General features: G+C 57.4%; 9 protein-coding genes and 2 long non-coding RNA genes across 51 annotated transcripts in view; 3 read left to right on the top strand and 8 right to left on the bottom strand.

Annotated features, from left to right (window-relative positions):
• SLC22A12 (solute carrier family 22 member 12) overlaps window positions 1-4,550 on the top strand; it is an 8,870-nt gene extending 4,320 nt beyond the window's left edge. For all 3 annotated transcript variants that reach the window (XM_058527369.1, XM_058527368.1, XM_058527367.1), the window contains 6 exons: window positions 1,458-1,581; window positions 1,733-1,848; window positions 2,623-2,837; window positions 3,362-3,470; window positions 3,715-3,918; window positions 4,432-4,550. In XM_058527369.1, coding sequence (XP_058383352.1) covers window positions 1,458-1,581; window positions 1,733-1,848; window positions 2,623-2,837; window positions 3,362-3,470; window positions 3,715-3,918; window positions 4,432-4,495 — 832 coding nt within the window. In that variant the 3' untranslated portion in view covers window positions 4,496-4,550. The remainder of the gene's footprint in view (window positions 1-1,457; window positions 1,582-1,732; window positions 1,849-2,622; window positions 2,838-3,361; window positions 3,471-3,714; window positions 3,919-4,431) is intronic.
• Window positions 4,551-9,179: 4,629 nt separating this feature from the next.
• On the bottom strand, window positions 9,180-117,261 carry NRXN2 (neurexin 2). Of its 13 annotated transcripts, none has more exons than XM_058526522.1 (23): window positions 117,177-117,260; window positions 106,672-107,644; window positions 95,962-95,979; window positions 91,133-91,162; window positions 88,505-88,576; window positions 84,012-84,313; window positions 76,400-76,423; window positions 68,656-68,817; window positions 67,458-67,896; window positions 63,746-64,132; window positions 63,361-63,564; window positions 57,338-57,364; window positions 55,708-55,827; window positions 54,916-55,297; window positions 54,097-54,287; window positions 52,279-52,452; window positions 51,788-51,907; window positions 38,431-38,612; window positions 33,604-33,775; window positions 29,102-29,191; window positions 25,386-25,711; window positions 23,042-23,120; window positions 9,180-10,655 (listed from the first exon to the last, which is right to left on the bottom strand). In XM_058526522.1, exons 2-23 carry the CDS (start codon window positions 107,396-107,398, stop codon window positions 9,769-9,771), a joined length of 5,115 nt encoding a protein of 1,704 aa, XP_058382505.1. In that variant the 5' UTR covers window positions 107,399-107,644; window positions 117,177-117,260; the 3' UTR covers window positions 9,180-9,768. The 13 variants fall into 13 exon arrangements, with proteins under 13 accessions (XP_058382505.1, XP_058382506.1, XP_058382513.1 ...); XM_058526523.1 differs by lacking the exon at window positions 117,177-117,260 and adding an exon at window positions 116,679-116,746; XM_058526530.1 differs by lacking the exon at window positions 29,102-29,191 and having other exon boundaries at window positions 117,177-117,261.
• On the top strand, window positions 16,111-18,222 carry LOC131394877 (uncharacterized). The gene is made up of 2 exons (XR_009216241.1): window positions 16,111-16,226; window positions 17,909-18,222. It is a non-coding gene; the product is annotated as an uncharacterized LOC131394877 (long non-coding RNA).
• Window positions 117,262-120,462: 3,201 nt separating the features above from the next.
• RASGRP2 (RAS guanyl releasing protein 2) lies at window positions 120,463-134,559 on the bottom strand. Of its 4 annotated transcripts, none has more exons than XM_058526519.1 (17): window positions 134,487-134,559; window positions 132,535-132,676; window positions 131,773-131,875; window positions 131,162-131,224; window positions 130,745-130,876; window positions 129,820-129,970; window positions 129,461-129,634; window positions 129,196-129,312; window positions 127,839-128,120; window positions 126,965-127,042; window positions 126,619-126,741; window positions 126,221-126,336; window positions 122,567-122,708; window positions 122,283-122,319; window positions 121,730-121,906; window positions 120,822-120,916; window positions 120,463-120,675 (listed from the first exon to the last, which is right to left on the bottom strand). In XM_058526519.1, exons 2-16 carry the CDS (start codon window positions 132,605-132,607, stop codon window positions 120,828-120,830), a joined length of 1,857 nt encoding a protein of 618 aa, XP_058382502.1. In that variant the 5' UTR covers window positions 132,608-132,676; window positions 134,487-134,559; the 3' UTR covers window positions 120,463-120,675; window positions 120,822-120,827. The 4 variants fall into 4 exon arrangements, with proteins under 4 accessions (XP_058382502.1, XP_058382503.1, XP_058382500.1 ...); XM_058526520.1 differs by having other exon boundaries at window positions 120,822-120,886; window positions 132,535-132,825; window positions 134,487-134,540; XM_058526517.1 differs by lacking the exon at window positions 134,487-134,559 and adding an exon at window positions 133,759-133,879.
• Window positions 134,560-136,081: 1,522 nt separating this feature from the next.
• PYGM (glycogen phosphorylase, muscle associated) lies at window positions 136,082-148,314 on the bottom strand. Its single transcript, XM_058526521.1, has 20 exons — window positions 147,213-148,314; window positions 146,065-146,166; window positions 145,892-145,970; window positions 145,704-145,807; window positions 145,193-145,324; window positions 143,816-143,927; window positions 143,642-143,724; window positions 143,080-143,223; window positions 142,648-142,740; window positions 142,264-142,410; window positions 141,956-142,119; window positions 141,528-141,642; window positions 140,895-140,996; window positions 140,416-140,563; window positions 140,249-140,307; window positions 139,979-140,120; window positions 139,338-139,545; window positions 136,928-137,062; window positions 136,652-136,718; window positions 136,082-136,538 (listed from the first exon to the last, which is right to left on the bottom strand). Exons 1-20 carry the CDS (start codon window positions 147,453-147,455, stop codon window positions 136,389-136,391), a joined length of 2,529 nt encoding a protein of 842 aa, XP_058382504.1. The 5' UTR covers window positions 147,456-148,314; the 3' UTR covers window positions 136,082-136,388.
• A 3,624-nt stretch (window positions 148,315-151,938) lies between these two features.
• Window positions 151,939-165,790, bottom strand: SF1 (splicing factor 1). 11 transcript variants are annotated; one of them, XM_058526514.1, is made up of 14 exons: window positions 165,121-165,790; window positions 163,646-163,774; window positions 160,840-160,915; window positions 157,665-157,817; window positions 157,369-157,458; window positions 156,826-157,009; window positions 156,622-156,737; window positions 156,411-156,518; window positions 155,474-155,654; window positions 154,939-155,212; window positions 154,555-154,614; window positions 154,252-154,431; window positions 153,305-153,509; window positions 151,939-152,870 (listed from the first exon to the last, which is right to left on the bottom strand). In XM_058526514.1, exons 1-14 carry the CDS (start codon window positions 165,470-165,472, stop codon window positions 152,741-152,743), a joined length of 2,238 nt encoding a protein of 745 aa, XP_058382497.1. In that variant the 5' UTR covers window positions 165,473-165,790; the 3' UTR covers window positions 151,939-152,740. The 11 variants fall into 11 exon arrangements, with proteins under 11 accessions (XP_058382497.1, XP_058382498.1, XP_058382494.1 ...); XM_058526515.1 differs by having other exon boundaries at window positions 165,442-165,790; XM_058526511.1 differs by lacking the exon at window positions 153,305-153,509 and having other exon boundaries at window positions 154,935-155,212; window positions 165,442-165,734.
• Window positions 165,791-165,901: 111 nt separating this feature from the next.
• Window positions 165,902-170,181, top strand: LOC131394873 (uncharacterized). The gene is made up of 2 exons (XR_009216240.1): window positions 165,902-166,285; window positions 169,267-170,181. It is a non-coding gene; the product is annotated as an uncharacterized LOC131394873 (long non-coding RNA).
• Window positions 170,182-175,138: 4,957 nt separating this feature from the next.
• Window positions 175,139-187,177, bottom strand: MAP4K2 (mitogen-activated protein kinase kinase kinase kinase 2). 2 transcript variants are annotated; one of them, XM_058526502.1, is made up of 32 exons: window positions 187,054-187,177; window positions 186,874-186,931; window positions 186,548-186,638; window positions 186,398-186,462; window positions 186,048-186,103; window positions 185,707-185,754; window positions 185,580-185,622; window positions 185,139-185,211; window positions 184,928-185,059; window positions 184,789-184,851; window positions 184,333-184,414; window positions 184,137-184,244; window positions 183,661-183,739; window positions 183,287-183,345; window positions 182,631-182,674; window positions 182,508-182,546; window positions 182,399-182,432; window positions 182,180-182,285; window positions 182,010-182,098; window positions 181,889-181,930; window positions 181,717-181,801; window positions 181,544-181,623; window positions 181,396-181,456; window positions 181,200-181,317; window positions 177,677-177,735; window positions 177,493-177,596; window positions 177,220-177,397; window positions 176,411-176,479; window positions 176,204-176,290; window positions 175,895-175,965; window positions 175,754-175,809; window positions 175,139-175,651 (listed from the first exon to the last, which is right to left on the bottom strand). In XM_058526502.1, the coding sequence occupies exons 1-32, from the start codon at window positions 187,147-187,149 to the stop codon at window positions 175,564-175,566; spliced, it is 2,463 nt and encodes an 820-aa protein (XP_058382485.1). In that variant the 5' UTR covers window positions 187,150-187,177; the 3' UTR covers window positions 175,139-175,563. The 2 variants fall into 2 exon arrangements, with proteins under 2 accessions (XP_058382485.1, XP_058382486.1); XM_058526503.1 differs by lacking the exons at window positions 175,139-175,651; window positions 175,754-175,809; window positions 175,895-175,965; window positions 176,204-176,290; window positions 176,411-176,479 and adding an exon at window positions 176,725-176,824.
• A 339-nt stretch (window positions 187,178-187,516) lies between these two features.
• On the bottom strand, window positions 187,517-193,887 carry MEN1 (menin 1). Of its 4 annotated transcripts, none has more exons than XM_058526499.1 (10): window positions 193,723-193,885; window positions 192,887-193,347; window positions 191,721-191,929; window positions 191,383-191,511; window positions 191,058-191,098; window positions 190,897-190,984; window positions 190,136-190,272; window positions 189,593-189,728; window positions 189,008-189,172; window positions 187,517-188,796 (listed from the first exon to the last, which is right to left on the bottom strand). In XM_058526499.1, exons 2-10 carry the CDS (start codon window positions 193,329-193,331, stop codon window positions 188,317-188,319), a joined length of 1,830 nt encoding a protein of 609 aa, XP_058382482.1. In that variant the 5' UTR covers window positions 193,332-193,347; window positions 193,723-193,885; the 3' UTR covers window positions 187,517-188,316. The 4 variants fall into 4 exon arrangements, with proteins under 4 accessions (XP_058382482.1, XP_058382481.1, XP_058382484.1 ...); XM_058526498.1 differs by having other exon boundaries at window positions 193,735-193,885; XM_058526501.1 differs by lacking the exon at window positions 193,723-193,885 and adding an exon at window positions 193,633-193,716.
• Window positions 193,888-200,552: 6,665 nt separating this feature from the next.
• Window positions 200,553-219,489, bottom strand: CDC42BPG (CDC42 binding protein kinase gamma). 10 transcript variants are annotated; one of them, XM_058526494.1, is made up of 38 exons: window positions 219,286-219,487; window positions 216,573-216,664; window positions 216,408-216,491; window positions 215,956-216,051; window positions 215,481-215,629; window positions 214,839-214,932; window positions 214,385-214,585; window positions 214,013-214,261; window positions 213,512-213,591; window positions 212,570-212,667; window positions 212,394-212,474; window positions 212,007-212,101; window positions 211,726-211,905; window positions 211,347-211,439; window positions 211,084-211,205; window positions 210,936-211,008; window positions 210,636-210,742; window positions 210,306-210,558; window positions 210,065-210,213; window positions 209,895-209,983; window positions 209,518-209,570; window positions 209,333-209,431; window positions 209,189-209,245; window positions 208,798-208,903; window positions 208,380-208,513; window positions 208,158-208,297; window positions 207,982-208,063; window positions 207,028-207,244; window positions 206,350-206,373; window positions 205,986-206,048; window positions 205,264-205,863; window positions 204,053-204,165; window positions 203,882-203,966; window positions 203,620-203,740; window positions 203,328-203,445; window positions 203,031-203,154; window positions 202,824-202,909; window positions 200,553-201,730 (listed from the first exon to the last, which is right to left on the bottom strand). In XM_058526494.1, exons 1-38 carry the CDS (start codon window positions 219,443-219,445, stop codon window positions 201,674-201,676), a joined length of 4,824 nt encoding a protein of 1,607 aa, XP_058382477.1. In that variant the 5' UTR covers window positions 219,446-219,487; the 3' UTR covers window positions 200,553-201,673. The 10 variants fall into 10 exon arrangements, with proteins under 10 accessions (XP_058382477.1, XP_058382480.1, XP_058382478.1 ...); XM_058526497.1 differs by having other exon boundaries at window positions 204,053-204,150; window positions 219,286-219,486; XM_058526495.1 differs by lacking the exon at window positions 206,350-206,373 and having other exon boundaries at window positions 204,053-204,150; window positions 210,444-210,558; window positions 219,286-219,486.
• A 6,344-nt stretch (window positions 219,490-225,833) lies between these two features.
• Window positions 225,834-247,268, bottom strand: EHD1 (EH domain containing 1). Its single transcript, XM_058526486.1, has 5 exons — window positions 246,779-247,268; window positions 242,571-242,668; window positions 231,108-231,520; window positions 228,430-228,594; window positions 225,834-227,988 (listed from the first exon to the last, which is right to left on the bottom strand). The coding sequence occupies exons 1-5, from the start codon at window positions 247,180-247,182 to the stop codon at window positions 227,464-227,466; spliced, it is 1,605 nt and encodes a 534-aa protein (XP_058382469.1). The 5' UTR covers window positions 247,183-247,268; the 3' UTR covers window positions 225,834-227,463.
• Between the last annotated feature and the right edge of the window lie 2,661 nt (window positions 247,269-249,929).

Below are 249,929 nucleotides of genomic sequence, written 5' to 3'. Positions count from 1 at the left end.
CATCCCCACTTCCTCCCTCCCAGTCTCCTGGAACCCATCCCAATTGGGCTTCACCCACCCATGATGATCCTGTCGCCATCGCTCTGCTCTCACCTTGCTTGGCCCCTACAGCACGTGGCGGGCACCATCGATGCTCCCTCCCCAGACAACCTCACCTGTGCCCCCGGCTCTGACTCCCTCCAAATGCTGCAGCCCCCAATCGCCTCTTCAGTCCTGCCTCTCCCCCGCCTCCTGCCTCGTGTTTCCAACCGTCTGGGTGACATCTCCATTACTGGTGTCTCGGCACCACACCCGCTCCTTCCCAAGGTTTCCTCAACATTGATAGCAGCCCCCCACCCACCAGGCACTGGAGTCAGAGTTGCCATGACACCTCCCTCTCCCTCACCCCAAGTCCAGCAGGTCGTGGGGTCTTGTCAGCTCTTCCTCTAATGTGCACCTTGAGTCCCCCTTCTCTCCCCTGTTCTGCAAACCCCAGAGGACCTGAGGGCCCCAGTGGGTGTGGAGCAGGTGGCCTGGCCCCTGGCTGCTGCTCACAGGGGAAGGCATGTCTGGCTGGGGGACCTGCGTGAGCAAAGGCGTGGAGGCAGGAGCCAGCACAGGGTGGTGGACACTACAGGGGGCTCAGTGGCTTGGCCAGACAGAGCAGGGGGTCTGAGCTCGAGGCTGAGGGCCGTGGGAGCCAGCTTAGTGTTAGGGGCAGGGTCCTGCCGCGGGGAGGAGGAGCTGGGATGCGTGGGGCTGACTGGCATACAGGAGGTGGCAGCTCTTGTCCTGGCGAAAGGGCCAAAAGCCAGGCAAGAGCAGTGGGGCCGGTCGGATGCAAGGGGTGCCCGAGGTGACAGGAATTGATGACCGACTGAGTACAGGTTAGGGGGGCTGGTGATGTCAGGATCCAAGACCCCGCTCCAGGCCTGAGCCCCTGGTGGGTGTGAAGCTGTTTACAGGGAGGGGCACCGGGGAGGAGCCAGCTCCGCAGGAAGGTGCAGCCATGGGGGTGAACAGGAGGGCTGGGTGACATGGGGGAGGTGCTGCACAATGGGGGACTCTGGCGGGCTGGTAGCCTGTTGTGGGCTTGGGACTGTGGTCCTGTAGCCACTGTGGGGTCCTTACTACACACAGGCCCACCCAGGCCTGCTTCCTGGGTGAGGCAGGGGAAGAGCCATGGGGTTGGGAGGGAGGCGGGAAGGAAAGAACAGAGATCCCCAACCCCCACCCAAGGGAGGGGGAGGGAGGAGGCAGAAAGGGTGGCCTCTGGGGAAGGAAGGCGTCTGAGATGGCGTGGCTGCCACACGCCACAGTGCCCCTCACTGCCCGCCCACTGACCTCAGCCACCTGAGCCTGGGGCCTGTGGGCAATAGTGAGGCCACCCCCTTGGACAGAGGGGGACAGAGGGGCAGTGAGGCTCAAGCAGGCCAGGCAGTGACTCCCTCCCACTTTCCTCCGTCTCCCCACCCCAGGTGGCTGGCTGAGTCTGCACGATGGCTCCTCATCACGGGCAGGCTGCAGTGGGGCCTGCGGGAGCTGCAGAGGGTGGCTGCCATCAACGGGAAGAGGGCAGCAGGAGACGCACTGACCATCGAGGTGAGGCGGGGCCGGGCCTTCCCCCAGGGCTCGACCCTCAAACCCTCTCCTGCCCCTGCACAGGGCCCCTGGGAGACCGACCGAGGGCTCCAGCCCCCCAGGATGAGGGCCTGCCTGGTGTCCCCAGTGCCGACAGTGCCCCTCCCTGCAGGTCTTGCCGTCAGCTACGCAGGAGGACCTGAGTGTGAGCCAGGCTCCTGCCAGCCTGGGCACCCTGCTCCGCACGCCTGGACTGGGCCTCCGGACCTGTGTCTCCGCTCTGTGCTGGTAGATGCCCCTTCAGCCCCCACCTAACCTGGGCCCCAGCCTCCACCTCTGGCCCACCCTCTGGCTGCCTGCAGCCAGGGAACCTGGAATCAGGGCTCTGGCTGGCATCCGGCTGGGGGGCCTCTGCTGACCCTCTGTTGGTCCCTTTGGCCTGAGAGCACCTCCAGGACAAGGCCTGCAGCACTGGCACCTCCCCTCTCTCAGTCAGGCTCCTGACAGGGAACAGCCCAGGCTCAGGTGGGGGTGAGGGGGAGTCAATAGAAGAGATTAATTGGGAGGATTCATAACAGAGGTGCTAGGAGAGCTGAAGAGCGCAATAGGCTGAGGAGGGAATCAGACAATTCGATGGCAGAAAGGCACATCCACCCTAGTTTGGAGGGACCAGAGAGGAGGAAGGGGTCTTATCAGAGCCCAGGAGCCAGGGTCACCCAGCAAAGACTAAGACCACCGAAGCCACAGAGGGAGGGCCTGCTCAGTGGAAGCTGGAGCCAAAGAGGGGACACAGCCACTGCCAGACATGGCACCCAGAGAGGAGGAGGGAGGAATACCTCAGCTTCTCCCCTGGTCCCGCCTCCAGCCTCTCACCAGTGCCTCCCATTGGCCCAACCTAATGAGGAGTGGCATTGGCAAGGGAACCTGGGAAATGTAGTCTACAGAGACCACACGCCCTCTCCCGCTACAGAGTCAGCAGGAGGAAGGTGGAAATGGGTCTGAGAACAAATAAGCAAGTGAGCAGCCTGCTCCCCAGCCTGACTCCCCCTGCCTCCCCGCCAGGTTCGGCTTTGGCTTCACCTTCTATGGCCTGGCCTTGGACCTGCAGGCCCTAGGCAGCAACGTCTTCCTGCTCCAAGTCTTCATTGGGGTCGTGGATATCTTGGTCAAGATCGGCATCCTGCTGCTGCTCAACCGTGTGGGCCGCAGGCCCATGCAGGCGGTGTCCCTGATGCTGACGGGGCTGTGCATCCTGGCCAACATGCTGGTGCCCCACGGTGAGCAGGGGACAGGGGTGCACGTGGCTGTGGCCTGAGGCTCCCTACCTGGGGGGGGCCTGAGCCAGGAACAGAGACCCCTGGCCCCCCTCCTCAGAGGGCGCTGGACTAGAGCAGTTAGGAAGGAGGCTGCTGGGGCATCTGGGAGGGATGGTGGTGGCCGGCGCTGGGCAGGAGCAGGGATGGATGGAGGGGGCGGCATAGTGAAAAATCATGGAGATAAAATAAGAACTCACTGATGGATTGCAAGGGGAGGGTGGAGGACAGGGAAATGAAGAGGGTCAAGGGGGACTCTCAGGGTCCAGCTCTGGGTGTCTGGGTGTGGAGCAGATTGGAGAGACAGGAAATGTGGCCATAAGGTCACTTAGGACACAGTGCATGTGTGGGGTCTGGGGACACCCAGGCGGAAGCGACTCATAGACATTTGGAAGGGCAGGGAGAGAGCACCCTGGGGGCTGGACAGAGCCCTGCTCTGACGCTGGAGCCCCTGCCAACAACCTCGCTAACCCCATCTCTATCCACAGAGATGGGGACTCTGCGTTCAGCCCTGGCCGTGCTGGGGCTCGGGGGGCTGGGGGCCGCCTTCACCTGCATCACCATCTACACTGGCGAGCTCTTCCCCACCGTGCTCAGGTGACGCTGTGCCTGGACTCGAGGAGAGGGGACCCCTGGGCTGGCAGGGGAGGGTGGGGGTGGCCTTCCCCCAGACCGGATGTTCGTGCTGTGAATCTTTCGTGTGGTCTCAGGGCTGCCCAGGTTCATCCCGGCCCAGCCTGACTCACTGTTCCTCCCTGGGCAGAGCAGGGCTGGGCCAGAGTGGGAGGTCAAGGCCGTGGGCAGGCAGAGCAGCCCCTCACAGGTGCATCTGTGCCGGCAGGATGACCGCAGTGGGCCTAGGCCAGATGGCGGCCCGAGGGGGAGCCATCCTGGGGCCTATGGTCCGGCTGCTGGCTGTCCAGAGCCCCTCACTGCCCCTGCTGCTGTACGGGGCGGCGTCCGTGCTGAGTGGCCTGGCCACCTTCCTGCTGCCGGAGACCCAGGGCCTGCCACTGCCCGACACCATCCAGGATGTGCAGAGCCAGTGAGTGGACCCAGCTCCAGAGAACCAGCACAGGGCAGGCCTGGCCACCCACCCCCGTCACTGGACAGAGAGAGACACAGAGGCTCAGAGAGGGACAGGATCGGCCCAGAGTCACAGAGCACATTTTTGGGAGAGTGGAGACTAGGGGCTGGGTTTCCCAGCTGACAGTATGGACTTGGTCCCTTGCTCTTCATTCCACCGTTTGAGGCCCAAATGGCCCAGCTACCCCCAGCTCCCCGTCTAGAGAGGTCAAGGGGAAGGGGGTATGTAGCCTTTGTAAGGGGGAGGGCCAAGGGTGTGATGGCCATTGTTTGGGGTCCTCACAGGCCCCAGACTCTACTCCTAAAGACCCTAGATGTCTATCAGGGCTGTCACTGCCCACCCACCCCCCTCCATCGTGTGTGCAGGAGCTCAGGCCTGGGCCTCCGAGAATGGGGCAGCAGCGTCTCCTGAGTCCTCAGGATGGATGCTCTGCCCTGTGAGACACAGCCCTTCTGTGTCTTCCCTGAACAGGGCAGTGAAGAAGGCGACACACAGCACCCGGCGGCACTCTGTCCTGAAGTCCACCTGGTTTTAAGCCTCCTGGGTAGCCTGCAATGGAACCATGGGAAGAGGCTTCTCTCCTCTACAGAAGGCGGAAGGAGAGCAAAGCCTCGATATCCAGAGGGCCGAGGGGCTGCCCCCCCACCGAGCCCTGCCTCTCTCACTGACTGAGGAGCCGCCTTCAACACAGAAAGGGCAAAGGATGCTTTGATTGGCAGGAGGCTGCCGAGTGAGCAGTCACCCAACCCTCCCTCATGGCTGCAAGAGGAGCGGGGACCAGGTTTGGGGAAGGACCGGCTCCCAGACCCCAAGCTCGGAGGCTCCCATCACATGTGGTCAAAGCCTCCCCCAGCTTCTTGCTCTACCTCGAGTGCTCCGCACCAGCAATGGCGTCCGGCCTACTCGGCTTCACCTGAAAGGCGCTCCGGCCCCTCCCCATCCCTCTCCACACTCCAGCCACACAGTCACTCCTGCCCGGCCACGTCTTCTGCCTGGAATGCCCCCCGCCACCTTCTCTCCCTGACAAACTCTCACTCAGCCTCCCAGACGGCCATGGCCACACGCCTGTCTCCCCCTGCCAGCCTTTGAGGTCCCAGAGGGTTGGGTGGTCCGCTTCCCCCGTGTCCCCAGCTCCCACAAGGGGCCGGAGGGGCATCGGAGCGAGGGAGACGAGACAGTGAATAAAGGAACTGGCCCTCCCTGACTCCAGTGATGAGCTCCCAGGGTCTGCCCAGGGCGGGGGGCCGTGGAGGAGAGCGTGGGGGGCTCCCCACCAGGGTGGCCCTTTCCCATGCCAGCTTTCCCGCCCCGAGTGCCAGGAGGCAATGGTGGCCCTTTCCAGTCCCTGTTGTGGGCCAGGCACTGTGCTGGACGCCTCAAGGCACCTTCTCAGTTCATCTTTCCCTGAACCTTTCGAGGTAGATGTGCCCCATTTTACAGACGGGGAAACTGAAGCTCAGAGAAACTGACCACCTGTGACACAGCTAGGAGGGTCAGAATCAGGAGTCAAACCCTCCTCTGTAGGTCTCCAGAGCCCAGCTCTGGCCACAGCACCCCCAGCCTGCCCTCAGGCCTCACAGTCGGGGCATCCAGAGCAGGGAGCTCCCCCTCAGAACCAGCCAGGGCCCCACGGGGTCCACTGGCAGCCCTGACTGGGAAACCCAGGGCAAGGGCTCAGGCAGAAAGGGACAGGCCGGAGCTCCCCTATCCCAGCTGACACCGACGTGGGTGCAGGCAGGGGCCATTTGCTGTGCAGCGGGGTCCCCACCAGCTTCCAATCTGCTTAGCCACCCCAGAGCTGTGCTCAGGTGGTCTCTGGTCCACCTGTGCCTGTGTTGCTGCTTCCACGCACCTCAGCGGAGGGCTGTGCCCCTCTACACACACACACACACATATGCACATGGGTGATGTGCACACACGTGCGTGCAGCCCCTAGGCCTCTGAGGGGTCGAGTCTTTCAGCCATCCGCCTGTGGCCACCCCTCAGTGAAGACTCCTGGGACAAAGGGGGTGGGGGCGGGGGTCATGTTTGTAAAGATGCCCAAAGGCGAGATTGTCCCAGCCCACCATGGACTTTCCATCTGCCTTCCTGCTGCCCAGCTGAGCCTCAGCTGCCTTTCTTTCCCTTGCTCAGCATTCTTGGGACCCCAAGGTGTCCTGAAGCTTCTGGAAGGCAGAACCTAGGAGCAGTGGGAGAGGGCTCCTCCTCTCCCCTGGGTGTCCCCCAGCTCACCAGGTGGTCGGAGCTGTCCCTCTGCCTACATTCAGAGTAGCCTTGCTCCTGGTCCTTCCAGGTGGTCACCGTCTTCCAGGACCCAGGACCTACCTAAGTCCAACATGTCACCCCTCACTTAACATGGCCTGGAAGCTGGGAGGGCCCAGGGCCCTGCCCCTCTGGGGCTGCTAAGAGTGAGCGTCATCCCTGTGGCCAAGTGGACACCCTGCGAGGGAGAGGGGCCTCCCCGGCAGCAGCCATGGGGGCATTCCAGCTGGGCGTGCCACCCAACAGCAGGCCTCCACATGGGACACACTCTCTCCTCTGACACTCACCACAGGGGCCTCCTGACCCCAGAAGCTGCTGGGGCTCCCTGCCCTGGAGGAGCCAAGGGACTCGGTGTGGGAAAGAACCCATCAGCCACCTGTAGCTTCATCCCCCACGGCGGCAGAGGCCTCAGGCAGTGGGGACAGGAAAGCGGCTCAGGACCCACTTGGCCATTCTCCTGCCTCCAGCCAGACCTGCAGCTCACCCAGGAGGGTGTGTGTAGAGGGGTAGTGCTGGGTACCACGGGCTCCATATCCACTTTCAGGAGAGGGTGTCCTCCCATAAGAGCCCCAGCACTGGCTGAGCTTGAGTCCTCTCCCTTGGGGGCTGTGTGGCCAGGACAGGTCTTGAAGGTCAAAAGCATCAGCTTTTGACGTCACTGTGAGCTTCTTCCCCAACACCCGTCCTTGGTCCCCCCTAACTCCAGGAGGAATCTCCTGACACATCCCTGCAAACCAACTGTCAAGGAGTGGGGTGCTTGAAACTTCAGCCACCCCCAGATGCTGTTTGAACTGTCCTGGGGGTCACCACCAGGCCAGCCAGACCCCCAGGAGCCCAGCTCAGGTCCAGGTGTTAAGTTCAACATCAGATGCACAGGACGAAGGAGCTGAGACGGAGGTGACCATCTCTTACAGACGGTAAACTGAGTCAATGGCAGAGTCCAGGAATCTCTCCTCTTACAACCAAGCCCTTGAGTGACAGGAGCTCTTAGCCTCCTTACGCAGAAAGGAAAACACCCAGTCCCGCAGCCACATGGCAATGAGCAGGGCTGGGGCCCACCCTTCCAACTCCTGCACTGTCCCTCTTTCTGGCCCCCTACTCTGACAGACTGGCCATTCTAGAAATTTCTGGAGTAAGGATGTTCCCTTCTTGACACCAAGGAACTCCTGCCTGCCTGTCTTTGTTTTCTTTGGCTAGTGGTGATGGGGGCAGGGGAACCCAAGATAAGTCTCCATCCCTTGGACAGAGAGAGCAGCCACAGCAGACTGAGGGGCATGGCCATTGCCAGCAGAAGGATGGACATCCTGGAGAGACTGCCCCAAGTCAGGGCCTCCCCCAGGCTTCCACAGGGGGTTAGAGCTGACCTCAGTGATGCCGACCTCAGGCTGGGGCCCCGCTTGTCCCGCAACCTCAGTTGCTGCTTCATCCCAGGATGGAGGAAAGAGGGGGAGATGAGGCTGACCTGGGTGGGGCTCCTGCGGGCATTGAGCCCAAGGACCCCGGGGGTGTCCAGGCCTAAATGTGGACCAGGTTTGTGAACTGGGAAATGCCGCAAGAATGAGCTGGCCAGCAGCAGAGCCGTCCTCGGATGCAAGCTCATGAAGCAGAACCAGGCGGTGAAGGGTGATGACAAGCCAAGTGTTTGAGAGAGCAGAGCCAGAGGGGGAGGCAGGATCCACCAAGCAGAAGGCAGAGGAGACCGGAGTGACAGAACCACGGCTGAGTCGCCTCTCATGCGTCCAGAGGCGTGGCGATCCGCCACCGCCACCAGGGAGATGCAGACCCACCCACACTCTGCTGTCCCAGGATGCCCACACACGCGGTCCTCACGTACAACTCCCTCCTCGTGAGAGTCTCTGCTCCTGCAACTGAGAGGCTTAACAAATATAGACCCGTCTCAGCGTGTCCGGGACCGTGGGCCTGTTTAGTGAATTCATGAAGGAGCAAACACCTGGGGAGGAGGTGTGCCGGTTCTCCTTCCACCTGCAGCCCAAGGAGCTGCCTAGTCAGCCAGAATGGACGTGGGGGCGGAGGGCCGGACCAAACTCCCAGAGATGCAGAAGGAGCAGAGACTTGGGAGTTAGGCAGAACTGGGGGCAAATTTGGACTCAGCCACTGATTTGCCTTGAGACCTTGGATGTGCCACTAAAGCTTTTGCCACCCGGGAATAACAGGGCCTCCCCCGAGGGCTGTGGCACACGCAGGCCCCAGAGGTGCAGGCCCTCTTTAGCAACTAGGGGGCACCACGATGCTCCTGCCTCTGGGGATATGTCTGTGCCCTGAGAAGCTAAAGTCATCGCCCACAAACCCGGGGGCTGTTTCCTGGCCCCATCCTCAGCCCAGACAAAGACAAGCCGCCCCAAGGAGCCCAAAGCCACGCTCAGCCCAAAACTTTGGGGGTTACTTACCAGCTCTCATGGGCCCCCATTTGGGCCCAGACCCCAGTTCAGAGCCAGGACCAACGTCCCAACAGCACCCACCTGGAACAAACTGCACAGGACCACTGGATTTGGAAAGTTTTTGTTTTCTTTTCCCACACATTTCCGGGGTTGGGGTGTTTTTCCAAGACTCAGACACATTTGTTAACAAAGAGAGAAAAAAAAACTGGGGGAGCAGGGAGCCCGTGGGCAAAGAAGTGACCCCAGCAGTCCGCGGGGCAATGCCTCGCTCCCTCTCTTCCCTGCTGCCCGCGCCCCGCGGGTGCCACAGGCTGTTGCTCGCGGTATCTAGATTATTTGTCTTTAATATATATCTGCATTTGCCTTTCCCCGACCCCCCGCCCCCCACCCCTGCTCCTCCAGCAGCTTCCCCGTCAATGCACGTCGCCCGGCGGCACACAACAGAACCGGCCTTCCCAGGCCCAAGCCCCTTCCCCGGGCGGCACCAGGCAGGCGCCTCCCCTGGTGGGCGGAGTCGGGCAGCACGCCCCGCCCTCGCCCCGCCCACCGCTGGGCCGCTCCGCCCACCCTCCCGCCGACTCTGGAATCCCAAAGGGAGGAAAGGAAGGGAGAAACCAGACACACTCAAAAAGGAGAAGTGGGGAAGGAGGGTGGGGACAGAAGGGCACAGCAAGCCTGGGGTGGGGACTGGAGGGCTTGGGAAGAGAAGGAAGGCAGGAGGGACAGAAGGAGGAAGAGGAAAAATGGAGGAAAATTAACAGGACGCGTGGTGGACACTTTACAAAACCCCCAGCCTTCCTTCCCGCCCAGCCCCACCAAAATAAACCTACCCCCCTTAAAAAAATAAATCAACCCAGGGCTGTGAGCACGTGCCCTGCCTGGCGGGCGTAGAGCCGAGACTGACAGACGGCCCCAAGCCTGACGACGCCGCCACGCCAAGGGCAGGAGGAAGGGGACAAGCACGAGGTTTTCCTTTTCTTTCTTCCTTTTTTTTTTTTTTTTTTTTTTTTGCGTTTGCTCTTCGTGAGAGAAGTCTGAGGCAGCCAGGGAGTGAGTGGTCCCCATGGCCCCGGCAGGGAGAAGGCCGCCCCGTCCTCCCGGGCCCTCCCGGGAGGGGCAGCTGGCAGTGGGGCGCGGTGCCGGGGGCTCAGACGTAATACTCCTTGTCTTTGTTCTTCTTGGCCTTGCTGGGCGTCTTGGGGGCAGCCGGGGCCTTCTCTTTCACCACCGCCCCATTGCTCTGGGCCGAGTTACTGATGTAGTTCCGGCTCTGGTCCACCTGGTAGGAGCCCTCGTCGCGGTTGCGGTACTTGTACATGGCGTAGAGGAGGATGAGGATGCAGAGCGCCGCGGCGGCGACGATGCCCACCACCATGCCCGTGGTGCTGCTGGACTCCCGGATCACCTCCACCGCGCCCGGCGGGCCCCGCTCCCCGGGCCCCGTGGGGTTGGCTGTGGGCAGATGGGGGAAGCCGGGGGCCGAGGTCACGCCGGGGCGCAGGGGAGGGGGCCTCCGCGGCTCGAAGGACGTGGGGCCCCCGGGCCCCAGGGGTGGGTTCTCCAGCAGGGGCTGCAGCGGGTCTCGGTGGTTCATTTTGCCCGCCGGCAGGTTGGGGGCCGGGGCGGAGGGGGCTAGCAGCACCCCAGGGGCGCCCGTGGCCCCATCTGTCCTGAGGTTGGGCCGGGGAGCGGGTTTGCGGGGTGAGAGGAGGGTGGTGCGGTCCGTGACCAGGGGAAAGGTGGTGTAAAAGTCCTCGTCGTCCGTGGGGGGGAGGCTGGAGTCAAAGACCTCCCCGGAGGCGAAGCCCGAGGCCTCGATGGGCTCCTCGCAGTCGCTGTCGTCCTGCTCGGCCTGGCACGGGCCCCCGGAGGGCGGGCGGCGGGCCGCGGGCGGGGGCAAGGTGTCTTGGGTGGCGCCCACGCCCGTGAGGAAGGGGTAGAAGGTGGGGGGTGGGGGCACGAAGGGGGACCGGGTGGCCACGGGAGGGGGGTCTAAGGAGTCCTCCGTGATAATGGGCAATATTAACTCTCCTCCTAGAACAAGAGAGAGAAGAGAAAAGAGAGAGCGTCAGCGAGGGCACGGGGCGCAGGCGGCCGGCACAGAGAGAGAAACAACAGCCTCACACACCCAAATCGGTTCCAATTGGCTTTGGCGGAGACTAGAGCGGGCCGGGCCCGCCCGCCAGCCGGCCGGAGCACTGCGCTTTAAGCGGGCAGCGGCTCGGATGCCCTGGGCACCCCACGCACGGGCTCTGTGGCTCTCTGAGTTTTGTTTGTCTTAAGAAACCAAAAGGAACAGAAAGGAAAGGAAATCGAAAAGAAACGGAAAAAAAAATCTCTACTGGTTTAAGGCTTTAAAAACAGACACAAGAGCAGCATTTAAACAAACCTAACAACAATATCTTTTAGGGTTTTTTCTAGATTTTTCTCTTTTTTTGCTTTTGTTTTTTTTTTTCTTTTGTTTTTAAAAAAGAAGATAGCATACCACGGAATTCAGGCAACTTACATCAACAAATAGGCCGTGTGATTTTAGCATGAAGAAAAAAATTACAAACAGAGCTGTGTAAGCGGGTTCTCCCGAAAAAAATAAGAAAAAACAACTTTTCCGTACAACGTTTTCTGTCTATCTGTTTGGTATCTCCCTCCCTCGCTCTTCTCTCCCTGAACATCTTGCTTCCTCCAGAATACTCTCTCCTCCCTCGTTTGTGCCCTCTCCCCCTCATTAAACACAAAGCTGAAATTTGCACAGTGCAGGCTGGCGTTGTGGAACTGTTACCGCCACTTGGTGTCAGCGTGTGGGTGAGGGAGGGAGCAGTGGGAAGGAGGGCTTGGTGAGGAGGTACATGACAGGGCAGCTGTGTGGGCATTGCTCCATCGGTGAGAAGACTTGGCAGGGGGTAGTCATGGGAAGGGACTTTGAAGGCTAATTGCAGGTTGGCCACGGGGAGAGGAGAAATTGAAGGTGGGAGGTGACGAGGTCCATGAGGAAGAGTTGGCAGAGAAGACACAGACACATTGGAGGAGGGTCCTGTCCCATAGGACATTGGGAGGGGTGGTGAGGAGCCATGTAGAGGCAGGGAGGTGGGGAGGCGGGGAGTGAGGGACATATGATTCTTGAGCTAACCCTAAATCCCCAACTTTCTCTTTCTTCACCCTCCACCTCTGACCCCCACTGACTTCCCCCCTCCCCCTCCCCAGAACCCCCATGGGCCGCCAGGACCTGGCCAGGGCTTGACTGCCTCTGGCCCTCTTATTATTGTTAAAACAATAATAAAACAACGGAAAAAAGAAGAAAGCAAAGAAAGAAAAGAAAATACACAGCCATCTGGGAAGGATGCACTTGCTAATATAGGGCCCAGGTGAACTAGTGGGGAGGGCTTTTGGGGTAGGGGTAGGTCTCTTCCCTCCCTAGGTCTGATAACTGGGGTCCCCTGGGCATAAACTGCAATTCCCATCAGCCCCAAAGGGTGAGAACTACAACTCCCGTAGGCCCTTGGAGGGGTGTGGACCACAATTACCATCAGCCCCTGGGTCAACAACTACAATTCCCATCAGCCCCCTGGGCCTCCTCTCCAACCAAAGTACTGAAACCCACTGGTCTCCGGTAGAAGGGAGCTGGAGCCTGGCTCTAGGTCATTGGTGGGGGGGGTCTCCCTCCTCTTGGAGGGGCGCCTCTGAGCCTGGTGGGGGCTGGAGGTTTCCTCTCTAACTCTCCCTCCAGCACAGCCCAAGATCTGCCCCCATCTGAGTGCTTCTCCCTGGTCTCTGTAAGGTGCAGTCTTCGCAGATCACACCACAAGCCCCCTACCCCTCCACAGGAAACATCCCAGGGTTCCACTGCCAGGTCCCACCTGTCCCACTGCAGCCAGGCCAGTCGCATGCCACCGCCGCATCTTGGCACCTCTTCTGCTCCCCCAACCCAAAGCCCCCCGGTCTCTGTGCTGCTGTTCAAACACCTCTGCTGATCCTTCAGATCCTAAACTCCAGCAGTCTGGCAGAGCCGTCCTTGGCCACACTAGCCAGCCACAGCCAGGATTTTGCCATCGAACTCACAGCCTTGCCGAGCTCCTCAGGCTGCTCTTCCCACCAGGCTCCAATCTCCCCCCGGGCAGGGGTTCACCTGCACCCCAGATTGTGAAGCCCCAGGATGCCTGGCCCTCCAGGGGCTCAGCCACACTGAAAAACTGACCTAAGAGCAAAGAAGCACGTTTTGTGGAGCTGGGGCCCGCCAACCCCAGCTTTTTATGGAAGAGGATGCTGAGGCCTGGGGTGGACAGGACCTTCCCAAAGTTACCAGGTGTCATGAACAAATGGACTGTCCAGTCCCTTCTGTGGCTCTCGGAGGCCACAGAAGGGCTGAGTCTCACAAGGACCCTGGGAAGGCCTGGCTCATCCTCCCAGGCCTGCAGGAATCTGCCAGGCTGCTTCACTTGGCTTGGATGTTAACCTGGGAGGCCACAGACCTGTTCCGTCATTAATTCCTGCGTGACTATGGGCAAGTTTCTTTCACTCTCTGGGCCTCAGTTTCCTCGTCTATAAAATTAGGGTATTGGGCTCGAGGTCCAGGGAGAGGCCAAGGCCTGGCTTCTGTGGACCTCCAGCCTACACATGAACATACTTTGTCCTCCCATCCCCACCTGAGCCCCAGACCCACCAAGGACAGCCCAGCACCCTGGTCCCTGGGTAAGGGGCAAATTCAGCCCTTGGCTCTTGGGAGGAGGCTGGCAGCCTTTCAAGTGGTGGCACCCTGGGTCCAATCATGGCAGGGGTCCGCTCCCTGTATGGACCCCGAGTGCTCTGGGGTCCTCACTGCTGGCCCACACCACCTGCCCTCTTCCTGACCTTGGCCTTCTGTTCAGAACATCTTCCCCCTGCTGATATCTCAGTCAGCCTTCGAATCTAGCCAAACACTTCCTCTTCCAGGAAGGCTTCCAGTTTGGCCTCACTTCCAGGGAAGGCTCAAGGCTCATCCATCTGTCTCCCTAGCACCCAGCACTGGGCCGGGCATAGAGCAGGTGCTCATTGTGTTTTGGTGGGGGAAGGGGAGGAATACTCATCATGCACTTCCTCTGAGCCAGGCCAGGCTAGGTGGCTGGGGAAGGAGGTGGGAGCCCCTCTTACAGGCCAGAGCAGCTGGGTTCTGAACACCCTTCCTCCCCCACCCCTCAGACAGGGGGCACTGCTAAGAGCTCAGCCTGGCAGGAGCCTTGCTCCATGGACCCAGCTCTCACCCACAGCCATCTCTGCCTTCGATCTTAGACTGGGCCACCAGCTGCTCCTGGAAACTTCAGAGCCAAGGCTTGTCCTAGGCAGGCTTGTGGCCCTTTACCAGCTGGCCATAGCTAGGGCCCCAGTAGAATGCACAGGACCAGGAGGCCCTTGTTGGAGATATGTCATGCCCTGGAGGAGCTGATTGGGCTGATTGGGACACAGACCTTGGCTCTCGACCCTCTCGCTCACCCCTAGCCAGACTAGGGTGTATGGGGACCTCAGCCCTTGGACCACAGACAAATCCTGGCCAGCCTGAGCCCCCCACAGCCATCTGCCCCAACTTGCTGGTTCTTTAGGTCCTTGGGACACAGAAGCTCCCAGGTTCCCCCTGCGCAGTCTTCCCCAGCCTCCAGAGTCCTCCCAGGCCTGGTCACATTGACCTCTTGGCCCCGCCCTTGAACCCCAGCCACTTCCCGGCCTCCATATCTGGGTCTTGGCCCTGTCCCTGCGTCCCCAGCTCCTCTGGAGGCTTTCCCTCAGCCCTTCTCTGCCCAAGGCTTTGACAGCATCTCCTGAGGGTGTCCTGCCCTCACCCACATCTCCCACACTGCCACAACTGCCCCTCGGCGCCCCCTTCTCGTGGCCCTGCACATCAGCCACCCTCTCCCATGCCACTTCCTCTCTGCACCCTGCACCCCTCGCCCTCTCCACAAGATAGCCTGCTATCAAGAACCCACGCTGCCTTCCTTCCCCGACACTCAGTTGAGCCTGGGCTCTCTGGCAGTCAAGTCCCATGCAACTAGGGTACTGGACCTTCCTGGGGTCAGACACTGATCCAGGAAGGGTCAGGCAAACTTGCCCCAGTGAGCAGTTAACGGGGCCTAGAGGAGGGGAGGACCCCTCAGAGACTCCTCACTACAGAATTCCAACCCGGGATTCCCCAGGGCATTTGGGGGCGCAGACACATGAAGATTCATGGTGCCTGTGACCCTGGGTCCAGCTCTACACCAAGGGTGCACAGTGGGATGGGGTACTCCTGGGAGTCTGATAAGCAGCCTAGGCAGCCTCCCTTCCCTCCCCCATTTCAGGTAGCTGCAGATTTGGGAAATACTCACAGGGTGCACTTATCACTAATGACACCCACCCTCTGCTCCTAAATTGAATTTCAGTGTGTGTCCGTCCCACTTCCTAGAGAGAATTCCATTCTGGCCAAGAAGACCACCAGCCTTTCCCGAGCACCCCTCCCTCCCAGCTTCCCTGACTCTGGGGGCTGCTGGCCCAGCCAGCTGTGCCCTTTCTGCCTTTAGGGCACAGAAAGCCCCAGACTGGAAATCTACCCAAGAACCCCATGCAGACCCAAGCAAGATGTGCCCACCCCACACCTAAACCTTGTCTAGAACTGAGGTTGAGTGTCAGAGACTAAGCGATCGGCTGGCTAAGGCCTCATCTGCCAGCAATGGGGACCCTGCCCAGGCTGTGAGGGCAAGAAGGCCATTAGCTTACAGAGTATTTCGTGCAAATTACAAAAAAAGCAGCCCCTTGATGTGGCCACAGCCTTGTGCATGACTTGGCAGACAGCATCTCTGTGCAAAATGGGAAAAAGGCATTCTGTCCTCCTAGTGGACACAGCCCTGCTCTGGTGCCCAGGATACACGGTTTGGCAAGCAAAGCGCTGGCTAGATTTCAGCCCTTACTCACCTGTTCCAGCAGAGAACAACCTGTGCAACCATGTGCAGTCACCTGAAGGATGGCCCCCTCCCCACCCAGAAACACCAGCCCAGCAGGGATAGACGCCAAGGGGGATTCAAGGTCAGAGACAGCGAGGTGCATCACGAGGGCACACGCGTGCAACCACTCCTCTGAGGGTCTGTTTCTGTGCACCTGGGCATATGTCTCTGAACACATGTGCGCATGTGTGCACAAACCTCGATGGCTCTGAGCACATGAGAGTGCGTGTTAGCGAGTCTGAGCAGACATGTGCATGCAAGTGAACTTTTAGCTCTGCTCCTGTGTCTGCCTGGGTCTGAGCTCATGTGTGTATGAGTGAATGAATGAATGGGCCACTGAGAACATGTGAGCGTGCCACCACGGGTCTGAGCACACGCAGTGTGCCTCTGTGAACGCCTTCTTCCCCAAACTCATTTCCTCCTTCTTTTGGGCAGTGAGACTACATTTCCCAGCATCCCTTGTGATTAGGTGTGGTCATATGACTCAGCAGTGGGCACTGCCCGTACCAGCCCGTAAAAGACTCCTGTGTGCGATCCACGTTCTTTCTCCTCCTTCCAGTGGCCTTGCAAACCACGTGTTGGATATGTAGGAGCCTCAAGATGGAATGAGCCTGGATTTCCCATGCACCCCTTGGGGCAAAGCCACCTGCTAATCAGGAGCACCCAGGTAGGGCTTCACCTGGGTGAGACACTTCCCTTGAAGTAGCCACCGAGATTTGGGGGATATATCTGTTACAGAAACAAATGTTACTTTAACTAATATAGACACTGAACCAGGGATGGGTGTCACAAAAACCTGTGGCACTCATGTAACAACCCAAGGAAACGGATTTGGAGGCTGTTTTTTCTAGGAATATACATATTATATGAAGAGCTGTATAATGCAGTGCAGAACATGTGGTACCAACCATTGCTTGTGATGACCTACAGGGCAGGCCACGTGCCTACTGAGGCGCTAAGGGAAAGTGCCAGGACAGTCAGGGTGACACTGCTGGCTTTCACTTGGTGCTTTTAGCAACATATTACAAGAAAGAGACAGGCAAGAATTGGCAAGTTTGCAAGCAGAGATGAAGGGAATAGAGAGGGCCCAGAAATGTGGGGCCTGCGAGTGTCAGAAGGGCCACTGTTTCCAAACCCCAAATTGTAAGATAGAAGATTGGAAACAGCTTTGAGGGACAATGGCCCAGTGAAACTTGCAGCTGAATGAGGGGGCTCAGCTTTGCTGCAAGGATCAGATTAAGGCTGTGGCCTCCCCACCTATGGTTTCAGATGCCCTCAAGATAGTCACCACTAGGGCCGGCCCCGTGGCTTAGCAGTTAAGTGCGCGCGCTCCACTACTGGCGGCCCGGGTTCGGATCCCGGGCGCGCACCAACGCACCGCTTCTCTGGCCATGCTGAGGCCGTGTCCCACATAGAGCAACTAGAAGGATGTGCAACTATGACATACAACTATCTACTGGGGCTTTGGGGGGAAAAAGGAGGAGGATTGGCAATAGATGTTAGCTCAGAGCTGGTCTTCCTCAGCAAAAAGAGGAGGATTAGCATGGATGTTAGCTCAGGGCTGATCTTCCTCACAAAAAAAAGATAGTCACCACTAAATTAAGAGACAGGCATGGGGGCAGAGAAACAAGGAAATAAACAGGCTTGAGAATTATGTCTAGGAGAGAACTGAGTGTGGTTACTTTGACTGTTTGAGTCTTAAAATAACCTTTGAGCCCCAAATATGCATGAGCAGGAAGTGGGCTGTCAACGCTATAGGGCCTCCACGGAGGACATTCTCCCAACACCCACTTCAGAGATGGCCATGGAGGATAAGGACCAGGAAGAACCTCCCAGAGGGCAGCGCCAGGGCTCCAGACAAAGGAGAGGGGAGTTCGTCCCAGACAACAGAGGCAAGGTTTAAGGAAGAAACTTCCCCACTATTGGGGGCAAGCCTCGAGCGGCCTGCTGGCTAGATCTCCCAAACGCTAGGAACTAGGAGCCGCTGTGTGTCCTCAATCCTTCCTTTTTTTGAGTGGGAGGTTTATTGTGGTGGTCGTCTCTGGCCCACCACTGTATTCTGGGTGTGCATTGGGCTGTGCAGGCAGTAGGTTCAATTATCCTTTGAGTATCCAGACCACAAAAGGGTACCCAGGAGCCAGGTCTGGGCCCAACGGAGCGAGCCACCGTCTCCCCAACATCCTCACCTTTGAGATGACTACCCTCACTGGATGGGGCTTTCAGGTGTCTCCCTTAGGGAGGGGTAGGTGTGCTCTGTGGGTGGGAAGAAGTGTGGAATGGATCGCTGGTGACCCGAAGGCCAGACTGTGGCAAATAAATCACTAGCTAGTCACCAAATCTTCTTCCTAGGGGCACAGCAAGGCCACACGCCCAGGCCTTCCTGGAAGCTAGGCTGAGGCCACGAGACTGAGCTCTGGATGGGAGAATCAGCAAGAGCAGTGTGCGCCTCTCCCTCCCAGGCCTGGCCCATGAAACCTTCCCCTTTGTGAGCCCTCCCTGCTCATCCCCTTCCACAACTCGGGAAGTCACACGGTGAAGACGGTGCAGCCTCACGATGGAAGGATGCCGACCCCTGAATCAGCACATGGAGAAGAGCTGTCCACCAATCAGGAACACATGTTTATAACTTTACATGAAGGAGAAATAAATTTCTATGCCTTAAACCACAGATGTCGTGGAGTTTATCTGTTACAGCAACTAGCGTTACCTTAAGACACTCTGCAATCTGAACACATTTGTGCCTCTGTGATTCTGAGCTAAATGTGTGGGTCTGAGCAAATGTGTCTGTATGTCTGTGTCTGAGGGTCTCATGTACGTGTGGGGGGCAATGCCTTAGAATGGAGGCACACATATGGGGCAAGTACATGAGGCTACTTCTATGGGTCTGAGCACACGCAAGTTTATGTGAATCTGAGTACATGTGTAAGAGTGTGCCCTTGTAGGTTTGAACAGCTGTGTGTGCTCACCTGTGTGAACACAGAGGCGTGCATTTTACTGGGTCTGAACATGTGTGTATGGCCTGAGGATATAAGTGTCTCTTTCTCTCTGCAGCTGCCTGTGTACCTCTGAGAATATGAGTAACTAGTAGCTGTGAGCACCCGTGTGGGCCAATGCAGACCTGAGTGTGTGTGTGTATACCACCATGGGACTGAATATGAGTATGTGTGCCTTGAGGAGTCTGAGCATGTGTGTGTTTCTGAATGTGTGTGTGTCTCTGAGCCTGCGTGTATGTCTCTGAGCCTGTGTGTGTCTGAGCACACGGGTACGCAAGTAAAAATGAGCATCTGTAGGTCTGAGCTAAGGTGGGCCTCTGAGGGTCTCCTCTCATGGGGCAGTGTGGGAGGGGCGCAGGTCTGTGAATCTGAACTAATGTGCGCATGTGCGGGGCCCCTGGGTCTGGGCACACACAGCCTACCTCTGAGAATGTGCACGTGTACCCTTCTGGGTCTCAGCACACAGGTGCACTTTGTGTGCACATGGGCATGCCTCCGTGGGAATGAGCACACGTGTGGGCACATGAGGACATCCTTTGAGGATGTTTGTGTGCATCTTGGTGAGTGTGAACATACGTACAGACGACTGTAGGTCTAAGCACCAGTGTATACTCGGGTGGAGCTGTGACACACGTGCACCTCTGTGAGCCTGGGCACAGGCATGTACTTCCCTGAATTCATGTCCATGTGTGTGTGCATACATGTGTGTGCACATGTGTGTGCACGTGTGCCTGCACCACAGTAGGTCTGAGCACACTGTGTTCTGTTCTAAACATGCATACATGCACCTGTGATTCTGAAACCTCTGTCAGCAGCTGTAAGCCTGAGCGTGCATGTAAGATTCCGTGGTATGAGCACACGCGTGAGCGTGTGTTATGCTGGGGGGTTTGTACACGCATGTGCCTCTGTGAACTGACTGTGGTTGTGGGATTCTGTGAGTCTGAGGACATGTATATGCATGTGCCTCGGTGGGTTTGAGCACACGTGTGTACACGCTCAGGGCTGAACATACACATGGCATCGTAAGTGTCCAAAATATGTGAGTGTTTCTGAGCATGTGCAAGTGCCTCGGTGGGTTTAAGACACGCTGTGTGTGCACCTTTGTGCAGCTGAGCACGAGTGTAAGTGTGAAGCACTGTGGGTCTGAGCAGGGGGGCACCTGTGTGGGTGTTTTCAGAGCTCTGAGCACAGATACACAAGGCTGTGCCTCTGAGAGACTGTGCACGTGTGTAGGGGTTTGTGCTTCCGTGGGTCTCAACAGCTGTGGATCAGTGTGTACAGACTTCTGGGGCTCTGAATACGTGCATGTCTCTTTAGGTTTAAGCATTTGTGTGCCTCTTTTGGTCTGGGCCCGAATGGCATGTGCTCTTCTAGCTTTGAACATCTGTGTACCTGTGAAGCGGGCATGTGTGAGCTTGCTGGAGGTCCATAAATGCGTGTGCATGGGTGAAGTCAGGCACGTGTGTGCATACAGGTGTGTGCCTCTGTGGGTCTGAGTCTGTGTGTGCACCTCTTATGTGTCTCAGGGGTGCAAACTCAGATCCCTACAGGATCAGGCCCATAACACAATGTGGTTCAGGCTGGCTGAGACAGCGAGGGGTGCTCGGTCACGTTACACACTGCACATTATGCAGTGCATGCTCCCCTACAGGCACTCCCATTCATTTCAACACTGTGTCCATCAAACAATACCCTTCTTTGGCTGGGTTGTCAACCTCAGGTAATAAAACCATGGTAGATGATGGTCACCAGGCTGGGGGGAGAGGGTGTGGGGCCTGGGGTCCCTTTAGGGCCTAGGTCAAGGGAAAGCATGGGAAGGTGAGCAGGGATGACCCCAGGCTTCACACCTGGACCCAGAGAGGAGGATCTGGCAGACAGGAGGGATGCAAACACCCTGGGGTCAGCCCCTGGGTAGCCGCTGTCTCCAGCCAGGATGCCTCCACCTCTAACATTGACCTTGGAGCCCAAGGAGGCCTGGCCCTGTGCTGGAGAAAAAGCCTCCCTGGGGGTGGCATGGTTGAGATCAGACTGAGGGACCCCTGAGTCACCTTGGTCCCTGCCTGGCCTCCCATCAGGATGACAAGAATCCAACTTTAAGCATTTCAGAGTGGTGCGAGGGTGGAAGTGCCAACACATGCGATGCACATGTGGGGGAGAGCCCGTGGGCTCCGTCCGTTTCCTCTGGGGGCTCAGGTGTGCACTCTGCCCTCCCTCCCCGCTTATATTAAAGCAGGGTGCGGGGCTGGCCCACCAGCCTCTCCCACCCCCCAGCTTCTATTCCTCCTCCACCCTCATCCTCCCCTCACATACTTGGCCCTTTGATGGGGGCAGGACAGCTGACCCACCTACTTCAGCTCCTTCTCACTCACTTGTCCCAACACAGCCTGAAAGAGCTCGGCCCACACTCAGCGTCACACCCAGGCCCCTGGCAAGCCCCCGGGCTGGAGCTGGGAGGTTAGAACCTTGGTGGACAGTGTGTGGCTCTGGTGTGGTCCAGTGTGGGCTGCACGTCCCTGCGCGGTGACCATTTGGCCCGACACTCCTCTCTGCAGGGTCCAGGGAGAGCAGAGACTCCGCCTCTCACCCCGGCAGTTGCCATCCCAGAGCATGCGAACATGGGCGTGAGTGTGCAAACATGTGTGGTGGGCCAACAGCGCCCTCTTCTCATGATCCACACAGCCCTTTGTCCCCAGAGTCCCCTCCCAGGGCTCTCATGGGGCCATTCGTCACAGCCACTCCCGGCAGGCCCGCACTAGAGGTGCTGTGTCCACCCAGTAAGTGACTAGTTAGAGGGGTGAAGCAGAGGAGTGCTCTGTCAAAGCTGCCAGGTGCCAGAGCCTCCCAAAGCAATGGCAGAGTGTGAGGGTGCATCCTGAGCTGAGATCACCCAGGGAGATGGAGGGAATGGCCCCCCACAGAGGGGCCTCCCCACAGTGGAGGGCATCTGTTCCAGAACGCACGCACCGGCCCTTGGCTGTGGACGGGGAGGCCTTTCCAGCCCAGCAGCTGCAGCTCCCCCTAATGCCTCTGGGCCCAGGACTGCTGGAACGACCCCTCTCAGCTCTGCCCTACTTGGGGGACGCAGAGGGCAGTCAGGCTTCAGCCTCTGGGTCTGGGGGCCTGTGTTCCAGAAATCCCTCTGCCCTTGGTCTCTGGGACTTGAGCCTCTGCCCCAAGGCTCCCTGGTCCTTCTTGCTCTACCCACACTCCTTCCATGGCTGCGGCCCACCCTCAGCTTCAGGATCTCCTCCGGGGCTGGCAGACCCCCAAGCCCATCCCTCAGGCCAGATTCACAGGATGTGCCCAGCTCACACTGCCCACCTCAGCTGACCATATCACCTACCCCAAGCTTGCAGGCTCCTACCCCTACCTCCAGCCTTCTGGTACCAATAGCCCAGGTGCACCCACTGCAAGGTAACGGGGAGAAGTCTCTGGGAACCCAAGCAAGGGACGTAGGCCCACACAGGCTCATCCAGTCTGCCACCAAGGCCCATGCTCCTCGCTGGGAAACCCAGCCACATCCAATCCTTCCTCCATCCCCCTGTCACCCTCAAGCACTAGGGCTCAGCTCCTCTCAGCCCCTCCCGCCCCCCAGCTCCTGTCAACCACCCCCAACCTGCTCAGATGAGCAGCCCTCATCCCCACTGTGCCATGCCACACCCCACACTTCTCAGTCGGCACTCAAGGCCCACCCCTGCTTTGCCAATCAGGTCTGTCTCTGGTCTCTCTCTTGACTCCAGCTGGAAGGACCAAGCAGAGGCCTGGAATGCCACTCCCAGCGCTGGTCTCCTATAGCAGCTCCCCCACTAGAAATCTGGGCCAGACCCCAGGTCCCAATCTTCCCAGTGGACCACATGTCTGGCCACGGGGCACCTCCCACCCAGTACACTGCCGGGCACAAAGCAGCTGTGCAGTAATTGCCCTGGCTTGGCCTGGCAGCCCTGGGAGAGTGTCCAGCCTGGGAACCCTCCAGACCAGACCACCGGACACCTCCCTGAGACGGGGGATGAGGAGGGTTCAGGATCAGCAGAGACCACCTCTACTAGTGACCAAGAGAACCCCAGGCCTCAGGGGCTGATGGGAGTTGCGTTCTGGACCCAAGAGCTGATGGGAGTTGTAGTTTCTAGGCCTGCATTCCCCACCCCACCCCCACCTCCACCCCATAAGGACTCATGGGAGCTGCAGTTACTCATCATTCTAGGGAAAAGTTTCCCTCTTTCCCTCCCTGATCCCTTGGCTCTCAACCCCAGGACCCAAGCTAAGGACCTCACTACCTCTGAGGGCTGGGGCACCAAAAGGCCAGAAACTGCCCCACCAGAGGGCATCTGAGGGACATGGAGGGGAATGGTAGAAAGGGAGAGGGGCTATCAAGGAAAGCTAAGGCCTGGCAGCAGGCCCCTTGGGCTTGGGCCGGGTGGCAGAGACAGTCGCCCCCCTCCCATCAGCGTTGCAGTGGGCCCGGGGCAGGGGAGGGGGGAAAGGCACTCACCAGTACTGGGCTCACACTCCTCCAGGTCCTCATCATCGCTCGGACACTCAGCCGAGGCCACCAGGAGGTCATCTGTGTTCTGAGGGGCGAGAGGAGGGGTGGGGAAAGAAGAGGGTTCCAGGGTGGGTCAGCAGAGCCAACAGCCACCTCTTGAGGTGTGGGATGGCACAGGGGACAGCGCCTCTCTCATGGCTCGTGGGGTGACCAGGGGCCTCCATTTCCCCCTGTGTAAAGGGAGACTGAACAGCGCCCCCCCTGCAGTGGCTCCCACGGCTCCTGGGAATCAATGAGACAGCGCATGCTGTGGCTTTTATTTCGGGGAAGCCAAGGAGACTGGACGCCGGACCTGGGGCTGCAGGGCTGCAGTAAGGGGACCTCTGGAGGCCAGCATGGGCCGAGAAGGGGAGCAGGACCTGGGGGAGGGGGTTCAGGCTCCAGCGTCACCATCCCATCACCCCGTCTCTCTCCCAGCCCCCTTCCTGGAGCCCCAGAACCAGGCTGCACACATTAATTAGGGCTGTGGTTTCCATGACAACGGGAGTCGACTTTGTCAGCATTTTCTCTCCTCCTGATTGCAAAGAAAGAGAATCCCCAAGATGAGTGAGTGTAAGGGGGGTGCTCAGGGGGTGTTCGGGAAGAGACCCAAGGAGGGAAACCCAGAGTCCAGGCAGGAAGGGAGTCAGTCCACTGCGGGGTACGGGGAGAGAGCCTGACTGAAGGCCAAGGAAGGGAGGCATCTGGGGTGAGGAGGGGCTGAAAGGGTCACATCCTGATTCTGCCCCACCCCCTGATCTTCAGACACTGCAGCCCTCACCCAAGGGCAAGGCGGGGCCTGGAGGACCAATTTGCCCTTCTGTATCCTTGTCCCCTCGGCATCAGCCTCTCCTCTGGGGGCTTCTCCAGCACAGCCATGACCCTTACGGTCCCCACCCCTCTCTTCCACCTGGATGGTCTGCCCATCACTCTCCCACTGAGACCAGGTGGCACTTCTCCCCTACGTTCGGAGGGCACTGGGTGTGGCGGATACCCATCCTTGGGCACAGCCAGGTCTTTCTCCCAGGGCTCCCTGCTCCCTGGGGCAGGCCTGGCAGTAGGTCCCCTCAGTTTCTTTGGTAGTGAAGGCAGAGGGCAAGAGGGTTCAGACTCCATGAGCCTGTCAGCCAGTCCCAGGCTCCCTACAGATTGGCAGAGATGAGAGGACCCGGAGCTCATCCAGCCCAGCCCTCATTTATAGAGGCTGAAGGCAGGCTGATGGTGGAGGTAGGACACATCCCCATGGCCACCCCCAGACCCCCCATTTACCCTAGAAGGACAGAGGTCCCTCCAGGCCCAGAGGCCCAAGAGCCATGGGTGATGGTAGACAGAAGTAGCTTGGGGGGAGGGGGCAGAGTGACTAAGTAAGGTCTAATGTCCCAGATTCGAGCCCTCCCTGGGCCAACAATCATTGGTGGCAACAACTAGAAAACTCGGCCGGGCCCCGGGATGCCTTGGTAAGTCACACACGCTCAATCAGCTTCAGCCACCAGGAAAGCCAGACCTGTCCTGCCCCGGCAGAGCCTCCTTCCCCAGAAGCGGCCCCCTCCGGTGTTCCCCTGGGTACAAGAGAAGGTAAACTCCCCTGGGCTTGACCTGACCTAGGGGGAGCACCTGAGCAGGCAGGGCAGGCGCCAGGGCGGGTAAAGCCCCAGGGAACTGTCTGACGTCAGACCCACAGGCACGGAGGACACTGAGGCCAGCCGCGCGGTGGCACCTGTTTGGGGTCACACAGGGGGGACCTGTGAAGGCAATGGGCCACCTGCAGGACTTCAGCCATCAGGGAGAGGCTGCTCCTGGCCTCCACCAGCCTCCGGAGAGGGGTTGCCAACACCGGGGAGCCTCTAGCCCCTCTAGTGCTGTCACTTCTGTGCCCTGCCCAGAGCAATGCCATCCTGGTACCATCCATCTCTCACTCTCTGCCCACACAGCACTGCGCATGGCCTTCGTTATGGGACAGGCAGAGGAGGTACTTCCACCTCACCCCCAGTCCAGACTTCTACCCAGGTGGGGTGGTCTTCCCTGGTATACCTGGGGTACCAACTCCCCCTCAGCTCTAGGAATAGTCCCTCTAGAAATAGTGGCCACCTCCACATCTATGACATCCCTGGTCACCAGGTGAAGGCACCTCGTGAAAGGAGACCTTGCTCACCTCACTGAGCCATCCCCGTGACAAGGATAGGACAGTAGACTCCAGGATCCCACCAGACCCCTTGGGTCCTCCCCTGGGCATCACAGTTGCTATGGAGATATCCGCCCTATCCCCCATCCAAAGCCCCGCCCCTTGTCCGTCAGCCAGAGAGGCCCTCACCTGGGTGGTGCTGTCCCTCAGCGTGGGGGAGCGGCCCCGGCGCGTGGTGGTGGTGGCCATGGTGGTGGTGGTCTCCATGATGGTGGTCGCCATGTCGGCCAGCAGGGTGGTGGCCGTGGTCTCCGCACTGAGCAGCACGGACGGCCCCTCCCCCACCAGGCGCAGGTGGCCCTCGGTCCGCACATTGGGGTCGCTCTCGGCGGCCAGCGCCAGCACCTTGAGCCCATTGTAGTAGAGGCCGGACACCTGGCCCTGGAAGGGGCGGCCCTGATCCCGGCCCCCAATCTTGATGGCAGCCTGGCTGTTGAAGATGGTCAGCTGGCGGCCTGGGGGGGAGGGGAACGGGCAGGGGTGACAGACAGAGGAGGGACAGGCAATGGAGGGAGACCAGAAAGGGATGGGGAAAATGGAGGGGAGCCAACGGGAGGAAAGAGAGGTCAAGGTGGAAACCAGCAAGTGGGGAGGTGGGGAGGGAGAAATGAGGAAGGGGCAGACACCAAAGGGAAAGTCCTTGTCAGCCACAGCCCCTAGCCCAGCCAGGGGGGGACCCCAGAGGGAGAGGGTCTCCAGGGCCCACATGGCCTGGGAAAGGGAGCCCAGCGCCCCCTCTCCCCACCATGCTCATGCCTCTGACCTTCCCATCCCCTCTCCTCTCCTGCCCCAGGGGCATCGCCCCTGCTTTCCCTTCCCTCAATTTGATCCCCATGTTCTCCCTCTGCTTCCCCAAACATCCCACACCCAGTGTCCAGCCCCAAGCCACTGAGCCCTCAGAAGCAGCAGATAGAGGAGATAAAGAGGCAGAGACAGAGAAGGCGACTGCCAGGCCGAGTGGGTAGTGCAAGCGAGCAGTGCGTGTCAGGGCAGGGAGGGAGGCGAGACCGAGGGGCAGACAGTGCGTGGGAGGAGGACCAGCGTGTGTGAGGGTGGGAGCAGCCACGCGGACCTCACTCTGCCCTCCCAGCCACCACCAAGCCCTCTGACCTCCGGCCAGGCTCCCCTCTCCTCCTCCCCTCCACGGCCCAGCCACTGCCCAGGGATCAGGCCCTGGAGAGCAGAGGCCTTCCTCCCCGCCAGGATGTGCAAGTACAGAGATGGAAAATGTTAAAGGGACCTTGCTTCGCTCGCTGACAGCCAAAAAAAGTGCTCCAGCTCCAATCCCGCTCCTCACTCCGCAGTGACACCTCAGAATTCCCACCTGGGTGGGGTTTGGCTGTTCCGTTTGGTTTTAGTGGATCTGGGGGTCGGTTTAACCCTCTGAGTTTGTTGCTTTGGTTTGGTTTTTAGAAAAGATATTTATTATGTTTAAGTTTAGATTTAACTTTGGTTTTGGTGTTGCTTATTTTGGGGGAAGGGGGGCAGACGAACCACTACATTGCCCCCGCTCCCCCAGACCTTCAGCTGCTGGTGCTGGGGGGGTTTAAGACCTGGCTTAGCCCTTGTTAGCCTCTGGTTAGTGCCTCGTTAAAGATCTGGTTTAGAGTTAGGTGCCTGTAAGCCCTGCCCCCAAAACCTGGGCTGAGGACAGTCCAACTTGTGAAACCCACACTGTCTTTGGAAACTCAGGGTCCCTGGAACACCCAGGCCTCTGGGACACCCAACCCTCTGTCTGGCCTCTAGCCAATGACCAGCCATGGGTGTGTCTACTTGGCCCCTCTGCTCAGCCTCTCCTCCTCCTCCAGCGCCCTCCCACTGCCCAGCACCTCTCCCAGCCCTGGGGCAGCGTCACCATCTTACAAATGGAGCCAGAGCCCACAGAAGCTTAGCACTAGAGCATGGCAGATGGAACACCAGACCCAGAGAGGCCCTTGAAGACCACCGTGCCCAGAATTTATTCTCAGGCATAAGAATTATGAGAAAAACTAGGAGAAGGTTCGCAGTTGTCAAATGAATTTGGAAAGCAAATATTCCGCAATTAAACAACAGGTTTCTTTCTTGCAGGACTTCTCAGAGCCTTTATGAAACTAACGTCCATTGTGCATCTCCAAGAGGAAGAAACGGGATTTAGTGTTTCCCAAACTCATTTTACCACAAATCTCTTTATTGTGAAGCATCTCACAGGACTTGTGCTTTACAGGACATGTTTGGGAACTGGAAAATAGATTCATTCCGTAAATATTCATCAAGCACCCACCATACGCCAGGTGCCAACGGCAAAATAATCCCTCCGAGAATGCCCCGATCTTGTTCTCAGATACTCTCCAGCCCCTTATTTCATCTCATCCTCACAGAACCCCTTGTGAGGTGGCTGAGCGGGGATCACCATGCCCATCGTCCAGAGGAGGGAACGGAGGCTCAGGAAGGGGAAGTCTTGACAAGGCCACACAAGTGAGTTCCTCCTTCCACACGCTGGCAACTACCAGAGTATTCAGCCCGATCCTTCACTTTCTAGAAGAGTAACTAGAGGCCTAAAGAGAAGGTATGGCCACACAGGTGGTGAGAGACAGCTCTCCCCTTGCTGGGACCACAGTCCTGCCCCTCCCCCCAGGGCCTGTCCACCTTTCCCTACCTTTGGGGTCACAAGTTGTCCCAGCCTCAGCCCAAGCTGCTCTCTTGGCCTCTCTGATTCCGGGAGAGGGAGGTGGGGAGTGGAGAGGAAGCTGCGTAGGTTAGCAAAGTTGGCCCCTGCGGCCCCACCCGCCGTGAACTCCTCAAAGGGTTAAAGTTCGCCCCGCTGGAGAGAGCAGCCCGGTGTGGCTGGGGGCTGTAGGTTTTAGCGATGTCTGTTACAGTCCCTTTAACTTTTTGTCCTGTTACGGATTTATCATATCTGGTTATCAGCACGTTTAGTCCCCGATGGCTGTGTGGGGGCCTGGAGGTGACATTGGGGGTTTTAGTTGGGAAAGCCCCAGTGGACATTTAAAAGCACAGTTATCAGCTGGTTAGTGGAGGTTTAACAGTTCTACGTCCCCCCTAGAGTTTAGCCTTAGAGGTACAGAGCTCGCCCCCTCTCCAAAGGGAATGGGATGGCTTCGCCCTTGGCCCCAACTTCCCTTGGTGACAAATGGCCTTCTCCCTCATACCCAGCAGTGCCTCACACATGCGGCCTCTTAGCGAGCCTGTTCTGTCTTTCTCATCAGCTCAGCAGGCACAGAGATCCCTGCGGAATGGCCACCTCTTCCCCTATCTCCCCGTCTCCCCCAGCTTCCACTACCTCTCAGAGCCTCTGGATGAAGCTGGGCCCATTCCAGAGAGAGCGGCCCCACAGCTACTATCTTGGGGGCGTCTTTCTAGTACGATCTGAAGCCCCCACTCTTCCCTTTTCTCCTCAGATGACCCTGGCAAAGCCTTCCTACCCCTCCTTTGGATCCTAGGATCAGCACTTCCTGCTTCTAAGTGCACTGTAGTCCTCGACTGGCCCTTTAGGAACCTCCGAGCTGACCCTCCTCAGCACAAGGCACCTCCCTCCCAACCTACACACCAGCCTGCCTTACTGGAGTGGTTCCAGAAACTCATGGATTATCCTAGTCCCACCTCAGGTTTAGAAAGAGACTGAGGACTCTCCCTTTTCTGGGAAAAACCCCACCCCTGCCCCAAACCACCACTCTAAAAGAAATAGACCCTCGACTAGAGAGAGGAAGGGGGCATTCTGGCGGGACAATCGTCCTTCACTGGGGGCGGGCGATGGGGAAGGCACGGATGGGGAAAGAGAGAGCTCTGCACCTTTAAGATAGTGTTTTTAAAGTTAATTAATTAATTAATTAATTCTGGTTAATTACCTTTGTCGAGCAGCCACTCATCTACTACTCGACCAAGCCGGTAGGGGATTCTCTGTCTAGCAATCGCCAGGCGCTCGTTATCAAAGTTTCCTTGGAAAAGTTTAGAAAGACAGTAGGTTTCTCAGGCGGCGAAGTCCAAAGGAGTCAGAAAAGTAATTATGCATTTCTCAGGAGACTCAGAGTAAGCAGCACCATCCAACGGAAAGAGGGTAAGGCCCACCCAGGGTGGGAGGAGAAACACTGGGTCCCTTGTCCTCCCGTCCCCCTCCCTAGGCTCCCATCAAGAGCCAGCCCCACCCTGGGGGCCGGACTGACCCAAAGAAAAAGAGAGGGACAGAGAAGAAAGGGAAAGGGGATTGAAGGAAAAGGCAGCTGGAAGGTCAAAGGTCAGAGGTTAAACAGGTTTATTGGGGCTCAAGCTGTTGCTCCCGCCTCCTTCCCCATCCCAGAGTGGGGCGGTGGGGCAGGGAGGGGCATTTAGCAGGTTTAAGTTAGGGGGTGGGAGGCCTCAGCGGCCCAGCTGGTTACTGTGTTTAGAGGGCGGTTTAGATGTGGGAGGGACGGGTTAAGCGGGGGTTTATGTGGCATTTAGGGGGGTGGCCCGGCACATGCGTGTAACAGTGAGATTTCAGCCACTTCTCCAAGTCATCTCAGCTCCCTTCACCTTCCGTGCTTGATCCCAGCTCCCCCTCATCTCCCACGTCACAACCCACCCCTGACCCCACCCGCAGCTTCCACCATAATCCCCTCTCGGGGCCCCCAAGCCCAGTGCTGCCCTTACTGCAGGCACTTACGCCTTCTCACCCTGGTCACCGCCCCCTATGTACCTAGCCACCACTACAGTGACATCACAGCGTGGTGCCTGCGTGTGGCAGCTGGATCAGCACCCAGCTGTCCCACCCACCCGCTTTCCTTCTCTCCACTCTCTGTGGTAGCCATCACCTCCTCTTCTACCCCTTCTCCCCCCGAGAGTCCCCCCACCAGCCCTCCTCTGCCTGACGACACCTTGCTCTCTTCCCCATCTCAGCTCCATTCCAAGACCCTCAGAGTCCACTCTGCTCAGGATCCCTCTCCTTTCTGCCCTGGGGACCCAGCCCAGCTCCATGGCCCTCTCACTCACAGGCCTTTCTCCTTCAGGCTCCTCCTCCCCAATTCCTAAGCCCCACCCCTCTGGATACCCACCTCTTCCTCTCTCCACTCACCATTCTCCAGGCCCTGGAGTTGGGGAGGGAGGGCGTGTGTGTGTGTGTGTGTGTGTGTGTGTGTGTGTGTGTGTGTGTGTGAGTGTGTGTGGAGAGGGGTCTGTCAGTGTGCCTGGGAGTTCTGTGTGCTCCTCCCGGCATCAGGGGGGCTGTGGGTGATCCCAATCTGCAGCAGGGGAGATGGAGATGATTTCCTTTGGGAATCTGGCCACCCTTCCCATTGAAACCACTTACGCACTGTGCAATAACATGCACACTGAGGGGGCTTTCCCGCTCATCTCCCACTGTACAGCTGCGCTCGCCTGCCCAGTGAGACCTGGGCCTGGGCCTGCCTGTGTACACCTCTCGTGTATGAGCACACCACACGCTCATGTGTGCATGGATGGTGCCTCCCTAGGTGGTTATGGGACGATGAGACCCTGCCTTCCTGACAGATTCAGGTCACTTGTGTTTAAGTCAAAAATAAATCGTTCATTCATTTAGTCACTCAACAAACAATTCTTGATGCCTGCTCTGTTCCTGGTGCTGGGTACCAGAGATGCACAGGTGAAGGCCTGGCCCTTGCCCACCCGAGATGCAAAGATGAAGCGAAGCAAGGGAGACTGGCAAGTGACCAGCAGTGTTCTGTGTTCTGTTAGAGGTAGCACAGGGCATCCCACTCTGGGGATGGGAGTAGAAGGGGCCAAAGGAGACACTGGAGGAGAGGTGAAGGGGCCAGAAGGGAGTCAGGGGGGAAGGGGAGGGAGGGAGGGCACATGCGCAGAGGCAGAGAGGCAGGAGGGCAAGAGGCATTAAGGGACCTACCTGCACTGGGGTTCTCGTGTGTGTGTGTCTGGGTGTCTGTGTGTGTCTGTGTATTTGTCCGTGAGTGTGTCCTGAGAAGAAGGGAAGAGTATACATCTGCCTCATTGGAGCACATAACAATTCTAACAAAAGCTCTGTTTGTTGAGCACCTCCTCTACGCCATGCCACTCTAGCATCTTCCTCAGGTTATCTCACGGAATTCTCATAGTATTGCCATGAGGTAGGTACCATCCCCACCTTTCAGAGGTGGACAGTGAGATTCAGATAGGCTAGCTGACTTGTCCAAGGCCACACAGCTTGTCAGTAGGAGATACAGAATTAAAAGCAGTCTTGCTGACTGGGAGTCCATGAGCTGTGTCTCCATCCTCCCTAAGAGTCTGGGGGCCCGGGCTCTGGTCCCATGCATGCTGCTAACCTGGCCTGCTGGTGTTGCTCAGGATGACACTCGGCTTTTGTAGAGGATCTGCCCTCACAGCGCACAGGCAGCCACCAAGCCCTCAGGTTACTCCACTTTGCAGGTGAGGGAGCACCTGGCAGTCTCTCCACCCCCCGTCAGGGGTCCCTGAGCAAAGGAGGGCAGCCATGACTCCTCCAACCTGGCCTCTGGCTCTGGGCTCCAAGGTGAGAAGCTCTGGACTGGAGTTGAGGCTTGAAAGGGTGAGGGCTTTCTGCTCCCCAGCCCAGCCCTGTCCAGCGCAGGCTAACGTTTTCACTGCTACAAAGGCTGCCCTGGTGTGTGTATGGCTGAGAGAGAGAAGTCTGATGCCCACAGGGCAATCACACCCACACAGCCTGGCCTGTCAGTGTCTGCGGCCAGGTGGGACTTAGCACAGGAGCCTTTGTGTGCTAAGTGATCCCACACGTGCCCAGGGCCTTGGTGTAAGCTGGCATTTCTCTGCAGGGCTTTTTTTCCTTGTGTCTGTCTGACTGTACGAATATTTGCAATCGTCCACATGTCTGGGGTTGGCCTGTGTGTCCATCAGCTTTGATATTTATTAGGGGACCATGTGGTTCTCTTTATCTCCAGGTGCTGCCCAAGAATGTCTGAGTACCAGCCCACTTGACTGTGGGTGTGAGCCTACACTGGCATCTTTATTCCGGCATAAGCGGGCCCAGGAGGGTTTACGCACCCCACCTTTACCTGTCCTCTGCCCACAGCCCTCTAGGTCAGTGTGGGGCAGCTTCTCTGCCTCTGCCTTGGCTGTCACTTCTGCCTAAGAGAGGGACTGAAGCAGCAGATGCTCTCTCTGCTTTTCAGTCGGCCCCCGTGTGTGTGACTCTGCAGTGTCGCTCAGCCTCTATCTCTGAATCTCTGTGTTTCTGCGGTTCTCCCTTGCAGTGGCTCAATTTCCACTCCCTCTGTGTCTCCCACACTGAGGCTCTCTTCGTCTCCCTCCCGAGGCTCTGTCCACCTCTTCTCTCGCTGGCTGGCTCTGCGTGACGGCAGCTCCATATATCTCCCCGCATCACTCCAGGAGCTGCCTCCGTCTCTGCTTATGTCTCGGTGACTATTTCCATCCATATCTCCCCATTGCTCCTCCTCTGGTTTCCTCTCACTCTGAGGCTCTTTCTCTGCCTCCCTCAGTATCTTGCAGAGTCTCTGCCTCCTCATTTCTTTAGTGTCCTCATCCCTGTTCCTCCCGTGCGCTCCTCAGACCTTGGATTGTCCTCGGCCACCAAGAGCTGTCACACTGTTGAACTGAGTCTGTTTGTATTCCTGTGCTCCCTCCCACCCAAGGCTGCAAGCTCCCTGCAAGGGGGGTTGTGTCCTGCTTACCTCTGTGTCCCCAGGGCCTAACACAGGACCTGATACCTAGTGGGTTGTCAGCGAAGGTTTGTTGAAAGCACTTGCCCCAATTTTTCACTCTTATTGTCACTAGTCTCTCTCTCCCTTCCACCATGTCTCTTATTCCCTGAGACACTGAGGTTCCTTTTCTCCGGGTCTCCGTGGTTCTTTTCCTTTATGCGTATCTCCTAATATGGATCTTTAACTTGCTCTTTGTAAAGACCTTCGTTCTTTCCTTGGTTCCGTCCTTGGGAATAGCCCTGCCTCCTTGCTGCGATATATTTTGGGTTATTTCCGGATCTTCTCTCCTTGATTTCTGCATCTGCCTCCCCATTTCCGCCTGTCCCTCATTTCTCGACTCATCCGTTCCTCAATCGCGTCATACTCTCCCAACCTCTCCCCATTCCTCCTCCTCTCTTCTCCTCATCCCCAAACTGAGCCCTAGCCTTGCAGCCTTCCGGCCTCAGCTTTGCCACCTCCCTCCTAGCTAACTTACTCCCAGGACCACGGTCTCGCCTGCCCTGCAAATCCCGATTTTTCCCTTTAGCCACGCCCATCCTGGCCCCGCCCCCACTAGCCACGCCTTTCCCGCAGCCCGCCCCGCCCACAGCCGGAAGCCTCTCTGCTGAGCCCCGCCCCCGGTGCAGGCAGCGCTCCTATCAGAGGCCGCCCCTCCCGCCGCGCCTCCTAAGCGCGCCCCCGCCGCCTACCTGCCGGGTACCGCTCGTTGACCGGCCAGCTGTCCACCTGCAGGGTGGCATTGCCGCCACTTCGAGTGAAGCGCACCACGTGGTATTTGCCGTCGCTCACAATAGCGTTGGGCTCGTCGATGGTAATGTCGTCCGTGCCCACGTTAAAGATCACCCCCACGGTGCCCTGGTCCTGGGGGCAGGGAGGTGGAGGTCAGCGACCGGGCGGGGGCAACCGCTCACAACTTCTAGAAGTCCACTTGTGCCCACCACCGGCCCAGCTGCGCGGCACTTCACGGCTTTACAGCACCTCTCCTAGTCATGTCTTCACTGGACGCTCTCACCTGCCCAAGGAGGTGGGCCGGCAGGGGAGTAACCCCAGCTCAGAGAAGTTGGGGAAGCCAAGTAGGGTGCAGAGCCTGGAGCCGGAGCATTTCCACCAACAACAAGTGCCTCTTGCCTTTTGGTTCAATCAGAATATTCACACATGTTTACAGGGCACGTACTCTGTGCAAAGGCCACTGAGCCCAGGCCCCAGACAGGAATCAGCAGGACCAAGCTGGGGACCAGCCAGGAACACAGAGGTCAGAGGCCTCCCTAAGTCACGACCAGCAGAGAAATGCATGGAAGCCGGCCCCATGTCTGAGAAAGATCCAGTCTCCCCCTCCCCAACCCCCAGCATCGAGCCTTCCCTCCCCTGCATGCCCAGCACTGAGCAGGTCCCAGGGGCTCCTGCACCAGGGCATCAGCATGCCTCTCCCGGCACCCCCTTCAGGCCCCATGGAGTCATGGGGGCGGAGGTGCATGTGTTTGGGGGTGACAGGTATGGATAGAGATCAGGGACAAACTACGTTGAGCTTACTAAGGAAAGCTGAGCCTGGAGGTGTAGGGGTAGAGGATGGGGCTGGGAGCTGGGAAGGGACAGGAAGAGGAAAGACGGGGCTGAGGCCTGGAGAGGGGAGCAGAGTCAGTCTGAGCAAGCCTCCGGACCAGGCTCCAGAGAGGACCTGCCTGGAGAACCCTGCAGAGGCCACCCGGGATCCTGCCTGGGAAGAGTCCCATCACTGGTGCCAGAGTGAGAGGGAGAGCTTCACTGAAGCCCTAAAACGTGTCAGGCCCTGTGGTGGGTACTGTATACACATGCTCTCTTCATCCCCACAGGAACCCTCTGAGGAAGCTTATAGCAGCCCCATTATACTGTGGTGGAAACTGAGCCTCAGGATGGTTAAGTAACATCCTAAAATCTCACAGCTCCTAAGGAAGGAATCCCAGATTTGAACCCTCGTTGGCCTGACTCCAAAGCCAGTACTCTCTCCCCCTTGCCCACTAGTCTGGGAAGACCCTGACTCAAATTGCTGGAGGAGTAGGGAATCTGAGAGGCTACTGAGGACAACCTACCTTGGAGACCCAAGAGGTCTAAAGAAGCCAGCGGAAGGCCCACTAGGCCCTAGACCTAAGCAGGAATGGTCCCCTGCACTTCCCAGCAGCACTCCTGAACTCAGCCTCCTGAGTCCCCGCACCCCTGCTCCCACACAGGACAGACACTCACTCACACAGGTCACTCGGGCCCCCTGGATCACAAACAGTCACAGGGACCCAGATTATCACAGAACACACTACACTCCTGGGGTCTTCCTGAAAGACTGCCCCAGTCTGGCCTAGACATAAGCAACCATTCAGCTGCCATGCACCAACAGAGCCAAGCGGCTTGGTGGCACTGGGGGTGGAGATGGGGTGGCTCACAGATGGGGCAGGGACTGGGGTTTTGCAGAGAGAGCTGGGGGGCAGGGTGTGCAGCTGTGGCTCACATGGAGACCCACGCCCAGTCCCTTCCCCACTTGTGGGTGGGTCCAGTTCTCCCCCTCCTAGAACCTGGCCGGCCACACACACACACACACACACACAGAGTCATACACACATGCAGTGTCTCTCCTCAGGTGCAGTAAAGCAGGGAAACTGAGACTGGGCTTGCCTAACAAAGAGTACTAGCAAGCCCCACCCACCCACCACCCACAGACTGACAGCATCCCAGGGAGACGGGGTGATCATCTGCCCCCCACGCGCATGAGGGGAACAGCCCATGCTCCTCAGTACTATTGTTAGTAATAACATCACCCGGAATAGCGTCAGCCCCTGGACGCTTCTGAGGGCTTCTCCCCAAGAGGCTCAGCCAGGTGACAGTGGTCAAGGAGCAGATGCGGCCTGGGAGCCGGTGACGGAGGGCCAGCCAGAGCAGCTGGAAGGCAGGACACCTGGGTTTCCTAGGAGGCAGCCGAGCTCAGAGCCGTGCACTCCGGGGGAGAGGCAGCTCCCCAGAGCTGCTCCCAACGTGAAGTCAGTTGTCACTTCTGTTAAAGTCATTAATTCCTAATTCCCCAATTACCTCATTAGGCGGCAGTGGGGAGAACGCGGCCGCTCCTACAGCAAATAATTATGGGAGTCAAAATTAATTTGGCAAAGTGGAGCGACGCTTTATTAGAAACGTCAAATTGCTCTTCTCTTATTTTGCCGCCGCCTCCCCACTCTCTGAGAGCTGCTAATGACGCTGTGGGGGGAGCTGATGTGTCGCTAGGGGAGGAGGGGGCTTCGGGGCTGCCCCCAAGGGGCTTCATCCCATCCGTGCCCAACTCTCCCCTCAGAGCTGGCCTCTCTTGTGGCTCCCACACTTCCTCCAGGGCCCCCACCCTCACCAGGACCCCATCCGAAGGCCAGCCGCCCTCCGCCCTCGGCAGCACCAGGCCCCAGGTCTCGTTCCTCCATAACCCTGCACCAGGCGAGGCCTGTGGGCAGCTGCTGGGAGGGGAAAGGAGGAGATTCCTTCTCCCTGCACCCTGACCCCCTACCCCTTCTCCTCAGCGCTGGGGGAACCCGGAACCCCAAACCTACAGGCACAGAGACACATAGACATTGTCAAAGAGGCAGAGACAAAACACACACAGGTCGACACGTCCAGATGGGGATGTCAGCTGACACTTCCCACAGGCTGGGCGATGTCCTGAGTGCTTTACATACAGGATCTCATGTAAACCTCACAGCCTTCCTCTGTCATCTCATCATGCCACTACACAGATGAGGAAACTGAGGCACAAGGACACAGCAAGGAGGTGACAGAGTTGGGACTCGAACCCAGGCCATCCACTCCAAAGCTACGCAGAGCCTCTCCTGACTGTGCAGGGAGAGCAGAGCAGCCCTCACTCTCAGAGAAGGATGTGGAAATGCAGTCGCACCTGCCACGCAGAGTCGGGAGACTGAAACAACAGTAAACATCACTCCACTGGGAAATACAAATATAGAGTGACACACCCGATCAGAGGCCACCAGACTGTGCCCCACAGTCACACTTTCACTCCTGACACAATCAACATGCACCCAGCCCCACACTGTCACACACAGTCACGTGTGCCATCCACAGCCACGCCATCTCTCACATACAGGCGGAGACACCATTGTCTCCTTCACACAGGCACGAAACTTCCAGGCCTTCTCTCAGGTTCCTCTTCGCTCTATACCCCTTTCCTGCACACTTCCTGACCTGGCCTCTGCCCATCACCCATCAGCTGCCACTCCCACTCCAGCTCTGCTCTGCCCACTGGGCATCTCTCCTCACCCCTCCTTCCTTTGCTCCCTGGTGTTGGGGGAGGGGTGTGCAGCCACGGGACCCTGAAAAGCTGTTGCGTAAGAAGGGGCCAGTAGCCACAGTCCCAATCAGATGGGGAGGGGCCAGAGCCCAAACAAACAAGACTTCTCCCTTGGCTTCCTCACTCCCCTTAAAGCCCAGGGCCCCCCACCCAGACTTTTCCCACACACAGAGCCTGGTGAGCCTGCTCAGTCCTCCCAGCATGGGGGTCCCAGCCACAGTCAGCATAGGGGATGCGGGAAGGAAAGGAGGCAGCTGTAAGGGGCTGTATAAGTGGAAATGGAGATTGAGGTCAGAGGCCCAGGGGTTAAGACAGTGGGGAGGAGAGGCTAAGAGCAGAAATGAAATGGAGCAAGGCCAGAGGCCATGGGGAAGAGTGCAGGGCAGGACCAGAGATGGGGAAAGGGTCAGAGAAGAAAAGCGCCCGCCTGAAGATAGAGCTAGGATGAAAACTGTGAGGAGAGGAGCTGTGGGTCTGGCAGGAGGCCCAGGGGCAGGCACGGGAAGGGGCAGAGGTCAAGGAGGGGAGCTGGCACCAGGAGAAGCTGGGCAGAGAAAGGCAGAGCTGGGTGGGACCGAGGTCAGGGTGGGGACGTGGGGCTGGGCCAAGAGGTCAGAGAGGAGTGAGCATGGCCAGAGAGGCTGTAGGGAAGGCAGCATAAAGGGGCTGCTGGGAGGGCGAAGGTCATGGGAATGGAGGTCAAGGGCAGGACAGAGGCAGGGGCAGGATCTGAAGGCAAGACAAAGAAGCAAGGGTGGGCTGCTCTGCGACAGGGATGTCCCAAGGAGGGGGGCAGGAATAGGTGCAGGACACAGTGGGCTGCCCTAGGTGATCTAGGATTGAGCAGGCGGCAGCTTAGGGCAGTCACAATGTGGGGACATTTGCAAAGGCTACAGGAGAATGGCCTGGAAGTCTCCATGAGGCTCCTGACTACATTCAGGAAGGTCAGAAGACACAGATGGTCTCAGGGATGGGGAGCTGGGAGCATCAAATCAGCTGGGGTGGCTCTGGTTGTCTCCTGAATAACGGGAGGGGAATGGCTCTCGGCAGCAGAACTACTTAACAGGAAACTCCAGGAACCAGGTAACAGGGGTTCTGAGGGCTCCACAGGAGGGAAGGATTTGAGGGGCTGATCCCTGACAGTGGGGGGACTGAGTGGATTGGGGGTAGGAAGGTGGGGAGGTCAGGCGCTGGGGCCCTGGGTCCTTACGATGTGCAGCTGCAAGTAGTCCCCGAGGCCGGAAGCGCTGTCCACCCGCACCAGCACGGCGCTCCGCTGGTGCGTGCTGAAGCCCACGGCCAGGCGGTCCATTCTCGTGCTGGGCCGGTCATTGGGGGGCCACGTGTAGGTGATGAGCGCTCCCCCCTTCCCAAAGATGTATGTGGTCCCGGCTGGAGAGAGAAGGAAAGGGAGAGATGGAGATATGACATCAGGAGGGCGAGATCAGCAGGTCCTTGGGGCAGTGCCGGGAGCACAGGGACCCCAGGCTTAGGGTGCAGGGCTTCAGCTGTGATACCCACAGCAGCCACCAGGCCCTGCTGCCCTGGGGAACGGTTGGCAGGAGGGTGCCCGAGTAAGAACATGTGCACGCACACAGACAGATGTAGCTGCCTCATCAAGAATTCTAGCTTTAATTACAGCAAAACAGAGAGGTAATAGAGAGAATGACAGAGAGAGAGCGCCCAAAGAGAGGTTGCAAGGGGAGCGAAAAGAGTGCCGGGGCAGGCAGGACCCAGGGGGCCTGGGCCGGACCAGCTCGACTTCTCCCAGGGCTGGCAGAGGTGACAGATTCAGGGTGTGTGCTTCTGTGGGGCCAGAGCTGAGCAGGCACGGAGGCGAAAGGAGACCCGGGCGATGGTGAGAGGATGAGGCTCTGACTCAGAGCCCGCAGGCTGGCACCCCTCCAGCACCTGCCCCCGCCCCTCTCAAGCCCCTGGAAATCCTGGTCCCAGTCTGCCCAGGACTGCCGGCTCCACTCCCAACTAGGGCGCGGCCTGGGTCTCAAAGCCAGGGGGTCCTGGAGCCCTGCCCAGAAAAGAAGAGACAGACGTGGGGAGGGGGATAGAGATTCACAGCCAGAGGAGGAAGGAGGCAGAGAGACAGATGGACAGAGAGGGACAGAGAGGGGTGTAGGTGAGAGAAAGCGGGAGAGTGGGAGCCAGAGATGAAGGCTCCCTCTCCTGCCCTCCTCCACCCCACCCCCTCTCCCCCTCTCTGTCTCCTCTTCGCCATCCGGCTGCCGGGGGCGGGTGTGAGGTCCCTAACGATCTCAGCCCCAAAATAAACCCCATTAGTCGCCATGTTCCCTCCTGCGGCTGACTGGGCTCCCTGGGGGTGGGGGGCAGACTGGCTGGGGTGGGGGTTGGGGCTGGTCACCCAGTTTCCGGGAAGGGAGCCTTGTCTGGGAGGCCCAGAGGGCTAGGACTCTGGGCCCTTCAGAGAGGGAAGAGAACAATCTTGCATTCTTTAGAACATCAACGGAGCAGATGAGATTCATAAATTGCTTAATTAAATAATTACCCACTAACGACTCTTCTCAAAGCACTTCTTGGGGGGAGAGGGGTTCAGGGGAAGACTCATCCAGAGAGAGTCTGGAGTCGGCTGGAAGAAAAGTGGGGCCTTGGGATTGGGAGAGCCCTGGGTCAGGACGGAAAGTCCTAGGGCCAGGGAGCTGGGAACCCAGGAGGCAGGACCTCCTGGCTCTAGGAGGGCCTGAGGCACCTCCAAGAAGCAGACCCACTCTACCAAGATGGCAGCCCACTTGGTAACACTATGGCCAGGCCCCTCAAGCACCTTGGGGTCCCTCACCTCAGGGACTCAGGAGCCCCACGGTAGTTCAGGGATAAGGGGGCTCTTTCCCAGGAAGCTGCTAGGCCCCCAAAGGAGAGGGGACTCCTGAGCACCTTGGAGGGAGGCCCCATCTGCAGGCCCAGGGAGGAGCTGAGGAGAGAAGTGAAGGCTGTCACCTGGGTCCAGGAGAGGCAGCGAGGCCAGCACGGGGTTGGGGTGGGCGGAGCAGGAGCTGTTCCCCAGGGCACTTGTCATCAGTGCCCTCCATCTCCCCAGGCAGGGCCAGAGAGGGGAGATATCCCCCACTGGGGTAGAGGCGGGAAAGAAGCACCTCGAAGTCTAATAACTGATGTCTCACCACAGCAGGTCACTGGGAGAGCACCCCTGGCAGACAGAGGGAGCTTGGCTCTGCCCCCTCCAGACCCAGGTGTCCTTTCTACCTGAGGGCCCCGGAGGCCTCTGGAACCCTCAGGATGGGGCCCCCAGACTGGGGTGGAGAGTTGGCTGGGGGCAGGGTACACAGGGAGCTGCACCCCCACCCCAGGCAGTCTTCTGCCTGGAAAGGGCAGGACCCAGAGGCAAGCAGGGTAGGCCTCAGCAGTAACAGTCTCTCCACTCCCAACACTGCAGCACTCTGGAAAATCAGCTGTTTCCATGGCAACCGTAATACCCAGGGTCCTCCCTTCCCCCTCCACTCACTCACAAGCTGCACGGCCAAATTTGGGGGGCGGGCAGGGCCAGGGGAGCTGAGATGCTGACCTTCATCCACACACCCCCCTCCTGGCCTCCCTGACCAGAGGCTGCTGCCTCTTCACCCCCTGGGCTCCGGGGCCTCCCAGTCAGAATGGGGAGGGGCTTATTGGGTTTCTCGGTCCCTCAGAACAGTCACGGAAATCCCATCTACCCATCTACCAGGAGCCTGCTCCTAAATCTCCCAGGTCTGGGGGAAGGGAGGCCCGTTCTCCTCACTTTCCCACCCCAGGAACCCAAACGGCACATTACCCTGGAGAGAGCCCTGCCGGAGCCTGAGGAGCTGGCAGGCCAGATGCCCATGGGGCAGTGAGGCCGGAGGGATCAGAGGTGTTGCCGGCGCCCCAAGCCCCATGGCAGCCACGGCTCCAGTGACCCACCCACAGACCCCACACCCACACACAGGCGACGACGCACTCAGCTGCACACAAAGAGCCAGTGTGGAGAGGCAGACCCCCGACAGGAGCCGCGAGGCAGCCGGGGAACAGGGCGGTAAGCGCACAAAGACAGGCCGGTGCAGGCGGCGCGAGGGCAGGAGCTGGCACAGCGCAGGACAGGACCGGCGCACACGTCCCCGCCCCCGAGGCCGACCGCGCACAGGCCGCTCCCCCTCCCCCTCCCCCTCCCCCCTCCCCCCCCCCCCCCCCCCCCCCGGTCCCCAGCCCAGGCGCTGCTCAGCCCGGCCTCCCCCGGGATTTATTACCCAGCTGTTCTCACACTGCAGCCAGTTTATTACGCTGGGAGGGCCTGTTAAAGCCTGAGGTCGTTTATTACACGGTGGGGGTATCGGGGTGGAGAGACACTTCTTGGGCAGAAGAGGGGAATGGTTTATTGGACGGGGCGGCAGTAATTACCCTGGGGAGACATTTCTCTCCCCAGCACCGCACTCCCGCCCGAGGGCGCAGAGGGCTCTGGTCGGGGAGGACGGCGGGCGGGGGGCGGGGCTCCGCCTGGTCCCTCCCTGGGCCCGCCCCGGCCGGCCGCCGCGCTCCGGAGGCGCCTCCCGCCTCTCACCCCACAAGCTGTCCTCTGCCCTGGCCACCGGACTTTCGCGGTGGGGGCGGGGTGACACGGAGACATGGAGCCCAGGACACAGCACCACGTCAAGAACCTCTGAAGGGTTCCAGGAAGGGCTCCGGAGAACAGAGGAGCCAAGCCAAGGCCCAGAATGTTGCCCTAGGGGGGTCTGGACCCATTGTTTGTGACCTCCCAGCAAACCAAGTGAGCTACATTGTGCATGATATTTCAGAGGGGCACACAGCCCTGAAGCCCAAGGCAAGAGAGCCTCTGGCCAGACACAAGATGCCGTGGGCCCAGATGCCTGCCACCCAAGGCCCAGGTTGGCACCTTCTGCCTACACCCAACATAGTCCCCTCAATGCCTCCTAGACCCAGAAGTTCACTGATCCAGTAAAGCACTAAATGATCAAGAATCGTCCATACAGTTCCCACACACCTGCATTCTAGGAAAAAACCAACCATTAATAATGGTTAACTAACCCAGACCCAGACCACATAATCGTCCCATGTAAAAACCCCCATACAGTGATGCCCGTGTGGTTAAAGTTCCCTGTGCAGACCCTCCATCTGCCTGTCTCCCTGCAGCATCAGAAGCCATGACAAAAGCCTCCTGATAGATTCACAATCACGAGAGGACAGAACATCCTACACAGTCCAGAGAAGCTTCCAAGGGGCTCACAGCCCACACCAGCTCTTAGTATATTGACCCTCACAACCCAGGGGGATTGCCACAGATCCAGATCCCTGGGCTCAGCTTTCTCTTGATCTAGAATCCCAGAACAATATCCCCTCAATTCGGAAGCCCGTTCTTGGCCATAAACCATCCAGTCAGAAATCCAAGTTAACACACCCATATCCAGAATTGAAATGAATGCCAGCCCCCTTTATAAGCTGGAGTGATGAGTCTGGAATCCCTGGAAGCGACCAACTCAGAACTGAGCTGGGACTGACCCCTCCATTCCTGGCTTCAGAGGGTACCAGAAACAAAGGTCGGGGGCTGAAAGGCTCCTCAAGGACTCTGAACCCAAAATTGGAGTCAAGGACCAGGAGAATGTGACCCCTCAGGCCATCTTCCGGACCCAGCTGTACAGGTCCTCCCATGCCCAGACCCAGGTCAGGTGCAGGAGTGTCAATGAGTGTCTGGCAGGTTGGTGGGGATATTATGTCACAGGAAGGGTTGGGGGATGGAAGGGTAAACAGAGGAAAGAGTGAAGAGAAGGAGGGAAGGAAGGCCAGGAGAGATGCAGAAAGAACCCAGGAGAAGGGAAGTGGAGAAGCAGGTGCAGAAAGAGAGGCTCCCTCACCCTGGGGAGGTTAGGGAGACGCTGGGGCAGAGAGGAAACGTCTCTCTTGGTCTAGAATGGTCTCCCAAGCTGGCCTCTTCCTCTAGCCAAGCGTGGAGCCCCAAGAGAAGCCTTTCTTTTCACCACTCCCCGTGGCTAAGGTGAGCAGAGGTGGAGCCCAGCCATGACCTCCTGCCTACTCTTCTATCTGTCCCTTGACCCTCTTCCTCCTTCGCACCTGCCTGCTCCTCCACTCAGTCTCCCACCACCTTCCAGCACTGCCCTACAGCGCCCTCCAGCTCCTCCTCTGCTTCCCTGTGGCACTGGGCAGCCATTGGCCCTCTTGGGGCTGTTTTTCTCCTCTGCACAGGAAGGGGGTGGCCATCTCTGAGGCAGTCCCTATCCCAGCCTTCCATAGGTTCCCACCCTACCTCCCCAATGCTCTTTCCTCCATTTTCTCTCCCTCTCGCCCAGCCCTTTGCATCCTGAGCCTTCCTCTGGCACTCCAGCTCCCAGGCCCCTCCTTCCAATCTGCTCATCTCCCCTGGACTAGTTCCTCTCTCCTTCCTCTTCCTCTTTCACCTCCTTCCCTGTTCACCCCACAATGCTCTCCCCCAAGATCCCTGGCTCCCCTTTCCTATCTTGCCCCTTCATGCCTCTTCTCATTGCCCAGAAAGGCCATGTCCTGTCTGGGCCTCTTTGGGAGCAACATAGGGCCTGGAGGGAGCCAGCAGGGACAAGGGAGGGGAGGGAGGAAGACAAAGAGGGCCAGAGAGCTCGTGGGGAGGAGAAAAGGGGAGTTACGATCAGGAGCCAGGTGTGGGGTGGGAAGTGGAAGAAGAGGAAGAGCCTGGAGAGCAGTGCATGGCGAGGAGCCCAGTCAGGACAGGTTAGATGGCAGGAACGGTGCTGGGAGAGAGAAGAAAGCAATGAAGAGGAGAGCCGGAAGGGCCGCTCCTGGGAACTGGATGAAGAGAGAGTAGAGGCATGAAAAATGAGATGAAGATGAAGTAGGAGAAAGAGAAGAAGAATAGAAAAGGGGTGGAAAGATTGGAAGTGATATGGGGGACAAAGATTGGGAAGCAAGGATAGACAGAGGTAGAACAATAATGAGGCGGCAGAGATAGGTGCAGAAATGGGATGCGATGAGGGGCATAGATGGGAAGTGACGAAGACACAGGCATGGGAGATGAGAGAGGAACAAAAATGGAGTAAAAAAATGAGAGGTGATGGATGGACAGAAATAGGAAGTGATGTAAGCACAGAAATTGGAGGCAACAAGGGTACAGAGTAAGAACTGGTGAAGGCACAGTGATGAGAGATGATGGGACTCAAGATAAAAGGTGATGGGAGCCTGGAGATGTCACAGTACCAAGATGGGAGGTGATGGGGGCACAGAGATGGGAAGTGATGGGAGGACAGGTATGGAAGTGACGAGAGTACAGGGATGGGAAGTGATGGAAGTACAGAAATGGGAGGTGATGGAGGGCTGAGATGAGGGCCAAAGACGAAAGGTGATGAGGTATAGAGATGGGAGGTGATGGAGATGCAGAGATGGAAGGTGATGAGTGGTACCATATAGGAAGTGAGAGAGGTACTGAAATGGGAGATGAGAGAGCTACAGACATGGAGGTAATGGGGGTCCCCTATGGAAAGTGATGGCAAGGTACAGAGATGGGAGGTGATGTGAGTACAGAGAAGGAGGTGTGGACTAAAATGGGAGGTGATGGGGTCTCCGGGATGGGAGGTGACAGGAGCTCTGAGATGGAATGTGAAGGAGGGAGTCAGATGGGAAGTGATGGGGTTTTACATGGAAATGAAATAAAACAGGAAGAGGGATGGATATAGAGGTAATGAGAGTACAGGGATTGGAAGTTATGGGGTGTGGTGATGGGAAATGATGGAGGCACAGAGAATACAGAGGACAGAGATGGAAGGTGGCAGGTACAGAGGTGGGAAGAGACGGCAGAGAGAGAATCATAGGAGTCTAAGATATGAAGTGATGAGGAGACTGAGGTGGGAGATGACGGAGGGCAGAAACAGGAAGTGATTGAGGTCAGAAATGGAAAGTGATGGGGTCTGAGAGGGAAGGTGAAGCAGGTTTTGAGATGGAGGGTTATGCGGTGCTGAGATAAGAGGTGATAGTAAGTGGAAAGTGACAGAGGACTGACACAGGAGGTGATGGGGAGACTGGGATGGGAGGTGAAGGGGAGACTGGGCTGGGGAACGTAAATTCCAAGGAATAGGGCTACAGAGGTGAGAGATGCTGGGGATCAGAGATGAAGAGGTGTAGAAAGGAGAAGCCGGAGATGAAGGGAACCAGGCTGGGAGGATGATGGGACAGTGGAGTGAGCTGATTGTTTGGGAGGTGGTGGAAGGACAGTAAGGGGAAAAGAAGGGAAGGTTGCTGGAGGGACAGAGGTGAAATAGAGACAGATATGAGGAGGTGGCAGAGGAAGAGATGGGACATGTCAGAGGCAGAGATGATAGAGGGGACAGAGGTGGGAGGGTGGTTGTTGCAGGACAAAGACAAGAAGATGACAGTGTACAGAGACGCTAGACTGACAATGTGAAGGTGAGGGTGAGGCAGAGGTGGAGGTAAACCAGATGGAGAAATGAGAAGGGCAGAGATAGAGGAGGTGATGAGGAAGAGAAACCCGGAAGGGAGAGCTGGACGGAGAGGATGAAAGGGCAGAGATAGAGCGGTGATGGAGGAACCGGATCAGGAAGGTGATAAACCAGAGGTAGGAACCAGGAGGTGAAGGTGAGGCAAGGAATGAAAGTGATGAAGACAGAGACGAAGTGAGAAAGGGACGCGGGTGGTGGTGGTGGGGTGATGGAGAGGCGAGGGTGGGGCTGAGAGGATGGGAGTCAGAGATGGTAGGTGAGGGGCACTGGCCCGCAAAGCGGAGGGGCCGGGCCTCAGCGCGCACAGGCAGGGGTGCGGCCCACGGGGCCAGGGCCGCGCACACGGGAGGTCCCGGGGGCCAGCCGGCCAGCCGGCATCGAAGCGCCACTTACCGTGCCCGCCGCGGGTGAGGAAGGGCATGCGGTTGATGGCGATGGGCACGGTGCCGTGCTTGCTGTGGAAGTGGTGGACGTGGTGGGTGGTGCTGAGGCTAGAGGACACCCGGGCCCCCTCGGCCGCCCCCAGCAGAAGCAGCAGCAGCAGCAGCAGCGGCAGCAGAGGTGGTGGCGGCGGCGGCGGCGGCGGCGGCGGCAGGGGCCCGGCCAGGGCGGGGGGGCGGCGCGGGCACCCCCCCGGCCCGCTCCCCCCGGGGGGCATTTCGGCCCGGGGGCGGCCGCCTCACAGCCCCATGGCCGGGGGCGGGGACGGGGGGTTGCGCAGCCCCGCGAAGCCCCCCTCCGGCTCCCAGCCCCAGGAGGGGGGGTAGGGGTGAAGAGAAGGAAAACCAGAGCCCAAGCCTCGGTCTGGAGCCAACGAAATCAACTGGATCCCGCCGGGGAATCCGGGGTCCGCGGAGCGGTAACGCCAAGGTCCAGGACGCCTGGGTCCATCGCGAGAAGCTAAGGGTCTCGCCGCATCCCGGCGGGGTCGGAGCGGCACAGAGGGCCGTCAGAAACCCGGGGGAGCGCCCGGGGGAGGGGGCATGGTGCCAGGTGGAGAGGTAGGGGAGTCGCGAGGGCCAAGCAGGGAGGGGAGAGCGGGGGAAATCCTGCGGAAAAACCGAGCCAGGGATGGGGACTGGAGGAGAGAAGCGGGAGACCGACGAAGACTAGGGCCGGCCGCGCCGCTGCTGCCGCTGCCGCCCGACGGAGGCCCGGGGAAAGGAGGGAGCGGCCGGGGGGAGGGGGGGCGGGAGAAGGGGGAAGGGAAGCAAATCCGGGTGAGGGGGGAATGAAGGGAAGAGAGGAGGGGAGAGGAGAGGAGGGGAGCGGGGCTGAGCAGAGGAAAAGCGCGAGCCTGCGAGATTCCGGCGGAGAGATGGAGGCAGCGGAGTGTTGCTGCAGAGGCTGAGAGGGCTGGAAGGGAGAGGGAGGGAGGGAGAAAGGGAGGGAGGAAAGGAAGGGAGTGAAGAGGAGAGGGGAGGGGGAGCGCGGGAGGAGGAGGGGGCAGGGCGGAGGGACCAGAGCGGCTCCCGATCTGCGGGCAGCGCTGGGCAGCTCCGCCGCGCGGCACCTGGCTAGCCCGCTCCGCGCTCGCCTCTCCTCTGCGCGCGCCCCACCCCTCCCCCGCGCCCGGGCGCGCGCTCCTCTCCCAACCCCTCCGGAGAAGGGGCCCTGCTGAATAATTGAACAGGACTGAGGCTAGCAAGGGAGGCCGCGTTCTTCCTCCTCGTCCCCTCCCCCCGCACCTGGACGAACCCCAATAGTGCTCGCTGGTCCAGCGCACAGAGATGTGGCCACCACCACCTCTACACGTATCCCTCAGAACACACGTGCACGCTCAGATGTGGACAGGCTTGGGTCTGGAGGCAGCCACGTGCCCATACAGGCACCAGTGTGCACGCACGCACACACAGGCTCAGACATATACATGCACACATGTGCTCACAGACACTGGCACACGAACTCACACTCAGCCAAGCGAGTACATGTGCTCACAGAGGCACACATGTGCACCTACATACATGTTTGGTCACAGGCAATGAATGGCCAACTTACACACAGACACCTCCTCCCAGGTCACCTCCAAAACCAGGGTCACCCACATGCATACAAACAATGCACCCAGAGCCTCAAAGGTACTCAAGAGTAAGACACGCCACAGATATACAGTCTCCTCACCACCTCCCCAAAACGGTGCTCCCCTACCACTTGCACAGCCCTCCTGGACTCCTCCAATCCTTCCTCTCCACTCCCCTTGCCCCTCCCCCAGCCTCAACCTCTGGGTGGGGGGCAGTTCCACCACACCTGTCTGCTGAGTGTCCCACTTGGAACAAAACACTTCCTGGGCCACTTATGTCCAGCTGAGGAAGCCACTTCTCCTTCTAGGTGCCCCTCCACTGGGATCTGCCCCCCCCCCCGACTTTTGGTGACCTCTGGGAAGCATCTGTCAGAGTCCAAGAGGTAAGTGCAGGGCAGCTCCCTTCCCTTCATCTGGATGCCACCTCCACACTCACATCAGCCTGGGCTCCATAAGAGGATGCTCTGCTGGGACACGGGGAGAGGGGGGGAGGGGGGGGAGGCAGAGGGTAGAGAAGGAGGAAAAGAATCAGGGAGGTGGAGACGGGACCTGGAAGGAGCCAAAGAAACAGTGCAGTAGAGTGAGGAGAAGTGGTGAAGAAAGGACAAAAGGAAGGGGGAGACGTGAGAAAGGGGAGGGAGTATGGTGGGGCTGGCTCCTGCTTATTGATTCTGAATTCCATTTTGGAGCAAAAACTGTCACCGTGAGCCCCACACGTGCTGCGCCCAGCTCTTGGATGCAGTCAGGACCCTGGACAGCTCCTCCGTCCCTGCTGCCACCTCCACAACCTTGCTAAATACCAGGGCCCTCTTTGGCCCCCAGCCCTTCAGATGTGAAGAAAGGGGTCCTCAGAGGCACCCAAGAGGGGGCTCTGAGGTGGTGCATGGCCCCACGAAGGAGGAGAGACTGCAGGCTGGGGCCTCCGGAGCCTTGTCCTCCTGCCCTCTCCATCTCATGTTTGTGCCCCTGGTTCTGGAATACAGACCAACGCAGCTCTGAGCCGGCAGAAAATTTATGGTCCCAGAGGAGGGGAGGGAGGAGCTGGTGGCAAGAGGAGAGGAAAGGAAACCGCCTAGAGGCCAATCAATATCAGTGAGTGGGAAGTGGAGAGAGTGGGAGGGGGTGACGCTGGGGAGCAAGCGGGGAGACAGAGGGTAAGAAAGAAGGGAGAGACAGGGGTGTTCAAGAGATCAATAGAGGCCGCAGAGATGAACAGAGCAAGTGGAGAGGTGAGACACAGACAGGGGGGCAGAGATGGGGAAGAACTGACTGCCTAGGAGAGGCCCAAGACAGGCTCTGAAAGACGAAGCAGCAAGCAGGCCCGAGGGGAGCATCTGGTCCGGAACCTCAGTCCTGGGCTTCTGGCCACACGTTAGGAAGTGTCCCTCCTTTTAGCTTCCTTCCTCTCTCATTTCATATTCTCTTTTTCATTCTCTCTCCACTTTCCTCTCTCTCATAGCAGAGATGGGTTCTCTCCCTCTGATCTCTCCTTTCCCTTCCCATAGCAGACTCCTGAGCCGTAAAGGGACACAGAGGTCCAGTCGCCCCCCAGGTGTAGTTCCCATGTCACAGATGAAGAAATTGAGACCACAAGTGGGGTGTGGTCCTGAAGGCTGTCCTGAAGGTTGGACCTCTCCTCATCCCAGTGTCCTCGCCACCAGACAGCTCCACACCCCAAGCCCAACCCTTTGAGGACACCCTCCTCCCTCTCTTCAGGTGCAGGGCCCCTTGGTGCCCAGTGGTGACCCAGGGCCTTCACACTCAGGGGCCAAGCGAACTGGAGAGGTTCCTGCTTGACCTTGTGCATCAGTAGGGGCCCAAGAAGACCAGCCACAGAGATACAGCATGGACATGAAGCAGAGCCAAGCGTGGAGAATCCAGAGGAGGTACAACCCCAAGAGAAGAGGGGGTTGTGGCTTGGAAAGTCCTGGCAGATCCCCCGGCCCCCAGATTCCGGCCCTGCCCTTTAGGGGCAGAGATCTCAGAGGTCCCCCAGCCCCGGCGCTTGGAGAAGCAGCACGCAGAGCCCCGCCAGCTTCCAGGTTGCACCCACCTTGTCTTTAACTCCATGGCTCACTCAGGCTCTGCCACCAGACACGCAGACCAGTGCTCGGGGATAGTGACACTTCCCAAGACATGCCCTGCTCCCCAGCCCCAACTCTCCCTGCCTCCCACCTGCCTGGAAACTAGAGAAGTTGCTCTGGCCTCTCTTCCCACCCCTGCTGAAAGATGGCATGACTCTCTAAACCTCTGTCCATCTCTATGCCCCCTTCGAGAAGGCTCCACCACGTGGGAGTGTAGTAGTGATAATGGGCAGCAGAGCTTCTTAATCCTGATCCCCTGCACCTGGGCAAGAAATGCCCACCATGGGTACCACCAACACTCCAGGACTGAATGAGCAGCAGGGGGTAACTGAGTCAGGAGTGCCTAGGTCCTAGCTGTGCCCTACACCAGCACCCTGTGACTTAGGTCAAAGACTGCCTCCTACTGAGGCCTCAGTTTCCTCATCAGTTAAATAGGACAGTTGGTCTCGATCCCACTGCCTGCTCTGAGGAACAAATTAAAGGGCTTTGTAAGCTGCAAAACACTAAACAATCAGTGGGGATTGTTACTATTAAGCAGCAAAGTTGCCGCCATCTCCAGATCTCCTGTGCACAGCTTAGCGAGCTGCGGAGGAAGAGGCCCATCTCCAGCCATGTCTGTATTCCCCGGCAGCCCCTGAGCTGGCCGTGGTCTGGGGGCTTCAGAAGGTACAGAGAGCGGCAGGTCAGCCAAGGAAAATCCTGGGGACAGGGTGGGGATGTGGAGGTACTTCAGGGCGGCCATGCCTGAGAGCACCAGGAAAGTGCTGAGGGAGACGGGCTGGAGATTCTTCCAAGGAGAAGGAAAAAGCAAGACGTGCCCAAGAGGCCAGTATCTGGAACCAGTAGGCTTATCCCACAAGAAGCTCGGGACTCTGCCCAGATGACTAAGGCTCCACAGTGTGGCACGGAGGCAAAGGCGCTGACCCCATTCTTAGCCCAGATCCACTATTAACTACTCTAGAAATCCACTGACCCCTCCAGGCCTTGGTTTCCACCTTTGTAAAATGGAGAAGCCCTGTCCTCCTGCGTGTGTGTGTGCATGTGCGTGTGTGTGTGTGCGAATGTGTGTGTGTGTATCTTTTCCCAGGCAGCTGTCTTGTCCCATCCCTGCTCTCTGAGCAGGGCTAACCTGGAGGATACCTGAGAAGGCTGCACTCTCTCCAGCCGCTGCCCCCAGACCCATCATCCGAGGGAAACTCTAAGCACCCCCTCAAAGAGGAGGTAGCCTCTCCCCCCTTCCTGCCCCAGCTGCCTGCCCTCTGCCAAGCTCCAACCAGCTGCTGGCCACCAACCACGAGGGACTGGAAACTGCTGCTGAAGCTGCCCTCTCGGGGGAGGGGCCTCAAACAGCCAGGGAGGAGAAGAACCAGGCGAGGACACTAGGGAGTGTCCTTGTGGCTCCAAGGGACAACCAGCAGCTGGGATTCTTGGGGGGAAAAAGAGGGAACTGCACACCGGTGTCCTGGGAAGCCAGCTCTCCAGCGGCCTGGCCTCCTGGGACTCTCCTGAGCCTGCCCTCTGGGGCGTGGGCCTCCTCTGGGCAGGAAATAACAGGCTTCCACTGCACGCTTCTGAGGGCACTGGAAGAAAGGGGGTACAGGTCGACAAAAGCCCCCCACCCTGTGAAATAGTGTGTATGTGTGAGCTACAAGTACAGCATGTAAGACCACCGCCAAAATCACACGGGGAGAGCAACAGAGGCTGACACCCTTGGTTACGGGTGAAGGGAGCAGTGTCCTACCAGCTCAGAACGAGGAGGGCCATCTATCCACAGATCGCCCCAGAGGCTCAGGCAGCAGCAATCCTGCATGGGCCCAAGAGAAGACGCCAAGCGGCAGCCAGCAACTCAACCTTGGGCTCTCGTGACAAGGAGGGATGAGAAGGAAGCAAGCAGCACAGTTCTCAGAGACCCTCCCTCCTCCAGAGCAGTCCCTAGGGCTAGGCATGGGCCAGGACCTCCCCCTGGCACCCCCACCCGTCCCGGGCACTCACGGTCATTGCAGACAGGGCCCCCATAGGAAGTCATGGTGCAGTCGCAGGTGAAGCCGTCCCATTGCTGCAAGCAGACGCCCTGGTTGGCACAAGACTCTTCGGTGCAGGTGGTGCTGGGGCCTGGAAGAGGCAGGAGGAAGGAACACCCCCCCGCTCAGCCAAGCCCCCTCCATCCCCAAGAAGTGTGGAAGCTTCAAGGCCAGGCCCTGCTCTCAGTTCAGCCAGGCTGAAAGGGCCAAGTCCCGACAAGGGGGTGGGGGTGGGGATGGGGTATTCAAGGATAGCTAGGCTTGGCCTTGAACTGTAATAAGGGGCCAGGATGGGAGACAACAGGAAGGGGAAGTGACCCTTCACCCCCGCCCCCCCGTACCCCTGCCCCAGAGCTGTAGGGACAGATTCCTGGAAGGCCACTCTGCTGCCCTGGTCTGCCTCTGCAGCTGGCCCTCCTGCAGCCTGCAGGGTCACACCTAACTCCTCCACGCTACACTCACCGTCACAGCCCCTCTCCACCTGCCCGATGCGGTGCAGGGCGTCGGCGATGAGGTCTGGGAGGCGCCCGTTGAGGTCCACCGAGGCCAGGCAGCCCTGAAAGCCGTCCCGGGAGGCCACCAGCTTGGGCAGGTTGCTGAACATATTCTTGCTCAGACCACCAATGTATAACTCCCCTGCAAAGGGAGCAGGGTCAAAACCCAGGCATCCCAGTCCCCGTTCCCCTCACAGGACATCAGCATCCAGCTGTCAGGTCCTCCTGGCCTGTGGTGGCCTATCCCTTTCTTTACAGAGATCCAGCGACCTGCATATCCCCACCCCCCACTTCCTTCTTCCTTCACTTTGCCATCTGTCTGCTCCCCTCCCTGAGAAGCCCAGATGCCTGGGGGAGGGGGGTGAGCAGCTGGAGGAACCTGCTCCATGCTCTCTCCCACACATCTGATTCCAGTTCCGGCCTGTAATCAGGCCCTTTCATAGATGTGCAGGCCCGATCCCCTCCACCCCCACTCCCTCCCTTCTGAAGTCTCCCGTTCCCAGAATTCCTTTAGGCCTCTCCCAGCCTCCCCCAACTCTGAGTTCTCTCCTGGGGGCTCTAAGCCCAGCTCCCTTCCACCAACAACTAGGGCTTGGCCTGGGGACCCTGGGGGCGACTGGGAAGAAGTTCTCCTCAGGGAAACCACACATCACTGCCTGGCCACAGCACACTTAACTCCTTGGAAGTCTCAGCTGCCCCATACAGAGCTTCAGCAAGACACCAGTCAATCCTGCTGCCTTGGCCTTTGTCTCAATACAACACAAGACCTGCCCAGGCCACCCCTGGGTTTGCTGCCAGTTGGATTATCTGTGACACATCGCCCCCTTCTGGGAGCAGGGAGAATTGGCAGCATTATGCCTCCCGATCTCGCCCAGGATCTGACCAGGCTTCTAGTTCCAGCTCTGCCTCCAGCTCGCTTTGTGACACAGGCAAGCCATCTAGCCTCTCGAAGTTTCCATTTCCTCCTCTCCAAGAGGGGGGTGAATTCAATGGTCTCTGAGGACCCTCCCCCAGCCTGAACAGTCTGAGTCACATTGACATCCAAGGGTCTCTATGGGGCTGAGGGCTGCTTTGGGCGTGTGAAGAGGTCGCTCACGTTGCCTCAGTGGGCCCTGGAGAAGCTGCAGGCCTCGCCCTCACTCCTGTTCCAACACCCCGGCCTCTAGGCTCACCCTCCTCTTCCCTGCTCTCTCAAACACCCATTCTGGGGGCAGGCAACAACGGCTTCCATAGCTACTAAAGAGGCCCTGGGGAATGTGGGACCCTGGTGGGACACAGAGCCCACTGGGGGAGCCTGGGTCCAAAAAAGTCCCCCAGAGTTAGCCCAGCCAATGCCAGAGGTATATGACCAGGGCAGCATGGAGGGCCCCAGGGACTGCTACTCCCCCCGCCCCTCCTCCCCTGCCCCCTCCCACCCCACCCAGGGGAGGCATCTGCCAGGACACTAAGCTCCCTATTCACTCTCCAGCCCTCAACCAAGGCAGGCTTCTCAACCTTGGAGGTCCAAGAGGTCTTTGGAAGCCCTACTCCTAGCTCTAGAGTGAGGCCATCCTGCAACCAGGCTTTCAATATTTGAGAGGGCAGCCTCAGAGGAGAGCTGAGAAGAACTTTGACAGGGAAGTGTCAGGCTGGACAGAGTGGAGAATGGGAAAGAGAGATGGAAATCATGAGCGGGGAAGAGGGAGAATCACACGAGTGAAAGAGCATCCCGGGTCGGGGATGATCTTGCTGGGTCGCGGGGTGTCTGGGCTAGGGCCAGGCCTTCTCCAGAGGCCCCAGGCCCCACCTTTGAGATCGAGGTTTCGGGCGCCATTGGAGTGCTGCGTGACAGTGCGGGAGTCAATCTTGAGCGTGTGCACGTTGCCTGGGTCCCTGGACACCACCACGTTGTGCCACTGGTTGTCATTGACTGGTTTGTCTGAGTTCCCCTTCATCAAGGACGGGCCATTCCCCAGGTCAAACACGTAGTGGATGTACCTGCCCCACGGTAGGGAGGAGACACTGGGTCAAGGTGGGGGCGGTGCTGGGAAGGCGGGGTAAGGAGGAGCTACAGCTGGCAGGGGTCCTAGGTGCCAAGGGAGGAAGGGGTAGAGAGGGAGACCCCATAGTGGAGGGACCCGAACCAACAGCAGGAGGACTCTGGTGTGCGGTCCTGTCATGGGGACAATGTGAGGAGGGAGGGTCACAGAGGAGCTGGCTCCTGTGACAGACCCAGAAGAGGAGCTGGTGGGGGGAGAGGTTTGTGGGGGCAGCAGGAGCCTCTGGGGGCTGGGACAGAGCTGTTCTAGGGTGAGGTCCTCTCAGGCAAGAGAGGCCACAGGGACATGGCCCTGTCTTCTGCCTGTAGAGAGGGCCGGAGAGCCTGAGCCAGGACAGGAAACGGAGAACAGATATAACTGGGAAAGCCCTGGAAGGAAGTAACTGGGGAGCCACCAGGGTGGAAGAGGGGTGCTGCTTCTCCATCTTGGCTGGTGGCTGGGGACCCGAATCTTGCCCTGTGGTTTGGGGACATTAGACACTCCAGCCAGTGCTGGGGGAGCTATATCCTGGTCAGCAGGGGGAGGGGACCACTTCCTCGACAGCGGGGCCATGCCCAGCACCTCACCCCTTGACCAGCTCGATGACAATGAAGTCATTGCCGTTGCCCGAGTTGAACAGGAGAAGCCCGTCGGGGGCTGTGGTCTTGAACTGGAAGAAGAGGTGCATAGAAGCATAAGCTTGGAGCGTGGCGAGCGCCAGGTAGCTGCTGCGACTCTTGAAGGTGACAGGATCGGCCACGATGGCACGCAGGCCAAAGCGCGCGTTGAGCTCGCAGTAGGTGATGTCGCCATCCTTGCACTGGTCCATGTAGGGCTGGCCGTTGAACATCAGCCCGCTCAGGTGCCCGATGAAGTTGGAGGGCACCACGGAGATGAAACGCCGCTCCGTCATGATGCCCGTCTCGATGTTGTGGAACTCCAGCCGCGTGTGGGCTCCTGCCATCTGTCCTGCTCGGGACAGGACACCGAGATGAGGGGGGTGGCTTTGGGGCACAGACTGTAGGGTCATTCTTGGGGCTGGGCCTTGGGGCCCCAGGAGCCTCCCCTCCACACAAGGGCCACACGGGAGAGACATCAGCAGATGCCCTCAGGTAGGTGCTGGCAACAAGCGCAGCTCCTGGGTCCAGGAGGAGTCGTGGGACTCGTTAGTCCTGGGCTGACAGGCCTGCAGGGAAATGCTGCCTGCGGGGAGCTGAAACGGTCCCTGGGGTCCAGGGCCCCATAATGTACCACCCTCGAGGGAGAGATGGCAGCAGCGCCTTGCCAGAATGCTGCCCTAGGCAGTGGTCACCAAGAAGAACAGGGCCAAGCACAGGTCACTAGAGACGTGTCCACCTCCCTGGTCCCAGACCACCTACCCTCCACGGTCACGTTGTCCACAGACAGCTGCAGGCTCTTGCCACGCCGCACCACCCTCACCGTGTGCCACTCATTGTCATTGAGCTTGTGCCCCGCAAAGAGCGTCTCGGGGCCTTTACCTGCGGCACCAAGGGGGGAGTGAGCATGGCGCCCACACACGCTCGCATGAGGCTTCATGTACCACCCCAGGCACACAGAGCCTCACCACTACACACACGTGTGCATGCAGGTACACACGCCACCTACGGCACATATTCAGTTGTGCCACACACCCATGCACACAGGTACACACACTCACACAAGACATAAACCCAGACACCCTCAGTCCTGCCACTTTGTGCAACTTCCCAGGGTGCCATTCGAATAGAATCCAATGTGAATGTGCCTCCGGAATTGTGCCCTGAGGCCCTGCACACAGACACTCACACTACAACCAACATACTATTCTCAAGTCTTCTAAGGACCTTCAATGTCAACGTGTATAGCCAGCAGCTAATTCCCAGCGTGTAGGCATAGGCCTAACTTTCAAAAATACACAACCTTACCACACCCCCAAATGTGAATATGCGCTCACATCTTCATTGCTGGCAGCGAACCTTCCACACAGACACACAGCTCCCCCATCTACAGAGGGACCCAATGTGACCTTTCTGCACAAACTCCACACCCCCAGACAGGCAACCACACACACAACATCTCCAGCATGGCCAGAGAGGGGAATGTTTCTTAGGAATTATGGCCATTTATTCAAGACCAGGACTAACTGCTTGCAAGTCTAAGACAAAACATATTTATCTTTGGAATGGTGTTGAACTTTGCATCACTTCCAGGTCACCCCTGGGCCCCCCCAGCATTCTCGCCAGCGGGGAAAGGCTTCACCACGCATGCGCATGCAGGTACCAAACACACACACGCGCTGAGCACACACAGCCTCTCTGCCTGCGCCTGCCATGTTCCTTTGCTCTTGCGTGACCTCAGGGCATGCCATGCAGAAACACTCTTGGAGACTGAGCATTGAGCCAGGCACACCGGGATGCTCAGAAATGTCCACGCCCGCTCTTCATCCCACCCCTGCTGAGTGCCTCACTGTCACCTCTGCAAGTCCCCCTATTTGGCAGAAACTCAGCCCCCACGGACACAGGCTATGGAGGGGCTGCACTGTGAGGCCCTGACCATGCTCACCTCGCGCCCTCATCTACTTTCCCGTGGACCTCGCCCTCCCCCTGGTGGCCACCTCTGGAGATGCAGCGGGATATCCCAGCCCCTCTCGGGCTCCTTCCTGCCCGTAGGGTGATGGGTGTCCTGCTACAGGTGCCACCAAGTCTTCGCCCCACCCTCCTGAAGACTTGAGATGCCAAGGTTTCCAGTCTTCCCCTTCAGACCCAGTGAGCATGCTGACCCCGTATCCTCCACCAACTCTCCCTGGTTCGGCTTCATTTGGCCCATTCTGCCCTCCACAACCACACCACCCCATCCGCCCCAGGCCAGCTCCCCTCCCTACACCCACTGCCCAACCCCCACACAGCCAGTGATGAAGGCTTCCCCTCCCCCCACCGTCCCTCCCCAGATCCCCGTGTCCAGCGTCCCAGGCCCCTTGGGAGTCTGCAGAAGAAGAGGGAAGCCACTTACTGGGTGCGCAGCCGACGCGCAGGCAGTCTGGGGGGCCATGGGGCGGGCAGAGGGGGAGGGGAGACAAAAAGGCAGAACAAGTTTTTTTTTTTTTTTTACATCCTTCACAGGGAGGGGTGTCTGCGGGCGGCGGTTCCCCCCAGGGCCACTTTCCGGGGACCACGCGTGCCCAGGTGCCCTCTCCCCTTCCTCGGTTGGACCCCTGTCCCTCCTGCCCCCAAGAGGGCTCCGACCCTCCCCAGAACTGGGAGGCAGGGCAGTCAGGTGATGGGAAGAGGGCTTGCGTCTCCCTTCTTAGAGGGGCCCAGGCCTCTCCTGTCTGAAGGAGATGGGCACCATGGGAATCCCAGTCGTACAGGGGATCAATGCAGGGCTGAGGGCTTGACCAACCCCACATCTCCCCATCTCTAGGAGGGAGATGGGTGGGATGGCCAGAGTTCCTGCAGCCCTGCTCTGGGACGACTCCCCGCTCAGAGCCCAGGTTGTGACATGTCACTCTACTGCCCTCTGGGCTCTGAGCTAAATGGAGGGGTCTGCCCCAGGGCCCCCTTCCCGTGGCCATACACCTCCCAAAGTCCCAGGGGGCTAGCACCACCCCTACAGGAACCTTCCTTCTACCCTTCCTAACCTGGAGGATGCCAGGCTGCCACTGGGAACCGGGGTGGTCCTTCACCCTGAAGAGGAACTAGTATTAATCCATTTTCCTAGGGAGGGGCCAAGGCCTCACAGACGGGGACACTGAGGCCCCCAAAGTATGACTCCTGAGGACACACAGCAAGTCAGGGACAAGCAGGTACCATAAATAAAATCTCTTGCCCCTTCCCCAGTCCAGCATTGCTATCCTCCAACTCCAGGCTGGGAGGGCCCCACGTGGTTGGAAAGCACACTGTCTACACAGAGCTGCAGCCTGGGGCCCCAGGGCCTCTGGCCTTCCTGCTGGTGGAACACATTACCCACAACATGAGAGTCGGCCAGCCTTGCAAAGGGAACAGAGCACTAGGGTCCTACAAAGTTGGGGATCAAGGCACTTTGGACGCCTGCACTGCTCCATCAGACCCAGACAGCCTGGGGCTGCAGAGTCCTGGACAGGCAGGCAGAGGAGCTGGGTCCTAATCTCATTATGTGACAGTGGCAAATCTCCTCTCTAAGCCTCAGTTTCCCTCCCCCTGAGCTGAGGGGCTTGAACAAGAGGATCCAGAGCTGGAGCAAGAAACGTGTTCACTGGGCTGGCCCTTGCCTTTCAGAGAGGGGTAAGTTCCCAACAATATCCTAGCAGCCTGTGGCTCTTCCCAGAACAGGCTCTGCTCACAGCCCCAAGGCCCAGGAAGCAAAGGGGGCTGGGGGCATCTGGCACACCCTGGGCCCCTGAAGGTTCCTGCAGTGGAGGTAAACAGATTCCCCTGTGGCTCTGGGGGGCACGGGCCCCTCGGGCAGTACAGCTGAGCTCCACACGCGTTGTCAACCGCAGCAGAAGAGTGGGGGAGCAGCCGGGACCCTGAGCCACAGCCTGGCACCAAGGGAGGGGCAGAGGAGGCAGAGGAAGGTCAAGGGGCAGATACAGGGGGAAGTGAGAAGCCACAGTGAGAGGAAGGAAGTCAAGAGGGTACAGAGAGAAAAGAGGAAGAAAAGGGGGAGCAGAGGGAAGGAGAAGCGGGACAGAGGGGGAAGGGGAGGAATGTTGGCGGGGAGGAAGGGAGGGTGCCGGGCTTGGATTCAGGTCACGGGGGCTCTCTTGGGGCCAGCAGAGTCTTCTCCAATGAAGGGTCCAAAAAAGAAAAAATGGGCCTGGAAGGCAGGCCGATGCCCTGTTGGGAAAAAGCCCAGGGAAGAGCTCAATTCTTTCCCTCCCCAGCAGGGGAGCACCAGGAATGGGGGGGTCCATCTGTCCAGAGAACAGGTGTCAGCTCCAGGCCCACCCCCTGCAGTGACCCCACCCTCAGAAGCCCCCACTCCAGTGGGGAGGAAAGCGAACACCCCTTGAAGATGGGCACCCCAGGAGGGAGCCAGCACCATCCCGGCGGAAAGCCAGGAATGGCGAGTGAGTGAGAGAAACGTAGCCCTCCAGCGCACACCCCTGCCCAGAGCACAGCTCAAGGAGCAGTAGCTGGTACCCTCTTAACTAGTAACCTGCACCTCAAGTTCAGGGAACGGATGGAAGTGACTGGTCTGCGCAGACACACCAAGGCCCTGGCTGGACATGGAGACCAGAGTGAGGGTATGAATGTGTGATGGGACGGGTGGGAAAAAGTCATCTGCATGGAAAGGAACTCAGGGTGAAGAACCCGGGATCCCCGTCCTGTGCCCCACCTAGCCCCCCACCCCACGGATTGGAGACAGGCGGTGAGGGGGCCAAGGCTCCTATGCAAGGAGCCCGCTGGCCGGCATCTCATCTCGGAAATGATACTGCAGAGTGGCCACATGCACTCCTGGGGCAGAGCTGTCCCCCCAGTAGCCCACCCTGTAGAAGCGGCTGGAACTACCACCCCGCCCCAGTGGGAACAAGGTGCCCTCCCAGGGCCCCAGGGATTAGAGGGCTTTGAGATGTAATGTGTGTTTAGCCTGGCTCACAACATGAAGGAGAGTTAGACTTGCTCTGTACGGCCCACGAGGGCAGAACTAGGTCCACACATGGGAATTTCAGGAGACACTGTTGACACCAAGGAAGAATGACCCGATGATTAGAATGGCCATCTCAGAGGTCGGGAGGTCCTGACACGGAAGGATCTGAGCACAGGTGGAGAGCCTCCCTTGGAGGGGGAAGGCACGGGCGATTCTCACAGGGGGCGGGCTTAAGGAGGGGACTTCTAAGGGCCCCTCCAGCTCGAAGATTCTTCATTACAGTGCTCCCTTCATGGCAGCCTCACTGACAGCTGGGACCACGTAGGCACACCTGGTGGAGGGCAACTCCAGGGAGGGTGATGAGGGGACAGGCTGGGCTGGGCACTGGCCCGAGAGGCCATACCCAGGGCAGAAGGAACCCAGGAACCCAGGTCACACTGGAACAGGTGAAGAATCCAGGGGACTCTACTGTCCTCTAGGAACAGAGATCAACTACCCTGCTCAAGGGCTGTAGACAGTAGACCTCAGGGTACTTGCTCAGTGCCCACAGATGTGGTGGAGGCCAGGAGACGGGGCAGGAGGCACGATCCAGTTTCTCTGGCATCCTCTGCCTGGACGGAGGCCTAGCAAACACCTGTCTCCTGAGGCTGCACTGAGTGCCTCCCCACAACCGTCCCACCAAGTGGTCACTGACAGCCTCAGCTCCCTCTTCAGGACCAGCTCCAAGTCTGTGTCCTTCCACTGAGCACCTCAGCTGCCTGCGTGAGGCCAGCTTCCCTCCCTACAGGATGAGAGCACAAGGCCAGAGACCAAGCCTCGTTAGGCTTCTCTCCGATTCCTGGCAGCGAGTCCAGCCTGGGACCAGGGCCTCAGTGGTGTTGCCTGTCTGTGAGGCCCTGCAGGCCCTGGGGAGCAAGCAGGATGGGGATCAGGATGGGGCTCCTGAGGCGGGGGCCAGACTGGGTCAGGCAGTGTGGAAGCAGGCCCCAGGCCTGGCTCTAAGCTTAGCTCCCTGTCCCAGTGAGATTTTCCTTCAAGAAGGCTGGGGGAGTCTACGCATGGGTCTTGCATCTGTATAATGTCTTCACTCTCATTATTCCACTGGACCCTCAAAACCTCCACAGAAAGCAGGCAGAGTGAGGATTCTTATGCCCACTTTACCGATAAGAAAACAGAGGCCCAGAGAGGGGGAATGACTTAGCCAGCAGGTAAGGAGACCAGGGCTAGAACCCAGATCTTCCGGCCCCCGGCCCAAAGCTCTTCCCACTGCAGCCTGAGGCTGGGTGTCCGTGTGGCTCACACAGCGGCCACACGCCTCCCTGTACGCACATCACTCAGTGTTTGTGGACAGATGCGTCTGCTCTCAGCTTATCATGAGCTGTTAGAGATGGCATCTCTGTGGATGGGGCCGGGGACAGCCAAGGGTGAGAGGCAGGTGGCAGGACTGTCCTGCTGGCTGTCAGCCTGAGGGCCATCTTGTTCTCTAACTTCTGAGTACTATGTGACACAGACAGAAAAGCATGTCCATGGGAAGGAGAGGGTGGATCCTAAGGGTGATATGTCCCCAGGGCCACCAGAGAACATTGTCCTGGCAAAGGACGCTGCCTCCTGTCTGAACTAAAGGAACCCAAGCTTCTTTGCAGGGGACCTAGGACAGTCTGAGCACGGAAGAAGCATCTGCCTTCCCTCCAGATAGAAAGCCCCAGATTTTCCCTGCTGTGTCCTCACCGAGTACAGAGCCCCATGCTTACCGCACAAGAACACACACATCCCAGGGTGAAGGGGGGTATCTCACGCTGGGTACTCAGACCTGGGCAGTCTGAGAAGCACAGGGCCACTCATGGGGTCCTGAGCTGGTGCCTTCCTCCTATGACTGCTTCCAAGGTGCCAGGGCATGTCGTAGACCCATGGAGAGTTGGCCAAAGGGTGTTTCCCATCCTGCTTTCCCCTGCAGCACTGCCACCTGCCACCCACTCTGTGGGCTGTGATGATGGTTAGAAGCAGAGCTTCGGGGTACCCTTCAGTTCCCCAACTCTGAGGCCCTGGCCACCTGCACACCTCCCCAACTCCAGTCCCCGCCTCACTCAGCAAATCCTTGTCCTAGGAGTACAAAGGCCAGGTGGCCGAAAGGGAAAAGGAAAGGACACAGTACAAATTTATTAACAGGATAATGGGCCCCAAAAGGCCACAGTCTGTCCCACAAATGCCCTGGAGACCAATGTTAGGATGAGACTAGATAAATATTTAAAAGTTCAAAGCTCTGTGTTCACTCCAGCTGAGGATTCCAATCTGCGCAGAAGAGCCCTACTTCTCCTCTAGGCCCAGGACACAACCAGCGACCCTAGTGGCCTGAATCTCCCTACAGGGCAGGCCCTTGGGCGCTACACTTCAATACTCTTAGAGAGGCTGGTCGGAAATGGACAGATGTGACCCCAGCCTGGACAGCTTAGGACCTCTACCTTCCAGTGAACCCCCGACTGAGAGCTCCAGGAAGTGGGGACCTCTCTTCTTCACTACAATAGTCTGAGGATCAGCACACTCCTGGCATTTCTAAGGTGTCCCATAAATATGAGCTGAATGAGTGAACCTGCTGTTTTCTTTTTGCCCTTGACCACAAGAGCTGAAGCCCACGGAGAGTCCAATGGGCCTCATGGTCCTGCCCACGTGGGTACCCAATGGACAGCCAGGTAGAGTGGAGGTGCCGCCTGCTCTGGGCTGGGGCAGAGGCATCGAGCCATCGATGGCGAGGGCCCTGATGCCCCTCCACCCCCCAGCTCTGTTAGAGGCCATGGGAACTCTGCACTTTAGGGCAAATGGCCTGGGTTTGAGTCCAGGCTCCTCCCCCCGCTATCACTAGCTTTGTGATGTTGCATAAGTCAGTATATGAATTTCACAATCTATAAAATAGGGGCACTATGGGACTCAAACGTGAAAGCAGACAATGGGAAGATGACACGTCCCCAAGCGTCCACTGTGACATGTGCACACAGACACGGCTCTTTAAACACAGAGCGGATGAGGGCGGCTGTCTGCGAGGCCGAGTCCACCTCACCTCTGGATCCACCACCGCACTGAGCTCAGACTTAGCACCAGTAGGCATCTGTCTGCGAGTGTTTCAGAAATGAATGAACCATGAATGAGCGAGTGGAAGAACTGGCAACCAAGAGTGAGCTATGTACGTGTGTGCAGAACAGACACTGCCAAGACCACGCGAGCACCCTGGGAAAGCAGTTGTCACACCGCAGACACACTCGGGGTCCCCCTCCCCGCAGTGTTTCTGAGCACGAGCATTGCCCTACACTGTGTGTCCTCACGAGGACAGAGCTCTCAGGGGCTCTGACCCAGCTGTCACCTCCCCACCTCCAAACTCTCACTGGCGCCACCACCAGCTTCTCCAGACAGAGGGGTTATGGGTCAGAGGCAGGGTCAGGGAAGGGGCCAGGAGCACGTGGCAGGGTGGTTACCGAGGTTGACAGTGAGCTTCATCTGGCCCCCGTCCAGCTCGAGGCGCAGGGTGTCAGCTGACTCCCTGGAGGTGGTGGCCATCATGAGCCCATAGGCCCGCTGGGACATGAAGCGCAGAGACACGTCCTCCGCCTCCGTGTGCATGGCGTTTGGCAGCATGATCTTCATGTACATGGAGCCATCGTAGCTCAGGACCGTAGCCTCTGCCCCGGGAGTGGGGGAAAGGGGAAGAGGGGGACAGGCAGAGGCCAGTGGAGGGAGAGAGAGGATTGAGAGAATCATTATAAGGAAGACAGGCCCAGGGCTGGTCTACGAGGGGCCCCCTGAGGAGGAAGGGGCTCAGGGATGGGCAGCAGGGACACCTGGGATGCAGACTAGCCTCACCTCTCTCACAGACCCGCCCCAGAAAGCCGGTCCCGATGCAGTCACAGACGAAGCGGTTCCAGCCCTCTCGACAGATGCCCCCGTTGCGACAGGGGGCGGATGCACACTGCTTCAGCGTCTCCCGGGAGCAGAAGGGGGCAACGCCCACAGCCCCCTGAGCCTCGGCCAGGCCCCGAAGGTCTCGGCTACGGCCGTCTATGAAGAGGTCCCGCACACAGCCCACATAGCCAGCCCGGAGTGCTGCCGTCCACACCTCCGGGGGCAGGGGCAGGTCCACGCGCCCCCCCTCAGGGAGACCGCCCAGGTACAGCTCGTTCTCCAGGTCCAGAATCTCACTCTCCCCAGTGGCCAAGAATGGTGTGCTGCGGCTGTTCACAGAGATGGAGCCTGGGGATCAAGGGAGAGTGGGCTTCAGGGGGGAAGGCAGCATCGAGATGCTACAGGCCAGAAAGGGATGCCCTGGCCTCACACCCTGCAGCAGCCCTGGCCCAGAGGCTCAGCCTCACTCGCCTGCTGCAGAGTCGGCTTCACGAAGGTCCCACGTTCAGGAACTCACGTGAGCCAGCCTCGGCCCAGCTGCAGTGTGCCTGGGCCTCTGTCCAGACTCCTCCTTCTCAACCTGGGCGAGTCCTCAGAGGATGCACAGGAGGTGGACACGCCCAAAAAGGGCTGGATCATTCACGTGTCCTTCCCCCAGCCAGTCCCTTAGACCAGGAAGCAGAGGCAGAGAACCCTAAGGAGGCTGAAAGGTTTGACTCCAAAGGGTTTTCCCCCACCAACATTTATTGAGCTTTTATGACTGTATGCCAGGCACTTAGTACTTTGCATATATTATATCACTTAAGTCTCATGGTAACCCTAGGACATTGGTCCTTTACGATCCCCATTTTGAAATGGCAGAAGAGGCTTAGAGAGACGGGAACCTGCCCAAAGTGCCACAGTGGGTAAGAGCAGAGCCAAAGGACCATCCAGGCAGCAGGACCCCCAGCCCGCATTCTCCACCCCCCGGCCTGGAGCCCCTGCCTGGAGCCCCTCTGTGGCTGGTGGACGAGATGGGCAGGCCGATCAGCTCCAGGGGCCTGTGAGGCAGGATGGCAGCCAGGATGAGGGAAGCCAGGCATGGAGCTTCTGAGTTGTCAGAGTTCTTTGGAAGAGAGGCTGGTTATCTCAGAAAAAAGATTTGGGATCAGGCGGGAGCTTCAAAGCCTTTACTGAGATCTTATGAAGCAGAAACTTATACGTTAGAGGCTTTATTCTGTTTATAATTTTTATTCCCTATGTTTTCCTTCCTCTCTCCTTTCTCAAGTACGGAAGAATTCTTTAAAAAATAAAATAAAAAGTCTGCCTATCTCAGTGGGGTTAAAGAGAGATAAGGAGAGCTTGGTCTACATTAGGGCTGACGGGGTAAGATGGGGAGGGGGTGCAGGAGGAGATCAGAGCGTGAGCATTAAGCGTGAAACTAAGGGAGCAGAATCAGGGCCCTCTCTACAGACGTGGCTCCTTATCCTGAGCATGTTCTCCTCTGCTCAAAACCTTCCCTGAACCAGAGAAGCCATTCCCCTGTGCCCCATTTTAACACCATGGTCCCTAGCTTGTTTTCCCCTGACAAGGTGTCAGGTGCCCCAGGGTCCTGCTGCTAAACCCACTCCCCCGCCGGGCCCCCAAACATGGCCCCCCATCACCCACACCTCTATTTATAGCAGATTCCCCAGATGTCTGCTCTACCACCCACTGCAGGGCCTCCTGGATGCGGACAATGCCCAACTGGACTCTCAACAAATGAACTGAATGTTGGAGAAGGAAGAGGGAGAGAAAGGAAGAGGTGGGGGAAGGGTGTATAACAGAGAGTCAGCAAGAGGAAATTATAGTGAGTACAGGTCTTGCTCCAAGGTCAAGTTAAAACATGGAAACAGAACAATTCAAGTGTCCATAGATGGATGAATGGATTAAAAAAAAATGTGGTCTATCCATACAATGGAGTATTATTCAGCCGTAAAAAAGGAAGGAAATGCTGACACATGCTACCACATGGATGAACTTTGAAAACATTCTGTTAAGTGAAATAAGGCAGACACAAAAGGACAAATACTGTATGATCCCACTTATAGGAGGTTCCTAGAGTAGTCAAATTCATAGAGAAGACAATAGAATAGTGGTTGCCAGGGTCTGGGGAAGAGGGAACAGAGACTAAGTGTTTAATGGGGACGGAGTTTTAGTTTGGGAAGATGAAAAAGTTCTGGAGATGGATGATGGTGATGGTAACAGAACAACGTGAATGTACATAATGCCACTGAAATGTACACTTAAAAATGGTGAAAATAGTAAATCTTATGTTATGTATAGTCTACTGCAATTTTTTTTAAACCATGGGAAAGGCCAAAGATAAGCTTTGTGGGAATGACTGCCCCAAGTCTGTGCTTGTGGGCACGAATGAACATGGGCCATCAGAAGTGGCCGGAGACGGTCAAGACAGTGACCCAAGGACCAGCCAGACCTGGTGTGCGGGCTCTGGAGATCTGCATGAGGCTGACGAGACCACTTCCTGAAGGCAGAGAGGAGCGGAAGGCCCTGGGGTTCTTTGTGAGGCAGGGCAGATTTCCAATCTAGAGAGCATGGAAACCTCTGGAAACCCTGGAAGGCAGCGAGCGCTCTGTGAAGCCCCCTGGTGCCATCATGAGACAAAACCGGGGGATGAACCCATTCCCGTAAGGCCCAGGAAAGGCAACATTTCTCTGCGAAAAGGAGAGGGAGAAACAGGAAGCCCAGGAGAGGCCAATGCTTCCGGGAGCCACAGCAGCCACCTTCCTCGCTGTGTGCGGCGGAACGGCCACTGCAGCCAGGCGTGAAGACCCGGTGCAGTGACAGCTGGGGGAGCATGAAAATTTAGCTGACGTTGATAAGTGCTTAATTTGGATAATGTGTCAGTTCTCATTTATATCAATTCTTTCTCTCGTGTTCAGCAAGATGGAGAAGAGTAAAGAGGAGAGAATTAAGCAGAAAACAAGAAGAGGATGGGAAAGGAAGCCTGAAGAGGAAGAGTGGAGGAGGGAGTGGCTAGAAGCAACGCAAGCTTCAAGAAATAGCACCTGCCCAACGCTAGCACTCACTCTCTGCCCTGCTGCTTTGTTCTAGAAACCTCACTGGGGCGGGAGTCTCAGGTTGTTTTCCGTCTGAGTCTCCCCACCAGAGCATGAGCTCCGTGACAGTGAAGACTGTTTGGTTCACTGCTGTCCCTGTTTCAGCACCTTAGACAGCACCTGGCATACAGTAGGTGCTCAATAAATTTTTGTTACATGAGTTAACAAAAGAAAGTTGAACGGATCTAGATAGAAGGGAGGCATGGTTGGGAAGTTTTTTTCTAAAGGGAGAATGGGTGTTCTCTTATTTTCTGCTCTTGATGACTGCGGTACAATGATTCCTTTTCCAGATGAGGAAACTGAGGCTTCAAGGGGTTGAGTAAGGGGCCTAAAGTCACACACGCAGAAGTAGGAGAGCTGAGGTGTAAACCCAGGTCTGATTGACTCCAAACTCTATGCTCGGTCCACCAAGGCGCCATGACAGGGGGCACAACGGAGGGGCTGGGAGGGGCAGAGGAAAATGACAGGGAGGAGTTCAGGAAATTATATATAACCAAAGAGATCTGGAAAGGATGTCAGGGTGGGGGGAGATGAGTGGCCAGGGTGAGAGGGGAAGGGTCGAGAGGCCTCCTGACCTTTGCGCCCGTCCCTCTGGAAGTCCACGTGGCACCACTCGCCATCATTGACCTTGCGGCTGGATGCCCGCAGCTTGATGCCCCCAGAGCCCATATCCAGCAGAAGGTAGAGGTAGCCGTCCAACAGCTCCATGGCAAAGTAGTCGGCCCGCTGGGCAGAGCTGTGGCTGCCGGCCCCGGCCCCAGCCCGCCGGCCCTGGCTGAAGAGCAGCAGCCCGTTGGGCTCAGTGGTGCGGAAGTCTAGGGAGATGGAGCCTGTGCGCTTGGCGCTCCAGCGGGGCAGCGCCACAAAGGCCTCAGGACTCTCAAAGGTCACGGGGTCCAGGGCAGCCACATCCTCACAGCGGAATGACAAGTCCCCCTGCAGCTTCATCTTGGGGTCCCCTTCCTTTGCCAGGCGGGACAGTTCCAGCTTGAAGTCATTATTCTTATAGACCACCTGCAGGGAGGGGCGGGGCAGGGAGGAAGAAGCAAAAGCAGCTTAGGGCCTTGCCATTCTTGCCCAGCAGCAGCCAGCACCAGGGCACCCTGCCACCCAGCCCCAGGAGTCCCTGCCCAGCGCCACCAGACCACTGGCTCGGACCTCTGTTCTACAACTTCACGCACAGAAGCTGTGAACAAGCACCCCCCTTGCCCCACTTGTTTCTCTGTCCTGTCTTCCGGCCCAGCACCAGCACGGCGGCCCTCGGTGCCCGCTGAATTGCAGTTCGTAGTAATGGCAAAACGATCACCATTAGCATCTAGTTGACATTTTCCAAGTGACGAGGTATTTTCATTTATGCTCTCATTTGCTCTTCACAACCACCTTAAGAAGTGGGTACTGACCACTCATTTTACAGATGAGGGAACTAAGGGTTAGATAGGTCAAGGGACGTGGCCAAGGTCACAGAGCTGGTGAGTGGAAGAGGCAGGACTCAAACACAGGTCTTTAGTCCTCAGGTCCAACATTCTTTCCTCTCTACCACAGCTGCCTCGAGGGTTCTCTGAGAGGACAGGGGACTTATGAGGCTCCAGGAAATGAGAGAGGAGAAGCCTCTTGATAGAGTCAATGGGCCTTAGGTTTTGAGGAGGGGAATCTCCCACCATGCACTTGGAAGGAACAGAGGCCTGGGCAGCTGGCCGGGTCAGACTGAATCATACTGAAGACAGAGGTCAAAGGGTTCCTGGGCTGACCCAGCCCCTTCCTGGCCCTACTCACGTCCTTGAGGCAGCCCATGAAGTTGTTGCTGACGGGCGAGCCCGGCAGGTCAGCAGTGTTGGGGCTGCCCCCAATGTAGAAGAAGTCATCAGAGCCCAGCATGGTGTAATCCTCCTGCGTGTAGCCTGTGGTGGTCAGGATCCCGTCCACCGAGATGGTCACCTGCCCAGCCCAGGGAGGGAGGGGGAGAGACAAGGAGACAACCGGCGTCAACTCCCTGCGAAGAGCCAAGGGCTGGGCAAGGGAGGGGCCAGGGGGCACGGGGGAGGGGACCCCCCATTTTTATGTCTGCTTGTCTCAGAGGAGGAACAGTGGGGGGAGAGAGGAGGTGGGGGAAAGAGGCAGCACAAGATTTGATGGTTTCAGGGTGGGCTCAGGCATCCCCACAGCCCCCAGCTCAGCAGGCAGAGGACTGAAGGGTACTTAAAGAGCTCACCTTGAAGAGCACCAAGAGGCAGTTTCTGGAAGTAGCTCCAAGTGGGAGTGGAGACCCCAGGACAGGGCCCCGTTATGGGGGGATGCAAATGGCACCCTCACTTCTCTCCTCTTGAAGGTGCTCTCTGGACCCACATGTGATTTCAGAGCATCTTTCATAAAGGAGGCAGAGAATACCCCCTCTCCTTGGATCTTGGTGGCCTCAACTCACCTGCAGCTCTCCCTTCAGGGCGCTGAGGAGTCCTTTCAGTCTTAGGCCCGTAGGGAGATGCAAGATAGCAAGGGAGTGAGGAACAAGAACCAGATATTCCTGGGGAGTCTTGGAACTTCCTGGGAGATGCATAACGCCCTTCAGGGCGGATTCCCTCCACTCCCACCCTAACTCCAAGGGGTCCCACTGGTCCAAGCCGTCTTCCTGAGTCTATCTTTACTCCCCAGGTCCCTCTGTATTTGGGACACTCTCTTGTCTCCCAAGCAAAGGGCAGCCCTTTACCTATTCATCAGCCCGCCTTCTCCTCTTAATTGTCTTCCCTCTGACACCACCATTGTTACTCTAAGGAGTCAGGGCCAGGTCAGGAAACGGGGTTGAGGGGACAGGGCAATCTCATGATTCCTTGACCTTGGGCTGCAAAGTCAGGTAAGAAAGCAACACAGGTAGGGATAGGGGAGTACCTGGTGTTCCAAGGACATGAAAGGGGCTCAGTAGTGGCCTGGGGAAGGCAGAAGTGACCTTGGGGTAGAGTGACAAGTGCAGGGAACTCTCTAACTGCCGCCTTCTAGGCAAATGCCCACCTGGCCCCTGAAAAGTCCAGCCATAGGAGCAGCCCGAAGGGCTCCAGACACCCAGCCAGGTTGTGGGGGAAGAGCCAAGGGCTGCGGGACCACGGGCCCCACTCTAGGAAGGCTGTGGTTTAGGACGGTCAGCTGGGAAAAGTGGGCAGGCCCCTGCAGGGGCCATCAGGAAGCTGGCTCGTGGTGAACCCAACACTGTGCTTCCACAGGCCGCAGCTTACGCCCACTTCTCCCCTAAAATGTGCCTCGGCACCCCCTTTTCAGGCAAAGTCTGGAGATTGGGGCCTTCCAGTCACATCCTGTGATGTCCCCACCCACCCCCGTCCATACGCACATGCCACCAGCCATCTTCCAGCGACTGGTCTCCAGGGTTCCATTGTCACGGGGGCAGGGGCCGGGTGTTAGGAACTCCTAAGGGACATGGGCAGAACCTGGGCAAGGGGAACTTCCCCCATAGGACCCTCAGGTCCCCTTGCGCTGGGCTGGAGCCTCACAGTGAGTGGGGTGGGGCTGAGCAAAGCAAGGGCTGAAGGGGCCCCCTCCTGGGAACCATCAAACCTTGTGCTGGGGGGACTAGGTTCGAGGATGGAAGGTAATGGGGTGTCTTTGTGGAAGGGGGCAGTTTGAAGTTTTTGATTCTTGTTTTGAGGGGAGAGCTGGTTATTGTTTATTTCTTCCCTCCACCCCACCCGAGGCTGGGAAGTGGGGATCTGGACGGAAAAGGGAAGGGCTCCAAGTATTAGTCACAAAAACATGCAGACAAGATTAGAACGGGCAGAAGGGGGCTGGAGGAAGGGGACTGGGATGAAGGGGGGTGGTGAGGCAGGGAGGGGTGGCAGGGGAAGGGGTCTCCCCGGGGCAAACTCAGCTCCCTCTGCCCTCCACTTCCACTCCTGGCGCCACACTCAGAGACCAGGGACTGGGCCACTAATTAGTTCCTGAGCCTACATCTGGTCACCCCGACTAGACGGTCAGCTCCTGAAGGGCGGGCACCCAGCCTGACGTGTCCCTGTAACCCTAATGACCTACATCATGGTCATTAAAGGTGAACGTCCAGTCACCTCATGACTCAGGGCCACACTTGGCTCTCACTGCCTGTGTCCGTCTATAAACCCAACGCCTTGGGAGTCTTTGGTGACAGAGCCTCAGTCCTCCGAGACCGCTCTGATCCGGGCGCCCCTGCTTCTGTGCAGGGGGAGGGCCTTCCTGACCCTGAAGCTTCCCAGGAAGAAGCTCTTCCTCTGGCCTCCATCAGTACACTCGGCCTGCCAGCCCGCCTGCGCCCTCAGCTGTGTCCTCCCTCCCCAGCCCCAGTAGCCAGGGCACCAGCTACTGGCATCTTCCTCACTCTATGCGCCCTCTTTGGCCCACTCCATTCGGCCAGCCCTCCTGCCTTTGCCCTCTCAGAGGTAGAAAGACCTGACTGGCGGATCCTCTTAAACTCCCCTCCAGACTGGGTGCAAATCTGACCTTGCCCCCCAAGGCTTTATGCAAATCACTGCCACGTGGTGCCCCCTATTGGAAGAGATCAATCACCCTCCGATCTGTCCCTCAAATTCACAACTACTTTTTTAGAGCAGCCCTGACCCAGGGGGTTGTGGGACAGGGTAGCAGGAGGCAGGGTGACATAAGGAGGTGCACGGAGGAAGAGGGGTCAGCCTGGGGAGGGGAGGTAGAGGGAGAAAGGGGGAGATGGGCACTGGGTGGAAAGGAAGCCAAGGGCAGGGGGCATGGAGGAAGGTCTCTGGGGAAGGCAAGGAGGGAAATGACTGAGATTAGTAAACCCGACTGTTCCCTCAGACAAATCAAAGTCCAGACACAAAAATGGCAGGTTCGTTAGTAAAAGCAGGAAACAGGGGAACAATTCCCCCGTTCCCCTCCACCCAGGGGTTCGTGATGCCCCTGCCCCCCAACCCCCCCGCACAGCTTCTGGAAGGGGTGGGGCTGGCGGGGGAGGAGGGCAGGGGGGACCATGCGACACAGAACAGCCGCTGCAGCTAGGACACATGCGGGTTAGAGAGCCAGGGTGGGGAGGCCAGGCCCAGTGGGAGTGGCAAGAGAAAGGTAGCCACAGGTGAGAAGGCATGCAGGCTGGGGGAGAGACGGAAGAGCAGAGATGGAGGCGAAAGAGCTGTTGGGGTGCAGAAGGAGAAACTTCCTTCCAACGGAGGGGAGAGGAGCCATCACTAGGACAGAGACATTTATGGGTTGAGAAAGAAAGGGAAAGGACATTAGACTCGGACTTTCCTTACCAGAGGGTGACCCGGATGCTCATTCCCCACATCCACTCGCCACTGATCACCAACCCCAGACACACCTGCTCACACACCACATCCTACCAGCTGAATGCAGTGGGAGGAAGTTTGGACCACCTCATTTCCAGGCAGCATCCTTTTCATCTTCAGGACCATGGCTAGGACCCCAAGACACAGAAGAGACTCGGCACCCAACCCACACCAATCCACTCAACACAAACAGCCCAGGCCGTGAGCGGGGACTGAGTAGGCCTGGAGGAGTGAGCCACAGCTCTGCCCTGGAGGAGCCATGCCCAGCCAGGGAAGAGGGAAGGAGCACAGAAGATGCAGGAGCCCAGTGCCCAGCCTCCACTCCACTCCTCAGGAGCAAGGAAGGTGGCTAAAGATGCCTACAAGGGGCAGCCTATGACATGGGTGGGGTGGGCTCTCAACCCTCTCTGCTGGCCCCACTTCTCTTCTGCTCTGCTTGTCTCCCCTTAGGCAGGCCAGTAGGATGTGAAACCAGGTCCTGGCCACAAATATCCCCACAGAGGCACTCCATGCCCACCAGGCCCCAGGAGGAAAGGCTGAGGAAGAGGGGAAGCACCCCTCTGGCATCATCCAGATCCTTTCCCAGGTCCCTGCTATGATCACAGGGTCACTGACCTCCTTGAGAGGGAAACTTATGCAGGACAGAATAAGACTGAGGGCAGGTGTTTTTAACTTGTGGGCTGGCTGGATGGGCTTTGGGGATTCATGAAGCCCCTTGACATTGTATGCAAAACTGCATCAATGGGCATTTCGTTTCCCTGTGAGAGTCCCTTGCTGTGTTATCAAATTCTCCAAGGGATCCATGAGCCAAAGGTGGTTAAGAACAACTAGTTTAGGAAAAGGTCCTGGCCTCCCCTTGGGATTGAGTGGGATGGGAGTAGGGCATGAAGATGGGGACGGAGGATGGCTGAGAAGGGTCGTGCAGCCTTGTTAGGTATTTAAGTTTAGCCAACTGTTTGGGGTGGAGAGAAGCTAAAGAGAGAAACAAGTTGGAAAGACACACGAAGAAGATGACCTAGCCACCAGTTATGGTCCTACAGCAAATCCTGACCTCTGGATCTGATCAAGTTTGGGAAGAGAGGGGAAAGACTTCAGGTCAGAAATCCTGAGCTCTACTTTAGCCTTTACCATTTTCCAGAACAATCTCATTTTACCTCTCAGACTCTCATCTGTGAAAGGGGTTTCACAGCTCCCCTCACTCCCACTTCTCCCAGGCTTGCTTACTCTGAAGATCAAATGAGACAATGAAGTGAAAGCACTGAACTCATCGATAGCTAGCTACGTGACCCCAGGCTTTCTCCAGGCCCCAGTTTGCCCTTCTGTTAACTGGGAATAATTTCTGCCTGCTGCCTGCAATCTAGGCATTCATTGAGTTTAAATGTTATAAAACGTGAGCGCTATTTAGAAGAACCAAAGCCCCCAGTGGATGTACAAAGAACTCTTATTATTTTTACAAGAGTACTTCTATCAGCCTGACCACACCTAACCCAAATCTCTCCACTGGTTGGCCTTTTTGGTCTGTATCCACTCTCTCCCCCGAGGAGAAATAATCAAGTAACAAGAAAAGAGTCCATATAAATGAGTCAGTAAAGATATATACAAAACCAACCGGAATGTGGATGAGGAATTTCTGAACAGGTGGAACCCGTCTCCCTTTCGGTGCCCTGTTCTCCGACTCCAGCCTGAAAGAGCTGATCCCCGGGACAGGTTTATGAGGCCGCCAAGAGGCAACCAGCTTTGGTCATCAAGCAGTAACACTCACGCAGGAAAGCTGGACTTTAAAAACAGAATTTAGCAGGAACTTTCCTTGCCAAGCTGAAACCAGATAGGGTTGGGTGATTCTTAACCAACTTATCCAAGTCACCCAGTCTTTTCTTCTCCTCCCCAGGCCCAATTCCTGAGGCATTCTGGGATTTCATGTAGTTATTTTGGGACTGATTCCTAAGAAGGGACGGTAATAGGATCTCCGCTGGGGCCAGAGATGCTGAATTCTCCAGGGTGTGCTATGGGAAGGGAATCACTTCTTTACAAAACATCCCTGCCCTGGAAACATGGAGCTAATCAGTGAACATTTCATAAAGCTTAATACAATTAGAATTCCCTTTACAGAGTACAGATGCTTTCACTTCCATCACCCTTCCTGACCCTCACACTGACCCCATGAAATAGGCAAGGCAGGGATGTTATCAGCCCGTTTGGTAGACGAGGAAACAGCTTTAGCCCAGTTCACAGGGTCAATTTTTAACTGAATTGAGACTAGAAGGAAGGTCTGCAGGGTCCTAATTCTCGGATGGTATTCCCCAGGTGCTTGGGGTGTGCCACATGGGTTTATCTTGCCTCCCTTCTGTCCCCAAAGGCACAGGTTGGCCATCCAGTGAAGCTCTAAAAGAAAGAGTTCCGGATGCCCAGCTCCTGGTAGGGACACAGTGGCCTGGCTGAGGGGTTGGCAGCAGCTGACTCCTAGAAGCAGCAGCTGGAGAACAGAACTGCCTGGCTCCATTTGAACACTGAGTGGGAGTGGTCAGATGAGGTCTTGGATTGTGAGGGGCTAGGATGGCTGTGGCCATGGACACTAGCTCGGAGACAGGGCTATCACGGGTCTGTGGGTGCAGGGAAACATGGACCTGCGAAAGCATCAGAACAGGCCAGGCGTAGCCTCCTGGGGAGGTGGAGAGCCACTGAGATTGGGAGCCCCAGCTACCGTGCTTCTCCCCTAGCCAGCCAGGCAGCCACGCGGACCTGGGAGGTTGGGAAGGCCAGGCAGCTGCCCAAGCAGCACAGGCCCCATGGGAGCAGACACGTCCATCTGCAGGGTCCCCAGCCTGGTGCTCAATCACTCTGCATTATTAATAGGTGATGACTAACCGCCTGCTGCTGCAGAGCCAGGACCCAGCAGACAGGAGGGAATCCCAGGGGATGGCGTACAACGAGGCCTGCAGGCACACACTCCAAGGAGAGGCGAAGAGCACAGGGCCAGCCTCAGCTCCTTCCCTGCTCCTGCCCGTCACGGCCCCCACAGCCTACCTCCATCCAGGCTCAAACACACACAGTCACGCAGCCTCCATTCACATCAGCGTTTACACATGTAGAGTCACCAGCAGAGTCTCAAACACACAGTACAGTCTCCCACTAACACCCCCTAAATGTCACACCAACATTTACACACAGTTGCACCCACACACCAACACACACCAGCTGGGTTTACACAGACACCCACACCAACACTCACTGGGACTGAGCCCAACCCAAACAGCGGAGCCTGGTGACAACTACCCCGACTTCACCCCTGCAGGCCTCCTCCTCTCACCCCCTCAGGGCCATGCGGGGCAGGCAGGGGGCAGAGAGAGGACAGGAGATGGAGGGGAAGGAGGACAGTGTGAAACACAGTGTTAGTCAGAGCAGCAGAGCAGTGGGGAAGACTGGACGCTGTCCCTGGTGGGGGAAAAGACCATTCATGCCATGCAAAATGTAGGGGAGACGGAACCAGGAACCCTCAGGGCTGAGAAGTGAGGGAGGGGATGTCACCTCTTCCCTGGCAGCCAGCATGGGGCAGCCCCCAAACTGATATGAACTCATGATTTGAAAGCGCTCTGGACTGGTCCCAGGCTGCTCTGCATCTCCCAAGGCCATTCCCTCACCCCCTGGGGAACCTGCCCAGCTGGCTGCCACTGGAGGTGTCACCCCCAGCCTCCTCCCCCAACTCGAGGGGCCCGTCCGGGAGCTGACAGTGAGCAGAGCGTAGCATGTCATGGGATGGTGTTTTCCATGGATTTTCAGGAGACCAAGAAAGAAACTAAATCAAAGAGAAAAAACGAGGGAGCGGGGGAAAAAAGGAAGAAAATAAAGCAATAGAAATAAGCAGCCTGGCATCGGGGCTGGTCTAACCAGAGCCGATGAACGTGGGGCCTGCCCCCAGGTCTCTCTGGCCAGGAATCTGAATTCAGAAGTCAGGGGTTAGGGCAGGGACAGGCCAAATTCCTCGATCTCCATTTGTCTTTTGGATTTGAGGTTGGACCAAAAAAGAAACAAAAGGGAAAGAGGAAAACTCAAAGAGAGAGAAGCAAAATCTAAAGATTGTCCAGGACGCAAAAAACAATTGGAAGAGCGAAACAACCAAAACCAATCGGGGAAAGGAAACCAAAGAGGGAGAATCGAACAGTTAAAAAAACCCACGGCAAACCAAACGGTAAGACAATTAGAGTGATATCTACCAGATAATGCAGTTTGTTTACCATAGCGTGTCCAATCCCTGCGTGCTTCAGCGGAGATATGGGGAGGGGTGGGGGGTCAAAAACCAACAAAGACAACAACAAAAGAACAGAACGAAAAGAAAAGAAAAATAAAATGACCAACTGTGAAACTCAAGGAAGGAGGAAAAATATATATCCATATATATTTGGCTGTTTTTTCAGACCCTCCCACCTTAGGTTCTGCTCAAGTATTTTGTTTAAAGAAAATTAAACTATAATGAGAGGGAGAAATGAAACACACACAAAAATTAAATCCCTTCTTTTCCCAGTTGCTCCCCCACCCCGCCTCTGGATTCCTCTTCCCCCCCATGACCTCCCAGAAGAGCCGGCTGCAGAGAAGGGGAACAGTTAGAGACTTTGGTTAGTAGAGAAGAAAACAACAAAAGAACTGGACCAAGAAAGCAAAGACTTAAAGATGGCCGACATTCCGCAGATGAGACAGAAAGGTTAGTTCGGTTTTTCACTCATTCCTTGCCCCACTTGTCCCTGCCCATCCCTTGGTCCCCTGGGTTATAAGCGTGTTAGTAACACACACAGAGTCGGCAACGGGGTATTCCAACAGAAGGTGAGAGAGGGAAGGCAGGGGGTTAAGAAGCAGACCCAATTATGCAGTATTAGTAAGTCCTATCAGCTGAAATGTTAGGGAGTTGAGGGGAAGGAAGGGAGGGGAGTAAGGGGTGTGAGAAAGGAATGGGCTATTGACTGGGTAATGGACGATGGGTTTGTTGGCTAACTGGTCAACCAGATGGCTTTCCAGAGAACTGGCTAAAGAGCAAGTTGGTGCTGGCCAATTGGCTGACCAGTGACCATGTTGAGTTAATGGGTTAACTGGTTGCGGTGGGCCAGCTGGCTGGCAGGCTGGGAGAAGAGGGGCCAGTGCCCCTAGAGAATCACAGGACTGGCTAGAATGAGAGGCAACTTCATTTGGAGGCAAAGGGAAGGGGTTCCCAAGGAGCATTGGAAGGGGTATGGGTGTCTGCTTTTCCAGGGGATGGAGGATAGGCAAATAGACCCAGGGAGTCACGGGGGAGAGGCAGCTCCTCTTTACTTTTTTGTTTCTCTTCCGTGAGAAAGGAAGAGAGAGAGAGTCACCACCAGAACAGGGAAAAGGAAACCTTGCCCTCCATGGGCTGGCAGAGGGCTCCCTCTCACATTATGTCTAATCATCCCAAACCCTCCGCCCTCTCTCCCCTACTCCCACCCATAACCGACTCCTCCTTCCTGCCCAACTTGACTTTTCAGAGCCCACATTTCCCAAAAAGTTCCCCAGCTTCTTCCATCACCCCACTCCCGTTCTCTTATGCTCCTCTGGGCAGCCGTTCCTCCCAGCATTAAGCACTGCCACCACCACCCCTAAAAGTCCCTGGAATTGGTAAGGCTGTCCCAGCAGCCCAGCCTCCTTCCATGCACATCCATAGACCCCTGAGCCTCCACTCCCCACAGCCAGCACCAGAAACTCATCTCCCCCAAAGACCACACCATAAAAAGGAACAGAGAGGCCCACCGCCCTCTAAAATCCCTAACTCCTCCCTAAACTATAAGCCAGCTTCTATCCCAGTCTCTAGAGTCCCCACCCTGCTGTGGCTCTAAGTTCATTTTCTCTTCTCGTGGCTAAAGACAGCAGCAATGATCACCTTCAAAATTACCCTGGTCTTTGGGGAGGAGGTGTCAAAGGCACTGAGGCAGCTTCCATTAGGGTATCAGAGGTGGAGGGACATCATTGCATCATGTCCATTAAATACTAAACTGCACACCCGAGATTGTGATTATGAGAAATAGAGTTATCCTAGGGACAGATCCATTAGTTAGAGCGTTATTATAACCAGTGGGCACAGGACTAATTCAGTAAGACAATTAATAAGGGCCTTGTATAATTAAAACTAACAGAATTCAATATTTAGCAGCTAGAAGAAGGGCTGAATAACCAATATTAATTATTAGTGATGCAGAGGCAGTTTACCTAGCAGGATGACAAGAGTCTAATCGCAGGTACAGTGATGGGAGCAAGGGGACAACCCAGGACACAAGGGTTAGTACTACCGGCCTGTAGGACTGTCGTGAAATGAAGAGGCCAACTAGTCAGGACAAGAAAAAATTAGCTTCAAGGTGGCTAAACTAATTGCATCAAAAAAGATAAGAGTTGTCTGGTACCACTGTACTAGTCGAACAAGGCAGGAAACAAAAGGCATTGGAGGTAAAAATCCAACTATTACTCTTGTTGAGTTAGAACTGGTTGTGGAGACTAAAATAAGAAAAACAAAGTTTTCAACTTTCATGGACAATTTTAATTTTTAACCAGCAGAACAGCAAGTTAAGAAACAGGAGTGAGAGGGAAGAGATGTGAGTTCAGAGCCTGGGCCTCCCACTAATGTGTCAAGACAGCCAGGCTTCCTCTGAAAATTGGCAAGGTTGGAGTGGGTGAGAGGGGGCCCCTCTAGACCTAGGGATTATTGGTCCAGGACCCAGGCCATTGTGATCACGGCCGAGGGGGCAATTGTGGCCAAATAAATAGAGTGGAGCTTCCACTTGAACCCATGCCTGGTGGCCTGCGACCCAGCACAGGGAAGGGGGACATGGGAACTCACGTCTTCCCAAATGCAGAGATCTGGAAGCCTGAGGCTTCAGACTAACAAATGAACCATGATGGCTTTTCTCCACTCACAGAAACAGCTCGAGGGCTTCTGGAAGTCCAGGAGCACAAGAGTGACAGGACACGATGAGGGAGGAGGGCATCAAGTCATCAAGGGGACAGGTCAGTCATTATATCCAGTGTAACACACTGCCATCTCCACCTTGAACTCTGAGTGCATTTCTAGTCCCTCAGGAAAGCCAAGAGGAGGATTATACACACAAATCACAGAAATCTGCATGAAGGCAATCTCTGCAGAGCTTGAGCAAGCGAAGCTCAGCACAGAGAAAAGAGGAGCCCACTCCACTCAGAGATTAGAGGGGCCCGTTTTCAGAGAAACAAGCAGAACATTCAGATGGTTTTGAGATTTGGGAATATCCAAGAATGGCAGAACCACAAGACAAACTACAGCCGCCTTTGCATTTTGCACCAATGACAACCACCAGGCCCTCTCTGGGAGGCAGAGAAACGAGTGGCTTCAATGTCAGACAGACTTCCAACTCTACCACTCCTGTCTGGATAACCTTGGGCAAGTTCTTAAACCTGCTGAGTCTTGATTTCCTCATCAATAAAATGGGAATATCTCCCACTTCACAGGATTGTTATGAAAATGAGGTCAGATACAAAAGAGAAAAGAAAACCTTGAACTCAGGGGCTGGTGAGGAGGGATATGACAGTGTCATCAGAGAACTGCTGTAAAAAAGGGACGCGGTCCTGAGAAAATTCAGAGGAGGGGGTGGGAGAGGCTTTCTCCTGGCCTCATAAAGCAAAGAGTTTTTCCTAGAGGACAAGAGGTCATTCAATGTTTGTATGAAGTAGATCTGCTGGGTCCTCGTGTCCAAAAGCTCACCGATTGGCTTCAATGAACCAGAAAAACCACCAGAATAACAACTAAAAACATTCAATAGTTGCTGGTATTCAGCCCTCAAGGAGCTTACCACCTAGAAGCAGAGAAAAGAAACGAGCACAAATATTGACCACACAGATGGAATGTGCTGATAGGACTAGAACACAGCAAAGAAGGGAGACTGGCTGGGGGTGGGAGGTCAAGGAAGGCTCTATGACGAAGGTGGCACGTTATGTTAGGCCTGAGGGATTGAAAAAAAAAAAAAGAACCCCGAAGGAAAAGGGTAGCAGCGAGCCCCTCGCGCTCCTGTGGCGCCAGGCACAAGGCTTTAAGGCCCCACCTCAGGTAGCCATCGAGGCTCCTCCCACTTTGCCCAGGAGGAGCTAAGCTCAGAGGTTACATAACTTGCCTCAAGACATTGGAGATAGTGGCAGAGCTGGGATTTGAACCCAGTCTGTCTAACTCAAACCCCAGCTCTAGGATTTCACCTGGCAGAAAGGAGGGTGAACGGTGGTGTCTGTGGGAGAACCCTGGGAACAAAGCAGGGAGCCAGGGAAGGCGGTGGAGATGGGGGACACAGAGCAGCACGGTTAGGCCCTAAGACGGTGGGAGATGTGGCAGAGAGGAAGTGGGGGAGGGAGCCCCAAGGGCCTGATGGACCCCATCCTTGGGGGACTCCCTCCTTGGGGTCGGCGGAGTTCCTGAAAATCTCCACACTGACGAGCAGCATCATGGGAGCATGGCAGGAGGAAACACCACTTGATATTTCGGTAGCCAGCTTGTCTTCCCAATCTGGTGCTGGCTAACGATGAAACGGGTTTGCACTCAGCTTGCATGGTGGTGGGAGGAGAGCGGGCCCAGGATTAAAATAGGCCTGGGGAGTCCTCCAAAGTAATCATTCCTGCAGAGAGTCTCCCAAGAGACACCTCCGGTCACAGTGGCCTCAAGACTGGGCTCGAAGGGAGAGGAAGGAGAGAGCAAGGTGTCATCTCAGTCAGGCCTCCTCCAGTCCTAACTGCTATGTTCTAAGGGCCTCTTGATGATTCCAGGGACAATTATCTAGTTCAGGGGAAGGGGGAATATTCCACCTTCTTCCAGTCTTTGGAGCTGGCCTCTTGACCCACTCCCACTGCTGCAGAGGCCAAGGGAAGGGAGCCCCCCGCTCAGTGCTCCTTCTGGGGCAGGCCTGCCCCAGGAGGCAGATTCCCCGGCCATTCTAACCACTTGGGGAAAACAGTGTGGAATCTGGTGTTCTCAGATCCTGGCCATCTACCCTGCAAGGCAGAGGCAGCTGTCATTTCTTACCTTACCTCCCATCCTTGCTTCTGGCCCACAAAACCTGGGGAGACAGGATACTGGCTCAAACTACCCCCCCAAACCCATCACCCCTCAGGTCACAAAAGGATTTTTCCAATCGCAGGAGGTCATCTGGACCCTGTATAAACTTGTTTGAGCAGAGTTTCTCCATCTCGGCACTACCCCCATGTGGGCCAGAAAATTCTTTGCTGTGGGGCTGCCCTGTGCATTGTGGGGTGTTTAGCAGCATCTTGGTCTCTCCCCACTAGATGCCAGTACCGCCCTCCCCTGAGTTGTGGCAACCCACAATGTCTCCAGACATTGCCAAACGTCTCCTGAGGGGGCACACTGCCCTCAGTTGAGAACCACTGCTCTAGGGACAACAGGACCCAATAAATTATTCTTAGAAGTCCTGAAAGACAGGCACTCAAAGGGCCTAGTGAGGATGGACTTGGCCTTGAGCAAGGGCAATGAATCCAGGGCACAGCCCTGAGGCTGACCTTCCCCCTGACGGTCACGATGACGTTTAGGGGACGTGGACCGGAGTCAATAAATCCCTCCAGAAACCCTTTCGAAAGAGGCTCTCTTTCAAAGTCTTTAAGCGGACACTCTCTTTGGCCCCGAAGGCCTGCATTCGGGTCAACATGACCTGACCCTGCTCTGACCCATCTGGCAGAACAGGCCAGGAGGAAGTGGTTTCCATCAGTTGCCAGCCTGGACCTACAACTCCAGGACCCCCAAAAGAGGCTACCGTGAGACACAGTCTACACGGGTGCTGCCGAGGCCCCGCCTCACGCCCTCTGTGTGGCTTTCCCACCTCCCTAGCCACAGGCTTATCCCTCCTCTCAGTGTCTCTTCAGTTCTAGAACATTTTAGGTTTCTGCTGCCTGGTTGGCACTTGCATGGCTCTTAGATTCTGACTCCTCAAGACCTGAAGGGCTAGGCGGGCAGGGACATGTCGCTTTTCCCTCTGTAACCAGTGTGGATGCACAATACATTGTTGACCACCGGCCCATGGATAAGGACTCTGGGCTTGCAGCACGTTGCCAAAGGCAGTATCAGGTGACAGCACTGGTCCTGGGGAGGGAAAACCAGCAAGAAGCACCGAAGGCAGCTCTCCACCCCCAGTAAAATGTGTGTGGCACCTAAAAGTATGACAAATGTACATGACACAGTCAGGTTTGCTCAGACAGTGGCGACAACACAGGCCAGCCCTCCAACCGGGTCAGAGAACAATGTGACATGAAAAGGGGCACTGCTCTGAGGAGAGTCCTCCCACCAAGCACGCCACTCCCCAGAGCACAGGGGGCACTAAGACCAGGCGCATGGGTGGGAACCCACAGGTAGCAGCAGGCTCAGGAAAGAGCAGGAGGATTAGTCACAGGTTGAGGGAGGCACTGAATAAGGAAGCTTCCCCATCAGATCACCACCCAACGGACGGTGTTGAAGAACAGGTAGGAACAGGTCAACCAGATCCCGACCCCCACTGATGAGCCTTTCAGTGAGAGGAAGGGGAGGAGAAGGAGGATGACGAGGATGATGACGAAGAGGAGAAACAACGGCAGGTTGGCCACCACACGACTAGAACCAGCAAGTACAGAAGATAGCTAGTAAGAGAAGGGCTGCAGACCAGCAGAGAGCGCGCCTCCCAGGGCAGGGATGTTCCCGTGCCTGTGCTCTTAGCCTGCAGGAGGGGGAGCTGGAAGGGCTTCCTGCCACCAGCTACAAGAGAAAGCGATGGAGCCGAGAGAAAAGGACAGCAGAAGCCTGGGCACCTGGGCACCGAGTGAGCAGGGAAAGGGGTCAGGAGGTGGAGACAGGAGCCATCAAGCACGCACAGCTCTTGAAGAAGGGTCTGGCTTGGCCCCTGCTTGAGGCGGGAATGTCTTTGGGCAGGAAACAAGCTGTGGGGGGTGCTGTCAAGCAGAGGCCTAGCCAGAGAGATGGTCTCACCTCCCACAGTCACCCTGGGCCTTGTGAGAGGCGAAGAGGTCACTACTAAGAGGACAGAGGCGAGGCCCAGAAGCGTCGGCACCTCTCCAGGGGGATGAAACTGGGAGCAGGAGCTGAAGGGACACTGAGAAGAGCCTTGTCCTGCCTGCAGGGCCGACCCAAGAGTCTCCTCTGCGCTCCCACACGTGCTGGCCTAGGAGCTAAGATAACCATGGACTGCTGGGACTCCTGGGCTCCTTTGGAGGGATGGGAAGGGAAAAGAGAAGGGAGTGTGCTGCCCAGAGGAGAGGCGGGACCAAGCACCATCTCCAGTCCTGCTCTCCCTCATGCACCTGCTATGCCTCCACCTTGCTCTGACCCCATCCCTGCCTCTGCCCTAGAAAGGCCCCATCCAAGGGCAGGCCACATCCTGTCCCCACACATGCCTCAGGCTCTCCTTTGTGCCTCTCTGCTTTAGTGTCAGGACACCCACAGCTGCTCCACCAGGCCACTGTCCACAACCCACAGCACCCCAGGTGCTCTATCTCATTCCTCCCATCTCCCAAATCGCCCTCCTGCCAGATCACTCGATTTCTTATCCCCAGGTCTCGAAACCCCAGCGACTGCCACCAGTGTGAGCCCAGCCCTTTCCCTTCCCCGAGGCTGCTGCGCTGGGCAGCTCGCAGCCTCCTCCCTGCTCGGCTCCCTGGTCCTCGAAGCCTGCCAGCTGCTGCCGCACTCCTGGACCCTCACAGCCCAAGCCTCGATCTTCCCCAGAACCACACCTTGCTGCCCAGCCCTGATGCCCCGCACCCACACCCCAGGCGGCCCTCTCTCCACTCCCATTCTGCCCCAGACGCAGCTGCCCCTGGCCTTCTTGCTCCCCCTACCTGGCGCAGGTTTCGGGTGACCCGGACGTCGTGCCAGGCGTTGTCGTTGAACTTGCCGTTGACGGGTTCCACAAGGGCCTCGAAGGCTCCCGAGCCCAGGTTGATGACCAGCCAGACGGCCCCGGACTTGAGGGACAGGTTGACGTAGTCGGCCGACTTGCCAGTGTGCAGCATGAGCCCGTTGCGCTGCAGGGTGCGGAAGGCCAGCGTGATCTCGTCCGTGCTGCTCTGAATCGGGTTATGGGACAGGTCGTAGCAGAAGAACTCATTGCCTTTGAAGGTCGCCACAAACTCCTCCTTGCCTGGACGTGGCAGTGTGGGGAAACGGGAGAAGGCTGAGTGCGGCGGGGCTCGCCAGACGCCCCTCTGCCCCTCCAGCAACCCAGGCGCGGGTACTGGGCACCCGGAGCCCCACGGCCCCAACCGCAAGCTTTAGGCCCTCCTCCCTCCCCCGGCCCATCCACCCTCCTCTCTGGACCCTGCCGTCTCCTCTGTGAGAAGTCAACATCCCCCATGTCCATTTCCAAAGCAAGAGGCTGCTAAGTGGCTCTCACACTGACAGCTGACAATTAGGCTGCCACAGGACCAGACAAAGCAGCCATTGTCACTGTCTCCTGCCCCACCAGCCCTCCATCGGCCACCCCCCAACAAAGGGACATGGAAGAGAAACAAGAGGCTCCACCTGACTTCTCCCTGGGGGTGCCCCCCTATGGCTGGGGCGCCAAGGGTCTCCTGAGCGCAGCCCACCTCCCTCTCCTGCCTCTTCTCCAGTGACGGCCACTCTCAGTGTCGGGGGACAGTTTCAGGCCTCACCATGGGGCATGGGACTAGTAGGCCTGTTGCGCAGCCCTGAGCAGAGGAGGAGAATGGGGAAGCGGGGGGGGTCAGGGAGGCAGGGGTAAGACACATGGGAAGGCAATGCAGGGGACAGAAATATGCACCAGGGAGCAGGGGCCATTGGGCGGGGCTTACACGGTGGCCATCATGCCAGCTACCACCCCCACCCCCAGCTTCCTACTCCAACCTGCGAGGACAGCACAGAAGGGCCCTGGGCGGAGAGCCTCTGAGGGGCCCCAGAGGGCAGGCGTGGGTCTCCTGTGTGCCAGGCAGGTGGCCAGGGGCAAGAGTGCAAGGGCAGGCCTGGCCCTCATGCGTGTGTGCGTGTGCATGCGTGTAAGCCCCTGGCACAGGGCTCCTTCCACTGGCACGTTTTAAGCAGAAGCAAAAATGACTGGGAGAGGCTTAGGGATATTTAGCACTCTGTAAGTGGGTGACAAGTGAGAGACACAGGCTCAGTGGAGGGAAGTTGGGGTCCCAGCCCCAAACCTTCACAAGCCAGAGCCCAGAAGAGGGGAGAGAAGCAGAAGTGGAGGCAGGGGAGAGCAGAGGACCTGGACTCTGACAGTGACTGGCTTCTCCTCCCCAGCAAACGGGGGCACAACAGCTTGTCCCGCCCACCTCACAGAGTTGATGGGGGCAACTCACAAGGCCTTTATGGAGTGCAGTATAGGCCCCCAGGCCCGGGAAGGAGCAGGGCACAACGCCGGGGCACACGTACGGCCCTCAGAAGGCACCTGCCCTCCTGTGGGCCAGGCCACAGCAGCAGGCGCCACGTGTGGAAGTGGCAGCTCTCTGGGTGCATTTTCTGCGGATGCCCCTCCCCTGCACACAACAGCTCCGCTTCTCTCCCTCCGGGCAGGCTGCCCATAGACTCTGTCCTCGCTGCCTCCGGATGCCAAGGCACCAGCTGCTGTCCCAGAGCCTGGCACCCACTCACTGCAGCTGGCAAGGCCCGGTTTCCTGAGGCCACAGGGCAGCGAGGCTGGCAGGGGCATGGGCAACATCAGGACAATTAGAACCCCCTCCGCCTACCTAGGGCTCCAGTGGAGAGGGCCAGAAAACAAAGGGGAGGGGTCAAGCAGAGACAAGAGGGGAAGGGGGGGAGGAACAGAGGGAGGCCCTGCAGAGGAGAAAGATGGGCCATCAGGGACAGAAGGGAAATGGAGATAGGTCAGATCAGTGAGGGACCGAGAGGCAATGGCGTGAAACAATCCGGACAAAGACAAGGAACAAGCAGCAGGGGACAGGTAAGGGTGATGGGAAGAGGGCCAGCAAGGAAAAGGGGACACGGACCTCTGGGGAAGGGAAGCTAAGGCTTTCTCGGGGCCTTACTGTTTCCACAGCAACCAGGCCCGCTGCCCAGGCACTGGCAGAGCCGGGGGGCTCAAGGACCAGAAAAGGGAACATGTTTGACCTTGGGTTTGCCACACGTATGAGTCCCTCCCAGAAGCCGGGCCTCCCCTCCCACTCCCTCACCTTCACTGCGGTCAAAGAAAATGTCATTAAAGGGAGAGTCAAACAGAAAGAAAGGAAAGAATAAGGCAACCACGTGAAAAAGTGATTGGGGCAGAACAAAAGAGGCCAGTGAAAAGGAGAGAGGCGGGTCCAGGGCTGGACCACGGCTGCCAAGGCGAGGTGGAAAAAGGAGCCATCCTTCCACTCCCCCGAGGCAGAACCAGCCATTGTGGAGCTGGAGTCTGCACAGTCTCCACCTCCCACTGCTGCCAGAGACCCAGACAGGCCCAGAGGTGGAAAGAGGCTCGGAGCAGCCAGAGGGAGCCTGAAGGAATTTAAGGAGAGAGATAGAGAAGAGATGAGCGAATGTGAACAAGAAAACCCAAGGCTGGTGGGAAGGACAGAGACAGAACCTGAGTGGGGAAGAGAGCAGCAGGGCCTGAAGGGATTGGTGGGGGGACTCTGTCAGGGTAAGGAGGTGGGGGCTGCCCTGCCAAGGGCGCTCAGAGGAGGACAAACCAGATCTGGGAGGAGCAAGACCTGAAGCACCAGGGGGGCGCTCTGCCCCATCTCGCCTCGGGGAGAACCCGGAAACTACAACTCCCAGCAGCTCTCGAACAGCAATTACAGCTCCTGATGGCCCCTGGCACAGGAAGCGGGGTAATCGCTGATCTTTGTTTATCTCCCACAGTCAGGGAGTGTGGAGCCCCAGAGGGTCCCCAGTCAACCTAACTGTGGCTAGAAGCCAGTTGTGCTCCTGGATGTCTAAGAGCCGTGAGGGACAGAGCAGCTGCCTCCTCTCCAGGCCCAGCCCCAAGCCCTCCTCTGGGAAGTGCTCCAGTGCCCCCCCCCAGCCCCTCCCTACTCTCAAGCACTACAGCTGTCTGTTCTGCTCATTTGGCACTTACTGCCTAGTAACATCTTGTACTGCTCCCTTGAGAGGAAGTGTGATGTGAGAAAGAAGACCTGGGCACTGATGCTGGCTCTTACACCAGCTTTGTGACCTTGGCCGAGAGGCAACATCTCTAAGCCCCAGCTTTCTCCCCCGGACAGAGATGCTAACCATCAGCCTACCTCACAGGTTGCTGTGGGTATCTAGAAAGAGAACAGATGGGGGGTGGCTTCGCACACTGTAAACCATTTCACACATAAACGACTCTCGTACTGGTACATAACTTTCTGCGTGTGTGCTGCATCTCTCTAGATCAACGAAGAAGCTAACTCCTCTGGATGAAGTCTGCACTTTTCATGTACTTTGCATGTGCCACGCTTTATTGTAGTTATTTGTTAGAACGTCAATGAGTCCCCTGAGAACAGAGACCATTCACCCATTTAAAATAAACGTGCTGAGCACACACCTACGTATGAGCCGGGCACTGTGTAAAGCACTGGGGGATACAATGGAAATACCGAATCACTGTCCTCAGGGAGCTCCGTCTAGTGCGGGAGGCCAACAGGTAAAGTGACAGTATGATGCAGTGTGACCAGGGATATAATGGATGTGTAGACAGAGGGAACGCAGAGGAGTGTCTGGGTTTGCCTGGGGAGCTCAGGGAAGATTTCCAGTGTGGCTGGCCTGGCTGCTTTTGCAAGAGTCAGCTGAAAGACACACCAAATAGCGGGGGAAGAGGGCAAGGATGGCGGACTTCCATGCGGACAGAACAGCACGTACTAAAGAATGCAGACGGGACTCGATAGCCCTAGTGCTTGGCACACACCGGAGCTCCTGGAGGGTGTGAAACTGCCCTGGGAACTACGGGAAGGAGATTCTCTTAAGAGAGGCAGCCTCAGTGCGGAAAAGGAGCTTAAAACCTACAGTCCTGAGACAGGCTGAAGGGCCGCATGCTGGCCTCTGGGGCTTTAGCAAGTCTCAGTTTGCCCATCTGTAAACCAAGGGCAATGAGCGCCTCCACGAAGGGTGGTTGATGCATGCGGTACACTATAAATGCCACATCTCCGAACCAGAATTTGATGGTTAAATGGGGGGGTATCTGCTGCCCAGTCGCTTTCCAGGGATGGGTCTGAACAACCGCCACAACAGACATCTATGTTCTACACAGAGATCATCGGGCCACCAGTCCCCTTGGGCCTCAGACGGGGCACAAGGGCACACCTTTGCTGACTCAGCTCCCCCGGGAAGGGCGGTTAGCCTGCAGAGGGTGAGGGCTGGGCTCTCTGGGGACCGTGGGGTCACTGACCTTTTGTTGGCTGGTGCACATCGCTGGCTCCTCCTCTCCCGGCCCCCCCCTCGGAGAACAGTAAGGACCCTACTGGAGAAGCAGAATTGGGGAGTCAGGCACAGGGGGCTACCCAGACAGTCCCACCCCAGCCTTGAGGTGACGGAGGGCCCTCTGCAGGGCGGAGGTCCTGCTTGGAGGTAGAGGTGGGGGGGTGGGTGCTGCTCTGGGGACTCACTTGCTTCGGGGCCTCTAGGGTAAGAGCCCATTGACAAACCAAGGGCCATCGGCCCCACAGACCCCATCGGACTCACGACCACTGACTTCTGCCCTTTGCCCGGGGGTGGGGAGACTGGGGTGGAGGAGCAGAAGCCTCACTGCTGGGTTAGGAGCCCCTTCTGCTGACGACATGCAAACAGGCCAGCCCTCAGGACCTGGAGGCAACTGAGCCCTCAATTCTAGCCCCTCGCTCACTCTCCCTCCCCTCTCTGCCTCTTTGCTCACACCCTCTCTGCTGGGTCAGAGTTCATGCTCTTCAACTCCTTCCAAAGCCTGACACAGGCACCCCTCCTCCAAAACCTCCCCAATTCACACACCAAACCCCCCTTCTGAGCACTGCCTATCCTCGAGGCAAAGCTGAGTCTCCGTCTACACCTGGTTCATTTTCTACAGCAAGTGTTCTTAATGTCACCTTTGTCCACCTCTTTGCCAGTTACACTGTGGGGCTTCCTGGGGGCAGGGCCATGGTTTCTGCTTGTTCTTTGTCCCTCTATTGTGCCTTCAGAAGGGCTGGGAAGTCCTGCCTGGCTGGAGCCCATATATTTGTGGGGAAGCCCTTTCTCAGGGATGACCCCCACTCCCCACCACGCAGCCCATCAGCACCCAGGCCTCCTCTCCAAAGGCACGTGTTACCACGTCTGGGCTCCAGGCCACCTTGAGTTCTCTACCCACTCCTGCCAGTGACCTTTTGCACTCAGCGCCTGGCTCCCAGGCACCCACACCTTTTGCTAGACCCCCCAGGATGGTTTCAGGATGAGGGAAACTCAAGAATGGAGCTTAAAATTCCCTATATGGGCCCTACTCCCACCCCAGTCCCAAGTCCCCAGAAGTAAAGCTGGAATAACACCTGAGCTGTGGACCTTTCTGGATCCTTCGGGCTTTCGTCTATGACAAAGGTGAGCCACAGCCAGCACCCCCAGAACCAGGCACTGAGAGGCAAGAAGGATGCGAGTGGACCAACGGGGTCCTGACTCCCCACTTGGGACTTCCTCTTTCCCTACATTTCTTGCCATAATTTCACATCCCTGCGAGAATCTGAGGCCCCTACCTCCCCAAACCTAAATCCATCCCAAATTCCAGATCTGAGTCTCTCCCTGCAGCCCAGTCTCCAGCCTGCCTACAGGCTAAGGACACCACCCTGTCGCTATGGAAGATGAGCCCCCACAGAGGACAGCCCTGGGCAGGGGGGCTCGAGAGAGTCAATGACAGGGAGGCCTGGGAGAGGTCAGAGCTGGGGGGACCACAGTCAGGACTCTTGGGCTCTGCCTCCAGGTTTGCTTAACACCAGGGTTTTTATTTTTTATTTATTTATTTATTTATTTTTGTGAGGAAGATCAGCCCTGAGCTAACATCCATGCTAATCCTCCTGTTTTTGCTAAGGAAGACCGGCTCTGAGCTAACATCTATTGCCAATCCTCCTCCTTTTTTTTTTCCCCCAAAGCCCCAGTAGATAGTTGTATGTCATAGTTGTACATCCTTCTAGTTGCTGTATGTGGGACGCGGCCTCAGCATGGCCGGACAAGCGGTGTGTCGGTGCGCACCCGGGATCCGAACCCGGGCTGCCAGTAGCAGAGCACGCGCACTTAACCGCTAAGCCACGGGGCCGGCCCAACACCAGGGTTTTTAGATGGTAGGGACTTGGTGGAAGGGATGCTAAAAATAGATGACTAGTCCCCACGGCACCACCAATTAAAGGCTGTGTAATCACTAGCAAGTCACTTCATCTCTCTGGGCCTAAATGTCCTCATCTGTCAGATAGGGTCAAGAGATGTTCAAAAGACACAAGGGTGAAGGCATACGTGGGCCAGCTGTGGAAATGGGGTGTCCTACACCTCCATGCGCCCCCCCCTTTCCACTCTTCACACCCATTGTGGAGAGAAGGGCATCCCACAGCACAGCGGGAGGGGAAGGAGGCCGCCTAAAAGCCTCTTTCTCCAGCCCATGCTTTTCTCTTTTCATTTGGATTCATAGAAAAGAAAGAATGAACAGAATGAGCGGAAGGAAAGAAAACACCACCATGAGAAAGAAAAAAAAGCAAGATACACTACCAGGAAAACGCAAAAAGGTGGCTGGAGACAACGGCAGGAGTTCAAACATCTCTTGATGTCAGAAACCAAGGCGAGATGAGGGCGGATGGAGCATGTCAGGGGAGGTGGGAGAGGGGAGAGCACAGACAGGGACAAGCCCCCCGCCCCCAGCCCCGCGCCCCCAACAAAATAAAGACATGGCAGAGGAAGGGGGCAGGAAGGGCAGGAAGGAGGCGGGACAGGTGGACGAGGGCAAAGGGGAACAGGGGTGGGACAGAAAATCCAGACGCAGGTCGGGGGCAATGCAATCCAATTCAATCCAAACCGGAACTTCAAACCATACCTTCGCTGTTTAACGTCAGGTGAGCCGGACCTTGGAAAGGGGAAGGAGAGAAAGAAAGAAAGGAAAAAAAAAAAGAAGAAAAAAGAAAGAAAAAGGGAAAGAAAACACGAGTCATCAAAATCAGCCAGAGAGAGGGGAGAAAAAAGCTTTTTGCTGCCACAATTTAAAAACCCTTTTTAACTTGTGACAGACATCGGAGGAGAGCCCCCGGCCCAGAAGCTGAGGAACGGGCCCCCGATGCCGAAACAGAGGGTGGAGGGCACGAGAGGGGAGAGAGAGAGAGAGAGAAGGGGGCACCAGAGAGGGTGAGGGGGTACAGGCAGAGCCAGAGGAAGGAGCAGGGCAGGGAGTCACTGCAGGGGAGAGGAGATTTTGGTTTCTTTTTTTTCTTCTTGCCGGAAAAAAAAAAGGAAAAGGAGGAGAAGCATGAGGCTCAGAGGGCTGCTTTTTCCTTTTTCTTTTTTTCGTTTTTTTTTTCTTCCGAGAGGCGGAGAGAAAAAAAAACGGTCAACGAGAAAAACAATTCGGATGGAGGAGAAAATAAAACACGACACAAAAATCAAAGCCACCTGGAGAGAGAGAGAGTGTCCTGTTAGCGTGGGATTGAGCGGGCAAGGGGGACCTCCAACCCCCCTACACCGATCCCAGTACCCCGGGGGCCTGGCAGAGAAGGAGAAGATGGGGGCGGGGGAGCCTGGGCCTAGCAGGAACCCCCCACCAAAGCGGCTTTGTCCAGTTCCAACCCTCCCAGCTGGCCCCCAACAGCCTCCGTGTAGAGAGCAGGCACCCTGCACACCTAGGTTCTATGAGGAAACTGGGGTTCGAGAGGACAAAGTTAGAGCAGAAGCAGGTAGTTTCAAGAAAGCAGAATCTAGGGAAATGCTGGAGTCAAGACGGGGGGCTTGGATCCTTCCACAAGGAGGACTGGGAGACTAGGGCCAGCACTCTCAGACAGCAAGGACGGAAGAGGACAGCCAAGACCCACGGGCAGGAGGCTGGGGTCTCTGAGAGGTCAAAATCACTCTACGGACCCCCTTTCTGTGGCCACACCCTCTCTGAGATGACCTAAAAGTTGAATTTTGAAAATGGACAACAGAAGCCCTATACCCAAGACTGAGAGCAAGATTGGCTGGGATTTTTCTCTGGGTTACCTTGACCCCTTGAGAGAGCCTGGTAGCCCTGACCCAGGGCCCCCCTCAGCCTTAGGGAGAGAGACCCTGGCCCACTGGACCGGTTCCCCAGTCCCCAGAGAGCACCAGCCAAGGACAGTGCTCTCCCGGAGAGGCTGGCCACACAGCTGGGCTGAGACCCCAGGGCTCCCCGAGATGGCCAGCCAGCACCACCAGATCTCAGCCCTCTCTCGCCTTCCCTGCACCCGTGGTGTCTGGCCAAGAGGGTAGGGAAGGAACAGCCCTTCAGGACCACATCGCCCTTGGAAACCATCCCAGCACAGTGGCAATGAGATCTGGGCCCCAGGGGTACAAAGCAAGGGGCAGGATGGAAGTCTCAAGGGTAAAGAGCTCCAGGTGTCTCTGGAACGAGGCTGAGGGCCAGGAGGCTTGGGTTCCAGGAGGAAAGGCAGGGAGGAGGCCAGGAAGGGCATGGCCAGGGGCCAAAGGCCTGGATCCTGTGGGCAGATGGTTTACACTGTCCCCTTCTCATCTCTCCGGCAGCATTGGTCTCTCCCCACCTCTGGGGCTGAGGCCAGCTCGGGGAGGAGGCCACGGCTGCTAAGGGCTGCCTCAGGACAGAACAGCTCTTGGAAAGACACAGAATTTATCCACAAAACAGAAGGGGACCCAAGCACTTGGACTGAGTCTTATGCCTTGCTCTGAATGCCCCCCACCAATTCTTTCCCCAAGAACTACCAGCATCTTCTTCCAAACCCCCTAAATCCAGGACCCAGACTCAGGGCCCTAACCCCTCATCCAACTCTTCCTGGTGGAAATTTAGGCCCAGGAGCTGGGTGCCCTGTGAACCCAGCCTCTGTTCCCCACAGGCCTATACCACTGCTGGGGGTGGAGGGGAAGTGGCATCTCTCCCCTCGAAGACCCTTCCACTGCCCAGCTCCTAGCCAGCCTTATTAGCATGCGTACTCTCCCTCTGTCACCACGGCAACCAGCTGCTCAGTTCCCTCAGGCGTGACAGCACCAGCCATCTTGGTGAAGGGGAGGCTCGTTCCCTGCCCTGTCTACCTACGGCTCAGCCCAGCCTGGCTTGAGGGCTCTCCCTAAAGTCTGCCTTCTCACCTGGCCTGAAATCTCTGCTCCCTCCTCATGTCCCAGCCTCCCTCAGTATGTCACTCCCTATGTCCACCTGTGGCATCAGCCCCTCCTCCCACCACTGGAGAAGAGGCTGGCAGTGACGGATGACATCACCAAAGGTCCTTTCTTAGGGCTCTTTATCTGGCTGCTTTGGGTCTTCTCTCCCCGCTACAAGAGGCTAGGGGGAAAGGAGGCAGGCAACCGAAATCCCCAAAAGGAGATGCATGGCAGGGGGCTGGGGAGCAGAATGGCTGGGTTCCTGGGACTAAGCTAGGCCTGAGGCACAGCGTGGAGGGATGGGAAAAGAGGATGGAGGCATGGAGGACTCAGAGACCTGAAGGGGGAACTGCAGAGTCCAGAGCGTAGTGCCACAGAGGAGGCCCCCAGCCCACCCCCGTGAAGCTACCACCTTCCAAACCCACCTCCCAGGTCTCAGTCTCATCCCTTTCCTTTCCTACCAAAATCCCAGGGAGGACGTGCATCAAAAGAGGGAAGACAGTATAAGGGACAAGACTGAGAGACACACAAGCAGACATGTCACAGAGAGACACAAAGATGCATAACATCCCTAGGTGTGTACACACACAGACTCACACACACCCCTGCACAGCCACTGACACGCAAGCACACATAATGCCACATCCAAACCAGCGGGCCACCAGGTGCCCCCAAGAAAGGGCTAGGTGGCATCCACAGGTCTCATTCCCCACTTGTTCCCAAAGCCTAGCTTCCCTTCTTGTCCCTCTATCCTACTTGTTTGGTAAAGAACTATTCTCTTCTCTCTCCCCTCCAGCCCCGGGTCACCTCCTCCCCCTGCAGCCCTCCTGCCGGTCTTCTCCTCCCGGCTGCTTCCCCCTCCCCATTTCTCTCATTTCTGCCCCTCCTTCCTCTTTCCGCCTCTATTTACCCTCTCTCCTTCCTCCTGTCTATCCGCCCCCTCCTCCCTCCCCCCAAGTCCTCCCTCCACCCTTTTATCTCTCTCTCTCCCTCCCTCCATCTCTCCCTTTGTTCCGGAGGAGACATGACATCAAGAGCAAGTAAAAGTCACATCAGCACTAAATCTTATCTGCAGCCCTCAGAAGGCTGCGTCCACCAGACACGGAGACTCTCTCACACACACACCGAGGTAAACACTGACACACAGAGATGCAGACACGGACAGGACAGATGCAGACACAGATGCAGACTCTCTGACGGAGCACACAGAGATGTGGGCCGCGCCACAGAGGACGCGATGATGGCACACCCCTCCAGGCACACTCAGACACACGTACACAAGCATCTATGTACAGGCGTGCACAAAGGCGCACAGACAACAGAGCAGCAGAGCCACATGAGCATGTGCACACAGATACACACACACACACACACACACACACACATGGGTGCCTGCCCGCTGGGACCAGGGGACCTGAGGACACCCAAGTAGAAGAGACATCAGAGAGAAAGACAAGCCAAGCTGTGGACACCACAGGAAAAATGGATTCCAGCCCCACACTGAGGCCCAGGGCCCCTCATCTTCTTTCTTCCCCAGGACTTCTGCATCCAGGGCAGGGCCCGGTCCCGGGAGCTCCCAGTGTGGGGCTGCCTGTGTCCCCCCACTCCCACTTCTCGAGGAAGAGAACCTGCGGCAGGTTTGGTGACTGGGATCCCGTCACCCGCCCACCCCGCTGCCTGCCTTCTCTGCGGCGGCTGTGTGAGCTCGCCTGCAGCCCAGCCTCCAGGCCTGTACCATCCCACCCAGTCTTCCCTCTCCCTGACCTATTCCCCGGAGGAGGAAAAGAAATAGGGAAATCCAAAGTGAGAGGGGAGGGTTCAGAGAAGCACAGGAGCCCAGCGAGAGCCTGGGGAAGGACAGAGACAAAGAGGTCCAGGGACCCAGCCCTGGAGAAAAAGAGAGGCAAAGACTAAAACCGGAGAGAGAGAAAAGGCAAACGAAATAGAAGACAAGGAAAGAATGGACAGAGAGACCCCAAAGAGAGGCAGGTCCCCGCCCTGCCCTCGGCCTCGGGAAGGAAGAAGCAGATCACCCCTACCTACCAGCCTTGGGACAGGGGCTAGGGGCCTGCAAGTATCTGTCAGAGCAGAGAAGCTGCCCCCACCCACACCGCCTGACCCTGGGACCCGGCCCCCCACACCCTGTCTGTGCTCTCCAGACCCCAGAGCGGATTCTACCCAAGCACGGCCCCCAGCCCCTGGCAGCACGGCCTTGCTAAGCTCCTCACTCACTTCTGGGCACTTCAGAATCCTCCAGCCCCATCTCTCCACCCGGCTCCCCTTCTCCTCCCTAAGGAAGAAGAAAGGCCAGTGGGCAGACTGGCATTGAAGATGGGCAAGTGGAAGGGCCTGCCCTCCGCCTGGCAGTTCTCCCCAGCAAACCAGTAAAGAGGGAACAAATGGGCCAGAGGTGGGGCCGAGGCAGCCAAGAGTCCACCCAGACATCCTTCCCCCAGGAGCCCCAAACATGGGCAGGGGAGGGAGCCCTGAGATGGCCAGCGACACCCCCTCACACAGGACCCCACGACGACAAATCCGCCACCCCAGTGACCGAAAGGCATCACTCACCTTCCATGGTGTGTTCCTCTACAGGCAGCAAGGTTCAGGAAGGGGCAAGGCAGAGAGAGAGAGAAAAGGAGGGCTGTTAGCGAGGATACCAAGGACAGGGCTCCAGGAGGGTGATGGGTTCAAGGTCCCCAAGCCCACCCAGGCCCTGACACAAGTCACCAACCTGGAAAGCTCTGCCGGGGACGAGACAGAGACCGAGTTGGTTCCTGAGTCAATGCCTCACACACTGGGTCACACAGTCCAGGAGGACCCGGGGCTCATGTTACATTTCAGGAAACTGAGGCCCAGGGCAGGGAAGTGACCACTCAAGGTCACATGGAGAATCGGAGGCAGAGCCAAGAGTGGCAGTCAGGCATCATCGTGACTCCCCCAGGCACGCTTCTCCCCTGCATTCCATTGCGTCTCCGAGACAGATGGGGACACGCTCACACAGGGCTCACCCGAGACACACTCGCGCTCGGTGACACACTGACACACATAGGCACTTACCGATCCAGAGACACATGTAATCTCTCACGCAGCTCACACCTGAAGCTTTTGCACACACAGACACAACCACCCCCAGCCCCACCCACCCAGGGGAGAAAAGTCATCCGTCTGCAGTCAGAAAACACAGTTCTGCCTCAAAATGCTGGGTGATCCCATCACAGATGCTTAACCTCTCTGAGCCCCCAGTCCCTCTCCTGCAAAAATGAGAGGAGTGGACTAGATGGTTTCTGAAGCCCCTTTCGGTTCTGGTTCTGTGATTCTAGAATAAATGCCTCCTTAGTAGCTGGGTGAGGCAAAGGGCCCCCAGGCCAGATGGGCCACTTCAGTGATGGGAGGGGGTCAAAATTCAGTGGGCCAGACTGGGCCATCCCTAGGTCACCACAGCCTTTGGGCAGTCAGCCCTCACTTACTGAGGCCTGCCCGGGCCTGGCCTGGGGGCTCACCAAATGGGGCAAGGGGGAAGGGGGGATGAAGGCGGTTCCTTTGACTAAGCTACAACTCCTCAAGCAGGCTGTGCTCTGGTCTGATCTATATGAGGGCCAAGTCACCCCCTCTCCAGACATTTCTGACATGCCCACCTACTGGGGGCCTGTAGAGGAAGCAACAGGCGGGGAGAGAAACAGCGCAACCTGCAAACACACAGACCCAGTGGGGAAAGACGCACACATACACGCCTGTGGGCCCTGGGACACACACACATACCACAAACAGCCGTTCCATACACACTCACGCCCGCACGCGCACACCGTCTCCTCCTACCTCCAGCCTCATTTTGTGTTACTGCTCATTTGCTCCTAGGGGGTTAGCTCTACTCCAGAAACACACACGGTCATTCATACTACCTTATACCACTCCCATAATACACACGCACAGGTGGAATGCAGAATCAGTGCCCACACAGTGATCTAATACGTAACGTTAGGTGCATGCACCACCACCGCTGCCCCACACTCCCTCTGGGGGCTAAAGACACACACCCCACAATGAACACAGTTCCCTTTTTTTCTATCGATCTATCTGTCTTCCATTCTCTAAACCTACACACACAAACCTTTACATAGCTCCATGTGTTACAAACACACTTCTATATAGCACAGAGCTTCTTTTACCTGACAGCTGCATCCCCCAAAAGCTGTGTATACAATGATTTTCTTAAAGAAACTGAATCACATTACATTTATGGGGGGTCCAGGGGGTGGTGCCGGCTAGGAAGGAGCCCGGGGGAAAACCCTTGGGCTCTCAGAGGAGCCCTACGTCGGGATCTCTTTAGCCCCAGAGTGTTAAGGCCCTGGTGGGCCAGCACAATCATCTCCTCACATCTCCTCACGAACAAGGAGGCACGGCGATTTCCAGATAATCCAAGCTGGTGGGTATTTCAAAAAGTACTCCCACTTGCCACAACTGTGGGTCACGAGTCTTCCCTCTCCGGGCTTCTGCCAGATGGCGCCTAGAGCCTCACTGACCTCTCTTTCTCTGCTGCTCTTTGCTTTCTGCTGATTCCCCTGCGCCCCTCACCTGCCATCATGGCCCCCCAGGCTCAGTCCCGCGCCCTCCACGCTCCCCTCTCTTCTCCCCGCCCTCCTTGGCGATAGCTCACCCTCGTGGCTCAGGGACTCCCCCGTCTGTATTTGCAGCCCCCACCTCTTCCCCGGGTGCCCGTCCTGCATCCGTGCGCGTCCCCTCTGACATCCAAACTCCACCACTAAAGCCAGGCTGGATGGACATCACCCCCGCAACAAAGGGCTTGTTCCCCTGCGTTTGGCAAAGGCACTCTTTTCAATCAACACTTCTTGAGCACCCACCATGTGCCCCACACTCTGCCAGGCTCCATTGATCCCATTAATTAGCCACATGCCAGGCACCGTACAGACCCTCAACATGCATCGTCATGCATCAGCCACAGGGCAATCTTCAGGAGCTCGGTGGTATTATCTACCTCCTTCGGACAAAAACTTACCGAGCAGCACAAAATCACCTTTGATTTCGGCCACTGTGCTCCTAGGTCATCAGAGCCAAAACCCTCACCCCTCAGCCCTGGTTTCTGCAATAGCTTCCTCTGGTTTGGTCTCCCTGCCCATCCGCAGCCTGGCTCTCTTGGCACAGATACCAGATACACCTGACTCAACACTGCTGTGATCAACACGCACACGCGCACGCACACACACGCACACACACTCAGAACTTTTCAGTGGCTCTGGTACAAACCTCTCTTCTGTGCTCTCGACCTGTATATCCACCTGCCCTCAGAGAAGCTCTGCCCGAGTGTCTCCTGGGCTTCTCATCCTCCACACGTCCAACATGGACCTCACAACGCTTCCCCCGCAAGCCCTCTCCTCCTGCCTGCTCTCCCTGATCAGAAGCCCCTCCATCACCACTAGCACGGCCCCAAGGCCAGACCCTCATCAGAGCCTCTCCTTGGAACATTAACAAGCCTCTGAAATGACCTCCCCCTCCTGGCAGTCTTTTCACCCTGCAATTCACAGTCCACCACCGCCCAAACTGTCCAACCAAGTCACGACCCTGCTTAAAACTCTTCAAGGCTTCCCAGTGCCTACAGGACAAAGTCCTACCTTCTCAGGAAAGTCCGTTCCAAGTTTGGCCATGCCCACGCCTCCCTCCAACCTGCTTTCCTGTGACAGTCCAGGCTCCAGCCATACCCAGTTTATTCCCATTTCCCTAATATGCCGCTTTTCTGCACATACTGTTCCCTTGGCCTGAAACGCCCTTCCCCATCCCCACTCCTCTCACCCTAGCTGCTGAGAAAGTCCACTCACTTTAAGACGAGGTCAATATACATACCACCGACTGTGTTCTGAACTGACCTCCCAGGTGGAGCTAGCCGCCCCTCTTTTGTGCCAGCTCTTGATAGGTGCACTGTGTTACTATTTCACTGCTCAGATCTCTATTGTTTCGTGTTTCCACGTCTGCTGACTGGACTGTGAGATATCCATGAGCAAGGACAATGTCTCATTCATCTCTCTATATCCAGCTGCTTGCACAGTTTCTGGCTCAGAAAAAGGCATGCCTGTGTTTGTTGAATGAATAATAAAAAACACTTCTCATGTAAGAGGCACTTCAAATGTGCCTGGCTTTCTCTCACCACACCTACTCGTCGATGGATACCGCTATTACTCCCTTGTAGAGGTGGGGAAACCAAAGCTCAGAAAGTGGAAGAAGCTTGCCCAAGGTCACACTGCTGGTGAGGGACAGAATCAAAATCTGAACTCAAATCTATTAAAATTTCCAATGGGCTACATTCTTGGCCTGGAAGTCAAACTTCTAGAAGCCGACTTTAATCTATAGTTCTGATTTTATCTCCCACAAAGCACAACCATCTTGGTCTCCTCACCAGCCCCTGATACACCAGACTCACATCCCCCAGACTCCATATTTAGACTGTTTTCCTGGAGCGAAAGCCCTGCCCTTTTCTTTCCACCTCCACAAATCTCATTCAGTCATCCTTCAAGATCTAGCTAAGCCCCACCTCCTCCTTGAAGCCTTCCCTGACCACTCGGGTTAATCATCCTGGCAGCATTCATTGATCACTTAGAATAGTGCCTGGCACATTCAAGGATTCCCATATATTAATTCTTTTAGTCCTTACAACAACATGATAACCTGCATTTTACAGAGTAGGGCATTGAAGAACAATGCCATTAAGGAAATTGCCCCTGTTCACACAGCTGGAGAGCAGCAAAGCCAGGATTCAAACCCAGGCAGCCCATGCTCTCAGCCATTCTGCCATAGGAGGCTTTCCTTGGGAGCATCTATCTCGTCTCCAGGTTGTTACAGCTGTCGCTCTCCACACCACTCTCTTGAGCAGTCCATTCTGCCTGGAGCCGTTTCCAACCGCAGAAACTTGGCACAGATGTTAGCTCAGGGCCAATCTTCCTCAGCAAAAAAAAAAAAAAAAAATTGCTATTTTCTCATAGGAGAGCCTCTCAGACCCTACCCAGCATCCACTTACTGTGAGCGACATACAGTTCTAGCATGCTTGGGAACGCTGATTTTCAAGTTCACAAACAGAGAGAGAGAGAGATGGATATGAGTCGCTACCTGGCAGCTCCTCCTAAGGGCGGAGGTGGAAAAATGAGGAAAAGTTAATATAAGAACGCAAAAGTACAGCAGTCAGGCATCTATTTCCGGCAGGGACAAACCTCAACGAGGGAACCACTGCGTGACAGACCCAGTGCAATACCTGAGGGGAATCACAACATCCTGAGTCATCCGGAAAAGGTTAAAACACATTCCAAATATTATGCTTCGGGAGGCAGAGAGGTGTGTAACATATTTTAGAGAGATTTCCATCTGAAATGGTTTAAATGTTGGTGAGTTCTGTGTTTTAATGGCATAATGAGTTCCTCCCCGAGGGCTCCGGAAGGCTGGGATTTTACTGATCGATTTCCACTGCTCTCTCAGTGCCGGACGGGCTGGCCGACAAAGACACAAACGCCCTCATCACACACTGGCTTAAGGGAGAAGCTGTGGCCCGAGGAATTTGGGGTGGTTAGTGGTTTCTGATGAAACCCTGTGCCTAAGGACCCCAATAAACCAAACACAGGTAACCCACGAACACAGCTGGCTGACCACCTCTCCTTTTTGGAGGCAGCATGGAGAAGGGAGGGAACAACAGGCCCTGAGGTCAGCTCAGAGTTCAGATCCCAGCTCCTACATCTCATGTGGTGGTCATGAGGATTAAATGAGATAAAACAGTCAGGGCACCTGGCAAATGCTCACTGGCTGTGAGGCCCCGCTCTCTCCTCCCGTGACTGTGTGAGCCGATTCTCTTTTTTCTAACTGCCCGTGTCTACAGCCGCTCCTCTCCCTCCTCCTCCCAAGTGTATGTGCCTCTGAAGTCTGTCCACCTTCTCTTTGGCCACCTCATCTGATCCCAGAGCTACAAATACTCTCTCTCCACGCACGTGGCGTCCAGGTCTCCAGCTGCAGCCCTGCCTTCAACTCAAAGCTCTCGTGTTTCATTTCCAACTGCCTGGACACCTCTGTCCAGGAACCGCCAAGGGGCAGCACAACCCAACACGTGCGGGATCTGTGGCCCAAACCTGCTCCCCCTCCCGACTTCCCCCTTTCCTTGCACCCCTCCACCATCCTCCCAACCATGCAAACCTGAAACCTCCTCTTCTCTGAGCCCTCCCCGGCCCCTCCACATGCAAGAGGCAGAGTCCTCCAGCTTCAGTCTCAGCCTACCGCCACCACAGCTGCCACCACCCTTCCTCGCCACTCCCCAAGACCCCCGAGCTTCAGGCCTTCAATATCTCTTTCCTGAACTCTCTCTCAACTGATTTCTCCACCGCCTAACTCTGCCCCCTATAATCCATTCTACACCTCACTCCCAGCTTCAGAAATACAGCTCTTATTATTCATACACCTGCTCAAAATTCTTTTGTGGCTCCGTTTGCCAATCCTCTGTACACAGTCAGCATCCAATAAATGCTTGTTGCATGATTTCACTCAAAAATCCAAGACCTGGCTCAACCTGCCTCTCCTGTTTTAGATTCCACTATTTATTCCCCGTACTCTCTGGTGCCCCTCTACCGATATGACAGACACTTCCTCCCTTCCAGGCCTTTGTTCTTACCGGTTCCTTTGCTTGGAGTGAATCCCCCAAACCAAGCTTACTAATCAATGCTCATGGCCAATCTTAAACAGTACGCCTGTTATTACTGATCCCCCAACTTATAAACTCTTCCCTTCCTCAAAACCCCAAGAGCACCCCACTTATCATAGTAACTATCATTTACTCACCACTTATGAACCAGACACTCGTTTAATTCCCACCACAAACGTGTGAGATAAGCACGCTTACCCCCACTTTACAGGTAAGGAGAAATTAGTCTGAAGGTTAGGGACTCATCTGCTGGCACAGGCCAAGTGAGTAGAGAAGTCAGATTTAAACCCAGATCTGAGCCACAAAAGTCTGTGGTTTAACCACTAAGCTACACTGCCTCGCAGCATCTCTTCGGGCATATGCCACACTATTTTGTTTTGTTCTTTTGCTGTTATTGATGGAGCATTTTCTATGTGGCGGGCACTGTTCTAAGCACTTCACATGAATTAACTAATTCTCACAACAACTCTATAAGGTAGGTACTATTATTATCCCCATTTTACAGATAAGGAAACCAGGGCAGAGTCCGAGGTGACTGCCCAGGCAGTCTGGCGGCAGAATGTGTGCTCTTAACCACACACTGGACTGCTTTATAGCTGCTTCCCCAGTTAAGCAATAAGGCAACTCCCAGAGCAGCATCTTATTTATCTCTGACTCCCCTTCAGCCCATATCACAAGACCTATCCCAAAGGAGGCCTTGATAACTACCTGTTGAACTAAATCACCAACAAACTTATAAAACACACTCATGAGGGCCAGCCCCGGCGGCCTGGTGGTTAAGTTTAGCGCACTCCACTTAGGCAGCCCAGGTTTGGTTCCCAGGCACGGACCTACACCACTCGTCTGTGAGCAGCGGCTCACATAAAAAAGGGAAAAAAAGAGGAAGATTGGCAGCAGATGTTAGCTCAGGGCAAATCTTCCTCAGCAAACACACACACACACATACACACACACACACACACACACACACACACACGAGATGCATGCATCTACCCCTCTGCCAGCACACGCATTCCCACTAGTTCCATATTTCTCTCCCAAGCGAGGTACACACCTGACACTCCGTCCCATACAACTGCACCCCCGCTCCACATGAGGTCTCCAACACACACTTGCACACGCTTCTTCCTCGATCACCTCTCTCCACACACATGAGTGACGGGAGGAGGAGTTCATATGCAAACCCCTGCAAAATCCCAGTCTCCCTTAACCTGGCTTTGGCAGATAATCGGCAACAGGTCTGCACACACAGTTACTCATATGTAGCCCTGTCTTCAACCCTGTGATCAGATCCCCCTCAGGGAAAAAAAGCAAATTTCCTAACATGGAGGCTCTCAGTCAATGGGTAAGCCCAGACCCAGGAAGGCGGGGGGATTCCAAAGGAGCCACAAATCCACACGCACAGCAGACACCTAAAGGCAGACTGGTACATCCTGCATATGAAGCTAAGACTATTTTTTCTAATGTATATTTGATTTGATTAACCACAATAGCAAATATAGCATCAAAGTCATCTAAAAGCTTTCCTGAATTCATAGTAGCTTTGAGTCATCTATTTTCACAATAAACAGATATAAAAATAAATACTATTTGGAAGGGGTCCTGTGAATTACTGACTTTTTAAAACGTCCTCAATCTCAGAAAAAGTTGAGAACCACTCAAAGCAGATAATGAAGTAACTAACTTCCAGGGCAGCCTGGGGCCTCTGGCCCCCAGATCCGTCTCAGAGATCAGGAGACAGGCCTGCTCCCCTTAAAGTCTTCCTCCTCCAACCCCAAGGCCCAGGAGTGGGAGCCCATTCCTTTCCCCCTTGGCAGGATGAGAATGTACTAGAAGCGTAATGAGCACAGGATATTACAAAAGCTGCCCAGGAAAGAAGGAACAAATGTAAGGAGAGGGAATGAGGTCACGGGGGGGAGGGGAATCAGCAGGGCTGTCACTGTGCCTGTCATCTCCAGGCATAATTGGAGTTTACAACCCCCACGCCCACCCACAACATATATCTGAAAATATACACATACATATTTCCATGTACTCATACAGCCTTACCCAACCCTTTATTCTCTCAAATACCTATTAATATCTCTTCATTCACTCCACAAATCTTTATCAAACACCCACTGAGTGTCTGGTACTATACTAGGTGCAGGAAATAGAGAGATGAATATTCCTGCCCTTTTATCACAGACAAAGCACCACTCTCTCAACAGATATGGCACATACACACACACACACACACACACACACACAATGGGTCAGATATGCAGCCGCCTCTCACAGTTTCAACACAGCTGACACAAACAATCATCTGGTACACATCCAGCCCACTCATATGATGCACACAACCATCCTTCTCACACACAGGTACCTAAATACATCTCAGACACACAATCACACAACTTGCATTTGGAAGCACACACTTTGGCTTGCTGCGAGCCTCTGGCTGATGAATCCTTTCAGGGAATGGATACAAGGGTTCAGGTTGACCAGAGAGTCTCTGGCTGCATTTTTCATACACCCAGGCCCAATTCTGACTAGTTACTGGCACTTCTCTGCAGCTCAAATTTCCCTTCCATCAAGTTAGAAGGGTGGTTCATCCTATTTTCTTAGGAAGGCTTGGAGGGGAGGAGTCACAGGGACCAGAGCATCAAGTTGAAGGTCGTGGAAAGAAAGATTCCCCATAGAGTCCAGGTGTCTTACTAAGGTCTCACATCAAAACACACGCACGTGGGTACCTACACATGAGCACACACCCTTACACTTGTGTACCACTCACTCTACTAGGCACTGGACTTCTATCTGTAAGTGCTACTATTCAAACAGACCCATTCACACATAATATGCACATTGTCAGATTCATGGGCCTCTGCAGGCAGGCAGACACACACAGACACACAACTTCACAGTTTAGGAAGCACCTGAACTCCTTGGAGAAAAGGCGAGAAGGCATCAGATTAACTTAATATACGCGGTTCCTGGACATATATCCCCCCACCTCGGATGAATAACCCCACAAAAGCAATCCCAGACCCTTCCTGATGTATTCCTCTAGCACAACTACAGATACACAACCAAAATACTCTGCAAAGTACAGACTTCCCAAACCCAGAGCCACACCTGCAGACTCGGCTCCTCCCATGGCTGTCCACATGCTCCCAGCCTCGAGGACCCCCATCCCCAAAGCAGGGCCAGGGCCACACTAGTTTGTGGGCACACACCTGCACGTGCACACACTCCCCAAATGACTCGACCTCTTGGAGGGCAGACACACGCACGACAGCTGAATGGCCCACAGCCTCTCAGGGTAGTGGAGGAAACGGATGCATGTCTGTGCAGACACTCGCGGGGAAAACAGATGCCACAGACCAAGGGTGAAGGAGATGCACGTGCCCCGCCCCCAAACTGATGGGGACCCCCTCCCTCACCCCCCAACCAGACCAAAGCACACAGGCGCCTAAAGTCTCTCCTTCCCCCCCCCCCCCCCCCCCGCCCCACTAAAACCACAGCCTGCCCCAGCCTGGCACCACCTGCAACCGTGCCCCCCACTTCACCCATCTCTGCCCCTCACACCTGGGGAGCTGGCCAAGCCTCTCCCTCCCTTCAACCTCCCGGTCAAGCCCCTATTTCTTACTCAATCCCCGAATCCGGGGTCCTACCAACCCCTGCCCAGCCCACTGGTCTCCTGACCAGACCCCACGCTCCCAAGGGCTCCGACGTTTGAAACAGAGGCCGCCACTCCCCGTCTCCGACCGGGAGAGACGCCCAACCATTTCTCTGCCCCTCACCGAAACCGTCAACTCCTAGTCATGGGCCTGGGAAGCCTCAGCCCCCCTCTCCCACGTGTCTCCTTCACTCTCTGCCCATTCTGTGCTGAGAAGGAAACAGTCGGTTCCCGCCCTCCAGGGCGTGCACTCACAGCCTCGCAATCCCTACTCGCCCACGCCCGCCCTCGCCCGCGCCGTCTGCCCTTCTCCTCACGCCTCGGCCCTCAACCGGCCATGCCGTCTGTCCTCAGGCCGCGCTTCCCGCCCTTCACCGCCCGACGCTCACAGAATGCGAACCGCAGCGCGGCCCCGCCCACCCGGACAACCACGCCCCCTGTCCTCATAAGCCCCGCCCACAGCCCGTCACGAGCCCTCCCGGGCCCCGCCCACAGGTCCCCACCCACTGTCTCTAATAGGCCCCGCCCACACCGATCACTTCCACAAGCCTTCACGGGCGCCTCACCTCACCCACTCGACCCACACGCCCTCAAGCGCCAGACCCCCATCCTCTCGCAGCCCCTTACAGGACCTGACTACATAGTCCTACTCACAGCCTGCCACAGGGCCCATACTGGCCACGCCCACACAGGCCCCACGCTGGCCACTCCCACACAGGACCCACGCTGGCCACGCCCACACCATCCGCCTCCCCGGCAGCTCCCCGGCTCCCTGGCTAACCGCACGCGCCCTCTCCTCGGCACAGGAGTGCTCACATGCCCTCGCAGGGCCACGTCTCGAAACCCCCCGTGCCGGGACAAACTCTCACTCGCCCTCGCAGTCCCCGGGGCACGCCCGCGCCCAGGCGCCCCGCGGCGGCTCCCCCGGGCTCACCTTCGCTGCAGAACTTGCCGCCGAAGCCCGTGTGGCTGCAGTCGCAGCCCACCTCGCCGGGGGCCAGCACCGTGCAGAGGCCGCCGTTGGCGCAGGGGTTGCGTGCGGGCGCGCACAGAGGGTCGGCGGCGGCGCCGCGCAGGCCCTGGCTGCCCAGCAGCGCGGGAGGCCGCTCGCCCAGCTTCAAGTTGGCCAGGAGGCCGCGGAAGGGCGGCTCGTACTTGACGGTGCTGAGCGTGAGCGCCGAGAGGCGCACGTCGGGGGGGATGCCGCCCACGAACAGGTCGCTGGCCACCTGCATCTCGCGCCGCTTCGAGCGCACCTCGGCGGCGCGGGCCTCGCCGTCCACCGCCAGCGCGGTGCGGCGCGCGTCGCGGGTCAGAAGCACCATGTGCCAGCGGTCGTCGGCCACCGGCGTGTCCAGCTGCAGCGTGGCCGGCTCGGCGCACGAGAGCGTGAAGCGCAGCCGCAGGCGCCCGTCCACCAGCAGCAGCTCCAGGAAGTCGCAGTCGCCGCCGTCGTCCAGGTAGAGCAGCAGCGCGCGCGTGGCGTTGGTGCGAAGGCTGAAGCTGAGCTCTCCGCTGCTTGCCGCGCCCGCCCAGCGCGCGTAGCGAGCCCACTGCCCCGGGCCGCCGCCGAACTCCAGGCCGGCCACGCCCGCCGCCAGCGTCAGCAGCAGCAGCAACAGCCGCGGCGACGGCGGCCGCCACGGGCTCCCAGGCGCCATGCCTCCGGCGGCCCCGGCCCCGCCCGGCCCCCGGCCCCGCTCAGGCTTTAGAGCCGCGGGCGCATGGGGCGGGGAGGGGGCCGGGCGCCCCCCGCGCCGAGCGGGGCTCCCTCGCCGGCTCACAGTGCCATGGGCCCGGCCACGGGGCGAGGCTCGCAGAGGCCCAGGTGCCGGCTTTCCTGGGCGGCGGCGGCGGAGGCGCCCCTCCCCCGCTGCGGGCTCCGACGGAAGACAAGGGAGGGATGCCTGCGGGGAAACAGAGACGAAAGGGTTAAGGAGGAGCTCAGAGGAGGGGAAGCCGTCGGTGTCTGGCTCCCCCATTACACCAGCAGGCGCCCAATTGTTTCCCCTTACGACCTGAGGAGCCTGCCCTGACCTGGATAGAACCCAGAGCAAGAGATACCACCATGGACGGGAGTACTGGGGGCCCAACATTTGGGGAGAGATGGCACTCACTAGGGGCATTATTGGTTTGAGATGTGGACAGGAGAGGAAGTAACACCTTAGAGTCCAGTGGGAACCCAACCCAGATGTCCTCACCCTTGCCTCCCTTCAGGACCAGTGCCAGCTCCTTGGGTGAGACCTACAGGTTCTCCAGCTGGTGACCCCAGTCCCTTCATCTCTGAGCCACTCAACCTCTGCGTGGCTCCCACCACCAGCCACGGCTCTCTCTCATCAGCTCCTGATGCTGGATAATGAAGTTGCTAAGTAATTCACTGGGATTAATTAAATGCCAATTCGTCAATGGTATCACTGGGTAACCCGGCTGGGAAGGGGGCAAGGGAGAGAAGTCAGCCAGGACCCAGGCGTCCAGGCCTCAAGCCCTATCCATCCATGCAAGGACACAGGCATCTGATTCCATGTCTCCAGTTCCCCCCAAACCACACTCACCCCTTCCTGGGCCCCAAGCCCACTGCTCACCAGCCCAGATCCTTCCTGAACCTAAATGTCTGTCACACTCGATCTCCAGCTCCCAGTCCTCAGCCTCAGACCTGGTCCCAGTACTTGGGTTCTCTTCACCCCTCAGTTCCACCCCCCTCCCCATCCAGGGCTGGGGGAGCCACCAGGAGGCAGGCAGGCTCATTTGCATAAAATTGCCTTTCTGAAATGATTACCCTTGTAACGGGCTGTCAGAGAGCAATTTATACCCCACGCCAGGGAGGGGAATTTGCATCTCGTTAAACTCCGAGTCGTAATTATTTATATCCAACAACCCTCCTGAATATTGCATTGATTTTATTTTGGGGAGGGAGGAAGGGAAGGAGATGGGGAGAAGCCTGGGAGGGAAGCAGGGAGGGGCTGAGTTTAGGAAGAGACAGAAAGATTGAAGGGAAAGGAAAGGAAGGAGAGGAACTACAGGAAAAGTGACAGAGACGGAAGAGGAATGGAGGAGAAAGGGGATCTGATGGGAAGAAAAGGAAAGAGAAGATAGAGAAAATTAAATACCAAATTCAAACAGCATTTGTCAAGGCCCCGGATGCTGGGCATTTCTACAAATGTTGTTTTACTTAATCACTCTGAGAAGTCCCATTATTCCCATTAACCATTGGGGAAGCCCACATAGTCTAGGGACTTAGGGACTTGCCCAAGGTCACACAGCCAGTCATCGGGGAACTGGAGCTTAGATCCACATCTGTCCAACTCCAGCGTCTCCATGAAAGAGTCAAAGGGCAGCACAGCCACAGGTGTCGCTCAGAGAGGTGGAGACCAAAAGAAGAGAAGAGGGGTGACTTGGAGAAAGTTGGAGGGGCGTGGTTCCTTCCTACGTGGGAGGAAGCTGGGGTATGAAGGGAAAAAGAAAGCTAGGAGCCCCCTAAAAAACCAGAGCGAGGGGGTGAGCAGTCACAGGAGGGCAGGGATGGTTGGAGTGACTTGGGTGCAGAAGGAAGATGAGGCAGAGGAGGCCTCAGGAGGCTGGCGATAGTGTTTGGGGAGCCATCTCCAGGAGACCCCCAAAGCCCAGCTCTCAGGTCCTTCCATCTGGCTCCTGCCTGCTGCCCCCCAATCCTATAGGCTCCAATGGGGACTCAAGTATTCTGCCTCAGAGCCTCTCCAATGGCTGCCCCTTCCCAGGCAGGGAGGAAGGCCATCCGGGCAGGCAGCCCCCTCTGCCTCCAAACGCTGCCAAGTTATATATAGCTTTGCCACTGCCTCTCCTCATTGGGTAATGGAGATAATTAACATGCGCGGGCTAATTAGCCAATCAAATTAAATGCAGCACCTGCTCCCAGCCTGATTGACGCCCTTGCCCCCCCACACACGCACCCCCACCCCAGCCCAGGGCAGGGGAGGGGAACCCTCAGGCCTGGGGGAGGGAAAGGCCAGACACCCTTTCTCTTCCAGTAGGGGCAGCCAGAGACCCCCAGCAGAGGCACAGCCCTGGTGGCCAGAAAAATGACGTCCTCCCTCCCTCCCCTGCTGAAGCCTGGCCTAGCCTCTCTCTGCCTCTCTCCCAGCCCCTGCCCCCACCTCCGGACACTATTTTGGGGAGGGAATTAATTAGCTATTGATTTCCGCTGGCAGAGGGAATAGGATTTCTTGCTGCTGTCCACTCGCCCCTCAGCTGGGGGAGAGGGAGAGGATTAGTTCCCCTGCCCCGCCCCCCAGCCCGGTCCCTCTGTCATACTCTCCAGGGAGATGGCAGAGGGGTTCTTGCTGAAAAAGCCTAGGGGCAGGGTCTCCCTCGGTCAGGAAGTTGGTGAAGGACAGATAGACTGAAGGATGGTGGGGAGGCCTCCAGAGGCTGGAAGGCAGACGCCTGGGTCCTGAGAGCCAGAAGGAATGTTACCTGGTTGGGGGATGGGGTGGCGGTGGCAAAGTGGGTGAGAGTTCGGGAGGGGGCGACTCCACTGGTCTGTGTGTGCCAAGACGTGGAGGCAGAGTGTGGGAAGGGAGGGGGTGCTGTGCAGAGGCACGTGCCTGTGAGCCGGCTGTGGGGGCAGAGGCTGGGTTTATGCAGTGCCTCTGGGGAGGGGCGAGGGCAGGGGCTGGGCCTGAGGCCCCTCAAGGCTCATTACTCATTCTCCCTACAGCCCGCAGCTCTGCAGCACAGGCCAGCCTGGCTCAGCGCTGAGGGCACAGGGGCTGCAGGGCTGGCCAGGAGGAAGCCCCAGCCCTCCCTGGGTCCTCTCTCCCGGGACACAGAGATCCATGGGGCAGCTTCAGGCTTGTGAGGCAGAGACAGCCCCAAGAGGAGCATGAGCTAAGCGGACACCTGGGTCCTTTCCGCCCCACCCACCCTACATTCCCAGGAAACCTGCTGCTCTTCAGCACTCCTTTCCCTTCTCTTTAGCCTCCCCTACCCCAGGCTTCTGCTGACCCACTCTCCAACCCATCCTTCCTCCCAGGATGCAGGGGGTTCCTGCTAACCTGGGATGCTTGTCCTTCCTCAGCTCCTGGTACGCAGCTCTCTGGTCTCAGATCTCCTCCCCGTGGGCCACAGCCATTGCCTTGCACAACTACATCAAGTAAACGGTGTCCTCTGGAGTTGTGCAAGGCCGTGGTCCCTCCCCTTGGCTCATGCAGCTCAGTGGAAGCCCCCTCCACCCACAGTGTCCAGGCACTGCCCCCCAAGACCCACTCTTCTCCTCCAGCGCCCACTACCCGTGCAGGGACACTGGCCGGAGCAGCCTCGGGACATCCTGCCTGCTGACGGATGCCAGTGCAGCACACACTGCCAGCCACTGGGGCCTGGGGCCACAGCTCCCCTGGGAACTGACCTCTCCCACAATCTGGGATTCTGCACCCAGTCAGCCCCCTAGCACCCACTACCCACAGGTGGACTCTGCGGCCTCGAGCTAGTGGTGATGGGAGCTGGAGGGGGTGGGGTTGGGGTGACTCGGCTGCTCTCAGGACCCCAGCCTACTCTCTCCCTGAACCCTCCCCTACAGACTCTTTCTGGGTCCTCCTGGACTGACAGCCTCCTCCTCATCTTCCCACGGCCAGGCCAGTGCCACTGTGTCATCTGGGCCGCAACTTGGACTCCCCACTGTGCATCAGGCCAGGCTGGGCCACCATGTGCACTGTCTTCTTTGATCCTCCAGTTCCAGCAGATAGTTTTGTCGCTCCAGGCTTACAAACGAGGAGCTTAGAACCATGAAATCCTTTGCCCAAGTGCAAGTGCAGGCAAGGGGTCTGCGGGCTCCAACGTCTATGGCCTTTCTTCTACCCTGCACTGTCCACAGGCTACAGGGCAGTGTCAGGTTCACAGCCCACCCTTCTCTGATCTGGCCTTCACAGAGGCCACTCCGCAGACCACCCAGAGTCTAAGTCTGCTCCCAGGACTGAAAGACACAGAGCTCAGAGCTCATGGAGTTCACCCCGTTCAGTTTTTCTGAGGTGGACACTGAGTCCCAGAGAGGGGCAGTGACTGACCCAGGGCCACACAGCAGAGCAAGAGTAAAACCAAGGTCACTGGCCTTCCATTCTAGATGCTTCCCACTATACCCGCTATTCCAGACGTGGGCCTTCCCTCCTGACCAAAGGCCTCAGCCCCTATACCACCAGTAAAACAGAGCAAATAGATGCAAATTGCAGGGTGAAATAGTCTGTACCCTGCTGGCATAGCCCCTGGCCAGGGGCCTTCTCCCAGCACCCACTCAGCCCCCTCTCTGGCCACGTCTGCTCCACACTCACGCACACACACGCGCACACACACACACTTCCAGCCGTGGGAACACCAGCCTCCCTCTGGCTCTCCTCTCCTCACGCCAGCTCCCTCTCCTGCCAGCTGGGAGTGTGACAGCAGGGGCCTCCCCCGGGCGCCAGGGAGGAAGAGCCGGGTTTACACACATCCTGGTGGCCCCAGAAGGCAGCCCGTGGACAGGTGGGAGAAGTGCGTGTCATGAGGAGGGAGATTTTGGCTCGCGCTGAAGAGAAACTTGCTGGCAATCCAAAGCACCCAACAGTGGAGTAGGCTGCCTCCGGGGGTGGTGAGTTCCCCGTCTGTGGAGGTGTCTGAGCTGAGGCAGGATGACTCCAGCTCAGAGATGCTCAGGAGAGGGCTCCTGAATCATGGGGGAGGGGGACAGCAAACTACTTGAGCCCTGAGGTCCCTCTCAGCCACAGAATGTGGTTTTTGGAGGGTCCCCTCTCCTCCCTAAACTCTCAGGCAGGATCAGTGGGCTGCGCACAGTTCCCACCTCCCCTCCCCGCTCCCTCCTTCCAGCCCTGAGGACCTAAAAGAGACAAGGGAAGACCTCAGGCATGTCCACATCCAGCCACACCTCAGCAGTGGGCAAAAACAAGACCATGCAGGGGTTAAAGGCACTGACTCTCGAGCCTGGGTTTAAATGCCAGCTTTACCCCTTTCTAGCTGTGTGACCTTGGGCAAGTTACTTAGCTTCTTGGGCCTCCGTTTCTTTATGTGTAGAAGATAGATAATAATAGTGTTGTCAAAATTAAGAGTTAATATACGTAAAGCACTTTTAACAGTGCCTGGGATGAACTAAAGTATGGGTTGTGTTCATGATTACTTTTAAAACTCCATCTCAGCATTTTACAGTTTGCAAAACTCTGTCTCATGTTCCCTTTGGTTCTCACCAGGGCCTGCTGAGGGAAAGAAGCAAGGCAGATCTTATCACTGCCCCCTTTTGCAGATGGGGAAACTGACACTCAGAAAGGAGAAGCCCCACCCCCACCCCAAGGTCACAGAGCTCGTAAGTGGCAGAGCTGGGACTCACATTTCTCCCCCTGGGCCCTCCTCTGCTCTGCTGGACACCTCCTCCTGCCTGGGAAGGTGGGAGAAGGGATGAACGGGTCTGAAGGCTAGAGGGAGTCCCATGGAAGCACAGACTGGGAGAGAGAGGTGTGTGCGCGGGGACCCCGAGCAGGTCTCTGCGGACGTGGAGAGAAGCATGAAGAGGGCTGGGCACAAGAGGTGGAAGCCCAAGGTGTGCATGACAAGGCTGTTGCCAGGCGTGTGGGGCTGAGGAGATGGGTGGGCTGGGGACCGAGGTGCAATTGAATGACTCGGCGGAGTGGGGACCGGAGGTGCCTAGGAGCTTGGGGGCAGGCAGTGGGAGGGGTGAGCTCATCCCCATGCCCACCCCTGTGCTGTGCACAGCTGGGGGACATCAGCCTGGGTGGGTACACCCCAGCAATGCAGAGGGACAGATGGTTTCCAGGGGCAGCCTTGTGAGCAAGCACGAGGGGTGCCTGGGAATGTTCCAAAAGGTATCCACGACAGGTGTGTGCGTGTGCATGTGTATGTGTGGAAGGTTATGATAATGACAGTGAAAATAGCTGCCATTTACTGGGGCCTTTCTATGTGCCTCGCAAACACATTGGATGAAGTAAAGTTCACAGAACACTTAGCACAGAGCCAGGTGCCCCGTAGGTACACAGTAAAACAGTCATTACTACTATTACTGTCATCATAATCATCGCACAAGTCCTCGCAAGAACCCCATGAGTAGGCATGAGGACCCTCGTTTTACAGATGAGGAAACTGAGGCTCACTGAGGGGCAGAGCTGAGCCCACGCAGCCTCACTCTCAGCCCACCCCACTGTGTTAAACAGTGGTGGCAGTGGTGGAGACAGCTTTGTAAGTGACGAGGTGCCACGCACACACTGGATTATTTGTGGAATGAGTCTCTGGAAGCCTGCAGGCCTGCTGGTGTGTACGGGGCCAGGTAGGGAGCCACCCTGGCAGCTGGAGCAGCAGGGTAGGTGGCATGTGAGATGCACGGTGGGTCGGGGCATCCCCCCGGGGCTGGGCTCGGAGCTGGGAATGAAGGGGCCCCGTGGCTCCAGCGCCAGTCAGGGGTGGGGCCCCGCGCGTGAGGACTAGTGCTGGGATGGGGGCACCTGGAGATGGGAAGTTCCTGAGGAAGGCTAGATGTGGCTGAGCGCTGGGCTCGACTGGAAGGGACTGTGGTCATGGTCAGGTGGGATAGGAGGGCCCAGGGTTTAGGGGGCTTTCTGAAGGTACAAAAATATAAGAGTGAAGCAGAGAGACAATGGAAGTGGGAGAGAAGCTTAGGAGGGGAGCCAAGGCACAAAGTGGGTGTTCGCATGCATGTGTGTGCCAGTGGGTTTGCCTGGGGCAGCGTGCTTAGGACCTGGATGACAACATGGTACTTGATGATGTGTGTTGGGGGTGAGAGGGTGTGTCCAGGAGGGAAGGGTGTGTTCCAGGGAGTGGAGGTGTGCATGGGAGAGTGCAGATGTGCCTGAGATGATGCGCAAACCTGTGGAGGTGCATGGTTGGATGGGGGGCTGTGTGTGTCTCAGGGTGAGGGCTGACAGTGCAGTGTTGGGGCTCTGGGGGCACATGGGGGCCATGTGTGTGTCGCATACACAAGAGCAGGGCACCTGGGGGAGGTCTCTGAGGCAGGCAGCGAGGTGGCTGTCTTTCTGGGCGGGGAGTGTAGGCAGTGTGCTGCCAAGAGGTGTATTGTGTACGCAGGTGTGTGTGCCTGTGTAGGTGTGTGTCTGGGTGGGTGTCACAGAGCGTATGTATCAGTGTCAGGTTGTCTGTGTCACTGGCAAGGGAGGGCAGGAGGGAGCAGCAGGACCTGAGTAGAGACTGAGAGTCTGGAGGGAAGAGAGGTCCCCAGTGGCCCCTCCAGAACCCAGCCCCCTCCTCTCAGGAGCTGACAGTGAGGATTCAGCCCAGGCCAGGAAGCCAGGAGAGGCCCCAGGCTCCTGGAGCAAACTCCCCAGCCACCCTGGCACTGCCGGACTCTGCCCGTCGGTCAGTACCGCCCATCCCTGTGGCTCTGAGGACAGGATGGGCCTGAGAACACCTCCTCTAACAGGAATGAAAGACCCTCTTCCACTCTCCCTGGAAAGATCCAGCCCAGCCTCGGATGCCAGCATCCCTGGAGGCATCTCCCAAGGCACCTGAGTGGCTGAAGCACCCACAAAACAGAGGACCTCACGGTTAACAGACAAGCCGACTTCCCTCCTCTCTTTCTTCCTCTGCCTCCCTTCTCTCTTTCTACTTCTCTGGTAGAAAATAGAGAATACAAAGCCCTAAAGTCCACCCTCCTCCAAAAGGAATACTCAGACATTGGGAAGGTGGACAAGAGGGAGGGGCAGGAATGAAAGGGAGGTCCTCGCCCACCCCACCCCCCAACACATACAAAACCAGAGGTGTACAGAAGCCCCCAAGGCAGTCAAGAGGACTGGAGACCCCAGACCCAGCCCCTGACATTGATTTCAGCACTCCAGGTCTGGACAGCTTCCCCCTTCACCTCCAGGCACCAAGAAACAGCCCCCTCCCAGCCCTTGCTGGTTCCATGAGGTACCAAATGCCTTCACCCAGGACTCAAGAGGGGGTTGAGAGTAAAGAAGACAACAGACCCCAAAAGCCAATTTTTCCTCCAAGGGCCCATCAAAGATTCAAGGGCCCAGACCCCAGCCCAAAGAACCCAAGGCAGATGGCTCCTTCAGCTGGGGGAGGAGGCTGGGACATGAGACATTTCCCCTCCTCTTTGGGGGTGGGGGAGCAAGCCCAGGGCCCTGCAGCTTCCTTTCCCTGCAGCACTCTTTGACCATAACCCTGTCACCGCCCCCAGCACATTCCCACCCCAGCATAGCCCCCTCCTACTGATTTCCCAGTCTCCCTCTCTCATCGCCCCCAACCTTCCCCCGCAAGCTTCCGCTCCTCTCCCTCAGGCCCCCCATCTTTCCTGGCTCTCCACCAGCACAGACCCATCTCTGCCTCGAGCACCTTGGCACCTTCCCCTCTGCTCTCTCCGGATAACCTCGTCTCCCCTTGGCTCCCATCCCCCAGTAAAGCCTGGTCCTCAGTGGTGCCCCCCAGTATGAAGCCCTGGGCCTGGCCCCTGCTCCTTGCCTCTCCACTTCTCTCTTTCCCCTCTCCGGCCTCCTCTCCTTCTCCCATGAAGCCCAGTTCCTCTCTGGTTTCTCCCCTGCAGACCCTTCAGAGCACAACAGCTCCCCAGCCCCTGTGGCCGAGCACTGCTTCCAGCCCTTGGGGCTAGCAGAGACTAGGGCACCCTCTTCAGAGCTTCCCTCACAGCCTTCCTGATGCCCCTCCTTCTCACCCCATCCCTTCCCCTAACGACCCTCCATCCCACCCCCTCCGTTCGCCCCAGCTCAGGGCCAGTGCCCCTTCCACAGGGAGCCTCCGACCCCCAACTCCCCCCCCCAGCCTCTTAGCCTCCTTGCTGTCGCCCAGCCAGCCCTCTCAGCGCGGCAGCGCCCCCGCCCCCCAATCCATCCTTCCTGCCTCCCTCGCCCCTCCGATCACTCCCCTCCCCCGATCAGCTCCTGCCCCCCGCCCGTCTCCGCCGCAGCCCCCCCTCCGTACCTGGTTCTGGGGACCCAGGAGCTGGAGGGTGGGGATCAGAGCCCCGGGGCCGCCCGGTCTCCGGCGGGTGGCAGAGCCGGGGCCAGTGGTGTCGGCTGCCTCGCGACTCTCTCGCTCCCGCCGCGTCCCCGCCCGCCTGCCTGTCCGCCCGCCCCGCCGCGGTGCCGCTCGGAGGAGGATGCTCCGCGAGTCAGGGCGGCTGCTCCCGCCGCCGCATCCCTGCAACACCGACTGACGGCAGCATCAGCACCAGCGCCCGCCCCCCAAACGCGCGCATTGGACCACGCTGCGCTAACGGACGAGCAGTGCAGCCAATGCGAAGGCGCAGAAGCCGCCAGTCCCGCTGCTCCACGGGCCCACCTCCCTCCCCCGCAAGGGACCCAGGCGTCCCGGCCCCAGGGCATCGTCTCGCGGTCCTTAGCCCTGGCTCCCGGGCCCTCAACCAGGCAGACCCCCATCCCAGCCCCAATGCCTTTTCCGGGAACCCAGGCGCCCTACCCTCTCGCCCACTGGGTCGAGCCCTCGGGTCCCGCATCACTCGGCCGGCGGGCCCAGGTGGCAGCGCCGACGAGCCGAAGGGGAGGCTGTGGGCCCCGGCTTGGGGCACCGAGGGAGCAGGACCGGTGCGGGACCCGGGGCGTAGCGCCCTCTGCTGGCTACGCCCAGGGATGGGCCCAGGCTGCCGGGAGCCTAGGGAAAGGGGACTCTGCCCGTGGTTGCTGGGGGCTTTTTCCAGGCCTTAGCCAGACTCCGCCTCCCACCGCCCGAGGGCGCCCTGGCTGCCCCTAGAACTGAGGAGGGAGAGTCTTTGCTGGCATAAGGACGGAAGCAGTGGGGGAGGGAAAGGCAGAGATGGGGGCGGGGCAGACCTAAAGGCTTGGGGTTTCCCAGCCCTGCCTCATGGGAATCCCAGAATTTGAAGCCTCGTTCCCAGTCCTGCCTGGAATCCTGAACTAGGGTAGGAGTAGATCTGGGGGCAGGGACGCGGCTGCACATTGGCAGGAGCACTAAAGGGAAGCTTGGTTCTCCTCCCCCCAACCATGAGTTTCAGAGGGAGGTGCTGGGTGAAGGCCTTCCCGGTGGGGGTGTCTGCATAATGGCGGGTGTGCATGAGTGTGGGAAAAAGGGAACCCCCCTTCCCTCATTCAGCCAATCAAAGGTGAACCTGGCACCTAGTATGTGTACCACAACGTTGGGCTTCTGAATGAGGCAGTGTGTGTGTGTGTGTGTGTGTGTGTGTGTGTACGATTTTGCCAGCTCGCTCCAGGACCCTGATTTGTGTTGCAGGGTCTGTGATCTGCACAGCTGGCGGTGGCTGGCACTTCCTTAGCCAGAGGCAACATGCAAGAACACTCACATTGGACCACTGATGTATGCATGGGCACGCAGGGGCACACTCACAGCCATACACACCTGTCCATGTGCACACAGGCATTCCCAAAGGGACACACAGGGCCAGTTGCAGAAATGCCCCACCATGGTAAGACATCCACAGGAAGCACACCCTTGCCCAAGAGCATACACAAACTTGTGCACACATGTGCCTACACACTAGGAGGCAAACGCACGCCCAGGGGAACAGGTGCACACAGGGGACTTGCCCATGGGGTCCTCCTGTCCCCCAGAGGCACTAAGCACAGAGTGGTCAATTACTGAGTAGAGGAGCCAGTACATCCACCCATCAGAGGTCTCCCCACCCCCGCCTGGGAGGGGGTGAGAGGGAGAGGCAGCAGGTGTGTCATCAGGGTCAGGAAGAGAGGTCCAGGTCCCAGACTGGGGGCCCACTCTGACCTTGGAGAGACCCTCAGGCTGGTCCCACCAAGGCCACCAGAGGAGCCAGAGAATAGGAACTGCTGAGTCAGGGCGTGTTGATGTGAAAAAGCCTCTCTGATCCCACAGCCCACTGGCCCACCCTCCCCCACTGCCCCTCTCCCTGCAGTGTACACACAAACACACACACATGTGCGCGCGCGCACACACATGCAGACTTGTCTAGCCAGGCACCAGGGCATAGGTGGACAGACAGGTGCAGTGACTCACAGAGACTCTCTCTCCAACCCTTATTGATGGTGTGGGAAGGGGTGGGGGAAGGGGAGGGGCTGGGAGGGATGTTAGAGTGAGCAATTTGCCTCCTGTCCCCACCCCCAGCTCCCTGGGCCACCTTTGCCCATCAAGGGCAGGAAAGGTCACCTGGCAGCTGCTGCACCTCCCTGCCCCTCCCCCCAGCTACAAGGATGTTTCGCCTCAAGGTCCGAGGTTCAGACTATCCCATGGAGTTGGGACCCACCACCTCAAGACACGCCCCCAAACAGGCACCCATCCAGTGTGGCCCTTCTCCCATGCCCAGCCCAGTGGGACACACGGTGGACGGGAATTGCAGCAAATACAGCGTGTGTGTCCGTGCAAACACATGCACACACAATGTGAGGCTCAGACAACAAATTCACACATGCAACCATGAAAAGAGCCACAAGTCACACTCCAGGGTGGGGCGGACCTGAGCACACATATGCACACACACACCCCCGGAAGAGGCCAGCCTGGGGCTGGGGGCGGCGGGGAGGGGAGCCGACCAGGCTGCAGGGTTGGAGGCAGCACGAGAGGCAGGCGGCGCAGGCAGCGAGCTGCTCTTCACAACACAATCACCGTCTGTTGTTATAGCAACTCAGCCCCCAAATTGTGAAACGGATATTACAGCCTCGAGAGGGGGAAGGGCGGGCGGGAGGGGGCTGAGGACTGAAGGAGGGGCGGTGAAGGGGGGGACCCAATGGGGGACAGGGCTGCAGCTGAGAAGTAACAGGGTGGAGGAGGAGGTGACCCCAATTGAGGAGTAGGCCGGGGGAGTGGGGTCTCAAAGGGGGAGATGCGTGTGGGGTCAGGGGGCTAAGGCCACTGTCAGGTCCGCAGATACTGTGCTTTGCAGGTAGGAGTTGGGGTGCTCTGGCCTCCACCCCGAGAACCAGCCACAGCTGCTGTAGGACCCGCCCCAGCTTACGGGGCTGGAGGGGTAGCTCCCACTCTCGGGGCTGCTGTTGGGAGTCTCGTGACCTCAGGGGCAGCCTGGCCCAGCTTCAGCAACTGGAGAAGACCCCAAGTCCACCCTCCTCACCCGGACCAGCCTTAGAAGTGGCCTTGGCCTTCCTCGGGGAGCGGTGGCCCCCCAAACCTCTGTGCTGCAAACTCAAGGGGGAAGAGGTGGGTTGGGAGAGGCCACAGGAGGCTGAGAGCAGGATCAATATGCATTTCCTCTGGAAGTCACTGTCCTTCCGGCTGGCAGCAGCACCAGGCCAGGAGGCTGCAGGCCCAAGGAGAGCAGCCCCCACCCAGAGGCACGCAAGCCCAACCCCTACTCCCTCCTTCCCCGACAGCCGGCACTCTGGGCTGCCCTCTCCCTCCCATGATTCTCTGTAGTGAGCTCCCCATTGCTGGAAGTATTCAAGCAGACGCAGAAAGGCCACTTGTTGAGGAAGGGAATTCCGACTGTGGGCTGAAGGCTGTGGTTACACATGACCACTGGGCCCAGAAATTCTGGGTGCAAAAATGCACTAGTTTCAAGTTTTAGACACCTAAGATTCTGGACTCCTCGAGATTCTAGACCCTCCCCAATATTCTTATGTTCCAAGGTTTTCTGGTTCTAAGGTTCTATCCCCCAGGATTCTAGTCCCCCCAAGATTCCAAACACATGAGATTCCAGATCACCCAAGATTCTCTTACTACAAAGTCTAGATTCTAAGATTCTAGTCCCTGTGATTACAGCCCCCCACCCCCGACGAGGATTCTGGGCTCTGATGGTTAATTACACGGGCCTTTTTATTCCATCTGGAAAATACAAATATTCACAAGAGTCTGTACAACCTTAGGGACACCAGCCCTGGCCCTGCCCTCAGCCGCATGCCACCCTCACACCCGCCCCAGCCCCAGCCTGCTGCCCCAGCCTCCCGGCTATGGTCCCGAGTCTTTTCTCCAAGGCAGGCATGAGTGCTTGATCCAGTCACAACTGGGGAGAGAAAAACAGAGGTTGTAAGAAAGATCCTCCTCAAAAAGGTAGGAGTCTGCCTGGCCTGGGCCATGTGGACAGAGTGCCTGTTTCCCTGATCCCCCCACTCCCCAGCCCTCAGGGCGGAGCCACTGTGGCAGGCTTACCATCAATTACAAGTGGATGTCAAACACACCGTCCTCCACGGTCTGTACCTCCTCCTCTCGGATCTCTGCAGGGAGGGGGACCACAGGACGAACTCCTGGGTCCCTGAGCCTTCAGGAGCCCTTCCCCTACTCACAGGAGGCACCCGTCCCACCCAGAAGCAGACCCATCCACCAAAAATCAATTCACGGAATGACCCAACGGCCCAATTTTTGAGGCTCTTTCTCTAAGTTTTTATTCTGCTGCATCTTTTTTGCAGCCACAGATCTGTCCGTGCAGTCTGCTTAAATGTCAATTTTGTGTGTCTTTCACATTGCAGACCCCAGCACTTCTGGAAGGCTCGATGCAAATGGTTTTATCTTTTCTATTTTTGAGGACTTATGCCAATCCCAATGGCTGTGGTCAACTGCCCTTAGACCCCAGTTTAATGCAGCTGTTCAGACTGTTCCCAGCAAAATAATCATTTGAGGAATCGTGATTCAGAAAGCTGACCTAAAACCACCAGAGACCCCAAGAGATCTTTCCGGAGATTTTCGGGGCAAGGAACTTTTCTCAGGATGGCCTCTAGAGAAGCCAAAAAGGGAAATTCAGACAAACAGCTCACAAAATTCCTTCTCCAATCCGTTGTCAATCTCCCTAACAAAATAAGAGTGCAACTGGAATCCTGAAGCTTCTTTCCCTTTTACTCTCCTTTATATATTAGAGTCTCTTTCCGCCTCAGCCTCCAAAGGTCAAGGGCTCCCTGCCACCTTCTGGCAGCCTTACCTGTCCAACCCTTTTTCATCACCCCACCAAAATAAGAGAATGACAAACTCTGGAATGATTTCCATCCTGGATAAGTTAATACTTTGCCACAATGGCCCTGCCTCCCTCCCTCCACAGGCCAGGACAGAATGAGACCCCCTCTCACCTGGAGGCCGGGAGCCTCGCCTGCCCGGGCGGGGCAGGGAGAAGCTGAAAGCTCGATGGTGGGTGTGTGTGGGTGAGGGTGAGAGCGCAGACCCCTCCAGACTCATACTCTGGGCCCGGCGGCGACACTCGACGGACAGGCGATCCTTGCACTGCTTGTGGCAGGTCACACCACAGGCTGGGGGAGGCAGATGGGGAGCCCAGCCAGGGCCATGGGTCAGAACACCCTCCATCCCATTCTGCGGGCCTGGACCTCTCCCCAGGTCCCTTTGCTCCTGAGCAGCTGCCCCACCAAAACAAGAGTTTCCTGCCAAAGTGCTCTCTTCGTCCTACTTGCCAGTCTATGCCCTCTCCGAAGTTCTCTGTTCCAAGGCAGCTGCCTCACCGAAATAAAAGCCCTCTTAAAGGCTACTCCCTTCACATATAATCATCATGCCTCTCTGGCTCCAAGGTACTTCACTCCTTTGCAGGTGCCCCGCCAAAATAAGAATCCCCACCCAGATAATGACTCGTCTCAAAGAGCTCAGCCCGGCAGTCCTGCCGTTCCATCTCACCTCGGCATTTGAGGCCCTGCTTGTAGATGCCCAGGATCTGAAATAGAGGAGGGGGCCGTGCTGGGAGGGGAGGGACTTAGAAGTGATGGCTCTACTTCTTCCTTCTCAAGGGCAGGGACTGGGACCGACCCTCTCTGGGGCCTCAGGGCGCCTCAGGGGCAGGCGCAGAGCAGCCGGAGAAGAGGCAGGTGGAACGAAGGCTTGCCTCGGGTGAGACGGCTCCGGCAGGGGCGGGGCAGGGGCGGAGCCAGGGCGGGAGGGGTGTGGCCTGCGCGGGGGCTCACCAGGGCCTTGCAGTGGCGGCAGGCGACCGGGCGCAAGGAGGTGCTCTCGTGGAAGTTGTGGACGAAGCCCATGCGGCCGCCCAGCACGGAGCTGGAGCGCAGGAAGTAGGACACCATTTCCTCCTTGCTGATGCAGCCATCCCTGTCGGGGGAGGGGGCGCGCCTCAGCTCCGGGCTTCCCAGGACCACCCCCACCGGCCTAGCCCATCCCACGGGGGAAACCCCCTACCATACTAAGGGTCTTCACGGAACTCCTGATTTGGGCCCCCAGGTGCAGGGAAGAGAAAGAGCACTAGACGTGGAGGCAGGCTGAGGTAGAAGCTGCTACTAACTAGTTGTGTGGTCTTGGGCAAGACACTTTCCCTGGGTTTCCTCCCCAGAAAATGGGGATCACTATTCCTGCCCTGCCCACTTCACGGAGTTGTTGTGGAAAATAAATGGGCTGCGCACTTTCCCATGGGATCATCAGCCTCTGTTTCCCAAAGTGAGCTCCGCGGAACACCAGTCTGGAGCCCTGAGAATTAAGAGATCTCTGATGAGTTTGGGGACTGCGTAAGATTGGGAAAAGCCACACGCTTCTCACTTGCATGGTCCTGCCAGAAAGACCCCTGTAGTCGGGGTTTCTCACGTAATCCACAGCCTCCACAGAACCCTTTTTTCACCTAGTTACGTATTTTAGGGAAAGAGTGATGTGCTGGGGAGATAGACAGACTCTTCAAATTCTGGCTCCACTACTTGCCGGCCGTGTGACCTCGGGCTGATTAATCTCCCTGTGCCTCAGTTTCCTCTTCTGTAAATGGGGATCTGATTGTTCCTACAGCTCAGAGGAGTTTTGTAAGGATTCAATGAGATAGTGCCCAGGAAGCATTTACAACAGCGTCTGTGTAGTTAATAGGTCAGGGCTGGCCCTTGTTGCAAACTTCCACCCATGGTATCTGGGGATCCATAATGTGATCCAGGTGGTCCCTCAGATCAAGGGGGCATTGGGACAACTGGCCATCTAGAAAAAAAATTTCAACCTAGATTCCTACCTTATACTGTGCATGAAAACTAAATTCCCACTGAACTGAGAACACCAATGTAAAAAATAAAATTATCGAAGTATCTGAAAAGATAGAATAATTTTGTAATCCTGACAGGATGAGGGCCTTTCCAAACATAACACAAATCCGAGAAGCCACAAAGGAAAAGACTGACATACCGAGCACACAAAACTTTTCAAATTTTTTATATGGAAAAAGACAACAGAAATGACAGACTGGGAGAAAATATTTGCAAACACATTCAACAGCAAAGGGTTAACAACCATTAACAGAGATTCTAAAAATCAATGCGAAAAAGACCAACAAACCCAGTGGAATAATGGACAAAGAATATGAAGAGGCAATTAACAGAAGAAATATAAGTGGCCGATAAACATACAAAAAGATATCCTACCCCCACCAGTATTAAAGAAATGCGATTTTAACCAAGACACCATTTTGCCAATTAGACTGGCAAAATTGTAAAGCTTATTATAGCATCCACCGTTGGCAAGGAAGTTGGGAAACGGGCACTTGTTCACTGCTGATGGGGGTGCAAGCTGGCACAACGTTGCCTGAGGTCACTTTGGCAGTCTCTCTCCTAATTTAGAATGTGCATATCTTTTGATCCAATTATCCCACTTCTAGGAAATTCTCCTACAGAAATAGTGGCCTCAGTGCATGGTACAAAGATGTTCACGGCAGCATGGCGTATATTAATAGCAACAAACTGGGAACAGTCTACTGTCCATGAGCAGAAGAACAGCAAATGATGGCCCAGCAACCCAGTGGAATACTCTGCAGCTGTTCTAAAGAATGAGGTACTTCTACATGAATCGGCATGGAAAGACGTCGATGACAAAAGGTTAAGTGGAAAACAAAAAGGGCAAGATGGGCAGTTCCATCAAGATGAGATCAAAATAGTAACAACAACAAAACCCCACCTTACAACCCTACTGCTGTGAATACCCAGACGCTGGTTAAAATATGTCCAAAATTGCTTTAAATGCATAGGTGAGTTGGCAAGAAAGAAATGGAAACCCCTACGTTCCAGAAACAAAGAGGGAGCTTCAAGCTGGGGCAGTGAGTTGGGGCCGGCCATTGCGGGGGGCTGGTCCTCCTCTGGGTGAGCCAGGTGCTGATCAGGGGCTGGGCACAAGGCCTGGGGCCTGCAGCCGTGAGGAGTTAAGGCTGAGAACCCTGCGTGACTCGGGGCCTCAAAGGTCTCCAAGCGCTGCACCCTCCTAAAAGTGTGGCCTGGAAAAAAATCCACCCAAGCCATGGGGATAACATGGAACTCTGTCTCAAGTCTGGAAGCAGAAACAAAGCAACCATAATGAAGACCTCAAGCAGAACTAGATTTATCCTATCGTCCTGCTTGTTCATGAAACAGACACAGACAGACAAAATCTGTATCAATTTGCACACGCATGAAAAAAAGACTGAAAGGATACACGTGGTGCCAAACCAGTAACACTGCTAACAGTGTTACCAATACCAACCTCTACAATGGGAAAGGAGGGAGGGAATTTTCACTTCTTACTTTATATACTTTGTTCACTATAAATCTATTTTACTATCTGGATTTTTTTTTTTTTTTTGTGCTTGAGGAAGATTAGCCTTGAGCTCACATCTACGCCAGTCTTCCTCTATTTTGTACATGGGCTGCTGCCACAGCATGGCTGATGAGTGGTGTAGGTCTGTGCCTGGGATCTGAACCTGCAAACCAGGGCCGCCGAAGCAGAGCATGCTGAACTTAACCACTACGCCATGGGGCTGGCGCCCTGGATTTTTTTTTTTTTACCACGGATTTTTGTAATATGAAAAAACCCAGATTTTTGAAATATGGATAACACGAAAAAATAAATCGACCTGGGATGGACTACGAATTTTGATTGGAGTTTTGTCTACTCAGCAAAACAGAGGTATGAACATGGTTGCAGGGGGTGTGTTTAACCTACTTCAAGAACCAGCTCTTGGGGCTGGCCCGGTGGCGCAAGCGGTTAAGTGCGCGCGCTCCGCTGCCGCGGCCCGGCGTTCACTGGTTCGGATCCCGGGCGCACACATACACACCACTTGTCAAGCCATGCTGTGGCGGCGTCCCATATAAAGTAGAGGAAGATGGCCATGGATGTTAGCCCAGGGCCAGTCTTCCTCAGCAAAAAGAGGATTGGCAGATGTTAGCTCAGGACCGATCTTCCTCACAAAAAAAAAAAAAAAACGAACCAGCTGTTTGTCCAAATTGTCAGTGGGGGGATTGTTCATAAGTAAGTGGGTGCTGCTAATTATGGGCCTTCCTCATCTACTCATTAAAACAGGCTACCCAGGAGTTCAACTTGCCCACACTTTTTACCAGCTGTGAGCTCCGCAAATAAAAGTTCATTTACGTAGCAACAGTCCCCAGGCCACGGTTTTTGCAAGATTCAAGTGGAGCCCCCCATCTGTCTGAATGAGTGAGGTAACCCAGTGCCCCCGAAGCTGGCAGCCTCCCCCCAGTAAGAGCCCCTCCACACACTGGTAGCTTCCTTGGCCGAGATGGTCTGGTTCAATGGCCTCATCTAGCCCAGGAGGAAACAAACCCGAGGGGAAGTGAGCCTGCCTTCCCTCTCTCCCAGCCCCCAGCCCTCCTCACTGGTTCTGGTCGAGGTCCCCAAAGGCGCTGAGGTAAGGGAAGTTCCCACGGATGATCTGGAACTCTTCCTGTGAGATGTGGCCATCCCCATCGACGTCAAAGTTCCGGAACACAGACTGGGGAACACAGAGGAACACACGGGGCGGGAAAAATAAAAGAAGCATTGGCCCGTCCTGCCCACATTCCCAGTCCAAGTCATGAAGAGTGTCTCAGATGGGGGTGGCTGTCTGTCTCCCCCACCACCTCCCTTTTCCATACCCCCACCCCAAGCCCACCCATCGGCTACACTCTGTGACATGGTACTGGTGGTGGCTCCCAGGGCGGTGCCCTAGCAAAACCAGCCTTGATTGACCACTACGGACCTGTCCCCCCTAGACCCGGCCCCCCCAGAGTCTCACCTCCACCATCTTCTCTATGTGCTCCACCAAAAGCGCCTGATCCAGCTTGGGTTTGGCAGCTGAGGTCCACTCCTCCAGCACTGGGGGCCGGGGAGGTGGGGTACAGCTTGTGGGGCTGGTTGGCTGTGGGAATGGTCAGGCCTGAGCGAGGGCTGGAGGTGAGGGAGCCCAGGGCCCAGGGGAGCCGAGAGGGGAAGCTCTGGGGAGAAGGGAGCCTCGCCAACAAGGAAGGTGGGTGGGGTAGCCTCCGAGAGCCCCTCCTGCCCTCACGTCCTGGGATTCTCAGGCGGGGCGGCGGTGGGGGGACAGGACAGCAGAGCGGGGACCCAGGGATTCCCTCACTCACCGAGGACTTAGAGCGCGGCTCCCGCTGCAGGGACAACTGGTAGAGCTCATCCTCCGTCTGATACTGATCCAGAGACACCTGGGACACACGCGTCCGGTCACACCCACGGCCCCTGCTGCTCTCAGGAGCCCACTGCCCAGAGCCCAAAGTCACAGGTCCACCCAGAGGCGGCAGCTCAACCCCGAGCCCAGTCCAGATGCTAGACTCAGGACAAAGGCCAGCTTAGAACACACCCCAGCAACCACACACCAGCTTAGCATACAGACCAGAACCCACACCTTGGCCCCAAACCTTCGGCACAACGCACTGCCAAGATCTCAGCTAAGAATCCAGGTCAGAACCCGCCGAGAGCTCTGGAACTCATTCCCAACCTAGAACCCAACGCAGCATCCAGACTCCCACTCCGATTTCAACCCTGATCCCAGTCCAGAGCCTAGAAACAGCTAAGAATTCACTCCAAACCCAACACTGAAACCCCAGCCCAATGTCTAGAGCCTAGTCCAGATCCAGACTAGAACCCGACTCCCACCCTGGACCTCAAAACTGAGTTCGAGGCCAAGCCCAGAACCTCAGAGCTCAGGAGCATGTTTAGAAACCACCCCTGCACCCTGAATCCAGAGCTTGGCTCCAAAGCTTGAACACAACCCACTGCTAGCAATTCAACCAAGGGCCCGGGCCCAGCCTCACACGCCAGCCTCGGGATCAGACCCTTAGTCCACAGCCCCATCTGGAGCCTGGAACCCATCTGAGTTCATTCCAAACCCTCAGCCCAGGCTGGATCTCAGTTCCTTGACTAGAACTGAGACCTCAAGGCCCGCAGCCGTGGGTAAGCCCAGGACCAGGTGGGTTGTCCACCCTGGGCCCCGCCCCTCACCATGAGCAGGCTCAGCAGGTCGGAGTTGGCCTGCACTGGGGGCTCAAAGCTGGTCACCATGGCTAGCTCCTCCAGGATGTTGAAGAGCTGCTTCATCTTGGCCCCGTTAAGTCTGGTCCGCGTGGGGTCCAGCCAGTCCGGCAGTGCCAGCTGCAGGGCCACTAGGTCCTTGAGGTGCACACCCAGGATGGGGAAACGGAAGCCCTCACAGGCTGCCAGCCGGCGCCGATAGTTGCCGTAGTTTCCAGTGGCCGTCACTAGTTCTGTCAGACATTCCCAGAGCTGGGGGGCAAAGGGCACAGAGTCACACACACACACACACACACGTCACTGGTTCAACTGCTCTCCCCCGCTCAGCCCTGGAAACGTGGGAGAGGATCAGGAGTCAGAGTCAGGGATGAGTAAAAGGTCTTTGACCTTTTACTCCCTCCCTCCCTCCCTCACTGTCCCCCAACACTGCCTCCCTTAGCCCCTGGTGGTCAAAGTTCATAGGTCATGAGTTCAAGGGAACACGCACTGCCAAATACCACACCTCGACACCAGGGCTGGGCACAGATTATCATCCATGTTTAACAGGAGAAGAAACTGAGACTCAGGAAGGCAAAGCAACTAGAACAATGACCTAGAATATTCTTAGCTGTGTCATTCATGACAGCCAAAACTGGAAAACTCCCAAATTGTTCAATAGTAGATACATACATTGGGGTGGACTTATAATAAAATATTATACAGGAACGGAAATGAACGAATGATTGCTCCACATAACAGAATGTAAGAATAAGAGAAGACATAAAATAACATACACAACATGATTCCATTCATAGAAAGTTCAAAAACAGGCTACAAAACCCGATTGTTTTGGGGGACATACATAGGTGGTAAAGCTATAAAGAGAAGCAAACTCATCTTCATTCCGAAAGTCAGGCATTGGTGACATCTGATGGGGCGGGAGTTAAGCTCTAAGGTGCTGGGAGCTTCGGGGGCTGGCAATGTTCTATTTCTCAACCTGGGTCTGGTGGTTACACAGGCGTTTTCTTTATAATTTTTCCTTAAACTGTACATATATTGTGTATACTCCTATATATGAATGTCACCTGATACGTTAAAAAAAATAAAAGGAAAAGGAAACACAAGCTTGGGAGTGAGGCTGACCTGTGAGCCTCCACTCGGCCACTTTCATTGTGCAACCTGGGAAAAGCATTTACCCCCTCCGAGCCTCAGTTTCCCCATGTGTCAAGTGCCGACAGGATTGCCCAGCCCCCAGCGCTGCTGGGAGTTCTCAGTGAGGCCAGGCCTGGGAAGTGCTGGCCCCAGGGCTTGACAAGGCTGCTCCCCTGACCCCCCCAGTCCAAGGCACCTTGATGGTTTCAGGGCTAACGTGGCTGTGGGTCTCCTTGAGGCGGGAGATGGAGCTGTGGCTCAGGCCTCCAACCACCGCCATCAGCGTGTTGAAGTTCTGCAGCTGCAGCAGCTTCTGGGGGGCACACGAGGAGGGGGAGGCAGGGAGTCACTGAACGGGTCCAGAATTTGGCCCAGCTTTCCTGGAGAGGAGGCAGCGGGGAAGGGAGGGACTCAGCCCTACCTGCAATTGGGGAGGTTGGGGGTGGGGGAGGGGCGGGCACCTCTGCCACATGGACGAAGTGTGTGATGACCAGGGCCCGCTGGGCGGCGGTGAGCTTGCTGAGAACCATGAGCTGCACCCACTGCGAGACACTGTTGAAGAGGGAGATGAATCGCTCCAGGATGGGGTTGTCCACGGTGCAGCCGTGCGTCACGAAACTGTGATAGTCCTGGAACTGGGGGTCACAGCGGCCTCAGTACCCCTACCCTCACCACCCACCACTCCTCACCCTCCAGCTTTGGTGGTTACACTGAAACCCCTGACCCACCCTGTGTCCCCGCCTACCCAGGGACCCTGCCCCTCCTGGGACTCCCTCCCCAGCCCGCGATCCACCCCTGACCGAAAGCCCTCGGGCCGCACCAGGATCTTGCAGAAGGAGCGATACTCCAAGATGGTGAGATGCGCCGCCAGATCCATGGGCTCCAGGTGGTCAAACAACAGGGACATCTTGCGCTTTTTCTGTCCCACGGGGTTCCGCTGGGTCACCTGCCGCTTCCACTTGTAGGTGGGGCTGGGGGGGGCAGGGGCAGTGAGCGCTTCGCTGGAGGTGCCCCACCCCTCATGGCCCCACACTCATGCAGACACGCCACTCAAGCAGACTGAGGACCCACATGGACGTCCCCAGTCCCAGCAACACCTGCAGTCTCCCCCTCGTCATGCACTCCACACACGTTTATGGAAGACGTACTCTGCCAGGCACTGCTAGGCGCTGGGGGTACAGAGATGGCAAGACACGGTTCCTGCCCTCGAGGAGCTCACAGGCTACTGAGGGAGACAGACACAGAACAAACAATCACAAAACAGCGTGGCACGTGTACAGGTCTTTGCACAGGGGTCTGCACAAAGGGCCATAGGGGGACAGAGGAGGGAATGACAAATTCTGCCCTGGAAGAGCCGGGAGCCCTCAGGGCCCACGGACACCGCACGCTTGAGCTGACACTTGACGACATGGAGAAGGAGGCAAGGGAACAATATGAGCACAGCATCGTGGTGGGAAAGGATGCAGGGGCTGGAGGATGGCGAGTGGACCCGTGCAGCTGCAGTATGAGGTGCAAGCGATGGCGGTGGGCTGTGGAAGATGAGGCAGGGACGCCAAGCCGGCCCCAGACTATGTAAGGCCTCAATCCCCAACCGAGACATTTTGAAGGCGACAGGGAGCCATAGAAGGTTTTTAAGCAAGAGAGTGGTATGACCCTCGCTCATTCAATTCATTGAACATTTATTAAGCACCGACGGTGCAGGATGCAGAGTGCCCTCCCCAGCCCTCTGAGCTCCCCCCACGCACACGCTCTCGATGTCAATGAGGCTGCTGTGCCGCCGGTTCCCTTCTTGGTCTAGCAGAGCCTTCAGCTCCTTGATCTGCTCAGCGAGCTCGGGGTTCAAGTCAAACTCCGCTGGGAATGCTGAGATCCAGTACCTGGTGGAGGACCAGAGTCATCCAAGGCAGCCCTTCCCGCACCATCCCCTGGGACTGTAGCTCCCCAAAGAGGAGGAAAGAGCCTCAAACTGTGGTTCCCGTCTCCCAGCTCTTTCCTTCCTCACCCCTACTGGGCAGATGAGAAAACCCAGGCCCGGACCAGGAGGGGCACACCCACCATGGACAGAGCCTGGTTCAAACGCACAGGACCAACTCCTCAGGCCAGTCTGAAGCCAGAGGGAGGGAAGCGAACAGAGGGCTCAGAGCCCCAGGAGGAAGGCTCACCTGACCAGGTGGCACGTTTTCACCTGCAGCGAACTAGAATTGTCCTTCCGGGATTGTTGGTAGGTGAAGGAGAGTTAAGGACAACCAGGACGGAGACTAATTCTAGAAAAGGAGGTAAGGGATGTGGCGCGAGTTCTGGAGGGACTCTGAGGGCGGGGCCTGGTTCTAGGAGACATACTGGGGGCGGAGTCTGGGGCGAGGGCGGGGCCGAAGCTCTGGAGAAGAGTTGACGGCAGGGGTGAGGCGTGAGCATTGGGAGGGTGCATGAGTGGGAAGAGGGCTAGGTTCTAGGGGAGGCTCAGAGCAGGGCCTGGGTTCTGGGAGGGAGGCCAGAGGCTGGCCCCGGGCTGGCAGTAGGGACAGGTCCTAGACTGCAGGGGGGCGGAGAGCAAGGCCTAGGTTGGGGAGAGAGTCGGGGGCGGGGCCTGAATTATGAGAGGAGGAAAGGGGTAGATCCTCGGCCCCAGAGGGAGGCTGGGCGGAGCCTGAATTCTGGGACGTAGGAGGGGCCCACGCTCTGGCAGTAAAGCCCATTCTCGGCCTGGGCTGGGCAACCTGGCTCGCTCATGGATTCGGACTGCAGGGCCCTTGGTGAGGCCCGCGAAGGATATATGTGGAGCAGTTTTGCCGCCAGCTGAGAGGAAGGGATGTACCAGGGATGCATCATGAGGAACATGCGCACCAACCGCGGGTTCCGCACCTTCCCGGAGTCATCTAACTCCGAGGGGTCAAAGAGAAGCGGGCTGACCTTTCGTCCCGCAGCTATGGTACCTAAACCCTACCGTGCAGCCCGCCGGGTATCCAGCCCCCCGCCCACCTCCTGCTTTCCCAGGACTCCGAAACCAGGAGGCAGATTAGAGAGAAAAGTTAGGGTGGGAGCGGGATAAGGCCGGATCCGTGGAACTGGAGGAGGGCAGCGTCTGAGCCGGGCCCATCGTTCGGAGGGGAACCAGCTGGGGCGGAAGGAGCCTGGGTTCCCCGGGGTCAAGAATCCAGAGGTCATTTCCGGAGTGCTTGGGAGAAAGGGCACCCCCTCCACCAGATAAGCCACCCCCCATCAGCCGGAAACAGCTCCCAGGCCGGAGACAGCGAGTTCCTCCGGATCCCCCGGGGGACAGATAATGCTCCTCATGTGTCAGAGTCTGGGGACCCCCGTCCCTCCCTTCAATACTGGCATACTAGGGAAGGGAAACATTTTATCCTTCTGAAGCGTGTAGATCTCTCTACCCTGTGATGAAAAGGAGGCTTTCGTAAAAGGGGCTGCAGGATGCAGAGCTGGGTGGGTCCACGCAGGGGTCCGCCCTGGGAGGCAGGGGCTCAGATTCAGGTTCCGAGCTGGGCTCAGGCTGGGCGTGCCCTCCCGTGCCACTCACCGAAGGCTTCGATGCAGCCGCGGAGCAGCTCCTCCACTGTGCAGCCCTTGTCCAGGTCTAGGGTGCCCGCCATGGCCGCCGGCGTGGGTAGGCTGGGCCAAGCTGCGCTCCGGGAGCCTCCCACGGGGCTCGGACCCGACCCCTGTCCCAGGAGAGGCAGAGCGGGAGTCTGCGGAGGCGAGGGCCGGGGGAGCGGCCGGGAGGGCAGGAACGGGGCGGGGCGGGCACGCCCCCTGCTGGGCAGGGCCGGAGTCGTCCGCCGCGGCCACTCCGGGGTTAAACGGTCTGGCCCTGGATGGTGCAACCCACCGGTTGGGAAACGGATCGGCCGAGAGGCTTCCGGCCCACCCTCGGAGTTGCGGGAGGGCCGGGGGACTCCCCGGGGATAAGGACGAGCCAGGACTCCAGGGGCTGATTGGTGCCCCCGCCCCCCGTAGGCCCTCCTCTCCTCGCGTCCTCTCCCCAGCGGCACCTGCAGCAGCACCCCGCAGCTCGGCTCTGCGCCCCTCCTGCCTCCCTCCCTCCACTGCCTCCCTTCCCCCGCAGGGTTATTTTGGGAACCCAGAGCCTGAGGGGACCTCGGAGGAATTTCTCCCTGGGATCGGAGGGGGGAGGAACCCAGGCGTCCTGCCCGCATCGCCCCCTCCGGTGCTCCCGGGGAGAGGAGGCGGAGCTGTGGCGGCCCCCAGGGGCCTGCCCTTGGGAAGGCGGGCAGGATTGGAGAGGAACATTCCTGGGCGGGGGGTCGGGTGGGGGGAGCCCGCTGCGGCACCGAAGCGTCAGCGTGAAGCCTGAGCCTGGGAACCGCGCTCTCCCAAGCCACCTCCTCCGTGAAGGCCCCAGGGGTCCGGGCTCAGCCCTTCCGAAGGCCATCTTGCTCCCCAGCTCGAGCTCCTGACCCAGGCCCTCATACTGCACAGGCGAACTGTGAGCGCACACGCAGGCCCGACCCACTCAGGCACACAGAGTAGCGTGCCCAGAAGGGGGCGCTAGCACAGTGGGGGGTGGAGAGTGTCTGTATGATTCCACCAGCAACTCCAGTCACTGGGACAGGGACAGGCACTCATTCCATTCCCCAGGCCAAGGACCCACATTGGAGTGCCAGACGCTCCAGCTCACACACATCCGAGCCTCAGGCATTTGCCTCCCATCCTCCGTCTCACACACACAATGGCACCCACAACCCGCGCACACCTGCACGAAGGAACTCTCGGGCACACATACCCAGCTCTCTACTCCAGAATGCAATCCCGCTGATGGGGCCGGCTCCAGGACCCGCTGCTCACTCGAGCCAGGCCACAGTGGCACTGACATCGCACACGTGTGCACACATGCAAGGCAGTGTACCTACACGCATGTACACTCTCCCACACATGCACACGCCCCCGTGGGTGCACACACACGCCCATTCCGTCGTCCTCCCTTCATCTGCGGTCCAGGGCCAGCCCTGCGGCCCCGGCGCCCTGACACCCCTCACCTCCGGACGCTGGCAGAGCCTTGCCCCACGGAAGGGTACCCTGCCCCTACACATACACCCCCCCATGCTGGGGGGGGGGGCGGGGGTTCCTCCACGGAGTTCTCTGGAGGACTTTTCCTAGGAGCTACCCCGAGCCATCCCCGCCTGGCTCTGCCGCTTCCTCGCTGTATGACCTTGAGAGTCACTTGGCCCCTCGGAGCCTCGATTTTCTCATCTGTCAAATGGGAGGTCCGTGGGGGAAGGCCCCGCTGAGACGTGGCTGGGAAGAGTGGGGTGCGCCGCGGATGCCACCCCCTCCCGCGGGTTCTCCAGGGCACTTCAGCTCTCTCGGCAGCTCCGTCCTACCCCGACCCGGGTCGCAGACTCCCCATCTACCCACCCACCCGCCACCCCCAGCCCGCCCGCGCCGCCCTGGGAAGCCCCTAGGGGCCCGGCCCTCCTCTGTCCGGCGCCCCACCCGCGCTCGCTCACTCACTCTCGGGACCCACGACAAGGAGCCCGCACCGGGCCCGGCCGGCGCCACCTCCGTGCGCTCCCGCCCGCCGGCCTCGCTGCGGCTGCGGCTCCAGCCCGCTCTCCGCGCCGCGGCCCCGCTCCCCGCCGCCCCGCCCCCGCGCCGCGGCCGCCCCCTCCCCTCCCCGCCCCTCCCGCCCCTGCGCCGGGCTCCGCACCGCCGGCTGCGCCTCCCCCACCGGGGGCTCCCTCTCGCCCCGCACGCGGCGGTCCCTGCGGCAGCTTAACCCCTCGCCTGCCGCGCCGCCCGGGAGGCCAGGCCCGCGGGCGGGGGGCTGCGCCACTGGCCGCGCCGAGGGTGGGCGAGCGGAGATCGGGCCGCGCGGGGCGCGGAGGGGGGACGAAACCGAGAGCCCCCTCCTCCCACCCCCGATGCCCCTGTGCCCCCCGCCCTGTCGGGTGTTGGGCAGAGGAAGCCGGGAGGGGCAGGAAGCGGACTGCGGTGGGGAAGGGGCGCCCCGCCCAGCCCCCGGCCCGGGTTCCTGTTTTCGAGACAAACCGTTCCCACGGGGCTGAGCCGGCCCGGGGTCGGGCGTCTTCCTGCGGGCAGCGGGGGGCACCGGCCTGGTGGAGATTGGGGGCGTGGGGGCAGCGGGTCCTTGTGATGGCCTGGGGGAGGGGCCACTACAAGATGGGAGCATTTTGGGGAGAGAGGCCTGTGGGGAGGGAAGAATGAAAACGCGGCTACCTGGAGACAGGGCCTTGGTGTCTGGGGATGTTGGGGGCAACTCCAGTTCACACAGGAGGGACTGGGGCCCGGAAGCCTGGCTCCCCACGGGGTTAGATGGGAAGGGGCAGCTGCAAGCGGCGATGTGTTCGCAGCTTGGAGACTGGAGGCCTGGAGGCCTGGGCCCCCGGCAGGGAGGAACTTGGGAGGGGCAGCCGCAGGCGGTTGGGGTCCCCACAAGCCGGGCCTAGGGGAGCTGGTAACCATTTCCGGCCGTTTGGGTTCAAACACACTCACTACGAAACCACCGGCCCCAAACCTGCCTTCTGAGGCTTGCCCCTCCCCGCCTCGGGGCTGGGGAGGCAGGACCTCCCCCACACCTCAATCTTGGTAATGCGAGGTCTAGAAACAGGCTCTTTCTGGTCCTCAGTTTCCCCAAAGTGAAGGTGGGCAACATTGGCCTAGCCTAGACGATCTGTGAGGGTCCCCCACCCTAACACTCCCCCTCCTTCGGACTAAGCGTAGCCACCTGCTTAGAGACCCTGAAACGCCGCAGTGGGGCGGGGCTAAGGGCGGAGTCAAGAAGGGGCCAAGCACCCACAGGCCCCGCCCCCTCCGGAGTCCCGCCCCCGGCAGCGTAGTCCGGGAGGCCTCTGCCCAAGCCCCGGCTCCCAGCCCCGGTGGGCCCCACCCAGGCGGATGCCCCGCCCCCGGCCAGCCTGGCAGGCCGCTGACCTAGTATGGACACAGCACTGGGAAGACAGACGTGGAGGGTGACGCCTGGAAGGGAGCTGGAGAGTCCCCGGCCCCGCCCCCACCGGCCATCCCCCTTTCGGAGGGGACGCACCTGCCGCGGGTGGGGGTGACAGCGCAGCTGCTGTTGTGCCCGCCCAGAGCTAAAAATATTTCCCAACAGAGAGAGGAGAAAGGAGGCTCTCAAGGAGAATCAATTTATTGGGGAGTGGGTGCAGTTGGTCAGACCCATAAATAGGAGCAGGCAGGGAGCCGGAGGACAGGATGGGAGCAATGTCCTTAGTCAAGGTGGCCACTGGGACTTCGAGGCTCGGTGGAAATGGGGGTTCCAGGAAGAGGCTTAGAGATCTAACTCCAGTACCCCACCCTCTGGATGAGGAGCTGGGGCTGGCCCAAGGGATTGCAAACAGACTCAGGGGCTGGTTTAGGGTCTGGTCTGGACTCTCAGATCTTCTCATCAGGGGCCAGCAGGCGCTGGCGGGTAGGCTCCACGCCCCAGATCTCTCGGGCGTACTGGGCAATGGTGCGGTCGCTGGAGAATTTGCCTGAGGTGGCTATGTTCCGGATCACCATCTGCGTCCACTCTCTGGGGTTCTACAGGCCAAAAGGGAGCTCTGAGTTCAGTCTGCCGATGGGGTGCCCCCCTTTCACCTCATCCCAGCCAGGGCCCGTAAAGCCCTGCCTACCCTTGGCCCAGGACCCCTCACCTTGTACAGGGCGCTGACTTTCTCCTGGCATTTAATGTAGTCTTCATAATCTGCAAAGACCTTAAACCTAGAGGGGAATGGAGAGGCAGGAAGCTCCTTGAGGTCAAGGGCCAAACCCATGCTGTCCCAGTGGACTTCTGGGGGCCTGGACAGGATGCAGCTTCCAAAGGAGCCTGGCCCCAACTGCCCAGGACCCCTGTCCAGCCTCCCCACCGTGCCCGAGCCCCGCGCAGCCCAGCAGCCCCAGCTGCGAGGCTCCCTGGCCGGCCAGCTCACCGGTCATGGTGCATGAGCATGTTGACAATGTCCTTGAACAGGTCGGGCTGTTTGGGGGAGAAGAAGCCGCTGCTCAGCTGCTCGATGACCTGCCGAAGCTCAGGAATTCGGTCGTAGTACTCCTGGGCATTGTACCTGCGGAGAGGAGCTGCTGTCAGCCGGGAGGTCCCAAGCACCAGGGTCAGAACCCAGGCCCAGCCTGCTGCCACCCTGCCTGGAGCTGCCACATGCCCTCTGGAGGCCCTCCCCTGGAGGCCCTCCCCTTCTCTGCTCAGCTGTCCGTCCTCCAGTGTGTGGATGGGGAAACTGAGGCCTGGAGAGGGCAGAGAGGTGTCAGAGCCAAGGCCTCAAACCAGGTGCCCTTCCTCCCCCAAACCACCGTCTCTAACCAATGTGCTTCCTCCAAGAATGGCTTTTCTCCCACCCTCTCCCAAGTCCATCCCTGGCCTCGCCTTCAAGCTCCGGGAGGAGTCAACAGGTACATCCTCAGGAATGTCCGTAAGCTCAGACTGTCCAGCCGAGCTCAGCACATCCCCAGCACCAGCTTCCCTCCAGTTTCCACCCTCTGAGGCAGCACAACCATCCCTCAGCCACCTGGGTTCCAAACCCTCCCCAAGGCCAGTCGCATCTCTTTCCTCCCCTCCCCTCTTCCAACCAGAAACCAAGGCCACTTCCTCAACAACGTCCCTAATCCCCAGCACTGGCCTGCTGCAGGCGTCTCCCCCTGCTTTATGGTGTCAGCACCCACACTGGTCCCCCACCTGCTCTTGGCCCCGTCCAGTCCAGTGTCCATCCTGCAGCCAAAACTGTCCTTCTAGAGGCTAGTTCTGAACGTGTCTGACCTTGTTCAAAAGATTTCACATCTCCCTCCTATCCAAAGGACCAAGTCTGAACTTTCTAGTCAAGCCCCACAGGAGAAAGTCCTTTCAATATTTAATGCCAGCTCTTGTAAGCTGTTGGTAGGAGTGTAAACTGGTACCGACTTTCTGGAAAACAATTTGGCAATATGTATCAAGAGCCTTAAAAATTCATACTTTTTGACTCAGAAATAGGCCCTTCTAATAATTATCTTAAGGAAATAATCAGAGATGTGGACATAGATGTAAAAGGTCGGCCATCACGGTGATATTTATACTAAAGAACAGGGAAAATCAACTTGAATGTCCAACCATATGGAACTAGTTAAATAAGTAACAGCCTGTCCACAGGATGGAACCTTATAAAAACTTCTAAAATATTTTGAAAACTATTTAATGACATGGAAAAATATCAGGATTCAAAACTGTACATACATTATTCCCATCTCTTAAAAGCTACAGATATACACACACATAGAAATACACAAAGATGGGGCCGGCCCGGTGGCGCAAGTTGTTAAGTGCACTGCTCTGCTGCAGTGGCCCGGGGTTCACCGGTTCGGATCCTGGGCGCACACCAACACACTGCTTGGCAAGCCGCTCTGTGGCAGCGTCCCATATAAAGTGGAGGAAGATGGGCACAGATGTTAGCCCAGGGCCAGTCTTCCTCAGAAGAAAAAGAGGAGGATTGGCAGATGTTAGCACGGGGCTGATCTCCTCACAAATAAATAAATAAATACACAAAGAGACGTGTGGCTTTAAATCTGAGTGATGAGACTATGGATGACAGTTATTTTATTCTTTGTGGTTTTGTATTTTTCCAATTAATGAGCATGTATTGCTTTTATGATAAGAAAAAAATCATATTTTAAAATAAATTTTTTAAATGCCAGGAAAATGTCTCCTCTGAAGAACTGCGTTTCTGACTACAAGTACAGTTGTAACTAATGTCCTCATATTTCCCTTTTTGCCATGGCTGCCAGGGAGCTAAGAACTTAATTTTACTTCTAATTCCAGAGAAAATATGATTTCTTAGGATTGATATAACATTCTCTTCCTTTTCCTTCAATTCAGTGCCACTTCTTTCTTTTCTCATCTCATTAAACCTTATTTGTTATAAGTTACCTCAAAAGTTTTCCAGAATCCTGATGGCCATGACTAAGACCTTGTGCAGCGTGGGCCAGCCTTTCCAGGCATGCCTCTTGCTCCCAGCCCTCCCCTGCAGCAGCCACACTTCAGTGCCCCCTGCCCATGGACTGTTGACTTCGGAGCCCTTGACCCCCATACCCTTTCTTTTTTTTTTTTTTTGTGAGGAAGCTCAGCCCTGAGCTAACATCCATGCCAATCCTCCTCTCCTCTTTTTGCCGAGGAGGACCGGCCCTGAGCTAACATGCATGCCCATCTTCCTCTATTTTATATGGGATGCTGCCACAGCATAGCTTGACAAGTGGTGCATCAGTGCGCACCCAGGATCTGAACCTGCGAACCCCAGGCCACCGAAGCGGAGCGCGTGCACTTAACCGCTGCACCACTGGGCCGCTCCCCGCCCATACCCTTTCTGGTCAAGCCTGTCCACGTCCTCCACCCGCATGCCGAAGATGAAGAAGTTCTCCTCGCCCGCCTCTTCTGCCATCTCCACGTTGGCCCCGTCCATGGTGCCAATGGTCAGAGCCCCATTGAGCATGAACTTCATGTTGCCAGTGCCTGAGGCCTCGGTGCCTGCGGTGGAGATCTGCTCGGAGAGGTCCGCGGCCGGGATCACTGTGGGGCGGCAACAAGGGACAAGCTCATCTCCAGGAAGAGCCCACCCCGGCTGGGAACTCTGGAGTTAGGCTGGCCCCAGACGGAGCCAGCTTCAGAGTCCCCTCCACCCCAACCTTCCAGTCTTCACCAGCTGAGTCTCCTCTCGCTGCCCCCCCCACCTCTTGCTGATTCTAGAACATCTGGGATCCAACCTGGACTCCCCCCCTGCTCCAATGTGTGATTTGAGGGGCACCAACAGGCCCATCTCCCCCGTAATTTCACCCTCTACTGTCTGAAATTCCACCATTAGGGGGACATCTTCATGATTTGTGCATTGTCCTCTCCAGACTCTTCCTTAAAGTGCAAGTACCCCAGGAGGAGGTGACTAATACCTCCTCCAGGACCTGAACTAATCAGAGCCTCCCTAGGGTCCCCGCTGGCGGCACCCCACCTTTCTCAGCCAGCGAGACTCGGTAGTTCTCCAGGAAGATCACGCGGAGGCGGTCTCCCACCACCGGGTCGTGGTTGACCACATCCCCAATGGCTGTGACGAGTTTGATGATCATCTTGGCCATGTGGTACCCAGGTGCGGCCTGTGGGGCACAGTCTGGGGTCAGCTCCACAGCCCGGCCCCCCAACCCCCTATCCTGCAAGCCAGCCAGGCTGACCTCAACCTGGACATCAAAGGCCCAGAGCCACGGCCTGTGGCCCGGCTTCTCACCTTCCCTCCAATCATCACAGTTCGAGGCACAAAAAACTTATTGGGTTCCTTCTTGATGCCTGTGGAGAAACAGAGGATCAAGTGAGCCTGGCTTTCCCGCTGGGCATAGCTCCTGACAGCACCCGTCCGGGGAGAACCGAGAGCCAGAGCAGAGCCCTGCCACTCACGGTTGTACAGCGTGATGACGTGGAGGCAGTTGAGGAGCTGGCGTTTATATTCATGAATCCGCTTCACCTGGACATCGAAGAGTGAGTTGGGGTTGATATGGACATTGTATTCCTTCTCTAGGTATGCAGAGAACTTGAGCTTGTTTTCCTAAAGGCAGGGGACAGGGCAGAGCTCACCAATAGGCCTCAGCCTCCGGAAGTCCTACAGTCTCCTTTCTTTCCCAGGAAGGTAGAGGCAAGAAGGCTCACTTGCCACCTCCATCCACTCCTGCACCAGGGCAGACATTGCTAATCAATGCCGGCACTCTTCCAGTGAGGTGGGATGATGCCTTCCTACTGTCAGCTCCTGGCAACTTCTACCAAAGGTCTGAGGTTGCAGGAGAGATGAGCTCTATGGGCCATTCCTGACCCAGACATCAGTCCCTCCAGCGCTCCACTCGGGCCCTGGCACAGGTGTCCCAGGTGGCAGCCCTCTTCACCTGCTTCACTTTCGCCACATCCCGGATAAAGGCCTCATCGTCCACATAGGAGAGCAGTTTGCGCAGCTGGTCCAGGTCTGAGATGTATTCCTCCCCGATGCGCTGGGGGCAGATGGCTCTCAATCAGGCCCATGCCCCTCCTCCATCCTCCCTCACAGAGGGGACCCTTTCCAGGTCGGCCAAGCCCCGTCCACTGCAGACAGCTCCTCCCTCTCCCGCCTCGAAGCCAGGGCATGGTGGGTGTGTGTCCATTCCTCCCGTCCTGACCTTGAGCTCTGCTGGCTGACCCCACTCGACCCCAGCAGCGCTTCCTCCCGGCCTTTTCCTCAGACAGGCAACGACCTCGAGGCCCTGCTCCCAATCTCTGCCCCCTCCCAGTCTCACTTCAGGTATGACCTGTCGATGACCCGCTCCATTAGACTGTGAACGCCACCAGGCTGACCTTCATGGCCAGGCCTCCATTAGCCTGTGGGGCTCCCTCATACCAATAAGAAAATGGGTCCCCTCCTCCAGGCACATACAGGGCTTGGGAACGCAGTGCAGGATGGATTTCAGCCCTCCCTGGGCCCCCTACAGTGAACCACCTGCACAACCGTACCCAGATCCCTGCAGTGACCCGTGTTGACCTCTCACCTCGGCAATGACCTCTGCCAGCCCGGGGTTACACAGAACCAGCCAGCGCCGAGGGGTGATGCCGTTGGTCTTATTCTGGAACTTATGAGGCTCCAGCTCGTAGAAGTCCTTGAAGCTGCAGGATGGGGGTGGGGGCTCACCACTCACCCCTGTGGGATGAAGGCCTCCTCCCTGGGGCCCCTACCCTGGTTTCTTGATGAAAGGGGTCTGTAGGGGTGCTGTGTGTAAGACGGGGTCATCTGGGGACAGGACTGTACTGGATGGCAGGGCTGTGGTGCCGTAAGAGCAGTGCTACCTGTGGAACGGGCCAGGTGGGGACGACCGGGAATGGTCCGGGGAAGGGCAGTGGGGGGCGGGTTTTGGAGTGGGCGGGGCCCAGCGGGAGGGCGGGGCCCAGCGGGAGGGCGGGGTCTGGGAGCGGGCCTCACATGGTCTTCTTGAGGATCTCAGAGTGGATGCGAGCCACACCATTGACGGCGTGCGACCCAGCGATGCACAGGTGGGCCATGTTGATGCGCTTCACTGCGCCCTCCTCCACCAGCGACATGCGTCGCAGCCGGTCTACGTCTCCTGGGAAGGCGGCGGCCACCCGCTATGCCCGGAGAGCCCAGAGCTAGGACCGGTCTCTAGGTACCCGGGTCCCCAGTCCCGTACCCCAATCCCCGCCAGAGTTTCAGGACCCACGCTGCATACACCCTCCACGCTCCGCCCTCCACCCCATGCCTCGTCTACTCACGTTAAGGAAGCGCTGGTTGATCTCATAGATGATCTGGAGGTGCCGGGGGAGCAGTGTCTCAATGAGGTGCACTGGCCAGCGCTCCAGGGCCTCAGGCAGCACTGTGTGGTTGGTGTAGGCACAGGTCCTCACTGTCACATCCCATGCCTGACAGACAGGGCGGCGAGTCAGGACCCTGGGGCCTTAGCCCCATGGCTCTCCACACACTGAGCAGCCAGGAGCCCGGGCCCTGCCCCTGTGGTCTCAGGTTCTAGAACACCCACCCTCTGGGCCTCACATTGCCATCTGTTCAGTGGGAGCTCCACTTGCATCCCCCCACTCCCCAGACTGGGAAGGGAACCTGAGACAGAGAGTCAGGCAGGGGTGGAGGGGTCCTGAGCCCACCTTGTCCCAGTCCAGCCGCTCCAGGTCCACCAGAATCCTCATCAGCTCAGGGATGGCCAAGGAGGGGTGGGTGTCATTGAGCTGGATGGCCACCTGTGGGAGACGGGGGGCTGGGAGTCAGTCCAGGTTCCAAACCAAGGCGATGGTCACTGTCCTTTGCCCCTTCAGATCCCCTCCAAGAGCCCCGCATGATTCTAGGGCTGAGCTGGGGGCGGAGGCCCTCATGGGTGCAGCTGTGGGGCGGAGGAGAAGGAAGCCCAGGTTCTGTGCCTGTTGATTGAGCATCCTGAGCAGGTCACCCTCACATGCGCACCCCGCCCCCAGCCTCCACTTCCTCATCTGCACAATGGGTGGGGCAGGGTGAGGCTGGAGGAGAGAGTTGATGGCACACATGGCAGGAGGTGTAGAGGGCAGCTCCCTTGGGCCTGGTACCTTATCCGGGAAGGCATCGAAGCTTGTGCGCACGGGGTCGCGGCAGCCGAACTTGGAGGACTTGAAGCGGCGGATGATGTCCTGGAGTGTGGCAGCCACGACAAAGTACTCCTGCTTCAGCCGCAGCTCCTTTCCCTCGAAGAACTGGAGACAGTGCAAGGCAGGGCGGAGTCAAGGTGGGGGCGTGGCCTAATGCTGCTGTGGGTGTGGCCAGGAGAGACTCCACCCACACCGAGACCCCTGAGCCTGAACTGTCCCCACCTCCAGGACCCAGGGGTCTTCCCCCACTAAAAGTAGTGATGGGGGACAGTGTCAGGAGGGGGGCATACGAAGACCAAGAGTATTGTGGGCAGTCCAGGGAACAACTCCTCCAAAATGCCCTTCCCTGACCTGCGGCCCCCAGGACTCAGGCGTCCTCTTACTTAAAGACCTGGGAGAAGAACAGGGCACACAGGGGCCAGCAACATGCCCTGGGTATGACTAGGGCACCAGCGAGTGTCCCCTCCTTGCCCCCCTCTCCCAGGCACTCGGGCCTCCTGCCCCCAGCCCAGGGGTGACATACGTTGTCATTGGGGTACAGGACACGAGAGATGTTCTCTGCCAGGTTGCGGTCCAGCACAGCCTGGATGTAGCCACCGACATTGACTGAGGGAGTGAAAGGGGGGACAGCGTCAGGCTGGGGCAGAGCGGGGGCTGGGGTGGGCAGGGGCGCTGACCACCGGCGGGACGAACTCACAGTCCTTGAGGTTGAAGTCGTTGGGGGCCTTGGCGGACCACAGGCGCATGGTGTTGACGAAGTTGTTGCGGTAGCCAGGCACGGGCGTGTCGTAAGGCATGGCCAGCACCACCTGTGGGGTGCGCGGGGCGGGGTCAGGAGCTGGGCATCACCGGGTCTGCCTCACGGGGCCCTGAGAGCTGGGACTCCAGGCTTCGCCCCTGCACTCCGCCAGCTCCCAACCCCAGGTTCTCTTCCCAGCTCTGCAACCCAGCAACCCAGCAAACCCCTCAACCTCTCTGGACCTCATCCGTAAAGAGAGGATGCCCCAGTGTCTCCCCACACCCCCAGCCCCGCCTTCCCGGGCTGTTGTGAGGACCCGGGAGGAGGCAGTGAGGAGCCCGGAGCCCAAGACCACTCTGCAGTGACGGGGATGAGCTGGCCTGCCTGGCCTGAGCACAACTTAAAGGACACTCTGGGCTCATGAAAAGGCTGGGGGACCCAGGGGCTCGGCTGAAGGGGTCATGGAGGTCAAGTCCATCAACAGATTTATGCCTGGTTGACCACCAGGCTAATTGGCACTGACTGAGGCTGGCCCCACCCCCCAATTAGCAAACATCAATAATTGCTCCCAATAACTGCCTTCCCCCCCACAACCTGGGGCCGGGGTCACATCCCTCCTCCAAGGGGCATCACCCTCCCTCCCCAACACCAAGTAGCCCCTGACTGAAGCAGGAAGCTGTAGCTCAGAGAGGGAAGGGACAGGCCCAAGAGCACACAGCCGGGCAGGCAGCCAGAGCCCCTGCTGGAGCTTAGCGTGATTGACAGTGGAACAAATGCCCAATTCTGGAAGCCTAGAGGTTTCTGTGCAGCCATCTGGAGGCCGATGACCTGCAGCCACAGCAAGACGACTGACAGAGCTGTGGTAGCTTCAGGCTCCCTCTAACTTGCTACGTGACCTTGAACAAGTCAGTTCCCCTCTCAAGGCTTTAATTTTACCCTGGTCTGCCTTTCTGGGCTGTTGCTTTGCTTCCCATCAAGCCCCCAAGTCAGATGTGCGGGGGAGTCAAGTCGCGTGATTATTCTTTGATGAGTCTTGTGGGATGGAGAGGAGCCAGGTCAGGGCAGGGGAATTGATGGAACAGGGCAGCCTCTCTCCTCTCAGACTCTGCACTTGGCCTGGCTCCCTGTGACCCTGTCTCCAGCCTCTCCTGGCTCAAGCTGTGTGACTTTGAGTAAGTCACTTAACCTCTCTGAGCCTCAGTGTCCTCCATTGTAAAACAGCGCTGGGTCCAGGAGCCTCCAGGCTCTTTCTCTCTATCTCCTTGTTTCCTCTAGGCTCCTTCTTCCCCTCCCTTCCACTGGGGCCTCCCCCCCCCACCCCGGCTCTGCCCTCACCTGTGTGTCCACCCACTTGACCCCCTGGCTGGTGTGCTCCACGTGGCCGTAGAAGTGCACAGGCAGCATGAACTCCGGTCGGGCCTTCTCCCAGGGGTTCCCGTAGCGGAGCCAGTCATCAGCCTCCTCCATCTGCGCCCACAGCGGGTCAGGGGAGAAAGGAAGGCAGCGTCAGACCCCAGCTCACACCACCGCGGCGGTGAGTAGGGCAGGGGCAGTGGCCCTGGCGTGCCCTATGTGGGGTGTAAATTAAGGGCTCCGGGGTGGGCCCTGGTCTGGTGCGGTATCCAGTGAGACATGGTATGTGTATGGGAGTCTGAGCAGATCCACAGGTGTGAGCCACCTGCTCCAGGAGTGACCAGCTGGCTTCGGGGCCAGGGGGAAGGGGCAAGGATGCTTTCCACTGAGGCTGGGGCTGGTCCTGGATCTATCCAGAGATGGATGACCAAATAGGAGTCCTCTCTGTTGAGTGGGACGGGCCCCCATAAGGTCAGAGCCCAAGGCTGCTCACCTGCCAGCCCCCGCAGATCTTCTGGTTAAAAATCCCGAACTCGTAGCGGATCCCATAGCCATAGGCAGCCAGGCCCAGCGTTGCCATGGAGTCCAGGAAGCAGGCTAGGGGTGCACAGGGAGGCGGCGTCAGGGACTGGCACCGAGGAGCCCTCTGCCCGCCCCAGCCCTGCCGCCCTCCCCGCTCACCCGCCAGCCGGCCCAGGCCTCCGTTGCCCAGGCCTGCGTCCTCCTCGATTTCCTCCAGCTCTTCCATGTCCAGGCCCAGCTAGAGCGGGGAGGGTGTGGCAGTGGTCAGGGCCAAGGGCCAGCAGGTGAATCCCCCAATCCCTAAGGTTCGCCCCACCTCCATCCCCCCGCACCTGGTAGGTGGCCTCATCACAGGCATTCTCCAGGGCCAGGTTCACCATGGTGTTCTGTAGCGTCCGGCCTATGTAGAACTCCAGAGACAGGTAGTAGATCCTCTGCCCGGAGAGACAGACGGGCAGAGGAGGGCGGTCAGGGCTGCCCACCAGCATTCAGCCAGGCCCAGCTGGGCCTGCACCTTTCACACTTCCTGCCCCACTCCTAGGCCCCAGAATGTTCCAGCCCTGTCTCCATTTGTTTTCTTCCCATCTTAGGCTTTGGGACTCAACAGACAATGTTCTGGTTCCAGCATTTTCTCCGACTTTGGACAAACCACTTTTCCTCTCCGAGCCTCAGTTTTCTCATCTGGAAAATGGGGCTGGCCATATCTACCTCAGGGATTGAGGTGCTTGGGGGAGGTGAGACCCCTTTCCGTGCACACAAACTTCCCAACAGCCCATCAGGGAGTCAGGACCCAGGGAAGCACCTGGAAGTGCTCTCCAAGAGGGGAAGGCCAAGGCTCAGAGAAAAAAGTCATTTGCTCAAGCTCACAGCTAGAATCCCATCCTTGCAGTGCCCAGTTCCCCTCGGCCCTCAAGCCTCAGCCCCAAGAAGGGGATGGAGAGGCACCAGGATCCAGGATGCTGATGGTGCCTGGTCTCCAGGTTTCCTGGGTCCCCTCCCTGCCCCATCCGCCCGCCCCTCCCCCACCCCTGCCAGGAGTGTCAGGTTGCTGACATTTACCAATGACCCCAACGGACACTTGATCCTGCTGCCCCAGCTGCCCCAGACGCACCCGACCTGCTGCACAGGCAGACCACACACACGTTCAACGACACATCCCTCCACTTCGGGTCCAACCCAGGCCACAGGGGTCTTCCTGCCCACCAGCAGCCCCTCCATTCTCTGAGTGGAGGCTGGGCCTTTGCAACCAGCCCACCTGACCTGAACCCCCGACCTGCCCCACTAAGTTTCTCCTCCTGGGTTGCCCCAGCACCCACTGCACCTGGCACCCCTGGATCCTCGAACCTCAGGAACCTGGAGGGACCCTTTATTTTGCTGCAGAAAACTGTGACCCCAGGAAGGGGCTGCTACTTGGTCAAGATCTCCTAGCCCTGTGGGGGTCCCTCAGCCTGTTCCCCACCCGGGGTGCCCCAAGCTGCACCTTGGGGTCCTTCTCATAGTAGTGCTGCTGCGTGCGGATCCAGCGGCCCACAAGGTGGTCGCGCACAGTGTGGGCCAGCGCGAAGTAGTAGTCTCGCGGGGTGGCCACATTGCGGTCTTTGACGAGTGTGAAATGGAGGTGCCGGTTGAAGTTCTTCTTCAGCTCGGTGACATTCTCCACGCCGGCCAAGCCGCGCACGCTGATCTGCTTTCTCTTCTCCTGGTCGGTCAGGGGCCGGGACATGGCTGTAGGAGGGCGGGCTGGACTGACGGCTGGACAGGCGGCCGGACAGGCGGCCTCAGCAGTGCCTCCAGCCAGGCAGTGGAGATCCCCAGCTGCCTGGGGATTTAAAGCCGGGCTCTGGGCAGCATGCCCCGCCTCCCCCCTCAAAGGGATGGTCTTGGCCTGGCAGCCCAGGGAGCTATTTTGGGGGCAAGGGGAGGAGAGGAGAGAGGGGCAGGGAGAGCAGACTGAGCTCCACACAGGCCAGGCCAGGCCCAGCCTGGCTCTTTCACAGCCCTGCGCTGACCCATTTCCTCCAGGCTTCACACACTGGGGTCTTGTCTTCTGTCCCCGCCTTCTGCAGGAAGGCAGAGTGCTGGCTTGCGAGGCCAGAAGCTTTACTGGAGCTGAAGGGCTGATTTTGGCTAAGAGGTTGCCCTGAGCTGGGCGCTTGTCAGGTTGCCCTGAGCTGGGCCCTTGTCCTGCGGTATAGAGGAAGGATGGGGCAGAATTGTGGGCTGTCAATCAGGGCTCCTTGGAGAGGCCCAAGGGGGCCATCAAGGTGGGGCAGGGGTCAGGAGGCCCAGCCTCCATCACAGCAGCTTGGCTTCTGTTTTAGACATTTGCCCAAAGAGACTGCAGTCTTGCCCGCAGGCTGGATGACCTCTGGTCAAGCTTCCATGGTGGCCGTACACCGGGAGGCTGTCATTAGCTGCACTCGGTGGCAAGCCCACATGTGGCAAGAGGGGCCAGGACCCCCCTCCAGGCTGAAGGGCCAGGAGCTGAGGGTCAGGGTGCCTGGGACAGAAGACGTGCGGCTAGCAGAGGACACTGGCATTTGAGAGAAGGGGGCCATGGCCCTGGGTTCCAGGGGATGGTATGGGGGAGGTCGCCTGAGGCAGAGCCCCTGCCCCCACCCCACCCCCCACCAAAGCCAAGCCACTCTGAGCTCCCCCTGTTGCTGTCTCTCAAGGAGCTCTGAAGTGACCTTTTGAGAGGGAGGAGGGATGGTCAGATTACAGGCCAGCTTTGGCTAGGGGCTGCCAGCTTGGAGCAGGGGCCCCTGGGAAGTGTAGTCCTGTGGGCCCACAGGGGTAGGAGAAACTGAAGCATCCTCCAGCCCACTCACAATATTGGCCAGTGGTAGTAGGTCTCCCCCGGATGCAGCCGTCAGGTAAGTGATCAGCGGCCTTCTGCCACTCACCCCTCCCACCCGGGGCCACACGTGGGCCAGGGTTCACAGCTGTGGCCTCACCTGTAAAACAGGAGCCCCTGCCCCCCAAGAGCTTTACATTGGTCTCCATGGCTGGCAGCTTCAGGCTCTCCCTTTAGAGGTTTTGGCTGCTCTCAATTCACCACTCACGTCCTGGCCCCAGCGCTGATTTGCTGTGTGACCTTAGGCTACTTGCTTTATTTTCCTGAGCCTTGGAGTCCTTCATCAAATTTATTCCCTCAGATGAGAATATAAATCCCTGCCCCATCCAGCTGCTGCCTCCTCATCTTGTGGAGGCCACCTTTGGATCCTGCTTTGTTCTTTGAGCAAAAGGAGCCCAGAACCTTGTGCTTTTGCGAAAAATGCCTGGGCCTCCCGGGGCAGTGGGCCGGTGGAGGGGAAGAACTGAGTGTTCTGGTCTGAGGGCCAACGAAGCAGGTCAGAGGCCTGGACAGCTGCAGGATGCTATTGAGAGCCTGGTTTGGGGAAGGCCAGGCTGTTTCCAAGGACTCTGGGCCACAGCAAACCCAGCCCAGAACCCCCGCTCAGTGCAGGGGCGAGAGTGCAGGTCCTCCCCAGGTCTTCGGGTGCCCGAGCCCTGCTCTGCCCTCGCCCCCCCAACAGCATTACCATGAAGATCTTCCATAGCGCCAGATTTTCCTGGAAAAAGACCAGGAAGAAAATACCAAAATGCGCCTATACAGATGTAGTGGGAACATACAAAACATGGAAAACATAGAAAACTTTTATGTATTTTCCAATTTCTCTTTTTAAAAAGTCTTTTATACGTTGTATTTCAAAAAGGAATGGTCCTTTGGTCTCTCCACAGCTCCCATGCTCGGCCTCTCCTGGGCTGTCCCTCTGCGGGAGTTCACCCCAACCCCCTGGGCTGGGGCCGCCCGGCCTGTGCTTCCTCGTGGAGAGCTGCTCCGAGCAGGGCTCAGGAGGCTCCAGGCACATGCTGATCCCTCGACAGAGCAGCGCCAGTTACCCGTGATGTCACCTCACACCCCAACTGTGGCAGCACGCTTGGCCACACAAACCCCCTTTGCACTGAGCCCTCATTGCAAGATTTTATTTTGCTGCCACTAAGAACCTGCTCCCAACAGACTCTTCCTATTTTCTTATCCCGCTCCCCAAGTTAATTCCATCCTTCCCAGCAGCCAGCCCCAAGGCCCCTCTTCCCGCCATCAATCCAGTGATCGCCCTTCTTCTGCACCCAGGGCACCTGCAGAACCGGGACACGTCCCATTTCTACTGGGAAACAAATGCACTCCAGACTTGGTTCTCCAACTGCCTTTCTCGTGGGTTCTCTGCTTTGTTGTGTCAGTGGCCACTGCTCAAACTGTTCCCAGGCTTTTTCCAGGGGTGACGCAACCCCATGGGTCCCTCCTTTATTTTGCACGCCCCCGCCCAGCGTGATGCCACCTCGCACCGCCCTGTTTCCCTGTGTCCTCCCCTCCTTCGCTCCCCTTGGTGGTGCGTGTGCAGATTCATCTTAAAGAACTCTGAAAGCTCTTTTCCAATCTGAACACACTCAAAGTTGTTTATGTCCGACTAGGTTTCTAACCACAAATCCTGTCTCCTTCCCTACACCAGTCTTGGGTTTCTCCAGAGCACTTGGCGGGGTCTCAGTAACAGAGCCCTATCGCTGACCTTTCCCAACTGGCATTCCTTTCACCAAGCAAGCTTTGAGTGGGTGGGGACACTGCTGCAGCAGCCGAAACAGGAACAAGGGATGCCTGGCCCTTTATAACAAGAGGGTCAAGGAGGGCTTTTCCTCCACCCCAGGTGTCTCGAGGGAGGCGGGGGGAGCATTTCTCGTCTCTCCCAGTCTTCCACAGAGGCAGGTACTTGCCGGCCTTCCTGCTCTCTTCCATTTCAGGGCCTCGGGCTGCCTGGAGAAATTTTCGGCCCAAGACTGATGCCTTCGTCAGTCACTTTGTTACTCTCCAAACCTTAACAAAAGCTGACGGCAGGGAACAGAGAGGGAGTGAGCACAGGAGTGGAGCTGGCCCCAGGGGAGAGAGACGGAGATAGCTAGGCTGTGCTTAAGTCATTTATTGATTTCATTTCTAAAACCCACATAGCGCCACTTTGCCTCTTCCAGAGCTTCAAAGAGCTAATTAACCGCCCAATGAGCCCACCAGGGAAACCGAGCTTGTGGGGGAAGCAATGAGGCGAAGCCAAGGTCAAAGAGGGTAGCCAGGCCCTGGGCCCTGCCCCCATTCCGTCAGTTAGGGACAGAGAAAAAATCTTTCCCTTCTCCCTTTTAGTCAACAGATTTACGGCTTGGTTAAGAAACCCACTGCACTTGCCTTCTTTCTAGAGCCTTGTTAACCCCTACAGGCCTATGCAAATGCATACAGGCCTCGTGGTTGGGGCCCAGACACCCAGGCTCTGTTCTGGATAAACGGCAGTGGCCTGCCCCAGCTTGAGGCTGGAAAGCAGCCCGGGCACAGTTGTGCCCACTGGCCAGGTGCCGGGGGCAGCAGGAGCCTGCCATTCCTTAGCCTCCCCAACAGGAGGAGAAGCAGCCAGGAAGGGCAGGCTCGACCACGCCTTTCCTAGGGGCAGCACAGCAATGGCAGTGGCAGCTGGGCGAGGACCTCACCACCTCGGGGAGACCTAACGTGGATTCTTCTGGTGCCGTGATGGGCACTGTCCACGGACCAAGACGTGAAAGAACAATGTGGCCTAAGACCCTTTGCCAAGAAGCGCTTACAAAGCACAAGGTGGGCGCTTTCTCTTGCCCACCACCCACAAAGGCTGCAGGGCTGGCAGGCTGCAAGTCACCAGCAGCAAGAGAAAAAAGCCACTTGGCGGTTTTAATTTTAGCTCCTCCGAGCCTGTTGGGCAGGATTAGCGGGCTTGACCTTTAGTGCTCATGCCTCCCCAGGCCCAGCGCCTCGGTCAGGTGGCGGCTTCCAGGCACGACTGACTCACAACCAGAACTCATGAAATGCGGGGGTCCAAGCCCCAGGGAAAGGCCTTCAAAGGGACAGGGACCAGAGGGGCTGAAGCGTAATGGTGGGGATGGGAGCGGGGATCTGGTTCTCAGCTGTTAACTAGTAAACAATGGGGAGATGGTGAGGCCATCCACACACTCAGGTTTCACCAGCCAAGCCACACACAGGGAGGCAGGTGGGCTGCTTCCTTAATGAAGGTCCCACAGGTTCCCCAGGGAGAAAAGGACAACTGGGGACAAGTGCTGAATGCAGGTGACTTTGGTGCTGCCGCTGGTGGTGGTAGAGAGTGTTTAAGAGAAAAGAAAATAAAGAAACAGACCCAGAAAACCACACTGCTCTTTTATTCAATGGAACACCCCCCTTTAACGCAGTGTTGAATCATACACCGAAAAAAAAAAGCCCAGAGAAATTTCTGCAGATAACCCAGTGAGGAAAACGCGCATTATACATCATTGTCAACATAATCACTCCATGAAGAGGCAAGGGTTTGGGGAAAAAAACGGAAGCAGAACAAAAAACAAAGAGCTCAAACCCTTAGACACTGCGAAACATTTAGACGTTTAGGATTAAAATAAAATGTAAAAGGAGCCTTCCAGGAAGGAGAGGAACAAATGGAATCTGAGGCAGCTTAGGTGCTCAGAGAGTGTGGAAAGGACTCTCTGGGCTGGCAGACAAACCCCCGGTGGCCTGGGAGGACCCACCTACTGCTGGCAGGGGTGCCAAGATGGATGTGGACTCGGGACCTGGAGGTTAACCTGCTACTCTACGAGGATGGCAGAGACAAAATCTCACACTTAAAAAAACAATAACAAACAACTCGGGGGGTGGCAATGGCACCTTGAAAATCTCAGAAGCAAAGGAACACCCCCCACCCCCCCGAGCCTGCCGTTAATGGCCAAAACCTTTGCCTAAAACCATTTGCTCCTCTCTCCTTGGAAAGAGAAGAGCGAGGAATGGAGAAAAGGGAAAGGAATCTAATCGCAGCAGAAGACCGGGGAGAGCATCTCCTTGGACGGAGTCTGAAGAAAGGAAGAGAGAAGGAAATAACAAAGGAAAAAGAAAAAAATTAATAAAAATTTCACAATATGGAGCCAGCGTGTTCCGATTCCGTCCACAAAAATAACTCAGGCTGCTTTGCCGAACCATCCTGTCCACCAGGGGCGCTGCTGAGGCTGTCTGCCTGGAAGGGTCACCAATGGGCGCGGAAAGTCCTCACTCTCATGGCTCGGGCCATCGCCGCCGCGGGGAGGGATCCTGGCGGCCCGGTTTGGGGAGAGGCAAAGGGAGTTGGGTGAGGAGAGAAAGAAGACAAAGAAGACACTCGATGCTACGGGGCGCCAGGAGAGCCCAAGCTGGCGCCCCTACTACCACCTGCCCGTTCCCAAACGAGTCCTCAGTCGCTTGGCCCAGCCCGGTGCGTGCACACACACACATGCGTGCACACAATCACATGCGTGCGTCCCAATGTCTGGCTCCATATGGTGAGGTTCGGCGTGTGTTTAAACGAGACCAATTCTCTCTCTTATATAATATATATTTTCTTAAAAAACCGAGTCTAGTTCTGTGGTGGAGGCGGTGGGGGAGCTGGAGGCATCCCGAAGGGCGGCATGCCCGCCACCCCCATGCCCATCATGGTGACAAAGTTAGAAGGGTCCATGGGAGGCGGAGGAGGAGGGGGCGGGGCATACATCATGCCGGCGGAACCAGGCGGCGGAGGCGGCGGAGGGGGAGGGGCCCCGGGCGGCAGAGGCGGCTGGACCCCGGGGGGCAGGGGCACCATAGTGGGGTTGCCTTGCATCTGAGGGGCTCCTGGAGAAGCTGCGGCAGCCGCCTGCTGCTGTTGCCATGGCGGGATGGACCCTGTGCCAGCGCTCGTGGTGGTAGTCGTCGTATCTGGGGTGGTAAAGAAGCCCAAGGTCACACGCGCGGGGGCACACCGCGGCTCTCTGCGGCTGCTGCCTTGGGATGGGGGGGCGAGGGGCGTCTGCTCCTTGCTTGGCATGCGGTACGGTGGTGGGGGGGCGGGCGGGCGGGGCTGTCCTGGTGATGGGGAGTGGTGGGGTGGGCAGGACTACCCTGGGGTCAGCCTCAAGGTCTCTGGGCTTAACAGAGTAAGCCCTTTGTCACCAATGCCCCTGGAGGGGCTGAGGGAAAGGTACCAGACACAAGAACCGGCTCTGACATCCCTCCGCCCATCCGCCGCCACCACCGAACGGCACATTCAACCTCAAGGCCACAGCTACTCTCCCCACTGCCCGGTCCCATTCCTGCATCTCTCAGGCCCCAGTCACAACCCTCTCCAGAGCATGCATGCACCCCCCCCAACCCCCCGCCATATGCATGGGCTTGGGCCAGCCAGCAGCTCACTCAGCCCGTGAGCGCCTGGACTTCTGGCACCCTCCCTCCAACGGCAGGCTCCCTTCCAGGCCCCACAGACCTCCCCCCAGACACAACCACGCCAAACATCAGCTCTCCTCTCCAAGACCTCCTGGGGCCACAAGGCCCTTTCTGTCTACACCCCCAGCAGAGACTTGAGTCTCATCCCAAAGTGTCTACCAGCCTGTGAGGTTCGTGTTCCTCTCGGCCCCACCCCCCCAACCCACCCACCCCCACGAGCCCAAAAGATTCCACTCACTTTGCTGCCATGGCAAGGGGGTACTGGAAGCCATACTGCTGCTGGGCGGAGGAGGTGGCGGAGGCTGCTGCTGCTGCTGTTGCCATGGGGGAAGAGGACCAGAGGGAGGGGGTGGGGGCTGCCCACTGGGAGGCGGCGGCGGCGGCGGCATCATGCCCATAGGCGGTGGCGGCATCATACCTGCAGGCAGGTGGAGGCATGCATGGGTGAGGCCTCAGGGGAGGAGAGGGATTCAAGACAGAGCCCCACTCACTCCCAGGCCCAGGGGATGCCCCAAAGTGAGCAAATGAGAGGCTCCATTACCTTTTCCTTGATGCAGGCGATAGACCCCAGAGCCCACAGGCGTACTTCCCAGGTACTGATCTTGATGGAAGGAAAGAGCAGGGACTTAGCAGGACATTGGAAGTGGCCAGGAAAAGACGCCCCCACCAACAGCTTACTCAGTCGCACAGCGTGTAATCACTACCCTCATGAAAGCAGTTCGGAAACCTTGCTTGTAAGAGGCTAGGGGTGTACCTGCCCCACAAAGAAATTCCGTCCTGAACCAGAATGGAGTCTTGCTCCTTCCGGAGCCCGAGCCTTGCCAAGACACCCAGTGCAATACTCGGCTGCTTCCAGTCTACAGCGACCTCCTGTAACCCTTGCTTACCCCAAAACCCCAAAGTTTCTGGTCTGACACTTACTTACCCATTGGAGGAGGGCCATGGTGCCCAGGTGGGTGGGGGCCCTGGTTCATCGGTGGCGGTGGCGGCTGCATCCAAGGGGGTGGGGGCCCATTAGGGTTGTGCTGCATGGGATGTCCACCATGCCCACCTGTCAGGCTGGGTAGTGGGTGTGGGAAGCTGTGGGGGCCACCTCCAGGCCCACCAGGACCACCTCCGTGCATGCCATGGTACGGCCGACTCTCTGAAGGGCCGGAATTCATCCAGGGTGGGCGGCTCTGGGTGGTGGACATGAGAGACTACGTGAGAGCATTTCCCGCCAACGTCCTTGCCTGCTCCCCCTGGTGGCAACACTGTTCTTTTAGGTATGCCACAGGACCAGAACACAAGGACAGGATCTTCCCAGAGTGAGAGGTCCCCAAACATCCTGACATGCCCCAAGAACAATGTTGCCAACCATGTCTGTCAACCTGCTCTCCCCATAGCACCTGGTCACAACCCCCAGTCTCTGAGGAAGAGATTAGGGGGCCAGACCACGAGAAACAGCCCCTGAAGCTCACCGGTGGAGGTGGGTTGTTGGCAGGAGCAGCAGGCCGAGGTGCGCTGGCCAGGGGTGTGGTGGCAGGCCCAGAGGTGGAGCCCACAGATGCCGGCACAGGCGCTTCCCCCAGTTCAGCCATGAGGGAGAGATATTCTTTATCCATCCGCGCTTTATCCTGAGCTGACTGAGGATCACCAGGCCTGAAGGTAGGGTGGGGGACACACAGAGACAAAGGGGGGAAACACTCATTAAGAAGGAAACTGTTACCCTGAGGAACGTACACAGAGAAAGTTTTGAGGAATTCAACCATCTTTCCAACCCCTTCCTCGAAGCACTCTCATTACACCTTCAGTTCCATGCCCAGCTCTGCTTGTGGGATGACCACACCATGCCTGCCACAGCAGAGACCCCCAGGGCAGGACCAGAGGAGACAGTCGGCACCAGACCACAGCCAGCCGTGCCAGCCCAGACAGCACAGGTTCTCCCAAACAGCAAGTTTCATCGAATTCTACGTTCCCAGTTTGAGGGAGGAGAAATCTGTGCGAGACTGGAGCAGCTGCCAGAACGTCCCTAACAAGGCCTTTCCTGGTTGCCACCCAAAGAAGAAAAACGTTGCTATCAAGTGCTGGTTCACAACTAGTCAAAAATCTATAGGTTGCTTTGTTTTCTTAAACCAATCTCAGGCAGCAAAAGGCAGTTAATTTAATATTGAGCCACAGCGAAAACACTTTACCTAGAATTAAATTTCCAGTTCTCCACGGCTCAAGATGAGCAAGAAAACAGGGGTGTTCTGCACAGGCTGTTTCTAAACACGCTGGGCTTTAAATCACCACGACAGTCCACACTCAGAGAAAAGAACCTTCCCTTGGGTCCATATGTTAATAGCAAACAAGAGTGTGCTAAAAGAGCTGTCCTGTACACCACAGGCTACCAGGGACCCCCCCCCCAGCCCTCACCTTTGGAATTTGCAATCGGAAGCAATGTGGCCGGCCCCTCCACACTTGGTACACACTGTGGTATTAGTAATGCTGCGGGTCTCTGAGCTCTGCCAGGGCCTCAAAATCCTGTTGAGTGGAAAAAAAAGTCAATTCAAGGACTACGGCCAATCTCCCTCCCTCCACAGGTTCTTCAGGTCTCCATGCACTCCCCTCTAAGCTGATCACACACCTGTTATCGTCTTCCCGAAGGGTCCCATTCAAGCGAGCCAACTCCCGAAGCTGCATCTTCCGTAGGTCATTCTGGTCCTCAGGGGTCTCAATACCTTGCTTCAGGATGTTTCTTATCTAGTGGAGATGCAATGGGCACAGCTATGTAAGCACTGGCACCACCACCTAGGTTTCTGGCGAGAGGCTTCCTTTCCGGCTCCCTTACCTGTTCTACTGCTTTCTTCACGTTCTCCATGGTATTGGCGGTCACCAGGGCATGCAGCGGCTCATCTTCTCCTGGCAACATCTGTCCATCTTTGCGCCCAACTTTCCCTTCTTTTACAGACCCTTTCCCCCGAATCATAATCTTGGCGTTACACTCCTTCTCTATGTTCTTCAAGGTGTTCCCTCTATCAGAGGCAGAAAAGATGGAGTTGTTAGACCTGACAAGCAAGTTCACACACCAAAGGGGACAGCGGCCTGGCTGATCAGGCATTTGTAGAAAGCTGAGAGCAGAGACTTGGATCTCCCCACCAAGAGCTCCGCGATCTCTAAGTTAAGGTCAGCCACAGCAATCCTCAGGTTTGACTTCTCTGCAGTTAAGATGGGGAAGTCAAAGAAATTTTCTCAAAGAAAGGCACGAACTCAGCCAAAGTAAACTCCCACCAAAAATAAGGTAAGCCACCAATGGCAACCAATTAGGCACAAGATAAGACACATCTCCCAGGTTCTTAGAAATTCTGTACCCCACAGGGTAGTAGTTACTCACCTGGGCCCAATTAGCAGCCCCACAAAGTTGATTTCCGGATACTCATCTTGTGGAATCATCACTTTATCGCTCACACGTGTTGCTGGAGGTCTAAAGAACAAAAGACGCATAGATTCTGCACGTTTCTTGAGAGGTAACATAGATAATCACTATCTCTTCTAGAACCAACTCTTGGCACCATGTGTTAATTATAAGTGATTTGAGGTAAGAGGTGAGACGTTAGTACCAAAATTGTTCTACCAGATCACATGTAATCTGCACATGTCCTCGTCCCAGGTGACCAGGCCCCTGCTTACTTGTAATCCGCAGGTGGCTTGAAATCAGGGTTGAGGGCAACCATCTCTGTGATGAGGTTGTGCCGCTCCTCTTCCAGCTTTTTGCGGGTGCGGAACTCACGTGTGTTAAGCCGCTTCCCCTCGCTATTGTAGATGGGCTCAGGGGAAGGGGACCTGTGGGAAACAGACCACCGTTACTGCTCTGCCTTCACTTCTCTCTCGTTCCCACACGGCTATACTAAGTCTTCCCCAGCCCCTCTGCCTCTCAGACCCTAACACAACACTCGGAGGAACCGACCATAACGTGTGTTATTCAAGATCGTGTGGAATGGGGAGATGGAAGCTGGCTTAGCATCAGGGGGACTGGGGTGTGTGTGAGAAAGGAAAAAAATGGTTTGCTTCTAAAAGTGACGAGAGGGGAAAAAAGTCTGCTCTGCTGGGGGAAAATCTTTAGACAGTAAGAGGCAAGGACAGTACCATCCTCTGGAGTCTTCTTGCCAAATATGGATATTCTTTCATTTGAAAAAAAATTTACAATACTACAACTTTATGAACCACAGAAACCCCAAGTTTCAGTATAATGTTAACTCTCACAGAGCTCACACCCTATCAGGAAGAGTGTCTGTACCCCTACCACATAGTCAGTTGTGAGCTCTTTAACCCAAGGCCACTGGGACTCAAGGCTACTGCAGCTACTTGGCCCCCACCATGGAGAGAGATGGTTCAAGGCTTCGTCTCTGCTTTTCCTTCAATGGCCTGGCTGGCTGTGTCCAAGGCCCAGGAGTCAACCTGTTTTCTGGCTGTTCGAGGTTGGGGAGTCTGGGTAGAGAAAAACGTTAACGTGCTAAAGCAGCTTCTGAGAGAGGCTGCAAATGCAGATTTGGTCAAGTACTTGTTTAGGGTCTGAACCTGGAAACGGCAAGGGGAAAACCTATGATTCTCCACCAGAGTTTACAAGTCCAGAAAGCAGATTTTCTCTCTCTCTTTTTTTTTAAGGAGTAAAATGCTGTTGCTACAAGTAAAAAATAGTAATGATAAAATGGTCAGTTTACCACAGCTGGATTTTGCGGTAACAAAAAAAGAGAAGTTACACTCCTAGAATTCTGAGTTAAGATTACAAAAAGGACCATAGCTTGATATTCTGAATGAAAATTTAGTAGCAGCTGCAAGAAGGGAAGAGACCATGTGGATCAGGTTATTAAAAAAACATCCTGAAAGTAGTCAAGACTCCTATACCCTTGGTTTAGTTGAGAGAACCTTGCCTAGTTGGAGAGCAAGGACTGAACTCGGCTGCTCCCACTGTCTTCAGCCTAAAGGGAACCATGTCATACCACGTCACACACACGATGGAATAAAAGGTCAGCTTTGTTCATGGCTAATGACGGCTAAATGACACCTCCGTTTCTAGCATTTGTATAAACTGTTAGCACAATCCAATAATAGTGAACACAAAAGCAAACATTCCCCAGCTCATGAGACTATCATCTTATACATTTAAGTCTATAAGAGATTTTAAAACATTTTTAACTGTGCAACTTAAGCAACATCGAAATGGTATAAAGTGGCTTAATATTGAGAATACACCTTCTTAAGAAATACTCGTATTACGGTAAGAAACTCATGCATTTCCCTCCAACCTGGGCTCAAAAGCAAAACCAATCAGGCATTAGGGCCTCTTTCAAACTGAATACAAGGGGAAAAAAAAACTCTGCTCTGGTTTTATTTCTAACGTGCTTGACGTTTCTAATTCCCACCCCATAGCTGTTTAAAATTAAGCATTCCTAGCTAATCACCAAAACAAATTTTACCAGTACCAAATTGGTCATTTAAAGGCCTCAGAACAGTTTAACCTCTTCCCAAATTGTGGATGTGAAAGACAAAAGCTTAAATTCTAGAGGTTAAGATAGGCCAACTTCTTCCCTTCAAATAGGCAGCATATAAATCAACTAAATTCTAATCCCAGTTCTCCAGGAAGCAAAGAAGGTTTGTTAAAAATTCAACCTTGTAAGGAATTGCCTGGTAATCTGTAGACACATCATTAAAGGAAAAAAGGCCAAAAAGGCACTAAACAGTTGTGGTCTACAGCCTACAATGCAAATCTTTAAAAAAAAAAAAAGTCAAAAAGATATATAAAACACAACATAACCCTCCAACCAAAATCTACATATGAAAAAATAATAAATTTAATTAAGTAAAATTAAAGAGTCAATGTGGAGAAACAAGTTAATCTGTTTCCCGGCAAAACGCAGCAGAAAGATGTGTGAGTGAGTGGCTTCTAAAACCATTACATCATCTTCCTGATTTAACAACCTATTATTGCGTTAATAGCCAAAAACACTACTTTTTAAAGCAAAGTGTTTTCAACTCTGTTGCATGCACGAAGAAATTTCACCCACGGAGGCATACTGCGCTTCTACTAAATGGACCAAATTTTAGCCATTCAAAGACAAATCAGCCAATAAAATGCCAGTTTAAAAAGTTCTTTTCCCTCAGATAAACGTTTTACTTTTCAGAGGTGAAAAATTGTAAAGTGAAATGACATGACCACAGCTGTTTGAGGACCGTAATCCCCATTTAAAAAAAAAAAAAAAGAAAAGGTGATTCAGGGTTGGTTGCTTGCCTTCCCCAAAACAGGTGAGAATATTCTGGCCCCTCCCAACACCCCCAGGCAATGGCCAAGGCTGAAAATTAACTGGTAGTGAAGGAAGTTGGTTAGAAATCTCATCTATTTTAAAACCATCTCAAAACCAGGAGCAGGAAGACTGCAGCGATGAGCTGACCAGATTGCGTTTCTGGTCTGCTCAAAAATACTCTTAATCCCTGCATCGTGTACCTGTGAGAGAAACTCTAGACCCTGGGTTTTCAGCCAAAGCAGGTACTGAAAAGGCTGGTTAACGGGCCACCTCACTCTGCCTACGGGTAGGTAAATCAGGTTAAAATCTACACGCTTACCAATTGGAAACCAGTTGTCCATTTTCCTGTAACTCTTTATTGTGCTAGTAGTTAAGTTTCATTGCAATTTTCTAACTGACGACTGACCATATAGATTCTAATTAAACTCTAGTCCCCAGAATGGTCAGAGTACCAGTCGTCTTACTAGGATTTTATTGAACTGACACAATATGTTGCCACCAGTAAAACGTATTGAGAAAAAGGTAAAAGCGTTACTGTCAGCTGGTTAAAACTGTTTCCCAACCTGTCCTCAGGGTTAGGGGGGATGCCCAGGTCTCCTGTGCGCAGTTTACGAGTCAGGTCTTCTATCTGCAGTTGCACTGGAAGAAACCAGGTTAGGAAAGAAAAAAAAAAGGATGGAAAAAAGACAATGTTACCAAAAAACATCTCAAATCTCAACAACAAGCATGAAGAACTCGGAGACTTTGAAAGGGACGACTGATCAGTGAACACATTGAGGCAAAAACCCCCAACCACCTATCGGCGGGAGTTCATTTACATCTACAGGTATTTTTCACTTCAAAATGGTTATCACTTAGGAAGCAAACAGTTTGTTGGAAGAGGGGTTAGCAGTGTAGACTGTTCACTACAGCTAACATCAAGGCAATTATGAGGAGGTGTTTCCCCTCTCGCTTCCCACCAAGGCTGGCTACACAATTGGCACCCAGAACCAAAACCATAGATGGTATCACCAATACCCCGTTTCCCACCAAATTGCTTTGTTGAGGGCAACACTCTTGAAAATTTATTTTTCTTCATTATATGTTAAGCACAGCCCGAAATGAGATCCAATTAAGACGGGACAAGGAAAAATACCAGTTGAACAAAGATCATTTTCATCAATATCAGGCTTAAAATTCGTTAAACAAGTATAACAATTAATAACCAATTCAACACCTCATAGAAGTTTGTACACACTCTTTCTGTACAACCAGATCCCTACTAGTAAGGATCTCCCAGTACCTGCTGCTTTTATTCAGCTTTTAGATGACAATCCATATACCTTAATAAACCAGTAACGGTACGATGCAAGAAGTGTTTTTAGACTTGCTCCTTATGTGAGGAGTAAAAATAAAGGTGTCGAGGATGGAAAGTGTGGGTCAAGGACAATCTGTGTGGCCCTCAGACCTTGACAAATGAGGCTGTACGTGAAAAACAGAGATGAGGCTTTCACGAAGGTTCAGTGACTCCAGGGAAATGTGACCTGGCTGATTTCTCAATATAACGGGAACTGCAGAGCCAGAGCACTTCCTTCAGCGTGCTGGACAACCGCCTGTTTCTTACCTTTGTAGCTGCTGAAGAGTCCTGAGCACGCATCTTTATAAGGGCAAGTCTCACTAGGCTGGGTTAAGGTTGAGTTGGCTCAAAGATAGGATTAAATGTGCGTCTAACCCAAGGTACCCTTCTAATTTTAAATACATCCCAATGGGCTACACCACACACCCATTCAAACTCTGAAAAAATGAAAATCTGCATTAACATCAAGAGAAGATACTGGTGGCATTCTGTACAAGGCAGTGTGTACCGTGAGAGACAGAAGATGAGAAAGACACAGGGCTCCCCAAGCCTTTTTATGCCAGAAAAGTTCCAACTTGGTAGTCAAGTACTAAGCTCAACAACTCAAGGTGAAAGCCACCTTCACGGGGGTAGAAAGTCTTCTTAACCGGACTGCAGGGGTATGGGGTCCAATCTGAGGAAAAGTCTGGCACTTAAATCAAAAGGATGCTATCTTCCTTGGAGTGGAGATCTACACCAGCCTGGCCTTTGATTCTTCCTACTTTGATTATAGCTATAAATAGCCCTTAGGAGACAATGCATTAACACCCTCCACAGAAAGAGAACTGGAAATGTCGAGAATGAGTTTGTTTTTCCCATTTTCTAAGTCTGCCTGCGTTCCTGGGTTATCACTCCACTAGGGACATTTTCACAATGACCCAGATCGGTCTAATATCAGACATGAGGAGGTGGATGGAAGTAAATAGGAACAGTGGAAAAAGCAGAAATATTAGTACCGTGAAAAGGAGATAGACAATTTCAACACCTCAAGATTCTCAACAGTCTAAAAAACATAAATTAAGATCCTCAGGAATAACAACATGCTGGCCTTGAAGCTTTTTATCCGTGAAGGCCACAGCCTCAGAGGCCTTTGCCCTAATTTACCCCAAAGGGGACGTTTACTTGGTTAGTAGGAAATGCTTATCAAGTGAATTTTTGAGACAGCTGCACAGGTACGTAAATAAAGGTAAAACTTACATTAAAAACCTTGTATTTTAAAAAAAGGTAATTTTAAGGTTAACTTCGGATTCCACTGTGGACAGCCATTCTTAATTCCTGAAATTTCCCAACAGTTAAGATTTTTATCCTACCACTTCATTCCATTTCCAAGCAGTATCCATTTCCCAGCAGAGTTCTTTAATAGTAAATACAAGAGCCCTCATTTTAAGACAGCTCTCCAAAGACCAAAACAGAAAAGATGCTGAAGGGAAGGTTAGATTCAACCAAATGGTAAAAGGGGGTGAACTGTAAACACACTTTCAGAACCACTTTTTGATTAAACTGAGGTTTTTTTTTTCCCTTCAGAAAGTACCTATAAAAAGTAAAAAATCACGTTTTAGGGGGAGGGAGAAATATGAAATTATGGTGAGAGGCCATGCTGTGAAAAAGGTTCTTGGTTTACAATACTTGCAGTGTTCTCCACTGGGGCCATGTCCAGAGAGGCATAAGACACTCACCTCATCAACTGGCAGTGAGCAGCAGCTGAAAAGGATGGGGTGGGCTGTGGACTGGGGACTAGTGTTACCCTAAATGGGCCCCTCTACCTTCCTGGCACTCATGGAGAACACTGCTGTTATGAACAGACCAAACAAGGAGCTGCAAGTGCAGGACTCACTGAGCAAAAACTGACGAATTATGTCAAAGAAAGTACACCTGACCACACCTCATCTCAAAAAAGAAAACTTCACAATCTCAGGCTTGCAACAGATAAAAACACTGCTCAGAATAAACAGTAACAACCCGAAAATGCATCTGGATGCAGAACGTGTATTTACCTATATAAGCTCTTTCTTGTTCCCGAGTAAGTCCAGGGGGGATAACTGTAGGCATTCCTGGAATCACTGTCTTTTGTTCCATTGTGTCCTGGTTCCAGCGGCTCCTCTTCCGCTTCTTACTCGGGAAGTCTAAAGGGAGATACAGACCATGAGACACAAACATAAATCAACACAGTAACTACCAACACGTAGTTCAGGATACTTATAACGTTACAAGTTCAGCAGGCTCTGAAACTGAGAACTTGACCTAAAACTTAAATGGCAAAGTACACAAGTCAAACCTGAGACACACACCACTATAAGCAGACCTGGACCTGGGTCCAAAAGGTTAACATTTCACATTTATAATTTTTGTCCAGAAAAACGCTGTAAAGTATGTAAACAAATCTTATCGCATAATTTCCGATAGTGAAATAAAATGTTTCGAAGACATACGCTACATCATGCCTTAAAAGCCCCAGGGGAGACAAGAGTAGATTGAATCACCACAGGCAAGTTCGTAAAGCAACATCGGCAGACTGCTGGCTCCTCCCACCTCCACCTCCCCACCAGCAACCTTTCTAAATGGGCCACAACACAACTAAACCTACGGTTACTAAGTGAAAAAGCCCCACTCTTCAATAACATCACTTATTTTCTTAAGTTTAGCGCAGATAAGCAATTTTCCTGGCCAGTTTGGAAACTTTGTGTCTGAACTCCTCGTTCAACAGGGAACAAGCGATGCAATAGTAACAAAATCCTCCTTCCCCCATACATAGGCAGAAACTCCCTACACATCTGGTGCACAAAAGTCGTTCTACTTCCCGAGAGGAAAGCCCCAGCAACTACGAGGAGGAGGCGGACCAGACTTGTCTAAGGGAAATGAAAGGAGATCAGAACGAAACACAGGAGTCCCTCCCTAAAAAACGGCCACAAAAGATCGGACCAACCACTCCCTGAAGACTTCCATCCTCTCTCGTTCTCCGCACTGAAATCCCTGCCTTACTGTAAAAGACGGACTATTTTTAACACTTTCCTTCTTTTCTGCCTCCTCTACAGCCAGAAAGGAGATGTTCCACGTCATCACTTGACCCTTTCACTCCCTGCTGACATGCACCCCCAGCACCCCGTCCACCCACTCGACCCTCTCCACACCGCTCCCCTACACCAGCGGCTGGAGAGCAACAAGGCCCGTCCCCCCCCCGCCGCCGCCGCTTTTAGTCGGGCCCGCAAAGCCTAAGCAGCCACATTGCGCATGCGCACAGCAAACGTCCGCCCGCCCTGTGCCCCCTCCTCCCGAGCGCGTGCGCACTCGTGGCCCGAGCCCCAGGCCGCGCGCCCCGTGGCGCCTCCGCCCGGGCCTCCCCGTGCGTGCGCGCGCGCGCCCCTGCCGCGTGCAACAGCAGCCGCCGCCGTCGCCGCCGCCGCCGCGCGCGCCCCTCAGCCGGCCGGGCCCGTCCGCGCGACGCCTCTCGCGCTCTCTCGGCCCGACTCACCTCCTCCGCCGCCGGCCGGGCCCGGCTGCTGGTTCTGACGCGGCGGCTGCGGCGGCGACACGCGCTGGTAGAGCGGCGGCGGGTACGCGGAGCCCGGGGAAGGCGGCGGCGGCGGCTGCTGGGGCGGCGGGGGGGGCGGCGGCGGCGGCAGTGCCGCGAAGGGGAAGGCCGCGGTCAGGGCCCCCGCCGAGCCCACGGGCCGGCGCGGCGGCGGCCCGGGCACCAGCAGCCCCGCCCCAGGCCCGGGGGCAGGCGGGGGCCCCGGCTCGAAGCCCCCTTGGGGCGCGGGGACGGGAGGGAGGCCGGGGGGGCCCAGCTTACCCAGCGGCGTGGCGTTCGCTCCGGTCGCCATGGCGCCCCCAGGGACCGGCACCGGCGGCTCCTTCTCGGCGGCTCCTTCGCGAATCTTCCGGGGGGAGGAGACCCGACTGCGCTGCCGCGGAGCGCGCGGAGTCCGTCCTCTCACGCGGCGGGCGGCGGCGGCGGCGCGAGACGCACAAAGAGGGAGGAGAGAGGGCGCCGCGGGGGCGGGCCGGGGGCGGCGGGGCCGGGGCCTGGATTGGGCCGGGCCGAGGCGAGGGGGTCGGAGTCGGCGCCCTCCGATTGGCGGAGCCTTAGTCCTCCTCGCTGCACCCTGGGATTGGCCGGACCGTTAGGCCAGGCGAGGAAATGGCGGCCGAGCCCGGCCAGCGGGGAGGTGTCGCAGCGCGCACTTCATTTGTTACTGCGCGGACTAAGCTCGGAGGCCAGAAAGGAGGGGAGAGGGCGGGCAAACTCTGTGACGTCGGGACCAAGCGCGCTCTCATTGGCTGCAGTGGATAGAGTCAACCATGCTCAGTTGCGTCGTAGTGTCATGGGATTGGCTGTCGCTGGTTGGATCCTTTTTCTACACCCCTCCCCCGGGGAGCACTTTCGCTGGGATTAAGCGAGAGGTCGCGGCGGAAAAGCCCTGGCCGAACGAGATTTAGGGCGGGGGAGGAGTCGAGTCGGAGCGCGCATGCGTAGTTGGGTCAGCACCGCCTCTCCGCCCCTAGCTTCACGGTCGACCCCCGGTCCGGCACGGAAGCGCCAAGTGACGTCAATCCTCGATTGCCATGGTAACCCGGAACCGGCGAGGGGGGAGGGGCTGGCGCGCGCCCGTGAAGCGGGTCCGTTGACGCCGCAGGTAAAAGGGACTTCCTGTTTTCTTTGAAAAGGATAAGAACTGAAGGAAAAAACCTATAGTCTTATTGAAGGATTAAAAACGATATCTGAGCCGATGGAAGAACGCGTAATCTTAGGCGGAAAACAATATAAAGTGTCAATTCCAAGATTAGTTCACAATGTATTTCCATTAAAATCTTATCGAGGTTGAGGTTAAATCATCTCAAAATCATATAAAATAATAACTATGAAAGTCGTGGAGAAACTTGTACACACAGTTGAGGAGGAGCTTGCCTTTCTGGATAATGCAGAATAAAAGACGCAGTAAACAAACAATGTGATGCAGGAAAGATTAGCACAACTGAATAGAGGACGGAAATAGATTCCCCGTATATATGTAGGAATACCACAAAGATGGTGTTTCAGTTCAGTAAGGAAAAGATTCAGTTGGTAAATGGTAACAGTCCTAAATCTAAATAAAACAGACGTGGAATACAATTTAGGAGACTATCGGGGTCATCTAGGGGTAGAGACTTTATGAAGACAAGTGTAGGGAAGGAAAAATTTTTCTTCTACCCTTCTTGGTTGTCTGGCTGATCTGATCAAGTTAACAGGACACATTAACAGGAGAAAAACAATTATAATTATGTAAGGTGGGAGAATATGATACCCAAAGAAGTGTCCAAAGTGCACAGCTGTTATACCTTTTAGACAAAGAAACAGTAAATCTGTGAAGAATTAACAAGACAAAGAAGTCTGGGCTTGGGGTAGTAAATTAGTAAAGAAGTAACAAGGTTTGTTTATATAGCCTTCTCTGCCCTTAATTCTCTATCTCTAGTGATAAGGATGTCTCTCTACCTCCTGGTACAGGGAGGGTACATTTCACATGGGAGATTTATTTCCTACTTTCAGGGGGCAAAGGAAGGTCAGCATGTCCTTCTTGGCACTGGCTGCCTCTTAAGTAACAATTCAAAATAATCAATATGCCAAAGTGGTATATTTTGGGGTGGCCTGTCCTGAACCCCAACACAGGAAATCCAAACTATAAGGAAGAGATATACTTGATTACCAAAGAAACTAAAACTGTGATAAAAGCCAACGGACAGTAATATATCAGGGAAATATGCTTGCCACATGTACAATAAAGAGCTAATATCTATAATATGCAAAGAAGTCTTAAAAACTAATTAGAAAAAAGACAAAAACAATAGGAAATGAGCAAAGGCTATGAATAGGCGAGTCTCGGAAGAGCAAATGCAAATAGCCAAAAAATATGAAAGGATACCAACCCCCCAAGAAGGGAAATGGAAAATTAGGTGATAATGAGGACTCTATATAACCATCAAAATCGCAAAAAACAAATGCACTCACACTGACTACTGTGAACATTTTTGGAAAGCATTCTGTTTCTATTAAAATTGTACCCCTTTCAGGAAAAATAAAAAAACCTTTTCAATGTAGCAGTCCCACTCGTGGGACTCTGCCCTAAGGCAAGGCGTGTGGTTATATAATATAACGTGTTCAAGGTTGTCTCCTGCATTTACTGCAGCTTTGTAATGGCAAAAACCTGGAAACAGTGAATTTCCATTGATATGTGAATGGTCAAACAAACTGGAATATCCATAACCTGGCTTATTAGGCACCTTGAAAAGGAGTTAATCCATACTAACTGACCTAGAGGGACTTCTGTGCTGTATTATTATTAAATGAGAAAAGAAGCAGAGAAATATGTATTACATGATCTTGTTTTTGTAGAAGAAACAAAGCCCATATATGTGCATGCTTGTTTGCGTAGGATTATGTGAGTGCAGAGAAAGCTGTGGAAGGATACATGGCACATTATCAGTGAAGACATTGCAGAGGGAAACGGGTGCCTGGACGTTATCCAATACAGTTTAGGAGCCCAACATATTTTATAAATGTGCTTCAGGGGCCTACCTGGTGGTGTAGTGGTTAAGTTCACACGCTCCGCTTCCATGGCTCAGGGTTTGTGGGTTCAGATCCCGGGCACAGACATACACACTGCTCGTCAAGCCATGCTGTGGCAGTGTCCCGTATAAAGTAGAAGATTGACACAGATGTTAGCTCAGGGCCAATCTTCCTTACCAAAAAAAAAAAAAAAAAAAGTGCCTCATACTTTTTAAAAATGTGTGACATGGTCCCATTTATAACAACATTATATATAACTGTATAGATATAAAGAAATGCATTGACAGGACAATCACCAAATTTCCGATGGTAAGGGGATCTCAGATAATTTTTACTTTTTTTCCGCCCATTTCTATTTATTCTAATTTTTTACACTGAGCAAGTGTTATTTATATACCAAATATTAAGCTAATATTGTAGACAAGAAAGGAAAAATATAAAATGTTTAAATCATCTGTTTGAAGGAAAAATTAATTTATTCAGTAAATACGACAAATTCTATGGAGGCAGGAAGAAAAGAGTCATCCAATGTTTGAGCAGCTACTGAGTGCAGACCAGCTTGGTGGCTACCACCGTAAATGAAATTCGGTTCCTGCCTTCCAGAGAATCGTAGTCTAGCAAAGGAGAAAGACAAATGCACGAAGAGAAATGTACTGTTAATGCTAATAATGACACCTCCGTACTAATAATGGTGAAGGCTGCAGCTGGGACTGTCTCAGGGGGCAGGCATTGTCACTGCTTTGTAGTCATTTCAGTTTAATCTCTTTTATCCAGGATTTTGTGGGAGTATTTTTTAATCACCAAGTTAAAATATTTTGGTCATCTTTTTATTATTAATTCCTATTTTTGTTAGATTTTGCAGAAGATGGCCTTAAAAATCTCTACTTTTTCAAAAAAGTACGATTTTCTTTGTGGTTAAATATATGATCAATTTTTGTAACTGTTCCAAGGACAAATTAATGGCTGGAGAGTTCGGATGTTGGCTGCTCCAGGCTCTGTTCTGAGTTCTTGTACACGTAGTAGCTCATTTCACCCACACAACTTTTGGAGATGAGTATTCTCTCTAATTTATAGATGAGAAAACTGAGCCACAAAAAGCTGAACTACCCACGGCAAGGTCTCACAGTCTGCCAGGATAGTCTGCTGGTGCAAGACTCCTCTGTGGACAGAACAGGGTTGGAATGCAGACCGTGCTGCTCTCTGGCTGAGGACCACTGAGCCAACTTCCCATTTTTGAGGCAAGTTGCAGTCCTATGGGGCCAGCCATCCTCCAGCTGGCAGCTAGGGAAGGCATTTAATCTCTCCATGCCTCAGTTGGTCTGTAGAAGACTAATATTAACGCTAGTCTGCAGGGTACTGTGCTGATTCAATGAGATGAGAGGGCACGTTGGTTTTAACGGGGCATCTCCTGAGCTGCAGGCGCAAGAATTACACACAGATATCAGATGCAGATGCCTCCTGATCTTATACAAGGGTGCGGTACAATAAAAAATATATGTCTGGTCTTTGTCCGCAGATCCTGGCACAGAGCTTCAGAAACCCTTGGGATTTCCTAAGCGATAGGAGTGTCTTTCATTTTTCCTGAGGAGCTCCTCTGGCCCATACCTGAGGTTAGCTAACAGGGTGACTCATTGCCAGCTCTGAGGGCCCAGTGACAGCTTCAGGATGCTGGCTGGTCACCAGAAAAACCAGCCAACTTTCAGCCCCACCCCCCACTTCAGGGGCTGGAGATTGCATTCAGTCACACGGCCAGTGATTTAATCAACAGTGCCTGTGTAATAAAACCTCAATAAAAACTCTGAACTGTGAGATTCGGAGAGCTTCCGGGTTGGTGAACATATTGATGTGACAGGAGGGTGGTGTCCCCTGACTCCACAGGGACAGAAGCTCCTGGGCTCAGGACCCTTTCAGACCTTGCTGCCCTCTGCCTCTCCTCATCTAGCTGTTTATTTGTATCCTTTATATTAAAACGGTAAGCATAATATAGCACTTTCCTGAGTTCTGTGTTTCATTCTGGCGAATTATTGAACATGAGGGGAGTTGTGGGAACCTCCGAATTTGTAGCTAAGTTGGACAGAGGTGTGGGTAACCTGGAGACAAGACCCAGGACTTGTGGCTGAATTCCTTAACCTGTGGGGTCTGCCGACTCAGGGTGGTTGGTGTCAGAATCAAATTGAACTGTAGGACATCCAGTTGGTGTCAGAGAATTGGTGTTGGAATGTAAAGGGGGAGAGGTTTCAGCCCCTTCCTGCTAATCCCTGGCGGTTTTCATCTTGTAACTCTACCTCTGATAGTTCAGAAGCCCCAAGCCGCAGGCAAGATTGAGAGGTCGTGTCACCCAGCTAGCTGAGACTGGAGGGAGCAGATCCGTGGTTGTCTGCTCAGTGTCCCGCCTTTGGAGAGCCCCGCACGTGACTCCATTGCCCAAATTAGGAATAATGATATCTTCTATGGAGTGAGCACCTGGGATGCACCAAGTACTTTTCATAATTTTGTTTTTCCTGGAAAACCAGCTTTAGTTACAGCTTCTTATTAAAGGTAATTTGAACTAGGGGGAGATGGGTAGTGGAATTTGTGGAATTAGATACAAATTAGAAATAATAGATATGTGCAAATCACACATCTGGTAAAGGACTTGTATCCAGACTCTCAAAACTGAACCATAAGAAAACAAACAACCCGATTTTTTAAAAGCAAAAGGTTTGAACAGACACTTTACCAAAGAATATGCATAAATGGTAAGTACAGGAAAGGATGCTGAACGTCATTAGTCATGAAGGAAGTGTAAATTAAAACCACTGTGAGATACCATGACACACCTGTTTGAGCAGCTAACATTAAACAAGACTGACTAGACCAAGTGTTGGTGAGGATGTGGAGGAACCAGAACTCTACTCTGCCAGTGGGAATGTAAAATGGTGCAGCCACTTAGGAAAACAGTTGGACAGTTTCGTAAAAAGTTAAACACCACCTACCACGTGACCCAGCCTTTCCATTCGAAAGTATTTACCAAGAAAAATGTAAGTATATTTCCACACAGACACATACAATGTTCATAGCAGCTTTATTTGTACTAGTCCAAAACTGGAAACAGCCCAAATGTCCATCAGCAGGTGACTAGCTAAACAAACTGTGGTACATCCATTAAAATGGAATACTACTTGGCAATAAAAAGGAATGACTTAATACAGGCAACAACAGGAATGAATCTCAAAATAATTACGCGTAGCTAAAGAAGTCAGACAAAAAAGGAGTACATACTCTGTGATTCTATTTATATAGATTCTGAAAAATGCAAGCTCAGCTATTGTGATAGCAGATCAGTGGTTACTTGGGGATGGGGAGGTGAGGAAGAGAAGGAGGTGATTACAAAGGGGAAGAGGAAGCTTTTGGGGTGATGGAGATGTTCCTTATCTTGATCGTGGTGATGGTTTCATGGGTGCATATATATGTCAAAGTCATCAGATAGTGCATTTTTAATACATACGTGTATTGCATGCCAATTGTATCTTGATAAAGCTGTTCTAAAAAAACAAACAATAGAAGGGGCTGGCCCGATGGCATAACGGTTAAGTTCGCACACTCTGCTTAGGCGACCTGGGGCTCGAAGGTTCGGATCCCAGGTGTGGCCTATGCACCACTTATCAAGCCATGCTGTGGTGGTGTCCCACATATAAAGTGGAGGAAGATGGGCGCAGATGTTAGCCCAGGGCTAATCTTCCTCAGCAAAAAGGAGGAGGATTGGCATCAGATGTTAGCTCAGGGCTAATCTTCCTCACAAAAAAAAAGAAGAAACTACAAGGAAAGGGGTCTCCCCATAGTATAGTTCTACACAGAACACTGATTACATCAGCGAGGAAGGGATTATCTTGGCTTTTTGTTTTTGTTTTTTAAGCCATTTTAGGGTTTTAATTTTCCAGTGATTACTTTAAAATATTTAAACTTACATTTTCTTACATTGTATTTGATACATACAAAAGGATGTGGCACCTCCTGCGAGTTGGGAACTGAGTTGTAAATTGAACGCCCGTGAACCTACCACCCAACCTGAGAACCAAGAGATTACCAACCCTTTGCAAATTCCGGGGTGCTTCTTTACCCCTCCCCCCGACCCTTTTCACAGGGACCATCATCTTGAATTTTGTGCTTTCTCTTCCCCTGATCCCCCAGTCGAGTTTTATCACATGTGCATGTATCACCAGACAATAGATGGTTTTGCCTGTTTTGAGCTTTATAAAATGCTATCATATGGTGTGTAGTTTTATGTGATTTGCTGTTTTAATTCAGCACCACATCTGTAAGATCATGTGTTGTTGCATTATATGTGTTATGGTATTTCCCAGCCTCCCGACAGCCCTGCAGGCCGACGCAGGTTATGGTGTACCCGGGAAAATACAGCTCGGCAGGCTGGCCCAGGCCAGGGCCCCCTGCAGGGGCTCCTCTTCATCACATCACGCTTGTTCCTTCACTGGGAAAGCATGACTGAGGGCCTGCTGGGTGCCAGGTGATGACCAGGTGCTGGACATGCCAGTGAACACGGCCACATTCTGGTTGTTGCCTTGACCCTTGACCTCACTTGCCTTGGTGTATGGGCCAGCTCCTGGACATCCTGGGGTACCCACGTCTCTTCACTTACCCGCAGAATGGCTTAGAGAGGCTGGCTGACCTGAGCCATCCCAGAGGCTTCCGCCCAGGGAAGGCAGTTTGACAGTAGCTATGAGGAGGACAAACACAGCCACCTCTGAGCCAGCAATGCCACTTCAGGAATTTATCCTAAGGACACTTGAATATGTGCAGGGTGGCACTGGCACAAGAATATTGCAGCGTCCTTTGTAATATCAAGGTACTAGAAACAAATTTCCATCAATAGGGACCTAATTAACGAGTTAATTAACATTAGTTATGGGAACCGCATACAGTGGAATACCACTAGCTATAAAAAAGCAAGGAGGCGGCTCTGGTAACGGACGGCTCTCCAGGACAGATTTTGAAAGGGTAAGAAGAGAACAGTGTGAGGACTATGTTACCACGTGTATAAAAAGGGGAAGAATAAAGCATACGAGACTGCTCATATATGATAAATACTTCCAGAGGGTTCATAAGTAACTGGGACCTGGGGGCAGACTTTCATTGTATCTATTTTGTATTTTTTAAAAGTTGTATACCATGGCCAAGGGCTGCCAATTAAAAAATACATAAATAACAATTTCAGTCTTTCAGCACATATCCCGGCTTCCTGGCCTTTCTTTGGCTTTGTGCCAGCCTTTGCTGGCAGCAAATATTTTATCAGAGGCCCTTGTTTTCCCAGACCCCCCTCTTTGGCACTTTACACGCTGACCCCCCCAACCCTCGTTGTCAGACCTGGGTGGCAGCCAAGGGCTGGGGCAACCTGCCACAAGATGGCGCTCTCAGCCACCTGCTGCTCTGTGGGTGGAAGGTCAGTCTTCCCTGGGCACCTGGGGTCAGGGGTCAGCAGCCTCTGCTGAGTGGAGCCCACCTCCCCCCACACTCCTCAGTTTAATCCTGCACCTCCGCCAAGAAATCTAGAAAATTGGAAGTTAGGACTTGTGTCCCTGTCACCGCCCACATTTGGCCCATCCAGTGCCCTCCAGCAGGTGCAGACAAACCTTCAGAACTCGGAATGTGCTCTCACCCTCCTTTGGGTCTCATGGGGAACACAGCGTGAGTGCCCGGTGCCCAGGAGCCACATCTCCTCCCCTGGTCTGACTCCCCATTTCAGCCTCCCGCTCACTAAGAGTTGGGGCTCTGCTGGGGGTGGACAAGGGGACAATATGACAACCATGGGATCACCTGGGGCCCCTGCTGGGAGAACTGGGGACTGAGCTGCCATCTATCCACCACCCACCCACTCATCGTTTCATTCAGTTACCAAATATTTACCAACGGCCCACCAGGTGTAGAAAAGTTCTTATGCAAACACTTGCCTTGAACATCAGAAGGGAGATGCTGGGGCCAAACTCGAGACCCAGCTCCTGGGCCTTTGCTCATGCTCCTCCCCCAGACCCAGGGCCCTCCCTGCTCTCCAGCCCCCAGAGCCCCACCCTCTGCAGCCTGGTCCTGCCTGTGCCCCCAACCCCTCCTTTAAGGCCAGCTGCCATCCTGCCTTCTTGGCTCAGCTGCCCAAAGGCTCTGGTCAGGAGCAGCCTGGTCAGTGCCTGGGGCAACAGAGGGCTCCCTGGCCTGGGGTGCGGAGCCCTCTAAGAGGGCAACGTGGGAGAATGACAGAGCAAGGCACAAAGTCAGCCACGGGCGGATGGATGTGCCCTCGAGATGCAGGCTCCAGCAGGGGGACAGCTCCCCTCACCCAGGACTGATCCCCATCTTGGTAGTGACCCCCCTGTGAGCCCAGGGCCTGGCACTGAGGAGGCCCTCTGGGAATACTTGTCAAATGGACACGGCTAATTTCTGAGTCTAGGCCAATGATCATGCCTGTATTCAGGAATCCCGGCCTGACAGAGCTCACTGACACCGAAGCAGCAGGGGCGGGCAAGGAGGCAGCCCCAGGCCTGCGCGGGGGATACAGGTCATGGCAGGGGTCTCCCTAAGCCAGCAGCCTCCCTGGGGCTGGGTGGAGCAGCCCTTCCACAGGCCGCCTGGTGAGATCCCATATGAGGCCTGGCTGCCCTGGATGACAGTCCCTTTGTTCAAGGGACCCCCATCTGCATGACTCCTTGGCCACAAAAGAGGCCTCACACTGCAGAGCTGAGGGCTCATCCTGAGCAGGGGAGCCCAGGAGGAGAGCGCCCCTGAGATGCCCGCTGGGACCACGGGCTCTCCATCACCCTCTGCCTGGCTCCCCATGAGGGGGCCACCACCTTCCGTGGTGCATCCTCAGTGCCACAGAAGGATGTGCTGGAGGGAGGGAGAAGGGAGGAGGGAGATGAGGCAGTGGGCTCAGCTCCCCCCGACCCAGAGAGACCAGTGGAATATTAAACCAGCTTTAATATCAATATAGTCTCTCTTTTAAATACCATGCTCCCCAGGACAGGGCGCAGGGGCAGGCTCTTGGCAGGAAGAGTGGAAAGGAAATGTGGAACAAAATGGAATGGATCCCCCGGGGCCCGCCCCCACCCTGCCCAGGGCCCCTGCCACGGGGCACTAGGGACTGGGCTGCCCACAGGGGACAGGGAGGTGACAGCAGCTTCCTCTGGTCCAGTTGTTGCAGAGGCATGGGTGGGCTCCCCTCCCCACCCAGCCCCCAAACTCTTCTCAGGATTATTTGTGCCCTTCAGACCAGCAGAGCCGGGGCCTGGGCTCCTCTGATCTGGGCAGGGCCCCTTTGCCTAAAAGGGACTGTGGGCTAAGGCGTGGGGGCGGGGTGGGGGAATGCCACTGGCCAGCCGGGCCCCCTCAGTAACTGCTCTGGTGGCCGGTGAGAATGTAGAGGTTGCTGTGAGCCTCTGGGTTGTCGGTGGGAATGCTCTCGAGGATGATGTCCCTGAGGGGAGAGAGAGCGGGAGGTGAGCAAGGTGAGAAGACACTGGGTGTGACCATGTGGCCTCAGGGGCGTCTGCAGGGGAGGCGGGGCACCACACCCTACCTGTGGGCCCCAAGCACTCGGAAGATCCTTGTCTCATCTGTGATCTCCTGGGTCACCTGGGAAGAAAAGGGGCACTGAGGCCACTCCAGCGGGTCCCTCCTCAGAGGGTGGGGGGCAGCCAGGCCCCTGAGTCCCACTCACCTCGTTGGTGTCGAGGCTGCGGCCTTGCATGCCGTGGCTCCAGAAGGCCAGCACGCTGTCCTGCAGACATACTAGGAGGGGCCAGGCTGCCATCAGCCCTGCGCCTGCCCTGAGGACGCTGGCTCCCCCAGCCACATCCGGGCCCAGGGCTGGGCCACAGAGGTGCTCATGGACTGCAGGTGACCAGGATGGCTCTCAAGAGGGGCTGGGGGCCCTGCCTCCTTGTCCTGCTGCCAGCTCCAGGCCCCTGGACCCCATCATGTGCTCCAGGCCGGGGACACCCCGCCCCCACCTCTGTGGCTCACTCACCCACAGTCTCAATGGAGAAGTCGAAAGTCAGCACGGGCGCCAATGTGGCCGTGGGCTCACCCAGCAGGTTGACGATCCTCACGCAGCCTGCACAGGGAGAGGGCTGGTGGGCGGGGACAGGGCGGCTCCCTCTGGGCAGGCAGACCCACGTGGCTTCCCCCAGCCCCACCGTCTGCTGCCCCCAGCCCTGCGCCCAGGGGTACTCACGGTCAAAGCAGACTAGGATTGTGTCCCTGTCCACCTGAATCACCTGCTGGGCCGAGCCCGGGAGCCCGTCTGCAGGCAGAGAAGGGAGACACGGCCTGGCTGAGCCACCAGCCCCACTCTGGGCCAAGAGAAGGACGTGGGGGCCGTGCTACAGCCAGCCCTTGGCCAAGGGCGCACTTCAGCCTCACCACAGCTCGGCGGGGTCAGGACACCTAATGTCACTGCGCAGCTGGGGAACCGAGGCTCAGAGACGCCAAGCAACCCGTCCTCTGGCCCAGGGGAGTGGGAGGGAGTCCCAGGAGCCACGGGAGGACGGGGGCTCTGGAGTTGGGAGAAGCAGGCTTTGTGACTCAGTCCCCATGTGACCTCAAATCTCTGAGCCTCGGTTTCCTCACGTGTCACACAGGCATGGCGCTGGGCCGTTTGTGAGGATCAAGAATGAAATCAGTGTGAGACCCCGCTTGGGGCCTGCGCACAGCACGGCCTTCCCTCCTCCTTCACCCACCGCCACTCACTCTGCTCCCGAGCCGTCCCAACACCCGGGGTCCTGCTCCCTCGCTCAGAAGGGAGGCCTCCGTGCCCGCCTTGCCCGGTTTGGCTCTGTCCCTGCAGCCCCCACAGTATTGGTCTGTCTTTTCTTAGCTGCTGAGCCCTCTGGTCTAATGAAATCTTTTATGGAACCCCAGCTGAGGGAGGCTGGGAGCTCTGGGCCCCCAAGGTCTCTGCAGACACAGGCTGTGGGGAACTCTCTCTCTCAGAGACAGAGACACGCACACAGGCACACACGGCAGCCTACCCCGCCAGCTCACCAGGTGGGATGAGGACATCAGGCGTCAGGCCAGCCTCTAGGGGCAGGACGTGGAACAGGACGCGGCAGCCGGGCCCCTCGGGGCTCTCAGCCCCCACGCACACCTGCGGTAGCTCCTTCCCGTCCAGCACCAGTGGCTCCAGCATCCTTGCTGGGCTGGGCAAGGGGCTGGAGAAGTTCTGGGGGCAGCAGGGGTGCTCAGGTCTCCATGTCTCCCCTCAGGCCCCCTGCCACCCGCCTGAGGGCCCCCTTGCCTCAGCCCACCCGCTCACACCTTCAGCAGCAGGAACTTCTGCAGCGGCTCGTACCACTGCAGCAGGAGCAGGCTGGCGGGCAGGGCGGCCAGCAGGAAGGTGCTGCCTGTGTAGGGGTTCCGCACTGCAAGAGAGGCAGGCCATGGGCACCAGGCTTCGCCTGCGCCCCGACCCCTCCCTGGCCCTGCCCCACCCAGCCCTTACCCACGCGACACTGTAGGCAGCCTTTGGTGTCAGGAATCTTGGTGGACAGGGCAAAGCGCCTGTAGAAATGACAACCAGGGCATGTGTCACAGGTGCCATCATGGGCGAGGCCTGTGCAGAGCTCTAGGAGGTGGGTACTGTCATCTTGCCCGCCTTACAGGTGAGAGACAGGCTCAGAGAGGCAAAGCGACTTGCCCAAGTAACACAGCTGTGAAGGGCACGGATCTGAAGCCCGTCTTGTGGCTTCAGCTCCCACCTCCACAGCCTACAACACCTCTGTCCAGTCCAGGGGTTTGGGGCACAGAATTACCTCTAACTGTGCGACTTTGGGCAAGTCACTTAACCTCTCCAAGCCTCAACTCCCTCATCTGTAGAACGGGGATAACAGTGGCGTCCACCTCATAGGGCCGCGGTGAGGATTAAATGAGTGAACACGGGGGAAGGGCTTACAGTGGAGCCTGGCGCTCACAAGAGGCCGGCTTTTATCATCCGGAAGGACTACTTTCCACCTATTTCCAATCCTTGAAATCCCTTTTAGGCGAAGGCAGGGTATAAACGAAGAAATGAATGAAGAAACAAGAGCGTGGAGGGCCTGGGTCACAGGTGGGCACATAGGCCCAAGGAGGTTAAGGCAAATGGGTGGCTCCCCTTGGTGCCCGGGGGGGAAGTGGGGTCCTGTCTTGGTTACTGGTTGTTCCCCAGACCCCCAGGGGACCTTCCGAGCCTGTGTCCTCCTCTGGGGAACAGGGCTACATGTCAGCAGCCCTGCCACCTCCTCCCAGCGACCTCGGCCCTGTCTGCGCCTGCTACTAGGATGTGGGCCCCGCCGAGGAAGCCAATGCCTGTCTCTCTCTCTCCCTCTGTCCTCACTCTCCTCTCTCCCCAGTTCCTTCCCCTCTCCTCCCCAACTGGCCTTCGGATGGGACAGAGGCAGATATTTTTGTATTTGTTTTTTTCTCCAAATAATTCTCGTTCTCCGCTCTCTACATTCGAAGCGGCCTCTGTGACTCTGTGATTTCCCAGACGCACGCCCGAAGCTGCCTGTGACTCGTTGGGGCTGACAGGCCTGTTTGCTGCAGGTCCTGGGCCAAAGCAGAGACCCGCCCGGGGACTGGGCTCAGGAAGCCCTGAGGCCACGGGGCTCCAGGTGCAGTCCCGGAGTGAGCAGCCGCAGGAAGGGCTGGGCCCCAGCTGCTGCAGCCACTGGCCCGGCCTCGCCCGCCTGGCCCACCGGCTGCCACCACCGCCCTGGTCATAACAACGTCTAAGTGCACAGCCACCCCCACCCGAACTCAGCCTCGCCCAGCCCACAGCTCACAGAGGCCCCACTTGCACATCTCACGCTCACTGAGCCTGTCACCAGCCACGGCTGATGACAGCTCCATCCTTCCCGCTGCCGAGTCCAAAAACCCTAGTCATCCCTGACTCCTCTCTCTCTTCCATCCACCAAGCGTCAGGAAATCCTGTTGGTTCAGCTTCCAAAATAAAACCATAATCCAACCACTTTTCTTCTCCTTCATTGCTGCCCTGGCCCAAGCCACCAGCACCTCCCACCTGATGACTGCACTGGCCTCCTGACAGGTCTCCTGCTTCCACACTGATCCCCTCCAGTCTGTTCTCAACACAGCAGCTAGCGTGATCCCATGAGAACCTCAGTCCACGTCGCTCTTCTGCAGTGGCCCTCAGGCTTTCTGCAGTGGCCCTCAGGCTGCTCTGAGTCAAAGCCAGAGGCCTCATGTGGCCACAGGGCCCTCCCAGACATCTCCCTCTCACTCCATCACCTGGCGGCACCAGCCTCCTTGCTATTCCTCAAACAGGCCAGGCCCACTCCTGCCCCAGGGCCTTTGCACTGGCCATCCCCTCCCTCTGGGAAGACTTTCCTCCAGATGTCAACAGGCTCGCTCCATCACCCCCTCCAAGTCTTTGCTCAAACAGCACCGTCTCGACAGCGAGGTCCTTCCTCACCACCCTGTTTAAAACCACAAGCCACGCCCCACCCCCCCTGGCCTTCCTTCTCCCTGCTCTTCTTCATGTACCACTTTCCCCTATGCATCACCACAGAATATGCTGCTTTTTTGTTGGCTATTTGTTGTTTGTCTCTCTTGACAAGAAGGTCTGGAGAATATAAGGGTCTCTTTAGTTCACAGATGCATCTCATGCCTCCAGAACACTGCCTGGAACATCCTAGGTGCTGAGTGGATGTTTGTTGAATGACTGAATGAGGGACTCCACCTGGAACATCCCGGGCACTTGATAAAACATGCAATCTGCTCCTCCTCCCAATCCCTCCCTCTCCCTCAGACTCACTCCCATCAGACCCCAACTCCTGTCAATCCCACTTCCTCAATCCTGCTCGGGTCTGCCAGTTGTCACCATCCCATAGCCTAATCCCCATCGCCTGCCAGCCAGCAGATGCCTCTTGTTTTCCTCTGTCCCCAAAAGCCCCTCTCTCCTTCCCCGCAGCTCCAGGAGGGGGCATGTGACCCAGGCCTGGGCCCCTGAGTTCCTCATCCCCTGGCCACAGCGACTAGCTCAGGGGTGGGCATGGACCTAAGGTAGACCAGTGAGGATGGGCCCCAGGACTTTTGTGGGAATTACTTGGAAATAGAGGTTCTAGTTAGCTAATAGAAAGCTGGCCTGGAACTGTGGGCAGCCATCACTGGACAGGAGAGCCTATGTGAGAATGAGGGCGACAAGACGAAAACAGACCCAAGAGACGCAGGGAAATTCCTGATGATGCCATTTAAGCCTGGATCCAGCTGGGCCTAAAGCTAACCCTACTCCCAGAATTTCAGTTACAGGAGCCATGAAATTCCCTGTCGTGCTTAAGCCAGGGAGCTGAACCACCTCCAACAGGAAGAATCTTGATTGACATACAGAAGGATCCTTCTGAAACACTCACGGCGCCGCTGCCAGTTGAATGTCTCGGCTTGGCGTCAAGGGAGGCGCTCTGCCACCTGTGCAGCAGCTTCTCAGCTGCTCTGCCCTCTTCCCTCAGGCCAAACACCTATAACGCCCCAGATCTCCCACAGACATTTGCTCTCGCTCTTCCCTCTGCCTGGAATGCTGTTCCCTAACCCATCTGCCTGGAAGACTCCAAGCACTTTCAAACCCCATGAGCTCCTCTGAGGCCTCCTGCCCCTCCCGGCTCTCCCTCTAGTTCACCGTAGAACCAGGTGCTGAGAGTGATTCCTCATCTCCACGCCCAGCCTAAGACCTGGCACATAACAGTGCTCAGTGCTCAGTACCCGTCTGCCCCGCCTCCTCACGAGCACGGCTCCCAGTTTGCCAAGCCCTTGCACATCCACCATCTCCCTGCCTCCCAATAGGCCTCGGGACAGGGGCAGGGGGGCTATCAACCACACTGACAGATGGGGAAACTGAGGCTTGGGGAGGCAAAGTGACACGTCTAAGATCACAACAGTCCCAGGAACGGGCAAGGCCCTACTCCACCCCAGCTCTGCCCCTCTGCCTCCCAGCTCCCCTCTCCCCTACACATCCCGGCTCCCCCAGGGGCCCCGACCTGGGGATGATGCGCTGGGTGAGGCGGTTGGTGGGGATGGAGAGGGGAACCTGCTGCTGGAGGCGCCGCTGCTCGAACAGGCCCGGGAGGTCGTGGGCCCAGATGTGTGTGGATTTCCCTGCCGGGGAGGGAAAGGGGGCTCAGAGAGTGATGTGAGTGGGGTGCGGGCCCCGCCCCTCCCTGGCCCAACTGGTACCTGAGAGCGACAGCAGCACGTTATTCACACAGTAGAGCCAGGCACAGCGGTGTGAAATCAGCTAGAGGCCACAGAGCCACAGAGGGAGAGGGGGTCAGCACCCCAGGCCCCCCAGGCCCTCTGCCCTCCACAGCCAGCCGGGCCTCACCTTCTCCAGCGTATCCTCATGCAGTTCATGCAGGTTGAGGGTGTAGATGCCTTCCTCCGCCCCCACCACCAGGAACTGGTCTGCAGATTTGGGTATGGGGTCAGAGGTCAGTCACGCCCCCTGGCCCAAGCTGGACATTCCCAGCTCCTGCTTCCTCCCTGCCACTGGCCTACCCCGGGTGACAGGGTGAATCCAGGTGACAGCAGCGTGGATCCGCAGGGGACAGCCATTGAAGACCTTGGAGAAGCAGGCGCCCATCTGGGGGGAAGCAAGAGGCCGGTTAAGAAGCACAGGGGCGGCGGGCAGTGGGGCTGCGGGGAGCAGGGCTGCGGGGCAAACACTTACGTGCACCTTGGGGGTCGGGGGGAGCCCGTGGCAAGACGATCTCTGGGACAGAGGGAAGGAGTCAGGGCCGAGAAGACACCCAGCCTCCCATCTCCCCAGCCCCTCTGTAGCACCCCCTCACCTCAGGATCCAGCCGGTGCTTCATGGTGGCCCAGGCAGTGGGGAGCAGTGGCGAGCTGTCAGGGGCTGGGAGAGGAGGGGGCGGGGTTCCTGCGGGCACAGATCCCCAGTGAATTCCAGCCCAGCCCCCACCCTGGGCCTGTCTCCTGGTCCCCCAGGCCTGGGACTCACCTGGGGGGCTGCATAGAGAATCCTCAGCTAGGGGCTCAGGGGAGGACGACCCCAAGAATGGGGCCCGCTTGATGGTTCCCATGGCGTCATCTGGGGAGTCCAGCTCCTGGCAGGAGGGTTGGGGGTCCCGCCCGGCTGTGAGCAGGTCACCCTGTAACCTTGTCCCACTCCAAGTGCACCCTCTCGGGCACTCCCCCCCATCCCCACTTCACTCTGTACCTGGACTTCCAAGGCTGGCCGGATGGTCAGGCTCCTGTGGAGGAGGTGTGAGGTGTGACTGGGCCCCAGGCCCGGCCCCCTCACCCCTCCTCCGGGCCCAGCCCCTCACCTTTCCTCCAGGGCCTCCTGGACAGACTGCAGCAAGCTCCTGGGCAGAGAGGGAAAGGGGTCAGAGGTCAGCATTTTCTGCCACCCCCAACCCCTCCCCTGCAGCTTCCCTCTCCTCACTCACCCACTCAGCTCCTCCTTTCCCAGCAGCATCCACTCCTCCTCCCACTGTGGGGAAACCGAGTCAGAAAGACCGGGAGAGAGGCAGAGAGACAGAGAGGCAATGTGAGAGGCAATCGAGAGACTGTGGGAGAGACAGACAGACAGATGGAAAATGAGATGGTAACAAGCGAGAGACTTGTGTGAGAGAGACAATGAGAGGCAAAAAGATTGAGAAAGAGAGAGACAGACAGACAAACTGGGAGAGAGAAAGAATGAAACAGAGATAGAGCAAGGCAAAGAGACTGAGATTGTGGGAGCCAAGAGAGATGCTGATGAGAGACAGCAAGAGAGCAGAGAGATGGTGAGTCAGACAACTGGTGACAGACGCAGAGAAAACACACTGAACAGGGTGGGGTGGGGGCTCAGATGTGTGACAGCCCCACTTTTTAGAAAGGCAGGGTCACCCTGCCACCCTCCAGCTGACTATCCAAAAGAACTTAACACAGGAAGGAGCCCCCAGCTCTCCGTGTGCCTGGGAGGGACAGGCCTGCTGGGACAGCCTTCCCAGACCTGATGGCCAGGTGGCCCCGGCTTCAAGGCTCCTGGAGTTGAGATGCTTGACCTCCAGCATAGCCCCCAACCCCCTGCGCACCACCCTGCCCACAGCCAGCCCCTCACCGGCTCATTGAGGGGGTCCGTTTCCTTCCTCCGTGGGGCGCCAAATTTCACCTGGTGAACTGGGGGGCCGAGATACACGGGTTGGGGGGGCCAGAGTCTCAGGACTGACCCCCACACTCACACCAAAGCCACACACACAACTCTCCCCCAAATCTACATGCACAGCCCCCCACCAATTCCACACATATGCCCCCCAGCAAATCCACACACACGCCCCCCCCGGCAAATCCACACACATGGTCCCCCCAAATCCACACACAGCCCCCCCAGCAAATCCACATACATGGCCCCCCCAAATCCACACACAGCCCCCCGACCAAATCCACACACATTTTCCCCCCAAATCCACACACACAGCCCCCCAGCAGACTCACACTGGATCTCCGAGGGGGTCCTCTCGGCCGGGCCGTGCTGCCCCCGGGAATGAATGGTGTCTGGAAACATGTCATAAGTCTAAGGAAGAACACAGTGGACACACACACAGCACTCGCCTCACGCAGGTATCCTCTGAGGTGCTTTACATACATCGACGTGTTTTGTGTTCACAACAAGCCTCTGAGGCACCCTCATTTCACAGCTGAGAAAGGCAGCACAGAGAGGCAAGTAACCGGCTAAAGATCACACAGAAAGCAGAAGATGGCTGAGCCAGGGTCATGCTGAGCCAGGGCCAAGGGCAGAAACCTAGCAAGGGGATGCAGGGAGGCAAGAAGATTCCTAAGGGTGGGCTCACCTGGAGGGAAGCTCCCTGGGCTAGAAATATACAAGTTAAAGAGACTTGGACTCACATCATCTCCGTATTCCTTACAACCAGGCCGGGCCGAGACCCGTCTCCCCAGCTGCCCTCACTTACCTCTAGGTCACAGTCTTCTGGGGAGGGGGTTCCCAGGTGGGGGTCATTGGCCTTATCCAACAGCTGCGTAAGGAGGGCCCGAGGGAGCTGCTGGGTTGTGAAGGGGTGCTGGAGGATTGAGGGGGCACTGGTTGGTTCCTGGCCTCCAGGCCTCTTTCAAGTATCAAGCCCTCCCACCCCACCCCTTGCCTCCCACCTGCAGAAGCTTCTCTGCTGTTGGCCTCTTCTTGGGGTTCTTGGTCAAGGCCAGCTTGAGGAAGTGGTGGAAACTCTGGGTCCTAGTGGGCACAAGAGCCCCCCGCCCCAGACCCAGGTTAGCCCTCATGAGGGCCAGCAGCCACCTGCCACCACTCCAGAGGAGTCTGCTGGGCCCACTCAGGAAGGAGCCCACCAGAGGCCAAAGGCAGCTGGCATGAGCAATACTGTTGTTGCGACATGGCAGCTCCTCTACCATCACCATCTGCCCTTCCTCCCTGCCTGCAGCAGGTCCCTGGCCCAGAGGTGGGGCCCAGGCCCCTCCTGCAGATGGTCTGCAGAGGCCCAGAGAGGGCAGGGCTCTTGAGGCTGCACCCTGGGAGTCAGCAGAAGGCTCCTCCACCCCCATGGGACCTGACTGCAAACGAGGCCCCAGCAGGGGGATGTGGGCCCTCACCAGCGAGTCTTGTCTCTCAGCTTGGGCGGCTGGAAGCTGCTTTTGGACATGAGCATCAAGGCTCTGTGGAGAGCACAAGGTCGGGGTCAAGGGTCAGCAGGGCCCTCGGGGGGAGGCAAGGGGCAAGTGTTCGGCTGACCTCATGGGGTGCAGATGGAACAGAGGGGGCTGCAGCTCGGCCAGCTCAATGGCGGTGATGCCCAGGGCCCAAACGTCACACAGCTCATTGTAGCCACCTTTGCGCTCCACAGCGGCCACCTCTGGGGCCATCCTAGAAGCCATGTCACAGACGGGATGACCAGGTGCCCCACCTGTGGCCCCCGCCCCCTCAGCCCGAGGCACAGCCTCACCAGTATGGAGTCCCAATGAAAGACCTCCTCTTAGCCACGGACGCCGTCAGCTCGCCTGACACCCCGAAGTCAGCTGCGGGGAGAAAGTGCTGCTCTCACCAACCCCCTGGCTGCCACTCCCCACGCCCCTCCAGGGCTCAGGCTCAGCATGCACCTGGCAGGGCTCAGACAGCAGGCGGCCCAGGTTTGAGTCACAACTGCCACAGGCCCCAGGCAGAGCCAGGTCAACCACCTTCTCTCCCTGACCATGTGCCTGGTCCCACGTTAGACCAACTACATCCAACTTCCAGTGGGAAGGGAGGACTGTTCCACTTTCTAAATGGGGAAACTGAGGCTCAGGCGGTAAAGTGACTTGCCCAAGGACACCCGGCACCTGGATGCAGGCTCTGACTCCAGAAGCCCCACAGAACCCTCACCCTGATGTGTCCCCGGGGTACTGACCCAGCTTGACATCTCCCTGGAGGGTGAGGAGAAGGTTGGCTCCCTGTGGAATGGAGGAGAGAGATCCCGTCTGGCGCCCGCGAGAGCCTACTCCTTCCTCCCACGATGCCCTGGGCCAGACCCCTACCTTGATGTCTCTGTGGATCTTCCCGCGCGAATGCAAGTGGAGCAAACCCTGGGGACAAAGAGGAGGCCCTGAGAGCAGCCACCAGCACTATCCCCTCCCCGGAGACCCCTCCCAGAACTGGGGCCCCCCACCCAGCTGCTTCCTCCTCCCCTCTCCCCAAACAGGAAGTGGCTGAGCCAAGAGGGAAATGGGCTGCTTCCGGCAACAAGGCTGGGGCCCTTTCCCCCCAGGACCCACAGCCCCCCAGGCCAGCCCCCCCCCACACACACACTGGCCAGCTGGGCTCCCTGCCCACAGCTCCTGGGGACTGGGGGTGTGAGCAGCCTTACAGGCCCAGCTACCTTCAGTGCTTCCCGGCAGACATAGGCAATCTGCCGTTCCTCCAAGGGCCCGGTGGCTGAAATGAAAGGGGTGAGAGCTGGCACGGGGGTCTAGGGGATATGTTACGGCCACCCTGTGCGGGGGAAGCAGCAGGCACTGCTAGGCGAAAGGGGTGTTGGCCACCTCCCTTCCCAGCATAGTCTGGGATGCAGAGCCCAGAGAAGAACAGCATTTCTCTCAAGGTCACACAGCCAGTGAGGAGTGGAGAGGGGCCCACGTCCAGGGTCCCAGCTCTCCCCTCGTGCCCCACGTTGGGGTGGGGGATGGGAAGATGGTTGTGGTCCTCTGGGCATGGAGTCCCAGCCCTCACCGTGGTAAATCTCCTGCAGGGACCCCCCACCGCAGAACTCCATGCAGATCCACAAGCGGTCATTCCTGGAGGGACACAGAGCTGGGGTGGGCATCCAGCAGGGCCACAAGGGGGCTGCCTGGGAGTGGGCAGGGGGTAAAGCAGCCTCACCTGAGGTAGCTGCCAATGTAGGCCACCACGTTGGGGTGGTGACACTCACGCAGGATGGTGATTTCCTGCTGGAGGGAGCTGATGTCGTCCCCTGGGGAGCACAGGGCATCATGGAGGGGCCGCATCGGGTCGTCCTAACTCAGTGCCCCCATCTGCAAAGTGGGCACAGAGCGCTCCTCCCTCCAGGCCAGACAGGGGCCCGGCGAGAGCACCTCCTGGGGCCTGCCCCCGGGCGTCTCGGAGAGGTCAACTCTCGCCCCGCACACCGCGCCCGCGCGGCGCTCTGCCCTCCCGCCGGCGCAGAGGCCCTGGCCCCGCGCCCTCACCTGGGTCTAGCTTGACTATCTTCACCGCGGCCAGTTCGGACGTGACCGTGTCGCGGGCCTGCAGGGGCGGAGGGGGTGAGGGATGAGGAGGGGGCGGGGCCGGGGGCCCGGAGTCCGCGGCGGGGCGCCGCGCGGGCACCTTCCTCGCCGCCCTCCCGCCCGGCCGGCCGCCCGGCGCACCTTGTAGACGTCGCCATAGGTCCCGGCCCCCACGCGCTGCAGCAGCTCGAAGCGGTCCCGCGGATCCTGCAGCGACACGTCCCGCAGCAGCGCCATGGGCCCGGCGCCGGGCGGGCGGGCGGGCGGGCGCGAGCTGCGGAGCCGCGGAGCCGGCGCGGGGCGGCGCGGGGCGGGGCGGGGCGGGCCCGCCGGTGGCTCCGAGGCCGCGGGGGCGGGGCCGCGCCTGGGGCGGGGCCAGGCGGGGATGCCCCGCCGCCCGGCCGGGAGGAGGCGCCCGCGGGACCGGCCCTCGGCGGGAGGGGAAGCCCCGAGGCCGGGCGGGGCCGACGGCGCCGAGGCCCTTCCGCCAGGCGCCCGCTCCTCGCGCTCTACAGGTGGGGAGCCCGAAGGCCAGGGAGCCAGAGGCAGAGGCAAGCGGGGGCGCTCCATCCCCCCCCCGCCGACTCTCCCAAATTCCCAGATGAGACACGGACAAGTACTTTTTTTTTCTTACAAAATGTATTCATCTTCCTTGAAACTGAAAAATAAATCTATGTACAAAACAGGAAGAGATCAGGCTCCCCTCACCCACTCGCACACCCCTGCAGATTTCCTCCCGGGTCCCCCGAGACCGGCTGGACGGTCGGGAGGTTCCCAGAGGGTCAGAAGAGAGGTCGCTCTGATCCGGGGCCAGTTTGGTCAGGAAGGGGGCGGGGCTCAGGGTTCACATAGGCCAGGGGCGGAGCTTCGTGCCCCGGACTCGGGGGACAGAGGGAAGGAAGCTAGGATTTCCAAATTCTGGAAGCGTTCCTTAAACTCTGTAGGGTAGGGGGCTTGGATTCCCAGGAATGGAATTCTGAAGTGCCAAAATGTACTCGTAGGGGCTGAGCCGGGTCCTCGGTTCCCGGGCTGGGGGGACACCCGTGCTTCCAGGCTTTCGGGGGAGACCTCAGCCCCGCGGACTGAGAGCAGCCTTGGGCAATACCGGTCCGGCCGCAGGTTAGAACGGTTCTGAGGTGGCGCCTGCGTTCCCGTGATTGGGCCTTTAAAGACCGGCGACGGGGCCCAGGGTGAGGTCCCCATTGGCCGGCTGGGATGCTGGGGGAAGGGACCTATATTCCAATGACGGGGCAGAGCCCCGGGTTCGGGCGCTGGGGTAGAGTCTGCTCCCGCACCCGCAGCCTCGGTTCCGGGTGGGGGTGGGGCCCGGAGGCCGGGCCTGGGGCGGGGCCTCCATCCGGTGCGGGGCGGCCTCCCCGTGGGCTGATAAGGAGTCCGAGTAGTTCAGAGGCCCTTGCGCTGCCGCTTGAGGAAAGAAAGCGTGTAGTCGCTAGGCGTAGACACCTTCTGCTTCTTCATCTGCACTTGCGACTGCGCCGTGAGCTGCAGCTTGATGGCGCTCGAGTTGATCTTGGTGGCGACCAGCAGCTCCTTCATGCCCTTCATCTTCTCGCTCTGGAAAGTGAGCACCGGGCCCTCCGGGGGCGGCGACGCGGCGGGCGGCGCCGGCACTGCGCTGCCGCCTTCGGGGCCGCGGGCAGTGCCCGGGACCGTCCCTGGGGGCTTCCGGGGGGCCCCGGGCACCGCCCCCTGGCCCGCGCCTGGGCCCTTGTCCAGCGCCGGCTTCTTAGGCGGCGGCGGCTCCTCGGGCTTGGACTCCCGCCGCGGGCCCCGCCGCCGGCCTTCCCGCGCTTCCTCGCCCCACGGCTCCTCCGCCTCGGCTGTCTCAGCGTCGCGGCTCACTATGCGCACCTTCTGCCGCACCTGGGCCGGATGGAGAGGGCGGGCGGAGGGAGAGGTTTCAGGCCAGGGGCTGGAACCCCAGCACCCAGCCTCAGCCATCCTGTCGAGGGGCCCATCTCATCTGTACCCAAAGGGGACGAGCAGACCCCCTTCAGGCTACCAAGGTCCTGACTCCTCTATAGCTGCTATCACCACCTGTCCTGCCCGGTCACCCTGTGCAGCCACCCCTCACCTGTCCCTCGAAACGGCCTAGTGACTGCACAAGGAAGGTGGCCCAGCCCACGTGCAGCACGGGCGTGGGGCTGCCCTCTTCCCACTTGCAGATGCCATCATAGAATCTCAGCAGGTGGGCGAAGCACTCGGGGTCCTGGAGGGCAGAACCCTGGCTCTGGGCGCCCTGGGCAAGGGGAAAAGGAGGGCACAGGTCAGACCCCTCACCTAGGCAGTGAGCCCTGGCTCCAGAAGAGGTGAGCATGGGCGAGAGAATTCTTAGAACCTCTTTCCTTTTATAAAACCAGCCCTTAGCCAGGACTTGGGGGAAGGGGGGAGCCATCCCTTACCTCCATCCCACCCCTTCAACCAAATGAGGGGCCCTGGCCAAGAAAGAGATGGGCTTCCACCCCAGTTACCTGAAAGCACGGGTAGAGACCCCCAAAACACCCTCAGCTCCCTCAAACCCAGGCCCAGGACTGCAGCTACTGCAGAAGAGAACACAGCTCTCTGCGCCAGGCCGCCTCCCTCGTGCAGTCCCCCGTCCTGTGACTGGGGGCCCTGCTCGGGTGGAAGGGGCACACAGGCTGCGGCTCCAGCCCTTCACCTGGGTCTGCTCCCCCGGCCGCTCCTCGCCAGCCTCCAGCAGGCTGGCCGCCTCCTTCAGCAGGTTGGGGATGACGTCATTGGCTACTTCAAAGAACTCCTTGTAGATCTCCTCATCTTCACGGCAGTAGTTGTAGCTGTGAGAGCAGTAGGGCACTTTGGGGTCTCGGCCACGATGGGTACCCCCAGGGACGTGGTGAGGGGTGGAGCCCAGGTTTCTCTTCCTGGGTCACCCAGGGGCGTGGTGAGTGGTTGGGGTCCTCACTCTGAAATGATGGTCTCTGTGTCAACCCAGAGCAGGATCGAGGAGGGGGGCATGGGGCAGGTTCCACTGCTGGACGGTGGTTAGAAATTGGAGGAGACGGGAGAGAGGGAAAGGCGTGAGGCCCTCATCAGGGGTCCTGACCTCCTGGGCGATGGTGGCCTGGGCTGCCTAGGGACTGGACGGAGAGGGGATGGGGCTGGGACCCAGGCCTCACTCCTGGATGAGGGTGGCTGGAAACTGGGTGGAAGGGGAAGAAAGGCCGGGCGGGGGCATCCTCACTCCTGGATGACAGTGGCCGTGTCGGCCCAGGCCTGCAGGGCTTCGCGCACATTGCGGTTTCGACAGTGGTAGCCAGCCAGGTACATGTAGGGGTAGATGTGCTCATCCCTGTAGTAGGTCTTGGCTGAGGCAATGCCCTGGGGACAGAGCAGAAGGGGCAAGAGGAAGATCACAGAGTCCCGCCTCCAATCCCATCTCCTCCCCCTGCCACCTCTCTACCAGCTGCTCCTCCCCGGGGTCTGCAGGACTGCTTGCTGAGGCCTGGGCCAGACTGCAGGGGGCGGAGACCCCCACAGAACAAGGCTTAGGAAAGGGGAGGGGCCTGTCCTCCATGCTCAGAGCACATCCCTTTCTCAGGCTTTCCAGCACACTCCTACACAAACACCAAAACCTCCCAAGCCCAGCCCAATGTCCCTCCTACCCTCAATCCCCACCAAGTTAACACCCCCTCCTCAGTACTCCCACCACATGTGACCTCTGTTATAGGCCAGGAAGGACAACAAGAGGCAGCAGAAAAAGCAGGGCTGAGGGGACAAATCCAGGCCCTACAACTCCCAGGCTGGAGACCCCAGAACACCCCTCAGACAGCCCTGACTGCACTGAACATGCACATGGTAAATACAAAATGGGGACTGGATGGACGACACCCCCCAATACACAAAAGTTCTTCTCTCCTCACCTGCCCCCTCCCAGTGCCCAGGTAGAAGGGGACCCCAGCCACTGTCGGGCCTCCCTTCTGTGCCCTCCTGAGATGCCCCCACCTTGTGGTAGAGTGTGAGTGGGTCTGGCCGGCCAGGGGTGGGCTCCAGCTCCTCCAGATCTGCCAGGTTCCCCAGCGCCATGGGGTACCTGAGAAAGGATCATGAGTTCAGGCTGCCCCCCAGCCCCCTGAGGCCCAGCCTGGCCACTGCCCCCTACTGACCTTTCCAGATGTCCCAGGTCATAGAGTAGCCAGAGCAGCTTCTAGGGGCCAAAGGAGAGAGGTGTGAGCTGGGGGGAGGGGACAGGGTCCTCATTCTTCCAGGCAGAGGTGGGGTCTGGCACTAACAGGGACCTCCCACCAAGTAGGAAGGGCCAGAATTCCGGAACCAGCCCCTTATTGGAGTCAAAGCCCTTTCATGTCTCAATTCCACTCTCCCAGGAGCCCTGGGAAAGGCCAGGCCAGGAATTATTAGCCCACGGTGCACAAGGAGTTGAAGCTCGAGGAGGGAGTGTGCCCTGCCCAGGGTCCCACGGGCACCCCTCACCTGCTGCAGCTGCAGCAGCTCCAGAGAATCAGTGTGCAGGTCAATGGAAGGATTGATGGCGCACACCATAAACGCCACCTCCATCTTGCGGTCACAGCGCATGTAGGAGCCTTTCAGGTACAGCCAGCTCTTAGGGGAGAACAAGACCAGATGTCTCATGACGGCCACCTGAGCCTGCTCCAGGGAATGACAGCCAGGAAAGGGGCCCTTCTGCCTCCCCTTCCTGACACACATCAGTGGTGATGGGAAGAGAGGAGTGCGGCCCAAGAAAACAGAGCCCCGTGGGTGGCTTGGGTGGAGGGTGTGAAAGGGGACAAGTTGGGGGGGGGGGGCAATACCCGCTCAGCCACACCCGCGTTGACCGTCTGTCCCCTGCGGTCCTCATTGCCCTTTCCATGCCAAGTGACCTCAGCTGTCTGCTCTCCGTTGGGCCCAAACACCACCCAGGCATGGTCCTCAGACAGGGCCAGGTGGACATCCCGGAGACCCAGAGCCTGGCAGGCCCCCACCACTGCAAAGGCCACACCAGAGCTGTCCAGTTTGGTGCCTGTGGAAGGGGAGTTAATTAGAGGGTCCTCTGGGCTCTGACCTGGGGGAAGGGGGCCAGTAGCGATAGGCCATGCTCCCTCCCACCCTCACCTTCAACCTCAGACACTGCTGCCCATCATCCCTCTATCCCTTTCCTCCTATGTGTTCAAAGCCTCTCCCTCTCCTTTTACATCCCTCATCCTCAACAAGAGACATTCTAGGATCTTCCATAGCTCCATCCAGCCTTTGACGCTGCCTCTTCTCTTTCTCTGCAACCATACTATATATTTCTGTTAATTTACAGATTTCTTCATTTTAGTGGGCCTATCACGTTATAACAGGGACAGTAAAAACAGGACACTCTGGCCAACACTCTTTTTTCACACGCCTACTGGCAGATCCTCCTAATTTATCTCTGTACTCTTTTCCTGCTGAGCCTTAGGTTCCTTCTCAACATGGCACTCCGGGACTGGACTGCCAGTAACTGGGCTTGGAGCAAAGAAAGCTCTTTGCAAGCCCTGAGCCTTAAGCTTCTTAAGGGGAAGCCCCTGGCCTGTTCACTTGCAAAACATCTTCAGAGATATTTCATTTAATTGTCTCAAATGTAGCCCGATTTTGGCTCCTCGCTCCCCAAATCTGCTGCGGCCCTCTGTGCCTTGTGCTGGGCTGCAGGACTCCCGTAGCTGCGCAACGGCAGGGATGGGGGTGCTGAGGGGGCAGACGGTGGGTTAACAGATTTCGAGCCAGGTAACTGGGGTCCAGTCCCAGCCCTGCCTTTCTGCGTGACTTTGGCACATCACTTCCCCTCTCTGGGCTTCAGTTTCCCTAGCTGCAAAGGTGGGAATAACACTTGTCCCACCTCACAAGGCTCACAGCTCTCAAAAGGGCTTTGGAAATGCTACAGTGTTGGGAAAAGGTGGGCCAAGCTTCCCAGGTGAGACGGGATTCTCGCCCCTGCCACCTGCCGGGCTCCAACCTGTGATGAAGCTGAAGAGGGATTGGATGTGGGCCCGATCCTTGAAGTAGGAGCGGCTGAGGCTGTTCCAGATGACATCGGAGACCTTCTTCACCAGCTCGCGGCTGGAGACGCCCCCCTCTCGCGGGTAGAGAGAGAGGTCGACGGCGCCGCGGATCTGGGCGGTGAAGCGGGCGTAGAGCGCGGCGATGATGGAGAGGTCGGCCACGGGGAAGTAGGTGAGGCCGCCGGGAGGGTCGGGCGCGGGGCTGGGCTGGAAGGTGAGTTCGGGCACGTTGGTGGGGATGACGCGGTTGACAGCTAGGAAGTGCTCCACGAAGCCCAGGACCAAGGAGAGGAGCACCAGGTCCGGCTCCTCTCGGCCCAGCTCGGCGGCGAATAGGCGCACCACGTCGTCGATGGAGCGCAGCGGGAACAGCGTTTTCTGGGCGGCCTTCAGCCCCATGGCGGCGGGCCTCGGCCTGCGGGCGAGCCAGGGGAAGGAGGGTCGGGAGGGCGCGGCAGGGAGCCCCCTCCCAGGCTCGGCTAAGGTTCCACCCCGCCGACACACACAATCTCCTGCTTCCCCGCCCCCTTCACCCTGCGCTCGTCTGTTTCCCCTCTTTCGTCGGAGAGACCCCCTCAGCCGAGGCTGTAGGGCCTCCTCGTCCCCTACAACCCCAGAAGCCCCGGCCCCGATGGGGGCGCGCCCCTAGGACCCCGCTGAGGCCCCCAGTGGTCGCCCCGCCCCCTCTCTGCGACCGTACCCCAGACCCCTAGAGTCCGTCGGGCTGGCGCCTCTAGGCCAAGCCCCCCAAGTCCCAAGGAGAGTCCTGGCCTGCGTCCCCCGCGCCCACCTCCGCGCTTACATCCCACACAAGGCACCGCGGCACCCGCCGCCTGGGCCTGCTGGGAAATGGAGTTCCGCCCCTCGGGCAACACTGCCTGCCGGGAAGTGAAGTCCCGGGTTCTCGCCGATCTTGAAATGGTGGCCGAGCCAGCCAGTCCGCGGTGGCTTCTGGGAGTGGTAGTGCCCCTGGCGCTCTGGGCGCCCCGGAGGTAGGTGAGGCGTGGAGGCAGCACCACCTTCCTGAGGTCCTCAGGGATTGGTCATTCCGTTTCACGCAGACCAGGTAGGCAGAGGAACCGCAGTGCATCCTGGGAGATGTAGTCCGGGGAGTGACCCGGCGTCCTCAGGCGGTCGCTGCGCTTCTGTAGGTAATCACGTGTCGGCAAGATGTGAGGAAAACGGGTCCGTTCAAACCCTGCTGGAGTACTGTGAATGTGGTCAGCCACTCTAATTGGATATTTATCAGTATCCATTAACACGTAAATGTGCCTACTCTGTGTCTAGCAATTCTTCCCAATTCTGTCTGTGAGAAAATCTAACACACATGCAAAGAGAAACATCTCAAGAACCATTGTAGTTATTTGTAATAGACTAAAATTAGAGTGAAGTAGCTCTGTGCATCCCAAACTGGATCTTCAGGGCATATGGTTGAAGGAAAACACTTCAGAACAATATTATGATAAGATAGTATTTATATTAACAATATTTTAAAACTTCTAAACAATACTAAATAATGTCTATAGACTCATTCATTCATTCCTTTATTCATTCAAGGAACAGATTTTTGCTGCCTACCATGGGCCAGGCGGTCAGTCCTAGGCACTGGATATATAACAGTGAATAAAACAGATGAAATCTGCCCTACTTCACCTCTGTGGGTTTTTTCCCCAAAATCTATAAGCTTAGTTGGATCATGAGAAAACATCTGCAAACCCAAACGAGGGACATTCTGACTAGTACAATACCCCTGCCCAGTACTCCTCGAATGTATCAAGGTCATGAAAAACAAGAGCGAGAAACTGTTGCAGATTAGAAGAGACTAAGGAGACAAGACAACTAAATGCAGTGTGGTGTTCTGAATTGAGTCCTGGAACAGAAAAAGGACATTAGTAGAAAACCAGTGAATAGAGTGGCCAACCAGTTTGCCCAGGACTGAGGGGACTTCAGAGGTATGGGACTTCCAGTTTTAAAGCCAATCCAGGGCCGGCCCCATGGCTTAGCAGGTAAGTGCCCGCGCTCCGCTGCTGGCGGCCGGGGTTCGGATCCCGGGCGCGCACCGACGCACCGCTTCTCCGGCCATGTTGAGGCCGTGTCCCACATACAGCAATTAGAAGGATGTGCAGCTATGACATACAACTATCTACTGGGGCTTTGGGGGGAAAATAAATAAATAAATACCATCTTAAAAAAAATAAAAAATAAATAAAGCCAATCCAGTCAAGTCTTGGGCACCTGGGAGCCCTACTTGTGAATGCAAATAAAGTCTGTAGCTTTCTTCGTAGTTTTCATCAATTAGGTTTGATAAATGTATCATGGTTGCGTAAGATGTTAATATTAGGGGAAGCTGGGTGAAGGGTATAGGGGATAAGATTACCAAGGACTGAGTGCTGGGGTACTCCTTCCTGTAGAGGTTGGGAGACCAGGAGGAACCAGCAAAGGAGTCTCAAAGAGATGGGAGGAAAACCAGATGAGCATCTGGTGCAGAAGACTGCGCACCAAGGCAGGGGCACAATCGATAGTGTCAGATGCTGCTCGGAGGTCAGCAAGCTGAGCGCCAACGACTGACTGGATGTAACTGTGGGAATCCCTAGTGACCACATTAAGGGCAGTTTGGGAGCAAAAGCTCAAAGTTCTTGGGCTCAAGAAAAATGAGAGGAAAGAAATTGGAGACAGTGATAATACACAACTCTGCAGCAAAGGGAAGGAGAGAAACAAGATGGCAGCTGGAGAAGGAAGAGGGTCAAAGCAGGTGTGTTGTTGCTGTTGTTTAATAAGAAACAACTGCAGGACTGATGGCCTTGGACGGGGGAGGGAATGGGAGTTCCCAAGGGACAGGTTTGGACTTTGTTAGGAGCGTGAACAGTTTACCCACAATAATCAGAGAGAAGGCAGAGTACACGGGCATACTTGGGTATTTTAATTTTCTCAATGAAATAGGAAGCCCAGTTGGTCTCCCTCCCTCCCTCCCTCACACCTTTGCTCAAATGTCACCTTCTCAATGAGGCTGACCCAGACCTACCAGCCTACTTAAAATCACACTCTCCAACCCACATCCCTCCACCCCACTCCCCTACTTTTTTTTTTCGCTCTAAAGCATTAACACCTTCTAGAACACAGTTTCTCAACATAGGCACTATTGACATTTGGGGCTGGATAATTCTTTGTTGTGGGGGCTGTCTGTGCACTGTAGGGTATGTGGCAGCATCCCTGGCTTCTACCAGTTAGATGCCAGTAGCACCCCTCCCCCTGTTGTGACAACTAGAAATGTCACCAGACATTGCCAAATGTCCCCTAGGGGGCAAAATTGCCCGTGGTTGAGAACCACTATTCCAGCATATAACATAATTTACTTCTTTGTTTATTGTTTGTCTCCTACTGCCAAAATATAAGCTCCACGAGGACAGGGAATGCGTCTATTTTGTTCATTGATGCATCTCCTGTGCCTAGCACATTATGTGCCTCCTGTGTCTGGCACATAATTGGTGTTCAGCAAGTATTTACTGAATAAATAAATACATTCATGCGGAGGAGTGATTATAATGATTGACATTAAGTCTTTGAAATCTGGTGTATCGTTTATACTCACAGCACATCTCAATTCAGACTGGTCGCATTTCAAGTACTCAGGAGCCACATGTGACCAGTGGCTCCCATATAGGATGGTACAGCTCTCCAGTATGGCTATGGGAGTGGGTGGCTGGGGGAGGAGGGAGGACAAGATGATGGAGGCAGAGGGGTCCAAGGAACTGAGAGGCCTGGCACTTGGATCATCCACATGTATATCGAAGTCTCTAAGAATTAAAACAGGAGGGCCGGCCCCGTGGCTTGGCGGTTGAGTGCGTGCGCTCCGCTGCTGGTGGCCCGGGTTCGGATCCCGGGCGTGCACCGACGCACCGCTTCTCCGGCCATGTTGGGGCCACATCCCACATGCGGCAGCTGGAGGGATGTGCAGCTATGACATACGACTATCTACTGGGGCTTTGGGGGGAAAATAAATAAATAAATAAGAGTTTAAAAAAAAAAAAAAAAGAATTAAAACAGGAGTAGGATGGAGAGGGTGACAGCAAGCCAGGAGCTAGAGTTATCAAGAAATGAGCGATCCAGGGGCTGGGTGATGTCAGAAACAAAGTGGGTGGTATAAGCTGATAACTTGAGTTCAAACCTGAATGTTTGAAAGGAGGAGAGAGGAGGGTGTCTATAAGTGGCGATGAGGATCGAGGAGGACGCCTGCCCCACCTCCAGGCCCAGTGGCAGGAGGGGTGGGGAAAGTCTGTGGGACAAGAGTGGGGAGCAGTGGTGACCTCAGGGAGGGCAAGTTTTCTGCTAGAGCAGGAGGGTTAAGGACTGCAGAAGGGGGTGAGAACACAGGGGGTTTTGCTAAAGATGCACCTTCAACTCGAGAGGCACAGTGGACAGCTATCAGGAGCCCAGGGTGGAGATGGGTCAGAAAAGGGGATGGCCAGAACCTCCCCAACAGGGAGAAAGGGTAGAATCAGTTCCCATGGTCTCGAGGTGGGGGGGTGGTAGCTGTGAGTGTGAGGACACACAGGGCAGAGGTTCCCACCAAGGGTGCCAAGGCTCCTGAGGCTCCAACTTGAATCTGCTGATGGAGGCAAGGAGGCCGGGGGAGGGTGGTCCACCAACATATATGTATGGAGCACATTAACGTAAACTGAACTTACGGGGGGAGCAGAGGGAATCAAAGGGGAATTCAGCTTCTAATTGTTTTACAAAGAAAATTTGTGTATTAGTGTAATTAATTTAAAATAGCATCAGCTATGTAATATTCTTGACAAAAAAGTTAAATCTGAATTTAATGAGGAAACAGTCAGACAAATGCAAATTGCAGGTCATTCTACAAAAAAACTGGCCTGGACCCTTCAAAAATGTTAATATCATAAAAGACCAAAAAAAGGGGGGGCAGAGAGAGTTGTTCCAGATTAAAGGAGACTCAAGAGACATGACAACTGAATACAATATGTGGTCTGGCATTGAGTCCTCAGTTTTTCAAAAATGCTATAAAGAAAATTTTTGACACAATTGTGCTACAACATGAGTGGCTTAAACAACGGAAATGTATTGTCTCGCAGTTCTGGAGGCTGGAAGTCTGAGATCAAGGTGTTGGCAGAGTTAGTTCCTTCTGAGCGCTGTAAGGGAGAATCTGTTCCAGGCCTCTCTCCAGCTTCTGGTGGTTTGCTGGCAATCTATGGTGTTCCTTGGCTTGTAGAAGCATCAACCTGATTTCTGTCTTCATTCTCCTCGTGTCCCAATTTCCTTTTTTTTTTTTTTTTTTTTGGCGAGGAAGATTAGCCCTGAGCTAACATTCGCGCCCATCTGGGACACACCACCACAGCACGGCTTGAGGAGCAGTGCATGAGTCCATGCCCGGGATCCAAACCCGGGGAACCCAGGCCGCCAAAGCGGAGCAGGCAAACTTAACTGCTATGCCACTGGGCTGAGCCCAAATTTCCTCTTTTTTAAAGGACATTGGTCATATTGGATCAGGGGCCCACCCTAATGACCTCACTTAACCAGTTACATCTGCAATGACTCTATTTCCAAATAAGGTCACATACTGAGATATTTGGGGTAGGATTTCAACATATGAATTTTAAAGGGTCACAATTCAACCCATAACAGATTGTATATTAGATAATATTGTTGTATCAACGTTAAATCTGTTGAGACAATAACAGTGGTTTCTGGTGGCTCCTTATTTTTTATTTATGTTTTTGCTGAGGAAGACTGGCCCTGGGCTAACATCTGTGCCCATCTTCCTCTACTTTATATGGGATGCCGCCACAGCGTGGCTTGACAAGTGGTGCATCGGTCCGCGCCCAGGATCTGAACCCACGTGCAAACGTAACTGCTACGCCACCAAGCTGGCCCCTAGTGGCTCCTTATTCTTAAGGAGCAGCCTGTGAGGTATTTAGGTGCAAAGTTCAAGATGTCTGCAACTTTCTTTTTTTTTTTTTTTTGTGAGGAAGATCAGCCCTGAGCTAACATCCGTGCTAATCCTCCTCTTTTTGCTGAGGAAGACCGGCTCTGAGCTAACATCTATTGCCAATCCTCCTCCTTTTTTTTTCCCCAAAGCCCCAGTAGATCGTTGTATGTCATAGCTGCACATCCTTCTAGTTGCTGTATGTGGGGCGCGGCCTCAGCATGGCCGGAGAAGCGGTGCGTCGGTGCGCGCCCGGGATCTGAACCCGAGCCACCAGCAGTGGAGCGCGCGCACTTAACCGCTAAGCCACGGGGCCGACCCTGCAACTTACTTTCAAATGGTAGCAAAATACATGCTATATATATGTAGCTATACATAGATATGGAGGTAAAGCAAAAGCAGCCAATGTTAGCAACTGGTGAACCTAGGTGAAGAGTTCATATTCTTTCCATCTTTCTGTAGGTTTGAAATTTGTCGACATAAAACGTGGAGAGAAAAATGAATTCTTAAAAAATGTAAAAATGTGAATCTTTTGGGTAATTTAATTGCTGGGGAAGTGGCCATTTCTCCATTTTGGTGAGGATGGCTGGAGGCCTTAGCTTGCAGGAGGCCTCAGCATCCTGGGCGCTCTCTGTGGGCTTCTGCATCTCAATAGGCAAAGCAAACATTCTGAGTGGGCCAAAGGCATTTTACATTCATTATCTCACCAAAGTCTCACCAGAACCTCCCATGAGATGGGTTTTCTGATCCCACTTACAGAAGGGGAAACTGAGCCTTAGAGAGGTGAGATCACTTGCCCGTGACTGCACAGCTGCACTAGAATCCAGGTTGTCTGATTCTCAAGGCTGGGCTCCTAACCAGGCCCTGGAATTCCATGGGCACCCTCCAAGCCCCATGCCCAACCAGACGTGATACCCAGGCCCCTTGGTACTTCCCCTAGCCTTAGGGCCTGCCATGAGTCTCAGGGCATAGCCATCAGCCCCCTAGGCCTGCCCTGACCCCGGGGCACAGGCCTTACCCTCCTTCCTCATCCAGCTCAGCCTCAAGGCCTGGGTCCTGCCCAGTCACAGACACCCAAGCTAAGAACCAGTGAGACCCCTCACCCTCCTGGCAGCCTCACCTGGGTGGGGCAGCAGGATGTGCCCTCCAGGTTCACTTCCTCCCTTCTCCACCAGCTCTGTGCCCCCCAGGCTGCCCTCTGCAACCTGCAGTAATGGAGCTCTAGGGTCCTCTGGCTGCTGCTTGCGTTTGGACTAAAGGAGGCAGGAGATGGGAGGGAATAGAGTGGGTGCAGGAATTTATTTCCTGGGCTGCCTTCCTGCTCGGCCGTGGCCAAGTTCTACTGAGAGCCACAGCTCCTGTCAGGTAACACCACTGCCTCTTCCTGCCCGGCCGGCCCAGGGGTGGTAACAGCTCCCCACGGCTGCCAGGGTTCGGGGGCACCGGTATTCCACGGTGGGTTCCCCTAACGCTGCCCACACTTTTGTAAACCATCCCTTTGCTATGAAATTCTCTATGAATTTACCCCCATTGGAATGTGTTTTCTGATTCCTGAAAACACAGGGAAGACAACCTGGTCTTTAGCTGTCTGTTCTTGATTCCTTCCCTCCTCCCTCAGTCTCTGATCCCCCCATTTTCTGAACCCCAGGAAGACAGATCCAGGCAGGGAGGCCAGCAACTTACAAAGTTGTCTTTATTGGTTTCTTACTGCTTCACAGAGCGTCAGGGTCAATCCCTCCCGGGAATATGGCATTTGAGAAGATAAATACTTATTTTGCCCCCCACTCGTCAGTAGAGGGAAGTTTAATAAAAATAGTAATATAATAACAATAATAATGACTGTGATCAATAATAAAATGCTCCCTATGATCCCCTAATACACAGTTGGTTGAAGCTTTAAGAAAAAGGACCTCCTTTTCTGGGAAGTGCCAGAGTGTGCCTGGAGACCCTCCAGCGGCCCCCATCGGGTGCCTGTCTCCCACCAAGTAGCCCTTATAAATACCCTCCACATCCCATCCCTGTCTAAGAATTATCTCCCCCTGGGCGGATTAGATGACAATGTCAGGTGGTTCATGGAGACTCTCTCTGTTCCCCCCAAGCTTCTCCCTACAAAGGACCCGTGGGTGTGTGTTCTCCTTCCAGCTCCCTCTCCCCTCCACCCCTCTCCTCTCCGTCACCTGTCTCTCCTCTTCTCCACCGCTCCCCCTGTATCCGTCTCTCCTTCTCCTCCGATGGCCCTCACCTCCGCCAACACTATCACCTCCTCCTCTACTTCCCTCTGCCCTTGCCTCTCTCACCTCGTTCACCTACATCCTTCCCTCTCCTTCTCCATCCTCCTTGCCTCTGGATCGGAGCCCGTCTTTCCCACCCTGACCCTGAGCAGAGACTGGGATATGCCCCAGCCTGGCCTCACCTGGGGGCTAGCAGTCCGCAGCCAAGGCCCCAGACTGCTCCCAGGGACCTGGCCCTTCTCCGTCCCTCATCCCGACTCTTGCTTACAAGCCTCTTGGGGCTCAGCACTGGAAATAAGAGCTTTGGCACAATCACCCTTGGACAGCAGGGCCCCCAGAGTAGAAGGGGGCCATTCTATTCCCAGTGGCTGGCACAGATTGGGGCTGGAAGTCAGGCCCCCCGGGTCCTGAGAACCCAGGCCGGCCCCCCAGTCGCTGCCCAGCTGAGGCTCTCCCTGAGTCCGAATTTCACACATCCCGGGCCAGCCGGAGTATGGTATTCCTCAAGCTCTTTGCTCCCTCACGTCTCCTGGTCCTGGGATTGGGGTGGGCCCTGCCACAGGGTGTCAAGGGGAACTCTCTGATTCAGGGGCTGGGGGGAGGCTCCGGGGCCGTTCTGAGACCTGGAGCGGAAAGAGAGGGAAGTCAGGGTGGAAAGAAGAAGGCTACAGTCTTGCTTCACCAGGCCAGCGCCCCCCAGAGGCTTCCCCAGGACCCAGCACCTGCTGCAGCATGGCCCTTGGAAAAGGCCAGATGTGAGGCCGGGGTGGGGATACATGAGAAAAACCTGGGGAACTCCTACTTAACCCTGGAGCCTGAATCAAAGTCCCTTTGTTCATTCACTCCATTCCTCATTCAATCAACGAACATGCTGTACTCTGGGCAGAAGACAAACTTGACGCCCACCATCAAGGAGCCCCCTTGGGAGGGAGGAGAGGCAGCCAGACAAAAACCACAGCACAGCAGGATTGACAAGGAGTGGGTGGAGGGAGAAGGGCACCAAAGGAGGCGCCAGCCCCAGGGGGGCAGTGACCTCCTGACCAGGCAGCCAGGTGGCCTTCAGAGAAGGTGATACTGGTGCAGCCTTGAGGGTGGCCTGGGCGTTAATCAGGTTGAGGACAGGAAAGGACATTCAAAGCAGGGGGGCCAGCAGGCGCAAGAGCCTGACATGTGAAAGCACATGGCGAGTCCAGGGCTCTGAGTGGCCTGGTGTGGCTGGAGTGGACATGGCAGTTGGACACTTGGCAGTTGGATGTGTGGCTGGAGGGTGAGTGGGAGTCTTCCCAGCTCCTCTCAGGTCTTCCCCAGTCCCCAGAATGCATTGCTTCCCCCTCTGACCCCCTGCCTCCAGGCTGGGTCTCTGTTAAGAATCCCAAGAGCTCCCCTTCGGTGGTGGTGTCCCCATGGGGCCAGGCACTGTGCTGATGTATCATCACCCCGTACAGGTCTCACGATGATAGCCTCACTTTACAGGCGAGACAAGCTCAGGGAGGCTGGGCACCTCGCCCGTGGCCACACTGCTGAGACAATCAGAGTGAAGATTCCCACCCAGGCCAACCCACAGTGGGGTGAGACAGGTAAGAGTGCGCATCTCTTAGGAGCCAGGGCAGGGATGGGCTCAGCTTGTTCTCTGGTCTCAGGTCCCAGAGAAGGGCGTAGCACAGAACAGAACTGCCTGTCTTTGAATGCAGGAGGGAAAAGTCCCCACTGGCTCACCTGTAGCAGGGAGGCTGCGGGGCTCAGAGATCCCTGGGGGCAGGACACGGACTCGCTGGACAGAGATGTCCAAGGCTTCCTCTTCACTACTCGAGGAGCAGGGTGAGGAAGGGCACAAAAATCCAAAGTCAGATTTGTGGGGTCCAAAGTGGGGGGAAACTTGGGAGAGGGACGTGGGGGGACTGGAGCCTGTGGGGCTGTCCTTACGGGGGTCCGCGTCTCCGGCGAGGTCGTCGCTGCCCACAGAGGCTGGGCGCCGCGAGGCCTCCGAGAAGCTGTGCGGCCGCTGCGGGCCGGAGCTGCGGGCCCCTCGGCCCTTCTCTTCCGGGGCCTGTCGGGGGACAGTGCGGAGGGGCTGGCACTTGGCAGCACAGCGGACCAGAGCAAACGAACCGCACTTGGCCCCAGCATGGATGTGCTGAGGTCCCGGGTCCCAGGTAAGCAGAGGCCTGTGATTGGCTCAGCCTCTCCAGGGAGGCTCGTGATTGGCTCCAGGGGACTCACCCGGGGCAGGTCCCTGGCTCTGGGCCTCCCGTCAGTAGGGCCCACGTGCACCAGGTGGTTGAAGTTGGTGGGCGATGAGATGAGCTTGGAGCGCACAAAAGGGTCCTTCAGCATCTCCCTGCGGGCGGAGGGGGTGTAGGAAGTGGGGCGGCGAAGGTGACACCTCTCCCGTCCTTTCCCGAGGCTGACGCGCCCCCGGGGGCTGGCCAGTGCCTCGCCCCTCCCCCAAGGCTAGGAGACCCCGCCCCAAAGCTAGGAGGCCCCGCCCCGCTGCCGCCTCGCGCACGCGCACCTGCGCTGCTGCTGCCGCTGCTCCTCCGACACGCGGAAGGAGAAGCGGCGCTTGCTCTTGGTGCGGAACAGCTGGCGCCGGCTGTTGTCAGTGAGGTCGGGGATGTCGAACTCGTCCTTCTCTGTGCGAGAAGCAGAGAGCTGGGCAATGATCCCAAGACCCCAGGGCCCGAGTCAGCTGGTGCTCGGGGTCACACACCCACGAGTGTGCACAGGCCAGCGCACGCACATACATATATACACACGCACACACACTCCCTCACCTGCCAGCCGGTTCCTGAGGTAGGTCAGGCGGACCTTCTCGGTGCCATAGAGGAACAGGGAACCCTCTGGGTTCAGGGGTCGCACCTGAGGCAGCAGACACAGAGGTCACACCATACTACCCTACCCTACCCCAGTCCAGGCCAGCCCCAGGGCTCTGGGCAGCCCCTCACCTTCTTGAGTGGCACCGTCTGGACCCATTCTGCCTTCCTGACGTCAAACACGTCGATGGAGTTCTCACTGAACACTGTCAGGTAGGGTGCTGCGTAACCTGCAGGGTGGGAAACTGCTGTGCAGCCCCGGGCAAGTCAGGCACCTCTCTGGGCTTGTTTGCTCCTCTGTACCACAAGGAACAGCCTGTGCACAGTAACTTCCACGCCCACACCAAAGGTCCTTCTTCTGAAGACTCTGCTGGTTGCCCCACCCAACCTCCATAACAGATCAGAGATAACAATCAGGAGGGCTCACTATGTGCCATGCCAGGCATAGTTCTAACCACTTTGCATATTTTTTCTCCTTTAATTCTCCAACAACTCTGGGCAGGTAGCCTTATCACCCCTAAGTTACAGATGAGGGTACGGAAACCCCAGAGCTAAGTAATGGCCAAGGTCACCTGGTGGTGAGAGAGCTGGGAATTGGCCCCGGGCGGTCCCTTCAACGCCTACATGCTGAATGTCTGTGCTACACCCAACCCACAGGCCCCACCCCAGAAGGGCCATTGCTCACGAAGGGAGCTCTGTCCCTGTCTTTCAGCCTGTCCTCCATCACACCAGTTACCTGTGAACGTGCTGGACTCCCTCACTGCCCCGTTTATCATTCATTCATTCATTCATTCCTCCAAACATTTACAGCCCTGGGGTGTGCTTGCCCTGGCTGGGTGCTGTATGTGATGAAGAAACCAGCCCCAGGCCATTCCGCAGGCCCCCAGTGTAGCAAACCAGCCACTGCAAGCAGGTGCTAAGAGCCAGGGCAGACGTCTGAACAAAGGGCGGGTGGGGAGCAACGAGGACCAAAGGACCAGTGATGGGGGAGGGCAGGGCAGGGAGCATGAGAGCAGTAATGACAGTGACAGCAATCATGGTGGTCATTTGTGGAGGGCCAGCCCACTCCAGGCCCTGAGCTGACACTGGCGCTGGACTTGGTTAAGAGTTTGCCATGTACAAAAATGAGAGTAGTTGAGGCAGGAGAAGAGGGTGAGTAAGGTGTGGGCGAGGAAGATGCGTGCAAGCCACTGAGGGCAGGGCAGGGTGTGGTCGGGCTGGAGGGTACACACTGGCCTCCAGTGCCACGCTCTGGAGTTTGGGCAGGACTGTGTCTTCCTCTGACCTGTGGGATACCCTGCAGGTGTCTGGCCCCACCCAGCCTGGCCCTCCACAGGCCTTACCCCAGCCCGTGGGCACTGCTGGCCACAGCAGCTCGTGGATGCGAGACTTGCGGCCGGCGCTGTCCACGTAGACCCCGGCGGTGGTGAAGAGGAGCAGGAACTCACTAAGGCTGAGTTCCACGGCGCCCAGCGCCTCGCCCAGGCCCCCGCGGGACGGTGGCAGCTCCTCAGACACCAGATCGGCCCCCAGTGCCAAGGGAGCAGCCTCGTTGAGCAGCGGGTACAGCATGAAGGCACCAGCCGCGCCCACACACAGCCGGTCACCCAGCAGCCCGAGGCTCTGCACAGGTGCTGGTGCCTGCAGCTCACGGATGCGCCGCTGCCAGGGCCCTGGGCCTGGGCCCAGCTGGTAGCAGAGCACTTGGCGCTTGACGGCTACACAGAGCACGGGGGTGCGGGCCTGCAGGATGCGTCCGGCTGCCAGCACCTGGCAGCCTCGAGACTCGGGGATCTTGGCGCCCGCCGCCTCCGCACTCTCCAGCTCGGCCAGGGCGAAGAGGCGCACGCTGGGACCACGGCCACACAGCACGACCAGAAGGCCCGCAGTGGGGCTCATGGCTAGCCGCTGCACCCGCCGGCACTCGCCCACCTGGAAGATGTCTGTGGTGTGGGCGAAGGAGAGTGTCACCAGCAGGTGGGGAGGAGCAGCCCAGTGCCCATCCTCCTCCGTCCCCTGGGGCCGACTCTGACCCACGCCCACCTTGGCTGAGCCTGGCACGTACCATTGCTGTGCAGATGGATCACAAACAGCCCCTCCTCAGTGCCCAGAGCAAGCCGTTCCTGGTCTGGGAGAGGGAGGGTGAGGGTCAGGGGTCAGAGGGCCTGTCCAGCAGTGGGAGACTGGGCAATCTGCCTGTGCTTGCTGAGCCTCAGTTTCTCCTGAGGACATGAGGATGGCGAGCTCGCAGTCCCTGCATCACTGGACCCTTGTGTCCCAGAGTCTGGACTGGCTCTAACGGGGAAGGGCCGTGGGGGCAGGGGGCAAGGTGAGAGGCCCCCCACCCTGAGCTGTGGGATTTGGGGTAAGTCACGTCACCTCTCGAAGCCTTGGTTTCCCCTTATGTAAAGTGGGGACAATAATGGTACCTTTCTCACAGAGCTGCTGTGAGGCTGTGAAGAGACGAAGCAGTACAGGGGTTAAGCAGAGACCTTGCTCAAAGCCATCCCCGCTCAGTAAATGACCTCATCCTCCTGGCTCCCAACTGGCACAGGGGACGTGGGGCACCTGCCCGGAGTGACGGCAGGGAGAGGTCCCAGCTCGCCAGGGCAGGGCTGGCTCAGGGCCCCAGCTGCCAAGGGAAGCCAAGGGGCACAGCATCCTCGCCCTTCCCCAGCTGTCCGTTATGGAGGCCCCGCTCACTGAGCAGCAGGCTCCTGGCTGAGCACAGCAGCCCCACAGAGGACAGTGTGAGGCTCTGGTGTGTCCAGCCTCCCCCACGGGGATGCTGGTAAGAGATCGAGGAGGGGAACCCTCACTTGTCTCTTACTAAAGCCTTTACTGTTTTCACCGGCTTGAGATTCTTTTAGAAAAAGCAGGAACTGAGGCACAGAGAAATGGAGTGGCAGAAGCCAGGCCACTTGTCGCCTAGCCTTGCCCAGGGGAGGGTCGAGGCCACGTGTGCAAGGCAGAGTCCACAGCTCATGGTGGCAGGCGCTGGGCAGTGACAGCGGCCCTGGTGACTGTGGCTGGGCCAGCACCAGCCTTGCAGGCCCGGACTCCTCCCCGAAGCCTGCCCAGGGCGGCGCCCCTGGCGTGAGGCTCACCAATGATGGCGGCGCAGAGCGCGTGGGGCAACAGCGGCAGCCCGTTGTCATAGGCCTCCTTGAGCGTGTACACAGGCCGGGGCCGCGGCCGCGTGTCCAGCAACAGCCGCTGCAGCTCGCCCAGCACCTGCAGCCAGCGCTCCCGCTCGCCCTCGCTCTCCGCCAGCAGCAGCACGGTGCACGTGGCAGGCGGCACCGTCAGCTGGGACGCCGTCACCTGTGGGCAGGGACCCAGGCTGGAGGGCCGCGGGCCGAGAGCCTGCCATCCTTCCTCCCTTCCTTGCTCCACCAGTTGATACCTAAGAGCGCCGACGTGAGCGCGCCAGGCACAGAGCTAGGGCTGTCTTACGGCATGTGATGATCCAGACAGGTGGTCAGACAAGCACAAGGACAACCCCAGAGCCCTGGGCCCCGGGCGTGGAGGGGGAAGGACGGGGCATTGTGGGAACACAGACCAGGGCCCCTAACCCAGGCTAAGCGGTACAAGACCACCTCCCGGGGAAGAGAGATTTCTGCTGGAGCCTGGGGGCGAGTGGAGTAACCAGGCAGGGGGCCAAGCAGAGGGAAGAGAATGTGAAGGGGTCCACAGGCACAGGGTACTTTGGGGACTGGAGAAAGCAAGGTGTGGTCAGAGCAGAGAGAAGCTCCAGGGGCGAGGCTGGGAGGCCTGCAGGGCCAGAAAAGTGGGGCCTCCAGGCCACAGTCAGGAGCAGCCTGAGGGCGACAGGGAGCCACGGAAGGATCCTAAACAAGGCAGGACACACGTATGGAAAGCTCACTGTGCCGCAGGATGGAGCGTAGATGCCGGCGCCAGAATGGAGGCTATTGTAGCCATCCATGTGGGGGCAAAGGGTGCCAGATGAAGGGGGCAGTCATGGAGATGGAGAAAGTAGCTGGAGTGGGGCCAGCGTGGAGGCAGACAATGGTCCAGCCCATCCCGCCCCAGACACTCACCCTAAAGATGCGTGGCAGGTCCCTGGATTGGGCGTGGATCACATCAGAGGCCAGGACAGGGGTGGCCGAGAACTGGGGGTCCCTAGGAGGTCCAGGGAGCAGGTCAGAGGTCTCACTCCCCTTGGCTGCCCCCCGACCCACTCGTCTCTTGCCCTGTGCCACCGCCCGGCACCCACCTCAGGTCCAGTGCCTGCAGGAGGGCCCCGCTGGCCGGGCTGAGCCTCGGGTCTGGGGCATCGAACAGCAGCAGGCGTGAGTCGCTGAGGGCAGCGAACACCCGCTGCCAGCCCCGCCGAACGCCCGAGGGTCGCGGCACCTGGGGGGAAGGCAGGCATGGGAGGGCCTGCCGGGCTCTCAGCCCACCCACACCCACGCCCCCCTCCCCAGCGCCAGCTCACCGACAGGAAGCCCTCGTAGGCGGTGCCCGTGCCCGTTTCGGGGTGTACTCCAAGGGCCACGTGGAGAAGTTCAGGGGGCACGGGGCAGGGTGGGGCCTGTGGGGCACAAGTTGAGTGACAGAAGTAGCCGCAGGCTGTGGGGAAAGCGGGAGACGGTGGGCGGTGTGAGGCTGGGTGGGCCTCTGGGCATTCCCAGCCCCAGCCTCCCTCAGGCCGTGGTGGCCCCTGAGCTGTCACCTATTCCCCATCAAGTGAGAAAGGAAAAACAGAGCAGGGGGAACGTTGACCGGGAGGCACCAGTGGCCTGGGCTGAGGGAAACAGCCTGGGATCCTCTGGGTCAGGGCCACTTCTGTTCCCTCCACCTCGGGGCTGTGGCTGGGCACGGGAGGGGGTGCGCGGGTGGGGTGCGGGTCTCACCGTCACAGCCCAGGCCCTGGCGGCCCAGGCCCAGCATCAGCGAGGTGCAGCGGAGACACTTGGTGGGGGATGGGAAGCTCCGGGGGCGCAGCGTGTGAGAGCCGGGCTGGGGAGGGGACATGCCCATTACCCCAGGCCTGGCCACGGCCTCCTGGGGTCCCATGCCCCCCACCAAAGCCACCCTGGGGTGTCAGGTGGGACCAGGGAATGAGCCAGGTGGCAGTGTGAACTCTGCCCCAGCGAGTCTGTGGTAGCGCTCAGGCTCATCGCCACCACCACCACCCCAGCGTGGTCTGCCAGTCATGACGCACAGGGAGGGACCCAAGCGGGTCCCTGGAAACCTGGCAGAACGGCTTGGTGCCCCGCCCGCTCCGCCCCTCCCGGCGCTGACCTTTGCAGGAGGGCCGTCTGCAGCGGCTGTGGTGGCAGGAGCTCTGGGGAACACAGCCTGCAGGGGAGGGCGAGCAAACAGGTGAGAAGCCACAGGCAGGGGGGCCCAGCCCCCCAGCTGCGGGTCTCTCTCGTCTGTCCTCACCCCCAGGCGCAGGCTACGGCGGCCCTCTGGCCTCAGCTCCGGCTCCACCCCCGGCCTCGGGGCCTCGCCTGAGATGCCAGGGTCCTTGGCGGAATCCTTCTGGGGATGGGGATGGGAGGCAAAGTCAAGGGCCCTGTGCCTCTCTCCTGGACTCCTCCCCGACCCGCCCCTGCACCGGTTCTTACCTCTGAGCTCCGGAAGGACAGGAAGGGAATCAGGGAGTTTGAGGGCTTGGTGTCTGCGAACAGAGGGCACGGGTCACTGGGGCTGGGGACCCTGGCCCAGCCCTGACACTGTTCCTGAGGAACCCAGGGCCAGCAGAGGCCTCAGTTTCCACCTCAGTAAAATGGGGAAATGACTGCACGCTGGGGGGGTGGGGGGCCTGGCATATAGTAAGTGCTCAATAAGTGCTGGCTAACACATGGTGGGGTAAGCAGCAGAGTCTGCAACAAACTCTTGTCTCCACACCTTGCAGGCTGTTGTGGGACCCCCCTGGTAACCTCGAGGCTGGAGTCGGGCACGTGGCATGTGCTCCAGGCCAGGCACACAGGCGGCCACCCACCTCCCGGCCCGCGGGCCCGCAGCTCCTCCCGAAGCGCAGCCAGCTCCTGCTTCAGGCTCTGGTTCTGCTTCTCGGCCTCCTGCAGACGGCTGGAGGAGAACCAGGTGACAGCTCGCCACGGGGCTCCGCAGGGGTCCTGGGCCCCCTTGGAGCGCCCGCCCCGGTCTCACCTCTCGGCCTGCAGCTGGGCCTCCTGGGCCTGCGTCAGCCGCTCCTGCAGGCTCTGCTTGGCCCGGATCTCGGCCTCCAGCGCCGACTGCAGCTCCAGCCTGGCCGAGGCCTCCATCTTCTGCAGCCGCCGTGCCTTCCACTGGTGGTCCTGGTGGCCGGAGGGGCACCCACGTAAGATGCCCCCTGGGCCTGGCTGCCTCAGAGGCCCCTCCCGCCAGAGCACACGGCTGCCCACGTCACCTGGCCAGGCTCAAAGCCCCAGCTCTGCCACTGATCCGCTGTGAGCTTAGGCAAGTCACTGATCTTCCGTGAGCTCAGTGTCCCCACCTGCGGAGTGAGGCTGGCACCCCCTCCTCCCAGGGTGTCTCCGGGGCTCACCAGTGGCCGCGTAGGGAGCGTCTGGGTGCCCACATTCCGCAAGGACTCCAGCTCCTCAGCCAGCTTGGTGGCCAGGGCCTGCAGGTAGCCCCTTGAGACCTTCTCATCGTTAACCCTGATTGGGAAGGGGCTCAGGGTCACGAGCGGGCCCTCAGCCCCTCCTGGGCCCAGCCCCCAGCCCCCGGCACCCACCAGCTGAGGATGTCGGCGAGCTGGGCCTCCCAATTGCTCTCCGTCTCCCGCCGCTCGCCCTCCAGCTGCTGCTTGCTCTGCAGCTCCCGCTCCAGCTCTTCCACCAGCTGGGGGCCAGGCGGGAAGGTGGGGTCAGTCCCCAGGGGCCCCAGCACCCCTGAGCCTCGTCTGTGTCCACCCTTGTCCACTGCTGCAGCTTGCCCGCCGGCTGGGGAGACAGCCTGCCCTGGGAACCCGCCAGCTCCCTGCGTCTGTCCCACTGCCCGTCTATCTGCCCTGCTCTTCATCTGCACTGCTCACCCGCTCCTGCTCCTGGCTCAGCCGCTGGTTCTCCTCCTGCAGCCGGCACAGGGCCTCCTCCTTCCCACTCGGCCTGGGGAGGAGAAGGATGACCGGTGACTCCCAGCTCAGACCCGCGACCTGTCTCCCCCCCGGCTGCCCAGCTCACCCGTGGCTGTGGGCCTGCTCCAGCTGCACACGGAGCGCGGCCACCTCCTTCCTCAGCTGGGCTTCCTGCGGCCCGCCCTCTGGCGACCCCATGCCGTTGGTCTCAGAGGTGCTGTGGACAGTCTTGAGGACACGGAGAGGGTCTGGGCAGGGGCCCGAAAAGCCACGGCCCACCCTACCCATGGGACACAGGCCTGGCCCCGCAGGCCCTGAGTGGGTCAGGGTGAGGCAGGTGCTACGGGGCAGGGGGTAGGACCTCGCTACCTTGACCTGGGATGGCTCCTTCTCCAGGCTTCGCTCCTGCTCTCTCTGGAGCCGAGTCACCTCCCGGGTCAGGGTGGCCACCTGGGCCTGCAGCTGTGATGGGCGTAGGGACGGCCAGTGATGACCTTGTCCACCCCAATCCTCTTTCCCGCCTTGCTACAGACTCTCGGGCCCCGCCAGCCACAGCAGGAATGGAGGCCGTGAACCTCCAGCCCACCCCACCTAAATGTTGTCCTGTTGCTCGGGCCTCTGCCAGTCAGCGGGGAGTGCAAAGGCACGTGGTGTTCCCAGCACCTGGAACTGAGCTCCCCCGGCTACCTCCAGCCATGCTGGGGGTCACGGGGGCCCTGCTGCTGTCCCCACCCACCCCGTCACTCACCTCCCTCCGGGCATCCCGGGCTTCCTCCAGCTGGGAGCTCAGGGCCTGGGCCTGGCTGGCTGTGGCCGCCTCTCTGTCCTGGGCCTCCTGCCGGCCCTGGAGCAGCTCCTCCTGCCGGCCCTGGGCTCTGCGTAGTTCCTGCTCCTGCGTCTGCAGCTGTGCCCGAGCCTCGGCAAGCTCCTGGGGGCCAGGGTGGGGTGGGGAGACCAGGCCTGGAGTCAGGGCATGGACCCCCTTAGCATGGAGCCCTGGGCCACCCACCAACCTCCCCAGGCCCTCACCTGGAGGAGCCGGTCTCTCTCCTGCTGTAGGTCACTGTCCTGGCCTGGGCTATGATCTGCCCGAGACAAGGGGGCCTTGCTGTCCCTCAGCATCTCTGCCAGAAATTGTCACTGAGACCTGCACATACTGACTGCCCCAGCCTCAGCCGGGCACTCCATGGGCAGTGGAACCCTCATGGAACCCTCACCGCAGCCTGGGAGGGGGGTCTCCTTGGCCCATTTTCTACATGCAGGCTCAGAGAGTTTAAGCTACTTCCCTAAGATCACAGAGCATGTACAGAGCAGGGGCAGGGCTGGAGCTCAGGGTGGACTCGGGTGTGCTGGAAAAGCAGCTCAGCCTCCAGGGTGAGGGCAGGGGGGAAGAGATGGGGCCGGGTAAGGGGATACCTGACAGCCTGTCCTGGAGAGTCTGCACTTCCTTCCGCAGCTGCTCCAGCTCCCGGTGGTCTGAGGGGATCTGCAGGGCCTCTGCGGTGGGGGGCACCCCCAGGTGAGTAGTTAGTCCTGCAGCAATACCCCTGGGTCAGACCCACCCCACCCTGGCCCAGCTGGCTTCCCCATACCTTGGAGCTTCCGGCTCAGCTCCCTCTTCTCCTGCTCCAGACAATGGAGCCTCTGCTCCAGGGCAGCCACCTGCTCAGAGCTGCTCTCGGGGCCTGGACTGGGGAAAGCAGGGCAACACGAGTTGGCAGACACCCCACCCCCTCAGAGCCTCTTCGTCCTCCTGCGTCCGATCATTCATCCCAGAAACACCCACCGCTCGCCAACTCTGTACCAGCCCCGGGCTCTGTGCTGGGAAGGAAACAATCAGACCAGATCGTGCCCTTGGGAGACCCACGGGCAGCAGCCCAGGGCAGTGGCTCCAGGGTCCCCCAGACCCAGGTTCCAGCCCCAGCCCTGGCCCTTATAAGTTGTGTGGCCTTGAACAGTCACTTAACATATCTGAGACTCAGTTTCCTCACAGGAAAATAGAGGTGATAACAGAGCCCCTTCCAGACTGTCAGGAGGAGCTGTTGAAATGGGCCCAGCTAGCCCCACGCCCGGCACACACTGGGTGCTCCATGAGCGTGGGTCAGCTGCGTTTGCTTACACCTCGGAGCACTTCCTCTCCAGGACCTCGCTGTGGTCTCATGCCAGCCCCACAAATGGAACTGGGCGGAGAGCATCCTGCCCATTTTACAGAGGCACAAAGTGAGGCTGGGAGCGGTAGGTAGAGGCCCTTCCAACTCTAGGCCTCTGGCTCTGAGTCCAGTACACTCTCAGCCTGCTGTGGACTATGAGTGCAGCTGCTGAGGTGAGACCCAGAGGGGCCATGGGCTTGGCTTCATCAGGACCTTGAGGACATGGGGGTGTCCTCCTGAAGGCGCAGAGCACACTTCCTGAGCACTGATCACATGGGTGGGCCACTCAGCCACTTTCCTAGGGTCTTGATGGGCTACACTCCGAGCATCCTCCAGGCCAGGCAGCCCCTAGCTTGCCACCAGGTGTGTGAGGACCAGACTCACCTGCCTGAGGTGTAGGTGAAACCCACGAATGGCAGGTGGTGGCCCGAGAAGGTCCCGTGAGAGGGTGGCAGCAAGGTCCCCTGCAGAAAGAGGGGGAGAGAGAGCCAGAGTCAACAGGCGCAGCTCCAGGCCAAGACCCCCTGGGATTAGGAGTGCCCACCTCCTTCTGCTCAGGTGGAAACCCAGGGGGGTAACATGGCCCCCCACCAATGGACCACAACTCCCATGAATTCTTGAGGTCAGGGCCTCCCAGGGGCTGCTGGGAGTCTTTTTCCTTAAACAACTTCTGGTTAATAGAATGACACTTGAGGTTAAAAGGCTTTCACTTGGCACAATCCACCTCAGTGCAGGTCAACCAGCCCAGGTGATCTGTAACTCCCATGAGCCTCTGGGGTCTGAAGGCCTCATCCCCAGCCCAGCAACTGCTCTGGGGATCTTCTGGGGCATTTCCACAGCCAGCAAGGGTCAAGGTTTTCCTCTGCACTGGGACCCGCCACTCACTGGGTGGTTGAGAGTATCATCATCCACGTCGAAGTTGGAGGTGTCCATGGGCCCGCGAAGCTCAGGGATGTAGGGGGCAGTGCTGGTCGCCAGCCGCTCCCAGTCCACGCCTTCGAAGAAGGGGTGGTTCCGGAAGTCATCCAGCCCTCCGCGGCCCAGCCGCTCCTCTTGGTGGCACAGCAGCTGGCGGATCAGGTCTCGGGCACTGGCTGGCACGTCGGGCACATCCGAGGGGAACTGCAGGTGGTCCTGCAGGCCCAGGGGAGGGGTTCAAGTGGGTGTCTGGGATCCCACACCACCTGCAGGCATCACCGACCACGGGGACTCGGATGTCCCACTGCCCCCCTAGAACCCCAGAGCCTGGCGGCCAACCTCGTGGTTCATGATCTTGCCATAGGTTTCCACCAGGGATTCGGCGTAGAAGGGCGTCTCCCCGAAGAGCAGCTCGTAAGCGCAGACTCCTAGCGACCACCAGTCGCACTGTGGGCCGTAGTGGCCCTTGCCCTCCTCCATGGCCTGCAGGATCTCAGGGGAGATGTAGTCTGGGGTCCCCACTGCCACGGATGAATCCACCTGTGGGTGGTGGTGTTGATGACACCATAAGGACAGACTCGGGCTTGGCTGGGCCTGCTGGCCCCTCACCAGGGCCCTAGTACCCTGACTACCTAGGGCTCGCCTGGCCTGGCACCCCCCACCTGGGGCCTGGGCCTAGCCCTTCCTTCCCCTGGGACCCTGATGCCCCCTGCACTAGGCCTGGTGCCTCCCATTCCCCTGGGAGCTCTCCTGGCCAGGTGTCCCCTGCCCCCACTCTGGGGCTGGTCCTTACCATGCCACTGTTGTTGAGACGTAGGCAGGAGCCAAAGTCAGCCAAGCGGATGTGTCCATTCATGTCCAGCAGGACATTGTCCGGCTTGACATCCCTGAGGGAGGGCAGAGAGAGCGAGGGGCTTGACCTGTGTGTGTGGATGTGCGTTTAAGCACATGCGTGGGTGTGTGTACACGAGCACGTGCACGCACCATTGTGTATATGCTCACACGTGTTCCTGTGAGCGCACACGAGCAGGGTGTGTGCATGCATGTGGGAGGGGGCAAGGCTAGTGGCCAGGCCTCCTGGCTCCCAAGAAGGAGGAAGGTGGTTAGACTGGGGAAAGGGACCCATAAAGACGAGCCTTGGAGGCAGCAGAGCGTGCTGTGGTGGGGCGGATGCAGGAGTCACACTTTCCCAGTGCAAACCATGGCTCGGCCACCCACTAGCTGATCCACCTTGAGCCAGGTGCTTATCCGTGCTAAGTAAGCCTTGACTTCCTCATCTGCAGACGGGGCCATAGCAGCCCCCATCACATAAGGTTTTTGGTGTGAGGATTCAAAGGCATCGTGCATATAAAGCACCCAGCACAGGGCTGGCCATGTATGTCGCCACAGCTGTCAGGAGGGCTGGACAGGGCAGCGGGGGCTTTGGGGGCCCCACCTGTGGACGTAGCCCAGCTGGTGCAGCGAGTGGATGGCCAGTACCATCTCAGCCAGGTAGAACTGGGCCAGCTCGGGCGGGAGGCGGTCCTCGAAGCGGCTCAGCAGAGTGAGGAGGTCCCCACCAGCATAGTAGTCCATCACTAGGTACTGGATGGCGGTGGGGGGTGGGGGTGGGGCAAGAATCAGATGGCGAGGGTTGGGGGCGCCTGCCCCAGGGCCCTGCCTCCCGCCAGCCTCCCAGTGGTCTGTGGGGCTCTGGGAAGACAGGGCTATGTCTCCCAGCAGCTCCAGGGCGGCCAGCACCCAGCCAGAGCTCAGGCGGGAGGCTCTCAGCCCAGGAGCTGGAGGGGGGTGGAAACCTCTTGGTCTCAGTAGGAGGATCTCTCTCTCCTTGGACCCAGTGCCTCTGGCCCCCAAGGGCCTTCTTCTTTGTCCCCAGGCAACCCCCCTCCAACGTTGCCGAGCGTCCTCACCAGATACTCCTCGTCTTGGAAGGCATAATGCAGAGCAGTCACCCAGCGGCTGTCCCCCTTCACCAGCACATCCCGCTCCTCCCGGAAACAGGCCGTCTACAGCAGGTTTGGGAAGCAGGGGGGGTGGGGTGGGATCAGAGCCCAGGAAAGCACCCCGGCCAGCACAGGGAATGGAGGAAGACTCAGGAAGTAGGAGCTGGGACTGAAGTTGCCCATGTGAGCCCAAGCCCGTGCTTCACGGCTCTGGGCCGTCATAAGGAAAATGGGAACAACTCTGCTTGCTTCTAAGAAAGGCTTATCAGAAGAAGGGATGGGGGCGGTCGGTGGCTGTTGGGAGTGGATCCTCTGCCTTCAGCAGCCGTGCTCGCCCCTTCCCGGATATGCCTCACTGGCAGCATACCTCTCCCTGCCCATTTGTGGGGTGCCAAAGTCCCAGTAGACCCCAAACTGACCTCAGCCCTCTTCAGCATCTCCCATTTGTGCAGCATTTTCATGGCAAAAATCTGCCCACTGTCCCTCTGCCTCACCACGGCGACCTGAGGCCACAGAGAGCACCGGGATCAGGCCAGCCTGGGTGCGAACACCCTCCTCCCACCTTCCCCAGGCCGTCTGCTCACCTCCCCGAAGGCCCCTCGGCCGATCACCTTCAAGATCTCAAAGTCATCTCTCTGCAGCCGCAGCTCTTTCACCTTCGTGACGAAGGGGCTGGCTGAGGGGACACAGAGTGGGGCTCAGGGAACCTGCGGAGGGCCCCAGCTCCCTCTCCCACCTGGGGAAAGCCAGGAGCTGTGACCCCCAGGAGGCCAGGCCTGGGATGGCCTCCCCAGGGGCGGCCTCTGGATTGACAGGTGCTGAGGCCCATTCAGCATGATCAATAAGCATGGAAGGTGGGGTCCTGGCTCTGCGGACCACCTGGCTCCAGACCTCCCTAAATCCATGGCTCCCTGGACCCCTGTCCCCAGACTCCCAGCGGCCTGTGCCCCAGGGGCTCATGGAACTTGTAGTCCTCCCCAGCCTGGGGGCTGACCCTGGCTGGCCAGGTCACCCTGGGGACGATGGGGATACCATTCCCACCCCCAGCTCACAGGTCTTGGCCCTCTACAGGACCAGGCCGGGCTTGTCTCCGGAAACTGGACGGGCAACATTTTTTGTCCCCAGAGAGGCTTCTCTGCCATCGAGGAGCTGTGGGCCCCGGGCCTGGGACCCTGTAGGCACAGAGGTACCCGGCTGGGGGTGAAGCCTGGGGCAGCCCCGGAGGACAGGGAGGACACTGGTTCTGCAGGGCTCTGGGGACAGGCTCTGTGCTCCCCGTGTGGGGCCTCCTCAGTCTGGAGGCACAGGTAGGTCTGCCCAGGTTCTCAGGAGACTCAAAAACAGGGCCGAAAGCCCTTTTGCTGGCACCTGATGCTGGCACCCGAGGGTGTGGGCACTCAGGATCTCCTCCAGGCCTGACCAGCCCGACAACTCTGAGCCCTGCCTCTCTCTCTGGATGCGGCCTTCCCCTGGCCACGAGCCTCCTCCTTCCTCACAGGCCCTCGTACTCCCACGAGGGGCATCTCCAGCCACTCCCAGGCCCTTCCCAGGCCTGGAGAAGCCACAGAGACTGGAAAGTTAGGGAGGCAAGAGTGACCAGCAGTGGGTGGGGGAAGCTGCAGTCTGGCTCCCTGCCTCAGTTTCCCCCTGCCAGGAGGTAAACTGCCTACCAGCTGGGCGGGTCTGTGGGCGGCACAGAGAGCTGCCCCACAGGTTTATCAGGCAGAACCCCCGCAGCAGGGGCGGTGTGGAAACCTCATTACAGAAATTAATTGTCTCTTTCCCAGGTCTGTGTGTGCAGCTGGGGAGGAGCAGCCACAGGCGTCTGAGGGGGAACGGAGGCCAGGGAGGTTGCCCATCAACCAGACAGGCCAAAGCTGGAGCCCACAGCCAGGAGGATGCAGGCCCCTGGGACAGGCTGCCCAGTCCTCTCACCTTGCTGCAGGGGATGGGGGCTCATGGCAGGAGCAGGGACAGGTTGGGGCAGGAGTGAGTCACCGCCCCGTGTGTCACCTCGGGAGATGTCAACAGACAGTCCCCCACGCTGTGGTCGGAGGCAGAGGTGCCAGAGGCAGGCAGAGAGAAGCAATTGTGTGTGCAAACACACACGTGTGTGTGGGCGTCACAGGGGTGATGACAACACGGTCAGACACACACACACACACACACACGGTTTAGAAGTCCCCGGGAGACAGGCAGGCAGCAGAGCCAGGGGCCCTGTGACTGCCCTCACCCCGGAGGAAAGGGCTGGGGCTGGGGACCAACGCACTGGCATGTCTCACAGGCCTCCAACCACACCAGGCCTGGCCTTGTGCCTGCCCAGAGCTAAGGGGCGCCAGGAACTCGAGTCACCCACTGGGCAGACTCCCGCCTCACCCCACCCTCAGGCCAGGCCCCGATGCCCTCCCCCCATGGCCTGGCGGGCATGACCAGGGAGCCCCGGGGCTGGCGCTGGTGCCCACGCTGTGTTCAGGGTCACCGTGGGCCAGCCACTCCCGGTGACTCAGATGAGTCAACCAGGAAGGGGTGCAGACCCACCTCCAGCCAGGCCCCCTCCCGGGTGCTGAGAACAGCCCTCAGGAAGCCTGGCCGGTGGCTTGCGCAGACAAAGGGGCTGAGAGGTTGGTTCCTGTGCCCAGGCTGGGGTGGTCTTGTCTGCAGGGAGATGGAGGTGTGTGTGTTGGGGGGGCAGCAAGTGTGCAATACCTACAGATCTCTGAGCAGAAGTAGGCGAGTGTGTAACAGCCCACGGTTGGGGGTGGTCTGCAGGGTGAAGTATGGGGCTCCTGGGGTCTCTCCATGAGCTGTGTGTGAGTGTCTCTGTGTGTCCGTGTGGTAGGTGGGAGACTGAGACACCATGTGTGTCAGTGGGTGACAGGCACGGGGGTCTGCGTGTGTGAGAGTGTGTGTTCTCACGGGCGTGAGGTGTGACGTGGGAGGGAGCAATCCTGGACGGGACTCTGTTGAGCCTGCGTTGTGTACATGTGTCTGGGTCTATACCTGGGACCTAGTGTGTGTGTGCTCGTGTGAGATGTGTGGTGTGCACACATGCCAGGTTCTGTGAGTGGGAAGTAGTGTGTGGAGGAATCTGAGTGAGAGTAAGGTGTGCAGGTGACTGAGAGGGCCCGTGGGGTCCGGTAGCACGTGTCAGGGCCAGGGCGGGGCGTCTGCAGGGTGCGGGCGACCCGTGGGGGTGCGGCTCCCTGCGGGAGGGTCTGTGGGGTGGAGCGTGGGGGGAGAGGGTCCCGGCGCGGTGTCCCTCGGGCCGCCCCCTTCGGTCCCGCCCGGGCCACTCACCCCAGCTCAGGAACTGCGCCACGCTGCGCTCCCGCCGCAGGGGGGCGCTGCTGAGCTCGTGGTGCAGCCCCAGCAGCAGATCCAGGAGGCCGTCGAGCCCCGGGCCGCCGCCGGCCTCGCCCCGCGCCAGCTCCTCCAGCGCGCGCAGCCGCTGCTCCATGGCCGCGGCCGGAGCCCCGCGCCCGGGCTAGAGCCAGGCCGCCCGCATGCCCGCCGTCGGTCCGTCTGTCGGTCGGTCCGCGCGTCCTCCCCCCACCCTCCCGCCCTCCCCGCTGTCACCTTCCTCGGCTGCCGCCCGCGCGCCCTCACCTGGGCGCCGCGCCCCGCCCCCCGCCCCGCCCCCCGACGGACGGGCAGGTGCGCGCCGGCCAATGGGAGACGCGACTGGAGGTGAAGGTGGGAGGGCGGAGGCGCGCGGGGGCGGGGCCAACCCTCGGCCAGGAAGTGGGGGGGCGGGCCCCGAAGAGTAACTCCTGGGCGGGGCGGGGCAAGGGGGGCGTCGCGTGGGGGCGGGGCAGGCCGCCCAAATCCCCGCGCCGCCCCAGAGGTCGCCCTACCCGGACCTCGCCGGCCCCTAACCTAGGTGAGGGGTGCCTGGGCGCGGCAGCTTCTCTCGCTCCCTGGGGCAGCGGCCGCCTCCCCCTCAGCTCAGGGAGAGGGGCTGGGGCGTCCGCGGCCCCGGAGCCGGATGGGAGTTGTAGTCCGCTTCCTCCCCGAGATGCCGGCCGCGCTCGTCAGCCCCCCTCCAAAAAAACTCGCTAGTTTCTGATTACATTTTATTTGTATCGTTACGGCCGACCTGGGAGACACGTAGCTGCGGCAGGGATGGTTACACCCATTTGGCAGATGGACACACTGAGGCTTGGGAAGCAGAAGGTGAATTGAGAGGCTGAGAGTGAGGAGGCTGTGCAGCCGGACCCTGGAGTGGGGATGGGCTGGTAACTCCACCACAGGCGTCTTAAGCCTGGGTGGGAGTAGGGCCTGCGGCCTGGCCTGGAGCTTGAGAGCCAAGGAGAGGTCTGAGCTGGGCTGGAGGAGGTGAGAGGTGGGAAGAACTGACTGTCCAGTGGTATTTCTGACTTTCGTCCAGCTGTCTCCAGCTGGGCTGGACCAGACGCCACGGGACTCTGGGTCTGTCCAAGAGGAGGGATCAAGGGGTGGGGCATTTTAGTAGCTTTAGACAACAAATTCTTCCATTAAAAGATCTCTCTGGGAATTTGCCTCCCCCTCAGATGGGGACCTCCTTGAGTCTGGACACGGGTTGCCGGCGCTGAGGGAGGAGGCGCTCTGTGAATGTCTGTGGAGCTGACTTGAGCATCCCTGGCAGCACACGGGGCTTTCCGAGGGGTCTCCCATTCGCTCTCCTCAGAGACCTGCCCTCTGGCCTCACATGGTCTGGGAAATGTGGAATCAGAGTTCGGCTGTGTCACCCAAGTCAGTCAGGTGGGGGAAGGGGAGCCAGGATCCACACCCATATCTGGGGATCCCTCACTGCCTCTTTGTCTCCTGGGAGGGGTGGAGCAGGGGTTGGGATTTGAGATTGAGCCTCTGGGTTCTCACCTGAGGCATTCCGGCCCTCATTATGGGGCGGGGCAGGAGTGGGGCTCGCGGGACGGTTCCTGTCCGCGGAGGCCACAGGGGGGCGCCAGAGACCAGTGGAGGACCTGGTGCTCAGGACAGGACCGAGTTCCCATCTCCTGGGGAACTAGGGGAAGAGAAGGGGTCCTGGGTGGGAACATGGGCCATTCCTCGCTGCCCCTCTTGGACACCCTGATCCTCCCGGCCCCACCCCACTCCAGGGGTCAGCAGTCAAGGGCCACCTGGAGAGGCCTCTGGGTCCTGGCAACTGCGGAGTTCTCAGACAAGTCCTTTCCCTGGCCCTTCAGACTCCATCTCCACATAGTACAGCAGAGGGGAAACTGAGTCTTGCTGAGGTCTACGTGGGCAGAGCTGGGACTGGCCCTCAGCACTCCCTGCCCATCTAGTACTTGATTCTATTTGATGCTGTGTTCATTTTGTCAAATCCATGTTCCAAGCCTCGGTTTGTCTGTAAAGGGGTCAGGTTCCTTGCCCACTGGTTTGTGGCCCCAAGGTCAGAAAGCCCCTCAAGGGCTTTCTGGCCCCGTGGCTTAGGGGTTGAGCGCGTGTGCTCCGCTACTGGCGGCCTGGGTTCGGAGCCTGGGCGCGCACCGACGCACTGCTTCTCTGGCCATGCTGAGGCCGCGTCCCACATACAGCAACTAGAAGGATGTGCAGCTATGACATACAACTATCTACTGGGGCTTTGGGGGAAAAAAAAGGAGGAGGATTGGCAATAGATGTTAGCTCAGAGCTGGTCTTCCTCAGCAAGAAGAGGAGGATTAGCACGGATGTTAGCTCAGGGCTGATCTTCCTCACACACACACACACACACACACACACACACACACACAAAGAAAGCCCCTCAAGACTCTGTGTCTGAACCCCTGCTCCAGCCTCAACCAGCGGCCAGTCCTCCAGCCCTGTCATCAGAAACAACACCTGTAGGCGGCCAGCCCGCTGGCGTGCTCCGCTTCCGCGGCCCGAGGGTTCTCCCATTCGATCCGGGCGTCCCATATAAAGTAGAGGAAGATGGGCAGGGATGTTAGCCCAGGGCCAATCTTCCTCAGCAAAAAAGAGGATTGGCATCGGATGTTTGCTCAGGGCTGATCTTCCTCACACACACACACAGAAGAAATAGCCCTGCACTTGGCCGTGCTTGGCCCCAGCAGATCTGTTCTCTGCTCCTGTGTGAGCCAGACCGCCAGGGCCGCAGAGGCCTCTCCCCAGGACGCCCTGCGTGGTGGTGGTGGTGGTGGGGGTGCTCGGGATGAGTGAGTGTGAGCAGGAGACCTCTACCCCACCCCCCGACACCTCCTCACTCACACTCCTCCATCACTGCTTCCCAGAGGCCCACCCAGGTGCAGGAGCACCTGCTCCCCCATAACCTCTCTCCCTTCCGAGCCCTAGTCCCTGGTATCCAGGTGCTGGCTAGCTCTCACCCAGCCCCGGGGGTAGCAGATCTTGGTGATAACACCTCGAATTCCTATGGTGCTTCTTAGCATTTCAAAGTGACTGCAGATCCGTTATCTTCACAAGGCCTTGCCAGAATGATATTACCCTCCCGTAGCAGATTAATACCTTGAGGTTGGGAAGGTGGGAGGTGGGTGGTGCCAGCCTCGAGCTTCTTACCCAGGTCTAGGCCTAGGCCAGTGCCCGGCAGCAGAAGGTCAGCGTGTGGCACCCAGCTGCTGGGGACAGGACACAGGGAAAAGCCAGCCTGCAGTGGACTGGAGGTAGGCTTCTGCGAAGGGCCTTGTATGGTAAGAAAAGGAAACCGTCAGCTCCAAGACCCAAGCCTAGTGAAAAGAGGATGGTTTGGATAAGAGGGGACTCCAAAGAGAGGGGGGAGGTGAGGGACCAGTGCAAGTGAGTGGCAGGGAACCCAGGTTTCCTGGCCCCCAGAGCGTAGCCGCCTGGGCTCAGGAGGGGCCCAAACACAAAGCAGGCTCTGAGGTCTGTCACATCCATAGCTTCCAAGCCTGGTCTGTGCCTCCCCTTCCCCACGGTGGGAGGAGCCTCTCCCAGCCCAGCCTCAGGAAGGTGCTCCCAGCAGATGGTCCTGCAGGGCTAACTGGAAGGGCAGGCCGCCCCTGTCCTGGGCCACACCGGAAGCACAGCGCCCCACTCCTACCTCAGGGAGTCGGGGGACAAGGGGAGGCTGGCTGTGGGGTCCTACAGCCCTGCCCACTGTTGACCAGGCATGTGGCCTTGGGCAAGTCACTTCCTCTCTTTCTGGGCTGCTGACTTTGTGCCCGATGGAGAACTGTCCCGGCTCAGGTGTGCGGGGCAAATGGTACATGGCATGGCCACCAGTGGTCGCTGGAGTGTGTCTCTCCAGGGAGAGCATGTGGTTGGGGGGTAGGGAAGCATTGCTGCTCAGGCTCCGGAGTTTTGTTTAAATGTGTGTCTATTGGGGTGGCTTTGGGGGAGGGGCTGATGGAGACGGTGGGGTGAGGGTCCCCGCTCCCCAAGCTAGCCCCTGGCAGCCCCGCACGTCCCCCCGCCCACCTCAGCACACCAGGGCTGTCCTTTGAAAAGTCCAAAGCTGCAAATGGGTGGACATATGGTGATTTCATCATCCTGACTTTTCTTCCAAAACCTTCTCTGGGCTGCTGCAACACAGCACGGGGGCTCCCATGCTCCACAGCAGCAGCAGGCCATGTGGTTTTATAATTATCAAACCCCCTGGGCGCACAGGAAGCTGGGCCCCGAGCCCCCTCGGCCACCACCCCGCTGGCCTGTGGGCGCCACTGAGTCTGCGGGCTGCCTCAGGGAAGGGTGGGTCCCGCCTGCTTTGCTCTGGGGTTGGGTGGAGGGCTGGGATCCCTGCACCGACCCTCACCCCCACCCTCGGGTGCTCAGCAAGGGCAGCCACTGGAGTTGGGCACCCTAGGGGGCTGTCTCCGTGAAGCAGGGGCGCTGCCTGTCTTTGGTGCCTGAGGAAACAGACTCGGGAGGGGAGGACGGCTGAGCAAGAGGCAGAGCTGGAATGAAATTCCTGTGTGCCCCGAGGTCTACCCTCCGTGTGCTTCCTGAGCTAGCCTGCTCTGAATACTGAGGGCAGGCCTGGTGCTGGTGTCCGAACCCTGTCACAGCCTGGTGGCCTTGGGCAAGTCCTATGACCAGCCCACTGGAGACAAGAACAGGGCACTGGGTTGAATTCCTGGTTAACTTTTTGTGTACTGAGGAGTGGAAGAAATGTTTATTCTGATGAGATCTCCATGGAACCTCAGTGTATAAAACGGAGTTGCTGTGTGGGGCCCAGGGACGGTGGGTGGGCCCCGTGCCTCCTGTCCTGGGCTCTGAGGTGCCACGTGGGCAGATGGCCCCACAGGCCTCTTACTCTAGGAGCTCTGGGAGCTGGGTGGAAACACCCCTCCTGTGCCTCAGACCAGCCTCTGAAGAGGGGGCCTTTCCCCCAGGATCCTGGCCAGCTAGCAGCTGGGGAGGAGGCGAGGGGCAGGTGCTGGCCCCCTAAGAGGGTGGCCACATCTTTGTCCACACCCATTGGCCTTCCTGAACCCCCATCACGGCCAAGAGAAGACCCCCAACCTGTAAAACCCAAACCAGGGGCATGAGCTCTGGGGCAGCGGGGGCGCAGACGCCTGCTCTCGGCCCCTCCTTCAAGCCTCAGCTCAGCAGTCACTTCCTGGGGCAGCCTTAGGGGGTCCACCCTACCCCAATGCTGGGGGAGCTGAGAGTACAGGATGTGCTGGAGAGCCCCAGGTGGTGGGCTCAGTGGAGGGGACAGAGTGGGACAGGTGGCCCTTCTCGCTCACATTCCACGAGATCTCGGAGGTTCTGTTTTCTTTGAACAGCTGGAATGAGCCTCACCTCTTGGGGGACCCCTGGAAATTGAGGGGCTGCGCCAAGCCTTCAGGGCCCTGGGCTGAGGTGACAGCATTTAATCTTCAGTGTGGTTTCTCAGACCTGAGTCTCGAGCTGCAGACTTGGGGGGCACGGCGAGCTGTAAGCTCGGTTTTTCCTTTTAAAGGGTCCTTTCCATTAGAAGCTCGGTGGAGCTCATGCCTGGGGTCAGACGGACCGGGTTTGAGGCTCATCCCACCACACTTGCCCTTCAGGCCCTCCTGAGTCTCAAGTTCTTGGCTGTGCGTGGGGAGAACACGGACCTTCCAGGTCATGAGGGTCAACCCGGCACAAGGTAAACCCTCTGCAGGGTGCGGAGGGCTGGCCCCCCGCTCCCTCAGACACCGGCCATCAGACCACGTGGCTGCCACACGGGTGGGAGCCCAGCCTGGCCCCCAAGCCCACGGCACTGTTCACATCCCACCTCTGCCAGGGTGCCCGGAGCACCCTCCAGCCCGACTGCGCCTCCAGTCTGCACCTTCCATGGCGCCTGGGCTCCCCATTTGTCACCCTTCCTCTGCTGGTACAAACAGTCCCCTATCTGCCACATCAGGGGGCCCCGCCCTTTGTAATTGTATTGTTGTCTTCAGAGTACCAGCCTCACCGTCTCTAAAGCACTCTGGGGCTCGCATGGAGCCCAGTAAACCCGTCTACTTGACCCCTCCCAGTGCCAAGAGCCCTGTGGGCGCCCAGCTGTCTGTCCACGGCCAGGGCGGGCCCAGGTTGGAGGAGATGCTGCAAAAGATTGTAGGAGGCGGGTACCTTCTCTACCAACCCCGGATGGTGGGTGGTGGGGAGCCTGGTCCTCAGTAATCAGAGCCTCTCCCAGCTTCTTCACCCCATCCTCCCCCCAAATAAACTACTGCTGAGCTCCCACCCAGCACAAGGAAAGGGGGTCGCAGCCCCGTTTGCAGGCCTCACTCTTAGTAGGAGGCAGCCGCTGCAGCAGAGCTGGGTGACTGGGCAGTGACAGCCACCTCACTGTGGCAGGCTTGCGGGTCTGTCCCTGCTGGCATCTTGGCCCCCCAGATGCCCTGCCAGAGCCCAGCAGGCACTGTGGGGAGCAGGCCCTGGGAGGAGACAACTAAGCACAAGCCAGCTGCAGCACGATTAAACTTTTTTAATGCAAGAAATAAAGTCTTGTCTTCAGCTCTTTTTCTTCCCACAGGCGAGTGTGGATAAACCACCGCACCTTCAACAGCGAACTCCTGCCACGGCTGTGGCCTCCATCCTCCCCTAATACCGTATGGAATGGTGGGCCAGCGGAGGCCTGGAGACCAGCACTGGGAGGGAGAGCGGGGGTCGAGGAGGTCAGAGTGGAGGAGTCCCTGAGACCCCCGTGGGAGTGCCTGGTGGGAAGCCCGCTCCCCCCGCCACAGCGGCTCTGCCATGGCCGCTCCAGGCCCTGGCGGCCGACCACTGGCCAGCAAGTACATCTAGGCCCCCTGAGGCTGTGCTGGGACAGCCCAGCTGAGGCAAAGCAGAGTGAGGCGGCCTGAACCGGCTGCTAGCTGGCTCAGGTTTCTCATTGCTCAGCTGGGGGGGGGGTGGGTTTGTTCTGAGGGCGTCCAAGCCACTGGCCGCCCTCCTTTGCTCAGCGGCCCTCCTTTGCTCAACGGGAGGAAGGAAGGAAGGAGGGGGCTTCCGTGGGAAATGAAAGTGAGGAAGAGGGAAGGGGCTGGGCTGTCCCTAGTGTCGCTGTCTGGCCTCTAGGCCCAGGCCAGAGCACCAAGCCACACTAGGGTCATGAGAACCCACCACCCACCCAAAGGTGGGGCAGGGAGGGGTACCAGAACATTTCAGGAAAGTGAGAGGGTGAAACAGGAAACACAGCCTCTGGGGTCCTGGTGGGGTGTGCCCTGCGCGCACCCCACATCTGATGGCTCCTGGGCAGAGCTGTCCTGTTTGGAGTGTGGGGAAGGAGACAAAAATCACAGCTTCTGAACAAGTGGTTGGGAAGTTACTGGAAAATTTGATCAAGTATGAAAGGTGTCACTTCACACAACAAAAACTAGCTTATATATTTTTCTGGAAGTTGTTCCCTCACACCCACCCATCCCCCGTACCCCACTCTATAAAAAAAGGTAGCTGGGCCTGGCTTCTGTGCCCAGCCAGGGAGATATGAGAGCAAAGAGCCGGCCTGTGCACAAGGAGACGCGGGAAGGGGAAGGCACAAGAACCAACTTAATCCGGGAGCACAGGGAGGAGGCAGAGCTGGGCGGGGAGGAAGCCACTGGCCCCATGAAGCAACCCTCAGCTTTGAAACAAACTGGGGATCCGGGGCGTTCCTGTCTCCGTACAGTCCCAGGGCCCCTCTAGCTGCCAGGAGGGGCGAGCCGGGCGTGGGCACGGCAGGCCATTTCCCCCGTAGTCACAGTGGCCGCACGTGCTGTCCAGCCAGAGCGCGAGGAGAGGCCGGGGAGGCAGAGGCTGTGCGTGCATGGGGCTGGCAGACGGAGGAGGCAAGACAGAGGGCTGCCTCTAATGTTATATATTAAAAATATCCATAGTTCTTGTGCACAAAATTCCATCATTCACATACGAGGGTCACCCCTGCCTCCCCCACTGGGCCCCGGAACAGCCTCGGAAGAAAGATGGTGGTTCCTTTTTAAGAGCTGAGGAAACACCCCCTCAGTCTTTATGGACCTTGACAACTGTGACCCTTGCCCTCCCCCACTCTCTGCCTGGCTGGGTGCTGAGATGGAGGGAGTCTGTCACGGGGCGGGCCGGTCACTCGTGCCTCCGCTTGGAGGGCGGGATCAGGTGCGGGGGCAGGTCGGCGGGCAGCTCGTGGCCCTCCAGCTTGACCTTGATGAGGTGGTTGGCCAGGGCGAACTCCTCGTCGTCCAGCAGCCCGTCCTTGTCCACGTCGGCTAGCTTCCAGATCTTCCCCAGCACCGTGTTGGGCAGCTTGGACTTCACCATCTCCTTCTTGGCGTTGGCGCCCGTGATCTTGCCGTTGACCGGCGACAGCGTGTAGAAGATCTCGTCGTAGGTGGGCTTGTCCTTGCCCACCACCCACTCGACGTCGTCGATGCCCTCGCCAGCCCCCTCGCCGTAGCCGTGCCCGAAGGGCCCGTTCATGGTGCCGTCGAAGGCGCCGCCCTTCACGGCCTGCGAGGGCATCTGGGCCTCCTCCTGCCGCACCATCACCATCAGCCGCGCAATGTCGTTGGCGAGCATGTCGTCCACCGTGTCCAGCAGCTTGGGCTTCAAGGCCTGGAACTTGCTGAAGTCCTGGGTCTGCAGGAGTTCCTGGGGGGCGGGGAGGTAAGAGAAGGGCTGGGTGGGGCCCCTGGAGTGGGCGAAGCCAGGCTGCCCAAGCAGACACAGCTGGTTCCGTGTCCCGGCCCCAACCACTGAACAGCTCAGGCGACTTAGTTAGCCCTCTGGGCCCTGGCTCCCCGATCTACAAACTGGAGGTACCTGCAGGGCTGCGGCGAGGACTAACTGGGATGACGCTGGAAAGCCTGGCACGGCCCCCCTTCCCCACTGTGCAGGGTGAGTCACCACATTCCCCTCTGCGGTGTCACTGCCTGGGTCAGCTTCTCTGGGTACCGGTGATTAACCCCGCTGCTTCCACTGGGGAGGCCCCACCCCATGGAGCCGGAGTTCCCTCCAGCACTGCCCCAGGGCCCCGGGCCTCCCTCACTTCCTGACGGCCACCAGCCCGCTGAGGGTGCGGGACAGCCGTACCTGCATCTTGCGGAGACTTGGGAAGTCACCGGGCGAGATCTGGTGCTCCCGCTCGATCTTCTGATAGATCTCCCCCAGGTTGTTCACCAGCTCTTTCTTCTTGCTCTCTTTCCCGAAGACATTGGGCATCTCCTTCTTGAGGGAGCTGATGATGTAGGCGTGGACCTGCGAAGACGGGGAGGGGGCGGAAGTCAGGTTCTTCCCGGACACCTTGTCAGGAGCGAGGCCTGCACTCCAGCTGCCCCAGAGACCGGGGATTGTGACCCTGGACTGCCAAGAGCAGTGCAAAACCACGTTCTTTCTGTTTCTAAACAGGCACCCTTCTCCCCCAGCTGCCCCTTCTATGCAGCAGAGCCGCAGACCACGTTCCTACCAAGCCAGGCAGAGCCCCACCACCCTGCACAGCAAATATATGCAAATATCCATATGTGCATGATGATGTCAAGTTCACAGAACAATACGGCCAGAGTTACGTTCCACTTTATCATCATGACAGCCTCAGGGATGACTAAGGATTAGAAAAATCTGACAAGGCTTTTCCCAGATGTTTCCAGCTTTATCAAAGCTTAATATCTTGCTGCTCAGATATCTGCCAATTAAGGGAGGCACACCCTTCATTTCCCCTCAGTGGCCGGTAACCCTGGCCACTCTCCAAGGGCACCAGCCCTCAAATCCCTCTGCCTCTCGAAGCAACGTCCAGGCGCAGAGGGCTGCGGTCAGCCAGCCTCGGCCCCCCACCCCTGTTCTCCCAGACTGCCCGCTCCCCCCATCAAATCCCGCCACGGGCCTGACTCCATCTGCCCGAAGGGAGCAGGCTTGTCACAGAGCCACAGTCACCCTCTGCCCACCACAGGCCAGTGTGAGTCGGCGAGAGAGAGCTACTCATTCCAGGAAAAGGAAACAGTCTGGCAAGAGCAGGTGCGGGACAGGATTGGAGACCACGGGGTTTTCCAGGCCTGGTGATTCAACGTGCCTGCGGGCCAGGCGATTACACACCATCTCTGCGGAGGAACAGGCAGGGATGAAGTCTGCCCTTCATCTGTCCTGGAAGGAGGCAGAGCGAGTGCACAGGCGGCCCTGCCAGGAGCGAGGAGACTGTCCTGCCCTGCGGCCTGAGCGGGGCCACAGCTGACAGTGGAGGCCAGGCTCTTCTCCATTCATGGCCTCTCCCCCCCTTCCGCTTGGGGCATCCCTCGTCCTTTGAGACCCAGAGCCAGTTACGTGGGTTTTCCCATGGGTTCCTGAGAACCAGCTCCACCCACCAGCAAGGTTCCAGAAGTGACATATCTAGGAAAGCCTGCGGCCCCGTGTCCTCCAGAGCAGGCTCCTGCAACTCTACTGTGCACACAGATCACCAGGGATGGTGTTCAAATGCAGACTCTGATTCAGAGGGCGGGGTGGGGCCTGAGAATCCAAGCTTCTAGGAGCTCCGATCCGCTGGTCCACGAGCACTTTGGGTAAACAGGGTGGGGATGGAGCTCGGTGGGAAAGGATGAAGGGTCAGCTCTCATTATAAATGCTGCCCGACTCCGGGCCTCAAGACAGCACGGGCTGCCCTAGGCCACTATGTTTGGCCCCCGGCAGAGTCTCAAAACCTCTGCGTTACACACAGGCGGCCAGTTCCCTGGAGGCTCCCATGGGGCTCGGCTCTCCCGAGACAGGGCCCGCCACCCGGCGAAGACGAGCCATCCTCAGGCCTGCCACACTTTGGAGCCCAGGGGACTGTTTCACTGGCCTTCACAAGCCCCTGACACCCACAGAGCACCCTCCCACTCCTCCTTGAGCCACAAGGCAGGTGTCAACACCCCTGCTCTCTGCGGCCACTTTGCCCGCGAATCGGTGGCGCCCAGGGGCCTCTCCTGGCCGCCAGCACTGACTGGCCTGGGCTGATAGCCCTCACCTCAAGGGTCTGTGATCCTCACGTGCACCCTGCCCTGGACTGAAGACTTATGCAAAATCGTATGTCCTCGGAGGACACGTTCTGTTCCTCCATGTCTGAAGGTGGCTTTAACCTTCATTTCCCAACCCCAGCCACCCAGGGTCTCACTGAAGTTCCTGACCAGGCACTGAGATTCCAAACTCGGGAGCAACTCAGATGCTGCCAGCAGATGCCAGCAAGCTCCGCGCTTCCACGGAGGGGTAGGGATGGTTTACGAGGCCTCTGGGGGCCGAAGCCACCTGGCGTTCTCTCTGGGCCCGCAGGCTCACAGCCCGTCCCTCCACTAGCTTCCCCCTGTCCTGGCTTATGCATCAGCTCCCACCGGAGGCCTCCTCAGCCCGCCACCAGCCACCCCTCCCAGGACAGCTCGCCAGTCGTCTGCTTCTGTGGCACCCATGACAACACAAATAAACCATGCTCTATTCTCTTTACGTGTTCTGCGTTCCCCGTATGGCTGATGAGTGCTAGAAGGGTGGGGACCTGCTAGTCCCCACTGTGTCCCCAGTGCCCAGCACTTCAGTGCTCAGCAGGGCTGAGCGGGGAAGCCAATGAGGCCCCGAGCTGCACCCCCACCCCCTCCTCTTCCCAGGCTGCCCCCTGGCGCAGTGGCACCCTCCTGTCTGACGTTTATACACATTAAGAAGAATCTCAGTTAAGAAAGGCTGCACCCAGGGGTGCAGAGAGGACGGGTGGCCCCTTGGCCTCACGGGCGGCAGGCGGCGCCCGCACCCGGGTCTACCTTAGCCAGCCGCGCCCGCTTGATCAGGTCGTTGAGCTTCCTGAGGGCAGCGTTCCTGGGCAGAGACTGGATGTCTTTGAAGAGGTCCTGCTCCTCGGCCTCAAAGAGCTTGCGGTTGTCAGGGATGAGGAGCGGGTGGGACCAGAAGGAGCCGATGTAGACCCGGACCACCTCGGGGGTGTTGATGATCTTGCCCAGGGACCACATGAGGGCCCCGTAGACGCGCATCAGCTGCTGCGTCTCGATCTGGTCGGCCTTGTTCAGCACCACGCGGATCTTGTCCTCGTGGTTCTTGAGGGCCTTGATGACCTCCGAGAACTCGTCCGAGATGTCCAGCTTGTGGGCGTCGAAGAGCAGGATGATGCGGTCCACGCGCTCGGCGAACCACTCCAGGACGGCCGCGAAGTCGTAACCTGTGGGAAGAGGGCAGGGGCGTCAGGTCCCCGTTTCTGTAGCCCCCGTGGTTGCACCCTCACCCACGTAGCACCTGGCAGCAAGAGGCGCTTCACAACTACATGATGCAAAGGAAGCCACAAAGTCCAGGCTCAACAGTGGCGCAAGTGAGGAGGCGACCCCAGCAGCATGGCTCAGCACAGCGTGGCGAGAAGAGCAGGGACCCGGGTGCTGCCAGCTGGGTGCCCTGGACTGCAGGGATAGTAAACAACGGCCATCACACCTGCAGCTGCCACCTGTCCGGGGCTCATGTGTCAGGCTCCCTATTTGGCAGGAATCTCGTTTCTTCTCTACAACAGGGGCTGGCACACTGCAGCTCGGGGGCCAAATCTGGCCCCCACCTGTCTTCATAAATAAAGTTTTATTGGAACATGGCCATATTTGTCTGCACTGTCTGTGGCTGAGTTTCTCCATGACAGCAGAGTTCAGTTGTTGCGACAGAGGCCACAAGGCCTGTGAAGCCAAAAATATTAACTCTCTGACCCTTACAGAAAGGTTGCTGACCCCTGTTCTACATCAGGCCTGTGAAGTCCCACAAACCACTTCCCTTCTCTAGGTCCCAAAGGCTTCTCTAAAATGAAGTGGCTGGACTAAAGAAACTCCAGTTCTCAACTCTATTCTGTACTGTTTCCCACCAACCAATAAGGCCCCTTGGTGAACTGTGCTATCTGTGGCAGAGATTGATCACTGGAATTCTTCCTTTAATAACAGAACTGTCTAGTTTTAGCTGGATTCACAGCCCCTCAGCTTAAGACTTTATTTCCCAGCCTCTGTCACAGCAGAAATGAACAAGAAAAGGTGTATGAGCCCTTTGTCCCTTTCTCCCTTCCTGAGGACTGGAATGCAGATGTGATGGTAGGAGCTGGAGCAACCACCTTGGGTTCAGAGATGAAAGCTGCTCATGCAGGATGGCCTTGAACTACTATTTTTCACATAAACTATCTGATATCTGATTTAAACGACTGTATTTTTGGGTTCTCTGTAATAGTGGTTTAACTTGTATACTATTTGACAATTATGCCTCTTCAAAATGTTTCCACTTCTTCCACTGCCCCCGGAGGAGTGAAAATTCTGTTTCTCACTTTTTAGGAATACTAAGGAGAGGTAGGAAGACCATGTGGAAAGTCTTTGGGAAGCTTGGGTCCCTGCCCTTGAACTGCCATTTCCTCTCTGGGTGATTCTGGGGGAGCCTCCTTGTCCCTGGGCTCAGTCTCCTTGTTCTTCACTTGCTACCCACAGGCCACCCCAAACGTAGGCCGGCCCTCTTAGGAACCACCGAGTACTTCCCAAGCTCCTGAGGATAAGCCAGAGAGGAGCTGGGGACACTGCCAGAAACTGGCCCAAACCACTCGTCCTCACAGCCTGCTCCCAGCATCCCCTGGGAACACTCACGCCCCTGACCACACTGGGATTCAGACAGCGTTCTCTAGACTGCAGGGAACAGAACAGCAGTAGGCAGAGGGGGAGCCCAAAGAAAGGGACAGAGTGTTGAGAACAGGCCCAGAGCGACCTACGGAGACAGGAGGGCGGCCCTTGTAAGGACCCTGCAGAGCAGTTCATCAGAGCGGGGTTCGGCTGCTCCCCGTCCTGCCAAGCCCCCGGGCTGAAGGCAAGTCCACAGTGGGCTCCCCAAGAGGCGCCTGCACTCGGGCCAGAGCCCCGCCCCCCTCCCCGGGGCTGTAAGGTAAACAGTTAACACCCTGGGGCGTGCGAGGGGTAAAGCTTGGCTGGGTTAGATAAACATTCCGCCGCCAGGCCCCCAGGTTCAAGTGCGCTTCAGACCGCACGTGAACCACGGCGGCCCAAGGGCTCTGCACACACGGGCACTCAGAAGGAACACGGACTCAACCGCCGGCCCCAGCCCCCGACTCTGCAACCTGGAGTTCTTAACTTCTGAGTTACACTCTCTTCATCTGTAAAATTTGAAACACTGTCCCTCCTGAGATCACAGGGAGATGAAATGAGTAACGCAGCGGGCTCCCAGCACAAGCCCCGGGTCTGGAAGGACACCTGAGAGCCGGGCAGGCCCAGGGGAGGGGTGGCAGGGTGCACTGGACCCAAGGGCCGGGAAGCCTGGGACTCCCACCACCGGCCAGGGACTAAGAGCAACAAAGGCTCGGCCTAGAACTGAGGCCGGAGGCCAGCTTTCGTCTTTGTGGCAAGACACTGAACCTTAAGGAAAACCCCGAATCCACCGCTTCCGTCGACTTAGCATGGCAGCCTCGCTGGGCTGTGATGTGCAACCTGGTCCCACCCAGCACACGGTGGAAATGAGACTGATCAGAAGCAGCCCCTCGACCGGGCAGTTTCTTAACAGGGTGGAGGTGAGGTGGAGTTGGGGGCAGCAAGGCCCCCGTGAATCTGACCTTCAGCCGGGGCAGGGCAGCACACAGCCTTCCAGAGGCCCGTGCAGTCGGTGGGAACCGGTCTGGCTACCAGCTTCCCCATGCTCAGAGTGTCACCCCTGCGCCAGCTGCCAGCCGCCATCACAAGGTCCCCACGGCCCGACACCATGCAGCAGGCTCTGAGAGCCAGAGGAGCGAGGCCATCAGCAGAAAACTGGAACAGGAAGGCCGAGGAGCAGGCCGAGGGACGCGGGGCAGGGAGCGGTGGCCTGCCCCGGCTGGGGAGCTGCAGGGCCCGCCCGGCCACGCCGCATGGCCTTTTACGGCCGGCTCCGGGAATGCGGGTCAGCCCTGCAAAAGCGATGACTCAGGACTGGCCGCGGCTCCCTCTCAGCAAGAACAAGGCCCAGCCTCTCCCTCGTCACTCTGTGCTCAGACCGCGCGAGCCGACGGGCAGAGCTTCGCGAAGCTGGGGAGGCGGCGACGCCAAGACCGAGGTACTGGGAACGGGGTGCCCCGATGGGCTGGGCTCCAGCCCAAGTTAGCTTTGGCCCGGGAGTCAGGACAGCGCGCAGGGAGCTGAGGTCACCCCCAGACTCCACCCAACGCGGCCTCGCTGGCCCCCTGCCCTGATGGTGGGGGGCCGGGGAGGACGATGGGGAGAGAGAGAGGAAGGAGGAGAGAGTCTGAACTGTAGGTCGCCGCCAGCAGGCCCACGAGCCCCGCGCCAGGGCCGGGCGCCCCCAGCGCCCCGCCCGCAAACCCAGCTACTCGCCAGCCCCTCCAACTGGAGCCAACAGAGCTAAGTCCATTTTTCTGCAGGTGAATGAAATTTCCTGTTTATTATGGAAAATGCTCACACTTTTGGGGGGGGAGACGCGGCGGCTGGCCAAGTACACCCATAGGTCATGAAGGGGGCCTAAAGCTCAGGCTTGTGTGACGTCATCGTAGGTGTGTGACCACGGACAACCACGTGGCTGCAGCCCCCGCCAGGCCCACCCGGCGCCCCTTGGCCTGAGAGACGGCGTCTCGACAGGCACCAAGGGCTGGACCACGGCTGCAGCACCGAGAACATTGGTCAAGTCCGCGCAACTGGCAAGGGGGCCGCAGCCACCATTCAGCCTGGAGCCTGGTGGCAGGTGACAAGCACAGGGACCAGGGGACAAGCAGAGGGAAGAGCTCGTCGGCGGGCCCTCAGCACTGCCCGAGGCCTCAGACACCACCTAAAGCACCGCAGCCACGGCGGGCCGTCGGGTGAGCTCCGTGAGAGGGGCCATCCCACCCACGGCGGCACATGGCGCTGTAGCTCGTCTGCCTCGGGCCCCAGCAGGAGTCAGTGCGCCGACACAGGTGTCCCCACAAGGGACACAGACAACATGGACCAAGGGGTGAGCTGGAAAGAAAAGGCTGACCCAGCAGTGTGGGTGAAAGCCAGAGCCGCTCTGATCCGGGACAAGCTCTGGCTCAGAAAGTTCTGCGGAGGGCCGGCCCCGTGGCTTAGCGGTTAAGTGCGCGTGCTCCGCTACTGGCGGCCTGGGTTCAGATCCCGGGTGCGCACCAACGCACCGCTTGTCCGGTCATGCTGAGGCCGCGTCCCATATACAGCAACTAGAAGGATGTGCAACTATGCAATACAACTATCTGCTGGGGCTTTGGGGAGAAAAAGGGAAAAAAAGGAGGAGGATTGGCAACAGATGTTGGCTAAGGGCCGGTCTTCCTCAGCAAAAAGAGGAGGATTAGCATGGATGTTAGCTCAGGGCTGATCTTCTTCACAAAAAAAGAAAGTTCTGCGACCTTGAAGGCATCATGAAATAAGCCAGTCACAAAAGGACAAATATTGCATGATTCTACTTATATGAGGTCCCTAGAGAAGTCAAGTTCATAGAGACAGAAAGCAGAACAGTGGTGGCCAGGGGCTGGAGGATTGGGGATGGCGAATTAGTGTTGAATGGGCACAGAGAGTCAGTTTGGGAAGACGGAGAAAGTCCTGGACATGGATGGTGGTGGCGGTTACACAATAATATGATGGTACTTAATACTACTGACCTGTACGCTTAAAAACGGCTAAGGCTTATGTTACGCGTATTTTACGCCTCCTCCACACACACAGTCCCGTGGGGAAGACAGGAGAAAGGCTGAGCCATTGTGCTGTGTTCGCCCTTGGGGAGGTAAGCACGCAGGCCGTGGGGACAGGAGGCCAAGCCGGCCTCTCCCCTTGGCTCCGCTCCCCCCGAGTCCCCTGCTGGCCCCTCCTGCTCTGAGGGACACCTGCCTCTCCAGTGCTGGTGGCTCCTCACAAGAGCTATGCTCCTGCCACCCGGTGCCGAGGTGGAGGCGGGAGCAGTTGTGATGGCTGCTGGCCCCGCCGTAGCAGCCTCCAAACACAGGTAGTTCCACAGCTGGGGGAAAAGCTGCTTCATACATTCCAAAAGTTTCTAGAACATGGACAATAGAGGGTTTGTCTCCAATCAGCTTTTGTTTCCTGCCATTCAAGCTGCGTGGGCCTCGGTATTTCTTGCCACCGCTCTCCATCACACACGTTTCCAACTTGTGCTGGGCCCAGGAGAAAGCAGCGCAGGAGAGCAAACCAGAGATAAAGAGCTAAGAGTCTACTGTGGGGACTTGTTCCTGAGCTTCCTTAAGCTCAAGTTCTTAAGAGAAGGACTGTTCCACAGCAGCACAGTGGTTAGGAGAAAGGGGCCGCTGCCCCACACCAGGTATTTACCCAAGAGAAACTAAAAAATTAAAATTCGAACTCTTGGGGCCGGCCCAGTTGTGCAGCAGGTAAGTGCGCGCGCTCCGCTGCGGCGGCCTGGGGTTCGCAGGTTCGGATCCCAGGCGCACACCGACGCACCGCTTGTCAAGCCATGCTGTGGCGGCGTCCCATATAAAAGTGGAGGAAGATGGGCACGGATGTTAGCCCAGGGCCAGTCTTCCTCAGCAAAAAAGAGGAGGATTGGCATCGGATGTTAGCTCAGGGCTTTCTTCCTCACACACACACACAAAAAACAAAAAAAAAGTTGCACCGTACACGAATGTTTATATAGCAGCTTTAGTCTAAACTGCCCCGAACTGGACACCCAAATGCCCTTCAACAAGTGGATGTGTAACAAGTTCTGGTGCATCCCTACGATGAGACACAACGCATCAAAAGGAAGGAACTGCTGACGCTCTCAAGTACACGACGAACCCCAAAAGCACACATCAAGCAGAAGCAGAGACATGAAAGTTTCCTACTGTGTGAGCCATTCACGACACTCGGGAAAAGGCAGAACTTTAGGGACAAATATCAGATCAATGGGTTGCCTGGGACAGGGAGTGACTACAAAGGGGTGAAGAGAACTTTCTGGGGTGATGGAAAGACTCTATATCTTGGTTGTGGTGGTGGTTACACGACTGCTTCATAGAGCTGTACACCTAAAAAGGGTGAATTTTACTATACACAATGTCGACCTCAATAAATCTGACCTAATACTAAGCAAGAAAGGACGGGGGCCGAGGCGGGGGGAGACAGACCGACTCTGGAATCAGGCCCACATTTGAATCCTGAATCTTCTGCTCGACAACTGCAATGTGACCCCAGCAGGCTGCGTTCCCTCTCGAGCCTCAGTTTCTCCATCTGTGCCGTCAAGATGGTAGGTCTCCACCCCGCAGGGCTGCTGTGAGCATCGAGTGGGCGCCTGGCACTCTGTAAGCACCTTGTAAATGTTTGCTATTATTTACTCACAGGATTTGTATTTTGGGCTCAAGAAGCTCAGATCCTGATGGGTGTGTAGGCAACGACGGCTTCTAACACGTGAAGAATGCCTCGTCCCCCAAATATAAACGGAACATTTGCAGGCACTCAGGCCAGCTGCCACCCAGCCGGCTGCCAGGCTCAAAGCCTTGAACAGGTGCCGAGCGCCGGCTGGTACCACTCCTCCGTGGGCAGAGCAGCCCACGCCCTCGCCATTCCCATCAAGGGTTTGGGCCAAAAGCTGTCTGGCTGGACCAGAGCGGGAACGGCAGGAGACGGGGCGAGCGGAAGGCTCTGAGGAGGGTAGTTCCTCCAAGCCCAGAGCCCAGAGGTGGTCCTGGGATCTGAAGGGAAACCCCGGCTGAGTCAGAGCTTCCCCACCCTCCAGCCGCCTCAGGATGTTATTCAGAAAAAGATCTTCCTCATCAATGTCTGGGAATCCCTGGATTTTTCAGTGTCTTTATTTTTAATCAGCTGACATTTGTCGAACACTTAACTGTGCACGAGGCACCAGAGCAAGAGCTTAACACATGTAAATTCCTGTAACCATCAACAAGAACCGGGAGGCTGGTGTTGCTATTCCTGCTCTATTGATGTGGCTCCCAGGGGACCAGCAACTCCCTGGGGTCCCCAGCTCCTAAAGTGCTGACCTGGGACCTGAACCTTCCATCTCTCTCTGTGCTGTGGGCCCTAGGAATCCAGGAGGGTTGCTTTTGGGCAACCTCACGGAGCATTCTATGGGCTGCAGAAAACCCTGGTGAAACACTGGCCTGGAGGGCTTCTAGGGGTGGGGCATCTCAGGAGGTGGTCAGCTTGAGGGTCGTCAGCAGGAAGGGACACCTCTGGGTCAGAGGGCTCCAGCTCTGGGTGGGGGAGGCCCTACCCCACTATTAAGGAGCAGGACAGCTCCCGGACTTCAAAGGAGCCCGGGAACCAAGGACAAGTCAGCAGGAGGGCAAGTGAGAACCCAGAGGACCAGCCAGCATTGGCCAGGGCTCCAAATGCTGGTCCACAGATGGCCTGGGGGACAATTTCTGGCTGGAGGCAGAGAAGAGGGAAAAGGAAGAAGATGCCAGCACTGTTGCTCAAAGCCCCGCACCCCAGGTCCATTTCTGGACTCAGAGTCTGATCTTGGGCCAGGAGAGAAGCAAAGGGCGGCCCTTGTGCATTTCAGGAGAGCTCGGAGCCTGGTGACGACCTGACAGGGTCAGGTCTGACCGTCTGATCCCAGCTCTCAGCGTTCCTTCGCCCCGAGCACCCCCTCAAAACAGCGCGGTGTGAGCACGGCCTCTGCTGGGTTCGCATCCTAGCGCCGACCCCTGCTAGCCTGTGTGTCATCTGGGCTAATTACTGTACTTTGCCAAGCCTCTGTTTCCTCATCTGGAAAGCAGAAGCTTCCTCATAGCCACGGTGATCACTCAGTGGAGCTGGTTCAAGGGGAGCACTCAGCAGAAAGCCAGGCAGCGGGCCGGCCGCCTCCCATCCCTTAATCCACGTTTAAGCAACACGTCCCTGCTGACACAACTTCCATGGGGGAAACTGGGGCACGAAAGTTACAGCTCAGCTCACAGCCTCGTGGTGACAAAGGCTGAGAGTGCGCCGGCCAGGCCCCTGCCTCCCGGGCTGGGGCTTCCACCTGAGTGTGCCTCCTGCTGTGGGAAGATCCTGCCCCCCCGGCCCTGCTGTGACTGTTCAGGCGGTCAGCAGCCCAGGAACCAAGGGTACCAGCCCTGCCCGACGCCCTTTGGAACGCCCTTTATCAGTCACATGGGCAGCACTCAAGAACGAACGCTGTCCCCACAGGTCCCCTTTCTCTGCTGACACAGGAGAACATTATCTTTAAAGTCAGAGATGAACATAACGGGGAAGCACAGCCCAAGACCCCCCCAGAGGCCCCTTCTCTTCCCCGCAGCAATTCTCAGGGGTCTCCCGCAAAGCCCGGGGTGTGCCCAGACTGCTCTAGGCCTGCACAGGCCCTGCCTTATCTTTCCAGACTGTATTTCCTGCACACATTAGGCACCATGGGGAAAAGAGGGGAAAGTCAGGAGGGGCCAGGCAGATAGGGTGGGAAATGGAAGTAAACACACATGCGATCCCCAGAAGGAATTCCCTTCCAGGGACTGAGGTCAGCAGACCACAGAAAGGCATGCCGCCTGCCCGGGACCCATGTTCGCTGTCGGCCCTATCTTTCTTAGGGAAACACCTGCTTTCCACGCCGTTAGCAAAAAGAACAGAGAGGTGGCCGGCCGGGGAGCCTGGAATGCACTGGCCTGCTCTGACTTCCTCTGCTGGACAGAGCGACATGGGATCTTTGCAGTGACTGAAGGGTGGGGCCTCCAAGAAGGAGAAATCCCCTCCTCCTCCGTCCACCCAGTGGTCACCACCCCTGGAGCCCACACTCAGACGTTTAAGAGGTACTGCACGATGGTCTTTCTCACTGATAACACGCTAACACCGAATTTTTAGTAAAATACTTTAAACCTCTAGGGTTACAGAGGGAAAGAGATGGTCTAGTAAACTCAGTTTGACCTCTCACTATTTCACAGGAGGAAAGCCCTTGTCCAATCAGGGCAAGGCACTTATCTTTAAGCCACCCTCCTCTTTCCTGCCTGTGATGCGATGGGGAGGCCTTCTGTGGCTGCCCAGGGACCCAGAAGCCACACCTTACACCTGGAGGGGCACAGGGAGGCCCCACGAGGCAGAGCACCAACAGTGAGCCCCGGTGTCTCCTGTCGCCTCCTCCTCCAGGTATCTGCCACCTGCACGGGCAACTGGATGACCCAGACTGCCCTGTGAGCCACGTCGTCCCCGGCAGCCTATGTCTGACTGGAGGGCGCGCTGAGGCACTGCCCTGGTGCCTGCCCCAGAGACAGCAAGTGTGGACCCCACTGCCCGCCCTTTAGCTAACAAAGGGGAAGGCAGCAAGACACACACTCCCAACCTCTGAGCCTGCTAAGCCCTAAGGATGCAAGGAAGTGTCCAAGACAGCCCGGCAGGGGAACCTCACAGCACTGGTGGAAAACAGCTGTTTCTGAGTTCCCTTTTACAAGACAGCAGGGACCACGAGAACCCTAAACACTTTCCCTCAAATACCTTAACTCCCAGCTCTGAAGGCCACCCAGAGCAAGGCATTCTGGGAAGATAAGCCTCCTTTTATGAGCTGCTGTCCCTTATCTGAAGATGTGCGCACATCAACTGACCTCAGAGGTGGTTTAGGGCTCTATCTGATGGCCCCCTCCGCCTCCTCCCTCAGGTCAGCGAAAAGATGACTCTACAGAGTCTCAAAGAAAGTCCCTCCAGGATAGCTCAGCCCTGGAGGCAGTTTGAGAATCAATTCCCTTTTGTGGGTCTTTCTCTTTAACTTATTCAGATTTTCTAGCCTTGCTCTCTGGCAAATGACAAGGCTTTTGCTTATCAGGCATTTTCTTTAAACCAAGTTACAACAACAATAGCGGTAAGAAAGAAAAAACTGGCCCTCGCCTTTTTAGAAGAGGTCCCCAAATCTGTATCCTGGAATCTAGAAGTATCATTATCATTAGGGGTGGAGAACTTAAAAACTTAAGCCAGATTTAGAGATAGAGAGAGAGCAGTTTCGTGTGCTCTGATGCAATCCCATATCAGCAGGGGCCCATAAGCCTGGAGAAAAAGAGAAGCAATGTCCTCAGCAAAAAGAACACGGCCCCCACCCCCTCACAGCCAAGCAAGGACACACTATCCCCCAATCTCAGGCTGCCGGCTTCAGCTGCAAAGCTCACCAATGCCGGGCAGCCCGGAGGGAAAGAGGGTGCAGGAAAGATTTGCAAGTTAATGATAAACAAATGTGGTCCCTCGACCGCCATCTCTTTCCGAATGTGATCTTACTTCATTTTCTCATTTGCAGCTGCAGCCTCCACTCCTAGCCTGCCAGACATCTCCCGCTTGCCCTCATGCTCTCCCTGGAAAGCATTCAGGCCCCCTCCTTTCTACAAAAAGGGGCAGTGGCAGAAATATAACCCAGTTCAGGCACATCCTGAACCCCATCTTCAGAAACACTGGGCAAAATTGAGACAGGAGTTTACACAAGCGGGAGGGGCCCGGGGCACTAACACTCAGGATGAAAACCTCATGCCACGCACAGCACCCAAGGAGCCGGCTGATCACCAACATTTAAGCACATCTGAACACATTTCCACCAGCCGCTAAAGGTTTAACAAATGCCTGCTGGCTTCTCCTTTTGGCTGGCTCGGTCAAGTCAAGCTGTTCTCTGACAGTTCCACTGGACTCTCTAGGAATTTACCTGGCTTGGTGAGGCAAAACTTTTATTTATTTATTATTTAAAATCTTATTTATTTATTTATTTTTCCCCCCAAAGCCCCAGTAGATAGTTGTATGTCATAGCTGCACATCCTTCTAGTTACTGTATGTGGGACGCGGCCTCAGCATGGCTGGAGAAGCGGTGCGGCGGTGCGTGCCCGGGATCCGAACCCGGGCCGCCAGCAGCGGAGCGCACACTTAACCGCTAAGCCACGGGGCCAGCCCCAGGCAAAGCTTTTAAACACAAGCTAAGGAGTCCCAGGAGAGTCAGCGATGCTGGCTGAGGTACTGGAGCCCAGACACTGAGGGATGTCCTGTGACCTCACAGGCAGCCCGAGGCCCGGCTCCTGCACCTCTCCTCCTTTCCAGCATGCCCCAGGGGCTAGAAAGTTCGAAAGCCAACGAAACTGGCTGTGGCCTCACCTGCCAGCTCTTGTAACCTTAGCAAAGCAGCCACAGAAGAAAGCAGTCCCGCCCCCTCAGGGCTCAGAGCACCATCCAGATACAAGGCTGACCAAACGGGTTCTCACTTGGGCTGGGACAGACCACAAGGCAGCATCCCGCCCGGGTCACAGACATCAGATGGAAGCAGTCTGGTGACACCAGGTGCCCTGGGCTGTGTCGGGGCCCGTTTACCTCTGCTGATGCGCTGCTTCTCTCCAGACAGGATCCCGGGGGTATCGATGATGCTGATGCTGTCCAAGACCGGGTTGGGCAGCTGGGCACACATGAACCTGAACAAGAGCAACAGGAGGGAGAGAGGTCAAAACTGAGTTATCGCTGCTCTAGACGGGACAGTGGAGCTTTCTGCACTCCTCCATCTCCGCCTCTGGCTTCCTTTCCAGATGCAAGGCACTTAAAGGTTTCCTATCATCTTAGTCTTCAGGGGTGGCCAGCAAACTGCACATATTCTCTTAACCGGGAATACAACCAGCCGGCTCAAACTGACCCACATCAGCACTTCCCTCCCATTAGCTTTTCCCCCAGAGTTCGAAAGTTCAACTTTCAAGTTGCTGACTTGTTAGTGAAAATTGCACAAGCTTAGGCCACCATTCAATTCCAGAAGGGAAATGGAAGGGTGACACTAGGACCCTGGAATTCCATACTAAAATTTTCAACCAGTTGGTTCAATCCCCACTGAAGAGAAATGGCCCTTTCCTCTTGCTGCTGGGGCCAGCCCACCTTTTCCAGCCAGCTGCCTGGGTGAAGGGATTGCAGTGGGTGACCAGAAAAAGCTGGGGCACCACAAAGGCTGGTTGGTGGGGCAGGGAAGTAGACACCATTCTCCGAAATTCAAAGCAGGCCGAGGAAGAAAGAAGCCACGGAGAGGCTGGCAGCTCATGGGTGAGGGCTTAGCTGTGTGTGCCTGAGTTACTATCGAGCTTAGAACAGCCCAAAAGAGCAAGGGTTGTCCCAACTGACAGCAGAGATTCTTGACTGAACACACAAAAGGCTGCTTTAAAAACTTCTCTGGGGCTGGCCCCGTGGCTTAGCGGTTACGTGCGTGCGCTCCGCTACTGGCGGCCCGGGTTCGGATCCCGGGCCGCAGCGACGCACCGCTTCTGCATGGCCGTGTCCCACAAATAGCAACTAGAAGGATGTGCAACTATGCAATACAACTATCCGCTGGGGCTTCGGGCGGGGGGAAGGAGGAGGATTGGCAATAGATGTTAGCTCAGAGCCGGTCTTCCTCAGCAAAAAGAGGAGGATTAGCACGGATGTTAGCTCAGGGCTGATCTTCCTCACACACACAAAAAAAATCTCTGAAAAAGGTATTGTGAGCAAAGAAAATACTGACCCATTGTCTTTAGGATGTAGGCTTAAAGCTGCCTTTCCAACACTGGGGAGGAATCTGAGCTGATTAGCTTCTCCTTCTGGCCCCACCCCCCAAGTGACCAGTGGCCCACAGGCTGGGGGCAGCTGGCCAAGGGTGAGACATGCTGCTTGTGAGTGCGACAGAGTAAAACCAGCTGACCAGCAGGGTGAACAAACCTTGGACCTCATCCTTGCCAGTGCCAGCCGCAGAACACAGCTGCCGTAAATAACCACCTGCCTGACCTGCGGTTCCAGCTAGGAAGGGAGCCCCGGAGACAACACCAAAATAAGAGGCCTTGAAGTAGAACTGGCTCTGAGAAGTAACAGACATAAAAATGCCTTGTCAATGAGTCTGGTGAGTAAGTGAACATCTGTACGACTCAGGAACAACTCACTCTGCAAGGCCCAGGGAGTGTGGTAGAAACCACGAACGGGAGCAGGCAGTATAGACGCATCTGATCCCATGTTCTCACCAACAAGGATGCCCAGAGGTCATCTTGTACTACAAGTGGGCGGGACCAGTTTCACAATGAGTGTTCACAGGACACTGACTATGCCCTGTTGCAGTTTGCTCCATCTGATTTTAGTCTGAGAGCAGCCACTTACCGGGAAAAGGCTGGAAAGTTCAGTTCATGACTCAATGGGGCTCTTGAAGAGTGCCAGGAGAGGCTGTGTCAGCCGGAGAAGAGCCCCCTTTGTGTGCCCGGGCAGGCTGGACGGCACTCAGGGTGTTACATGGGCCACCACAACTGGGGACCTCAGAGCCAGTGCAAACCTGAGCCCCTCATCCTGGGCTGATAAGGCCCCTTTTGGCAGGGCCATTAGTGTTTGGGGACTCTCTGGAGATGAGGCAGTGGCAGGAAGGAAATAAAAATGTGGTCCTCGGATCCTGAGGCACCAACATCACCAACATGCCTGGCTTGCCCCCAGCACTCTGGAACTGCTCTTTTTTCCAGGTAGAAGCTGCAGTAGGTGGTAACGGGCTGTATTCGCCTGCTGAGTGAGTGCCACAAATCAGCTAGGCCCTCTGAGCCGTGGTTTCCTGAACCACCGAGGTGGGGTTGTCCAGATGATGTCTAAGATCCCTGCCAGCTCTGAAACCAGAGGTCTCCAAATTCAGAAAACAGGCCACATGCCTGTTTCTCCTTTCAAAAAAGGTCTGCTCTCGGCCAGCTCCGTGGTGTGGCGGTTAAGTGTGCGCGCTCCGCTACTGGCGGCACGGGGTTCGGATCCTGGGCACGCACCGACACACTGCTTCTCCGGCCATGCTGAGGCCACGTCCCACATACAGCAAGCAAAATGGATGTGCAACTATGACATACAACTATCTACTGGGGCTTTGGGGAAAAAAAAAAAGGAGGAGGATTGGCAATAGACGTTAGCTCAGAGCCGGTCTTCCTCAGCAAAAAAAGAGGAGGATTAACATGGATATTAGCTGAGGGCTGATCTTCCTCACACACATACAAAAAAAGGTCTACTCTCACAATCAAAAGTGGAGACCTAAGGGCAGCAGAGGCAGGCGTGGCCACCCTTCCTTCTAGCTTCCCAAAGTTCTGCGTGAAAGCAGAGTCTAGCAATACTCGGCATTCCCAGCATAGCAGCCAAACTTTCCAGAGGATCAGATGGCACCCCCCAGCTAACAGCCTGAGCCAATTGCCCATCTACAGGCACATACGGAATTCTAAACCATCAGCACCCTCAGGAAGAAGGTTCCAGGCTAAGAGGGCCACACTTCTTCAGGAGTCTCACCGGCAGGGCTTTACTCAATTCTGGTCCTGACACAAATGCCATCAACTATAAAACAGGGGGACAGGCTCAAATGCCCGAAAGGGGCGAAAAGACAACAGGGGTTGCCTGCCTGCTCTGTGACAGGTCAGCTCTGTGCACTGAGGTGGGCCTAGGCCACCGGCTGGGACCGGGGACAAGCTGGTCCACCCTGTGTGGCTGGACAGTGTCTGGAAAGGAATGTGATTGTACAGGGTGGGGACCTGGCAGGCAGGAGTCAAGGATTCTTCTCCAGGCTCTTCCCAGAACCCAGACTATGAAAGGCACGTGGAGTCACTCCTTGAATGGGGGGTGGCAGAGAGGGCAGATCTGTGAAGTCCTTCGGTATGTTCCATGGGGGTCGGGGGAGAGATCTGAGAACCACTGACTAAGGCTTTCGAGTTCCTGTAGAGAAAAGTGAATGTGGCCGCTGTACTCCTTAGAGAGGAGGCCAGTGCGTTTCATTCATAGCATCGTGAGGGTCAGAATCTTAGAGGATTATCCTCGTCATGAAGAGGCAGGTTTCACCCATTCAACTGGGGAAACTGAGGCCCAAGTAAGTTAAGGAACCTCCTAGCAAGTCTACAGAGGGACTCAGGGCCCAAACCTCATTCCAGAGCTCCCAGGGCCACCGCCTGAGGCTGCTTCATGAAACCCCTCAAGTGGTACAGACCCTTTCTAGTTGTTCTGGGAGAAATGTTTCTACTCAATCTGTCTGCTGCCTCCACCAGCTGCCCCAAACTCAGCAGGCCACAGAACTTCTCTGTCCCTCCTACACAAAACCACTGGCCCCAGGGGAGCACAGCACAGCAGCAAAGGGAATGGCTAAAAGTTTCACCATATCTTTCCACGACACTTAAGAAACAGATCCTTGAAGGAAGGGAGGGTGGAGGGAGTTGGTTTGAATGAACTAGGTGAGCCCAGTCCGGAGGAAGGAGGTGGAGACCAAGACTAACCCCTGGTTCGGAGGGAAGTGGGGCTGGGATCTGCAGGGGGGGTGGGGGGAGTGGGAGTTAAACTGATGACCTGGAAAATTCTGGGGGGGCGGGGGGTGACAGAAGCCCGGGGAGCTGGCGACCCTCACTCCCAGACCCCCGGGCGGGTTCTCTGTGGGAAGTGGCAGGGGACCCTGTCCCACGGAGTGGTGGCTGAGGGTCTCGCCGGGGCCTTGGAGACAAAGGCAGGCGGGGACGGCGGCCGCAGGAGGGTCGGGATCCGAGTGCGGGGTCGAGGCCCCGGCCACCCCCGGGGCAAGAGGCGGGTACCTGTTGAGGAAGGCATTGCCGAAGGCGTTGAGCTTGCGGAAAGGGCGTCGCGGATCGACGACGAGCGCGTTGCCCGGCACCACGCCCTCGGTGGGGCCGTGCATGACGGCGATGAAGGAGTCGGTGGTGGGCTCGGGCCCGATGCGCATCCCCGGGAAGTCCTGCTCGATCAGGTGCCGGATGAAGGTGGTCTTGCCCGTGCTGTACTGGCCCACGAGCAGCACCATGGGCTTGTTGTCGAAGTCCGCGTCCTCCAGCGCGGGCGAGTGGAACTCATGGAAGCGGTAGTGCTCCTCCAGGGGCAGCAGCTTCTGCGCGTACAGTTGCCGCAGCCCCTCGGCCACCGTCTGGAAGAGCTCCGGCTCCTTCTTGCGGCGGGCATCTTTGCTGACCCAGCTGAACATGCTGCCGGAGACCGGGCTGGCTGCTGCGGGGCAGACGGCGGCTGAGAGCTGCGCGAGGGCGCGGAGCCGAGGCGGGGCCGGGCCGGCCGGCGGAGGGGCGGCGGGGCAGGGGGCGGGGAACGGCCCGCACTGCGCAGGCGCACACCACGACCCGCGGAGCGCCCTCTGCGGACTGGAGCGCGCGCCTCGCCGTGGGCCCTTTATAAGGCCGGGCAGCGCGTTCGGGCGCGCGCGCGCGCCGCCGCCGCCGCGCAGGACCGCGGGGCCTTGAGAGGGGGAGGGAGGGGCCCCAATCGCGAGCTCCGCGCCACGTCCTCCCCTCCTCCACCCCCCATTGGCCGATTCCAAATCTCGCGAGCGCCGCTTGCTCCGCCCCGCCCCTGGCCCAGGTGCGGTGACAACCGCGCCTTTTTCTCTCCGCCAGGGCGGCTCGAGGAAGGGCTGCAGTTGGGAAGGTCGGAAGGGGGCAGTTGGTCGCTAGGAGATCTCACGGCCTGCGCGCCTTCCAGCACCCAGTTAGCCGTACCAGCTCCCCAACCACGCGCCCCACCCGCGGTTCCCCCATGAACGGTCCTCTTCCTCCCACCGGCCCAGCATCCCCGGAAGCATGGGAGGACCCCTGGGGTCGCCCGCCCCCCCCATCTGCCCTGCCCTTCCTTGCCTCCGCCTCTCGCCCCTGCTTCCCTGACACTCCTCATCCCCTCATCTCTATCTGCTTTGAGAGAGGGAGAGACAGGAAAGAGGTAATAGAGGAAGCTAAGGTGGGGTGGTGACTCGGGAAAGAAAAATGGGCAGGGAGCAGAAGGCCAGTGGGGAAGGTCTGACGGTCTGACGGGCAGCCAAGAGGCCAACGGGGCTGGGAATTGGGAGATGAACACAGCAGGGGAGGACACGTTTGACACATGACATGTGGGGGAGAACAGGAGGCCTCCCTAAGGAGGCTGCAACTGTGGGAGGGTCACAGGGGATAAGAGGAAGTTGAGGCCCTCCAGCAGCTTGAGTTTTGAGGAAGTGAAATCGGAAATTCCCTATGTGGGGTGGAGGGGAAATGTGGGGTAACAAATCTTGTGGGAACTTAGGGGGAATTAAAAACCCAAATACTTCCGCTTTCCTATTAGGGTCACCGCCAGTTACCATCTTTCACTCTGATCTGTGCCCCCCCCTTACCAGTTCCTGGCTGTTCCATTGGCTCATTCCCCCGCCATCGTCCCCGGGCACACCCCAGGCCCCCTTGGCTGTCCAGGTTGGTGAGAATCTTCAGTGGGTGATGTCAGAGCTTTGGAGACTGTGATTGTTATGTAACCAGTATCAGGACCCCCAAAGTGCAGGAGGGGGTCCGGGGCTGGGTCGGGGGAGGCTACTGGACAGCTCTAGAATGAACCTGGGAACTTGGAGTCCTCATGTCTAACTTTCTGGCTTCTGGAAGATGTGGGAGCGCGGAGGGCTGGCTGCCTATATCAGGAAGAAAGCAGGCTGGCATGCTAAGAGGACAGAGGCAGGAACTCAAATCTGAGAACAAGGAGAATATTAGGGGAGCTGAATTAAGTGGGAGCCAGAGAGGGTAAGATGGGAAGTTTGATCGCCCACCTGCAGGATCAGGCCTCAGTGCCTTCTGAGGGAATAAATAACATTAAGAGGATTGTCCTCTTTCTCCCTCCCTAGCCATTAGAGAGCAGATGAGTAACTCCAGCCCTGCCTGGAATCTCAGGTCCCTGACTTACTGCTTCTACTTGGGATTTTATTAGCATTCTTTTCATCAATTGCAGTAAAACACAGAAGCCATGATACTCTTTTTTTTGGCATTTTCCTCAAAAAACGACATTGAGACTCCTAGGCAGAGCTGTCACTGGAGGCTGTGTGCCAGCTGGTGACCAGGAGCCTCCGGCGAGCCCAGTCTAGACTTCCTGGGCCAGCCTTAGAAGCCAAAGGACTTCTCTCCTACATGGCGCTTTGAGGGGTCCACCCCGGAGATGCAGTTTCTGGGCTATTCCAGGGAAGAGCCCAGAGCTGGGGATCCTGAAAGAGGTGGTTGTTCAACGGCCTGAATAGTCCCCGGCAGCACTCACACTGACCCGCCAGGGTTTTCTCATCTCCCCAGAGCCCTGTGTGCTGGGAAAAGCCAGCCCTATAAAATTGAGAACAACAAAATGTTCCTGGGTTATTTATAAATGAAACCCAGCCCACTGTTTGTCATGTATGGCCACCCGACTTTCGCTAAAGAGCTCAAAGTCCTGGAAGAAAGGATCTCTCTCCACTGAGGGCTCAAGTGGATGGGAATTAGTTTCCCCAATTTCACAGAGTCGGCCCCCAGGTCCTGGATAGCTGCCTTATCTAGTAATGCCCCAGACTGTGAAAATGTCCTAACTTCCTTTCCTTTTTGTTTTTTGAGTAGTTTTGATGGGAAGGTTTTGTAAAATGTGAATGATCCATTTCACTTTGTCCCGTTTCACTTTCTCTGTCTTTGCCTGGGTCCCTCAAGAGACAGAGGGAGGGTTCAAGTATTTCCCTTTATCCCGGAAATGATGCCCATCCCCCACTCCCAGAGTTCAAATTCACAAACACACACCTGCAAGAGCCAGCCTGGGGGTCTTTCCTCAGACACTGCTCTCAGCTTGCAGAAAGGAGCCACCTGCTTTCCCCTGAAGCGGTCTGCTCAGTCCCATAATGGCCTGGCCTAGAGAAATGTCTACAAGGCCCCTAAAAAAAACTTTAAAAAAAAAAGAAAAGAAAAATGGAGTGTTTCTCCA

This window comes from Diceros bicornis, chromosome 31 (assembly GCF_020826845.1).
Source record: "Diceros bicornis minor isolate mBicDic1 chromosome 31, mDicBic1.mat.cur, whole genome shotgun sequence".
Classification (NCBI taxonomy): Eukaryota; Metazoa; Chordata; class Mammalia; order Perissodactyla; family Rhinocerotidae; genus Diceros; species Diceros bicornis.
Note: the sequence above shows the minus strand (reverse complement) of the source record. Positions and strands in the feature narration are given on the sequence as shown.

Excerpts from the sequence above, each read along its gene's own strand:
- MAP4K2 (XM_058526502.1), bottom strand. The coding sequence starts at position 187,149 with ATGGCGCTGCTGCGGGACGTGTCGCTGCAGGATCCGCGGGACCGCTTC. Across the intron at positions 182,433-182,507 it reads CAGGAGGCCCTGGAGGAAAG|GAGCCTGACCATCCGGCCAG; the intron begins GTGAGGGGCTGG and ends CCTCCTCCACAG. Across the intron at positions 176,480-177,219 it reads TGATGTCCTCATCCCACCTG|ACGGGCTCCCGGGCTCGGCC; the intron begins GTGAGCTGGCGG and ends CTCTGCCTGCAG.
- SF1 (XM_058526504.1), bottom strand. The coding sequence starts at position 165,472 with ATGGCGACCGGAGCGAACGCCACGCCGCTGGGTAAGCTGGGCCCCCCC. Across the intron at positions 160,916-163,645 it reads ACAAGAAAGAGCTTATATAG|TGCAACTGCAGATAGAAGAC; the intron begins GTAAATACACGT and ends GGTTTCTTCCAG. Across the intron at positions 156,738-156,825 it reads TGAAGAAAGCAGTAGAACAG|ATAAGAAACATCCTGAAGCA; the intron begins GTAAGGGAGCCG and ends CATCTCCACTAG.
- NRXN2 (XM_058526522.1), bottom strand. The coding sequence starts at position 107,398 with ATGGCGCCTGGGAGCCCGTGGCGGCCGCCGTCGCCGCGGCTGTTGCTG. Across the intron at positions 76,424-84,011 it reads TCACCCGAAACCTGCGCCAG|CACGCAGGGATTGGACACGC; the intron begins GTAGGGGGAGCA and ends TCTCCGCTGAAG. Across the intron at positions 25,712-29,101 it reads TGAGTGGCTGCTCGACAAAG|GCCGCCAGCTGACCATCTTC; the intron begins GTAATTAACCAG and ends CCTCCCCCCCAG.
- PYGM (XM_058526521.1), bottom strand. The coding sequence starts at position 147,455 with ATGTCCCGGCCCCTGACCGACCAGGAGAAGAGAAAGCAGATCAGCGTG. Across the intron at positions 140,308-140,415 it reads CGTCATCACGCTGTACAACC|GCATCAAGAAGGAACCCAAT; the intron begins GTGAGTGGCAGG and ends GTTTCTCCACAG. Across the intron at positions 140,121-140,248 it reads CTGTGATGATTGGAGGGAAG|GCCGCACCTGGGTACCACAT; the intron begins GTGAGAAGCCGG and ends TGTGCCCCACAG.
- EHD1 (XM_058526486.1), bottom strand. The coding sequence starts at position 247,182 with ATGTTCAGCTGGGTCAGCAAAGATGCCCGCCGCAAGAAGGAGCCGGAG. Across the intron at positions 242,669-246,778 it reads GGCAATGCCTTCCTCAACAG|GTTCATGTGTGCCCAGCTGC; the intron begins GTACCCGCCTCT and ends GCTCTTGTTCAG. Across the intron at positions 231,521-242,570 it reads GAAGCAGCGCATCAGCAGAG|GTTACGACTTCGCGGCCGTC; the intron begins GTAAACGGGCCC and ends CTCTTCCCACAG.
- RASGRP2 (XM_058526517.1), bottom strand. The coding sequence starts at position 133,848 with ATGTCAGTGCCACTGTGGCCTGGCTCGAGTGAGCAGCGGGTCCTGGAG. Across the intron at positions 132,677-133,758 it reads ATTCTGGAGTAGAGAGCTGG|GGGTCGGGTCCGAGCCCCGT; the intron begins GTATGTGTGCCC and ends CTCCTGGGACAG. Across the intron at positions 131,876-132,534 it reads CGGCTGCATCGAAGCCTTCG|ATGACTCCGGGAAGGTGCGG; the intron begins GTGAGTGGCACG and ends CCTCGGAGTTAG.
- MEN1 (XM_058526498.1), bottom strand. Across the intron at positions 190,985-191,057 it reads GACCTGGGACATCTGGAAAG|GTACCCCATGGCGCTGGGGA; the intron begins GTCAGTAGGGGG and ends ATCCTTTCTCAG. Across the intron at positions 189,729-190,135 it reads ACGGCCACTGTCATCCAGGA|CTACAACTACTGCCGTGAAG; the intron begins GTGAGGATGCCC and ends CTGCTCTCACAG.
- CDC42BPG (XM_058526487.1), bottom strand. The coding sequence starts at position 219,445 with ATGGAGCAGCGGCTGCGCGCGCTGGAGGAGCTGGCGCGGGGCGAGGCC. Across the intron at positions 211,906-212,006 it reads AGAGAGACCGGCTCCTCCAG|GAGCTTGCCGAGGCTCGGGC; the intron begins GTGAGGGCCTGG and ends CCTGGCCCCCAG. Across the intron at positions 206,049-206,349 it reads ACAGCAGCTCTGTGAGAAAG|ACCAGGAACGGCTTGCTCTG; the intron begins GTACCATTATTG and ends TCCCTCTCCCAG.